At 38.9% G+C, this 243,793-nt stretch overlaps 16 protein-coding genes and 2 pseudogenes across 23 annotated transcripts; 6 read left to right on the plus strand and 12 right to left on the minus strand.

The window, feature by feature from the left end:
* Positions 1-3,652: 3,652 nt before the first annotated feature.
* On the minus strand, positions 3,653-16,908 carry LOC122641995 (deoxyhypusine synthase). 2 transcript variants are annotated; one of them, XM_043835366.1, is made up of 7 exons: positions 16,687-16,908; positions 16,395-16,562; positions 9,770-9,988; positions 8,767-8,853; positions 4,685-4,790; positions 4,374-4,609; positions 3,653-3,984 (listed from the first exon to the last, which is right to left on the minus strand). In XM_043835366.1, exons 1-7 carry the CDS (start codon positions 16,891-16,893, stop codon positions 3,895-3,897), a joined length of 1,113 nt encoding a protein of 370 aa, XP_043691301.1. In that variant the 5' UTR covers positions 16,894-16,908; the 3' UTR covers positions 3,653-3,894. The 2 variants fall into 2 exon arrangements, with proteins under 2 accessions (XP_043691301.1, XP_043691302.1); XM_043835367.1 differs by having other exon boundaries at positions 16,395-16,558; positions 16,687-16,825.
* Positions 16,909-24,951: 8,043 nt separating this feature from the next.
* Positions 24,952-26,404, minus strand: LOC122641997 (tubulin-folding cofactor C-like). Its single transcript, XM_043835371.1, has 2 exons — positions 26,390-26,404; positions 24,952-26,351 (listed from the first exon to the last, which is right to left on the minus strand). The coding sequence occupies exon 2, from the start codon at positions 26,343-26,345 to the stop codon at positions 25,263-25,265; it is 1,083 nt and encodes a 360-aa protein (XP_043691306.1). The 5' UTR covers positions 26,346-26,351; positions 26,390-26,404; the 3' UTR covers positions 24,952-25,262.
* Positions 26,405-28,569: 2,165 nt separating this feature from the next.
* LOC122644120 lies at positions 28,570-29,439 on the minus strand. Its single transcript, XM_043837724.1, has 3 exons — positions 29,143-29,439; positions 28,991-29,037; positions 28,570-28,908 (listed from the first exon to the last, which is right to left on the minus strand). The coding sequence occupies exons 1-3, from the start codon at positions 29,252-29,254 to the stop codon at positions 28,765-28,767; spliced, it is 303 nt and encodes a 100-aa protein (XP_043693659.1). The 5' UTR covers positions 29,255-29,439; the 3' UTR covers positions 28,570-28,764.
* Positions 29,440-39,515: 10,076 nt separating this feature from the next.
* Positions 39,516-42,540, minus strand: LOC122642856 (ETHYLENE INSENSITIVE 3-like 3 protein). Its single transcript, XM_043836454.1, has 3 exons — positions 42,416-42,540; positions 39,952-41,772; positions 39,516-39,756 (listed from the first exon to the last, which is right to left on the minus strand). Exons 1-2 carry the CDS (start codon positions 42,469-42,471, stop codon positions 39,984-39,986), a joined length of 1,845 nt encoding a protein of 614 aa, XP_043692389.1. The 5' UTR covers positions 42,472-42,540; the 3' UTR covers positions 39,516-39,756; positions 39,952-39,983.
* A 6,297-nt stretch (positions 42,541-48,837) lies between these two features.
* LOC122642196 (FT-interacting protein 3-like) lies at positions 48,838-51,566 on the minus strand. Its single transcript, XM_043835624.1, has one exon. It carries the CDS (start codon positions 51,432-51,434, stop codon positions 49,110-49,112), a length of 2,325 nt encoding a protein of 774 aa, XP_043691559.1. The 5' UTR covers positions 51,435-51,566; the 3' UTR covers positions 48,838-49,109.
* A 7,227-nt stretch (positions 51,567-58,793) lies between these two features.
* LOC122642536 (TBCC domain-containing protein 1-like) lies at positions 58,794-92,462 on the minus strand. The gene is made up of 9 exons (XM_043836038.1): positions 91,857-92,462; positions 91,047-91,187; positions 80,423-80,800; positions 78,753-78,857; positions 68,036-68,176; positions 67,377-67,580; positions 67,149-67,241; positions 66,718-66,829; positions 58,794-59,078 (listed from the first exon to the last, which is right to left on the minus strand). Exons 1-9 carry the CDS (start codon positions 92,343-92,345, stop codon positions 59,035-59,037), a joined length of 1,707 nt encoding a protein of 568 aa, XP_043691973.1. The 5' UTR covers positions 92,346-92,462; the 3' UTR covers positions 58,794-59,034.
* Positions 92,463-95,579: 3,117 nt separating this feature from the next.
* On the minus strand, positions 95,580-109,904 carry LOC122644038 (dTDP-3,4-didehydro-2,6-dideoxy-alpha-D-glucose 3-reductase). 5 transcript variants are annotated; one of them, XM_043837636.1, is made up of 13 exons: positions 109,877-109,904; positions 109,491-109,630; positions 109,243-109,383; positions 107,694-107,742; positions 107,399-107,416; positions 104,865-104,980; positions 104,649-104,762; positions 103,635-103,685; positions 98,428-98,516; positions 96,885-96,945; positions 96,712-96,789; positions 96,480-96,590; positions 95,580-96,137 (listed from the first exon to the last, which is right to left on the minus strand). In XM_043837636.1, the coding sequence occupies exons 2-13, from the start codon at positions 109,611-109,613 to the stop codon at positions 96,009-96,011; spliced, it is 1,080 nt and encodes a 359-aa protein (XP_043693571.1). In that variant the 5' UTR covers positions 109,614-109,630; positions 109,877-109,904; the 3' UTR covers positions 95,580-96,008. The 5 variants fall into 5 exon arrangements, with proteins under 5 accessions (XP_043693571.1, XP_043693569.1, XP_043693570.1 ...); XM_043837634.1 differs by having other exon boundaries at positions 109,822-109,904; XM_043837635.1 differs by having other exon boundaries at positions 109,491-109,621; positions 109,821-109,904.
* Positions 109,905-112,630: 2,726 nt separating this feature from the next.
* Positions 112,631-119,546, plus strand: LOC122643834 (sister chromatid cohesion 1 protein 3-like). Its single transcript, XM_043837410.1, has 14 exons — positions 112,631-112,797; positions 113,302-113,563; positions 113,649-113,695; positions 113,812-113,861; positions 113,965-114,026; positions 114,119-114,495; positions 114,605-114,716; positions 114,813-114,949; positions 115,048-115,490; positions 115,583-115,631; positions 115,834-115,879; positions 115,968-116,103; positions 118,099-118,240; positions 119,346-119,546. The coding sequence occupies exons 1-13, from the start codon at positions 112,677-112,679 to the stop codon at positions 118,195-118,197; spliced, it is 1,941 nt and encodes a 646-aa protein (XP_043693345.1). The 5' UTR covers positions 112,631-112,676; the 3' UTR covers positions 118,198-118,240; positions 119,346-119,546.
* Positions 119,547-127,302: 7,756 nt separating this feature from the next.
* LOC122644159 (S-adenosyl-L-methionine-dependent uroporphyrinogen III methyltransferase, chloroplastic-like) lies at positions 127,303-129,417 on the plus strand. Its single transcript, XM_043837775.1, has 5 exons — positions 127,303-127,953; positions 128,148-128,225; positions 128,328-128,397; positions 128,501-128,778; positions 128,951-129,417. Exons 1-5 carry the CDS (start codon positions 127,408-127,410, stop codon positions 129,098-129,100), a joined length of 1,122 nt encoding a protein of 373 aa, XP_043693710.1. The 5' UTR covers positions 127,303-127,407; the 3' UTR covers positions 129,101-129,417.
* A 3,043-nt stretch (positions 129,418-132,460) lies between these two features.
* LOC122641652 (pentatricopeptide repeat-containing protein At3g62890-like) lies at positions 132,461-134,575 on the minus strand. The gene is made up of 2 exons (XM_043834940.1): positions 133,788-134,575; positions 132,461-133,668 (listed from the first exon to the last, which is right to left on the minus strand). Exons 1-2 carry the CDS (start codon positions 134,481-134,483, stop codon positions 132,472-132,474), a joined length of 1,893 nt encoding a protein of 630 aa, XP_043690875.1. The 5' UTR covers positions 134,484-134,575; the 3' UTR covers positions 132,461-132,471.
* A 9,360-nt stretch (positions 134,576-143,935) lies between these two features.
* LOC122641655 (linoleate 13S-lipoxygenase 2-1, chloroplastic-like) lies at positions 143,936-151,307 on the plus strand. The gene is made up of 9 exons (XM_043834942.1): positions 143,936-144,281; positions 145,731-146,016; positions 146,986-147,209; positions 148,057-148,380; positions 148,459-148,544; positions 148,817-148,927; positions 149,031-149,332; positions 149,859-150,125; positions 150,459-151,307. The coding sequence occupies exons 1-9, from the start codon at positions 143,936-143,938 to the stop codon at positions 151,216-151,218; spliced, it is 2,706 nt and encodes a 901-aa protein (XP_043690877.1). The 3' UTR covers positions 151,219-151,307.
* Positions 151,308-154,748: 3,441 nt separating this feature from the next.
* LOC122641651 (glutamine-dependent NAD(+) synthetase-like) lies at positions 154,749-183,180 on the minus strand. The gene is made up of 13 exons (XM_043834939.1): positions 182,967-183,180; positions 177,147-177,452; positions 176,476-176,699; positions 172,176-172,279; positions 171,356-171,490; positions 163,722-163,890; positions 162,795-162,930; positions 162,152-162,290; positions 158,153-158,329; positions 157,691-157,858; positions 156,555-156,650; positions 155,072-155,200; positions 154,749-154,973 (listed from the first exon to the last, which is right to left on the minus strand). The coding sequence occupies exons 1-13, from the start codon at positions 183,158-183,160 to the stop codon at positions 154,749-154,751; spliced, it is 2,202 nt and encodes a 733-aa protein (XP_043690874.1). The 5' UTR covers positions 183,161-183,180.
* Positions 183,181-192,458: 9,278 nt separating this feature from the next.
* On the plus strand, positions 192,459-195,039 carry LOC122643835 (annotated as a pseudogene).
* Positions 195,040-196,058: 1,019 nt separating this feature from the next.
* Positions 196,059-201,160, minus strand: LOC122643837 (linoleate 13S-lipoxygenase 2-1, chloroplastic-like). Its single transcript, XM_043837411.1, has 9 exons — positions 201,016-201,160; positions 199,345-199,613; positions 198,745-198,982; positions 198,329-198,649; positions 198,165-198,250; positions 197,930-198,040; positions 197,528-197,829; positions 197,153-197,419; positions 196,059-196,845 (listed from the first exon to the last, which is right to left on the minus strand). Exons 1-9 carry the CDS (start codon positions 201,158-201,160, stop codon positions 196,086-196,088), a joined length of 2,499 nt encoding a protein of 832 aa, XP_043693346.1. The 3' UTR covers positions 196,059-196,085.
* A 4,875-nt stretch (positions 201,161-206,035) lies between these two features.
* Positions 206,036-223,228, plus strand: LOC122643838. Its single transcript, XM_043837412.1, has 7 exons — positions 206,036-206,184; positions 207,427-207,578; positions 214,387-214,962; positions 220,083-220,567; positions 221,673-221,951; positions 222,056-222,322; positions 222,449-223,228. The coding sequence occupies exons 1-7, from the start codon at positions 206,043-206,045 to the stop codon at positions 223,206-223,208; spliced, it is 2,661 nt and encodes an 886-aa protein (XP_043693347.1). The 5' UTR covers positions 206,036-206,042; the 3' UTR covers positions 223,209-223,228.
* Positions 223,229-227,871: 4,643 nt separating this feature from the next.
* On the plus strand, positions 227,872-234,890 carry LOC122641650 (linoleate 13S-lipoxygenase 2-1, chloroplastic-like). 3 transcript variants are annotated; one of them, XM_043834935.1, is made up of 9 exons: positions 227,872-228,039; positions 231,624-231,892; positions 232,003-232,240; positions 232,316-232,633; positions 232,706-232,791; positions 232,897-233,007; positions 233,074-233,375; positions 233,480-233,740; positions 234,014-234,890. In XM_043834935.1, the coding sequence occupies exons 1-9, from the start codon at positions 227,895-227,897 to the stop codon at positions 234,777-234,779; spliced, it is 2,496 nt and encodes an 831-aa protein (XP_043690870.1). In that variant the 5' UTR covers positions 227,872-227,894; the 3' UTR covers positions 234,780-234,890. The 3 variants fall into 3 exon arrangements, with proteins under 3 accessions (XP_043690870.1, XP_043690871.1, XP_043690872.1); XM_043834936.1 differs by having other exon boundaries at positions 232,316-232,626; positions 232,699-232,791; positions 233,480-233,746; positions 234,020-234,890; XM_043834937.1 differs by having other exon boundaries at positions 231,624-231,855; positions 232,002-232,240; positions 233,480-233,746; positions 234,020-234,890.
* Positions 234,891-236,382: 1,492 nt separating this feature from the next.
* On the minus strand, positions 236,383-238,346 carry LOC122642161 (O-fucosyltransferase 10-like). The gene is made up of 7 exons (XM_043835586.1): positions 238,214-238,346; positions 237,661-238,115; positions 237,521-237,569; positions 237,453-237,460; positions 236,919-237,202; positions 236,576-236,834; positions 236,383-236,397 (listed from the first exon to the last, which is right to left on the minus strand). Exons 1-7 carry the CDS (start codon positions 238,344-238,346, stop codon positions 236,383-236,385), a joined length of 1,203 nt encoding a protein of 400 aa, XP_043691521.1.
* A 124-nt stretch (positions 238,347-238,470) lies between these two features.
* LOC122642162 lies at positions 238,471-239,384 on the minus strand (annotated as a pseudogene).
* Between the last annotated feature and the right edge of the window lie 4,409 nt (positions 239,385-243,793).

The raw sequence follows: 243,793 nt of genomic DNA on the forward strand, positions 1-243,793 counted from the left end.
ATATTTTACATCATTGTCCATGACTTTACCCTCATAAACCTTAGTATATATCCTTTTCTTTTCTTCTTTTTTTTTTTTTTTTTGTAACTCCTAGGGTTTAGTGTGTAGTTTCTCATCTTTTCTTCATTTCTAAACTGGTTTATGTTCTATAGAAGTCTCCTACCTTTATTTGTATTATCAAAGCATTGTTTATCAAAAATTTATATATTCTCCTTGTTGTCTCGATTCTTGTTTATGGTTAAGGCTTTTAATATTTAACCCTAATTTAGAGTAAATCGGTCGTGTGAACACGAGTTAGTCCATGAGGTAGAGCATCACGCTCCGATACCAAGTCATCACACCCCATCCCCGAACCACGGGAATGCAATGGAGCGTACCAATACGCTCTCTAACCACCGAGAATCACCGATGCAGACCCAAGACTAACTCATTCACAATGACAAATAATAGGTAAAGGAAAGGATTAATATTAATAACATCGAGTTAGCGAAGCTAGGTGATAGCATATAAAATATTGTCTATTCAAATTTACCCCTTCATATCAATGGGTTCTAATCGGGATCTATGTATTATCATGTATAATAAATACACTTATCAAGAAAGGAATAAAAGAATACACCTTTGAATCGGAAAATAGTTTATCAAAGTGTAACAAAAGATGGCCACCACCAAGAATCATGTCCCTCGTGGAACACATCTCCCGATGAGCTCCGGTCCATGATCCTCATACTCCGAAGTCCACCACTCTTCATGACCTTCATCAGAGTCCCGAACTCCGTGCCGTCATGCTCGAATGTATCCGCATCAACTAAAAATATGTTTCCTCGAGGAGTGAACTCCAATCGAGCCCAATGAGTGGCTAAGCCACACAAGCATACACAATAATAATAATGAATGGGGTTGATCGCAAACCATACATGATGGACGGATACCAAGGTGTCCCATACCACCAAGGTAGACCGTACATCACATACAATTTACAATCATGCTACATGAATGAATGATGATGTATAGTTTTATTGTTATCCACCTAACACACAACTAAGTCGGGTATAGTACTATAGCAACACCTTAGGTAGCATCCTCGACATCGGTACCATAAACGGATGGTATACGGCGATGACAAACCCGAGTCGCGTTGGAAGCCTCGTCTTCTGTCTCCACCAAGAGATATACGCAAACCCCGAGTCAAATCCCGTCCCGGCGTTCGGCCCAAAATACGGTTGGCGCCCGAACTTCCGGTGGGTATACCCGAATAACGGTCGGAACCCACCAGATTTGTGACACCTAACCCCCTGTCGGTAAGGGTCATAGTACTAGGTAAACATTTATCCTAGCCGATTCACCTATTGTATGAGTGAGGTACGCATGTGCATAAGCCGAGGCCGAGTCCATAGATACCGAAATACGGTCGGCCGGCTATCCTCTCGCCCCTCTAGCCCATAAGCGTATACAAATACGAGATGTGAATACGAAGGTAGTCGATTGGTCACCATCCGTTTTCACCTAATGCAATGGACAATTCTAATGCAATTTCAAGCACGGTAATCTCAAGCCCAAGACCCACCGGCACTTGGATCCCGCTCAAGCCCTAGATCTACATGCCATGAGTGAGTCCATATTATGGAATCCCGGTCCAAGACCAACTGGCACCGAGTCCCATAACTAAATCCAACACCATTCGCACCATAGTGCATAAAATAAATAATATCGCAAGACAAGAATGTAAAGTCCTATCAACATCTAAACATTTATATCGTCCTATATCTTACTAATAATTATATATTATAGCACACATGCATGAATGACATTCGCAAGACACGACACACAAACATTCCATAAATTAAGACGTTTGCTTAACTCACTCACGATTCTCGGTCAATCGTCGACGAGCTCTTGAAATCGGCGTTCGATGCCAAGTACACCGCCCCACGTACTAATACGCCCCGAGCCGGTCGCCAACCTAAAGAGAGTGTACAACGTGGGGAGAGATTAGTGCCTTAGGGCTAGAAGAGTTGGGCCCCATAAGTTATCAAACAAGGCTAAAATAGGGGACCGGCACATACAAGAAGGCTATATCATGTGCTGTCCATGTGCCTGTCCATGTGCCTGTCCCTCTCGGACTTTCCCACCAGCAGATCTAGGTTCTCGTGGACTGGCACTTGCATGTGCCTGTCCATGTGCCTCGTCCTCTCGGACCTCCCACCGCAGAGATCTTTCTCACTTGCATGTGCCTGTCCATGTGCTGTCCCTCTCGGACTTCCCACCGGCAGATCTAGTTTCTCGTGGGACTGCACTTGCATGTGCCTGTCTCACGTGCGAGTCTTTTGTTCATGCCATTCCGAGAATGGTTTTTGCACCCCAAAGTCTTGGGCTAAAATGGGGTATTCTTTGGGGTTTTTTTAGGGGTCTCTTTGGCCATGAGAACAACTCCAACCAAGGTGCCATAGCACACACCCAACATGGGTTTGTAAACCCCATGATCGATTAGGTTTTCCTCCATTAAAATACATATGGAAAGAAAACTCATGGGTTTGAGTATTGGGGTTTTGAAAGGGTCTTTAATCAATGTTATTTAACATCCTCAAACCCACACATCTACGGTCTTCCATGAGGGTTGGTAAAACCCATAAATGGAGGTAAATCCCCAACTTAGGGTTCATAAATGGAGAAGGGTGAATGGGTTTAAGGTAGGGTTAGGTGCTTCATAGTTAAACATCAAGGATTTGCCATTAATGGCTCTTCTAATTGAGTAGATGGAGCACTCAAGGTGTGCTCAACCAATTCAAACCCTAGGTAATAGAATTAGGGAAAGAGAGATGGAGAGAGAGAGAGAGAGAGAGAGAGAGAGAAAGAGACTCACCAATGGTTGATGATGATAGCTTGTGCTCCACCATACTTCTCCCTTCTCCTTCCTTCTTCTCTTCTTCTTTCTTCTTCTTTCTTCTTCTTCTTCTTCTTCTTCTTTCTTTCTTCTTTTTTTTCTCCTCTCCTCTCCACGATTTAGGATTGAAATGTGAGGTGAATAGTAGTTTTGGGTCTTTAATAACCCATCTAGGCATTAGGTCTTGTTTGGTTAGTCTCAAGTCCTTAGGTCCATTTGTTTAGGAGCTTGTTTGGTTAGGTATAAGCCCAAGGTCTAGTTTAAGTCATTGGGCCATTGGATCCACTTGGGCCCATGGCCCATGTCCTAAGTTCTAGTTACAATTAGAAAGAGACTAAGCTCCTAAGCCCAAGCCCATTCTAGTTCTTATGCTTATTAATGGTCATGCATGGCATGAATTATTTGGATAGTGACTTACTCCCAATCATCGCTAAGTGGATAAGGGCGATTCAGGTGCGGGCCCCGCGGATCCCTATCATAAGGGAATTCCAAGAATATGCTTTCGTGGACGATTTTCCCCCTTTCTCTGACGGTGGATCTTTCCTCGAGGACTTCCCCTGTTTCGCAGTCGATAATCTCGTGTGATGGATTGAGTATTATGATCCACAGTTCACGAGCGTACTCCACTCTTGGTTCTACACAAAAGGTTTAAACCAGATCGGTGGTCAGATCGCGTTTCAAATCGGGTTTTGGGCACGGATTTAACAAAAGTAATAAAGTTAAACAAAAAGTTCACTGATAATTCCATGTCGAGGACTCCAAAGTGCTTATGCATCATGACTGTTGAATACAAGTGACCAATCGGTATACAAACTTGCATCAAATAAGACTAAAATGTATATTTGACACCTTTCAAGACTTCAGGGATTTTCTTTCCCCTCCTCTTCACCAACCCCATAATCCAATTCGGGCATGTTGGAAGCTTAAATAGTACCATCTGCCTTCTGTGAACTTCATGGTTAGTTATCTGATATTTTATAATGCATCTGGTGATGACAGGCAAGTGATGCTTAGATATCTGTCTTGAGAAATTCTTTTGCCTTCTTAGCAAATGTCTCAGCAACCAGTAGAGGAAATGCAATTGTTGCATCACAATGTACCTGCTCAATATAACAGATAAAACAGAAAGACAATAAGAATCACAATGACAACACTTGCAAAGAATTCAAATATGAAAAACCTAAGTGCACTTGAGACAGGCTCAATGATTAAAGTGAGGTTGCAATTACTAAAACAGAGCAACACAATCAATGCCAACAACCAATCAAAAATGGTGTTTGGCCACATGGAGATTCCATCACCAGATATAAAAGCAAATGGTGAAATCCATCAACAAAAACTGAAAAACACAATCATAAAGGGAAATATTCAAAAGATGAAATGCAATGAGTCTGAATGAAGATCAGAGTCTGCCTGGATAAAGTATCACAAATTTCACCAATTCCAGCAATATGAAACAGAAATAATGTAGACGTAAATGAGACTATACTTTAACCGTCTTAGCAGAACCACGTATCTTTCCCCATGACACAGCCTCATCAGGACGTGCTCCAGAATCACTACCGTCAAACTCTTGAGCTGTATTGATGAAAGCAGCATAATCTGCACCATTGCGCATCATATTGGCATTACATATGTGATGCTTGGGCAGCCCACCACCAAGAATTATAATGCCCGTCTTCCTAGGGCTTGCATGAACTGCTTCCCCATTCATGGCTCTTATATCTGTCAATCAGATGAGGATTAATTTCCATGATAAAAAGACTTGCATTAAGCAAAAATCAAGATGGATACACCTACCTTGCACAACGTCAATAATTAACCCAGGATTCCGGAAGGAATGGAAGTATAACATGTCCCCTAAGGAACCATCTGTTAAGCCTGGGCAGAAGACAGGAACATTGTTCTGTGTGATGTGTGAAAGCATTGAGAAGGAATGTCAATGATGTGGCATATAGAAACCAAAATGGCATGGATATTTTGGATAAATTTAAAATATAAATTATTTATCTCCCTAGCTGCAGGTATTATTCTAGACGGTTGGCCCAAAGAGCCCTGTACTTGGCACACTTGTTTCTGTCATGATATCTTTACATTAATAACCATTAGATGGGGGTTTTTAACCTCAAATCAATTGCTCAGACATTAACATGGTTTCATCTTTTCAAATTTCAGGTCATGATATCTTTACATTTGTAACCATTAGATGGGGGTGTTTAACCTCAAATCACTTGCTCAGACATATCATAGTTTCATCTTTTAAAATTTTGAAATGCTAAAGGCCTTAACACCACAACTTCCACTGTAATCTATATGGCTTCCTTCATCAACAAACACTTTGTCTTTTAACAGTAAACTAAAATAAAAACAGCATTAACCAACAGTAGAAACCTAGTGTTTTTTAATTACATGTCCTGATAAATACCCCAAATGGAGGATAAATTTCTAATGGCAAAAATGATAAGAACACGTGAGAAAGAGAGAGATCTGCATAGTTGCAGTCGAACCTTTTCCCTCTTTGCTTTCTTTCCACATCCTGGGGCATATAAACCTCTTTTGTCTATATGTCTAATACATGTTCTATTTATCTTGTCAATAAATTTAAGAAAAGAAAATTTACATTAGTACTCCAAGCCTTGCAAGTTGTAAATATTCTCCAATGCCAGCATCACTACACCTAACATTTTTTTCTTTGCCGTTGACCACATCACTTATATTCCTTTTAGATGGGGTCAGGCTTGAGACCATTTGGAAGTCTCTCTCCTTTACGCCGACTCCCATTTCCTGGGCTACTGTAGGTGGCCAGGAAACAAATCCCAATCCCAATCTTCTTCCCCCTAATATCATTGATCTTTACATTTCCTGTCAATAGTCTGCACCTGCAAATGGCCAGACTTTGATTTGCCATTAGGCCCATTACACAGAACATTATAACTGGCAAGTCAATGGCTATAAGTCAACAAAGGCGGATCAAATGGTCGAAATTTCAAGTAAAAAACTCTGCTTGAACTCCGATATTCTTATTATCTTTATCGCTCTCTTTGTATGTCCCTATCTGCAGCAAGCGATTACAACCACAGGTATATATTTATTTTACAACATTTTCTCCATTCTATCACACCCTGCTTTACAATATGCTGGCAGCGGAATCGCTGGAATCCATAGCTCATGGAAAATCTCTACAAGTTCGAATGTTATGGGAAAGAAACAGCAAGATCAAACTGCTGGTGTCGTTGATTAAAAGGTTCTTCCTCTGAAACCATCTCGTTATGGTGGAAACCCATGTTCATTTTCTGTGGTCAGTGCCTTCAGGCAAGCTAGAGTATCGAGAAATATTGGGAGCTCGATGCTTGGGGAGATTTCTTGAATGTCCAAAGGCGGAGAGAGAGGAGAATTAAGGAGAAGAACTCTTGTGAGCTAGACAGTGGTTCAAAGAATAATTCAAGTGAGAAGACTGAAGGGAAGCCAAGTGAGAGCAAAGGAGGTAGTAAGTCATCCCAACTTCATTAATGCAGTGCTAATATCGAACCAGTGAGATCCAGAGGAAGATCAGCTTGCGATAGGACATAGGAAAGTAGGACAAACCAGATTTGAGAAAATTCGAATATCCAAAGTTCTGAGAGTCCGAGTTGGCCAAAAAATTGGTTGAATGTCAGATTAATAGGGCAGAAAAACTCCTCAAAATTGATTGGATTTGGTGGTTAAATCTGAAGCTATGGTCTAATCCTACTAGGAGTAAGATTCTAGAAACCGAATCTTAGAACAGTAAATTGATAGCAGATGTTAGAAGTAGTAGTTCAGCAGCCAAAGATGATCAGAAACTCCAACAAGACTCAGAGGTAACAATAGAATACCAATATAAAACCAAAGTCCAAAAATTTGATTCAAAACAGCGAGAATTAAGAAATCAGACTGGAATTAGTATTCCATGAAATCTGTACAAAGATCTGATTTTGACAACAGCAACAAATTAAGATTTAAAACTGATATCTAGATCTGAAAACAGAATTCCAAGATCGGACTTTAAGACTGAGAAATTCAGAATTCCTACTCGAAGAAGGATTTTAGAAAAAAAAAACTTGTGAAGATTGGGTTTTGATGACTAATTCTGAAACCGAGTTTAATAATGATGTATTGAATTGAAATCTGAAATTATAAAACAAGAACAAAACTAACATACCAAAAATTAGCTAAGATCAGAATGGGAAAGTTTGTGCAGGATAGAGAGAATTTGATCTAACCTGAGATCTGAGAAGAAAAGAAAGAAAGAAAAGGATGTGATCAGGAATCACCATCTAATCTGCAGAGCTGGCATCACCACCAGTACCCCAACCTTGAAATCACCACCAGTGAGCTTACTAAATCACCAGTTCATCACAGCAGGGATCCTACTGAATCACCATATAAGCCTAAAACTCCTCCAACCAATAATGTACCTTGGGAGTAGTCTACTGCTACTAAAACTGTCTAAAATAAAGGAAAACAGCTTAAAACAAGGCTATACCTAATTCAACAAAACTAAAGTAAATCCTGTATTTATTCCTCCTACCCATATTTTAGGCCTATTAAAGTGGCCTACTACAAAGAAACCCATTGAACAAGAGGCCAAACACATATATAACCCAACCCCAAGGTTTATTTTGACTAAAATAAATCCATTTATGTGATTCATCTTCTGCACTATCGCTCTGTTGTGAGAAGCACAGGAAGAGTCGATGGCGATGGCAACCATTAATTCTGGCTCAGGAGATCGGTATATGGCAACCATCTTGTGATGGAGATCAGTATATCGGCCTTCAATACACCAATTGTGATGCAATACACAGGATCACGAGTAACAGCATAGTCAACCGATAGACACAACTGACCAGTAGTGCCCGAACTGATCGGACAATTGAAAACATTGGAGATCTGCTAGGACATATTTGGGAGCCCTACATTCTGAAGGAAAAAAAAAATGATTGATACAGCAACAATATTGTCGCTATTTTTGAAAAAGCTACAGCGGTCATTGAAACTGTAGGAGGAAGAAAGAAGGGGGGAAAAAAACAAAGCGTTAAATGCGGTTTTGACTTTCGAAATCTCCGGTGTGCGGGTGTGAAGCATGAGTAGTTTAGGTACTCATGTAAAAATTCAGGGGCAAAAATGTAAGGTTACAGTTTTCATCTGTAGTGGTTACAAACATCTGGAATTTTTTTTTAATCAAACTTGCACACCAACTAGATGCCAAGTTAGATAATTTTGTTTATACCAGTTATTTTCCACCCACCAAGCCCTTGCAAAGTTGAGTTTTTTTTTTAATTACTTCCCAATATACCTGGAATATTGGAACCCATGTAGGGATATAAATGGATCGGATTCTGCTCGGATAGTGCTATATCCGCATCCGCATCCGATTAGTTTTCGGACGGATTCGGATAGTACTAAACGGATACTGACCGGATATTTTATCCGTTTACATGTAAATATAGCTTTTCGGATAGTTATAGCCTATCCGTATCCGCATCCGTTTAGCTTTCGGACGGATTCGGATAGTACTGAACGGATACGGACACGGATATGGAAACAGATTTCGGCTATTCATTTACACCCCTAATCCCACGTCTCTCCAAACACCATTCCCTCCAGAAGAAAAAGAATTTAAGAAAATAGCCCATTATTCAAACCATTTAAATTATACCATTTTTCATTAAAATCACTTTAACATACTGAATATAATTAAGGAAGAATGAAGAAGATAAACAAAGAAAACTTGGACACACAAGTACAGAGAAAGTGAAGCTGAATAAAAAAAGATGACATAGGATCACTAGAAAAAACATGATGGAACCACAAATATTTCAGCAGGTGCTTACACGCTATACCTGAATTTGATAATTTACCTTGTAAGCCCAGTATAGATATGAACTTTGATCATTTATTTCTTTCCCTAATCGAGCAATCACCTTTGATGGTGTCCAGAGTATATTCTGTTGAAAGGGGGGGGGGGGGGGAGCTGATCATGTTATTGCTAAACACTCGATAAAAAATGGAAAAATACCATAGGTTGCAACATCAAATGAGTTGAATCTAGAAAATCATATCATCCCGAGATATAGAAAATGGTTAAAGCATCCCACTTCTAATTTTTTGTACCATAATCCACTTAAATACAATCACTTGCTAACTCTTTTCAAAATGAGAGTAATAAAAGGAGCTTTATCAGCAAGGGAAGTATGGCCTTTTCATCAAAAAACACAAAAAAGGTAGCTATAAGCCACTTTCAGACTTTGATCTGGCGATGTGCCAAAAATCGCACCTGTGGATATGCATCCTGAATGCAGAATATAGAATAAAAACTGTGAATGTAAAGAAAAAAAAATCATGTTCCTTTATGTGTATATGATTGCCACTGACATTTAATGGACTATTGTATATCGATGATCCCTGACATGATTAGTAAAAGTCATGAAATTGTGAATTGTCCCGACATGGAACTGAACCTAGCTAATATGATTTTTCCTTTTTTGGTCAAAGGAAAATACCTCCAGCCGTCAAAACCAAAACAACTGCCCTAGCAAAGGAGCATTTGATCCTAGGGCATGACAACAACAGGCCATTGCCCTTACCAGCTGTGCTAGTTGACACCTTTCTTGTTCCCTTAGAGCCATAAATGTGTTGTATTTATAAAATAAAATAACTGCTATATGAATTATTAACCATAATGGGATCTTTTTAACAGCATTTCTGTTACTGAACACACTAGGCACCGGCACAAACAATTTTTACAATCAGATAAATTTCAAGCTGATTAAAGGAGCAGGAAAAAGTAGCGACAAACACTCATAAATGACTAATAACCACTGAATGTGCATTAAGTAACAGTAGAAGGATATGGATAAATACCTCTGTAGACTGTTCTTCTAACATCCGATCAAAAATTGGTAAAATCCAATCCTCAAATTTGCAGTAGTTATCATTAGGCACCAACAAATTACCAGTACGGTTCAATCCTTTCGAGCGTAAGTAAGCTCCAGGCAAAGAGAAATCACCTTTATAAGTGGGTGCAAGACATTTTATAAGGTCCTCTTCTATACCACCAGCTGTAGTAACCACCACATCTACCTGCAATCAAATTAGAAGTAGCACTTCTCTTATGTCCTTAATGATACAATTATAACTCCGATAACTAAAGAGATTTTTTTTCTTGAAGAATAGAAAATAGAAAACTCCACTACTAAAGTGGGCCCTGTTGTCAACCTCTTTCTCCTTCAAGGCTCCATCTGATGCACTCCTGGGTCATGAAAGCCTACCTTGAAATCGTTGTGGGCCAACAAGATTATTAAATAACACAAATTAAGATTTTAGTGGCAAAACTGTAATATTGCAAAGTTCAAGATCCTTTAAGATGGGACAAATAGACTCAATGACAGAATAGTAATTAACTCCAAAAGGACCAATCTATGTTTAAATGGCCTGGTATAAGTTAGAACATAATTTAGAAACAGAGGGCTTTTATGCAATACTGGAAGAATTGGGTCTTAATTGTAAATACAAAGACCAGTCTTCATCAACCTTTGACAGAAATGAAACCAGCTGTGAACTGATCTAATTTATGGTGAGAGAACAGACATATGAACACCAATCAGCCTGGGATTTCAGATTAAGAATCCCCAATTCTAGCCCTCTTGAATCCAACCAATAGACACCCAAATCAACTAGTTAATTAATGGTATTCAACTGTTGGTAATAGAGATAAAACCAGGTTTGGTCTCCAGTCAATGTCTCACAGCTCCGACAAGATTTCAGCCTAGGGCTTACCGATTTGAATCCTAGAGTGTTGAACTGATTAGTGAAGAACTGAGAGTTCGACGTTTCTCTTGCTAAACCAATGTTATGCCAGGGCAGAAGAGAACAAAACAGAACAGGAAAATGAGAGTAAGGAAATAAGGAAGAAGGAACGATAAGATCAAAGAAACAGATTACATGAAGAATAGAAAAACCAAGAAAGAGAGAGGGGGGGGGGGAAGAAGAGATAAGGAGCATCTGAAGGTAGAAGGCTCAAAATCGCAGAGGAGGAAGAAGCCACATGGCTATAGTCGAGCAGTCGCACTCGCACCATAACATAACTCAAACAAAACCCAAATCTTCTTATTTATCTATAATCGATGGAGAGAGTGATGTCTAAATAGTGACTAACAGAAAACAGAATTGGAGAGTAACAGAATTAGACAGCAAATTGGACTCAAACTCCAACTACCTTCTAAGTACCTATCTCCCTACAAAATAGAATAAAATGCAATTACAAGAATATTCCTAAAAAACTAAATAAATCCCTACAACCTTTATTAGACCAAAATCCCAGTTTGGGCCAGGTTCGCCTCAGTCTAGGTTACCAACTCGGGTGTCCGGCCATGAGCATGCCAATGCATCAATTCTCCTCTGAAAAGAACTCGATTCCATCGAGTTTATATACAGACCAAGGATGTCATCTGAGACAACTCGCTGGAGGAGAAATGATCCCGTTGTTTGCTTCATCTTGATGGCTGAGAGATCTTTAGCGAGAAGAAGCTTCATCTCGAGTCAACCGTGCTTGAAGGAATAAGTATTCTCATAACCACAATGTTGTACCTTCTTGTCAAATAATCACGATTGCCCAAGGACGATGTGACGAACCTTCACAGGTAGAAGGTCACAATGCACTGTATCGATCAACCCACCATTATAGAAAATGTAAACAAACACCTATCATTAGTTTTGAGGTTAGTGTTGTTCACCCAAATAACCTTGTAGGGGTTGGGATGTGGCTCTCTCTTCAATCCTGACTTGCGAACAGAATCTTCAGAGACGACGTTGGTACAACTATCGCTGTCAATTACCATAGTGCACAGGTTGTTGTTACATCTCGCCCTGATTTGGAAAATACTTTTATGACACCAATCATCATCATCAAAGACCTTGTGTTGCCAAATTTGGACAATGAACGTATCAAGGCTTCTGCTGTTCTCCATCATTATCACTATTGTTGACCTCACTAGGTGCGACTCACACTGATGCAGGTGCACTGCCTTGGCCGACCCAAACCCATTTGGGTATCCATGTGAAGATGAACCGGGTCCAACTGGATCTTTGGGTTCAGTAGGGTTAATTTATTTATTTACTGGGGTTTTATTTAGTGAGTTTATCATGTAATTTTCTGTTTCAGTTTTAATATGTTATTTAGTGGTAGAGTATATCTAGGATTTTTTTTAAGTTATGAATCCATTAGAGTTAAGGTTAATTTCAGTTTTAGAGTTTAATTAGGAGTCTTTAATTGTTTTTCTTTAAATGTCAGTGTAATCATTCAATAATCAGATAGAATAGAATGAATTGAGAACCGAATTGGTTGTGCCCCTGTGACTTGTGGTGCTTGTGCGAGCTCCCTTCCCCTTCTCTCTCTATCTCTTTCTCTCTCTCCTCTTCCCTGCAATTTCTTCTTCTACGCCTCTACTCTAATCTTCTTCTCTTAATCTCAGCAGGTTCTCACTTTCCTACTTAAGATTCCATTGCAAATCAGACCTGCATCTCCATTGTTACCACCAGTCCAGATTTGGGTCAGCATACACATCCTTCACTTGCGGTTTAGGTGATTTCATACCGGGATTTCAAGGGTTTCACAGTTTTGCTTCAGATCCGAAAACCTCAAGCCGATTAGGGAGATTCCCCTGGATTTCCCCATATTTTCGCTGGTTTTGTTGTTGAATCCTATGGGAGAAGACAACCTTCTTTCCACAATTCTTTCTCTCTTAATTTGCTTTTATTTCAACTTTCCAAGTATACCCTACCCTTTTGCTTTTATTCCCCATTATTTTAATTTTCCTTCCAAGAATACCCTTTCACTTATAAGTCATCTTCACTCACATATGATGCCTTTGCTTTTGTTTTAGAATTCTGATAATTTACAACTCCGCCACTCTTTCATAATTTCAGATTATTTACCATTCTGCCATTGTTCTTATAAAACCTCAAGTTATTTACTTTTTTGCAATTTAATTTATCTAATACTACAGTGGGCCTGTAAGCGATCCGATTCGAACCCAGGTCCGCATTACACACTCTGCCTCCAAATATACAACCCGTTCTTTTGCTGATCTTCCTTATCGGCAAAAGCAACCAGATGATTAGGCCACTGAGTAGAAAAATGCCTGTATACCTTGCATGTAATGCACTGTATTTCAGCCCTTGGCTTTGGAGGTCTATCAGAACCATAGTACTATATCTCGTGATATATCGGTATCTCGGGCCTACCGAGATATCCGAAATATCCAAAATTTGGTGAAATTTTGCCGAAATATTGCATTTTTTCTGCAATATTTTGGGAGTCCATCTCGGTGGGTATTTGGCCATATCTAGGCCTGATACTTCATGGACACCCTTATTTAAGCTAAATAAACACATTTAAACCTTCATATTGCAAAAAAAATGAACTCAAAGTGGTGTTTTGGGTTTGCACCCTTGATTGATTGTATACGGTCGGACCCTGTTGTATAAAGTAGTTACATACATATTGTTTAAGTACTAAACGACATAATAAGAAATTTAAACAAAGTAATGAAACAAAAATAAAGTCAAATGTAGCCTTTAGTTTAAACTTTAAAGTTTAAACTCATAAAGTCATAAGTCATAACTCATCTACTTCATAATAGTCAATAGTTCAATACTTACACAAAGTATTTCTACGAAATTTACTGCTCAATACACAGTATTTCTACGAAATATACCAAAATATACCGAGATATACCGAAATATACCAAAATTTCGCCGAAATTTGAACTTTTTTCATTTCGGAAGCCCATCTCGTCTCGGTAGTGTCGAAATTACTGAAATTTCGGCGATATTTCGCGAAATTTTGTACCATGATCAGAACCACAACCACAAGGTAGAGAATAAGGTCGTTGTGGGCCCACAAGAATATTAAACTCAAATTAAGAGTTTAGTGACAAAACTGTAAATATTGTGAAGTTCATGATGCTTTAGAAGGATCTTAAACAAAGGGCTTTTGTGTAATTCTGGAAGAATAGGGTCTTAAGTGTAAACAAAAAGACTGGTCTTCTTCTTCAACCTTCAATAGAAACTAAAACAAGAAGTGAACTGAGCTGATTTTGTGAGAGAAGAACTCTCACATATGAACACCAATTGGCCAGGGATTTCAGATTAAGAATCCCCACTTCTAGCCCTTTTGAATCCAACCAATAGACACCCAAATCAAGTAGTTATGAAACTAAATTTGGAGATAGAGATGAACAAGGTTTGGTCTCCAATCAATATCTCACAGCTCCAGCAAAATTTCAGACTAGGGCTTTGCAGGTGGAGTCACCCAGAGGCACCGATTCAAACCCTAGAGTGTTGAAGTTATAAGTGAAGAACTCTGAGAGTTTGACATTGCTCTTGCTAGACCAAAGCTATCCCAAAGTTACGCCAGGACAGAAGACAACAAAATAGATCAGGGAAATGAGAGTACGAAAATAAGGAAGAAAGAAAGATATGATTGAGGAAACAGATTATAAATAGAATATAAGAGCTAAGAAAGTGGAAAAATAGAACAGATAAGGCGAACCAGAAGGGAGAAGGCTCAAAATCGCAGAGAGACAAGCCACATGGGCTACAATAGCACACTTGCACCACAACATAACTCAAACAATACCAATATCCTTATTCACCTTAAATCGATGGTACAGTGATGTATAAATAGAGAATTATCAGAAAACAGAATTAGAAATCAAATTGGACTCAATCTCCAACTGCCTCCTACGTACGTATCTCCCAATAAAATGCAATTAAATAAAACCGTAGCAATCCTTGTTTGGGCTGGGTTTGCCATGGCCTGGGTTTCCAGATCATGTCATGCCGGCCCATCCACGAGGATGCCACTGCATCACTATCTCTACAAGTATGTGAGTCTCTCCATAGTCCATATACCCCATAACCTTACCTCACAAGATAGCGGTCCATAGTTTTCTCCCCAATGTCCAGGAATTCATTTGGATACAGTTTGCCATAGGATCAACATGTCTGATATCCTAAGGAAAAAGAAGGTACAATCTATATCTAATTGGCTCCAAAACATGAAATACTCTCTATAATCACCAAATTGGAATGAAAAGAGTTGATCCATGTTATTTCATCAACCACGCTAGTCCTTCCTAAGATGATTTAAAATCCTAGTGCTTTCCCTAAGGTCAAAGATATTGTGTGGGTCACAACTCTCAAGGGATCATCTGTGACATCTAGAAGAAAGTTCAAGATCAGGTTTATGTCTCCTTATCTTCAAGTGCTGTGTATGAGATATGGGGCATGACTAAACCAATTACTCCAATAAATTAAGTCTACTAGACCAATTTCACACCTTTTCCTAGCTTCTGTGTGGTCCCCCTTTGCTGAATTTAAACCAATGCACAAAATGTATCAATGGATTATGGAACTTACAAATAATTCCTCACGCCCCCTTTCCCTTTAGTGTTAAGTATTTGGACACATGTGAATGTATATATTGGGTCTCACACAATTATTTTTCAAAGTTTTCATGGCCTGGGATGTTGCGCTGGTTCTTGAGGGATCTTTCTACTGGGTTGGAGTTGCTTGTTGCTATCGTAGAAGGATTAGATTCTCAAGCATTTCTGTATTTGCTTTTGCTGGTTTCCCTAGGGAGTTCGTCCTAATTCCACTTGGATTTTTTTTTCTCTTATTCCCTTTGCTTTCTCTAAGGGGAATTTCTTTAGGGGGAGTGGGGCATGGCCAGGGACATCAGTCAATTGTTGACCAGAAGACATAGAATTGACAAAACAAACTCTAACCTCAGTGGGTAATGGGTCCTACTGGAACCAAAGACAAAATCAATACCTTAACACTCATTGGGTCAATTTGACATTTTGGACAATCAGCATAGATGGAAACGTTGGATAAAGGTCCTTAAAAAAAGATAACACTCTACCTGCACCCTAACCTCAAGCAAAAAAATAAAAAAGGAAAAACAAAAATCCAGATACAAGGTTTTTTTTTTTTTTTGTGTGTGTGGGAGTGGGGTGTCAGCATAAATGCCTTCAAAACATTTTCACAGTTTCACTTGTTAAGGAGAAAGCCCAAGGGAATAACTGGACGTAAAAAAACGAACTCATCCATTTAAGCAGATTGTAAGTGAAAGCAAACGGCACTGTTTGCGGATACCCAGTAGTATCACATCCCATAAATTTACAAATCCTGGAGTCACCAAAACTCTGCAATCTGGTTTCAGAGTGCATTTAACAACACTCACAGACCAAATCATAGTCTCAATTATGAAGCTGATCTTCCCACTTAAAACTTATTCATGCACTGAATACTGCAGCTACCAGTTTCATGATTAATCCTATTTTTCTATTATAAGTTCTTACAGAACATTAAACATACAGTACAGCAGTCAATTGGGATCAACTATCAATTCTCTACAGCCACAAAATCTGACATACAATTGAAGCAGTAAAAGAAAGACAGAATGCACATTTATATCACTCACCATGTGATGCTCCACAAGGTACCGAACCGTGTCTCGAACACCTGACGAAATGAGATTAGAAGTAAAACCAAGGAAGACCTTGCATCTCACGGACTTTCTGTATACTGGATTCCTCTCCTCCTCGCCGCAATCTTCGGCTGGGACCTCATCGGAGAGCCTCCAATCTAGCTTCAAGACAACTTAAAATTTTAGATAAAGGTAGCATAAATTTTAAAAGATAGAAAGCAGAAAAATGGTAGATGAAAAAGATTCAATCTTGGACGGATTTTTGGAGCTACAAGCTGAAACTCACCATCTGGTTGATGACTTCAATGGCTTCACCGAGATTTGAGGCCTGAAACCCGGTAGAGACCATGGAGTTGAGGAGCTCAGCATAGTCTACACCCCTATTGAAGTCGTAACCCTCAATTTTCACACAAGTTCCTTCTAGGTTTTCCGATTCTTTAAATACTGCGGAGCGTAGGGACTCCATGAGTCGTTCTTCCACCGCGTCTCCCATGTTCGTCTTCCTTTCTGCAACAAAGTGTATGCAGTGCGCCTATTTAGTTTATCCTGATGTGGTTCAGGAACTGATATGTACTATCCGATTCAGATGACGCCGAGAAACGATTTGCTTTGAGAGAGAGAGAGAGAGAGGTGCTGGAAGAGGAAAAGGAATAATTTCTTTTTTTTTTTTTGGTAAAGGGGAAAAAGAATAATTTTTTTATTTTAATAAAGGGAAAAACGAATAATTTCGGGGTTACAATCTTTTGAATCCATATCATAATTATATGTTCGGGTGGAAATAATTATCACCCCTTCTCATTTCCATTCGAGTCCGGATCAACTACCCACATGGGCAGATACTTTTACACCCAACCCATCTCTGCATATGACATGTGATCAGCAGCAAACCGAGTTAGACGGGGGAGTTACTTTTCTGTTATGTTTTTTTTTTTTTCAAATTTTCTCCCCACTAAACAGCAGAAACGTGTCCAATATGGCTTTCACTCCACCTCCACAAACTCTCTCTCTCCTTCTTCAGTGTCTCTGCAAATCGAAAAGAATATTTTTGGAATGGGTCCATCGCATTTTTGGAATGGGTCTATCGCTTTTCAGGATAAGTAAAGTCATTATGCATCCAAAACTGTGTCAAATTGAAAAAAAAATATTGAAAAATTGAGAGACAATAAAAAGAAATCAAACGGGGAAATTAAAGAAAGAGGATGAGTGGCATCAGGAATCCTTCAACGTCCATCGGATATTTCTAGAATGGGTCTATCGCTTTTATTCATTGCATATTCATCGAAGGTATCAACATCAACTTCAATGTTTCTACATTCCCTCTTTTGATTCTCCATCTCTCACACCCATGAGAAGCAACCGAGGCTCCTGAACTCCCTTTCCTCATCAGAGTCATCAGAGAAAGAAACCCTAAGCCATCAGGTATACTCTTTGGAGTATAGAGTTTAACTGGGCAAGCAAGGAAATTAAACCTTGCCGATTACTAAAACAGGGAGTTCACTGAGGAGGTGATTTGCAAAGACACGAATGGAGACGGAGGAGTTGATTTACGATTTGCAGAGACACTGAGGAAGGAGAGAGAGAGAGTTTGGGGAAGTGAAGTGAAAGCCGTATTGGACACGTTTCTTCTGGGGAGAAATTAATAAAAAGAAAAAAATTTGAAAAAAAAAAAGCATAACAGAAAAGTAACTCCTCGTTTGTTGCTGGACACATGTCACATGGAGAGATGGGTGGGGTGTAAAATTATTTGCCCATGTGGGTAGATTATCCGGACCTTTGCAATTCTTCTAATTCCTCTAATAGGGGGAGTGGACCCCATCTTGAGCAGTGTTTTGGGTAGGACTAGGGTGATCATTTTTATCTCCACATGAGGAATTGAAGGAATTGGAGGAGACAACGAATTAGAAGGGACAACGATTTGTTCGGGTGGAAGCGTGCAAAAACTAAACGGACTGTATGACAATAATAGTTTTGGGCAGATGTTCTCTATGCCGTAGCACAGCCTGTGCCAAGACACATGGGCATGCCATTAGGGGGTGATGCAGGGTGATCATTTCGCCCACCCTCATGTGTTTGGGCGCAGCCTGTGCTCTCAGCATAAAGAATATTTGGTCAATAGTTGTTTAGGGAAATTATTAGCGCCAACCTTGTTTGCCTAAATTTTAAAGAACACCCACTAACGGATTTGACTCTCCTCTAACCGTGGCGGGAGCTGGAGGGTCCAATGCTCGGAAACCATCCCAAAAACAGGGGGTTGGTCATGAAATGACCAGCCCACCCCTGTTTTTGCTGTCGTTTAACGGGGTTGGACCTTCCAACTCCCGCCACAGCTGGAGGAAATCCATTTCCCCCCACTAACTATCATAATATCAACCGTTACCTATTTTTGAACCGTTTTAACATCTAAAATTCCTTTGACCAAAATACCCTTTACATTAAAACATAAAAAAACAAGGACTATGAACGGTGAAACCCATTGTTTCTTCTTCATGTTGCACCCATAAAGGTTGATTTTTTTTTTCGGTAGAACATAAAGGTTGATTTCAATCTGTGAGTTTTTCAACATTTGAGACAAAAAGTATTGATGAAACCCAATAGAAAAAGGTATATATATAAAGTTTTCAAGCTTAGAGTATTATTTCACCCGAGTTCCAGCGGATGTGGTACTGGTACCCTCCTAGTTGGGTATCTTCATGAACATATCGTGGGATAAGCATCGGAGTTGGACTGTATTTCCTGAGTGTTTCATGGAAAACATCATTAGGAATGGTAATTGTGAAAGATGTTCTTTTGTAATATTAACAGACACAAATTTTTGGTATATCTTGATGGAGGTGATCTAAGACCAAAAGGATTTAATCAAAATGTACAAAAACAGCGAAACAAGCATAACTGAAAATTTTGAACGATGTTGTAACCCATTATTTTTCTCTTTCTTGATTTATTAACCTAAAACTAAGGGTCATTTCTTCAAAATGGTGGTGAAGGGTCTTCTTGTATCATTTTTCATTTTGTTTTTGATCTATTTAAAAAAAAAATACTAAAAACCATTCTTTATCAAAAAATAAAAACTGTTTGATAACTACTAAACATATAATTGATTGTAGACTGAAAAATAGATTTGATATGATCTGTATAGAATAATTTTTGTTTTAACTTTATCTTAACTTCGCCAACAAAGGTAGCGTAGATCTTATCAAAGGCATTAGGGTTTAAGAACAGAGCGACGGGACGAGGGTCTGAAATACAAAAAGTCGTGAGATGAGAGGGAGGTAACAGTAGGATTTTATAAAATAATGTACTTTTACCATTTTAGCCTCAAGAATAGAACCGTTGGAGCACGTGGTAATTAAACATCAATGCAAAAATGACCAAAATCTGTTTTTGCTCATAATCTTATGATTTGGGGGGGGGGGGGGGGTTTATTTTTTTTAAATAAAAACAAGTTTAAAAAATGATACCAAACACATGAAAAAATAAAAAATGATACCATAAAGACCCGAAATGAAATGTAACCAACCCACTTAAAAAATACTTTTTGCTAAGTGACAGAATCAACTTTACTTACCAAATGGCTTAGGAGAGGAAACTGTGGCCAATGGAGAAAGATATTTGCTGCAAAATATGTCCAAGTAAATAAATGGGAAGAGCCCCTATGCGAGGTACTTATAGCATGTCTTTTTGGAAAGGTATTGTGGCAGTAAATGAAACCATTAACGAGAATCTCAGAACAGAAGTGCGAAACGGCTGAAATACTAAATTCTGAAAAATTTGTGTATAGATATCCCTCCTGACTATGCTCTACCTCAAGGCCTGAATACAGTATGGGTCTCCATTATTTATGGAAATGCCAATTATTGACAGACAGATCAACTTCAGTAACTATTGCAGCAGCATCTAACCACAGAACCAAACATTCTCAAGAGGACAAGAGAAACTGGGTCAGGGAAAAACTTGCTCCTTCACTGTCAAATCTCTGCTTGAGTCCTTAGTCCCCATTTGAAAGGAGTTCCATAAGTTGATCGCTGCCAGAGAGAGCATTGACTATCAACCACTTAATTTCAAGATATTTTTCTATTCCAGTGCTGTCTTTTCTTACTTTGATATGCTGAAACAGTGCCACATCTTTTGATCAATTCCCCCACTCATTTTCGAGGTTTAGTTTTACCTATTTCTGGAGGTGGGCAGGAATTTCACCATGCCCTCCTCTCACTCAGCACTCATGTGGTGTAGGATCCAAACTTAAATGGAATGGGTAGGAAATTATGGAACCTTTTATTTCCAGCTACTATTTGGAGTATAAGGCTAGAAAAAAGTGGAAGAACCTTTGAAAATTGTCATGAGCCAGCATGGCCACATTTCCAGTGGCTAGAAGGGCAAAAGATGAATCTAACCTCTTGGAAGTTTCTTTGCAAAAGAACTTACAAAACACAAAGTTCAAGTTACTGGAAATAACTGGATATTCTTTTCTGTAAGCTTCTGGTAACATGCAAACTCCTTGTGTAACATTTTGGACCCGTACATTGTAGAGGGCAAATTCTCAGTATGTTTCTTCTATGAGTGCCCATTACTTCATCCAGTCACTTCTCTTAAGCAAATTCTCATTATGTTTCTTCTTTGAGTGCTCATTACTTCACTCAGTAACTTGCCTTGGGTTGTCTACGTCCTCTGCATATCACTGGGACTTCAAAATAATAGCCTACTCCAGAATAAAAGGTAGAAGTTATACTACCGTTAAGAAGATCTAAAGAGAAATAGCTTCCTTAGAAGGAAGATGCAGAGACGAAGCTTTTTATATATCACTCAAGGTAGTTACAATATGGTTCAAGACAGCTGTCATACAGCTAATACATAGAGAACAGAAACTCAGGAAAACAAACAAACTGATCAACTAACTAATACCCCGGTCAACTATTGAGAACAGAAACTCACGAAAACAAACAAACTGCTGTTGTTGCTGAGTCATTCTCATTCTTCTTTTGTAGCTCAATACCCGTTTGATCAATCACATTTTCACATTTTGAACTCGAATCATCACTTCTTTTCTCTTTCCTGGAACTTGGCTCTCTATCATAATGTGTAAAAGGAGAATCCTCATACCCTTGTACAATACTACCCCATATCCTCACAACCAGTTATCTCCTCAGTCTGAATTACCTATGCTCCCACCACCCCTGCAACCTCCTCATCTTCTGTTACAACTCACTGTACATTCTGTCTCACCTGTGCAACGGTCTAATAGACAATCTAAACCTGTGCTTATGCCCACTATTTCGTTGTGAGCACAAGACTGCTCAGATCAGTCATGAGTTTGTGCTCAGGCCCAGGGTACCCCCCCCCCTGTACAACTTGAAACGTAATCCCTATGCATGAATTAGTACAGGTCTAACTTTATATCATAAAGAAGAAGGATTTCCCTGTATTAGTATAATATTAATGAATGGCGTTCTCTGCTTCTCTTCAATTGGCCTTACACGAAAGAGTTGTGGTTCACCGCTTGAACATGCAGAAGTTAACTTAGACCTGACCCAACCACAAAGCAAGCATTGGTTTGAGAAATGGAGCTGAGGTTTGATAAGCTCAAACCCAATGTCATTGGGGCGAGTTCAGGTTGGCCCTTCTACACCAATATGGTTGAGCTGGGGCTGATCTCCCAACCTCCCTAACCCACACTGATGCAGAGCTAAGGGTGCACACACGAAGTAAGAAAGACCAATCTGGCCCCTAATTAGGCCCAATGACTTGAGTTATAACTTATAACCGACCTACATTACACCATTGACTTAAGTTAGAGTCAGGCCCATACTTTGCCCATATGTTGGTTATACTTAAGCCCATAGTTAGGTCCCAATTCTGCCCCATGTATAGCCACCGACTAGCAGCCTTGGAGGAGATATTGTGGCAGATTGTGAGGGCCCATGTTGCTGCCACACATGAAGGATACTTAGTTACCATTCTGACTTAGTTTCTATTTCTTTGTGCTAGTTTTAGTTTATAAACCATTAGCAATATAGAAGCTTCTGTTTTGATGTTTTGGCAACTAAGATCTTATAGGAAGTTCCTATTTTACGTTGTAAGCCACTTAGTACTGATAACTTTCTATTTTGTAACACATATTTCTTATTTTATAGATACAAGAGGAGGGTTACTACAGCCAAGGATTTAAGCATCGGTATCAGGTATCGTATCAGAAGGGTGATTTTAAGAGATGTAATGTAACATATCAGAGAGATTCAAGATACGCTAAAGATATGCATGGAAATGGTCGAGATATACATGGATGTGCTTATGATACATATAAAATATAGTTTTGAAACATAAAACACCTTCTTATGCAATATGTAAATATATATTAGCTTGATGCATGGATTTGAATCGTTTTTACCAAATCTAGTGATGCATAACCAAAAAAAGAAAAAAGAAGAGAGACTTGCGCACGAAAAAAAGAGATGTGCAGCTTTACCTCTTTTTTGCCCAAAACTGTTTCAATCCGTGATTTGAGCATTGTAAATCTCTACAACTTGTTGGTGAAGAATTGGGTCATTTTTTATGTTAGATGATTTCCCACAACTCAGATCAAAGAGAAAAACAAGTTTCCAAGGCATTTGGTTGCTCTCGATTTCTGTTTTGCAGCTTTAAAAGTGGTGTATCTTGCCTGTATTGATCCGTATTGGACTGTATTGGTCAATACATTTTTTTTTTTGGAAAAATAAGTATCATAGCAATATCCACCAATACCAAATATATATAGGCTGATACGATATGATACACAACGATACTTAAAACCCTGATTTTTTATGATAAAACCATTACTCTCTTGTGAGAATGGGCTGTTGTGGTGACTCAGTTGCAGATCCTAGGTGATGAAACTTAGGCTGGTTGGTGGTGAAGATGCCCATAGGCTTGGTGGTAATACCAAGTCATATCCCTTTCCTTCTCATCTTCTTCTTTTCTCTTTCTTCTTTTCACTTCACTGTTCTAATGACTCCAGCAAACACTACTCATTCTACCGTGGCCATCAATGGGTGATTTCTAAACATTTTTGTGCTTAATCATCTATTGTTTCTGTTGCTAGCTCCCACTTACTTTTCTGCAGGGTTTCTCTTCAGTTTCCTAGCCTGCGGTTTCTGTTTTGTAATTTTTGTTCATTCCTAGTTGCAGAGGAACTTTGTGCCTTCAGTTCTATCAATCCAGCCAGTGGATGGACTTCCTTTTTTGAAATTGTTTTCTCTCCCATCCATACTACCTTCGATCAGAATTGGGGAGACGTATGATCGTCCGAATGTAAATTATTGTTTCTTCTTTGAGTTACTGATTTCTAGTTTCTTAAGTTTCTATTTTCTTTCCACACTTGTTTCTCCCAATCTAACCATCAGTTTGCCTTGATATTCTAGACATATTATCCATCTATTAGGACCTTCTTTCGATCCTAGTTTCAGCCCCATGGCTAAGTGGATTGTGAGATATCATACTAACCATATTCTGCCTTATTTTCTCAGTTATGGTTCACTGCGGTTCTGGTTTTCTAACTGGTTCTCTAGTCCTTGTTTAATTAGCCTAGTTAACCTCACACCCAAGTGCAGACATTCCTCCGCCTTGCCCAACCCAATGGTCACATTTTTTAATCCTACCTGAGCTCATGTTCAGTTGGAGAGGTCAAGTAGTCTGGTTGGGCCATGTAATGCAAGATTAGTGTGAATTTAGCCTGCTTCCTGAAACCCCAAATCTAAGCATAAACTCCTCAAAACTATATCTGTAAATCACAGATTCTCAAAGCATGAACAATTATAGACCAGAATTCTAGAGGAATTGGAACAACAAAATCCTATATGCCAACCTATATATGTCACAAACAAGCTACTAATATATGTTTACGTCTTCCAAAAACCATCAACTAAACAGAGCCTAAATTGTAAACAAGCAACAAAAACTGACAAACCAGCAATGAGAAGTCATCCTAAGTAAAAAAATCAAAGCCAGATACCATTGGTGAAGAATCATGGTCATGGACAACCATTGGTGGTTAATGAAGCTCCTCCTGTTGTTTGGTAGGCAGCTGCTTGAAACTTGACAAAATATGATCACCTCACTACATTCATATATCTTATCAAACATGAGATTATTAGCCATGTTTTTAATCCTAGAATTCTTAGCAGAGAGGAGAAAACATTAAGAGTTGTTGCATTAAATTCTTGTGGTTAAAGAAGCATATCAGAGCACCAACAGTACCACCAAAGCATCACTATTTAAGAATTAATTCCATAAAAGATAAGTAATGGATAAACTCAATTAAACATGTTCATATGACCAGCCTGCTTAGGGGATAAGCTCTGCTACATGCACATTGAGATCATTGAATTTCACAGCAATCACCGAGGTTAGCTCTCTCTCTCTCTCTCTCTCTCAGGTGCATAGAGAGAGAGAGAGAAAGAAAGAAAGAGAACTCCTATGCAACTATAAATACTTAAGAACTTAAGAACTTCAAGCTTCAAAACTGAAGTTCTATGCACATTACAGGTGGACGAAAGCCCGGCTTCACCGTGCACATTACAGGTCCATGAACTATTCATAAAAATCTAATAAATAATTATATATGAAAGAAAGATGCAATAATTAAAAACTCAGGGACCATAATAATAGGCAGTTAAAACAAAATATCCACCTAAAAATGAAAACCCTGAAGACTGTTACATTGTAATCTGTATGGTTCATTAAATGTTCAAATAAAAGGCAGACAATTACCTAAAACCCAGTCTGGGCTTCTCCACTTTGTGATTACAGTGTAGTTCAGTACTTGTTCTTCTCCACCTTGTCATTACAACATGCAGTTCAGCATTTGTTGGATAAAACCAAACGAATAATATCCTAACTATCCTCACTACAGGTATCTGCATTCGATATATTTACAATGCTAACTCTCTCATCATCCGGTAAAATGGACCAATTTGGGGACTGCACAGCTCGCAACCATCTGAAGTCATCCACATTCGCCCAATTACCATATTCTCCATCAAGACCAGAATCTTGAAGGTCCTTATCAAGCCCTTCATAAGACAGATGGTATGGCGCAAATCTCACACTACTACTATCCTCAATTATCGGCCTACTACGAACACGAAGATAAAAGTCCGTATTCCTGGCATGGTGAATCCTTATCTGATGAGAAGCCAGCATAAATAAGCAACCCTCAACTTCCTCAATGAGAATCGAACCCAGAACAGGTCCAACAAAAATGCGACAACTCCTCAATCGATGAATGAAGAGCGCTCTCAAGCTGCCCGTGAGACGAACTTCACAGCAATTAAGATCAGAAAGAGTGAAGTCTCCTTCTTCCGAACTCCTAAAGTGCTTGACTAAAACCGCATTTTCCCTGTTCTTAAAACCAGGAGAATCCCGAATTTGAATATTCAGTTTTTCGGGTAAAATCGTCTCAGAAGCCCTAACTTCAGCTGTGGAAGTCGCGTTGTTCTGATCTCTCTTTGTCGCCTTATTCTTGAAAGCAAATTTCTTTTTGGGCAACAACTTAGAATTTGCATTTTCTAGACTTTCTTTCAGCTCAGAAATGGTTTTAAGAGAAGAACGAATCTCATAAGAAGGCAAGAAATAGGAGTTCTCAGAGACAAGTTTCTCAATCTCGGCAATGGACACGGACACCTTCTCCAGATCCGATTTCAAGCGAGCCTTGGATTCTGGGTCTGAAACGAGACGACAACGATCCAGATCGTCCTGGATGGATCGTTTGGCTTCTGAGAAGCGATCTAAGAAGGATTTAGTGGATTCAAGAGGAGAAGAGTTATCGGTCTTGCGAGAAATGGACTCCTGGAGGCGGGATTGATGGAGATTGGAGAGACGCTGGAGCATTGCTGCGTGTTTCTGAGAGATTGGATTCAGAGATTCATCGGAGATCTCTTTAGGCCTTGATATTGATTGATCTTCTTCCATTTCCATTTCCGTTGCTGAACAGTCACTCGGATAGTTTGATTCGAAACCAAAGTGGAGCCGTAGAAGGACTGGAAAGAGTCTCAAGTATGAACAGTGCAAATCTAAAATGTTAAAAGGCAATAGATCGCTGTTTGGTCGTATAGCCCCTCCACCAGTTTTGGGGGTTGGGGTGTCCGATCATTATCGTCTCTGGACACTCTAGTTTCCTGTCTGGTACAGTTGTTTGGTTATTATCATAGGGAGCTGGAAATGACGACCTAACCCCCTGTCCAAGTAAGGTTAAGTTGTCATTCCTACCTCCCTTTGAGAGGAATTTGACAACTGTACTGGTTAGGAATCGGACAGAAAAAAAATCTATATCAATATGGATGGGTTTTTCTATAGTCTCTTTTTTTTTGCACAAAAAACCTTGCAAACAAAGCAATATATTAGGCCTCGAAGGGCAAAAGGAAAATTACAATATTGAGGAGGTACTCCAGAAAGAAAGATTTCCACAAACCCAAATAAGGATAGTACAATGCCCACTCAGAGATAGTGGGGCCGTGGGGGCACAACCATTGTCATCTTTGCCAACAAAAGAGAAAATGATAGACTCAAAGTATGAAGAGAGAAGCCTTAAATCCATCATAATGATGGAGACTTCAATGGAGGGGGGGGGGGGGAGAGTAAAGGTCCAATAGACATTTTACAAGAACCTGATAATCGAAATGGAGAACAACTCGAAGAAGCCTATCATTAAGTGCCGCTTTCAACCCAAGATGGATTTCTCTAGCATCCCCAATAATAACTGAGTTGGAGAAGTCGTGCTCAGTAGACACCATGTATAGGTGCCCAAGATCAATAGTGATAATTGCCCCCATACCCACAGCCGTAAGCCTATCGGATAGGGAGGCGTCAGTAAAGATGTGAAAAGCCCCCACCACCAAGCTAGGAGAGGACCACCATGTAAAAAACGATTGATTTAATCATTGTTTTATGTTTTTTTTAATCATATGAGCCACACTTAAACGGAATTTTACCCAATCTTCCCCCAAATCTGTGCCCGTGAAGACAAAAATATAATTAAAAAAGACGCATGCTAACACCACAATATATTCTACATGCTTGCATAGACCAAACCGAATCAAATTTATCTACCAAAAAAAAAAAAAAAAAATTTAAAGAAAAAAATGAATTTATGATTTAAGAAAATAAAAAAGGAATTTGACTGGCCTATGGTAAATATACATTTATCAAATAAGTTCACATAATTGGTTTCCTCCAATGTTTTAGTCTTGACGTTTGAAGTTGCATGGTCATAATGATTTTCTCTTATCATAACAATATGCATCTCTCCTAAGATAGGAAAGTGGAAAAATGATGTCAAATGATCACCTTAGCACAATGAGTTCTTATAGACAATATAATGCAACAATGTGTAATAATTTTGTACAGTGCTCACATCAAATGCATGCATTTCTATGCGTTCCATAATCTAAATGATATTAAGACCTTGTTGGCTACTAGGGCCAGAAGTCCATCCATTGGAAAGGTAGACATTGGGTCTAATAAAGAGGGGCCACATTAAGAATGGGCCAAAACTCCAAAGGGATTTTGGCTTCTACGAGTTCAAAAGCACAAGCCCAACAAAAGTCTTTCATTTGAAATCTCTATGGTTGAAGCCCAAGAAGCTCTGAAGCTGCACCCCTCCTTCTGGCTGTAAAGATTCTGAATTAAAAAAAAAAAAATTCCTTGCATCACCTTTTAAATCCTCAAAATCTAACTTCCAGAGCATTAAATGGGTCGGGTTTTTGATGGATTCACATGATCATTCCAAATCCACACCTGATTTTTTATCAATCAACCTGGTTCCTATTCAGATCCATGATTGTGGTCTGTGGATCAAATGTGACCCAAAAACATCCTATATTGGGTCAGCCTAGTTTTATTTGCTACTCTATTGAGGCATTTAGATCCAAATACATAATAAATGGATTCGAATTGAAGTGGGTCTCGAAACTGAGGAGAGGGAGAGGGATCGAAATACTCCCAATTTTTAAATTAAAATTGATAATAATAATTAAAAAAAAAGCAACAAGAATAAATCCGCAAGTTACCCAGAGCGCATGTTAGCGGAAATCACCAAAACATAAACACTGCAGCAAGCAAAGCTCATCAAACCATTTCCCACAAGGAACGCAGAAAGGGGAGAGGAAGGTTGCAGACTGAACATGTATGAAATTCATATTTGAAAAGAATAAGAACTTCTATAAATATCCATAGATAAAACCTATTCTATCTCCCTTAAAATCTCATTTGTACAAGAAGAAGAAGAAAAACCAGAAATGGAGAACTCTTCAGAACCTACATTTGATAAGTTAAAGCAAAACCCACATTAGTTTTCATTATAAATAAACATCATAAGAAGTGTGACGATGGAGAACTGTCATGGTCTTGAAGGGAAGCCGTTGTGGTGAAGAGGGTCAGGCCCAGTTGGGACTTGCCTTTCTGATTCTAAAACAGAGCTTGAAGAAGATCCTCTGTTTTGATGATGCATCTGAAACAGAAGGGTTTCGGGTCCTTTACTAACCTAAAACAAAAAACCCATTTCATTGGTGAAACAAGCAATAAGCAAATGATAGATAAACAGTCCAGTTTTTACAGTTTAATACCAGTGAGGCTTTGTCTGCTTCTATCATCTCCCTTTCACCATGAAAACCTGATTATAAAGAACACCACATACCAAGTCAAACATTAAAGCTAAACAGAGACAAACAGATATAGATACAACGAGCAAGCGAGCAAGCGAGAGAGAAAGACTTACTGGGACGAGAAGCTTGGATTAATGGGCATAGAAACGCCATTAAAATGGCCACCGAGATTGAAGACCGGGCGAGAGTAATCATGGCCGCTCGTCTCCCTCTTGCGGTGGCCATCCAAACAGAGCCAAAGAAGGAGAAAGTAATAGAAAGAGAGAGAGAGAGAGAGAGGCCGAGGTGAATGCGTTTCTGAGTTTTCCTTTTCAGCGTCTGATAAGGGATGGCGAAGTTTTCGCTTTACAGAGACAAATTACACTGAAAGAGAGGTTGCTTTCTCATGATTATTCTGATGTGCCTATCCCGAACGTTAGATCGTAATTGGAATTACATGATTCCTCTAGATACCAATCGGGCGGTTCGAAAATTGGATTTGTGTGTAGTTCACAGAAACTTTTCTCCCGCGCGCTGGTTGGCCTTTGAGGTTGAGACCACTTTTCCTCTCTGATTATGCCACGTGTTAGATTACTATTGGAAAGCAGTCTGGCATTGGCGATTATCTCAGCACCGATGTTACAGCAGCGAAAAGACACGCCTGATGGGAGAAGAGCAGACGTGGAGATCCTCCAATGATTAGTGGGCCCCATCAGAGGATCTCCAAATCTACAGAAATGCGAATGCCTTGCCTGCTGCCAGCCGTGCTGTCGTTTATCTAATTCAAATTTGCGGTAGGTTGTGGTGAAATTACAAAAATACCACCATCGTTTTCCCAATCCATCTCTCTCAGAGTCGCTCGATTCTTGTCCGCTTAGCCGGAGATTGAAATGCGATCTTTTCTCTCTCTTTCTCGCTCTCTCTCTCTTCCTAAGACCTGAAGATGCTCTTGACCAGTTGTCACCAGAGAAAAAGGGCGTCAAAAGTTCAGCCGAAACCGGTCGGACTGATCGAAACCGACCCTTCAGTTCGGATTGAACCAAATCCTTATCAGTTTAATCTTGGGTTGGAGTATTATGGACCTAGTAGAAATCGAATCGGACCAATTGAATGCGATGGTAGCACCGATTACAATCTGATAATGAAAAAAAAGGGTAAGAAACCAAACCGAAATAAAAAAATTACCAAAACCTTCCTTAATTTGGTTTTTAGGCTGATTCAATAACAAACTGAAACCGGTTCAGCACGACTAAACCGATCGACAAGGGTGTCAATATATAGGAAATAAGGATGGTTCAACCATTCAGCCCAACCCAAACTAGTTATTCATTTGTGCCTCATTAAAGAGGCATGTTGTCAAACCGCACACCATGGTTTAAGGTATCAGAATCGATTTGGGATCAGTCTTGGCCGATACTAGTCTAAATCCAAATCCAAATCGTCTTAAATCTATCCAAGGATTGGATGGACTTGCCCTTGCTTTTTCATTTTATTGGGTCATACCAGTGGATCTGAATTGAATCAGTCAATGTTTGGGATCAACCTCAACCAACACCGATCCGATCCCAAGATTACAAACCGTGCTACGGACTGGTCGACCCAAATTGTTGAACCTTCTACATTGGAAACTTGCACTCTCTTATTAGCTTCATGCCTCCATGGCCACAGTGCAATTTCATATTTGCTTAAAGTTAATAGGTAGCACTTAGAAAGGACTGTCTCATACACCAGCAACTCAGCAAGCATATAGGGACCAGTCTTGTATCAGCCGAGTTATCTTGGTGCTGGCCTGATCCAATGTTAATATCCGATCCCTTAACCTCATCCACTGTTACTTCTAAATGATAAGAACCGATAATCAAATCGGGCCATCAAAAAGTGTTGAAATACTAGGGCTGTGTTTGGTATGCAGGTTAATTTTATATTTTCGGACAATAAAAACAACTATTTTTAACAACTGAGAATGCGAAATTGACCTAAAATGCATTCCAATCCTAGGCCTAATCGCTTAATCCACTTTCTCAGTTCGGGCAATTAATCCTTCTCAAGTCCAGTTTTGAAGTAAAAAACAACAGTTTGTTTGATTGTTGATCAAAATTTTGCCATCCTAAAAGAATGAAACTGATTCGACCATTGGGAGTGGGAGGAAGGGAGGAGCCCGCTAGTCCCACAATTTCACCATCATAATTTGGATCCAATGGTCCCTTTAGTTGGTAATATTTCAATAAACTTTCTTTAACTATCAAAGAGTTACCCACACTGCCAGTGTGGAAGGTATCTCCCATGCCACATCTATACCATGTGTGAGAAACATTATCATTTATATGGAACCCACATGGTTAGGTAAGGAGAGGAGACAAATAAAAACATGTGAAATGGAACACTGGCTACGTGAGAAACATTTTTCGCTCTCATGATTTTAATGAAAGGAAAGGCCGAAAGGGTCCTCAGAGCAAGCAGCATTGGGAGTGCACCAATGAAGAGAACCGATTTCAAACACGAGGGGTAAAGAGATTTTTTCATGCAAAGAAGAAAGCCTGAGAGAGAGGGTGTTAGTGTACCTCTGTGGTCGACTCAGAGAAACTTTTACTTTTAACGAAGATCCAAATCTTCCGTTCTTTCACATTTGTGCCAAGCAACAGCATCTATCAAGTGCCAAGGACAATTGCATTCATGTAAAATCCAAAAGATTCAGGGAACCAGTGAACAGACAATGACCCATTTCTCTTACTCTCTTCTCCCCAATCCAACCTGTAAACTGCAACTTGAATACTCACAATCAAGCAATGGACAAGATCGACAGCGGCCACATAGAAGGCAAGTTGCCTCCAGTCTTGCAACTGCTAGTGTTCCTTTTCTATTTCTTTATTTCTTTGAAAGAGCAAGATGGCTCGAGCATCATTTTACAATGTAGGGCACAATAAGCACCTTGATGTTCTTATTCTTCAACATTTCTTCTAGATTTTCCAATGGTGAGCAAACCATATCTGCATCCCTTTGGCCACCACCAGGGAATCCATTTCTAAGGCACAGATATGCCACAAGAGGGACTAGGACAATCTCAGTAGCATTTAACTTTGAAGTCAGAAATCTTGGACATCTTTATAGACCTTATGGAAAGCCATCAAATAGTGAATCTGTTGAATCTCTTCCAAACGACGATAGCATTCTTGATCTGGATTCTCCTAAGATATGCCTGAATCACATCCAGAATTTCCTCTATGATTCCAGACCACCTAGATCTTGAGCTACCCATGGTTTATCAAATTTGAACTCTCTTTCCAATTTCATAGGTTAACATGCCACATTTCTTAGCATGTCAGAGAAGCTACTTATTTGTTAAAAGCTAGATCAATCTCAATAGAGACCAAAGGAATCCAACACACATACAGATGCAAAGAAAAGAAAAGAGGCCATCTACACTGAGTCACTGAGTTGAACCATATAAATGTGGAACGGAGTAGACAGATACTAAGACATTTGGTTGGTTTGAAGAGCTTAAAAAATAAAATATAGAATCGAATTGATATGAATCACAGAAGACCAAAATAAGTTCAGAAATAGAGATGGAGAAAATGAGAGGTCAAAAGCGGTACAGAAGCATGGATTTTCTTAATTTTTGTACCAGGGGACAATGGTAGCAGAAGTAAACAACCTGAAACCAAGCTAAAACCACATTTTTATGATCCAAATCATGATATAGCTCAAAGCTATGAGAGAAAACATATCAATTTATGAGAAATGTTCCAAGAAGTATAAAAAACATCCAGATGGTAAACAAGAAAATCAGAAGATGTTCATAGAAGAATCAAAATTCGACTTCTTTGGTCAGATGCGAGTCTCCAAATAGTTTCCAGTCCATTATCCAGTTAAACCCTTCATGTTTGGAATGCCTTCCACAAAAATACAGGACATGTTGAGCTTTTGTAGCAAATTAAAGAACTTGAAGAACACTAGAACCTTGGATTCATAAACAGGAAGCAATTCTATAGCAAATATGGTGTACAGAAGTTGAATATTGAAGTTTCTACTTCCAGCTGACGTAGATTGAGTTTGAGTGCAAACTTAGAATAACAAGGCAGCCTTTCAGCACATTTTACATATATGATTGTGTTTCTTGATTTTACACTGAACCACTTGAGTGCAGGCCCTTTTTTCTAATTTTCCATGCGCAATCATCACCTCTACATTTTAACACCCCATAAGATGCCTAATAGTTCATAAGAATCCAATCCTAGTATTCATAAAAGAGATACTGAGTTGTCAAATGCCAGATCTTCTTCCTTGAAACCGATACACAAAATCCACAGGGCTCAAGGACCACAAACTATGATGCTGCACATTTAAGTCCCGCTCATACAGCATAACTTAAAAAACTAGAAGAGAAAAAGAAATAAAGAGGAAAGAGTTCCATAAGAACCAACTTCCTTGACCCTGAAATCCAAAAAATCAACTAAAGCCGGTAAAATTTTTTCCAACCAGTTTTTTGTTCTTCTTAAGCAAGTTTCATTCATCTATGACCACCCACACGAGTCAACTTAAGCCAACTCAACAATCCTAACCTGATCAAAGCTACAACACTTTCACTAATCAGGGAAGAGCCTACAATGGCAATGAACCTGCTTTATGTGAGACAACTCCATCTATATGCTGATCTGGAATTCAAGAGAATCAGATATTCATAACATCTACCATCCTTAAGAGATGAAATAAGATAGCTTCTATAATGTCTCGTCTTGTCCATAGTCCAACTAACTGCCAACTCAGAATAAAAAATCCACCATATTATAGACAAGTAAAAGTCTCAATGTTATGAGGCCCTGCTTTATGTGAGACTCCTCCATCTATATGCTGATCTGGAATTCAAGAGAATCAGATATTCATAACATCTACCATGCTTAAGAGATGAATTAAGAGAGCTTCTATAATGCCTTGTCTTGTTCATAGTCCAACTAACTGCCAACTCAGAATAAAAAATCCACCATATTATAGACAAGTAAAAGTCTCAATGTTATGAGACCCTGAAGAAGCCTACAACATATACAACTACAAAAATATCAAGTTTCCCGCACCACACTGACCCAGGAACATACAGATAACTTCCCTTACCATCATCTAAATGTTCATTTGGTCCCTCATAACACTGAATGGATGAGAACCATCAAAATTGAGCTTTACTTCATCCCTAACGAAGGAACTTGAAACCTGATTGCATTTGAGTTAAAAATAAAGAAATCCAAAACTGATTTTCCAGACCTTTACAAAGTCCCATTGCTGGATCCAGACAGTCCATCATAAGTGATCACCAGCAGTACCAAGAATCCCATGATCTTGTCAGTTATAACGTGAGTAAGTTAGGACCATGAAATTCCTCTTCAAACAGCTTTTCAATTCTTCCTCCATAAATACTCTATAGAAGTACAAATAGAATGGTCTTCACATGAATTTTTTCCCTTACACTAAGCTGCCTCACATCGTACTGCTCAAGGGGATTATAGATGTTTCTCACATCTGCTAAATTAGAAGTTGTGATTCAAAACAGTCAATGTACTTCAGATTGAATCCATTAGAAAGAGAAATGGTGACTGAAGATTTATCATTCAAAGCTTTGGCTTTTGAAGGGGCTAGGGTGACACAAATATATGAGGCTGTACAAAAGAAAATAACAGAAATTAAATGAAGATAGATGAACCAACTCAAGTTCAAAGCATACATCATCAAGCCCATCAACGTGGCTGATAAAATAAAATCATAACCCCTTTCTAAAATATGTATGAGAACTGAAATTTTTAGCTATGTCCAGACAGTACAAACAAGTCAATTTTAGATAATAGGCTACAAATTTCCTGAAACTTAATCCACTCTTCAAGTTAAACCTTAGATACTTGAGAGAGAATTATTACAACACTAGCAGGCTGATATCGAGAATGCCTAATATAAAAGCAAGGGAGGATGTGAAAAAGGTGGTCCTAACATCCTCTACCGTTAGGAGTTCAATGTACACACCAGCAAATATAAAAGTCTTGGCAAAGCACAGACAAGAAAAAAATCCAAGGTCCAAGTATTACACTGGGTAAACAAAAAAGTACATTTAGACGGTCCATCATGGTAAGCTTCTCAGGACAGTCCACCATTCTGAGCCACATGGACAATTGGTTTGGCCAACTAACCGTTCGATTAGTTGTAAACTTTACGGATTAACCACATGTCAAACTTCAGGCTCAAATTCAATCAAATGCCCACCCATGTATATCCATGCATCCTTGTATTTTTCAGCAGTTTGTGCATGTCCATGCACCCTCTCCCCAGATTTTCAAAAACTTAATTTTTCCACTTGGCAAATTCCATCTGAGCAAAAATTGGACATTTAGTCATGGGACTTTTGGATCTACCCACCCATAAAATTTGAGCCCCATCTGATCTGCCATGTAGCAGATATTTTGGCTGTCATGAGAATCTTATCAGGGAGGATTATCCCAAATAACTTTGGTGAATATGACCTTCTTCAATTAGCTATCAAGGATATTACTAATGCAATGCTAACCTCGAACCAGTGTATGCCAGTAGGAGATTAGCTTGCGACAAGATCACAGATATAGGGATGGAGCAAAAGAAAGAAAAAAAAAAAGATAACTTGATGAACTGAAACTGATAACTGTGGGAAAGGAAATAAATAAAAGAAACGATAGAAAAGAAGGAGAAATTCTTAAACTTGAGAACCAACGGATCTGAAAATAGAAACATTCTAGAGCTTCTAGAGTTTCTAAAACCAGATTTCATAATTCTTTAACAAAACAGAAACAATCCAAATTAGTTGCTCAATATGGACCCAATCTAACCTAAATCTCCTAGAAAACTAAAGTAGAAATTAGAAACACACACCCAATTCCATATAGGACTCAAATCCCTCATACTTGGGCTTATAGAATTGACCCTTTACAATAGAAGAAAACCCAAAAATACTTGAGTCTAATCAGAACTGAACCAACTCTGAACTGCAGGTTCTTCTTCCTCTTCTTTCTTCTGCTGGAATCTGGATCAACTACATTTGTAAATTCAAAATTTTAAATACTATTCTTTTTTAGGAGCAAAAGAAATGTAGATTCATTTGAGATGTACTAGTGCCATTATTTTAATTATTAGCTAAGTCATAATCATAAATATTTTGCCCTTCTTTATTCTTTCCCTGCTGCTAGAGACCTCATATCCATGTTTGTAAACATTCTACATTAAGTTCAAGATATACTGATCATTCACCAAATCAGAGAAATGTAAGACAATTGGTAATAAAGCCACCATAGGATCGCAGAAGTTAGTTAAAGAAGTGGGTAAGCATGGACTTGGTTTAGAATTTTGTACCTACCTTGACTGTGCCATGGTAGTGTAATGATTCCGGGATGAAACTAACTACATGAAAAGATGTTCATGTTGTCAAATGGCAATATGACATCAAAGTTTGAGCACAAACTGACATGCCATATGACAGATAAAATTGTCCAAGGACACCAGTTTATTTATTCCTCTCCATGGCACCCATGAAGAAAACTCGTCTCATAATATGATGTAATAAAGCCCACAAGGGACTCCACCACAACCATACTTTAGGATCTATGGACATAAATGCTGAGATTGACAAATCCGGTAAGTTCAATTTATGAGCTGCATCCAAGAGATTTTCTGGACCAAGGATTAGCCCAATTAGATGACCCTAAACTCCTAACATACTGATCTATTTGGCAGATGATAATACACTATTGCAATCTCTTGTAAGAAAACCTTAATTGCTACACATACCAAGTATATTCAAAAATCCATCATGGGGAAAAATATCACAAATTTTTTTTTTATGACACTAAAGGAATTTTGCTGAACTTTTCCCCATAACATGTACATATAGATACATATGGAACATTACCTACTGTCACTATCTTGTGGTAAAATATGCTGGTAATTTCCATGGTGGGGTGAAGCCAAGATTTTCTTCTCCACACTTGCTGAGGCACTGACTGAGATTGATCAATGCATACAATTTGGATTGAACCGTAATGAAACTGAAAAGTTATGGAACCAAAAACTGATGCAGAACTAATCCCGATCCAAGAGAATTCCAGCAGGAGATTGGCTTACAAGAGGATCACAGAAAAAGCAGATAGAAAATTTTAATAGCTTAATTAGAACAAATCAGATGGGCTTGAAATTGCAATCACAGGGTTATTCTAACAAGTAAAGCAGATAAGAAAAGTTTGATTCAAATCCAACGTTTAGATTCCAAGATAAGGGATAATCCTACTGGAACTAGGATACTTGAGTAGCAACCGAAAACAAAAGAATCGATTGGATTTCCAGGTATTCAAATAGAATTCAGAACTGAGTTTAATGAGATATTCTAGCAGGGAATATAGCAACAACTGAAACCAGAAATAACAGAGCAAATCAAATCTGAAATTGACAGAATCCTATTCTAGTTAGGAATTCAGAAATCGACTAGAAATATGGGTATTAGAACAGAAACTGAAACCTAAGTTTCAAGAAGATAAATTGATGAAAAAGTTTGACAGATTATAAACCAATATTCAGTTTAGTAGTAGATGTTCTAGTAACTAACAACCTGAATCTAAAATTGATAGCTGGACAGTAAATCACAGGGAAAAAAAGTGAAGATATTCTAACCTGAATTCAATAGAAAAATAGAAGAGGATAGACTATAGAACAGCAAACTAGATGAGGAATCCACCCACTCCAGGCTTGGAACCCACCAAAGCCTACACTTGGAATCTCCATCAAGTACACCTAGAATCCACAACAGTATAAGTTTCAGAAAAACTGAAGTTTATTAAATAATAAATTCGAGTTCGAGGCCATATGACACTATATAGAACTGCATCTAGTACTTTTACTTAAACTATGGCTCTACAACAGAACATAGACGTAGAATGTAACGCTAGACAGAGAATATAATATGGATTCAAAATCCTAATAATTCTGATGCAGATCGATTGAAGGATTTGCTGGTGATGGGCATAAGAGAAAGAAAGAACCCTGCCGGTAAAGATGCTGTAGGGATGAAAAAGAGAGAAAAGAGAGAGCAGATCAGAATACCCACCGGGGGGGGGGGGAGAGGAGAGAGAAAGAGGCAACAGCCTCACTATCAAAAATAAAACAGCAGTAGGGATTCCTTGACAGACTCAACTACCTAAGAATAATAAGATAAAATAAACCCAAACCAACTAGTATACTCTCTCTTGCAGCCGCAGGCCAAAAGAAGAGTCTGTAATTGCCTGAATCTTTGTAATACGAATATAAGATAACACAATGAAATAATAAGGATAAACCCATAAACTAATCCTCATGATTGGAGAAGATAAGATTCCAGAAAATCTGGAAATCTTGGAGCTGCAAGGTGTTGAAGAAGCTTGCCAATGGGACGCCACGATTTGGATAAGCTTATATAAGTAAACTACTAAAAGAGCTACCCAGTGCACGAGGCTCCCGCTACTAAAAATTAACCTACTTCTAATTTAAGAAATTATCCTATAATTTGTGCCCATGGTAGTATAATGCTCCCAATTAACAAATACAAATCCAAGATGTTGACATTGAAATCAAACCACATCAAACCGAGCAAGAAATGGCCCTCATTCTTTGGCAGAAAGACTGAAAATACAAAATCCCAATTTTATTTTCCCCCGTCTCCCGCAACAGTATTGGTGGCTGAACAGCAACTGCTACTGGCGGGAAGGAGTTCTTTCTCTCCGATTAGGAGAGGCTGATAAGAAATCGTATCAGATGCTATTCCCCGCCCATCCATCGGAGAGAGGAACTGTCCTAGCTGAGCTTTCACTCCTCAATTCAAAAAAAAAACCCACAGCAGATCTTGCCCCTGCATTAAACTCTGGGAGTTGATTCAATAAAGAAAACATAATCAAAACAGGATTGGACTTATAGAATCCTAATCCTTCCTGAACTAGGACAAATAAACAGTCAAAACAGGAAAAATTTTGAAAACACCACTCCAAATCATACTAGGAGTAAGATTCAGATTAGGAATACGATTATGAATAAGATGGGAATAAGATGAGATTCACAAAGAGAATAGGAATAGAATTTCTAGTAAGACTAGGATTCTGGCCTTGCCTTCTTCCTTCTATGGTACTGTAGCTTTTACCTTGCTGCTGCATCACCAACTCTTTTCATTATTTTTTGTGAGTAGTTATGGACTGCTCACAATATGCTTACTACTTTTATACTTGGAGTCTTAAACTTGAAGCATGAGATATCTACTGATCAAGAGAAGGGAGGTGGGTGGGGAAAGGAATTAAACCCAGAGATTATTCTACAAATAAGTTTAGCTATTGAAATCTTGATACTATAAAGATATAGCATAAAGAAGCCAAATACATAAACATCCAGAAAAGGTGGCAAAAGAATTGGTAAGCATACACAATTTATCAACATTCACCCAATTCCATCTTCCAAGGAAAATGAGGCCCAAATTTAGACATTGCTCTTTTGAGAATAAGAAATAATTTAAGGAATTTACAATTACTCCTTGATTGTCATCCATATTACAAGAAGTTAGGCCAACCAAAATACAAGAAAAATCATAATTCCTTCCATGTAATGCGTAACATGCACACTTACATGTGCATTACTTATAGCCTTGAGCTCCTCAAATCATAACACCAGATATTGACCACAAGTATGATGGTTTAGAAATTCAATGTCCCATCCACAATACGAGCTTCATTCTGTGATAGAAATTCAATGTTCCCTCCACAATGCAAGCTTCATTCTGTGATCAATAATAACAGAAAAACACATTCAAACCAAATTCAAATAACCAAATGCAAACTACTCCCCTCTCCCCCTTCCCCCCCCCCCCCCCAATATATTACTAAAAGTAAAAGAAATCAAATATCAGGTTGCAATGAACCAATACTCACACTCTTTGCTCCAAAGTGTTGGTTGTTAGACTCTAGGCTCCAAAGTACTGGATGAAGTCCTCGTCAAGTGAAAAATCTAAATCAGCAGGATCTAATGAACTAGTACCATCAATTCCAAAAGGAAATGGACTGTTGAATCCTCCATAATCTAGTGATAGGCCATCAAGTGGAGATCCGAAGTGACTTTCAACTGGTTTGTCTTGCTCACTGTGGAATGTGTCTTTTACAAAATGGTGAATGTCAACTCCAGTAATTCCGTTTTCATTTCCTACAAGTAATGATGCAGGAACTCCAGTTTCCTCTGCCCTGATCTGGGACTCAGCCATTGCCATTTCTGGCAGCAGTTTGTCCTGAGGTAGCCTATATTCTGCTGGTGTATTATAGAGAAAGTAGTTGGCTCCAGGGTGTAACTCAGTATTTTGCATGACTGCATATGATATGGGCCTTACACCAGTATACAAGCTCTGAGGGGTAGCAGCATTCATAGGAGGGAGGGCTGAGAAGTTGTCAATCGAAAATTCAGCTGGTTGGGGTGGGATCTCTGGGTCTTTCTCCAAAGGCCCTGAAGATGCCATTTGGCCATTTTCCTGTTGAACAACATGCATCTGGTATCCATCCAACTGCAAGTCTGCATTGTTCATATCTGGAAGAGTATTTCTAAGTTTCCCATGTAGATGTTCATTTTGCGATGGGGTGGTTTGTTGATCCACAGGAGTTGAGCTCCCACGAGGTCTTTTTCTCCTTGATTGTTCTACTTTCTTTTTATCTTGGACACGATGCTTTGGGTTATGAGATGGGTCTACACGAGGTTCCATATCCATTGGTTGATTTCTCTGCTCTACTTTAGATGAAGCTGAACCAACACCATCCTCAACACCATTGACATCATAGTCACTGTCACTACTACTAGCCACAGCCTCCTTCCTTTCACCACGACCATTATGAGGCGTCTCAGTTATGCCAGATGCCCCATTATCACTGCTAGGCTGCTGGATAACAGACTCCTCTTGGCTCAACACTCCCAACCAAATTAAGCTTTCCTTGGCAGTCATTTTATCCTGCAAACATTTTGACTGACGAACATGCCTCCTGATCTTTGCAATATTTGGGGACATGTGTTTGATCACAGCCGTCAGCACTCCAACCTTCAAAACCTTCTTCAGATCATGGGGTTTTTTGTAAGGAGAAACCTGACCAATGGGTAGTCCCATTTTTATCCACCAATCCTCATTCCCCGAAGGCCACCATGGCGGTGGTACACCCTTCTCTAATGGGTATTTTCGCTGTGGAGGATCACAGTGCTGCATCAATGACGATAGGAGAGAGCCCAACGTGGCATCTTGAAGGTCCTGCAGGCTGCTCTGAGAGTTACCCCGTCTCTTATTCTCTGCCTCCCCAGCAGCCAAACACTCTGCCTCGTATTTGGCTATGGCTGCTGGTCCGTTCTTATCAAATTTCACCTTCTCTTTCCACCAAGCTCTTATGTTATCAGAGGCACCACTCATGGGCTTCCCCTTCTCAGGAATGATACCGTACACGAACCCGCGGGCTTTGCACACTTCCATCAACTTCAACATGTACTTGAGGATTCCATCCTGTGCTCTCGCCATTTTCTTCCTCCGAGCTTGATCAGAAGTATGCTGGGGCTTGGGCTTCTCAGCAGCCTGTTGAGCTGCATGCTTATGCTTTTCCCTGATTCTCCTGAGCTTGATCCTGTCCTTCCACATTCGCCTCTCCAAGTCTTCTGCCTCAATCTCCTCATCGCTAACATCTTTATCTGCTAGATTCTCACACCTAATATCGTCGACTTCAATATCCGAACTGTCCCCCAAACGTTGGCAACCATCAGAAGATGTTCCATTTGATTCAAAAACGAAGAATTAAAGGAATAATATCACAAAAAGAGAGAAAGAAGAACAAGAAAAAATTGTCAAAACTCCAGTAATTTTCACAACCCCGTTTTCCTTTGTAGTTATGAACACAATCCATCTCCCCAAAGATCTTAACCAGCTCCTACGGTATAACCATTCCGGATAAAAAAACAAACACAATTCTGGGGAAACAAGCATGAAACTCCAGGGACCAATACTGCATATATTGGAAGCCATATCTATTTCAGCAGTTGCTACAATTATTTCACGGACCAACACAATCCAGTTCTTACAATTTTACAGAGATATAAACGTGAAAAGATACAATGAAAGCCAATCCATATTGGTAGAATACCTATCTCGAATCCTGGAAATTAAAGCAATTGCTTCACGGGGAAAACAATTCAACAGAACCAAGATAGGTCATTAAATTAAATGACTTTGTCATCCAATAACAAAGAAGATATTAAAAAGAGGGAAGGGGCCAATAGACTATAAAATTACAGAGACAACCAAAGTGAAAGATGCGAGTTTTCTTTTCTTTTCTTTTCTTTTTTTTGCGGGAAGGAGGAAAAGGATTCAAAATTTCATACCCAGTATCAACTCCAATATCGTCAAACTCCTGCTCCACCATCCCTTTCGATTGCATAGAGATTGCAGAACCAGCTAAACCTAATAATAGTGAGAAAAAAAACCCTATAAAAAGAGTCTTCCTCTTCCTTTCCGTTCTTCCTCGAAAAAGTAAGACAGTAGAGAGATGATAGAGAAACAGAAAAGGATTTTAAGATTTACCAGAATAAGAGAAAACCACAGAAGATCAAAGATCTAGTCAAGGATGAAAATGGAGAAAAATATTAGGATGGAAATAATATTGTGACCTGTTTACCCATCAAAAAGAATTATCGTAACCGAGAGAGAGAAATTAAAAATGATTAGTGTGGAGACAGAAACGTAAAAACCACCGAGATTACCTAACAACCTCTTTTCTCTTTTCCTTTTTTTTTTTTTTTTTTAATGAATAATGGAATGCATGCATGCACCTGAAACATGAATTCCACCAAAGGACATAGAGTGATGGCTTTGTTTTTAACAAGAGTCAAGAGACAAGGATTGGTCCCAACGAAAAAAAATATAGTAAAGGATTTGTACATTATGGAAAAAGGATGATTTGTATATTATGGAAAAAAAATATCTTCTACCAAGTGTGCAGATTCCATCTCGACCCCTCTCATACAGGATCATTATCACCTCCAGTTTCCTCCCCAGTTCAATTCCCTAGTTCCTCTAACAAGGGGGGCTGGAATGACCACCCTACCTCCACCCGAACATTCTGCCGTGTGCTCCACCACCCCCTATTAGAGGAACTGGGCCGGGCAGAAAACTAAAGGAAATAATTTTCCTCTCATACATGGATCGGCTGTATCAGGTGATCGGGATCTATATCAACACATACCTATCTCGTATCGAAATATTAGTGAAATGGTGCGAATTAAGGGTAAAACTGTTCAAAAACTCATTTTTAGGAAAACTAGGGGCAAAACTATCCGATCCGGACGATATACTCCTCAATGGCTATTGGTGGAAAATTATACTCTAATGTCATGGAAAACTTCTATTACACAACTCTCAGAAACGAATGGATCAGGTACCTAAACCAATAGAATTGGTTTGGATTACATAGTGCAGGCTTAACTAGGACAGTAGGTGATATATTCAAACTATGTTAAATAATTTATGGGAGAAGGGTTCTTTGAGTAAGTGGCATAGAGAAGTATACGAATGAGATGTGATAGAACAATTTCATATAAATGAGAAAGCGAAATATGTTATTTCATGTGACGAGAAGACAGATAAAGAGAGAGGGTGCTAACATACCTTCATCAGATGCTCAAAGAAGAGGACTATATATTCTATTTTTAGGCTCCATTTGTTTCTAAATAATATACATGTAAAACAAAATATGTTCAAATAATATTATTTTTTTTGTTTTGATTTTACTTCAAGCTTTTTAGTTATTGTGCATTTTACATAGAAATAAACAAAGCACTCTCCTGGTAAATTTAAGCCTAAAATTTTACAAATTAACTTCACATGAACCTTTCTTGTGGCACATCTAGGTATGTTATCCATTGATTTCATATATGGTGTAATCTTCAATCTAAAAAGACTTTCATTAGGTTAATATTGCATGGGAGAGGATTCTCTAAGGAAGCGGCATAGAGAAGGCCACTGATAGAGTGCGATAAAATGATATCATACATTGAAAGACAGTAAGGATATTCCATGTGAAGAGAAAAATAGACACAGAGATGCTATTGTATCCTACACTTTATCTCGGAGAATCTTTTCCCATATTGCATTTATATAACTAATGAAGGTTAAAATAAAATTATAGTTTATCATGTATTACATGTTCAAATAATACCAACCCCTCTCCCACTTAATTGGTTAAGTTTTATCTCTAAACATATGGGAGAAATCTCCCACAAGTTAACCTAAAGTGAAATAAAAAAACCATTGGCGGATTAAACAAAGTATGCAAAAACACTAAGAACACATAAACCTGACGTCCCAGCACATGTAATTGTGCACTTCCCTTCATTATTTTACCGTAAACATCATGATCATGTACTAAAGTAGGGTGTTGTGAAACCACACTAGTAGAAAAAATATAGACTTTTTCCATAATGCAAGGGGTATCAAAAAAGCATTTTTATGCATAAGATATGGCTTTAAAACTATCTCATTCTCAGGTCATGTCATATGTTAATCAAAAAGGTTTCAAAGGCATAAAAGTGATATCTCATTATGTCCCACTAAATACTTAAGTCAAGTTTCATGATTCATTGGATCTTTATCTCCTACGGTTCCTACAAATAAGGCTACAATTCCCCTCTTAGGGGTGGAAATGACCACCTTACTCCCTGTTCAAATACATTGTCCGGATGGGGTCCACCCCCCCTCTTATTAGAGGCACTAGGGAACCGTATTGGGCAGAGAACCATAGGTGATAATTTTTCATGATTTATCTTCCACAAGATCTTTACAGTTTGAGACCCCTCGTCCCAAGGTGTATGTTGGTTTCAAGTTCGAGACCCCTCCTCCTATAACGCTTGCAACAAGTCAGGTCCTTTTTGAAATAAGTGTTGGTCCTTCGTGGGCCCTTCCTTGCCTCTTGTGGGTATGTTGTCCTGGACTCTTCATGGGTCTATCCCTAGTGGGCTAAATTCTAGCACAAAAATAAATAATAAAAACAAAAAAACAAAAGTGCTGAATAAAGTGGTATAGTCTATAAAATATCACTTAGAGGGGGTTCAATCCAAAACCTTAAGACATTAGATAGAGAGAACTCCTAAGCATATTAAGACACTAAATTCCTGAAACTGTAAGGATATATTATAGAACTCCTAATGTCTCAAAACCCCTCCCCCCCCCCCCGGTGTGTAGTTTCGGTATACTTGACTCTACACGAAAACATATAACTTAGAAAGATAAAAGAGGGATATGGGCTCTAAACCTCTAATATTATGTTGGAAGATAAAAATAGATCTAACCCAACTCTAAATACTTCTGGCTGGACTTGTTGCATTTTGTTAAAAGGACAGTTCATTTTGTCAAGTGTAGAATTTTTGGATACAAGTCAACAACTAGATGCATTACAGGGAATTCTTTTGACTCTCAACCATGCTACAGCAAGAGGATGGGAGATAAAATAAGTTTGGTGTGTGAACAATGAGCTTGTGGTATTTGTTCTGACTCCCACTCACAAAGCATGACCTTGACATTTAGTTTCTTATATAAAAGATATTTAGAACACGTTGTAATTAACCCCCACAATGTAGAGAAAGAGTCCAGGCCGTCTAAACCTCCTAGAAAGCTGCCTTGATGTTGTGGGTTTGTTTACCCACCCTCTTGTCTGCCTTGATGAGTTGATGTTGAGGACATTTCAACCTAAAGTTATCAAAAGTCACTACAAAAAAATTTGGTCTTTTACTACGTACGGTAATTTTCCGTAACTAATGGGCCACAAACAATGGGCTTAAATGGAAAGAGTTATTGGGTTGTAGGTATATATGTCTACTTGGGCTATTAGATCAGGCCTTGAGATATTTACATACATAAGAAATTTTCCCTACCTCAATTGGTTACTGGGGAATAGGTTTTAAAAACCCGAAATTGGGATTTAGATCAGTCTCGGCTGTTTTTGATCTGGATCGATTGGACCAATCCAATTCTTAAAACCCTAATGGGGAAGGTACGAACCTGGCCTTTTTTTTTTACTGGTTGACATGAACATGGCACGATTTGATAAACCCAGAAACCCTAACCCGAACATGGAAATTTCTGGCCATTTTCATGTTGGGTTTATGCCGACCCTAGAGGGGAGGGTAAGGCGGGTAAATGGATTCCATTGCAGCACCACCCATAGACGTTTCCTCTAAATTAAATATGCTACCAACCACAAGCCATGGGCCTGTCAAAACCTGAGCTGAGGCCCGTGGATCTTAAGCGGACTAGGCTCCCTAAATGCTTTGGGCCTTTTAGCACTTCACTATTTAGAGCCAGGTTTTGAAAAGCGGAATCAAGAACGAATCGGTCAATGCCAATTCCGATCCAAATAGGCTGGAATAGGTTAGAATTGCCGTAATCGATTGGAAACGGAGCAGAATCTATGGGACTTTGCCGAATGATCATTGATCGATTTCAATTCAAATTGACTGATTCGACCGATCAGATTCTGATTCTTGAAACCATGATTAAGAGCGAGTCAGATTAGTAAGCTGGGAGAGTGATCTATCAGAGCCAGGCCTGCTAACAATTTATTTAAATCATGGCATTGGGTACCATATTGGCCAGTGTTGATACCGGTACGAATTGGGCCAAATCTGTCTGAAAAAACCACTTCTGCACCATATCGCCCGCTCTGTACCACTAGTTCAAGCCTTCAAAATCAACTAAAGCCAAATAATGAGCTGATTTCGATACATCACTTTTTTCTTTTTTTTATTTCGATGTACTACTTACCGATCATTTTTTGTGAGCTCCCATTATCACTCCAGCACCATCTTTTTTTCGGTCAACCTATCGAGAGAAGGAAAGGGTGGGGGGGGGGGGGGGGATTCCGCTCGGCACCATTGAGGCATTGATGAACATGAGAAAAGTGGAATTTGTTTAGCAACCCACACTCCCTGAGATCAGTACAGGCCCAGGAATCAATTACTCATTAGTAATCACAGCTTATCCGGACAACTTTTGCAGTCTCTGATGGTTCTCCACTACTGCAAATGATGGGACCATAGAACAGAGGAGCCTTCCCCCACCAATAATATCCTAACCCCACACCTCTTTTCACTTTCCTGCATCTCTCTCTCTCTCTCTCTCTCCACACCCCACAGGTAAGAACTGACTCATCCAGAACAAAGGTAAAGGAATTAACACCACTTCCGCACCAAGATGATAGGGAAACAAAGAAAAGAGCAAAAAAGAACTCAGAAAAGAGGCCATAGATGAGGCAGCTTTCTGGAGAATCCATTGTATAGGGTCAGAACCTCTCTCTTTGTTGATGGGGACAGTTGCATGTAGACCAACACGCTCAAAGGGCTTATGGGTGTACTTGCAATGTGCCATGTCAAGGACCCCAAATCTATTGTTTAGAGATACCTTGGGTTATGTGTTATTGGTGTTAGTGACAGAGAAGACATATAAAACATTACAAGATGAGTTCAAGACTTCAACTGGCTAGCTTTGTTCTTTGATATAACTGTAAAGAGAGATTAACACATGGAATTTGGGAAGTCTTAGACGACTGAAGGACCAAACATCTCCCAAAAAACGAGACAGCGCCAGAACCCCATGGACCCTCTCTAGAGAATCCAACACCGAGAGAGTGCCCAGGGCATCCAACGGCTGGACTGTATCGCACCGCCTGGCGTAATCAACCATTCAAACCCAAACCTCCCCCCTAAACAAAAAAGAACAAAAAACAGACAGCTTGTCCTGCATCCATCAGAAACTGCCGGATTGTAGGGATAGAATCCAATCAACGATGCCAAATCCTAGGGAAAACACACAGAGAACTTGGAATAAATATAAACCAGTAACCTCTACTCTCTAACCCTTTTTATATTACAACACATTTATGAAGAGCTGACAGACATCTAGAGGGAAGTGCAAAAGCATCCAAATCCTGAAATTTTTAATATCTCCTTTGGTTCCTTCTCCTATTCAAACCCATGATCTCGGACCTCGAACCATCTGTCTCCATTGCTTAAAAAAAATAGACCTTTTCCCAGTCCACTTCTCCCCCCGTAAATATCAGCTCAGAAGAAATATAATCATTTTAAAGTGGACAAAAAGACACAGACCATGTCCACGTCATTGTCTGTAACATAAACTAATGCGCAATCTTGGAACATCAGGTATCAAGTAATGATTTAACAAATCATTGGGCGGCAATGACCATCCCACTGTTCTGCACCAAACCTTCTAGGTCTCTGTAAACAAACAAAGTAAATCGAGATCCTTGGATGACTGAACATGTTGAAAATGGTACTTCTGAGAATTCTTCAGATGATGGGTTTTTTTAATCCATCAGAGAAAATACAGTAGCGATTCATCCGTAGATGGTTTATATTCAATTTAAAAGTGCAAGCTTCATAAGATTATGATGCACTAGAATAACTGAAAACAAAACCACATGTGACTGTCAAAAATGGTATATCTGCTCTCAATATGATGGGTTTTGATCTACCAGAAAAGATTGATCCAAATTCATCCATAGAAGGCCTGTGTTCAATTCAAGTGCCAAAATCACTGAAAATATAACCATGGATTAGTGTAAAATTTAATTTTGACTTCTCAGTAGGAATCTTCTCTGATGAGCTCATATCTAAGTAGTTTGTACTCTGGATTCAGAGCCAGAGTATCATCAAGACTTCTCTGACAAAAATACTCAAAAAGGATAAAAACTTGGCATACAGACGGTAGGCAATCGAAGGTGTAATATAAATCAAAATATAGAAACCAACATGCATTGATTACCAAACAGACGACAAGCTGAAACAGAAATCTTTGAGATGACATAAATAAACTTTCATGATTCCTCCTGCTGCAGGGGGGGAGGAATGTACACCATACCAGAACCCAACATTAGCCACCAATTGAAAATAAATCTAAATGAGCTCCATACAGTGCCACATAACCACAACGGTTTAAGGGGATTGGCACATAAGATGGGAAGAGATTCAAGATTGAGTTCATGGCTGCTACATGCACAATGAGCTGAGCTCATAACATGCTGTCTGTTCTTGCGGGCAACCTCCTGAAAAAGTTCAGAGGCACCGAGGGAAGCTTATGGCGGAACCTAGGATGCCTCAACACATAAATGCCTGTGATGAAGGCCACAACACGGAATGGTGTTACATATAGCACTATCGCAGCAATCAAACAGAAAGTCACGAACAAAGCTGTAGCTCTCGGATCTCTCCAGCTCAGCAGAGACTGCAACCTCTCCCCTTGGGTTGCCAAATCACCAACCACCGTCTGTATCCTCCCGGCCACACTTCTCAAACGATCATATCTCATCCTCACAATATCAGCAGGTCGCGATGTTGGGAATGAGTCAAACTCTTCATCCAATTCATCAGGATGTGCATTATCAGCATGAGACAGACGAGTATCCATGTGAGGTGGGTGTCTTGGCCTCCACCGATAGTACCAAACCCCAATCAAGAAAAGGTAGAGAAAAACTGTGGGTAGAATCAACTCTGGATACAGGACCAATATTAAAAAGAGGATGTGAATCAGAATGGTTGTAAGAGGGTTTTTCCAATTGCATATCTGATCAAACCATCTTCCAACAGCAATTAACCCACCGAGAACCCCCATAATCCTGAAAAAATTAGCTTTGCTCCTCCTCATACTCCACATATGTGAGTCAACGTCCAACATATATTCCACAACCTCTTTCCTCAGAGGTGGTTCTGCACGGCTCAGCCTCATAGAGACAATCTGAGTGGCCTGGTGTCTCAAGTTATCAAGCTGAGTAACAGATAATGGATGAAGGTAATGCATTTTTGGCAACAATGGCTGTGCGTATATATGCAACATATTTAGCAAAGATGAGCATGTAAACCTCACAGCCAACTGAACTTCACCCATCTTCTTGACACCCGAGGGATGTAATACCAGAAGAGGATAGGAGTGTGTGTAAACCCGATCAGTTTCAAGCGTAGAAAGACGAACCCTAACCTTTCCAATTCTTGAATCCTTTGCCCCTCCAGCCTTATCTCCTCCTCCATGCAAGTGACAGTTATCAAACACTCCAATTGTAATAACAGTGCAAGGATCATAAACCTCCCATGTGTATTGCTCATTCCACTTTGGAGTAGAGCTATCTATGATGGTTCTTGTTCGTACCCACTTCTGCCCGTATTTGGCCACGCAATAGGCATCTGTCGTACCCCTTCCATCCTTAGTCTTCATAGGCAACAATCCTTGAGCATTCAAAATCCCCAATTCCAAAACTCCAATGCTAGACTTCCACAATGGCTTAGCGGTTGGCCTAAGATCACTGCTGTAGTGTGTTGATTCATCCAGAACATGATATCCACCATCCAAACAGATCCTGAGATGAATCCTACTGGCGAATTTTATCTCCTTCTTTTCTCCATCTACAATCACATGCTTCTCAAGATTATACCACTTAGTGTTCACAACCTTATTATTCAATCTTCTCTCCACACTCTGCAAAGGAATCACGCACTTCCCCAGAACTTCATCTTTGTTAGATCCAATTCTATCTTCCACACTCAACACTAAGTGCTCCTCAAAAGGTTCAGCTGCTACAAACATCAGATCCTCGTTCCACATTGGATTAGTATTCCTGCTCTGAGAAATTCTTGTTCTCAAAGCCTGATTACCAAGGATAACCTTAACAAAAATCTCTGGGAACCTAGTCTTGTCACCAGGTAGTAAGTCCTGGGCTTCGATCACATTAACCCTAACATACCAAAGCTTGGGAGAGAGGTATACCTTTGATCGGATGTTAGCAAGGCCTTCACTGCTAACTGTGGCCGCATCAGAATGCCATGCTTCAGGAAATGCTTCATCAGCCTGGGTGCCCATCCAAACAGCCAACATGAGCTCCCCTTTAACCTTATCTGCCTTCCGATCTTCCAGTCTGTACCATTGCGGTGCTAAAGGGCTGTCTGGAGGAACACGTTTAGGGACTTCAGATATATCGAACATTACTCGGCCAACAAAATCATCCTTCACCATATCCTTGTCCTTCACAGTAACCTCCAATTGAGAAGCTTGCAATCGATCCTTTGAGAAAGCGAAGACTTGGTTCCACATAGGATTTGTCTTCTTTTCGAAATGGCGAGTGGTACCCTTGTAGTTTCCTAGCTTCACTTCAACATACGGATCAAGGCTTCCAGTTACATCTTTTGCGGGTAGGTCTTTGGCTTTGACAACCCGAACGTAGAGGTATTGCATCTGCTCAACCAGGTCATAGGTGCTCGTAAGCTTGTCCCCAGTGACACCTCCACCACCAAGGTGGGGCGAGGTCTCCTTCAGGGAATAGTCTTCGGGAGGGGGAGGCCTCTGCATTTTCTATGTTAAAAGAGGAATGAATGACGAAACGGAAGAGTCTGCAGAAACCGAAGAACTTAAATGAAGAAATGAAGGTGCAATTTCAAAACTTCCGGACCCCTATAAAGTCTGAAGATCAATCAACACCAGAGATTTTCTTCAGTTACTTTTCTATGCCTTTTTTTTCTTCCTTGGGAGTTCATAGATTTCCTGCAAATTCGGAAACGGAGGAAGTAAACCGTTTCCCGTAATTTCTGGCTTGTCGATAAGAGAGGAACCCGAAAAAATCAAAATTTTACAGAGCAAAACGTTATCGAAAATCGAACAGATAGGCCAGCAAAAACTTGAAGAAACAATATAATTGAAACTTGGAGAATACAGAGCCTATAAGACCCTTGGAACCGACGAAAGATTACAAGCTCGCCACTTGAACCCCTGGATCCCTGATATACATGGAACTGGGAACACGAAGGCTCAGAAAAGAGAGACAGAACCTCAGGAGACGAGAAATGCTACAGTATCAAAAACACAGAAAGTGTCTTCGCAAAATTCCAGATCCGAAAGAGCCAAAACCTGCAAAACCAAAACGAAACTGTGAGCCGCGACCAGAACCACAGGATCCTCACCGCAAAATCTACTCTGACACTCGTAATAGACTGAAAACACAGAGCAAAACTACATACATTCTAAGAGGCTTCTCGCTTAAGAGAGAGCTTCTTCTAAAAAAAACTTCCAGATCTAAACACAGGAATGCCCCTGAAATCGTATCAAAACCAGTAAACTTCGAACTTCAACTTGACCACAACATCTCAAAAAGCCCCCGCGACTAAACCTCCGTCCATTTAGTGTTACAGTACAGAACTCAAAGTTTCAACTGGTACTTCAAAAGTTTCCAAGAAAAGATCATACAAAATCCAACGATAAGAATGCAGAAAAATACGAAATCGCAGGAGAAAAAGTAAGAGGAAAGAACGAAGTAACGACGTTGCAGAAATGGTACCTGTGAGGGAACTGTTGAAAACTCGACCAAAGTAGAAGAGACACCCAAGATCGTAGATGATCGATAACGTTCTTCAAGGTTCAGCAATGAAAATTTACTTTTTTTGCATCAAAATTGAAATGGATAAATAAAAAAACACATAGAACACCGGAAAGCAGGAATGGAAATAATACCAAAGCACGCTTTGTTGAGATACTGAGATCTGAATCCAGTGAAAATACTCCGAACTACTCCCTCTCTCTCTCTCTCTCTCTGTTGTTCTTTTTTAAGTGAAATGGGAATTCCGGATACACGTGCGAAGACCATGGTCGGAATTTAGCTCGTGCGATGACTATTATCTTTCGGCTATTAAAAAAAGATTTAAAAGAAAGATAACGACAAGCGGTAAGGTTACATTACCGTGTATGCTAGCAGCTAGCTAATACCAGATATCGGACCGGACGCCAAACCAGAAAGGGTCCAGATGTATCTCATCCGGTTTAACTACATGGAAAAACCAGTAACCAGTTTGGGACCCAAAAATGTGGCCGGTTCCAGTTAGATCGGATTGGTCTGTTCGACTGTTTTAAGACAAGAGGATGATAAGAAATTATCTAATTGGAATAGCATAGCAAAACTTGGCTATGATAAATTTAACCCAGAACATTATATAGGGTCCATATTTTGGGTACAAGTAAGAACGTGATATCATTTTTTATAAAACAAAGTTTGTCTAGTAACAAAATAGGTTTTGAGAATCTTGATCTATGAGAGAATGCATGGTACTAGTTGAAGTATTCAAAATGTGCATGAATATACATGTAGATGCATGTCAATACATAAAAGTATATATGATTGAATTTGACCATAAAATTTGACAAATGAAATAGTCAATCTTTCCATTATCTATCTGCTATTGAAATTGCCACATCCATCTATCACGTGACAGAAATTTGCTAATCATCAATTAACGTATATTACAAAACAAAAAAAATCATCTGTCAACAAAAACTTATCTTAAGGGGAGTAAAGTGATATTTTTTTCCCCATTTTTTATATCATTGTTTTTTCATACTAGTTTTCTATAACTTTGTTTGTTTTTTTTTTTTTTTTGGTAACTAGTTTTCTATAACTTTGTGAACACATTGGATTAGAAATTTTTGTATATAATAAAGAAAATACTATTCAAAGAAAAATAGATAAAACATCACATCAGATCTTGGGCATTAATGTTACCAAAATGCAAAACAATGTAACAAAAAAAAATATAACTTTTCGAGATGTGGTTGGCCTAATCACCATTTTTTCAAAATTTAAGGGACTTAGTTACATTATTATATATGTAGAAATAATTTAATGTAAATTACTATATTCCCCCTTATTCTTTGTTGGGGTGGGGAAGAATATCCTAGTTGAATATATTTGAAAAATCCATGCTACATCTATTTAATTAGGGAGGGAGAATGTTGCTTAGTCACGTGGCCACTATTCCAACGTGACAATCAATGAGAGCACGTGCCCAAACATTGAACATGGGGGTGAGGTGGTCATTTCACCACCCGTTGTGTTTAGGTGTAGGGGTACATAACCAAGCATCATTCCTTTTCCCATTTAATTATTTAGATAGTAAGTCATAACTAACAATAAAACTTTTTTTTATTATTCAAAGGGGAAAAAGATCTCTACTTGGTAGATACCTAGGCGAGCTCACCCATTGGCCCTGACGCTTATGTAGATTTTTTTTTTTTTTTTTAGATAAAAGATGCTTGTGTAGAGACCATGCGATCAAGCAGAGATCTCTTGCCCTCATTCAAATTAGATTCTAAAGTAGTGCTAGTCTTTTGTTTCAATTAAGGCTTACTATGGATTCACCTAAAAAACCCATATACATTTCTCTATGAAAGGTTCCATAGACATATAAATCATCAATAGAAATTTGTAGGTGAAGTTATCTCATGACTCATGATCGAACCAAAAAGAGTCAGATCTCTCGGACCAGAAGGTTTGGCCGGTTCAGTGACGCTTTTCGAATAGAGTCAGTTACGGAAGAAAGTGCGCCACATCACAGCGGAAACACTTTTGGTCACATGTGTAAGATGTCTAGGATCGCAATCAAAGGGCCCACAGAAACTGTGAGATAGGTAAGACCGTAAGAGAGAGAGAGAGAGAGAGAGAGAGAGAGAGAGAGAGAAAAAGTGTAAGAGTAAGATTGGGCTTATGTGCTTATCAAAAAAAGATTGGGCTTATGTATTACACGTGGCGATACATCAGTGGCGGGATCCAGCTGTAACCCTTGTCCTCCTCTGCCGAAAAGGGTTTGGGAAAGGGCTTATCCTCTCCACCCAATTGCATATTCTTGTAGTCCCGATCCTACAGTACTGGGGCCCACGTAATCCTGGCCCACCACCTGGTTCCATTGTCCATATCTCAGACATTATCAACATTAAGGTGGGGTCTACCAAGACCATGTAAATACAGGTGCACCTTGTTACATCGACTTAAACCACACGCTCTACCGCTTGTATGGACTCTCTCAATTAAGTATTCATATTAGTATCTAATCCCCATTCTTTTTCTAAATTTTAATTTCTCAATTATGTATCCATCGTATACGGTTTGACTCTCCTCTAGCTGTGGCAGGAGCTGGAGAGTGTCTAGATGGAGGTTTTGGTCATTTCATAGGTAAGACTCAAGCAGATCCCTATAAAATGATCAAACCCTTTTTATTTTTTTGGGTGATTTTATTGGACTGGACCCTCTAGTTCCTGCGACGATTGGAGGAGAACCAGATCCATCAATATTTGTCATACATTTCATCAAGAATTTTCTATGCTCCTATTGTAATCTAGCTAGGTAGTTTCTATCGTTCATTCAAAATTCAACCCTAGGGCTTGATGATAAACTTGAAAATCCACTAAAAATCTCTTTACACTCAATTAATTTGAATAACTTTTGCATCTTCTGTATTACGAAATCAATACCATGCTAAAGTATGCTCATCACAAGATCCAAGTGATGGTATACCCTATCGAATAACGCTTGCATCTTCCCATTGCGGAAAATTTCTCACCGGTTATGGTTCATTATCCATTACCAAAAAAACAATGGTTCATTGTCTTGGTAAGCCATTATTACCTCACAAGATAGCTAGTGTAATAAGACGCAAACCCTTTCTTGGGCATACTCTTCTTTTTGCTCGTCAACCTATGAGCTGTTTTCCTCTTCAAAGGCAGGTTCTTACGTGTTACTCACCCGTCAGCCAAGGGAAACTATGACTTTGTCAAAGTTGGCCTTTTTCTTTTGTGGGGTTTGATTTGAGAAGGGTAACAAAGGTAAATAGTGTAAAGCAAGGTGGAAAACGTCACAGATGTTAAGAGTTAAAATACCAAAAATAGGCTTTTGTTCTATGTTTCTTCCCTGATGCATATGAGAACAAAAGTATTAAGAGTGTGATTAATCTAGGGAATGTAATATGCTTATATCAGATGGTCCACGTTAACTCAGGTCTCAAACATCACAAAAAGAGAAATAGCTATATATACAATCCTTTTACCTTTGAAACTTGAAACTGAAAATAATCTATCGGGAGAGGTTCTCTACACTGCCTCAGCGCAGTTTTGGACGAAGAAGGGAATTCCTTTTGAAATATGACAAAAGAGAGAAGGACATTTATGACATATCATCGCTTAGTAGTCCTTCAGATGAATAATGATATGTGAAGGGATATGTAATTTTATTTTTTGAGCTGCCATCCATTTTTTTCCCGCTAATCTGAAACATGGAAGTATTATGAAAGTAACAAAGAGTATAAGACATTCTACGGTCCTAAAAGTCAGTTAACCTTTTGGGATTGGTGTGTGATTTGTGTGATTACACTGTCATCAAAAAACTAAAACCAAAGAGTACAAGACAAGACAACCCAATTAAGCAGACTGCATGAGGGTTCTTTATGTAAATACATAAGTGGGGGAAGACTTGTCTCTTTTGCAAAACTTTGGCAAGATTGTACTGGATGACATCAATCCCTCATAGTCACAATTACTAGCTAAACTTTTATCAAAAAAAGAAAAAAATAAAGTTTTCCTCCACCTATAGAAGACAGTTCATCCATCATCCTAGGGTTCATAAACCCCTCCTAGGGTTTTAATATGTTCCAAAATAGCCTCTCTTTACCTATACTCGCCCTCTCCCACCTCTCGGGTGGAGGGAAACTTGGTAAAAAAAAAAACTAGCAAAACTCGGGTACATAATATGAGATTATCATAATGTTTTTGTGTACATCCTCTCAGATCTCATTTGTGGATCTCCCATTAAACCCTTTTATTGGATGATTCAACCTCCCACCCGGATCGGGCTCCCCCTAACACTTAGGGAATACCCAGGGGTCATCCAACAGTTGGGTTCTATCACACACATCCCAACGGTTGACTGGCATGCATCGAGATATGTGCAACACAGCCCAACAACTGGCTGCCCCCTCCGACGACATAGTGATGCCGTTTTCCTTCACCATTTTACGAAGGGAAGAATTCTTTCTTAATGGGCAAAAAAATGATGTTTGTGATTTGACTCTTGGGTCATCATGGTGCTCTCACTCACATCAATGAGGTTGAAAGTACCATTTCATTTAGCCATCGATCTAGTTAAAGAATTCCTCCTATGTTTTATTTTTTGGAGAGGGTTGGGTATGCTGCCAACTTTTGGTACGTTAGCGACATACACCAATTATAAGAGTGGACACATGAAGTGATGAAGGTAACAATTTCCAAAGGATGAGGAGAGAGGAAGACACATGCTAGGCACACTGTCCAACATTTTCCCTGTTTGTGTGTTTAAAAGAAGGGAAAGAGGACTCCCTTTGGGAGTATGGTTTTGTGCCCAAACACATGATGGGACAAAATGACTATCCCACTCACATGAAAGGTGTAAATCCCATCCTTATTAATACTTTCACGCGTACTCCCAATGTGAGGGCCATGCTCCCTTAGAAAAAACCTCTTCCCCTTGAAAATAAAAGAATTACTCTATTAATTATGGGTTAGAAAAACTCGATCTAATTTTATTCCCCAATTTATATGATTTGATCTGAAGTCAACCAAATAATAATCATGAGAACGATGGATAATATATTTACTTATAAAGGGGAATGAAGGGTGCTTTCATATGCCCCATCATTGAGTGCACGGAACAAACAAATTTTGAGAGTAATGGGCTGATGGCAATGTTCAATGTTTGTTTAGAAATTGGTATGAAGTGGTTGGAAAATTAAGCAGAGATTTGGTATATAGAATTAAATAATAATAATAAAATAAATAAATAAATATCTGTATTGGAAGCAAAATTGGGGGATTCTGTATCAGTGGAACGATTTATATTAATAAAACATATGAATTTTATAATAAATATTAAAGACAACCATCTGATACCGCCTCATATGACCAATACATATTGATATCAGACATGACCGATAAGAATCCAATATTGATATAGAGAGAATTGCGAGCATGAGACATTATCGGTTCTTATTTGGGAAGCAATTCCCTAACCGATATGGCCAATATATATCGGCCAAGCAACTCCAGAAACCACTCAATAAATTCTGATGCAAAAAGGACACCAAATCCTAACAATAATCAAGCACACCATTCCCACATACCTCTATACTCAGTTTTTGAGTGTGAGTTTCTTTTTGTACATCGGCGGACTACCGCTTGCTTTCTGTGATTGTCTCAAAGGGACCTTGATTGGTAGTCTCGCTCCTCTAAAAATTATAGGACAATTGAGCCAAATCAAGCAATTCGTCCCAGCAGGGAGATCAGAAGGGTATATCAAAGATCACGACGGGGCACCAGTGCGCTACTTGCATGTGTGAACCCCCCCCCCCAACCACCCAAAATTCATAACTGAACCTGACCGGTCATCAAACTGAAAAAAGGGCCGGTTCCATCCAAAATTTTGGCTGGGTTTTGACCAATCAAGCTGACTGCAATTCTGGAGAAAGAATCAAATAGAAAATAAAATCTGATAAAATCGAAAAACCATTAAACCAAACTAGTGAGACTTCAGAATACCGAATTTTGTTTCTGGTTATTATCCATGCTGGTTCTCTGTCCCAGATCGAAACAAAACTCGAGGGGTAGGGGGACAGGCTTTCCAGTCTGCTTAAGTTCTAGAATTAGATAATGATTTTGTAAGAAATTTTAATGTTTGTTTGAGAATGATAATATACAGTGACCAGAAAAGGCAAGGATGCCAGAAGATTACAAGAAAAGAGACTCATATAAATAGGCATTCGCATGATTGCCAAAAGTTTGGAAGAATAACTCAAGAGTACCTTTGCCTGATGAATTCTAACTGAAAATCAATTCCATGCATACATGGCCAGCAATTTCTAGGCATTGGACCCCCTGTACCTAAATTTTGCAGTAAAACTGGGTTAATAAGACAAACAAAAGGTTCAACCATATATTTCCCATTGCTTTCTGTGCGATAGTGTGAATATATAAATAGGTGCACCACCACACAGTATAAATGAATCAAAGCAGTTTCCACAAAAGGTCAGTGAAAGATATGGAGAACCAGAAAGCTAAATATACAACCTCTTCCAAGATATTGGTAATGCAACAATATCTTCCAACCTCAGTCCCCTTGTAGACAGTAAAGCTGACGGATATTTCCAGATGCTGCCATATTAAAAATAGAATGCAGTTAGCTCTCTTATTCACTAGGTTGCATACTGGGCTTACATGCATCAATCAAGTCCCAATTTAAATCCATTTGCTAGTGAAGTATTGTTGGTTCACTAGATCCTTGAGATTCATCAGCATAGCAAATATTCAGCACTAACAGCAAATAGTTATCCACAGGCAGAGCAGATGCTCTGAAGTAACAAATGAGGGGGATGTTTAATTGCAGACAAGAAAGCAATTGAAGTACAAACTATTTTTCTTCTATTTATGACACTAACCAACATTATGTAAAAATATAAAAATAAAATTCTGAAGCATGTAAGGATAGAAATCATTCACATATCAGTAGGAAGAAAACCGTACTATGAAACATGCAAGCCACTAAAGATGAGGAGACATGTAAAATGTGACAAGAATTTTCCACCAAATTAGAATAAAAGATTTCGACATAAATAACAATCTTTAGTCCATTGTCAAGTTAACCTACAGCTGGCATAAGAAAATGGATAGTGTGTATGATGGAACTGTTACCATCATTCCCAATAAGCCCAAGTCACAACATACATAGCCCACTAAACAATAAAAGAAATTTTTGATCAGCAGGTCACTTTTTTAATAGATTATGGCACCGAAATTTGAGTGAATGCGAAAATCTTATCTAAAAAGGGTGAAAAGCTCTATTCACTAGAGTAGGAAAAGACAACCTATATGCAACCCTATGTTTGAAACTTGTAAATGTATGAAAGATAATTTTCCATTTGTTACCTTAAATCTTATATCCTATGAACATTTTGTACAGTAATCATGAGGTGATTGATAACCGTCCTAGTTCAAATGCAGAAGATTATTTTGAAGACAACAAGAAGTATCTCATCCCTAATCAATTGTATCTACAAACATCATTGCTCTCTACCTAATGATCCTACTGACATCTGCCCATGTCTTTGACTCCTCCAGAGGAATGAAGTTCCACTGTCTAGTTAAAATGTGATGCAATCACGGGTCCAAAACCCTTAAAATTGGATCACTACGGGCCCACAATTAACAAATAAATCAATTTCAAAGGAACAGTGGCAATTCTGTATATATATCTTGAAATTCAGAATCAATCAAGTGAAGGAAATACTTAAGGGCATAAATTGAAAGCAACTACTTTGGGTGGGTAGTTCTGGGACTTAATATAGGAATGATGAAGGAAATAAAATAAGGACTACAGGGGTGTATTTATGTAAATCGAGATATGGATTTTAATAGAGGTTGTCTTCAACCTCTATACCGAGAGCAACCAGCGGAAGAAGAAAACTCCTTTCGATTGTGAAATCTCTCTCATATGGCCATCGTTTGGCCTGAAATATCAGGAAATGAATTGCAAAACTTAACCCTGATGAATCATGTGAAGGAAATACTTAAGGGCATAAATTGAAAGCAACTACTTTGGGTGGGTAGTTCTGGAACTTATATAGGAATGATGAAGGAAATAAAATAAGGACTAAAGGGGTGTATTTATGTAAATCGAGATATGGATTTTAATAGAGGTTGTCTTCAACCTCTATACCGAGAGCAACCAGCGGAAGAAGAAAACTCCTTTCGATTGTGAAATCTCTCTCATATGGCCATCGTTTAGCCTGAAATATCAGGAAATGAATTGCAAAACTTAACCCTGATGAACCCAACAAATACCAGTACCAACAATCAAATAATTATTTAAAAATAAACTGCTCAAAGCAAGTCTGGCAGCAGAACTCCGAAAGAACCTGGTTGCAAGCTTGGTTCTCACGGTAGGGAGACTTGTATGGGATAAAAAACCAGGACTTTGGAATGTCCTAGGGAGGCAATTCCAACTTCCAAGTCTGAAACTGAAAGCGCTTGGGATGAGGGAGATTGACCCTGAAATAATACCAGTGCCTTGAAAACCAGAGAAGAGATAGAGAGAGGGGATACAATGGGGGAAGAGAGCTGGGCGATAGAATTGAGTGAGTCTATCATCCAGCCACTAAGCTTTATTTATAAATATATAAAACAGAATTACAATCATAGTAGGAAACTAACAACCGATAGCTATAAGCATAATTACAATAGGGCGGAAACTTAATATCTTAGTAGTCTAAAATCCAAAGTACTTAACAAAGAAATATAACCCCATGGTATGGAGATCCATGAACACCCATGGACCCCCAACCATCAAACATAAAGTCAAATAGACTTGGAGTTTGACTGAGTCTCATACTGACAAATGCGACAACTAACATTATCTAATTGAAATAAAAATTACAAAAATAACTCAACAAAATAAATCCCTATGTCCTATGTTAACTACATCAACTCTCCCGTTCTTAAAAGAACTTGACTCTGTCAAGTTATGCTGTGACCCAAGATGCCCTTGTAATTATATCGAAGCTGAGGTGGCACATATCTCGGGGAAGACGGTCAAACCACATCTCCCTGAGTGGGGAAGAGAGACTGATCCATAATTGGAGGAGACTCTCTCCAACGAGGCATGTTTGATAATGCGTGTGGTGACATCAAGTACGTTCAGCCTCCTTGCTTAACTTTGAAAGTGTTCCGTGCACCATCGTAGAAAATTCCAGCATGACATTGCCAAGGTTGCTTTAGAAGAATGTCATTGTGCGCCAATGGGGTGACTAAGCAAGGTACATGTCACTGTAATAGCCCAAACTGCAAATGTACTCGAGCTACTACACTGGCCTCTCTCGAGTCTCGAGTTGTAGGTCCAAAACCTTGCACATGAATCTTCTTGAAGAGCTGCTTTTGTGGAAGATTAAGAACTCGATCAAATTCAGCATAGTTAAAATTTGCTTCTGCCCTGGTATCAACGACTGTATGAACATTTGGTAATGATGTAAGACTAGCAGAGTGAGCCTCAACTTCGTCATCATCAGGACCACCATCTTCTAAAGGATAACCGTATAATTATATGCATCATCATCGCCATCATTCCCTGCTACATTCACGGGACGAGACTTATTGGGAAATTTGTTGCCGAAGTGACCCTTCTCACCACAATTACAGCAATGGAGCTCTTCAACCAATCATTGCCTCTGATAACCTCTAGCTTCCTTTCTTCCACTCTGCGGGACTCGGGCTTCTTGTCTTCAATCCGAGGTAGAGGTCTATAAACTGAAGAAGTTTTGAGCATTTTCTTCAAATAACTGTACTTCTCTTCAACTGTCTTGGCATAAGCAGCTGCCACATCAATGGACTTGAAATCACTGTTGGCCAACTTTAGTCGAATATCGGTATTCAGCTCACTGATATCTCAAAACCCGTTACTGGTCCGTCTCCTAAAGTTGGCACCTCAAAGACAATTTGTGGAATTCTAGCATGTAGGAATATAAATCCTTGCTTCCTTGCTGAAAATTAACCAGTTTGTGAAATAATACCTTATTATTATAATTAAGAGGGACGAACTTCTATTTTAAAATCTGATTCATGACCTCCCAATTAGTAACGGGTCCAAATCGTCTACTAAGCCTCGAGTGTAATACGCCAGCCATGGTTTAAAGTATTGATCTGTATCGTATCGTATCATATCGGTCATTACCGATACGTATCTTTTTTTTAGAAAATAGTATGTCTCGATTGGTATCGTATTGTATCATCCGATACGGACCAATACTATACGATACATACCGATACGTACGTTAAAGGTTCTAACAAAGCATCGATACATTTTGGTATGTATCGGCCAATACGGCTCGATACAGACCGTTACAGCTCGACACATACTGATATAGTCGATATCAACCGATACACAATACATCCATTAAAGGCCCATGTGACTATCAAACTATGATTTTGTTTATGAGATCAGGATTTGAAGGAGATTTCACAGGAAAAGGTAGGTTTCAGAAAAACTTGATCTTTGTGTTTAAATCATCGTTTTTAATCCTATTTTTTGCTATAAATCGACAGAGTTAGGTAAAACTAAGTTAGTTGATGCATCAAACTTGATCATTTGCAAGGATTTGTACTCAAATAGATGAAAGTCTCTTGTCTCGTTATACGTTGTTCTCCATTTTAGTGTTTACGCATGATACATGTTATATATTGCTTATTTATATTGTTTTTTTTTTGCTCCAAAAGTGTATTTCCATGTGTATCTTGACCATTTCTATGCGTATCTATAGCATACAATACATATTTCCGATAAAATACGTCTCTTAAAATCACATTTTCGATACGATACCCGATATCGATATTTTAAACCTTGACGTTAACCCACCATGAATATGTAATAACCAATAAATTTAGTGAGGACGAACTCCCGTTCCTTACATATGGGAAGGACTTGTAAGAAAAAATCCTCTCAACTTTAGTAAGCCAGTAAAGAAGATCTTTGTGTCCTTCCTCGCCATCGAACTCTGGAACCTCAATCTTAATGTCGTAGTCCTTATCTAAAAATTTGTGTAACATTTTGGGGTATAACCGGATCAGGTTGCTGCCTTTGAGGTGTAACTTCGACCAATAGGTACCGAACTGAGGAACTGATGTAGACGGTCCTGCTTCATCTCGCTTTTCGGCCCTCTTAATAAAGGCAAGAATTTCAATGAGATTTCTTGTACAGCTTATAGAGCTCAGGATTGGTGATTAGAGATTGTCCATTAGTAACTACAAGAAAATTCGGCTATGCTGATACCAATTGAAGCGATCACGGGTCCAAAACCCTTAAATTTGGATCGCTATGGGTCCACAATTAACAAATAAACCATTTTCAAAGGAACAGTGGCAATGCAGTTTATTGAAATTCAGAATCAATCAAGTGAAGGAACCACAGTTAACGGCATAAATTTAAAGCAACTACTTGGGGAAGTAGTTCTGGAAATTAATAAAGGAATGATAAAGGAAATAAAATAAAAACGAGATATGGATTTTAATAGAGGTTGTCTTCTGTAAAAAATGAATCCTATAACTATGCAGAAAAGAATGGAAATCGCAAACAACAATCACACAATCGAACACAAGGATTTACATGGTTCTGCAAGATTGCCTACATCCACGGTGAGATGAGATCTGCTTCACTATCAATGGAGAATAGAGTTATAGTCGCTCGTCTTCACACCTCTCAGATTGCATTACAGAGAAAGAACCCTCACTACAAATTTATGGCGAAACATTGTTAGGAATTTAACTGAATACCCATATAACCCTATAAAAATTTGCTTGGGGCTACCGCCACAGAACCCCCACATAGACCTGCTAGTTCGTCGAGGCCCCGCCAGTACAGTAGATTAATACTAAAGGTGGGTCAAGTCTTCTGGGCCTCGAGGCCTTCGGCTCTTCAGAATCAAGCCACAAATTCAAGCGACAGAATACAAGACATCGTATCCCCAACAGTCTTTAACCTCTATACCAAGAGCAACCAACGGAAGAGGAAAACTCCTTCCGATTGTGAAATCGCTCTCATATGTTAATTGTTTAGCCTGAAATTCCAGGTGATAATCAGCAAAACTTAGCCCTGATGAACCAAACTAATACCAGTCCCAACAATTAACTAATGATTTAAAAATAAACTGCTAAAAACAAGTCTGGCGAAAGAACTCGGAATCAGCCTGGTTGCAGGCTTGGTTTTCAAAGTAGGGAGACTTGTATGGGATAAAAAACCAGGGTTTTGGAATATCCTGGGAGATGATTCCAACTTCCAAGTCTGAAGTGAAAGCACTTGGGATTAGGAAGATTGACCAACCATTGAACCATAGTACGACGCTTCTCTTCGCTCGTGTCCGAACCATGGTACAAGATCTCAGCGAGATCTAAAAAAAACTCGGTTTCATGAAGTCTCGAGACAAGACAGTAGGCGATACAAGATTTGTGCAAGATCTCAGCATCTCGCCGAGTTCTCGTGGTATTTCTCGACCTCGATTCGACTCGGTCAAACACCAAGCTATAAAAAGGCACCCTCTCGGCGAGATTTCGACCTCAACTCGAAATCTTGCCTCTGTCACGCCTCTCTCGCTCCGCTATGAAGGAAAAACACTTGGAGGTAAGGGTTTTGGTGCTTTTTTTTTGGCAAATCTCACCTCTAATGAAGATTAAAGCTTGGAGATTCAAGATTGAAGCTTCAACATCAAGAGAGGGTTTTGGTGCTTTTTTTCATAGACTCGTGATCAATACTTGTTTGTTGATTATGTAGTTTTTATATGTGATACAATGTACACTGACACTCATTTCAGTACTAGCTACTCTCAAATGTTAGGACCTGTTACACACTTACACTTGTATTTGTTTAATTTATGCCTCTTTCCAAGTTTCTAACAATTATCAACAAACCGTCAAACCATCTCCATGTATGTTTATGGTTTGATGTTTCTTAATTCCTAATGCTTAATTAAGTTATTTTATACCTCTACTTTAATATGTGTTCTAAATATTGTATGGAATAGCCTAGGGTAGAGCTCACCTACGCCATAGACTACCAACCTAGGGTCCGAGGTCAAAATACCATTTTGGGTTTGAATTTGTAAAGACTAATGTTTCCATTGTGTTTGGAATGCCTAAAATAGGGTGGGTGTCAAGTTTCAGGACCTATCTTGGCCATATGGCCACCGAAACCCACCACCGAGTCAAGACGGGGAAAAATACACCAACTCGCCGAGATCTCGGCAGAACTCGGTTTCGTGGCCTGGTGAAACCAGGGGCGAAATCGAGACCTAAAACCTTGGTCCGAACTCGTTGGATCGATATCCAGTTCCACCAGTGGCAGAGACAGTTGGATAGGTACCCCCAGCAGTTGCTTCAGCTGCTTACCTTGAACCAATTGGAAAAGCAGAAACAAGTATCATAAACTGCTGTTACCGCAAGATCAGAACAGGAAAGAAGGAGAAAAGAAGAATAGGAAGGAAAGGAGGAGGGATGGAGGATTGAGGAGACCACGCCTGAAACGAGAGAAGAATTCAAAGAGGGGAAAGATCTACCCACACAGCTCTTTGGCAGCAACATGGTAAGAACTTTAACTTTTCATTCCACAAATCCATTTCACCACAGGTACATGCACGTATATAAAGAAAATAAAGTCTCCTGATTGGAATTAAAAACAGAAAACTGAAATAGACTTGGGAGTCTGACTCAATCTCCTACTGACTCCTACGACATCTAACAGTATCTAATAAAAATAAGAAATTACAAAAATAACTCAATGAAATAAATCCTACGTCCTACGTTAACTGCATCAAAATGCCAGTGTCTGAGAAAACATTTTTTTGAGGGGGTGGGGAGGGAGGAGGTTATGACTAAGAGAGCACATGGGCGTTGATGTGCCAACTGAATATCCTATCTTAATTCATATGGTTTAAAACGTGCCAACTGATACCACCTAGTAACTGACCGTTGCTTTCCATAAAATGATAGAGCAGAAAGTGTCACCAGGCAAGTAGAATACTAGAACTCATATTCAGGTATCTACTCAAGCTTTTACAAGTTGCAAGGACAATAGTACAGGTAGAACATATTTAATAAGGTATTCAACCCCTTAAAGATGCCAAGCTATTATACCACCATAGTACTCTCAAGCTAAAATATCTAACATGCATTGAAGAATTCCAAGATTGAATAATAGATAAGGTAAGAAGGTAAAAATGGAAGAAAAAGTTGAGGTATACAGAAAATTGATCATTACCATATAGCCAGTCTTTGAAGTATATATGGAGGGCACATGATAATTCCCGTTTGCGGTTCTCTTCAAGCTGCAAATCCCTCAGAGCTTGCTTAATATCTCCTAGATTCTGATGCTGCAAAAGAATCAGTATGTTTAAATCTTCAGCACAAAAGAAATGTAAAAAGGAATAAGTCGAGGCTAACACTGAAGGGATGAATCATTCACCTAAGGCTCATAAAATGTGTTGGGCCATTTTGCCCCAATGCCAGCATGGGACACTTGAGAATGATATGTAAGGCAGAGATGTATATGTATCGTTTATATAAGTATATGAAAAATCACAAAGCAAAGAGCATCCAAGATAAAATGAATAAAGCCAATCATCTATGATTATATAAAACCAAGTTGCAATACAACAGGTCGCCATAATCAGCATGGTTTATTTCACATACATTTTTCTGTTGAGAGGCCATATAAACCTCTGGCAATGGAAATGGGTTGTGCTTTGTGGATGCAGATGATTCACTTCCAAACCAACTAGGAATCTGTGTCACAAGACCAAAAGGAGCATGCATTAAGACAGAGAAACTTGAAAATAATCAGTGCACCATGAAAAGAAACAATATCCTATAGATGCTGTTACCAGCTAATTCAACAAATCCTTAAGTGTATGCACATACAAAAAAATTTGTGAACTGGTCAGGGGCAAGGCATGTAGCAGACTCAGCTTGAACGTCAGAGACCCCTGCAGGATGAGATAACGAATCATGAGGATCAACCATACCCAGCACCAGGGGTTCATTCCATCTGTTGATAGTTGCATCAACACCAACTTGATTCATGTGCTCTTCCAGTTGTGAATAAAAAGTATTATATGGAGCCACCTGATGAACAGAAATAATCCATCAAATTCAGTGATTCTAGAACATGAGGTGATCAATCAATGAAAGTTGCTCAAAACAATAATAAATTAAAAAGAACTTAAGTTTCAGAAGAAAACAAACATGAGCAAAGCATTTATGTAGAGCATATCCACTAATAAACCAAAGCAGGATGTTATGGCAACTCAAATAATCAATAGATAAGACAAATCATAAAAAACTAAACCTAACCACTTGGCCAGATCCAACCAGCCGTGGGTCTCAATATCTAACAAAGTGAGAAATAGCAAGTTAATGGGACATCAGACCCATTTATAATTGCTGCCTGTACTCATAGTCTAGCAACCTATCTTTAAAGAACACTCGCATTGATGATGGATGATGGATGATTTACAGAACAAGTCAGTGATCCTGGCTAGCAAAGCCAAAACACACAGCACTAGCAGCAACACATTCACCTGCAGTTTATGATTATCGCCAAGAACAAGGGGTCTCTGATTTACACCCAAAAAGAACACACACTCACGACAGTTGGCAATGCAGATACGTTTAGCTGCCACAATCACTTGCACACGTTCACAGTGCTCCATTCTTACGGCCTGTTGACAAAAAATAAGTAAAAAAATAATAATGAAGAAGTAGTATTCAACTGACAGAATCCACATTGTATCATACACTGTAATGACAGTGACCAACAGCATTGATAAGCATCTACCATTTAACTGATGAAAGCATGCATAGCAAGTCATAAAACAAAATCCTTCAATGACTCAATCAAGTTGTCTCCCACAGACCAACCTAATCCAAATTCGGAATTTGAACTTTATGATCAAAACCTCAACATGCCAGCACATTGTGATGCTCCTGTTTGTCCCTTTTAACCCTAGATCTTATTCATCCAAGCCCTACAAACCCATTACAGCCTGACACCTCATATTGGGAGAATTTTTTGTACATCAAACTGCATTGAAACCTCAGCTTTTCTAAACTAACCCAACATATTCACGCCTACATTACTACAAAGTTAGATTTCAAAATTCAAACTGTAGATCAAGTTTCCATATTTTTACCTTACTTAAAAAACCCTGATTCTCTTGACCTGCTACAGATTTTCAACTTTTTTTTTTTTTTTGGCGGGGGGGGGGGGGGGGGGACTAACAAGGATACACATATGAGTCGGTGTCCAACATGACGATAATAAAAACTTGACAAGTAGACGTGTGTCTGTATCCACATATAAATATATATATATATATATAGTCCTTCCTATATTTCTTCCTGTAGGTGATCACTAAACTTGACAAGTAGACGTGTGTCTGTGTTAACAAAACAAGAATTTCATGAATGGCTTGAATGATCAATGAGATCAGTCAAGCTCTCTATTTATAATAATAATAATAAAAGAGATTACAAAGGGCAACACTGTTCACATGAATAGTATCACAGCCCAAATTACAATCCTACCCTTGTTCAAAAATACATAAATAAAGCATAAATAAAAAACCAAAAATACCCTTATAATATCGGGTAACATATCTCAACACTCCCCCTCAAGTTGGGGCATAGATATCACACATGCCCAACTTGACTAGACTAGGATAAAACAACTTCCCACTCAACCCTTTGGTGAAGACATCAGCCAGTTGATCTCCAGACTTCACAAAAGGAATACAAATCTACCCACTCTCTAACTTCTCCTTGATGAAGTGTCTGTCAATCTCCACATGTTTGGTACGGTCATGCTGCACTGGATTGTGGGCAATGCTAATTGCTACTTTGTTGTCACAGTACAACATCATTGGAAGATGAACAGAACCACAGATATCAAGAAGTAAACTCTGAAGCCACAGTAACTCACATATGCCCTGGGCCATAGCACGGAATTCAGCTTCAGCACTAGATCTTGCCACAACATTTTGCTTTTTACTCCGCCATGTGACTAGATTTCCTCCAACAAAAGTACAATAGCCGGAGGTAGATTTCCTGTCAGGGTTACCACCCCAGTCAGCATCTGTGTAAGCCTCAATGCGAAGATGGTCATGAGGAGACAAAAGGATCCCCTTTCCTGGAGCTGACTTCAAGTAATGGATAATACGAAGAACAGCAGCCATGTGATTGGAATAAGGATCATGCCTGAACTGGCTCACAAGACTCACAGCAATGGCAATATCTGGTCTGGTGTGGGAGAGATAAATCAGCTTGCCCACCAATCGTTGATATCTACCCTTATCAACAGGTTCACCATCCTTCTCTTGCAGACGGGTAGCAGCTTCCAAGGGAGTGTCACAAGGATGACAACCAAGCAAACCAGTCTCTGATAGTAAATTTAGAACATACTTTCTCTGGGAGAGAAAGATGCCTTTTGGAGAACGGGCAACTTCAATCCCAAGGAAATATCTTAGCTGTCCTAGATCTTTTATGTCAAATTCCCTTCCCAAGAAAGCCTTCAGGTGAGAAACTTCATCTGTATCATTACCAATCACAACTATGTCATCAACATAAACTATGAGAAGAGTGACCTTTTCTCCCTTTCGCTTGATGAACAGAGTGTGATCAGCATGACTCTGTTTGTATCCACAGGAGACCATGGCTTTATGAAACCTACCAAACCATGCCCGTGGAGATTGCTTCAACCCATAGAGTGCCCTTTTGAGCCTACAAACTTTCCCATGGGTCTTGTCAGAGGAAAAACCTGGAGGAACATCCATATAAACCTCCTCTTCCAACTCCCCATGAAGAAATGCATTTTTTACATCCAACTGTTGTAGGTCCCAGCCAAAGTTGACAGCACAAGACAGTAAGACCCGGACAGTGTTCAACTTCGCAACAGGGGCAAATGTCTCCTAGTAGTCGATCCCATAAGTCTGAGTGAAGCCTCTGGCCACAAGCCTGGCTTTATATCTATCCACTGTTCCATCTGGCTTCTGCTTGACAACAAATACCCATTTGCACCCGACTGGTTTCTTACCCGAAGGAAGAACAACTAGCTCCCATGTCTCATTTTTAAGTAAGGCCGTCATTTCTTCCATCATGGCTGCTTTCCACTTTGGATCTGCAATCGCCTCCTGCCATTTCTGAGGAATAGAAACAGAGGAAAGAGAAGAAACAAATGCACGATAGGAAGGAGATAATGCATCATAGAAAACAACATTGGAGATGGGGTGTTGGGTACATGACCTAACACCTTTACAAACAGCGATAGGTAAGTCAAGGGAAGGATCCTTACCAGATGATGTAGTAGGGTCTGGATCTGGATCAAGTGCAGACGATTGTGGAGGTGGTTTGGTGGTGGTGGTAGTCTCAACTTGTCCTGTGCGCTCCCGGGTATATACCTTATCAACAGGGATTTAACTGACTGGTCTACGCTCCCCCTGAATAGGAGCCACTATAGGAGCTGAAGTTACAGAGGGCTCCCCCTGAATAGAAGCTGGAAGAATAGCAGACACATCTTCAAAACCCTGATCCTGCTCCCCCTGAAGAGATGTCTGGGAATAATATAACAAGGACTCATGGAAGACAATATCCATGGAGACAAAAGTACAACGAGAAGGTGGATGGTAGCACTTGTATCCTTTCTGGATCGCAGAATAGCCCAGAAAAATACACTGAATGCTCCGTTGATCAAATTTCCCATGAGGATGATGATTGCGGACATAGCAAACACAACCAAAAACTTTGGGGGGAACCACAAAGGAGGAGGAACCCTGGAGGAGATCAACGGGGGAACGACCATCAAGGACACGGGTAGGCACACGGTTGATGAGATAGGCAGCGGTAAGAATGGCATCACCCCAATAGTGAGAAGGAACCTGCCGTGCAAACATAATGGCCCGGGCTACCTCAAGGAGATGTCTATTTTTCCTTTCAACAACCCCATTCTGGGCAGGTGTGTCAACACAGCTGGTCTGATGGACAATACCATGTGCAGCCAAATAAAGTTGGAACTAACCCTCCATGTACTCTCTGCCATTATCACTGCGTAAAATGCGCAAGGTGGCATTGAATTGGGTCTGAACCATACGATGAAATAACTGAAAACAGTGGAAGACCTCACTTTTATGGCTCATCATGTACACCCAAGTGGCACGAGTATAACAATCAATAAACGAGACAAACCATCGATGATCAGAAAGAGAAGTACAACGGGCAGGGCCCCACACATCAGAATGAACCAAAGCAAAAGGAAACTCACTTCTTTTATTTAATGAAGAATAACTGGAACGAATCTGTTTAGCCAAAACACAAGCCTCACATAAAAACTCATTCCTATTACAATGCTTAATCAAGCTCGGAAACAAAAATGACAAAGTACTAAGGGATGGATGACCAAGTCGGCAGTGCCAGAGATGAAGGTTAGGGGACGAGGTGGACTGTAAATGATGAGCTGTAGAGGAAGCCGAATGCAAAGTAGAAGGCTGACCCGGGTCAAGTAAGTAGAGACCACCCTGCATCTTACCACCCCCAATTGTGCGCCCGTCTCTAGATCCTGTATGACACAATGAGAAGGGAAAAAAGTCGTTAGCTTCAGATCTCTAGTTAGACTACTAATAGAGAGAAGGTTGGTAGAAAAGGACGAAACATGCAAAACAAATTTTAATGAAAGGGTAGGTGAGCAGCGATGGAACCCTTCCCTTAATAGGAGAAAGGGAACCATTAGCTACTCGAACACTGTCTTTGCGGAAGATGGAGAATAAAGATGAAATACATGGGAGGAGCGTCATGTGGTCGGTGGCACCGAATCTATAATCCAAGGATCGGATACGATCGATGCACACAGACTACTTTTGAGTACCGAGGCAAAATTAGAACCAGGAGGAGCAGCAGTGTAGATGCCGTAGTGGAGGCAGAGAAGAGGCTCGTAGCATGCGACGGAAAGCTAGGAGCTCATCCCGAGTAAGCCCAATGTCGATGAAGGGGCAAGCAGCAGTAGTAGGAGAATCAGCCATATGAGCCTTGGGCTTAAACTTCCCACCGGCTTTCTTTTCCTCAAAATCAGCAGGCTTCCCATGGAGCTTCCAAGATTGAGCCTTAGTATGATAGAGCCCTGCTGCGGTGTTCACACTTGACAGGACCTTTAGGGACGATGAGTACCACCATCGAGTGGTAAGAGAAGGAGTACTGGAAGCAACTTGCAAGGCAGAGCGATCAACAAGAGAGGAATGCAAGATAGCAGCCCGACGAGATTTCTCATTATGAACCAAGGCAAAGGCCTGCTCTAGGGATGGAAAAGGTGACTGCCCAAGTACTTGCACCCGAATAGGATCAAACTCCATATTTAGTCCAGCCAAAAAATCATAGACACGTATTTTGTCAACGTGTTTGCGATAGGCAGCCGGATCGTGAGAGAGAGGGCCGATAGTCGGAGTAATGATCCAATTGCTGCCACATGTTCTTGAGGGCAACATAGTATTTGGAGACAAAGAGCTCCTGTTGGGTAGTGGCATTAGCCTTCTTTCTAATCTCATAGACCTGTGCATCATTCCCCGTGCGACCATAAGTCTCTTTGGCACCATTCCAGATAGTATGGGTAATGTCTAGTAGAAGAAAATTGTCTGAGATATCCCCTTGCATAGAATGGATCAAGTAGGACATCACCATCGCATCATTCGATAACCACTTGTTGAGCTGAGAACCCTCTTCTACTGGTTTAGTTGTTGTCCCAAGAAGATGGCCAGTAAGGCCACGGCCAACTACTGTCAAATAGGTAGACCGAGACCACTTCAGGTAGTTAGAGCCATCAAGTTTGATTGGGGCAGCAAGGGGAAGAAAATCAGTCCGGGGCTGGCCATCAATGCCAGAAGAGGCCGAAGAAGAATCTGAACTAGTCATTACAGCAGGTAACCAATCTTCAATGAAGCAGCAAACAGCCAAAAAATATCCAAAAAAATTCTGGAATCGACCCCCAATAGAAAGGGCTGTATTGGAGCAAAAAATCTCAAATATGTAGGCTGGGAATGATGTCGAATGAAGGCAGCAAGGGTGCCAATCAGATGCAACAGGTACCAGTAGCCCAACCCCAAGATCGATTAATGTCAAGGTTTTGAAAAAAACCCTGAGAAGAGAGATTGATAAGGGGCTGGGGTCTTCAACCAATCTGATGAAGTAAATAGGGGCTAAGAACAATATCAAATAAAGATCCCACAATAGAAGATGCAGCCGAAACAGATGTAGAGGCCTGATCTCCAAAAAAAATTGGAATCTTCAAATCGCAAACAGTGCTTCAGCTCCACTCGATCCAAAAAAGAGGTATATTGGGGCAGCAGCTAGATCATTACGATCACCTCAGTAGTGCTGCCCTAATGGGAGAAGAAGAACCAAAAGAAAGGAAGAAAGAAGAAGGGAAGAAGCTCGATGGAGGGAAGGAGAAAAAAATCAAAGGGAGGGTAATGTAGTCCTAGTTAGGAGTAATCCCACTAGGAACCAGGGTAATAGGATCTCTTAACAAGGCTAGCCGATTAGGACAGCTTAGGCTAAGTAGGGCAGAATTAGGGTTATGGTTAGGGTTTCGACTTAGGGTTTTATTTGGTAATGATGTGCAGAATTTTATGAATCTAATGGTATAAGTTGGATCAAATTTGGTTGAGATTGGAATTCTAGGGTTTTGGGTAGGATGCCTTATGAAAATGGACTGTTTGTAAGATCTAGGGTTTAGGGGCAGATTTTAGGAAAGAGGTTTATAGGGTATTAATGGGCAGGTCTAGGGGTTATTTTGGTATAAAGAAGTTAGGGTTTGGATGAGTTACAAAATTCTGCAATTTAGGGCAGAATTGGATTTAGGGTTCTAATGGATCTATGGATTAATGGAAGGGGTGATAATAGGAGTAGATGGAGCTTAGGTTAGAGGATTAGAAGAAGAAGGTTAAATGCTGAATTAATAAACTACTTACTTGAAAGATTAAATCTTCAATGGTAGCAGCTTTGAAGAACTAGAAGAAGGACCTCCCGATCTACAAGATGCAAGGAGTCGATCGGAGTCCATCAATCCCTTCACCTTGATATTACCCACAAGGTAGCCTTGATATTACTCACAAGGTTCACTCAACAGAGCAGAGCTGCAGCTATGGCAACAAACAAAAGCTTTTTCATTAATCAAATTCGTCTTCAATGCTGGCCTCCCTTACAAACTTATATAGAAGACTCAAAAATAGACTTAGACACTAAAAAGGAATGGCCTAACCTTATCCCTAACCTATTAGGCAACTTAAACTGACTAGGAAACTCAAATAGACTCAAAATAGAGTCCTAATGACTTAAAACAACTTAAACTACTTAAAATAAAGAAGATTCCCTAGTAGCCAATAGGATATAAGAACCTCTTAGCCAATAGGATCACTTCACTTAAATTAGACCAATTGAACCAATTGGATGCAACCAATTTAAACCGGTTCAATTAAAAACACAAAATAAAAACTAAGTAATGGGCTAATCCCGTATACAACCTATATACCCCTATGTCAGGCCCACTAAAGTAGCCTAATACATAGAAAACCCTTGGGAACAAAGGCCCAACATATATATATCCCAACCCTACACTTATTCCCAATGAAACAAGCCCTATTTGATGATGAATCTGCATCAACTCTCCCCAACTTGAAAAATTCGTCCTCGAATTTTGTAGTGATGAGGGGAATCAACATGTGATCAGCCGCTTTGACCATCCCCAAACAGAATTTTGGTGAAGCGGGAACATTGGGGATAAAGTCTTCAATGCGTGGAGCGTTCTCTTCAAAGAACCATAGTGGCATAACAAACTCTATGTGCTCGACCTCTTCAAGAACAACATCTTGGATGTCGATGATTTCTTGTGGAGTGTTGTCAATCACCACTTCATCTTCCATGTCCTCGGCCTTGTCTACTTTGCCCACTTGGTAGTTTCTTCTACCATTGTGTGTTGGACCTCCACATCAATTTGATGGCCAAGCTTCTCAACCATGATCTCAACTCTTGGTGCAGCTTGGTCTACTTGAATTTCTTTAGCTATAGGTTCTTGAACCGCTTTAGTAGAATCTTTTGTTAGTGCATCGCCATAGGTGAAACTTCAAACACAATCGATGTCACTTGCGCAGTTGAGTTGACATGTTCGGCAGTCCTTGTGGCTGTACAATCGATGTGGTCACCTTTGGTTGTAATCCTTTTAGAGTAAACAAATGGTATAGGACGCTTCGATCGAGGTAGGACACAAGTTGTTTTCCGGTTCAATCCAACCTTGTCGCTCGTCAACCAATTGCAACCTACTCGCAATAAAGATCCTTGGAGATGGTACCGGCTTACACCAAGCACCATCATGATATGAAGAACACCCAAATTCAACACGGACTTTACGTAGGCTCGATGCAAATCTCTCCGATTGGGACAGCATATCCACCACGGATTGTGAAATAATGTTGTTACGTCTCCTCTCATCAACAACTAAGATGGCTGTGCTCCCATTGGGTAGACGAACTTGGGTCTTGAAAATGAAGGGAGGTGGGTCTTTCAAGGCTTGGTTGGAGCTTCCCTCCGCCATAGCTTTGATACCAATTTAATGTAGTCCTAGGTAGGAGTAATCCCACTAGGAACCAGGGTAATAGGATCTCTTAACAAGGCTGGCCGATTGGGACAGCTTAGGCTAATTAGGCAGAATTAGGGTTATGGTTAGGGTTTCGACTTAGGGTTTTATTTGGTAATGATGTGCAGAATTTTATGAATCTAATGGTATAAGTTGGATCAAATTTGGTTGAGATTGGAATTCTAGGGTTTTGGGTAGGATGCCTTATGAAAATGGACTGTTTGTAAGATCTAGGGTTTAGGGGCAGATTTTAGGAAAGAGGTTTATAGGGTATTAATGGGCAGGTCTAGGGGTTATTTTGGTATAAAGAAGTTAGGGTTTGGATGAGTTACAAAATTCTGCAATTTAGGGCAGAATTGGATTTAGGGTTCTAATGGATCTATGGATTAATGGAAGGGGTGATAATAGGAGTAGATGGAGCTTAGGTTAGAGGATTAGAAGAAGAAGGTTAAATGCTGAATTAATAAACTACTTACTTGAAAGATTAAATCTTCAATGGTAGCAGCTTTGAAGAACTAGAAGAAGGACCTCCGATCTACAAGATGCAAGGAGTCGATCGGAGTCCATCAATCCCTTCACCTTGATATTACCCACAAGGTAGCCTTGATATTACTCACAAGGTTCACTCAACAGAGAGAGCTGCAGCTATGGCAACAAACAAAAGCTTTTTCATTAATCAAATTCGTCTTCAATGCTGGCCTCCCTTACAAACTTATATAGAAGACTCAAAAATAGACTTAGACACTAAAAAGGAATGGCCTAACCTTATCCCTAACCTATTAGGCAACTTAAACTGACTAGGAAACTCAAATAGACTCAAAATAGAGTCCTAATGACTTAAAACAACTTAAACTACTTAAAATAAAGAAGATTCCCTAGTAGCCAATAGGATATAAGAACCTCTTAGCCAATAGGATCACTTCACTTAAATTAGACCAATTGAACCAATTGGATGCAACCAATTTAAACCGGTTCAATTAAAAACAAAAAATAAAAACTAAGTAATGGGCTAATCCCGTATGCATCCTATATACCCCTATTTCAGGCCCACTAAAGTAGCCTAATACATAGAAAACCCTTGGGAACAAAGGCCCAACATATATATATCCCAACCCTACACTTATTCCCAATGAAACAAGCCCTATTTGATGATGAATCTGCATCAAAGGGAGGTGGGTTTTGAAAACTTAGATCAGAGTGTATTGGGCTCTGATGCCATGTTAACAAAACAGGAATTTCGTGAATGGCTTGAATGATCAATGAGATTAGTCAAGCTCTCTATTTATAATAATAATAATAAAAGAGATTACAAAGGGAAATACTGTTCACGACACTGTTCACGTGAACAGTGTCACAGCCCAAATTACAATCCTACCCTTGTTCAAAAGTACATAAATAAAGCATAAATAAAAAACCAAAAATACCCTTATGATATCGGGTAACACATCTCAACAGTCTGTATCCACACACACACACACACACACATATATATATATATAGTCCTTCCTATATGTTCTTCCTGTATGCGATCACTAAGCTGTGATTAAAATGACATCACCTTTTCATGCCACTAGACATAATATAATTTATTCTCTAGCAAGCTCCACCCCCCTTCCTTCTCATCATCTCATTTCTTTTCAAACAATAAAACAAAGGAGAACTACAGTTTCTGGTCGTGTGGATACTTGAGCCAGGCCCAGCACAAATTACACAATTTTTTTAATACCAGGAGATTTGAAATAAACATACCCATGTTACAAAGTTAAGAAAGTCCGTTCATTCTCACACCAAACTCATCCCTTTTAGCCTCTACACCAATGGCGTATGAAGTAAATTCCCAGATCCCTTTCCCTTCAGTGTTTCTAGAGGGAATGACCTAGATGTACTTGATGGAAGTAAAAAATTGCAGGAATCAGGAGTCTGACTCAAGACAATGACCTACACTCTCTTTGGTTATTAAAAATTTTAAAAAAAAAATTTTAAAAAAAGAGACCATATCCCCAATTTAGTGCACCAAAAAAGGTGTCTCTGTAATAATGCCCTCTCTATATATTATATGTTCACCCAAAATGTATTTGACAACATATATCATATGTTTCGTATCTAATGTTGCAGTTATGAGCCTGTATATTCGTAGACATGCTGTAGGCAGTTGCATATAAACATACATTAAACTCCTCCTTTCAATAGATTTCTCACAAACTCGTTCTGCAACCCCACCTCCCAACCCCAAGTTCAGATAATTGATTGAGGCCATATATCAAATCTGTAGACACCCAGACACGGGAAAGGCCAACTGACTACTGCTAGTACTATACAAATTGCATTGAAGATTGAACTTAATGGCATGCATTCAACTTGACAGAATTAGTAACTTCTGTGTATTAGAAGTCAAACATCTACTGCCATGTGACTGAATTCACATGCTTTTGTGACTTCAACAATTAGAATAAAAAAACGATAAAATAAAATAATGTAACTCTCAAGTCCAAACACCATTTGTTTGACAAAAAACATTGCTTTGGAAAATGAACTTTTGATAATAGTCGAGCATTAAGATTAGTAATATAGAGAAGTCATGTTACATTTAAGAAATCCAGAAGTTGATACACAGTCTTCATACATACCTTGCCAATGGCTCCAAGAACTATAGTTGCATCAGAGCACCCATAAACAGTGGCATATCGTAAAGGTGCCAATATGTAGATTACTGAGTCGTGACAATTTAGAATCTACAAGGAAACAAAAGAATGTTAAAATCAGAATATGTTTCAGATGAAAATTGAGATGAAGAAAATCTAGAAATGAAGCATAAAGCTTCCAGTCATACACAAAAACAATATGACACAAACAAATTGAAAGGGGAAACCCCAACGGTATAAGCACACAGGCCTTCTAATTCAAGAGAAGAGACCATTAGAATGACCAACTACAGACACAACAATCCATATAAATATCTCTACTCATGGCCAGCAAGCATCTCTTTATATGGCTTGGCTCTCTTCCTGAGTCCCGGTGATACCGAAAGCCCATAGAGAACGGTTCAAGAGATCGGAATCGGCATCAACCGATCAGCAAGAATTGGTGATAAAAAATGACCTAGAATTGCCGGATTGAATCGGCTACAGCAAATCCATCCTGATTCTTTGAGCCATGCTATAGGGTGATTTGATAATGAGAAATACCTTATCCCTGTGTCCATTATATCTTTTCAAATCTAACTTTTCTTCCACCAAAATAATGAAAAAGGACCACATGTTCCACCTCCCATTCCCTAATTCCTTATAAAATACACTTCCAAACAACCTGGCAACTCTTCTTTTGAAAAGATTAGAAATAGCAAGCTCTTTGCCCAGTGACTGCCCACAAATAGGGCTTTCCAAAGTATATTTATCCTCTTTTTTTGGGTAGTGGGGATGGGGATGGGGTAAGAAGGTTTATCTATCAAATGTTTACCATAGTAAATATGAGGATGGGACATATTTGGGTAAAAATCAGCATGTTTCAGAGGTACTAGCTCCCTGATTGATGTGTAAGGCAGTTTCCGGGTGCCGATGTAGATGGGGCTAAATTTGAGCAGCTTTATTTTTCAAGAGTATACAGAAGAATATAATTGACTATAGAGGGGGGGGGGGGAGAGGCAACAAAAAAAAGATAATAAATTACAGTAAGAAATAACTGGAAAACCAGGTTTTTTTACTCGACTCGCCCTTTTCAAAACCTGGTGACTCGGGCAAGTAATGTTTTTCGCCTTTTTTTAAAACTCTTCTTTCTCCTCCTTGTCTGAGTGAGGGGGACTAAGAGAGTGAGGCTATGGTTGCTTCACAGGTGAGAAGAAAAAAGTGGCTAATATTAAGACAAAAAACAAAAAATTCTAAGGTTTTGTTCAGTTGTAGACCAAACTTATGGTCTATGAAAAGTATATGACCCAATAATAAAAAAACACTCGGTGAGTTTCACATGACTCAGGCAAAAACTGAGTCAAGGAAAACTTGGACCTGGTCTAGTCATTTCTTGAACCTGAGCAAATCTTCATGACTCCAGACCAGGTTTCATGTTTTTTGACTCGAGTCGGGTGACTCAACCGAGTCAAAACCTGGTTTTTCAACTATATACTAACAATATACGAACATCAATTCATCTGGCTAGTTAGGAACAATATTGCCTGGAAATCAGACATCAAAAAATTTAATAAGCTTCTAAAACAGATAAATGCTTCAGCTGCAGCAGATATCAAGAGGGAAAAAATGAATTTGCACACCGAGATACGTAAAAAAGAAAATGCTGGAAGCCTTACCTTCACAGAAGAACCTTTAAGATCAGATGCTTGCTTTACAATTGAAGCTTTGGAAATTCCCTCGACAAAGCAGGGACTCCTAGAACCACTGGAACCTTTGAATGAACTAGCGCATGCATCAGCCATAGCAACATCCTGATCAGAGTTATTGGGTGGCCCATTTTCTTTTGAAGAAATTCTTTCAGATATATGTTCTAAAGCAGCGGCTATATTTTGCAAAACCCAATCATGAATTTGCGATGCAGGAACAGGAATAGCAGGCATGTCGGGATCAGAATTTGCAAAAAATGGTGCAGCTTGGCTCAATGGAACTTCAGATCCCTTTTCACCGAATTGAATGAGAAACCCAAGGTGCTCAAACTTCTCTAAGGTTAAAACCTGCAGACAGGAGATAATTACCTTATAACATGTAAAAGCTTTTACATCTTTCGAAGCAAATAAAATGATGAATAGCCAGCAAAGGCTATTGTGGCCAAACCACCAAACCCACGCACTAGAATGAGATCTTAAGTTCTGTTAATCCTTTGAAAGCTTCTGACTTATGGCTCTCAGAGCAGTAAAAGAAGAAATGTGATAAGATCGATAGAATGATGGACAATAACTATTTGAACAAGAGAATAGGGAGAGATATAATGCACTAACCAAAGGCTACATTCACCTTTTTCAGAAGTACATAAAACATATAAGATGGTTTACGAATTAAGTCAATTTTTTATGGTTAAAGAAAAGTACATTGAGTTCCTCCCACATACCCTTTAAAGCACTATAGTAGTCGCCAATAGATTTTCCATTCTGCCTGAAGGAGAAAAACTTCTCATATAAAACAAATATCCTGGACATGCTTTTGTCTTGAGAGAAACTCTCTTTGAGATCGTCCCAAACACCCTTGGTTGGGGTATGAAAAATGACATTGGCAACCACAAAAGGGTCCATACTATTCCGTAGCAAGCAAAGTACAGTGGCATTGTCCGCCATCCATTCAGGATATTCAGAAGCAGTCGTAACAGGTGGCTTAGTAAAAAAATCCCCCACTTGGTGATGATATAAACCCTAACTGCTTGTGCCCAGAGAAGATAGTTGGATGCACTGCTAAGGTTGATAGATGTAATTTGGACAATAATGGTGTCCGTTGAGGATTTTGAGTCACCCATGACGTGTATGAGACGATAACCAGCAGTAGTATATCACCAGAAAAGAGAACAGATAGATCACCCAAATTCTGGGGTTACAGTAGTATATCTTGAACTCCACAGATAATTACGAGCCACCAAAAAACACTGTATATAGAGATCTCGAATGGACTTAAAGAGGATTAAATATCGCAGAAGGAATCAGAGCATAGATTAGCCTGATATTGGTGTCGAAGAACCCCAAAATATCACTTACTTCCAATGGTAAGATTAAAAGTAATTGAAGAAATCTATTCTGCCTGAATTTTTGCAACCTGAAATGGGAGATTTACTACCACAAAGAAATCACAAGATGGATCAGCCCAATATTGGGGTCGAAGGACCCTTTGATGATGGCCAATAGTATCCCAAAATCTTACTCAAATCTGAGGGCCAGATTAAAAATAATTTAAGATACTAATTCTGTCAGAAAACTCTGAAAAACACCGCTAGGAAGAACTTCCAGCAATAGTTAGTAGCAAACGAGGACCTGGATCAGCCTCAAACTTGAGTGTAAGAACTTTACCAGTAGGTTCAACGATACCCTGGAAAAATTAGATCCAATAGGCAACCATAAGAGGAGTAATAATGTTCATCAATTCAGGCAAAATTGATCCACGAACAGGGTATCGCCGGGAGGACAACCAGCAACCAATCTTCATAACATTAATGAAATCACTCTATGAAATAGGTGTAGCAGATCAATTCCTTCATGTAGGTAGCATAAACAAGAGAAACCCTAGTTTATTTTCATATAATCAATAACTAGGGTTTCATAGAGTAGGTAGGGGCCATAGGGCAGCATAGGTTGTGGCAAACCAAGAGAGAAAACTCTTAGAAGACTATCAAAACAAGGATTGCTCTGATACCATGTAATAATATTAGAGATCAGAGGACCAGCAATGGAAAGAAGAAGAAGATGAAGTGAAGAGAGAAGAAACTGAGAGAGGGAGAAGAGTCAGAACACGATAGAGAGAATACCCTCTATCGTTACTAGCTAAAGCTTTACACTTGACAAACTATCGACTCTTAGTAGGGATCCTACTAAGAGTGGATGACTAATTACAATGTAAGACTAATAACAATAGAACCAAATTACTTCCCAAGTCTAATAACAAAAGGAAACAACTAAAGAGAGATATTAGCAACTAAAGACAACTTTGAAATTAGATACGATCCTCCAGTACACTGTTCCATGGGTGTCCATGGAACACCACCCCATGATACACACTTTAACACACTTCAAAGGTATAACTGTATAAGTGAGCAATGTATTGTGTAGGATCAGGACGGTAATCTTGTTCTTTGTATTGGGTATTTTGGTCGTTCTGAAAAATGACTGGATCTTTTGGTAAATCAAAACTTCATTTTGTTTAATCTACTAATTTTCGCAAAAAAATCAAGGTAGCACCATCTGTGAACAGTGTACATATTCTAGAATCCTTCTATATAACAGAGATTAAATCCACAAGAAAACAAAAATGATAACTTTTTTGATATGATAAGATAACAAAAATTATACAATTTACAATGATATTTTCTATTTAACAGCCACATAAGGTTCTTTTTTTATTTATGATAACTACATAAGGGGTTTTTTGAGGAAATACATACAAACTTTTGCGGCATTAACAAGTCAGGATTTAAAATGCTTGACTAACTTGTGTGCCATTTTCCTTCAGTTGTAATGATGCAGCAGCCATCGAGTGGATGGATTAAGAATATGCCCAGCCCAAAAGGCTCAATTCTAGGGTCATACAAGGTCCAAGATGGTAGTTGATTTACTCTCAATTGTTTTAAGTGATGGGAGTATTCGTGTAATTTCACAAGTCTATTAAATATGAGTTGGCAAAAAATTGTGTTGGTCCTCCTTAGGTAGTATTATATAGGTGGGTTAGTTCGTAGAAGCTTCAAAATATTGTTGAGTTAGATTAGTGGTTCATTTTTAAAGAGTCCTAGCTGTTGCCTTTTACTTTGAAGTGATTATAAGCAACGTCAACCCTGTATCAGTTTCCGTAACTAAGTTCTTTTTCGGTTTCCCCCCCCTGAATGTGACTCGAGTGCCTCTTTCCCGCTTCTCTCCCCCCTGTGCTTCTCCCCCTTCCATCTTATTGAAGTCCCTTCTTATATTTAATTCCTTCCTTCTTTAGTTATCTCTCAGTTACTACAAGTTCTTCAAGCTATGTTCTTCAAGTAACAGGTTAGTTCTCCTTACCTATCTCCATAAAAAGGGTTAGTTCTCCTTATCTTCGTTAACTACTTTTCTTTTTCTCTATTATATCTTTTCTATCACATTCTCTCTTTTCACACTAATTTTCCACTAATATTTCATATCTGAAACTTTTATATTCTACTCCATTCTTTTCAGTTATTCTTTTGCATATTCTTATATGTAAGGTTTTAAAACTCTGTTTCGACCAGCCAGAAACCTAGATATGGTCGAAACCAGGGATTTTTTCCCAGCCAACTCGAGGTGGTGGTTTCAAGGCCCAGAAATGGTTTTTTTATCTGAAAACACAATGCATGAACTATTTACACCCAAAAAAAAAAACACTCAATATGGTACTTGTGGTTTTTTACTGAAGTTTACTAGTGTACGCATAGTGTACTAAGAATCATGGTTATCAAAGGAGGCAGTTATTTATGTCAAATACCATTTAAGTAAATGTTTTATATTTGTTATTTCATTTACTTAAGATATTATTCATAAACAAGCAAATACCCCCATCAAAACAAATGAATATTTTACCCCACTTTTGGTTTTTAGCAATGTTTTACCATATTAAGATTTATGGAATTTATAGATTTGAGAAAACCCTCAGCATATAAAAGTTGAAAATTACACCTACTGTCGAAAATCTAGTTTTTGTTTTTGAACTGGGGGATTGACTTTTATCCTTTTGGAATTTGATTTTTAACTATTTTTATTGGATTCAAATAGGGGGTATTTGCTTAGGAGTAATATATAAAGTGTAGAAACCGCTTCCTCTAAAAGGCCGACCTTTTAGGAAAGGGAGGAAACAATATGTATATCATACAGGAGCTTTTAACACGGCGGACTATCCAAAGGGGGACACAAGTGGATAAATAATTTTTTAACACCTGCCCGCTCCCAGGGGGACTCGATACCGTGACCCCTGCCTGCTCTGATACCATGTAAACAGCCTTGGAATTAATGCTTAGATGATCTGATCAATCATCCCACCCTCTTATTTATAATAAAAACAAATTACAGCAAAGATGGGATTCCCCCCCAATCCTATTCCTACTAGGTATTCCCACTATAACTAGGAATCCCAAATAGGAATCGTATAGGGGAGAAAAACAGGGAAAAAACAATTAAAAACTAATCAAACTAAAATAAGAAAAGAAAGCCAACTAGGACTAGGTTACCCCTAGTGGGTAACGTAGCCTTATCTCAATACTCCCCCTCAAGTTGGAGCAAACATATCGATCATGCCCAACTTGACTAGATTGGGATGAAACAGCTTCCCAGACAATCCCGTAGTGAAGATATCTGCAAGTTGATCAGTAGACGTCACAAAGGGAATGCCAATCAACCCTTCTTCTAACTTCTCTTTGATGAAATGCCTATCCACCTCAACATGTTTGGTACGATCATGCTGTACTGGGTTGTGTGCGATGCCGATTGCAGCCTTGTTGTCACAGTACAACATCATAGGAAGACGAATAGGAACACCAAGATCTTGTAGCAGCCCTTTAAGCCAAAGTAACTCACAAATCCCCTGTGCCATAACTCGAAACTCAGCTTCGGCACTAGAACGAGCAACAACATTTTGCTTCTTACTACGCCACGTGATAAGATTTCCACCTACAAAGGAGCAATACCCAGAAATAGACTTGCGATCTGCAGAACCAACCCAATCAGCATCAGTGTATGCTTCAATCCGTAGATGACCATGCGTAGACAAAAGAATTCATTTTCCGGAGCGACTTCAAATAGTGCAAGATACGAAGAACAGCCTCCATATGTGAAGAGTAGGGATCATGCATAAAGCGGCTCACGATGAATCACGGCGACAAGAATGTCGGGACGAGTGTGTGAAAGATAAATCGCTTCCCTACAAGTCTTTGGTACCGGCCTTTATCAACAGGCTCACCCTCTTTCTCCTTGAGTCGAACAGTAGGATCCATAGGAGTATCCGAAGGATGACAGCCAAGCAACCCGGCCTCAACCAATAAATCTAGGACATACTTCCTCTGGGAGAGAAAAATGCCTTTAGAAGATCTGGCTACTTCAATCCCAAGAAAGTATCGTAGTTTCCCTAGATCCTTAATCTCAAATTCTTGTCCAAGGAAGGTCTTCACCCGTCTGATCTCATCACCATCATTGCCAGTAACCACTATATCATCAACGTAGACTATAAGAACAATGAGTTTTTCACCAACCCTCTTTATAAAGAGTGTGTGATCAACATTACTCTGCTTATAGCCCACAGAAATCATGGCCTTGTGGAACCGCCCAAACAATGCTCGAGGTGACTGCTTCAGCCCATAAAGTGCACGCTTCAATTTACATATTTTTCCTTGGTTTTTGTCACAAGAGAATCCTGGTGGAATGTCCATATACACCTCCTCATCCAATGTTCCATTTAGGAAGACATTTTTTACATCTAGTTGCTGCAAATCCCATCCAAGGTTGACTGCACAAGATAATAACACACGACCAGTATTTAACTTGGCAACAGATGCAAAAGTTTCTTGGTAATCAATGTCGTATGTCTGAGTGAACCCTTTGGCCACGAGTCGTGCCTTATACCTATCCACAGTGCCATCCATCTTCTGTTTCACCACAAACACCCATTTGCATCCAACGGTTTTCTTCCCAGGTGGAAGAACCACAAGCTCCCATGTGTTATTTTTTTTCAAGGCTTCCATTTCTTCCATCATAGCTACCTTCCACTTTCCGTCTAATAAAGCTTCCTGCCAATTGTTAGGAATTCGAATAGAAGAAAGAGAGGAAACAAAGGCATGAAAGGATGGGGAAAGGGAATCATAAGAAACAACATAAGATATCGGATGCTGAGTGTAAGATCTGACACCTTTGCGAAGAGCAATAGGTAAATCAGGAACATTACCAGGTGGAGAGGCAGGTTCTGGATCCGGGTTTGGCAATTGGATGGGTACTGGAGCAACAGTTGATTGGACCTACTTATGTTTCCTTGCATAGGTCTTCATATTACTGGCATCAATCCTCCTCTGAAATTCACTAATAGTCCTCTGGACAGGAGTCTGGACCGGGGTAGCTTGCTCCCCCTGAATAGAAATGGTCTCCCCCTGTTTAGGAACCTCTCCCCCTGACTCAGGGGGAGTACCAGGGGCAGGCCGAACTGGTTCAGACTCATGGTAAACAGACTGAAATGGAGGTGGAGAGTCAATAGTCAGCACATCTTCACTAACACTCTCCCCCTGAAGAGGTGGGGACACATAATATGGAACATTTTCATGAAAGACAACATCCATGCTGACAAAAGTCCTGCGGGATGGAGGGTAATAACATTTGTAACCATTTTGGGTAGCAGAGTATCCCAAGAAAATGCAGCGGAGGCTACGTGAGTCAAGTTTACCAGGGGACCTTGTATCCCTGGCATAACAAACGCAGCAAAAAACTTTAGGTGGGACTATAAAGGAAAAAGAGCCAAGTAATAGCTCAATAGGGGCTTGCGAAAGAAAAACCTGACTGGGCAACCTATTAATTAAATAGGCTACAATAAGGACAGCATCCCCCCCAATAAAGGGAAGGGAAATTGCGAGCAAACATAAGAACCCTAGCCACTTCCAAGAGGTGGCGGTTTTTTCTCTCAGCCACACCATTTTGGGCTAGAGTATCGACACAGCTGGTCTGATGGAGGATTCCATGTGCAACAAGGTATTTTTGGAACTGACCTTCTATATACTCTTTCCCATTGTCACTCCTTAAAATTTGAAGAGTGGCATTAAATTGGGTCTTAATCATTTGATGAAAGTGCTGAAAACATAAAAAAACTTCACTTTTTGTGTGCATAAGGTATACCCAAGTGAACCTAGAATAACAGTCAATAAAAGTGACATACCACCGATGGCCAGCCAGGGAAGCTTTCTTACTAGGCCCCCACACATCAGTATGAACAATATGGAATAAGGAAGAGGATCTTTTATTAGAAATAGGGTAAGTTGAACGTGTCTGTTTAGCCAAGACACAAGGCTCACAAAAAAAGTCTTCCTTATTACAGTCTTTAACTAATGTAGGAAATAAATTTGATAAAGTACCTACGGGGGGAAGGCCTAGTCCAGAGTGCCATTTATGTAAGTCAGAGGAGAAAGATGCCGAAGGTAAAGTCTGAGTATGTTTAGGATCACCATCAAGTAGGTACAATCCACCATGCACTTTACCCGATCCAACCGTCTTCCCCGAGTCCAGTTCCTGAAAGACACAGTGAGTAGGAAAAAAAGTCACTTTACAATTTAGGGATTTAGTGATACTGCTAATGGAAAGAAGGTTAGTTGTAAATTTGGGAATATGCAACACAGATGACAGTATAAGAGAAGGAGAACAACCAATGGTTCCTTTCCCTGAGATGGAGGAGAGGGACCCATCAGCAATTTTAACTTTATCCTTACCAGAAGCAGGAGAATATGTATTAAAACGACTGGAAGAACCTGTCATGTGATCAGTAGCACCATGTAGAAATATTTATTTAAATGATATCAGGCATAAATAAGTGTTTGTCTTGGTTTCAGGCCAAGTTTCCTCAAGTTTCGATGGGCATAAGTGTTGAAACTTGCGACATTACCAACATCTCGGTCAAAACCTGTCGAGTTAAGGGATTTTTAAAAGTCGCACTTATCTCGTCTTAGTTTCTTGCAAAACCGAGATATCTCGGTCAAAACTACCATGTATATATATATATAGGAAAGAGAACACTACCTGGTCGCATACGGCATGCGGCTCCTGAGCCCAGACACAGGGCCGTGCAAATTGACCGCCGCGTCACCATGGAAAGGCAAAAATCTCTGGGGGCATGGCAGTCAGTTCGCACAGCCTTATGACTAGGCGCAAGGGTCGCGCACCGAAAACCAATGATACTATCAAATCTATGTACAGTAATGGAAGATAGGTTACTAGTCCCAAAAAACCCACAAAATTCAGAAATTGGAATAAACACAAAATTAGAAACTTAGAGTTTTCAGCCAAACCAGCCATGTGATTGTGATCACACTTGGATCGAGTGTAGAGGTTGATAAGAGGATCCTTGGCTCCAAATCATCCAAATGTGATGGTTGGATGTTGAGATATAAGAGAAACACAAAATTAGAAGGTTATGGAAAACCTTCAAAACAGAGCCGATCTTGGACTCCAATGGCAACCGATTGTAGACCTTGATGGTAGGAGCTTTGTCTGCAAGTTTGGGTCAATCTTGATGTCTAGAAGTGGAGATGAAGGAGGGAGAATGAAAATAGAAGGTTAGTGGATATGGAAGGTTCAGCCTGTGGAGTGGGGTGAAATAGGAGATCGAGTGGAAGGAATAGAAAGGGGATGATGTGCTTCAAAACCCAGCAGGGATTGTTGATGGAATATAGAGATCCACAGCCTTGAAGTTGCAGCAGGGAGTCAACACACAGGAAACAGCAGCAGGGTCACTCGATAGGATGATGCAGCAGCAGCAGCACAGCCTGTGCTTGAGATTGGAGAGCAGCAGCAACCTTCGAATGATCTTCTCAGTGGTTGTAACAGCTTCAATACACAGCAGCACAAGGGAATCTCAACTGTGATGGAGAGAATGGAGAAGAAGAGAACTAGAAGGTAGGGGTTAGGTGAATTAGGCTCTCTCAGCCTGGCTCCTTCAGCCCTTCATTGTCACTCAATTTGACAAGGAGAAATCACTGCTCAAAAGCCATTTTCATTCATCTTCTTAAAATCGTGAGGGGTTCTAATAGCCATTACAAATATATAGAGGGCTATGCTTGCACCTCAAGTTAACAGAAAATAGAAACTTAGCATAATAGACTTGCAACATGAAAATAGAAATTACTTTAAATAACTAGGACTGAGAAAATAGCAACAAAATAAACTCTTCACTCTCCCAAAGGTGCAGCCGAAATCTTCATGTGGTCCCCACCAAAGATGCCATTTGGCCAGCACGTGCAATTCAAAATTTGTCACTTGAAATTGACATTTATACCCTTCATTTAAAGACTTGAAGTAGCTAATAATTAAAGACTGATCTGCCCCACGATTCTTCTAGGAATATTCTCACCAAGCCAAATCAAGGGGGCTGTGATACTGTTCACATGAACAGTGTTGTGGCCTCTTTTTCTTCATGTTTTGTCCTACATCACACAGCTCCCAAAGGAATAGAATCCTCAAAAATGATTCGAGGTCTCACTTTGAGCCTGTGATATCTAATCACATTTGCTGAATAGCCTGTGAAATCTAATCATGTTTGCTGAATCTTCTTCCACAATTGCATGAATCCGCCCCTTATTCAACAGCAATTCAATTTCAATTTTTGGAGCTATTAGCTCTGCTCTACAGCTCTAGTAGAATCATCTTCCCCTATAGACCCTGAGAACACCCCAGTCACAATTCCATCCCACAACCTGATTATTCCCCTAATATCAAGGGGTTAGGATTACCCAGGGAGCAGCCATCTTTGTTGAGCTTAGCCACGCCTTCAAGAGGGGGTTGCCATCTAGATGTCCTCTTCAATTTCATGACCAGAATAGGATACCAATCTCTAAATAATTGGTCAACAGGAGAGTAGTGCCACAACCATGTGAGCTTCTCCGTCTTCAGGAAAACACAGGAGTGATGAAACCAACTAACGAAACGAAACCAAACCAGTGGGCAAAGGGGGGAAGTAGGAAAAGATGGTTAACATATTCTCCGTCTCTCAAACACATCAAACAAACTTGAGGGGATTAGAACCATCCTGGTATTTTCTTTTAACAAACATCAGCTTTTAGGACCTTCTTATGATTAATTTCCCAACCCAATGCCCTGCATTTTAGTGTTATTTTGCATTTTCATAAAACCTTATAAGGAAAAGAACCACATAGGTTCTCCTTATCATTTGGCATAGACAATGTTACAAGCAGAAACGAAATCACGTCCTTTTACATAAATTCTCTCGTAATTCCAATGTAACAGATGTAATGGTGAACTTTCTTACTAAATCACTTCCTGTTACTTATGTTTCCTCTGGCACTAAACTAGCTATAAGTATTTGTATTTCCTATTAAATTAGCAGAGTAAGAATATTCAGTAACTTTGTTAGGTTAACAACTTACATAGAACATGGTTATATCTACAGAATGCAATTGTATCTCCCCATTCTCTTCATTACTAAATAATTTTTACTTCTTAGAATGTCTATTGCAAAATTCAAAACACCCTAGATCATTATCAATTAGATATAAGATGGTAAAAAGGAAACGGTAAAGAGCAGTTTTACCAACGACTCCTCATTCTCGCCTTCCACAGACTCTGCCAACAGACCAAGGATGTTAGCCATGTGCTTCTGTAGATACGATAGCTGATGGGCCTCTTCATCAGCTTGTGATGGCATAAAACGACGGCTGTTGCTGCGCACCAGCTGCAAAGAATGCAACACCATGGTTATCGTGGGCTTGATCCAAATCTCACACCCAAATATGAATCACACAATCTTTAGGTTCATAAAGACCAAAATATGCTCACGGTACCAAATTAGTTCAAAATTCACCTATGAAACTTGAATGTAATATATCTCAGCATAGATAAATATAACGAATTCTTTAAACAACTAGCAAATGAGCACGTGCAAAGCACAGGCATACCATTATTATCAATCACATTTTATGGGGTGAGTCAGATTGGTTTAGAACCTTCCAAATATCTCTTTGCATAATGTGCAATAAATCCGGGAAGGAAATTATCCAGCAAGTCCAGATTAACAGAACCAGATTGCAACCACAGCTGTTCCCCAGTCATCTGTCGCACAAGCTACTTATACAAATTACCAAAGAAACTAACTCCCACCCTCCCCCACCCCCCTCAAAAAAAAAAAAAAAAAATACAGTAATAATTCCAGAAGCTGGGACTAGAATATAAGATTCTTGAAAAGACAATTCTTGAACCGACAGACAAAGAACTAAGTCAATTCACATCATAAATAATTTCGACAATGCCATCAAATAATCCAAGTAAAGCTGCAACAGAAAGTGTAAACCAACAAACACAAGTATTGGATATCATAAGCAAGTAAAAATTAATCATTCATTACCTGCAATGGCGAGAGCGCCGATAGGAACCCGTCAAAGGCGGAAGTGGAAGGCCAGACATCAGCAACGGCAGCAGAATCCTTGTGGGTCCTGGGGAGAAGCCTCTTGTAAGATTGGATGTAAAGGAACAGAATCAAGTCATTAATATCGGCGCCAACAGAATCCAAGTCGGCAGGCTTAGCAGTGACGAGAGGGTCTGAATCAGAGGGGAGCACAGCGGCGAGGGTGTCAAGGACGAGGCGAGCATTCTCGATCGAGATCTGAAGAACTTGTGAAACGCCATCTGCATTGATTCGAAGAGAAGAAGAAGCAGAAGCTTGTTGGACGAACTTTTCCTTGAGAGGGCCTAGGGTAGTTGTTCCATCAGAGAATATGAGCTTCGGTATTGGGATGAGTCCATGCTCGAATGGCTCTCTTCGTACCCGAACAAAGACTGGTTCTTTGATAGAGCTTGAAGACGAAGATGTCAACGGTTGGATTCCTTCGTTCATATCTCACACCAGAGAGGGAAGAGAGGGAAAAGGACGGAAGGACGTCAGACTCTGAGAGAGAGATCTCTGAGAATTTGAGAATTGCGAAACGAAATGCTTGAGATTAGAGAGTGTGTGGGTAAGCGTGTGTACGGATTCTCTCGTCTCTTACAGGCAGGGAGTGATTGGGAATTACACATTCCTTCGGTGGGTGATTTGGAAATCATCCTCCATTTTCGTGAGAGGAGCAGAAGAAGTATCGACAATTTTATTTTATTTTTTTTTGTCGGAAAAAAGAACGTTATTTCATCACGCACCAGTCGTGTCCTCCTACGTCAAGACGCACAGGGAAAATTATTCTCTTCCATTCCTTAAAGTGTGGTATTGCGGCAGTCATCCACTGGTCCATATCAATGAGATCGGACCATTGGATGCAGCAGCTATCAGGTGTCAACATCTCCACCTAACATTATCGCACTGTCACACTTTAGGAATTGGAGAGGATAATAATTCCACATTACCACCCCATATTGGATGGTTGAGCGTGCATTCACATTGACCTTGGTGCTGACGCAAGGGCACAAATGGTGGACTTTGACTACAGCCAAAAGAGAGAGAGAGAGAGGGATAGAAGGGGGATCGAGATCCTCCCCAACGAGGAAATCACCTAATGAGGCATCAAATGACTGGGATGTGTACCTACCAACCAGCCAGCCCAGTCATTGGATGCCTCATTAGACACTCATTGGGCGATCTCCTCATTGGAGAGGATCCGGATGGGGCAGAGGGAGCTTGCAACTACTAGCAAGGCTTCAACCAACTAGCAGTTGTCTTCAAAAAACAAGACAAATGTTACATCCCAAGTCTTAACCCCCCAAAATATAAAATAAACACCTATAGTGGTCCCATGTTGGGAAAATGATTCCAATCCAACGATTCTACCTACTAAACCTCATACACGAAAGGGACAATTAGGTCTCAATGTCATACTCACGAGTAAGGGGTGGCTAGAGGATTATTCCTCCCCCCCCCCCCCCCCCAACCCCCTTTTTCATTTTTCCCTTCCAATAAAGGTAGGGGTAAGGGTGTCAATCAATTAGTTCAGTCCGGTTTAGGCCATATTGGATCATTTTAGCATGTTACTGTCCCAACCTGAAACCATTAAGGAAGTTTTCGATTTCAGTCAGTTTCATTTCTATCTGGTTTGGTTTGATTTCTTATTGTTTTTGTTGTTGTTTTTAATCGGGCTATCGTCAGGTTTGGTCCGGTCTCTTTTTTATCAGGTTCAATCTGATTTTGATCCGGTTTGATTTTGATTTATACCGTTTCATAAAATCCCAACTCGAAAACCAAACTGATAAAATTTGGTTCAGTTCGCTTTTGACTGAATCGATCGATCCAACCGGTTCGGACTGAACTTTGACACCCTTACTGGATATTTGTCAATAACTTGTCATGTATCAGTTGTTGGAAAAATTGGGAACTTGTACAGTGGAAGGGCTCAATTGTTTTATTTTAAATGGGTTTAAAATAAATAACGCTTCAAACACCCTCCCAAGTCCCACCTATTGGTTGTTTTTTGTGAGGTTTTGTCTACTGCAAAAATTCCAATTCCCAATCTTCACGTGAATGGAATCCATTACATTACCCTATATTGTTACGTGACAAAACGTTATATATAGGGTGTTATCTCGTAAAGAGGTGTGAGTTAGGATTTATTGCTCAGCCATAAAAGTAGTTTATCTTAGATAAATCACGTAAATCTTTTGTGTTCTATGTGTGTAATTATTTTCCGTTTTTCTGTCGCCAATCGTTGTTCTACTACTTTGTTAATTCCTAACAATACATAATTCTAGACCAATTGACCAACTGGTCAACCGACAACATTCTTTTGTTGGAATCTCTCTACGAGACACAATTATTGGCCCCCTTTAGTAGATATGTCCAAGAGGTATCTCTCCTCCATAAATAGAAGACATCCATGATACTTATATGGTATTGTAGTGTTCTTCTCACTCTCACTCTTCCTCTTTGCTACTTGGTCTCGCACTCCATTGTTTTTCTGATCTATGCTTGGATTGGATAGACAAGATGTGTCCAGCACTTTCTCACTGGGTCTCTCTTGCTTGTTGAGCCCTGGGGCAAGGTTTTAAAACAAATTGGTCATGTTTTGGTTTGAAGTTTGTACAACTTGAACATCCCCCCCCCCCCCCACCCCACTCCACCCCATTTTTGTCTTTTTGAGTGTAAAATGCCTTCCCTTCTACATCCTCCGTTGTTCTATTGTCCTCTAACACGTTCTTTTTCAAAAAAAAAAGTTGTTATTTGTTCATGACTCCATACATATGCTACATACAATGCATGCCAATACTACCATTGCTTGTTTTGCAATTTATAGGCTCCATGAGTTTCCTGGAAAAAGCTATGTAAAAGGAAAATTTTCTAGTAAATTCTTACTTTCTTGTACTGAATTTTCCAGTGTTGTTATTGGTAAATCCTGATCTCAACTTAATTTAAGAAGTACTAGGGGCAATTGCATACTTTTGAGGATTGAGGTTTCTCTATATTGTATTGCATGAGATGCTATATATACGGGTTGAGGGTTTGTAATTTTATCATCAAAATAGTTGAAACTCATCTGGTCGCTCTACAATGGACATAACCCACCTTGGATGATCCCGTAAATCTGTGTTTTGTGTGTATGTGTGATCGTATTTTTTTCATTTTTTCTTTTGCAAATCATTGTTCTGCTGCGTAGTTAATTCCTAACAGGTGTTTTAAAGCTGTGCGTGTGTGTGTGTGATATCTCATTTTTTACATTTTTCTTTTGTAAATCAGAGTAAATAAAGCTGTGTGTGTGATCTCATTTTTTTCATTTTTCTTTTGCAAATCACCGTTCTGCTGTGTAGTTAATTCCTAACAGGTGTTTAAAGATTTTCATTTTCTGCAAAATTTACCTGGAAACAAACAGAGCTTTAGTTACTCTGAATATTCTTTTATTTCCTCTTCTTTGGGGGATGTCGGTAGAGACTTGCAATGCTTCATCCCCACGTGAGCTTACAAACATATCTAGGCTGTTAAATATCTATCTTGATTTCTTGACCAGAATGAGAGATCATTTTAGCTGTGTTTGGTATGCATTCTAGGTCAATTTTGCATTTTCGAGCGATAAAAACAACTATTTTTATCATCTGAGAATGCGAAATCGACTTAAAATGCATTCCAAGAATGCACACCAAATGCTGCCTTTATCTCTTATACTACTGGAAACAAAAGACAAGATGAAACAAGTGCTAAACAATTGCCTTGAAACTGATAATGGAATTCAATGTTGTCTCAAGATATTAGACTACCATGGAGATGATAGTTCATCTTAATTTTCAACACATCAACTAGGAATAATCTAAATGCCATCTCATCATATGGTATGGATACCCTCATGACATACCACTCACCTTTTCAAGTGTGATCAATATCAGAGCAGTACATGGTAAAACCAGGTACTCCTAGCCTCTGCTTTACCAGACTGATCCTGCATCCTGTTTCTTGGGGCCGGTAACTGTCTTGGATTAAAACTCAGACTAAAGGAATGATTATTCAATAGATCCTTTGTAACTTGCAATTTGGTCAACCCTGTCTTAAGTGCTGCTTGAAGTGGTCTCTGGCCTGCATTCAGCTAGTAGCCTAGAACTTCTTCACATTCACCTGTGCTCCCTGCTTCATACCGGATTCAAGCATTGCCTCTAAGACGGCAATATCTCGAGCACCTTCAACAAAAGAACTACGAGGTTCAGCTTCATAGTTGCCTCCTTCCTGTGATGTAGGAGTGAAATAGGATATCAGTGAGATCCTTTACAATAAGCAATAGAACAAAAGCTTTATTTCTTTTGGGGGGAGTGTAAACTAGAACTGAGGCTTTAAATAGTAACTAATTGTCTTTTGTTTCTTTTTTAGGTTTTGGGTAGTTTGTCTTCTGACAAGTAGACTTTTTGCTAAATACGAAGTCAAAAGGTGTTTATGTTAATTGAGTAGTTCTATGATTTTAGCAAAACCAGCAATGAACGTTAAAATTAATTATAGCTCTCACTCTCTCACGCATGCTTGACATTAACAACCATTACAAATGTTCAATAAGGGTTAACATATTAATGCTACCTTAAGGGCGGCCTGCGAAATGTCATGTATAAAAGATTTTAATTCTTCATTCACCCCACAAAATGGGTGAAAAGAACTTTGGCAATGTCCATCTGCTGTATAAAGTGAAACCTGTGATAACATCACAAGAGATTAGTACAAGGTTACCGTTTCAGTTAGCTGATTCCTAAAAACAACAATGTAGTGTGAAGAAGTAAGAACATGTAAGTTTCAGAATTTATTTGTGCTTTACCGAGTAACCGTGTTTCCCATCTTTGCTACCACGATCAATTTGCAGCGTACCCTTTGAGCCAACTACTCGCCAGAATATCTAAAAGACCAAATGTATAATGTTGCATAAGTGGGTAAAATATATCAAATTGGAAAGAAACAAAGTTCAAGAGAAACTATCATTTTTGTGCATACCTTGGGTGAGCTTGACGAAACTGCCATTACAAACACTCCAGCACAACCATTCTCTAATTGACTACACAGGCAGACAGGTAACCAACTCAAATTTTCACTTCAAGAAGGATAATATTTTTCCCATTTTTGTTAAGATAAAGAATATAAATATATAATTTAAGTTTGTCTTTAAAATGATCGCATGAATATGTTGTAATTTTATTTTCAATTCCATTGTCTCATCTTTTTCTCCTCTGAAACAAGGATTAAAAACCTGGAATTGGGATCCAGATCGGTCCGAGCCGTTTCTGATATTTGATCGAATCAGAATCAAGATCGGATCGGAATCAGTCAGGATTGGTCAAGAATCGGTCAGAATCGATCCCAATAAGCCCTAACCCTAGTTTCCATACAGGGATCAGCCAATCCGACCAGCCTCTTTGCAACCTCAATGGTTTGTTGAGCATGTATTGAACCTTGAGGCCAAAGGTTCATGGCTTGGTAGAGGCAGAGAGATCAGCCGATCCGGATCGGTCAGAATCGTGATCGACCTCCCATCCGAATTGGCCAAGCCAATCCCGATTTTAATACAATGCTGATAAATCTCCGTTTTCTCATTGTTCCTTCTCCATCTCAACAAATCCACCTCTGACAATGCTGTTGCCTGACTACATTGAGAAGAGCAATGCCTAGGGATGTCAATGTTTGGATTCCAATCAGGTTTTGTCCTGATTGGATAGTCACTTCGATGCTAGAATGTAGATGAAGCCCCTCAACCCCGATTTGAAAAAAGCATTAATAAGGGTACACACCATAACCATGAGAAAATAATAGAGAGACCAGTATGAAGAGACATATGGTAAGAAAAAGAAGGCTTCCGTGAACTAAGACAACTATAATTTAAAGAAGCTAAAAACAATGTGAGGTTTCATGGCCTTCCTCACACATCCTTGTGTAGACTTACGAATTTCTGCCAGTATCAAGAAGTTGGGTATAATGATGTGAAAGAGATGTCACAAAAGACTAGATCACTAGAATATAAGTAGCAGAACAATTTCTCATTTTTCATCCGTTTCATAGAGAGCTACCCTGCTGTCATGAATTGTGCATTTATATTTCCCAGTGTTCAATATAGGCTGAATTCCACTTCGCTCGGTGGGATGCCTCAGAGATCAAATCTATAATTACTGAAAGCCTAAAAAGCAGGTTTTCTTCGCCATCCACCCTCTTTTTGAGTGAGTGCGCGTTGAAGGAGGGTTTGTGAGAGGATGCTGAAAGCATCTTCAACTTCAATGCCAAAATACCATCAGAGGGTGCTAGTGACCATTATCTTGAGCCAACATCACAGATCGGGTTCTGTTGCCATTGTCATCTCTGGCTGCTAGGCAACAGTGCCATTGACGAGGGCTGTTGAAATGAACCAAAGAGAAGCAAGAGAATGAAACAAAAAAAATTTGCTGAGAAGAAAATGGACAGCTATCTCTATTATCTAATTACTAGCAAGGCACACACAGACAGGCACAAGAGTATCCAGGCTAATTCACATCATGCTTCAGAAACTTACAAAAGGGAGCATATATTATCTGGTGGAGGCAAAGTCATATCTACATGAGATGTAATAGCAGACACCGAGGCCACTTCACACCCAACAACCTGTTCAATATAATGGGACTCATGCTTAGAATTTAACTAAATGATAAATAAAGTGGGTACATTGGTACAACATGACTTCATATTTTTTTTTATGAATGATAATTTAAAAATAATGAAAATAATAATTGACAGAGATTGGTGAACTACTACGATCTATAGATTCCCCATCTATATCCAATCCCAACGAGAATAGAAGCAAGTCGCTTACGGCTTGACAAGTTGTGGTACAAGCTCCTAAGGGCCAAGGCTCAAGGTCATTCAAAACTCAAGAATCAAAACAAAACAAAACAAGTACAACACATCTGCTTTCATTCATTTTGTTAATAATCAAGTCTGATGAATTCAGACCATGATGAACCAATTATAGCAAATTCTTATTAAATGGATGGCTGCCCGCATGAACATACAAAGATTATAAGCCCAGACTCCATGCATTAACATATAGAATGATCGACATGGGGAGTGCTTCTAATACAAATCCTATGATACAATGAAACTTTTGACAGTTAAAATCCAGAATGAGTTGCAAAGAAACATAATAACTTTGCAAATACCCTTTTTTTTTGGGTGGAGGCACTGAAAAGTTTAGCGAAAAAATGCTATTAATGGGAAAATTTATCATTACGAGTTTACAACAATGCCAACCATCAAGAAACCTAAAATAGAAGAAAATGGCAAAAAATGTTAAAGACTCGGCTATTAGTCTTGGATGCATAAATCATTAAATCCTAGCACAACATGTCCACATCATTGAGCAAAGATAGGGGGAATTGTTGGAACCGCTTCCTCTAAAAGGCCGACCTTGTAGGAAATGGAGAAAACAATATGTATATCAAACAGGAGCTCTAACACGGCGGACTATCCAAAGGGGGACACGGGTGGATAAATAATTCAACGCCTACCTACTCCAAGGGGGACTCGATACCGTGATCCCTGCCTGCTCTGATACCATGTTGGAACCGCTTCCTCTAGTACCTTGTATGCGCCAACTTGAGGGGGAGTGTTAGCATTGTTATGGAGTTCTTTTTTTATTTAGTTCAAGCTGGATTTTCCTTCTTCTCTTATTTGTATAATCCAACTTGAGGGGGAGTGTTGGAATATGTAATCCAGAATACCGTGGGGGTATTCTGGTCCTTTTGGGGTAGTTTTATTCCTATGTTATTAGGTTTAAGTGGCTGCTCTTATAGAGTCAGCTAGTTAGGGGTAATTATGTCTACAGTTCAGTCCTTTGTAGCTTTCCCCTCTAGGGGCTTACCTATCAATGAAATATAACATTATTATTCCATTCTCTCATTCTGTCTTCTAACCCACGATTCTTCTAACAGGAATTGTTCTGGCAGAGGAATGGCAAATCCATGTGCTTTAAAATTCAACTTATTCTTCAAATGTGCCTCCATCTAGTAATTCCAGTCTACCTTCCATAGGCTAGAGGTGTCGGCAGGCCTGGTCTGGGCCTCGTCCAATATTCTACTTTTGAGGTCCTTAAATTTCAGGCCCTCAGAAGCCACCATTACTTCCAGACCCTATCAAGTAAATAGCTGGAACTTACCAGGTACCCACTGGGTTTTAACAATTACTTGGTAATAGTTTCAACTTTATGGGTGTGACACAAGTATAGCGGCCATAATGCACCACTGATCTCCTATTCAGAAGGAGAGTCTACTATAGAGGATGCACATCAAACACTGCCTAGAATGGAAATGATCTCAATCTATTGATTGCCCGATGGCTAGTAAATGGGGATCTAACCACCAAGTGATTAGGGTCTATAAAACCCCAGGAAACCAGAATTGCAGACAAGGGATTAACTCCCAGATTCCAAAGAAAACTAATTAACTCAATTAGAGTTGGTCTGATCTGGCCAGAGCCCAGAAGTCTGGTCGAAAGGCCTATTAGGGATAGAGGACAGTTCCGTAAAATTTGAAATAGTACTGATGGACAGATTAGAAGATATCTAACAATCCCACTTAAACAAGGAAACTGAAAACCCTGCAGAACAAGAATTTCGATACTCAGAATTTAAAGCAGCAAGTTTTAATTTTGAAATTGCTTTAATATCACAAGCTAACCAGCAAACAAGAACCAGAGACTAGAATAAGAATCAGAACCAGAAAACAGAAGTTCTAGAATAGTTTGACTTCAGGTGGGAGACCTGAAATAGGCCAGAAAAGTAGAGCTCTAGGGCTGAAATCAAATAAGAATTAAAGACCATGAACTAGAACAGAAAAGAAAAGGAAATTACAGCAGAAATACCAGTGAACAGAATAGCTAACTAATTAAGCAAACAGAACTCGGATGAAGAGGAAAATATCATGCGCAGGGTAAGAAGTTTCTAACCTATTCTCACTTCTGAGAACCTATACAAGAATAAGATACGAAGAAAAAGAGGATATGTATTTCAGGAATTCCACCTGAAACACTACCTTGGAATCACCACCAAGCATGGTACTAAATCTCGTTTCGTTTCAGTGTTTCGGTCTGACCGAAATTTCCGAGATACTGAAATTTCGTCGAAATATGGTATTTTTCTGTGGGTGTAAAATGCAAAAAATGACCGAAATTTCCGAAATTTTCGAAACGCGATGACCGAGATTTCCGAAATTTCCGAAACGAGATGATCGAAATTTCCGAAATATTGCATTTATTCATATCGGACTTGCGTTTCGTTTCGAACAGGTCAAGATACTCGAAATATTCGATATCTCGACCGAAATTTCGCGAGTTTTAGTACTATGCCACCAAGGCTTCCTGAATCACTACAGCAGCAAGTATTTTTTTTTTTGGGGGGGGTGAATAGAATAATTCATTACCAAAGAGAAGAACAAAAAACAACAGCCCCGGAAAGAGGGGGAGAAAAAAGAATCAAAAACACAAAAAGACCAAAGCCTCAAACAGGGGAGGCAGAAGATCAAAGAGAGATAGATGGGATACCTCAGGAAGCAACAATAATCCTGTTCCTTGGGGTGTCATTACAAATAGAGGGAGCAGCCAAAGAGAGCTTGGCTTTAATTTCAAAAGAAATGGAATCACAAATCTGGGTGAAAGTCCTGGAGTTGGAAGTCCATTTCCTGATATTACGCTCCATCCAAATATGATTGATGACAGCAAAAAAAGTCAGCTTGCCAACCGAGTCACAAAGAGCAGCAAGAATTTTGAATCTCACAGAATTGAAAGGCTGAAGCCAAATATCATTCATCGAAAATCGCGGAGAATGTAGAGCTTTATAGAAAAACTGACAAAATCCAAACGTGATCAGTTTAGGCAAGTCTAACATAATCATGACCAGATGAGGGAAGCAAAAATAAAACAGAAACATATAAGAAAACCATAGTTGTCAAGGCGACCCAAGGCGTTGAAGGGGCAACTAGGTGACAAAGCGGCCGCCTAGGCACCTTAGGCTGCGTATACTACATGTAATATAGCAATGATAATTGTATATAAATATGCTTATATGCAACATAGAAACAGTTGGATTGTTGAGCCAGAATACCGTGGGGGTATTCTGGATATTTTCTTCTTTTATTATGTTGCTTTTGTATGTGGGTTTTAGTTCCACATTGCCTATTGTAATTCTGTCCTATGTTTTCAATATTATAAATAGATGAGCTTGGGGTGATCATAATCATCCAAGCATTATTCTCTAATTCTTAATCTCTCAACATGGTATCAGAGCAGGTTATGAATTAGGGACCTTCTTCTCCCTCCATTCTCGATTTTTGTAGTTCTGTCCTATGTTTTCAATATTGTAAATAGATGAGCTTGGGGTGATCATAATCATCCAAGCATTATTCTCTAATTCTTAATCTCTCAACAGAAACCATATCAATGCAATTGATATAATTATCCTAGTAATGATCTAATACAAGAAAACCAACATATAATACACAAGCATATGATGAGAAACCTTACCGTTGTGCCGAGGCCCGACCTCTATATGATAAAATATAAGCATAATAATAATAATAAACAGAAGGCAATGTAAACGCATGGAGTGTCAACAACGCATGTTGTCACCTTGGACCCAAGAAAAAGCTTGGATGCCTAGGTGCCGCCTTGACAACTAGGAAGGAAACTCCCATACGCAAGCTGTGAGGGAGTGACCTAAACTGACTAGGACTCAATCAAACATACTCTAAACAGGACTGGAACTTGTAATGGATGTCCAAGCCTGACTACAAGACTGAATGATAAATAAAATAAGCAAATAACTAAAAAGACCCCCGATCTGGTTTAAGAAAACCAGAAAAACCCAAAGCGCAATGTTCGGTCTGAGTCAAAAACTGGTTCAATGGGGAACCACATGCCTATTTTTGGACCTGCCCTGATTCCTCCTGCGAGTGTACTTGATGGAGTCCCTGCATCTGCATCATTTTTAATACCATAAAGGTGGATTTTGAGATCTACAAACTAATGGGTCGGTACTTGTTTCCAAACCTAATCCAAACATGTCTTTTCATACCACTTCTCTGAAAGTCATTTAGGCCTACCTCTAATCTAAACCATATAACTCCTCATTGCCGATGCATTCAAAGTTCTTCATTGCACGTGACCATGCCACCTCAAATGACGTTCTCTCAAAACCTTACATGTCGTAGATATTGATAGCCAATACCCACTGGGATTCCCAAATTTAAACGGACATTACAAACATAGACCCAGGCATGGACCCAACCTTATTGTTGATCAGGTACCTGAATTTGGATCTGGAGCCCTACTAATCCAGGCTCAGTCCATCAGCCAATTAGAAAATTGGGTACCCACTGACACCCTCAGAAAATCAAGGTTGCTCTTCCTCTCTTCAACTCCCCTCTCCCACTTATTATCATTTTGTGGATAAAGACTAGCTGAAACTCATGAAACTGATAAGGTAATAGTGCTCTTCACTATACAAGTATATTATGAACCACTAAAATCATGTGGTCACACGATCCATCCTGCCTTACGGCCATAACCCACCAAAAGAACAAGAAAAGAAGGGCAAAGGATTAAATTCTAGATGGAAACAGTTAAAATATATTCTCTAATTGCACAAGGATGGGGTTTCCAGACTAACCACGACCATGATTAATTTTCCCAATATCAATTGAGTCTGATATATGAAATTAACAAGGAGCTTACCATCCTCAATCCCGCTATGAAGTGTACTCCCATATCTAGAATGAAGCCTCCCTGAAAAACAATATGCTTTTCAGTATGAACCAGATCCACTTCCATAATGTACACAAATAGTTAAAAAATACATCTTCATAAGTCAAAATAACAGCAAAATGGAGAATACAGGGAAAACTCATCAAGTTTCTACAAATGACAACTAAATATAGAACATCTATTACCGAGTGCAGGATGTTCCTACATTCAAAGAGACTAAATAGCATAAAAACTAAAATGGTCACTCTCATGATTCAATTCCAGCATACCTCAATTGAGGTTTCCAAATGAAATGAATAATGGATTTACTTGGATGAAATCAAGCTCAGCAATACAATTTTTATAAGCAGTTGTTTAGGGTTTAGTTAAGATAAAATGTCACCAGTGCCGTCCTCCTTGAACATCATGGTACAAAGATATGTCAAGCTAAATTCGACACGTAGAAAACTCAGACAAGAAAGCACATCTTGGTACAAGAACTGGACGTGAGAATTTATGGATGCCATTGAATGGAGGAGAAGCATTGCAGTTCCGATTTACAAAAACAAAGGTGATATTCAGAGCTTCAATAACTATAGAGACACAAAATTAATGAGTCATACTATGAAATTATGGGACAGGGTTATTGAGAGAGACTGTCATGTGAGCATGTCCACAAAGCACATGAAAATACTGGAAGACTGAGGCCATATTCTAAGATACGTATCAGAGAATAAATAGAAATTAGGGATATAAAGAAATCAGTTGACGTATGCAACACATAAGTCAAATGCAATATTTGTTACGAAAGGAAGAAGCATCATTGTTCATACTGTCTTACCAGATGATAAAATCAATCACCACATAAAAAATGAGGTGAGAATGGCTACATAATACTAGACTGCAATTAGTTTTAAACTTGACTGACATATACAACAATGATGATTATAAGCTAATCCTTTCTTATGCCTGAAATGAGTTTTGTCAGCCATACACCTCACTTACTGTGAAGTTGCGCCTCCAAGAGCTTGAGAAGTAAGGATTTGAACTGTTCATTGATCCCTCAACAATGAGTTGGATGCTCATCATTTCACCAACGTCATTTATAAGTTTCTTTCCCTGTAAAAAGCTCAATAATTTGTATTTGAAAAAGGGGGGGAAAATAAGTTATGTATAATATAAAACAAGGAAAACAATACAAGACAAGCTTAAAATAAATACCTTCACAAAAGCTGGTTCAAACCGATAGTTTTCTGCAACGGCCCAAATTGGTCGATGAGGGGAATTGGTAAAAAAAGCATTGTAGCTTGAGATTGCAGTCTCTGCCTCATTATTAGCTGGGCCACCAAAGAAAATTGTTTACTGAAGGAATGAGCGAATACTATTTCTTTCTTATATGAATAAACATATTTTATTGAATCAGAAAAAGGAAAAATATAGAGAGCCAAAGATACAACAGCTTAGTTTTTTTTAAATAACAATAAACCCAATATTTTAAAAACATAAAAACAGAAGACCATTACCACTTACAGCTAAACATCTTTCATCCTGGATGCAATTTTATAAATTGATTAGATATTCAGCATCTTCCATTTTCTTGTCGACTGTAAACCATTACATTTAAGCTTCAAAATTGTGTCTGCACCTACATAATATGTGCTGTGCCTATCTGTATGGTTTCCTTATATTCATTTAAATCCCTCTGTTTTGTGATATATTAAAAGAACAGAAAAAAAAACACCAGCCTTACAGGTGAAAGTTCACACTCATTGACTTATAGAGCACAAAATTAATAGGATGAACAAAAAGGAAGCCACATTTTCTGGAGTTGGAGGAGTCATCGTGATGCAGGAGCATTTGTAACAGCTCCATTCATGTTTTTACTTATTAGTAAATGCTAGTTATTAGGAATAAGGTTTCGGGGGCTTTTTACAGTTAATAGGCAAATATTGTTAGAGGTTAAGGGGAACATTTATTACTCCAGATGTTATGATCCTAGAGGCTATCCTAGTTCTAAAGGACCACAATAGAGTCTCAGGGGCCTGTGACCAATCTATTTTACTGACCAGTTCAGGTACTGCCACAGATCTGAATTGTGGATCGGTTGTGTGCCCTACATCATGTTAGAGATAGGAGGATATGCATAGCCTTACTTGGGGCCCATTTCTGAAGGCAATTCAATTATGGCTGAGTTGTATATTGCTCTTTTTAATGGTGCTCATGAATTATAGTGTAAGAGTAGTCTGTGATTATTTTAGGTATCTGGGATCAATCATAATAAAGAAGGTGATAAATAGAAGATGATGTTTCACAAAAAATTAAAATAGGATGGATGAAGCGGAGAGATGCGTCCAGAGTATTGTGTGATCGATGTATTCCTTTAAAACTTAAGGAAAATTCTAGGATCTTTATCCCCTGAGGTTCGCTGACCGGTATGGTTGTGCGGTTCCTCTCATAGGGGGGGCTGAAATAACCATTCCACCCCCTGACCGAACACACTGCCCGGGTAGGATCCACCCCCTTTATTAGAAGCACTAGGGAACCGTACCGGGCAGGGGAACCACAGGTGATAAATATTCAAAATTCTATAGGACAGTCAAAAGACCAGCTATGATGTACGGTACAGAATGTTGGGCAGTTAAGAAGCATCATATAGATAAACTGAGTATAACGGAGATGATGATGTTGAGATGGATGAGTGGCAAAACTAGGAAGGATAAAGTAGGGAATGATCATATTAGAGCTGACTTAGGAGTAGCTCCGATACATGATAAGCTACGAGAAAGTCGTTTGAGGTGGCATGGCCATGTTCAACAGAGGCCTTTGGATGCACCAATACGAAGGAGTGATTTAATTCAGATTGAAGGAACTAAAAGAGCCAGGAACAAACCTAAAATGACCTTAGGAGAAGTGGTGAGGAAAGACATGCATAGCTTAGGCCTTGTATCAAGTATGACCTCGAATAGAGCTGATTGGAGGGCAAGGATCCATGTAGCCAACCCCATTTAGTTGGGATAAGGCTGAGTTGTGTTGTTGTTGTTGTTGTGACTCTGTCATTGTTACTGGGTAAATGAGAAGGCAATCAGATAGGCCTTGTAATGGCAAGCGCAAGGTTCAAGATCTCGGTCAAAACTGCAAGCCTTGTAATGGCGAGGCCACAAGGGAAGCATGGGAACGATTCCAGTGCACTAGGATTGTGAATCCTAGTCACACAAGGAGTCTCTTAGAAGAATCCTAATCTAAGTAGGACTTTAAGAGCATGAATCCTTGTCAAATGAGGATCCTAGTCCAAGTAGTATTGCATGCGTGAATCCTAATCCTACTCACAGTTGACAAATTTGGATTTCGGGAAATATTCGGAAGTCGTAAAATCTGGAACAATTTGCTTTGTTAATTTAAGAAATTGGTAAAAAATTTGGTCATCAAAGCAGAACTAAATAATATTCGGATTCAGATTAATTCGGAAATTATTCATTTACCTAAAAAATAAAGGGCAATAAGTTAATATTTGTGCTTCTTGGTCATGTCCAACCAAACAAGGCCAAATTGGTAAGAAAACACAAAATAATTATTTTCCAGGAAAATATTTTACAGCAAAATAAACACAGCCTCAGTGTAAGTAAATAAAAAATACATAAAGATTCAGTTAAAAAAGAAATAGCAGTAACCACATTTACTTGTTGTTAACTTTCATGAATAAGAGACAAAGTACCAAAAAAGCAATAGTTGAACAAAAAGAATTTGATGATACTTACAGACTGCAGCTGGTTTCTCTTCAGTTCCACCATGATAATCAGGCAATGTTGAAGGACAATACAAATAAGAGGGAAAAGGCAACTTTTAGAACTTTGTGCAGAGTAAAAAGTATTAGTGCAATGAATTTTTAATCAGAATATTATGAAGATGACATGATAACTAGTTAGAACTATATTCAGTTACAGTGCATGTTTTTCCTTCTTTATAAAATGAAGTGTCATGAGATGACAAGGAAGATCCATAAGGACCATAACCTCCTCTTCCCCTTGAAAGCTGTTAAAATTTTCAAATCACCTTGAAGGATATGCTTCCCAGCCTTTAGCAGTCTCAATGAGATGTCCACCTGCACAAAATAGGTGTTTTGTCAGTCTTGTCCTTTCTCAAACTGATGCTATGATTCATCACATTGAAACCGAGGCAGATTTCATGATCCATGCTCTACAAGTTTTAACAACAGAAGAACCAGTAGAGGGACATATTTCCTTAGCAGTAATGAGTCCACAGATAAGGATCGAGTTTACGGATTTGACAGACTTTTTTCAAAATCATCACAGCAGAAGTTTGAACTATTTTATGATACCTTCCACCTGCGCTATAGGGGTCAATGCAAATATGAATAATTCTACAGTCATTTCATTACTGCTGCAAATTTTGAAAACAGGACCTCTGCAGGTGAAATGGTTGGTGAAAATAAGCCCCAAGCTTTGAAATCCATGTTTCCTCTCACTTTTCCTCTTCCTCCCCTTCCCCTTTCTTCCTCTTGCTTCACCTCCAACTCTTCTTTCTTCCTTCTGCTTCTTCTTTTACCTTCTCCCTCTTCTGACCATGGCCGTGTCCAACCATGTGTCAAGCTGTGAAGCAGGTGTTGAAATGGGGATTTTTGGCAATGAGATGCATCCTACTAATCATAGATGTCTCCACTCAACATCAAAAGTTTGAAAGGCAATAAAATAGTGAAGGGGAATGGATCAGTGAGGCTTTTAAGCTTTGGAGAATCTTCAACCAACCTCATGTGCTAATAAGATCCCTCATCTCAACTTTATCTTTGCACTGTCTTGCTCTTCCCACAATATACACATTTCCAAATACTATTTTCTTGCTAAACTAACATGACATATGATAAAGAATGAACTGCCAGTGCAAAAATGTGGGTTCAAGTATGATGGCAGTCACTTTTTACAAAAAATATGGTAAGGCTAGACCAACTCCACTCCACCCCCTTCCAGGACCTTGAGAAAGTGGAACTTACACAAGGCTCATCCCCCCTTTTCCCTTTACAGTTAATTGGCAAGAATCATAAAATGAACCAAAAAGGTCATGATATTAATAAATAAGTGCACTTTATTATTTATGTGGAGCACACTTCTTCCTTCATTATGCTCTCCCCCATATTAAATACCAAACAAATATACATTGAAGGTGCCAATGTCCTCTTAACTCATTCATAAGCCTATTTTATATGATTGCTAATTAATGAAGACTATTACCAGTTTGAATTTCATTCCTTTCCTCTCTTGACAATCTCCAGACTCAAATTTGGGTTTTGAACCTTTTTCTATACTCTTTTGTGCAAAATCATGTTGTTTAGCGAATATAAAGAGATGGGTACAACAGAACAATACAATGAAAACTAAATACAATTTTTGTTTTAATTCAGCAGAACATCGAATTAATGGATATACAGCAGCATCAATGCCGACTGCATAAACTCTGACAATCGAGAGGCTAATTTGTGGTTCATCTATACTTGTGCAGCTGAGTAACTTGCTGTTTGACAATACTAGAGCCAACCAACTCAGCCAGCTGCAACTCCGTGTATTGAACAAAATACTGCTGCCCATACCTGAGTTTGTCCAGCAAGAACAACTGCTACTCCAAGTATCGAACTATCTCGAATGATGCCATCAAGTCCTTCATCTCCCCATTTACATTCTATGTTGGGAAAAAATTTACGAGCTAGCTCCACAGCAGCTCTCGCAGATTCCTACATTTACAAGTCCAAAAATATAGAAAGCAGAAAGAAACTCAAGGCAAGCAAGAAAATTACGAATAAACTGGTGGATCCAATAGGGGGAAAAAAAAATTAAGTACCTCACTACGGCTCCAAATTGCTCTCACATCCACAATATCAGCTATCTCACTTAGCCTGGGAATATATTGGGTTCGAACAAAGATTCCGGCACCGAGCACCGCGATGTGGGGCTTCGTCGTCATCTCAGACACTGCAGATCGTTAGAAACAAATGCTAAAGAACTTGAAGGAACTAATGCTATGGAAACCAACCATTAAATACAACCAAAAACGAAAAAGAAAAACGGGCATGAAAAGTAGCATTAACAAAGAAAATATAAATCCTCTCCCAAATGTTGGAAAGACATCGAGTTTAATGATGGAGAACAGAGTTCGAGAATCTGTGAAGACCTGCTTTTTCTCAAATGGATGCGGAGCGGAGAAGCTTCAGGCAGTTGAAGATCCCCTCGAGAATCAGAAAGTCAGTCTGGCTTTTCTCATGAACCAAGTAGATCCAAATGAGCAGGAAGAGTATGAATAACCCCAGTCCAAACGCCAGACAAGTTAACTACCTGCGGGTACGAAATGCTAGCGCTACGCTCATTAGTTGTGTGTATGAGCCACGCTCCAATAAAAGTATGACACGTGTCATATGTTCACTTACAATATCTAAATTTGCCACATGCCATACTCTGTTTGGAAAGTCGTTGTCAAACGAGCGTGGTGCAGACCGACTACTCATTTTCAGTTATCGTACCCACCACACGAGCTGACATGAAAGGATATTTTCGTCATTTCGACTTGCTGTCTTAGTACGTGGGGTCTGGGCCTGGGCTTATCAATCCATGGGCTTGTTTTGGGGCCTCAACTTTAATTATATTGGATGTTATGCTAAGATTGTGGTAAAACAATTCATTACCCAAAAAAGATAAATGGCCAAATGTTATCTGAGCCCGGGGCACAGGCTGTGCTCAAATACATAGGGGTGGGCAAAATTTGTTGGGTGAGTATTAACGTTTACAACTAATGGCAGTTAGTTTGATGGACTAATTATTTACTTTCAATAGTTGAGGGGGTGTCCCTATATTTTCCCTTTTTTTTATTTTCCCCCTTTGAGAGAAGAGAGCTAAGGTGTTTGAAGAGCTAGTATTTTGTTTCCATATTGTAGGCATTTCACTCAGACCACTCAATTATTCTTCAATCTCAATGGTAAGTAACTAATCGATTGAAGAATATATTTGTGGGTACATTCACTAATATATTGTTGCATTGAGAAGTATTTTTTATTGTGTGTTGGAGAACATGGAAATGTTCCCTTTTATTTGTGTAAAAGTGAATATGGTAATGTTGGAAGACAATTGTCAATGCAGTAGATGGTACCCCAACCAATATGTAGTAGAGGTCGAGAAAATTATCTCCTCCAGTTTTCTGTCTGGCCTAGTTCCCTAGTTCCCCAGTCCCTCTAATAAGGAGGGATGGACCTCAGTCAGGTAGAGTGTTTGGGCATGGGTAGGATGGTCATTACGTCCCCCTTGTTAGGGGGACTGGGCTGGGCTGGGAACTAGATGGGATAAAGATCTGTAGAGGTCTTAAGAAGTCATGGGATCCTTTCTTGCTTTATTTGAGAAAGGGTTGGGGGTTACATATAATATAGGTAAAGGTTGGCGTTGTGCGGTTGTGCCCACCCTGAGTCATTCTCTCTCCCACCCCTATGGAAATGACCCATGCCCTTCCCTATACACTTTGCTCGATTTAAGTGGGTCGCTCCATGGATCAAGAAATCGATCGGATCGCCCAATCTAATCCAATTCGTTCGTGCAGTATTACCAGGTTTAATTGGTTGATTTGGAATGATGATATCCACGAGAAAATGGGGATTTTAGGGAAAAATTCGCTCATTTTGGAGATCAAGAGGCTTCTTATAGTCTTATTATTACCAACTGAATTCAAGGTTTTTCCATCTTTGTTGTTGAATATATATATATTTTTTCATTTTGAGAGGATAATATTCGTGAGAAAATGGGGTTACCATTTTTGGGGTAGGGGAACCATCTAAAGCAAGATTTTTGGGAGCGATTGACTCATTTTAGAGATGCATCTTCAACCACCTATTCTCCCAATCGAGTTCAAAGTTTTTTCCATATATATATATATATATATATATATATATATATATATATATATATATATATATATATTTCATTTTATATACATGAATCATGTTACAATGGGTATAGATGTTTCCATCTAAGTTTAGATCTTTCTATTTTTTGAAATGTTCATTTTTTTCATTTTTATAATTTTTAAATAGGGAAGCAATTTTTTGTCCGGGAGTGTGGCCTATGCTAGCACTCCCATGTGTCTATCTCTCTCATCCTCAAAATAAGGGGACAAAGATGTCTTTTCATATGGGGAGGAGAGAGATAGACTAATGGGAGTGATGGCTTAGGCCACACTCCTAGACAGAATTGTTTTTCCCTTTTAAATATTATTTTGAACGATACTAAATCTAGCTTTAATGGAGTTTTTGCCACTTAGATTGATACAGACTGATTCTGGACCAATTCAGATAAGTATTGACCCTAACCAATCCTAGTTGTGCATCATGTGCTACTGTGCTCATAGTTCTAAGTATCGGTGTCGTATCACCTGATATAGGTGATAGGTATTGGTTTTGCTAATCATCGATATCGATACCGTGCCGATACCATATCGGTAGCACAGTACGGACAAAATGTAGAATAGTCAGAAAACTCGTTTTTTAAGGAAATTCAGTGTTATTTTTTTCCAATACAACTGACACTGGCTGATATCGTATTGGTTTTGCGGATGGCCAATACCCCTTCCTATACGGTGGACTCAAACTATGACTGTGCTCGACTTTTAACATGTGGATGATGGAATTTTCATCCTCCCACCAGTCATGTTAACATGAAGTCATGAACTGTCAAGCGATGGCACACCCGTTATTATACTCAAATATTTGGAAGTTTCTGTAACTGCGGAAATTTCTGTAACTGCCCATCCTCACCTTGAATACTTGGCGCCAATGCATATTTCCCGCCCTATTATTCATTTATTTTCTATCCTTTTATAGTTTCACTGTCCATGTTTTCGTAATGGAAAAAGTCGAAAACCAAAGAAAGGACGAGATTGAAGAAACCGAGAAACCAAAGAAAGGAAGAGATTGAAGAAACCAAAGAGAAACCAGAAATCTCCATGTTTTTTTAGGCTCCTGCTCTGAAGTCGAAACCCTAGAGATTAAGGATGTTCTACTCGCACTCCTTTCTTGCTAGGAAAAGTCCTTTAGGAACGATTTGGATGGCAGCGCATATGCAACAGATTCGAAAACCCCAAATTGTAGCCACTGACATCCCTTCCTCGGTCGGTATGTATCCATCGTTATTTATCTCATTCAACTCTTTTTAGATGTTTGTAAACGAGTTTAAAAGTTAAAATTTTGAGCAAAACACAAACTTCTCTTTGATCAGCATCTGTTTGATTTTTATTCCGAAACGAATACTTAATCTTCCGATTCTTCAGTTCATCCCTATTCCCTATTGTTCATCATCGAAAGTCGGAACGGCATCTTAAAATTCTGATTTTTATTTTTAGAAATTTAGAAAAATTTGTTCTTTCGGAGAGCCAAGAAGGTCATTCTGACTTTGTACGAACCATTCGAGTTGGAACCATCAAATGAGAACTCTCCATGAGTGCCACTTCTGTGGTATATCATGAGATGACGCTTTGTTCCTATTTCTTTGTGTTATTTGTTGGTATTCTATTATGAGAGGATGCTATGCATGCTCTTTAATCCAATCTGCGTTCAGTGTTTAAAATGTATTTCTTGAGTTAATTTGCTCCAATTGTTTTCTTCTGATGGTGCCTTTAGATTCTATAATGTTCCCTGAAGTCCCAATTGCGCTGAGATTGTCAGCGCACCTTCTATTGGGTGTCGTTCGGATATATTCAAAGAAGGTGGAGTATCTCTGGCGTGACAGCAATGTAATGTGGCGGACAATAAACACTGTCTTTGGCTCAGCAGATGTTAATCTACCAGAGGATGCAACTCATGCTCCGTTTTACGCTGTCACTTTGCCAGAGACATTTGAGCTTGATGCTTGGGACTTGGATGCCGAGTTCTCTCTTAACGTGTAAGATTTTTTGGGTCTCGCCATCCTGTGTGTATGTTATGTTCTGTACCAACTTGTTGGTTGAAATTTGTATTTTGCTTCTCAGATCACCATATAATCATCTCAAGAGTCGTGAAGAGATTACACTGACAGGTTTTGGTCTTGGATTGATGCTTACATTTGAGAACTTTTTTTCTTTCTTTCTTTGTGAAAACTTATTTGAATTGCACGTATGTTCGAGTAAATGTTTGGTTTTATATTGTCCACAGATCAAATCCCTGCCGAAGGAGATCCTTATATTGCCTTCTTCATTGATGAGGTCCAAAGTCTAATGAAATTTTGTGTCATTGATATGTGTTGTTTCTGATATTTTGAATCCCAAGTACTGTTCAACGCTTGACAGGGACTTTTGCTCTTTATAGGATTTTAGAATGGATATTTCTCCCCCTGCAGAGATTCCTGAAATTAGTCCAATGGAAGAAGAGTATGCTTCTTTTATATCTTGTGATTTGCTTGCTCTTCTGAATTTTGTGGAATTAAAAAAAGACGGAAATAACATGATATCTTTTTATGTAGTGCCCCCTATTCAACTCCAGCAGACAATGGTGTGGGTGTTTCTGATCCTGGTCCAAGTGGTCAAGCAGAAGAGTCCAGTCAGAGGGATGCAGAAATGCCTACCTCCCAAGGCCTTCCGGAAATTGAAGTTATTCGTGATGCTGTTCATAACTTTAGATCAGAAGACTTTCCAGAGTTGCCAGAGCTCAGTAATGGTGCTTTTGAACAAAACAGGCAATTCGACCAGAACATGAGTGGGGAAAAGGCTCTTTCTCCAATTATGGAGGAGATGCTAGTTTCTGGAGGACAATCTGAACCATTTCAGTTACAACCAGAACCACCAACCTCTGTTGCTTCAGAAGAGGCTGTTGAGGGTTTTGATGCACATTTTTCACTGGGTGGGTTCACCATGAATATCATTACAATATATATATGTTTGTTCTATTTTACTGGGTTAAAAGAGAATTCCATTCGGCCTTTCCATGATATTGGTTTCTCATGATGCAGGTCATATGTCACCTGGGCTGGTGATTCAACCAACGCCGCCTATTGAGAAACAAAAAGCTAGACCAAGGAAGAGAAAACAGGTGTTTGATCAGTCTGTAGTGTTGTCGAATAAGTAAGTGTTATTTTTTTTTCTTAGTGTAAAGTTCTCGTTTACTCTTATACTCATCATTGGTTATGGAATTTCATGTTTTTAATTTGGGTTTTATAGGTTCATGAAGGAGAGCCTCAAAGACCCCAGTCGTCTGGTGCACCGTCGTAAGAAGCTTCCTTGCACAGATTTGGATGTTTGGAGGTTCAACAACAGGTTAAGGATGGAGAATGTCTTCCTTGAACCATCAATTTCTGGTGAGTGATTTCCACTTTGCAGGCTGAATCTTGGTACTTCACCAATTCCAGTCTTTGGAACTGATTTTATGAGGATCTGGACATGTATCTTTCTGCAGGTTTGTGTACAAATCTTCAAAACATATATAAGAAGGATTTCATTTCTTCCAGAGTTGGTTCAATTCCCACAGAGGATGCTCCTGCTGAGTCGAGGGGTGCACAGTCTCCTGCTCCCATACCTGACCATGAGATGGAAATTGAACACCTTCGATTTGAGGAAGGCCATGTTGGTCTCAGTTCCATTCCTGAATTGATGCCTTCCTCACCTGGATTGGTGCCTTCTCCATCAGTAAGAGACGAATTCACTCCCATCCATGCCAGTAGTTTAGGGCCCTCAGAAATGTCAGCTGGAACTGAAGTATTGCCAACACCGGATCTAGAGGGATTTACCAAACCACCCAGCACTGAGCCAGGAACACCAATGACTCGTTTCGAGGATCATTTCACTCTCAGAGATGATTTTTCAGTTATTCCAGAGTTGCTGAATTCTGCAGAAACAGATGTGAGTTGTGTGTGTTGTGTGAGGGAGATGGATCCTGCAAGCACTAAATGCAGTATGTTACTGATTCAATGGTATTTTCTCATGCAATGTAGGACCTAAATTTTCTGGAAGCATATGACACACCAGCTAGTAAGCTACCTGGTATGCCAAAAAAATTTCCATCCCATATGCAGTTGCTTTGAATGATTTCCTGATTTGCATAGTGTTTTGTTCCATTTTGTTTTTGGAAGCTTATTTTCAAATGATTAGTGGAATAACATTTAGAAGCTTAAATGTATTTAAGTGATCTCCATCTGTTGTGATAGTTAGATATTCTTAGTGAAATTCCCATTTCTGTTAACAGGGCACAGACAAAATGAAGAAATTGACACATTGTCTGTAAGGACCAGGTAGGCATTTGTATTTTAGACCTTAAGATCTGAGTAGCATTTTATAATCTCTACTGGCCTTTACATGTTTGAATTGAATGACCTGCAGGGCTGTGGCTCAGTATTTGAGAAGGCAGTCGCCTTCAACCCCAAATTCAAGGGGCCCATCAGGAAGCCTTAGCTTGAACAAGATTTTAGAAGGAAAAACCAGAAAATTAAGTGCGCGGATGTTCTTTGAAACACTGGTAGGCTTATTAGAAGTTCTATTTAAAGATGCAATTGCAATATTTCATGATTCCCTTCCATACAAAATTTGTCTGTTAATACTATTTTTTTAGGGGGGGGGAGACCACTTGATTTGTATCTTTTATATTTACATATTGTACCTTCATATAGTTGTGTCTATCCTTAAAATCGTAATCTCAGAAATGCTATTTTGGTCAACAAACTTCTTGTATTACACCATGAAGAATGACATAGGAGTAATTGTCAGCAAGTGATCACTCTGACTGCCTAAGAAATGTGATTTCCTGCCGAAGTTGGTGAACTCTAAATTTCAATATTCTTTCAATTGGTTCTCGGCTGTTGCATTGCTTATTTCCTTGGCAGCCCTCAAAAACGAGAAACCCCTACTAGACAGACTGTGATCGGTGCAAAAACTATGACATAATACCTTTTTCTTGTCAAAAGTTATAACATGTCTTTGATTCTGTAACTCAATAATTAATCTAGCCTACCTTAGTCTGTCCTCCAATTTACATTTTAGCAGACTGGGACTATTCCAAGTGGTTAATTTTGTCATACTTTAATGTACCAATCTAAATATTGGAGCTAGCATTGATACTGAACTGATACACACAAGGTAAATCTCTCACATAAAATCACTAACCCTGATACACTTCACAAGTGATTTCTGAATACATTGTTGTTGCTGAAGCTAAGAGCAAATCGACACATAAAATTTTAGTACAGAAAAAGATAAGCAGCCTCAATACGTTGTCATTCTTCATGTGATGCTCCAAAACAAACACCAGAATTTTGACAGGTTCTAACATTAAGCAGTCTGATAAACCAACTCTTGTTAGCTTATTTCCTCTGTTTTTTGGTGGAAGGAGGGCTAAACTGGTAGCTTTTTTCTCCAAAGCTGAATATCTTGTGTCTTTCAAACAACCTCCCTTTCCACTTTGGTGTACCTTTGAAGATGGAAAATGTAAGTTTAATTATTTTTTCCCAATAGGTGGTATCAGAGCCATGGCGTGGCAATTCCAGTGTACCTCCAAGAATGGATAAAATCCCTTGGGGAAGATCTCAATCCCCACATGTGCTCTAGTGTGCAGGGGAGATTTTTGGGGTTCCATGCAAAGGCAACAATCCCACATCGGATGTGAAGGCTAATAAGGACTTGGGCACCTTCTCCTTAACGGCTAGTTTTTTATGGTGAGTTCTACCCGAGTCCCAACAGCATGTCACCCATATATACAGGAAAGATCAATATATTTTCCAGTACCAACATGAAAGTGAATAGTTGATTCATTCCTACTTATATTACTCAAATAAGAGAGAGGATGGAACTACCTCCCCCTCTCCCTCCTTTGGATAACCATGGAACTGACTTTGTTTATAATGATAAGTGGATGGTAGGGTACTCGATTAAACGAATTCATTGGTGATTTGGTCAACCCATCACTAGTCAAAACCTTAGCCTTGTGTTTTTGAAGTTCATACTTCAGATAGAGGCTTTTAATGCAAGACATGGGTTTTTTTTTTAATTGGGGATTGATACTTTATGCAACTTCTTGTGAATGTACTTGTTCTCTAATTGCATAGAACTCATTATGAGGGTTTAATAGATGTTGGGTCTTTGCTTGGGGTGTCTGTTCTTGTCTCATAATGTGACTAGTTCTTCGTCTCAGTTTTGGCAAGCTTAGTGCACAAGATCAAAGTTGTATTTCTCATCTAATTCCTTATTGCTAGTGCAATTGTTTCTAATATACTTCTGTTCTTTATTGCTATCCATATCAATCTTCAGTGTTGGAATTTTCTTTTGACAATTTAAATCCATTTCGTTCAGAAAACTATGTTCTAATCTCTCTTGAACCATCCTCAGTCTGTGTGTTCAGTTGCAAAACTGTATCTTTGTTCTCATAATGTTGATGGTTGATTTTATTCGAAAAAATGTTGATTAGAGTTGTGATTGTATATTTTAGGGGATATATGATTATATTATCAATGAATTGTAGGTTTTGAAGAGTTATGGGCTAATCGACGTACAACAAGAAGTACCTTATGGTGACGTTATTTTGAAGTTGACTCGAAAATTTTCAAAAGCTCAACTTTGAGGTCATATTCCTTTGACATGATTGCAGGCCTTCATGTACATATGTAAGTAACCAAGCCCTTGGTAGGACTGATGCGTGATATATTATCTTTTTTCAATCTTCTACTGAAATCAGAGTAGAATTACAGTCTGAACCATGACATTGTTCAATAAATTAAACATAATTTAGTAAATGTTGCTTTGTGGGAAAGTGGTCATCTTGTTAAAGGTTTGAGATTTAAATTTGTGTAGAATGCATTGGAAGCCAAAGAAACCATCAGGCCACATGCAGGCTACTTAAACTTACATATTATGTACACCTTACTGAATTGTTAAAACCTTAAAATGTCTTGATGCGACTGTAGAACTTATGTGCTTTATTGTCTCAATAGTTCAATTGTTTCGTTCAGTCTGATTTTTGAAACACTGATTGACATCTAATTGCTCCTCTTCATAAAATAGACAACCTACTGCAGCATTACCTCATTAACTTTGACCAGATTACTGGAATACCTCTTCAAATGCATAAATTATCAATACTGTTCCTTGTTATTTAACCCCATCTAAATGCCATTGAAAACAATGCACTCATTTCCCTGAGTTACTCAAATGACCAGAATGATTTTTCTGACATGTGAGAAGCATGTGCCTATTGTAAAAGCTGTAATTCACCGATATTGAAAATGCAAATTCTTAATATTTCTTTATTCTCATTCAAAGAATCAAAGGGCTTGGTTGGGTGTTAGAATTGTTCTTCCTGGTGCATATTCTATGTAAAAACTGGTTCCATTGATTTCTTCTCAGTGCCATTTTAGGTTTCAAAGTTTGTCTCTCTGTTTGATTAGCTTTTCTAACATTACTTGCGAGGAAAGTGTCCTCTTAAAATCATGTTACTGGAACGGCAAATCCTTTGTATTTCATTCACTAAACATTCAAAGAGTCAGAAGCTTGGCTGGACATTAGATTTATATTCTGTGATGCTTATTTTGTGAGTTCTGATTCCATTGATTTCCTGCCTGAGCCATTCAAGGTTTCAAATTGAATGTAGATAAAGAGATAAATATGTAAAAAGCATCTACGCTTTGATTTGGTGTTTTGTATTGTAGAAACCAGAATTTTTTCCTTTATATTTGGGAGCTTGAGATAATTCTTTGTTTCAATGAATTGCAGTTATGTTTATACAGGAGTATTGATGGAATCTACTCTCTAAGTGCAAAATTGAGCTGCAACCAGGAAAGGAAAGCTGTTAATTTTTAAGGCATTTATGGGTACTCCAACAAATTATGCTAAATTATTGTAGTAATCTATACCTAGGAAGCAAAGTTGACAAAACTTGGAAAGCTTTTCTGGTATGTGGTCGATCATATTGAGAATTGTCTGGGGCATTCAAGGCTGCATACCATCAGATATGAGTTTATTTACCTCAGCATTCATGTAAGTCGCTTCAGCTCTAATGACACTTCTCTTATGAAGTGTTTTGTAAGTCATGTACACATGTCCTGGAATTCACCAAATGCAGCTTGAATATCTAAACCAAGTAAAAAATAATCTCACCCAACCATTGGAATATCAGCTGCCATTTATTTTCTTAGTTGAAAGAACTTCACTTAAATTAGATCATTTGGTTTTTTCTTTTTCCTATTTATTTTAGTTGTTGAAAGATCATTGGATGTTTGGCTGTAACTGGATTTTTTTTTTCGGTGACAGTTGTGTCTGGATTATTATTTCCAAGAAACTAAAAGAAAATAGCTCTTGTAAGTAGTATCAGGGCCAGATCGTTCCAAGATCCAGATCGGAATTGGCCATAATTGGACTGGAAACTGAGGGAAATAATCTGAAACCTTAGTTTTGGTATTGGATTGGTGGATTAGGCCCGATCCACCGGAATATTTTTCAAGTCTGTCTTTTTTTCTTTTTCTTTTTTAAAACCCTCTAGTAATGCATGATTATTGCATGGTATATAACGTTTTGTTTCAGATTGATGAGCCACATAATAAAAGGCTCTGTTTGGTATGTATTCTTGAAATGAAACAGTTATTCTTATGGATCTGAGTTTTTTTCCACTCTTGGTGAATGGATGGGTTGATGGGCGTAAAAGGGATCACTAGGGTGTTTTGGGAAAATTTAAAAACCCTAGACATAGGATCATGTGAATTTACCGATCAACTCACAGTGAATTTAATGTTTTTAGAAAATACTAAAACCCTAGACACAAGATCATGTGAATTTATCATTCAACTCCCAGTGAATTTAAAAATCTCATTCCAATGATTCTCCTTAAAAAAAAATAAAAAAATCCAGTTCGACCTTGGAATCTACTTTTGTATGCGGACGACACGTAGAGAGAGACGGTTGAAATTACCGTTATTTATAAAAACAGGGATGAGAGAACTTCTCATACTCTTATTCCTCAATTATTTGATAGGCGCAGACCAGTACACACATTGAAGCGTTCAAAAGCAAAAGTTGAAACAGCTACCCATGGGGTCCACTCCACGATACCAGCATAGTACACGTGTAAGCACCAGGGGATACATGATACGTTGTCCGCCCATATGGGCCTATGGGCTCGTTGGCCTTTTGGTTGGCTTCCGATCCATACTTTTGTGTCTCTTGTATAAATAAGGAGCATGGTAGTGGTAGATTCTTTCAAGATCTAACTCTGAAGCTCTGAGGTTCTTAGTTCTCAAGTCTCAACACAAAGAGAGATCCAAATTCTAATTGATTCCAAACCTGTAAAGCTCTTCTGCAATTCTCTTGTTGTTGTTCTTGTGTGTTTGTGATAGCTCCTGGGGTAGATCAATAATGGCGTTGATGTCAGTTCTCTTCAGCTGCTTTGGGCCTTCTTCTTCTTCCTCCCGTGTCTCCAACGAATTGATGGAAGCTGCTGATCAACGAAACCAGAAAAAGTCTGATCAGAAAGATAAACCAGTCAAAGCGAAACCAAAATCTGGAGCTCCAATTCCACTTTCTTACTTTCCCGTTAACTCAAACCTCTCTCGCCTGTAGCATTTCTTCTTTGTTGTAATAACTGTCTCTGTCTCTGTTACCATGAAATATGCAGAAATGAAAAACCCCTGGCAGGGGTAGGTTATAGAGTACTTTTGTGTTTGTGTTTCTATAATGGCTGTTTAATTTCAATCTGCATATTTTGTTACTTTTTTTTGGAATCGAAAACTCTTAACATAACAGGATTGCATGCAGGAATTAAGTACAGATTTTTTTTGTTTTTGAATTTGTTGACAGATCAGGCCGATTCTGGAAATCACCTCGGGAATTGATTCTGGGATGCTGGAATAGAAATTGGTTCATTTTCTAGATTTTCAAATTCAAAATTCTTGGTTTATTCACTATATTAAGAGAGAGGGATGGACAGGTTACCTCACATTTTTATTCGTATCATACATTTCTAGAATGGGAGAAGAGTTTTGATGACTGTTTATCCAAATTCGTATTTCAATTTCCTTCATTCCTTAGAAACTAAGAAAAGAACTAGAAAATGTGAGAGCAAAGTAAAACAATTGAGGCAAGAATCTTTCACAATTAAGTAAAAAAAATTCAAAATGATCAAGGATTAAGTTCTCCTTCACCCTTTGGCCCCCTTAAATTACCATTATTTAATAAGGATTTGTTATGCAGAATATGCCCTGCGTCAGATGGGATAGATGAAAAGATTCTTTCTTCACCATGGGTGGGGAGTAATTGGATCCAATGATCGAAGGGTATTTAGAGACTTACATTATCTAATTACAAGTAGTAGGGGTGTCAAAAATAAAACCGAACTGGTCAAATTGACTAAACCTATTCGTACAGGCGTGAACCGAACTGATTTCTTATCAGGCCGGATTTGGTTTGGGGTATGATAAAACCAGTTGAAAATGACCGAATCGAGCCAAAACTACAAACCGGATCAAAATCGATAAGGCTTTGATTTGACCAACCCTAAGAACCAATTGACTGTCTTGTCAATTTGGAAATGATCAAAATAACGACTGGACCGTCCGGAAGTAGTGACGCAACGGCAATGGGGTGGACTGTTGGAGTCTGAAGTCTAAACTCTAATACAAATGTGTGATATTGGGAATCCCTTATTTCATCATTGCTCCAATCAGAATCAGCCACTTGTAAACTTCCCACAACAGTTCGTAACTCGGAGACGAAACTATTGCGTAGCAACGTTCAAGATTTTTGATTTTTATCTTTTGGGGATAGAAATAAAGTGCGCAGGAAAAGCGCACCAAGAAGTGGAAAATAACCAGTCAATCCATCCTGCTAAGGAGACCGCCTTCCTGGCAACACAGATCTTTTATGGCGTGCTGCCCTGTCCTATCTGTGTTGCGTAGATACAGGGTCGCGTGTAATGATCGCTTTATTTCCATTCAGGCAGGGGTAAGGCGATCAATGCACGCCACCTTGTGTCTAGAACAGGCAGCCCGCACCATAGAAGATCTGAATCCCGGGTCAAGGTGTCAGCCATGCTATTAATCTACCAGAAAATATGCAAAAAATTACAACGAAGGATAACCGTTCAAGATATGAAAATGGGAATGGGAAGAAGACAATATCTACAAGGCCCTGACCAGAAAACGTGCTTAAAAAAATGGCCATTAATATACCTAAAATATATACTTAATGGCTAAGCAAGCAATCGCCAGCCATTCTTATATTTATTTATATGTAGTAATCAGAATGGTGGATATAGATCGAAGAAGGAAGAAGGCTCAGTCAAGAAGTAAAGATCAACGATCAGTGGAGATCGATCAGAATAATGGGTTTCTTATCGTTCGTTTATTCTGTTTTCTGTGGTCGTCGATCCTCTCGTATTTCAGGAGACGACATGAAATGCGCACCCAATAAACCCAAAGCAGATCATGAAGCTCGAGCTCCAGTTCCAATTCCAGTTTCTTACTTTCCTGTCAACTCAAACCTTTCTAGCCTTTAGTTTCTCTCTCACTCATCTTTATCCAGATGGGTTCTTCAAACTTGCTTAATTTAGATAGAGGTTAGAGGTTAGAGAGGGTGCATTAGACAATAACCAGAAATCCATGGATTAATAAATACTTAATTATCGTTTTTTTTGTGTGTCATGGAATTAATTAATTAATAAAGCTTATATTCATTTTCTTTTCATATGTGATTCTGCTTTCAAATTCATGTATATATCAAGTTATCAACCTTTATACTTTTTCTTATAGTCTTCTCATGAAGAAGATGAAAATAATAATTCTCCAAATTAATGGTAATGGTGCACATTAGTCGACCCCATTAAGTTGGTGCACATTGTAGATAATAGACCTCGTTGTTGGGATATCCACGCATAAGACTGAAAAATAGTCCCACATCGAATATGAATGAGGATGAGACCCAAGTCCCTATCACTCGTTAGAATGTGTAGGGAAAGAGAGAAACGGGGAGAGGGAGCCGCAATTGTGAGTCACGTCCTCTTTTAAGGTGGAGCTTATGCTATAATAGGGGGGACCGAATGGGGATCCAACCCTAATGGGTGTGCCCCACACATTGCCCCTTGTGGACATAAACAAGAGTATGCGCAGAGAATATTCATGAACGATTCACAACCGCTCAAATGGAATCCTAATTTTCTAAGACACATAAAAGGTCAGGGAGGAAAGAAAGAAAAAAGAAACCGAGCCCAGAAAATCATGATCCAACTTTTGCATCCGACTTAGAAATTGTTTTTAAGATGTGGGAATTTCTAGATTCTGAGTAATTTTGTACTCAATGTAATAGAGAGGCTCTCCCAACTAGCCAAGAGTGTGGATGAATAAAGTGAGAGTACTTTTGAAAGATTTATTATCCAAAAGAAAAGAGGTATTTTCAATCTATTTATATTTTCAATATCAACATCCAAGAAAAAAACAGACGAAAATTTAATGTTCTATTAATCTATGTTTGGATTGTATTTGATTAGGATATACTTAAGTATGGGAGGGGGGGTGAGTGTTCATGTACGTGAGCGTAAGTGAACAACTTACAATCGTTCAGATAGAATATTCTCACAGAATAGATTCCATCTAAACAGTTGTGAGTTAACATTCCCTGCACTATTAAGAGCATGAGAGAGTCAAAGAAAAATTAACCATATGATGGAATGTGGCATCCTTTGAGGATGACGTACGATTGTATGATTGACTGAGAAGCCCCCATCACTTTTATTGTTTTGGGAAGACAGAGTATCAGAAAAATCTAAATTTTGATGGGGAAAGAGAACGCCACTCGGTCGTGCAGTGCACGTTACTCCGTCTTGACACAGGAGTGTACAAAATTACAACCTCACCCCATGGAACCCCGAAAATGATCAGGATGTGGTGGTCATTTTGCGCGTCTCTGTACCATGATACAGAGGCGGCGTGTCTGGTGCAACCAGCTGCCGTTTTTCTCCCTTTTTGATATTACAAATTCTGATTTTTCTTAAACCTTTATAATATTCTTTTCAATTATTGTAAAATATATCCCATCAAATCAATGGGAGCTTATGTGTTACAACAAACATGGAAACACAATTATGTAGAGATAAATGGAATTGAGCTCCATTTAGTTAAGAAATAAAAATAAAAGATGAAGAACAACGGAAACACCTCAGACCTCATAGGTTTTAGGACCCGGATCCTTTATAGCGCGTCAGCCCTTTCAGCATACATCCAACGTTTGGGAGCATTTAAGCACGCACTTGAGTTCCTCTAGTATTTGGATGTACGCTCAAGGGTCTAGCACGCTGGAGAGGATTTTTTTCTTAGGTGTTATCCATATCAATATGACTTTTAAACTAGGAAACAATCTTTCCACAAAAAGTGGGGGTAAGGCTGCATACATATGCCCCTTGGGTACGCCCTTTTTTTTAATATGGGTTTTAAATATAGGACCAAGTCTTTTTAAAGAAACAATGAAGGGGAATCTCCTGACCGTGGTTTTCAGATAGATGGGAGAGGGTATCACATCATAGTTGGGGGGGGGATATGTTTGGCCATTAATAAAAAAAGATGTATTTTAGGACCTGAGGATGGTGGCTGAACCCTTCCACATGGAAAAGGAAAACTTTCTCCTCAAACATATATAGAGCTGTCAAATTAATCAAAATATCACATTACCACAATCAAACAACTGCTGTACTAAGTGGTTTTCTTTAAAGCTATGTTTGGAAGCTAAGAAAAGAAATATCATAATAAGACAAAAACTATTTACGATGATATAATGATTGATTTATGTGTGTATCTTTCTCCTCAAATCTAAATTTTTTTTTTTTAAATTTTTTCTTTTCTTTTCTTGACATCCAAAAGAGCCTACAACTTGAGCAACTTAAGCATTCTCATGTCTTCATATGCTCGAGGAGATAGAGATATAATCCTACATCAATTTATTCATATGCTTGAGGAGATATCAGTTTCTTCACTCCCCCAAACATTAAAGAGGATAACAAAGGGACCTGAATTCTTTACCTTAAGATAAGGTGAAAACAACTTTTCAAGAATATATAAGCAGCAAGGACCTTTATTTTTTGAAGAAATCGATGTAAAACTACAACTTTATAAAACTTAATATCTCAACAGATTACGATTGAAATGAAATCAGAATCTTCTGCGAATCTCCACTTAATTACTTGGAATTAATTTTCTGGTTTATGCCGCCCTTATTTTGGATGTATTGGGGATTACCAAAGTATTATTAATGTTTGACAGAAGTGGTGTTGAGATCTAAAATAGTGTGTTTGGGTTGCAATCAGACAAACCCTAAGAAGTAATTGACAAAGTCATGCATGTTAGTTTTGACATTTTCAAAATTACAAAACTCGATCTAATACAAATTTGTAACTTCTTTTATCTCATCATCATCGCTCCAATCAAAAACAGCCACTCGCCATAGTCGCAATTCAGAGACGAAACTCTCACGAAGCTGCAACGTTCAATAAGAAGAGAGATTCTTAATGGCTAAGCAAGCAATCACCATTCTTCTGTATATATACATGCAGTACTAATCGATCAGAAAGGCTTCAATTCATTCCAAGGTGACTTTAATCAGTAATATTCAAGAAGTAAAGTTATCAGATCAAAAAATGGGTTTCTTATCGTTCGTTTCTTCTGTTTGGTGTGGTGGATCCTCTCGTGTTGCAGGAGACGACATGAAATGCCCCCCGACAAAGAAACCCAAAGCAGATCATAAAGCTCGAGCTCCAGTTCCAATTCCAGTTTCTTACTTTCCTCTCAACTCATACGTTTCTCGCCTTTAAATAGTTTCACTCTCATTCCATCCATGTCGTTTATTTTTTTTGTAAATTCTTGGAATTAATAAAGCTTATATTCATTTTATTTTCTTCTGTAATTCTGCTTACAAATTCATGTATATAAAGTCTTGTACATGGTGAATAATTAGTGTGATTTTGTAAACTGAGTGAGGACAATTATCGTCTACGGTTCCCTAGTTCCTCTCACAAGAGGGGGGTGGGATCCACATGGGGCACCTGACCGAACAGTCTACCCAGGTGGGGTCCACCCTCCTCTTGTGAGAGGAACTAGGGAACCGCACCGGTCAGGGAATCGTACATGAAAAAAATTCGTCCTTATTTCGCCTTGTCTAGTTCCCTGCCCGGCTTAGTTCCCCAATGCCTCTAATAAAGGTGTGTGGGGGGGGGGGGGAGGAATTGGACCCCACCCAGATAGAGTGTTTGGACAAGAGTAGGATGATCATTGTGGCCCCTTGTTAGAGGCATTGGGGAATTGCACAGGACAGGGCATTTGAGGGCATTGAAATGAACGATAGGAGCTTGCAAGTCATGATATTGTTGTTACCAATGGAATAACTCAGGGTCAATCAAGGCCAACCCGGCCCTGAATCTTGGCAGGGCTGGGCCTAGGTCGAGGATTTGGGTAGGGCCGGGCTGGGCTTGGGTCTATTTAAGACTCCCAAGTTTGGGCTGGGGTTTTAACATGCCCGGCACGTTGATATCGATTACGGCCGATTCTGATTGGAATCGACTACAGATTCGATTCAAACTTAGCGATGTGACCTTTCGCAAGTCGAAAAGACGAAAGTGGAAAGCACAGTAGCACAAGGGTCCAAATGAATCTGACCCTATTAACGTCAAAATTCAGAAAGTGTTCTTAATCTTCGCTTTCGTTTTTCCCGTCTCTGCATAGGTATTAATATGTTCTTTCTTACTCTTTTATGATTCTTTGTCTGTTAATTCTCTTCTTAATTTCTCTGTCTTTGATTTTCTAGTATGGTTCTCGTCAATCGACTCCCATCTCTCTCCGCTTCTCATTTCCATTCTTCACTCCTCTCTAGAAAACCCCATTCCATTAATCTTCAGAACCTCTCTTGCTCTTTGTCCAACAAACCTCACTCCTCGTCATCATCTTCTCCCTTCACAGAAAAACACTCCCTCGAGAGATACCAAAGAGATAGCTGGTTATACAAAGACCCATCTCTCAATTTCTCTTGTTCTCTCCCAATCGATTCCAATTCCACTCGAGAGATCGACATAGCCCTGCAACTTCCCGAGCTGAAGAAGCTACTTCAAGTTTTGAAAGAGAAACGAGAGATTGAAGGGTCGAATGAGAGAAATAGAGGGCCTGGAAATGTGTTCTTGGTCGGGACTGGGCCCGGAGATCCGGAGCTATTGACGCTGAAGGCGTTGAGAGTGATTGAAAGTGCTGATCTTTTGTTGTACGATCGGTTAGTGTCCAATGATGTTTTGAACTTGGTCAGACCAGATGCAAGGCTACTTTATGTTGGCAAGACTGCTGGTTACCATAGCCGAACTCAGGTCCTTTTCTCTTCCTGAACTTCCTCACTTAATTTGGATCATTGGCTATTTCCTTGCTGAGAATCAAATTCGTTCACCGATTTCCTGTGTTGCTATGGAATTTGGTTGGAGGTATACTTATTAGAATCTGGGGTTTGACCTTGCAACTGGGTTTCATAGATTTTTTCTTCTGAAAAGATAAATTGGTTTCGCAGGAAGAGATCCATGAGTTGCTTCTGAGTTTTGCAGAAGCCGGTGCTACTGTTGTTCGGCTAAAAGGAGGGGATCCATTGGTAAGTTTTTACTCTGACAGAAGCAGCTCAAAGAAATTAACTTGCTGATGTTATTGATTCCACTAAGCGGGTATTGTTTGAAATTGTTGCTTGGGTTACTAGGTATTTGGGAGGGGTGGAGAGGAGATGGATTTCTTGCAACAACAAGGGATTCAAGTCAAGGTTATTCCAGGTACAACAGAATAACAGAATAGTTTCCCATCATTTAACTGTAACTGAAGCAGAAACTACTTAAGTGGAATACTAGTTTCATCACTGAAGTTATTATCACGCAGGCATTACAGCTGCTTCAGGAATAGCAGCAGAATTGGGAATTCCATTGACCCATCGGGGTGTTGCAAATAGTGTTAGATTTCTCACAGGGCACTCAAGGAAAGGAGGTACTGATCCTCTGTATGTGGCAGAGAATGCAGCAGATCCTGATTCAACCTTGGTTATATACATGGGCTTGTCCACTCTCCCATCTCTTGCTCAGAAGTTGATGCATCATGGTCTACCATCTGATACACCTGCTGCTGCAATAGAACGAGGGACTACCCCTCAACAACATGTGGTGAGTGAACAAGGTTGATAGTTTTTCTTTAGTTTCAACTGTGTGTGTATTGAACTCCATGGATTCTCCCTGTGGATTATTTAATATGTGCTTGTTAGGTATCTTTTACTAAGAACTACTCTATGAGACCTGGGCAACCATTAATTTCACATCTATTTGAACCTTGATGTAGGTATTTGCAGAACTTAAGGATCTCATCGATGAAGTTACATCAGCAAACTTGGTTTCTCCAACCCTAATCATCATTGGGAAGGTTGTCGCACTCTCGCCGTTCTGGCCCCACTATTCAAAAGAAGCAGCTATTTTGGTGGAGACTCAGTAGTCAAGTTCAGGATATCCAAGAAAAGGAACAGTGGTATTTATGTTTGAAACACGGTTTTAACTGAGGCCTTCCAACTGCGGCGCTGTAATCGGTGTCGTTACTTGCACATCGTGGAGGCACATTTGTCTGGGTTGTCTTCTACCTGGTTGAATTGGAGCTAAGTGGAGCTGCTGTTGCAGCTGGAACTGGACATGGTCTGGGATTTTTGTTATGGTGCCAATGAGTGTGTTATTGTCCACATTGCATCCAATAAATGGAAGGAAGAATCCCATGAACTCCATTGATATGTGGAAATTCCCTCCAGGTCTGCAACCAGGGGGCGAAGAAAAGCTTTATCATGCTCTGTGTTCTTGCTTGCAAGTATCTCTAGAAGATAAGTGTGTTTAAGTTTTAAGGATGGATGTCTTTATGACAACCATTGGTTCCTTCTCGTTGTGTTTGAGGTTTCCTCTGTCAGTTTCATTAGGTTAGGTGATGTTATAGAGTATGATCGCTGTATCAAATATTGTGAGAGTTGAATTACTTATTCTCATTCTGTTTTAGCAGAAGTACTGTTCTACTGCTGTTACCATCTATCACCAAATAAATTAAAATGCTTTGCTATTCACTTCATTCATCCCACTGTATTTAGAATACATCCTCTGTTACATAAATGAAACACTACCTGTTTATTCAAAACTGCAAAAACATGATACGCACGTATGCTGCTCGAAAATGTGGTTGTAAAATCTAGAGATAATCCTCTAAGTATACAATGTCCAATCTCATGCATCCACTGTTGGCACAATGAACAGGAGATTCTACCGACTTTACCCTCTCCAATATTCGATTATAGCTGCCAAAAGGTTTGATGACTTGCTTTCTCCTTTTCTTTCTAAGGAGGATGCTCTCATCCATTCCCATTCTAGGAATTTAAGAAATAAATATGTCCATCACACACGCACACACACTTATGTGAAACTGAAAGGAGCTGGAAGGTAGAAAGGTAAGATACGTGAAAGGCCGGACAGCTTGTATTGTGGTGGATTAACTTCCGGAGAAAAAGCAAGGAGCTTACTTACCTAGGAGATAAAAGGGGGAAGGAGGAAGATAGTGGGTGTGATATAGAGAACTTCATCTGCATCCCAAGCCACTGTAAGGTGAACATTTAGTAGATCGTGGACAGGATTGTCATTGGAATGGAAAAAATTGAATGCACTAGCTTGTGTTGATCCAAAATAAGCATTCACAGTCAAATACATTCCAATCCATAAGCAATCAACTTAGCAAATTTAGTAACCTTCAGAAAATGGATAAACTCCCCCTAATTTGAGTGAAAAAACATCACTGAGGTTTCTAGTTAAGGTGTTCTTAAATAACCTAAGTGTCTTTTTCGTATTGCAGATGGAGATAAGACTGAAACACTCTACTGCAAGAGGGAAACCTTTCATCCATGACTTAAGTTGTTTGTAAAATAGAGCTTACCTTTGTAATACTACCATGTCGACTATCCATGAGTTCTCTTAGCCGATGCAGTGAAACAAAAGTATCATCACAGACTTCCTATCCGCATTTGCATTTGCATTCCTAGTCTATGGACGATTGAGAAGAACATCTTTCTCTGTTTCCCATAGCAACGCCCTCACGACTAAAACATTGAAAAATGAAAGTATGACACATAAAAGGAAAGAATAGACTCGAAAGCTAAGAGCTAGACACATGATCAAAGAAACCATGGAATGGAAAGTATGGGTTACAGCTTACAGCATGAACTATTTCGTTTTTGGGCAACCAGGAAAATAAAAATAAGGCATCACCAAAAAATCCAAATAGATACTTAAGTATTAATTCACAATCCGACAGGTCTGGATCAATCATCTTCCTTTTGATAGTCAAAGCAGGTAATGTCTTCTTTAGTGCATGCAGATTGTAGATTCAATATTCTCAATGGTAAATCATTAAGAAAGGAAGAAAGCCAAACAAAAGATAGAACAAAAAAGACCAACTTAATTGGAAAAGATATGGGGAGGAAGAAGCCAGAAGAATAGGAGAAACGGAGAAGTACCAAAATAAGAAGATGCATAAATCGCTGCAACTTGGCCATTCTTTAACTCCTCTTCTGACACTGAACTGGCACTACAACAAAATGAAGGATTAGGGGCTTTTTCTTAAGCAGTGGTTGACATAAACACTACCTTTAGTGGCTTTTTCACTAAAAGTCCCTGTTTAGGGGTGGTGTCCTGTTTTTAGGGTGTTTTCGTTCGTACCCCCTACAATTGATTTCCAAGGGCATTTATTCTTTAAATTTTCATGGAATTTGTTTAACTTAAAACCATGCTTTGGGGGATATATTCTCTCCAAATACTTTTGCCTCTATGTTATCTCCGATCCAAAGCTTCATTGTTCTGAGTAGGAACAAATTTGTCACCAAGGTCTTTGAAATTCTCAAGCTTAAGTTCAGCTAAAACCTAACAAGGCTCAATTTCCCAAACCTTACTATTCTCTTCAAACATTTCCCTAATTCACTGGACAGAAACTACAGGTCTGAGTTCTCAATATGCACCCTGCTTGAGACCTCCTTTTCTAGTTATGTTTCATCTCTCTAAGGAATTCATACATGAAATAATGACACACAATTTTCCAGAAAACTGGATTTTACTATATCTAATTCTATCACTGAGGCCTGCAGCAACTTAACCCTAATTCTTGATCCCTGTGATTCAGGAGAAAACACTTATGCATATATATTTCGCAAAGTCTGCCTAGTGTTATAGCAGAACTTATTTCTTTCTACTTTATCTCCTGTTTTTAGGTGCAGGACCTTGTTCTCAGCAATTTACAAGTAGAACATTAGAACATTCCAGTATGATACAGTGGTTCGGTTTTATTAACGTTCTTTTATTAAAATCCCAATATTTATACTGAAATCCTGACAGATGTTCCTGACTTCAACTTTGAATCATTGAGTTTGTAGATATTACTTTTTATGTTACTGTTTTTGAAATTCTGTTGATCCATATATCTCATGGCTATACTGCTATATGGATGGTGTGTGATCTGAAATTGCAGTTGGCTTCACATTTTACAAAGTGCATCCTAATGAAATATTTTAAATTTAATCAGGCTTTTAATTATTGGGCAAACTTAGAATTCTAGCTTCTAGATGAAGCTATATTAATCCTATTCTGCAGTATAATTTATCATTTGAGAAGTACCAAGTTGAATTATTTTTCTACTTCATAATCAAACTCACCTAAAAGATAACGGTGTTTGATCATGCCTGGAGCTTACTTCGTTGTAGTGTGGCGCCTGGAGGCCCCATACAGAGAGACCGTGTGGAACAAAACATCTCTTTGCAGTACCTAATTTTCCGTCATCATTGATCTTCATGACTACCAATAATCTTTACAAGAACAAAGTCCACCTCTGAAATGGTGAAACCTAATCCTGTCCCTGACAATAATTTCCCGATCATAAACCTTAGAAATGTACTTAGTGGCCTCATGGCAATCCCCACAAACTCTTAAATTCTTTACTATACGTATTGTGGTTCCAGGTTCTGTGTTGATCAATCCAAACGCAATTGCTAACTTCTCACTGTGCCTTGATAGAGCAGTCTCTTTGTCTTCCTCATCATCAATATCGAGCAATACTTCTCTTATTTCTGGCACATATCCAGCAATCTTCAACTTTGTAGTCATCTCATCCAAGAATGAATAGATCTGCTTCGTTTGGGGGTGAGACCTATCCCCCACAAGGAACTGATGGAACAACCCATTCAATTCAATCGAGCTGCAACCAGGGGTCTTCTTCGTGCCACCAATTTCAATTTTCTCCCTCACAAGCTTTGCTTCATTCCATCTCCCAGATGTAGAATACATGTTAGCGAGAAGAACATGACAACCCATGTGGTTAGGATCTAGTTCTCTAATGATCTTCCCAATCCTATCTCCCATTTCTGTATTTCCATGAACTCGACAGGCTCCGAGTAGTGCTCCCCATGTGATAGTATCTGGAGCCATTGGCATTGTTAATATGAAGTCCTCTGCCTCCTTAAGGAGCCCAGCACGGCCCAGAAGATCCACCATGCACCCATAATGTTCTATTTCTGGCTCAACCCCATAAGAACTTTCCATCGATTTGAAATACCGTTTTCCCTCCTCTACCAATCTTCCATGGCTGCAAGCATGTAACAAGGCAATAAATGAGACCTTGTTAGGAGCTACACTTGTCATCTTCATCTGTTCAAATACGTTGATCGCTTCCTCAGACCGGCCATGAATTGCAAACCCAGAAATCATGGCATTCCATGGCCAAACTGTTTGCTTTGGACAAGCTTCATTGTAGAAAACCTTGGATGCAAACTCTATCTCTCCGCATTTTGCGTACATGTCAATGAGGCTAGCAAGCATCTGCTCATTCATCTTGATCCCAACTTTGTCAATGTATGCATGGATCCACCTTCCCTGGTCCAGTGCAACCAAGTTAGCACAAGCTGCAAGAGCACTAGCAAGAGTAAACTCATTGGGGGATGGTCCTGTCTGCAGCATCTTGCAAAAGAGCTCCATAGCCTCCATGAAACAGCCCACCTAAAGACAACTAGAGAAGTTTTCAAAGAGTTCATGTCATCAATAAAGAGCCATCAAAGCAACTGACCTGATAGAGAATGAAGTTTCAGTTGAAACTAGATCAATGCCACCACAATTACCTGTACGTAACCAGAAAGCACCGTGCTCCAAGAGACAACATCTCTTTGAGGCATTACATCGAACAACTCCATAGCACGATCCATGTTGACGGATATCACATACCCATCGATCATCAAATTCCAAGAATACAGGTCCCGATTGACACTCCAATCAAAAACCTTCCTCGCGTCATCTATTGAACCACATTTTGCATACATCTGGATCAAAGCATTAGTAACAAAAACATTACTCTCGAGCCCAAGTTTGATTGCGTGAACTCGAGTTTGTTCACCTGCAGTAACTCCTAATCCATTAGAACAAGACTTGAGAGCAAAAACAAAGGTGTACTCATTGGGAAGAAGGCCAGAATCTCGGAGCAACGATCGGAACAATAAGAGAGAATCACAAGAATAATGGGGTGTGGAGGCATGAGCTTTGATCATGGTGTTATATATAAAGAGGTCCCGTGAAGGAATTTGATCGAATACCAAATGGGCATAGGTAAGGGAAGCTTTGCTTGAGAGTGCTAGGATTTTCACAAGTCTACTTGCAGGTATAGGGTGAAGGACAAGACCAGTGGTGATCAATTGGGCATGGGTTTGCTTGATTTGGTTCATGGACTTACAAGAATCCACCAGACTCAGCAGCTGGAGACTCGAATTTGACGGTCTTCTGGGTTTTGTAGCTGTTATTAAGGTTGAACAATAATGTTTCATTTCTACAATTCAGAGTAACTTGAGTTGGGCATATTCAAACTTATTGAAAATTTAATACGATTTTATCAAATCAAATGGAAGACTAAGCTGTGTTTGAAAGTCTCTGTGTGTTTGTCTGTTAGAGAGATGAACCCTCGAAGGTGCGAATGCCCTCACTGAAGTTACCGTGTCTGCTACTCTGCTCAAGTCTTTCTCTCTTCTGTAACGAGTTGTTCTCACTTCTCAGTCCTTATTTATAACTTTCGGTTTTTGAATGGCCTTCCTATCTGGATCGGAATTGGCAGAAACTAATCCTGATTATGGATCGAACCGAACCTTATTCTGACACTGCCCTAATGGATCTACTGGCTGATTCCAGGGACAACACAAACCGATCCAATCCGAATCTGTTCCGATCCTAAAATTGACCCGGATCCCGATTCCAGGTTTTTAAACCCTAGATGGGCTCTCCATCTCTCTCGATTGAAACTTCAAAAATAAACTGTCCATTTGGTGGTTCTATTCAAAATCATGGTTGTAAAACTTGGTTTTTTTGACTTAACTCGTCTTCCCTATATTTGGTGACTCGACTAGTCAAAACCAGTTTAAGTGAGTAATGTTTTCCTTATCTGTTAAATAAATTATGTATAAATCTTGAAAGGGAGAAAAAATGTCATCCGCGATCGTGCTAGACACGCCGCCTTTGTGCCCTGACACAGGGGCACATGAAATGAACGTTGCACCCCTGGTCATTTCTGGGGTTCCAGGGGGTGCGGTGTGTTTGGTGTGACCGGATGACATTCTCTTTCCCATTTTGAAATTCAACAACTGCCATAAAAAATGAACATTTTTAGAAACTTTGAGGGGAGGGAATAATAAGAAGATGTTATCTTGCACTTGGAAGATCTTCAAATATTCAATAGTTAAAAGTTGAGAATTTAGAGAGGGAATGATGTTGTGATTTCAAAGGAACAATCCGAATAAGTGGTTTACTCTATTTTCTCATTTCAGAATGTGTTCTAGACCCAAAATCTATTCTAAGAATGTGTACCAAACACCGCTTTATTTTAAGGCCCATGGAATGATCTCTATCTGCACCCCCCCCCCCCAACTAACTATTCAAGGAAAGATACCATCTTGGATGATCTCCCATACTCTTAGGGACCCATTGTTTTAGCCTTCTGGTCTAAGTAATGAGCTAGTGGGCCAAATAAACAGCCTATTCACTAATTGGACCATGTTTAGGTCTTATGGGTAATTTACCTGCTTGCTGTCTTTCCCATCTCTAGTTTGAAAGGTGAGGGTAGGGATTTCATGCCCTATAAGAAAATGGGGGAGGGTTAGAGTAAGAGTTTAGCCATCTAACAAATAAAAAGGGGGAATTTACTCAGGATAATTTGGTAAATTTCAGTCTCGGAAAGCCCACATGTGCAGGCTTATAATCAATTTTCTTGCTAAACTATGTAGAATATCAAATTTCTTTCACCCAAGGTGAAGGGAGAATCCCTTCACCAATGGTGATGTGACGCTGTGACTAGACTTTGGGTTCATCATTAATTCTCACCCCTATTATTCAATCATGGTTTGAAATACCTTTCTCCAATCCAATCAGACGGTTAGATGGGGTGGATGAAGATATTTTCTCTTCACCATGAGTGATGAAAAAATGAGTCCAACTATTTAAATAGCTTTACTATGGATTCCTTTTAATGCTTTCCGGTTTGGCTTTATCATGTGTTTTAACACTAAAATTTTCAAGTTAAATATGCCATGGATTTGTTTATAGCTTCCACTACAATAGCAAAAGAGGAGCTAAGTTTATTAGTTTTGATACCAGATCAAAGCAAAGTAAAATAATTCAGTGACAGAGTATCTTCTACCCACAAAATTTTCATCTTGGGAAGGCATTTGGATACCAGATTTTTGGTAATGTAAAGCCAGAGTTTGAAAAATCGGATCGAACCGGATAGATCCGAATTGGACTGATTTGTATGAAAATTAGGGTTTAGAAGTGTTTTCTTTTTTACCAATTTCCATCGACTCTAGATCGATTCTGGCCGATCAGATCGAAATCAGCTGGGACCGATCTGGATCTCAATTCCTGTTTTTTAAACCCTCTGTAGAGCAAAAACCTTACTAGTCTTGGGCTTTAAAACCACATTTCTTCAAACAATGAGATGTGAGGAGCAAGGAAGAATACGTTATCTTTGACTTGTTTAACTCTTAGCCATAATATTTATCTTTCCATCTAGTGGAAATTCTTCTGGAAGCTTAAGTTACATCTAAAAATTAAATCTTTTTTCTGACGTGTGTTAAATGCAGGACTTCCAATCATGAAAACTCCATTCAAATGGTTTTCGATTGACCCGTATTGTGCTCTTTGTGAAAATTGTGTGGAATCATACTGACACATATTCTTTTCATGTGACTGGGTTAAAAATATTTGGGTTACTGTTCCGTTGGGATTGAGAACTGAGTATTTGTCTCATTCCTCTTTGGAAAACTTTTGCCTCTCCTTTCTGTATAAGTTTAAGCTGGATAAACAATCTTTAACTTGGTTCTTTGAGGTATTTATTATTATTTGTTACTTTATATGATCGGCTTGAAACAAAGTTGTTTATGGACCAGAAAAACCGGATCCAGTATGGGTTGTGAAAAAAATTGAAAGTTGGATATCAAATTTGGGGCTATCCCCCCCTCCCCCTCATTCTCTTCCCATGAAGTATATTTTCCAATTGAGGAGGCTGTCAGATTGGCTACTCTCTCTCATTTGCCTATCTTCAATTTCCCTGTTTTAATTTGTGCAGGATACCAGATCTCTAGAGTAGTTACAGCTGGATGATCTTACATTTTTTTGCTAAATGACAAATTTATTTTGTTTGCTGCAGGATCAATCAAAACTTTTCATCCTTTAGAGCCAGAGCTATTTAGTATTCATACTGGTCTCGAGCATGCTCAACGTTTAGGGTTGAAGATGAAAGAAGTGTGACGCTCGAATCGACAGATCTCTGATTTTCTTCCATCTCCAACTATGAAGCCTTGGCCTTGGGCACTCTTACACTATTTTTTGGATATTAACTCTATAGGGCATGATTTGAGTTTTAGCAATATAGGGGATCCAATCTGTTCGTTAGTTGTGTCTAACTTAGCTAAAAAGGCTCAAGAAACAAACAATACCTTTGTTTATCCCTCTCTTTAGTTTAATAAATTTCTTTTTAATCATTAGGAAAAAAAAAAAAAAGAATTACACATTATTTGTATATACTTTCGACTTACAATTATTTATTTATTTATTTTTTCATTAATATATTGTTTTACTCTATACAATTGACTTATCTGACAAGTAAGATGTCAATATTAATAGACACTGTGTAAATCATTTTCGATCTGTTCAAATATTGCCTTTTGAAAGGGATATCTAAAATGGGACCATATACGGTGGATGATATACACACTAAATCTGTCTGTTACGTAAACTGAGCACATGTTGTGGACCATACATGTTATCGTCCTTGGCCCACATCAGTCATATCACAAAATAATGGAGCAGTCTAATCAAATTAATAGAGAGCTGACATGGTAACTTCAGTGGTTGGAAGAAATGGATGGATAGGTCAATTATTGAGTTTGCTATGTTATAAATCTTTCAAATAGTCATGTTTTTAATATAAAAATTTAAAAACGAATCGAAACTAAAATAAATAACATGTCCACAAAATTTAAGTGCCAATCAAATTATCATATAACGTATATTCAAATATAAGTTATTTCTACTTAATGAAAATTATTTTATTGATAAAAATAAAAAAAAAACTCCCCAATTTGAAAAATTTAAGTTGGCGATGATTAAGGGCAAAACTTTAAAAAACAAGTGATGCCAAGATGAAGATTTGAAGAATTAAGATAATGTGAGATTGTACAATACTGGTTGGAGTATGGTACGTGTGGTTTTGATTGAGTTTGACTCTAACCTTCGACACATGCATGGCTAATCCAGACCAATCAAATATGATAAAACGGTATTAAATGTGAGAGTACAATTACAAGGTTATTTCACGTGAAAAAGAGAGAAATAGAGGAGAGATTCTTAACAGCTAAACATCATTATAGGACAAATGAGAAAGAGAAGAGAAATCTTATCAACAAAAAAGAAAGAGATGAGGGGTGGAGCGCCTACAACCACAAGAGGATTGTGGGGTCTCCCGTTCTGTCTCATCAGTTCTCAGTGGTCAATGCTAATTAGAGCAATTCCTCCACCTGCCCTATTTTTATTAGTTTCTCGATGACTTTCTTATCATAAGTGTTTTTCATCTTAAAAACAACAAGAAGAGTCCCATTCCTCTCTCTAGTTGATAAGATGCTCTCACGGGGCCCTTTATTGGGTTAGAGCAATGCCTAACACGGTTTTAGTGCACGGTTTTGGAACGGATATCGATCATCCCAAAAATTAATACGATATTAATCACGACACGACTCAATTGTATATCGAACAAATTTGACTCTGATTCTCTTTTTAAAATGGAATTTTGACCATTTTATCTCTTGTTCGTATAATATCAATGATATAGTAATAATATCGATATAATATTAAAATCAATCACTTAAAAAATTGATACGTATCACCTGATACAGATGATATGATACCAATACCTCTAACCATGATGCCCAACTACGAGTCCTTTCTCAATGACTTTGTTATCATTCGTGTTTTTTTCATGATATTTCATTTCCATCTTTAAAACAAGAAGAAAAGTCCCATTCCTTCCTTTATACGGGCTTAAGGTTTTCACATGGGGGCTTAAGATTTTCTCATGGGGGGCTTTAGTACTGTTAGAATAACTTACCAGTCATTTTTCAACTTTTTTTTGGTAAGAAGTCCTTTCTCAACTTTTTTTTTTTTTGGGTAAGAAGGCCTTTCTCCACAATTTTTCCAACTTCCTATTTTTCTGCCCAAAAATTTACTTTCGTTTTTTACTCTTCTATCTTGTGTGCTGTAATTGGTGTGAAGTGAAAGATTTTTCTTACTGGTCCAGTAACGTGAGAAGCCATTATTTACACGTGCTTATTCTTTTCCATGAATTTCATCTCTATCTAAAACCAAAACATTCTTTTTTCTTTCCTTCATGACGCTATTAGCCGAAAGCTATTCTCCTCCACCCACCCCCAACTGCATCCCTCCAATGTGGTTTCAAAACATTAAGAAAGAATGAAAACCTTAAGTCTTAAGAAGCTATATAATATATAAGGTTAAGATGTGAATTTGTTTTGATGTTAACGGTTTCTAATTGATGGATTTGGAATGAGTGTGCGAGTGTCAATAACTTATTGATAGATCTAAAATCAAACCGATAAGCTATAGGGTAGGTCAGTTTCGATTTCTAGTAGGCCAGTTCTGATTTCCGATTCTTATCCCAAATTTTTTGTTTGGTAAGAATTCTTGTCCCAAATTGGCACCTTTATCTTATATGCCAAAATAATATCATGAGCGAAACAATGTATTTAATGAGGAGAGATCTAATTTTAACCAATTCCGACCAATTTTAGTTAATTCAAATCAAAATAAAAAAACAAGATAAAAAACGAAAAGATTTTAGATGATATTTTAAGGGAGAGGATTCTGAGCAAGTGACATAGAGAAATACATCTATGCAATATGATAAAACAATATCTTACATTAGAAGACAACGATGATATTTCTGGTGTGTTTAGTTTCTAACAATATCCATTGTTTTTATTGTTCGAGAATGCGAAATCGACCTAGAATGCATTCCAAAAATACATATCAAACACAACCATCATGTGAAGAAGAGAAATAATTATCAAGACTAAGAAAACCTTTCCCATATTTAGTTATCAAATGCAATATAATTAGACTAGTATGTATATGTGCTTCCATTAATTTTACTTCTACCAATCATATGCAGCCTTAGTGCTGGGAATGTTGAGTTTTCATTTTTTTTTCCTGGAATTGGAGAGCTTTAAAGGGGAGGGGGGGGGGGGGGATAGGGGATGGGGATAGGCCCCAAGTTGGTTTGAACTCATGACCTCTTATTTGAGGAGTTGGTCTTTTTTTTGGTAAGAGAATGGGATGAGGATATTCTTCCGTACCGAAGAGGAATCCAATGGATTTCGTACAAGTACACATCTCGATGTCCATCGTGCCAGCCCATCTGTTAGATGTGCGCTAGAGTCTCTCTTGCACTGGAGAGGATTTGAATCCAAGAGAATGTTGAGATTGCAAAAACTGATGAACACATAAGCAAATGAACCAATGGCCTGCAGCCTTTGTTATAGTCGTACCCAACCCAAGGTTTTAGTAATCGATATTGGGATTGGTATTCGTCGGCCGATACTGATACAAGTATCGTATCTATTAAGAATTGGTACCGATATCGATTCGAACTGACCAACTCGTACCTGTTCTTTATTTTAGGGTCATTAAAAAAAATGATAGTGAAGGGCCACACTTCTTCCCATTACGAGACCGGATCCTGTCCATCAGTCCATGTACATCTACACCAGCTAGGGACGGTTCCGCTCATGGTCCGGGAGTGTGGCCTACGCCAGACTCTGTAATCTCCTTTTCGAGAGCAAAATCATTATATTTTTCTACATATACATCCAAAAAATATTTGGGACTCATGTTTCAAATGGAGGGAAATTCCAAGATTGTGGTCCTATAACCTGAATTGAAATATTTTGGGCTTTTTTTTTATTAATTCTTTTTATTTTCGAGAGCAAAATAATTATATTTTTCTACATATACATCCAAAAAATATTTGTGACTCATGTTTTAAATGGAGGGAAATTCCAGGATTGTGGTCCTACGGCCTGAATTGAAATATTTTGGACTTTTTTCTATTAATTCTTTTTATTTTTTTATTTATGAAAATTTCATTCAAAATAGTTTCTAAAATTTTCCTTATTTTTTTTAAAATATTAAAATTTTAGATAATTTCAAAAAAAATAAAATAAAATTGAAGTTTGGATTTTTTAGTTTCTAATTATACTTGGTACACTAGATGAAATGAAAAAATGTTTAAAAAAATAATAAGATTAAGGAATAAAAATGATGAATTATTATTGTCACAATGGTTTGTTTTTCAAATGCACAAGCCATCAATTATGCCACCTGGGCAAATGATATGTCCATTTTGATCGTTAGATAGAGAAGACATGGGTTAGATCAATCACATTTTAAATTTTAGAGTCTAATTCAATCAAGTAACCCTATGTATTTGCACACATTCCGTAAATATCTACACATGTCTACTAGTACTTTAAACATTACGTACTATGCATTCTCCCAACTCTAAGTCGGAATAGTTGGTTTAGGTTTAAAAACCATTAGAGTATTTTGCATCAAATAGTCATTTCAAAAGTTAAAAATATATTCAATATATGAAAAACATAGTAAAAAAATGGAAAAAAAAAATAAAATTCAATTGAAAATTTGAAATCTGAAATATTTTAGTGCCCACAATATTTTGAAATGAACTTCTAAGATTTTGACTTCGGTCCCTCTCAGCTAAAACCAAAATTTTGGAAAAATCTAAAACTATGGTACCAAGAGATATTTCTTAAAATGAGGCAAATTACAACCACTTGATGTTTTGTGGTCCCCTCCTTTTTATTTTACTTTATTTTTTATTTTTTTATCTTTGTTAACCCTAATAAACTCTAGATTATTCTTTATTGAGGAATAATTGTTTGCCAAGTTCCTTGCTCATGTTATGTCTTAGTTTAAATGGAATGGAGTTCACAAATGGTAGTATAAAGATAAGTATTCAAAAATCAAACACTACTATGAGTTCTATATGGGATACTCCATGATTATGCTTAAGTTTAAAATTTTATTGGGTGACTGAGTCAAGCTATTTCATGTTTGGATATTTTTAAATTGTCACATCATTTTTTCACGTGGCACAACTAGACATGCAATTGATAGATTTTACTATGAACTACACATTCTAGAAAATTTTTGTTGAATAAATAAGTGGCGGATCTAGTTTTCCTTCACCCATGATGAAGATTTTTCACCTAAATAATATAACAAAAAGTACATATGGTAATGGATGAGTCAAATACTCTATTATTGGACCATGTGTCTTAAATACCTTCTACCCACCCTCAATAATAGATTTGTGAGTTCATTAGACTAGAAAACCCCTCTCATTAATTATTGTGACTGTCTAAATTGTTGGAATTTCACACTTTCTAATTGTATTATTACAAGTTGGTTACAACAAAAGTAAAATAGGATGATTTTTTAAAAATAATTTGAAAGTGATTTATCAGTATCTCATTATACATTTTTTCAGATCACATGTAAAATGACACGATTTTTTCTCAATGAAAAAAAAAGTCTGTTATAGTAAAATTACAAATTATTTGACACCTTAAGAGATGTCAATAAAAAAAATCCCTTGATTGTTATTCTCATATTTCTACACAGAGTTGTGGGAAAAGGAATATAAATTTCCCTCTCAAGTTCTCTTCAGCGTTATTTTTTCTCCTCATTAAATGTGTGGGTCTTTTTTTTTTCCCCTCTTTTTATTGAAGTAACATTTTACTATATATTATTGGTTTAATGACTAAGTTTTCCTCCAATCATAGAGGACGGTTCACCCACCATCCTAAGATTCACAAACCCCTCCTAAGATTTTAGTATATTTCAAAATACCCTCTTGAAACCCTCTTTTGCCCTACGGTGTTTGAGATCCCATTCACCATGTGTGGAAGGAAACCCGGTCCTTGGTTTAACACATAAGATGGCAATAAAAGCAGACTGTGTGGGTCTCCTTAAATTAAAATTCAAAATTATTTTACTTTGGATTGGAAAAAAAGTATCCAATTAATTTCTATCGTACGCCCACACATTATTGTTTGTAATCTTATGCGTTTTACTTAGAATCTGGATCAGCTATCCATATGGGGACGGGTGAGAACAGATCTGACCCCTCCATGGGGTGTGGGATTCCTTTCCTATATTATCTTCTGAAATTTCCTTTTGTGGTGTAAAGTTATTGCGGAGGAATGAGAGTTGATAATGAGAAACACCATTATTATTAAGGGCCCCCAGTGGCTGAGAAAGTTTCTGCAAAATGGGAATAGTCCAACTCTCCATCCATCAGCAACCCATCACCTGTGTTCTGTGTTTCACGTGCTTATGACTATAAATAATAATGACAATCAAGTACGTACTAAAAGACCAAAAAGCTTTACCCGAGTGGAGGTAAGACGGTTATTTCTCATCTTGCTGCGTCTGTATTTGCGTTCGCGTTACCGACCAAAAGATCCAAAAATCTGTTCTTAATTGTCCCATTTTTCTATATAAAGCTGGAAGTATTACTACCTCAGATCACCAATCCAATCCCAAAGAGATCACGGAGAGCTAACTTTCTTGTTAGCTCTTCAGCCAAAGCCTTTTCCTTTGTCTTTCTTTCATTCACTCTTTCTCAGTTTTTTTCGAAATGTTGAATCCTACACTACCTCAGACTGAATCTGCTCGTTCTTCCCTAGTGTTATTACACAAGTCCTTTGTCTCCGGTCATGGTGGTGCACAACTCACACTTGGGCCGGCACCGGTTCTCCGGCAAAAACAAAAGAGCTGTTCTATCAGAGCTGTTTCTAGCGACATTAAAGTGGTAGAAGGTGCTGCTACGGACAAGCCTTTCACAATTAAGGCAACAGTTACAGTGCAACTAACAGTCGGCGGTATCTTCTCTAACATTGGGTTGGATAGAGGCCTTGACGACATTGCTGACTTGCTTGGTAAAACGTTTCTTTTGGAGCTCGTTAGCTCTGAGCTTGATTCTCGTAAGTTAATTAATTTGCTAACACAAACTAATTAATTAAATACTAAACTAAATTTACTTCCACTTACACCCCTCTTTCTCTCTTTCTCTCTCTCTCTCTCTCTCTCTCTCTCTCTTACTTACTTAGTGGGTATGAATCTAACTTTTGAAAATATTTAAGGAGATACGTATCTTAATTTACCAAAAAAATTAGTATTTTTCTCACGTTTGATCATATCACAAGAAAATGTTGTAATTTCCATTAAAATTTGTTATTTTTATTTTTTTAGATATTTTCAGAATGTGGGAGTTCGATCTAGAACAAGCTTTCTGGCTTGTGGCTAAGAAATGGAATAATTCACTTCCCCTATGGGTTTACAAATACCCTGTAAGTTTTAGTATATTTTTCAAAATATTTATCCTTTAAGATTTCATTTCTTTGGATGTGAGCCCGAATAGCAGGAAAGTCCTTGAACTTGAGTAATAGCAAAATCTTGTCTCAGGGTTCTCTGGAGAGTACATCAATGAGGTGAAACAAAAAGGGCAACGAGGTTATCAAAAAATAACCTCTCCAATGACATTTTACCACCAGTGTCGAACTCACATCATCCATGTGGTGTGGGGACCGAGATAAAATATTATTGGAGGAGGATAAGAACTCCGAGGTTATTACATGTGAGGAGCAGAGAGATAGAGACAGAGTCTTTTCCTTTGATGTGAAAGGTTTCATTTTTATGTTTTTTTGGCTGTGAGTATGAAAGATTTTATACAAGATTGTGTATGAATACGGTTAACAGTTTTGCCGTGGATAAAAAATACTTGATTCTAGTGGTGATCGTAGCTATACACATAACCGATCGTATTTTCGTCGTAACTTACTAATTATAATCAGTTAATATCTGGTAACTATTTTATCAAAAACTAATGATTAATTTTATCATTTGATTGGGTATTTTTTTTTATGGTTCAAGCTCTGTCCTTCTCAAGTATATATGGATGATCTATAAAGCAGTATTGCAATCTTGTCCTAAATTTCAATTCTTTATCATTTACTGTAACAGTTGAACCACAGAATCTGTGGTCCAATAATGGCCGGAAAAGACTGTTCCGGCAGATTGGACCACTACACTAGTTCTACTCAGGCATTGGACCACTACAATTTCTTCGGATATAAAGATCTGGCAAAAGTTTTCGTGCAGGGCCGTATATGGTGCACGATCGTATCTTCAACTGTTAGATGGGGATGAGGAACCGTGTACTATACATGATCATATTCATCCAATAGTTGAAAACACGACAGTGCACATACGCAGCCATGTAAGAAAACTCTCCCCGATCAGATCAACATCCACAATGGTTTCCTCAATCATGCATTAGTTGTCAACTAAAATGAAAAATGAAACCAAATTCGTTTTTATTTTGATTTTTTTTTAATTTATGATTTTTGTGATTTCAAACTGGTGTGGTGTAGGAACTGGATTGGAGAAGGAGTCAATCAAAGGGTATGCTCATAGGGTTGGTAAAAGAGTGGATAATGAGGTGAAGTACGAAAGCAAGTTCGTGGTTCCAGTAGGTTTTGGGGAAGTGGGTGGAGTTTTTGTGGAGAATGAGCATCACAAGGAGATTTACCTCAAGAACATTGTTCTTGAAGGCTTCCCTTTTGGCCCTGTTAATGTTGCCTGTGATTCATTTGTTCATAGCAAGTTCGACGACAAAGAAAAGAGAATCTTCTTCACTAATAAGGTTTTCCATCCATCTATCCATCCATCTTTTTATCATCTTTCTATCTTCTAGATTTCTGATTCATGTTTCCAGCATGTTCCGTGATCCGTCATTTAACTTTGTAAATGATATGAGATATAACAGACAAATGTTATTAGGTGTGAACGTACGGTCAGTACTCAACACTTGTTAAGTGGTTTTAATGGCAATAAATGGAAAAGATGTCAAGCATTGGACGTATGTGGAGCTTAGCCCCCTACTCTCAATTCTATATGTAGGAGGGAAAAGCCTAGGTAAAGATTAGGTTAGGTGACCTTTGGTTTGGACTTTAGACGCCCATATGAGTGGACGAAAATGTACTATGACCTACCATGGGAAAGAAAAAGAAAAGAAAAGAAAAGAAGGTTTTCCGAGCAAATGGTTTAGGGAGGGCACCAATAAGTTGCGATGGACCCTATTGGACAATAAATTCATCTCATGAGAGAGAGAGAGAGAGAGAGAGAGAGGTGCTAGCGTACTCTGCTTCATGACTTGGGGAATCTTTTTCCAAAAATTATAATCAAAATAACTCTTGGATTTGTATGAAGCCAAGTATTAAGGCCTTCTTCGTGGTGGATGATTCCATACCACAAAATATGATTTTCTGATAGGTATAACCCATATGTATTTTTTCTAATATTTGTAGAATATATAGTAACATTTCACATGTGTATTAATTAAAAAGTTACATCTTCGTCTTATAATGGTTTGAGGAGGTCCAGAGAGGTTTGAGATTTTTTTTATTCAAACCCGCGAACCACTAAGTTGCAATGGAATAACTTTACTGTGCCAAAATCCACATCCCTTTGTCTTATGTTTTGTGTGTGTGTTTTGTAATGGAACAGTCATACTTACCATCGGAAACACCGGATGGGTAAATCTCAAACCCGCGACCACTAAGTTGCAATGGAATAACTTTACTGTGCCAAAATCCACAACCCGGATGGGCTGAACAGTCACTCCATCGAAACACCGGATGGGCTGAAGAGGCTGAGGGAGAAGGAGGTAGAGAGCCTGCGTGGGACCGGAGAGGGAGAGAGAAAGACATACGAGAGGATATACGACTATGATACTTACAATGATTTGGGAAACCCAGATAAGAGTGCTGACCTGGCTCGTCCTGTTCTTGGTGGTCCCAAACACCCTTATCCCAGACGTTGCAGAACTGGCCGCCCACGTTGCGCCAAAGGTAATCCAATAATACATCATACGGAGGACCTCTTTGTTGCTTTTATTTATCTCTTTGTACCTTCTCTTACCATTATTTTGTCTCATGCAGAACATGTTTGTTAAGAAAGCATCCAAGAGTATTTTTGTAATTAAAAATCCCCTACTTTATCATTGCATAAATATCACCCTAGATTTCCCTCTCGTACTATTAGGCTATGTTTGAATACCAAGAAAAGAAAAGAAAAGAAACTAAAAAAAATCTCTTTATTAGTTTCTATTTTTGACTGTTATTTTTTTCCCCGCATATTCCCTGATCTACTAATGAAAAAGAAGCTCATTTGGTTGCAACTGGTGCTTTATGATTGGGGATTTTGCGAATCTGGTGGGGGTACTCCCCCTCTTTTGTTTGATCAGTCTATATCCGATAGGAAGTTTTCCTCTTATCTTTTCTCTTAATAAAATTGTTTTTGTGTTTAGCAAAAATATTAAAGAAAAATCTAAGAATGTTTTTATAAGGGAAAAAGAAATATGTAGGAGAGCATTTGAGTGAGGGAGGGGGGAACGTTGAAATGACTGCCCTACCTCCATGAAAAGTGAAAATCTCGTTCATGTTGATGCTTCGGCACGATGAGGCTGCACTCCCTCCATAAGAAACAATTCTCATTTACATTAGTAAATTTTCAATCTGGAAAGGAATCAACATGTTGTATTCATATCTTACATGCCAAGTCAATAATGAAGTGAAATCGATCCATATTGAATTTCTAGGGTTATGGCATAATTTGACTGATTGATTTCAAACCGATTCGAATCCAATCAAGATAGATCCTCATCTTGATTATTCTAACTAAATGGTGCTGCTATAGATCCCTTGTCTGAGAAAAGGAGCGCGAGCGTATATGTGCCAAGAGATGAGGCATTTTCAGAAGTGAAGAATTTGAATTTCTCAGCCAAGACAGTGAAATCAGTGGTTCATGCTTTACTTCCTTCACTTGAGACTGCACTCCTTGATTCCGAACTCGGATTCCCATACTTTACTGCCATTGATTCACTATTCAATGAAGGGCTTACTGTACCCAAGCCTAAAGATCAAGGGTTCCTCTTCAGCTTGGCATTGCCAAGGCTTGTCAAAGCCCTCAGTGAAGGAGGAGACGAGCTCTTGCTCTTTGAAGTCCCTGAAATGATAAACAGTTAGTCTCTCTCTCTCTCTTTCTCTCATATACTTATTTTCATGTGGTTATGGTCTCTAACTATGATTTCTACTGCAGGAGACAAATTCTCTTGGTTCAGGGATGAGGAATTCTCACGCCAGACTCTTGCTGGTCTCAACCCCTTCAGCATTCAGTTGGTCACGGTATGTAATGATATTTTGAATTATTAGGGACTTGGGTAGAACTCATCCTTAAAAGCTATTCGTTAAAGAGAGCTATCCAACTTTCCAAGTGAAATCCCAACAATCTCCCCTTCCATATCTTGGCTTTGTCACAACCTCAGCTCTGATACTACTTGTTAAAAACTTGGGTATAATTCTTCCTTAAAAACTAGCCGTTAAGAAGAGGATTCCCAAGTACTTGTAAGTCTCTACATCGGATTACTCACATTCAATGTTGAATTATATTTTTGCAGGAGTGGCCACTAAAGAGCAAGCTTGACCCTAAAATCTATGGCACAGCTGAGTCTGCAATTACTAAAGAACTTATTGAGCGAGAGATCAAGGGAGTCATGACTCTGGATGAGGTAGCAAAAAAGACCCATTATTCATACTTGAACCTTGAATCAGCTTTAATGGATTATAATCTGTGACAGAAATTCTATGATTTGTGTTTAATTGCCTTTGCAGGCCATAAAGAAGAAGAAACTGTTCGTCTTAGATTATCATGATCTCTTCTTACCTTATGTACACAAAGTGAGAGAACTCAAAGGGACAACCTTGTATGGATCAAGAACCTTATTCATGCTCACCCATGACGATACATTGAGACCTCTAGCGATTGAACTCACTCGACCAGCAAAAGAAGGAAAGCCTATGTGGAGACAAGTGTTCTCCCCTGGTTGGGATTCCACAAGTTGCTGGCTTTGGAGACTTGCTAAAGCTCATGTCTCTGCCCATGATGCTGGCTTTCACCAGCTTATCGTCCACTGGTAATTAATTAAAGCTCTTAATTGTTCTTAGTGTACCATTAATTTAATCACATGTTCTCAAATCCGGTTGACCCTCACCCCTACCGGTTTGATTTTCTTGGACCAAAATAACAATTAACCTAGTTGAGGGTCCTTTTTTTTGTCACTTATACTGGAACCTAGGGGTGTCAATCAGTCGGTTCGGGCAGATTTCGATCCGAGATGAATCGCTTTCTGTGTGGTGAAGGTGAACCCGAAACCAAACCAATAAGAAAAACTTTGGTTTCGGTTCGGTTTGACATATATATGTATACAAAACTGTTTTCAATGAGTTTCGGGCTGGTATTGGGTTCTTACCGGGTTATATCGGTTTGGTTTCGATCAGTTTTTTCACCCAGTTTCGATTTCTGTTTCAGATTAAGTCGGTTTCAATTTCGGTTTCAGATTAAGTCGGTTTTTTTCACTTTGGTTCGATTAGGGCTAGGTTTTGACACCACCATTAGAATCCATTGAGGAATAACTCCATTGTTGCTATGAAATTTTGCAGGTTAAGGACACATTGTTGTACTGAGCCTTATATAATTGCGGCAAATCGGCAACTCAGTGCGATGCACCCGATATACCGGTTGTTGTTACCACATTTCCGATACACCATGGAGATCAATGCACTTGCTCGAGTGTACCTTATAAATGGAGATGGGATCATTGAGAGCGCCTTCTCTCCAGGAAAATACTCACTGGAGCTCAGCTCTGTGTATTATGATAAGTATTGGAGGTTCGATCAGGAGAGTTTGCCCGCAGATTTGATTAGAAGGTAAGACTCAAATCACTATAGCCATGGCAACTTAATTGGGTAAGGTACGTACTATTACCTCAACACTCCCCTTTACGGACATGCCTTCTTGGGTTCTGTCTTCGTGGGTGGAGCAGAGCCCATTATTGACGGAGGCCTAATGTACCTGCTCTGATACCATATTAAATTTTCATCTTAAAATCAATTGGTTCAAAGTGGGTGGCCTCTTGTGGGTCTTATATTTGATAGTCTGAGCACCCACAACCGATGTTGGATTATTACCTCAATATAGACCAGTTATTTTCCTTTCTCTGTTCACTCATCTGATCAGTATTGCTTGGTTTTCATGGACAGAGGAATGGCAGTTGAGGATCCAACGGCAGAGCATGGTCTAAGGCTGGCAATTAAGGATTACCCATTTGCTAATGATGGTCTTATCCTTTGGGATACCCTAAAACAATGGGTGAGTGATTATGTCAATCACTACTATCCAAAATCCAACCTTGTTGAATCTGATGAAGAACTCCAAGCATGGTGGAATGATGTGAGAACAAAGGGCCATGGAGATAAGAAGGATGAGCCATGGTGGCCTACCCTGAAAACCCAAGATGATTTAATCCAAGTGGTGACAACCATTATTTGGGTCACCTCCGGCCACCACGCCGCCGTCAATTTCGGCCAATACCATTACGGCGGTTACTTCCCGAACCGACCGACACGGGCCAGGACGAACATGCCGACGGAGGAACCATCAGAGGAAGAGTTCAAGAATTTCTTGTCAAAACCTGAGTTTGCACTATTGAAGTGTTTCCCTTCACAAATTCAGGCTACTAAGGTGATGTCCATATTGGATGTGTTGTCTAACCACTCAGTGGATGAAGAGTACCTAGGAGATGTGATTGAGCCAGCTTGGTCTGAGAATCCAGTTATAAAGGCTGCATTTGAGAGGTTTAATGGGAAATTGAAGGAGTTTGAAGGGATTATTGATGCAAGGAATGCAGACTTGAGTTTGATGAACAGAGCTGGTGCAGGAGTAGTACCCTATGAGCTCTTGAAGCCAGTCTCAAAACCTGGTGTCACAGGAATGGGAGTTCCTTACAGCATTTCCATTTAAAAGTTGGATTTGTATGGAAATGAGTGTATCTTTAACAAGAAAGATAAATAAAAGAGCAGCAATTAATAATGTTTTTGTTCATGAACCTAGCTTTATATTCTTCCACACAAATTGCTTTTTCTGGGTATTAATTTGGATGTCCGTATCGGGCGATACATAACGGTCTTACCAGTCACCGATCCTGTTTTTGTGTTGATATTATTTCGGTAGCACAATACAGATAAAGGATAAAACAGTCAAAAATCTTGTTTTTGTAAGGCAAATTAGGTGCAAATTTGTTTGATACGACCGATTCATGCCGATATTGTATCAGTTTTGTGGGTGATCGATACCCAATCCGATACCATGCACTAAAACCGTGGCAAAAACAGATATACAACTTGGAAAAGATGTTTAGGATGAATGCACAACCACAAGGAAGAACCAACAAAGAATCACAATGTAATAAACCCAAAAACTCTTTACATTAAACTCCTCCACACAATATAAATGTTTAGGATGAATGTTAGGAAGAACCAACAAAGAATCACAATGTAATAAACCCAAAATCTTTACATTAAACTCCTCCACACAATGTAATCTCCTTTGTTTGTGTTTAGGTTTTCTTACAACAGAAAATATATATGAAATCCAAAAACTAACAACACCCCACAATTACAAATGTTTATGTAATAGTGCACAATGCCGACTCAATTATAAATCAGTTCAACAATAACTATGTAGCCCAAAAATACAACACACACGCCAAGTACCCAACTCCTCCAAAATGGAAAATTATCAAAATCGGGGTGATTTTTGCATACGGCGGTGCAAGCGATCCATGTATGCACAATGGATCCCACCGTGCACACATGGATCGCTTGACCGCATGACGCGCATAGGGCGCCCCTAGTACTGGGGCAATAAAGATCCCTCCAAAATCCCAAATCAAGCTAGTTGCACAATGCCTAATTTGCATGGTTTCAGGTATTAATATCATATCGCCCGATACGATTTTGCTAATCGTCGATCCATGCCTTAGTAGTGACACGGTATAGATAAGGGGTGAAACAATCACAAATCCTATATATATTTTTTGCAGAAATCAGGGATAAACAATAAAATTCAAGATATATTAGGAGAAGCTTGATGATATTCTTGACAACGATGAAGATATCATTGGAGTTTGGAAGACATCATCAGCCAATTAAATATCGAACCAAAAGAATTGGCAATTCATGATGAGGAAAGACAGAACATGAATCCATCCAACAGGAAGTGTCGTTTAGGTATAAAATTCAAAAGCAAGAAACTTTAGTTTCACGAGTTTTGATTACTCTTTATGTAATATCTTTATCTTTTTTTTTTTTTTTGATAAAATGTAATATCTTTATCAGTGTAGGTCGGGGCGTACGGTTTGTCTGCTTTAGACTACGTGATTCCCTTGTTATCCAAAAAAACAAAAAAAAAACCTATGCGATTACCTTTATATATACGACAAAGTTATGGGTCCCACTACCAGTGGAATCAAGATCAGATCAGTTATATCTGAGATTGCAAGTATCACAAGACGTTTCATCTTGGAGCACCATCGTGACAGCGACGACTGTGGTTAGAAGATCGCTGCCAGGTTGTGTGGTCTTAAGCGTGGGGTCATTGAGAATGTCCATCTGCGCATCAATGCGGTTCGGATTTTTTTCATTACATGGGATAAGGCAGTCATGTTTTACGGTTCTATGTTTGGGCATAGCGGGGCACAGCTTAACCGTGAGCCTTGGTGCAAGGGGTAAGTTATAGCATTGCAACCTGATAGTTGTGGGTTAAAAGATAAAGTTTTACTTCATCCTTGGGACGCCTATACCTCTACGAATCCTATAAATATTGTAGTGCTGGCAGAAGTTAAAATCACTTTCTCTTATGCCTGTTTGCTGTAACTCGAGGAGAATGTTCTACTTTATCACGTATTATGTTACCATTGAAACAGTATATGTTCTTTTCATTGTTTTTCTCAATTAATGATTGTTTTTTCTCTGGTTCTGTTTCTCTTTCGTGTGTTAGTCAAGAAGTGTTGAGTATAGCTTTTGGACCTCCTTTCTATAATCACAATAGGAGTTTTACCTTAAGTGATTAGTGGATTATTTTATTTTAGAGATATAATCGCATGTCAATCCGATCTACACTATTAAAAGGCGATTAAAAACCTTAAGGAGAATGTCACACTGATACGATTCAATCCAACTTCTGCCTTCATTTGCAACATACAACCGATTACAAGTAAGTCTACGTTGTTTTGATTATATATAGAATATAATCTTATATTGCTGCCTTTATTTTATTCTTACAACTACATAATATGGTTTTATATCTTACTACCCGTAGTCCTTTCATAACACTATCTGAGGGGGCTGTTCTAAACCCTAAACCATGGATGGACAAAAGATAGTTTTTGCCAAAGTTCTGTCAAACAACGCAAAGTGGTAGTAGGTAGCTTAGGCAGTTAGGCTTCACCACCAAGGTGATGGATGCTTCAACAGTATTTGCCATGTGGATTTCTGCAACCAATGTTCACTTCTGTCCCTTATTGTTTATAGAATTGCTGTAATCTCTATCAAATATTTCTTGTTTACCCAAAAAAAAATCCACTCGTTGTCCGTGTGGGAATTCTTTTTGAGGTCCTCTCACAAAAAACAAGGTCTCACGCCCACTCTCTTTCTCTCCCCTTCAAACCGTAATTGTGAACTCCCATGGACCCGAATTAGCACTCTGGCGTTGTGGAAAAGAAATCTTTTTCCATTTATTAAAGAGAACTTGTCTTAAACAATCAGGGTTTCAAGAATCGATTGGATTGGTTGATTTGGAGCAGCCGATCCACACCCCAGAACTAAGGTTAGGACAGAATGGTTTTGCATCCTCGTATACAAGTATAACAATAATTTAATTTGAAAGTTCGCGAGAGAAAACCGGATATTGAAAGCAATGGGATCCCACAGCCCTTGAAATTATCTTTATTTTCAGCATTTGTACCATAGCTTGTGAGAATGTCCTTAAAGCACTTCCACCTTCTCTTTATTGAACAAGTGGGAACCAAATTGCAGGTGCTTCCATTTCAAGATGGTGGCCAGATTTGTAGAAATTGGTACCTGGGCTGAGACAATATGACTAATACATTCTCAAAACCCAGGCAACTGCAATGCTCCATCAGTAGTTGGAACAAAAAGATTTTCACTACGGAGCAAGACACCAGTTTGAAAATTTGGGGTTTAAGGGAACACAAAAAGTTCAAATAAATGAATTTTATTGATGCTTTATTCCCAGCTTTAAAAACTTGGTTTTTCACACTAAAATATATCTTGCATAGTTGTATAAAGAGTTTTATTGATGCTTTATTCCCAGCTTGAAACACCTTTGAGTTTCAGAACCTGTTGCACAAATAAATGAATTTTGATCATATTGGATGAAGATACAATCTATAGGAGGTGCCAAGGATTTTTGGCTGTAGCCAAGGGGTTTGTTAATCCTAAAACAGATCAGCATTCCCCAAGTCCATAGACCTAGAGACCGGATTTCGGATCACTTGAGCCTGCTGCAATGACACCCATCCCACCTCCGTGTTCTAGTGTAGGGCCCACTTTGCCGTTACCCTGTGATTCCATAGCAGCCACTTTCTCTTCATCACAGTTCTGTACAAGTTCATCGATTTTGCGGAACTGATATGGCCATCGAGCATTATAGAGGAACTGACGAAGATCAAATCGGTTGTCCTCAGGGGAATAACTCTGCACAAACCATATGGTTATTAAGTCTTGAGAAATATTTAACTGAAATGAACTTTGAGTTGGTAAATTTTGCTCCAAGGACTGATTAGAGAAGATACCTCAGCATGATAAGAAGGTGTCAAGACAGTCATCTTGTGTCGATTGATCGAATAGTACTTGAAGAAGTGCTTCACCTTATCAGCTACCTCTGACGGAGTTAATATTCCACCCCATTTGTAGCAGAGATTCTAAAACAAGAGAAAGGATAAGGAAAAAGAAACCAGTGGTTCTGGCTACATCAAATTCACTACACTTTACAGTCTCACGCCAAATCATGGCCCTTTGACTCACTAGTTTACATAATTTTATTGACAAGTGATGAACATCCGAAAAAACCATAAAACCAAATATCCAGGAGTTCAGAATGTTTCTCACTATTGTTTGGGTTTAGCAGATATATATCATAGGTAAGAGTGAAACTGAAAGAAAAAGCTCAACTTGGCTGAAAGACGAGTCAGTCATTGAGTATGGCAAATTGAACGCAGGACCAAGTAGTGTATCATGGAAATGGAAAAAAGTACAAGGGCTTCGCTAACCTCACAGAAAATGTGATGCAGGTCACTCACAATTCACAACCCAATATGAACATGTCAAATGGGATCCTTTGGCATCAGGAACCCCGAAAAATAGGGGGATGGAAAATGAAAATTATTTTTCCAACAGGTGAGATTGTCTGGGAATTTCTCCGTGAGTTCTCTACCCATGGTGCCTTCCAGTTACGTCTTTCTGAGAAACCTATCATGGATAATTGACTGAAATCAGGACAATGCTCACCAGACACAGCCAGGTTTATTCTACATGGGTGACACTATGAGTTGCTTGTTTATACCACCAGTGGAAGTATGGTAGATGGCCTCGGGGGAGGCGGTGAAGCTTGTCTCAAGCCTATTTAGAACCACATAACTGGAGATGTCTAGCTACAACTGGAGGTGTATAGCTACGGAGCCATAAAAAGCTCCTTCAGAGATTAGGGAGATCAGTTTCGAGTAAATGGTTAAGAGAAAAAATTCACTTACGTAATCATTTCTGACTGAGATCATTGCAAAATTCACTAATATACTTCGTACTGTGGGTCAACTAAATTTCAATCTCCAAATAAAAAGTTCAGATTACTGGGCTAAGTTGGACATTCCATAGTTGTCATGACGTCTCGGCAACCCTAGGCGTTGGAGGAGGGAAAAAATGCGACCCCTAGGAGTCCAGATGCCCTCTGCTGGACGGATGCCTTGACAACTATGGGGCACTCACAGCTAAAAGAGTTCAGTGACGATGGTGGGGGGGGGGGGGAGAAAGAATCTAATCACATGAACATTGATAGTACTGAGGAATACACCTGAATCAACCATTACAAGTTGAGAAATTGAGATCAGCAAATCGATGAGCAAACCCTTGGATATTTCAACAGAAAACAATTCCAGATTGTGCTTCATCGATTGACCGGTCCAGACCAATGGGCTTGCCCACTAAAGGTAGAAGGCAAGGCTCCAGTTATGGTAGAGCTCTTTTTTAGTCTTCACAAACATAGTAGAATTATAAGACTACCTGAAACATTGACACAGGACCACAGCGGAAAATTTTACGCAATCTTCCATAGACTGAGAGCTCCTCGTATGTCATTCCCATATCCACTTCATCCAACTGTAACAAAGAAAAGAGATGAACAGAGATATATCACCTGAAAGTTTGCAATCACACCCACTTGAATTCACTAGAATTAGGCATACCGGATAATTGAAATCTAGGAAATGTTGTTCAAGTCAAAAGGGCACATAGGATGTAAGCTACCAAGGACATAATACAGGAGGAAATCAAGGGTACCTGTAAACTGTAAAACACACTCAATTAACAGTATACGAAAGGTTTACAGCTTAAGACATGAAGGGGATTGCAAACACATTGATTGGGCACTTCCAGTGATTCATTGGAAATGTTGTATGCAAACTAACAAAGTAAAATTCGAGGAAGATAAGAAATCAAGGCTACCTGGAAGGGAAACTCAATAGACAGCATAACAAGGGTTTAGTGCTACAAGTCTAAGACATGCTGGGGGTGCGATCCATTCATTAGGTACCTTCCACAAGATCATCAGGCCAAACATGATCTGATTTGATAAATCGATCAAGGACCACACAATACAATGGCATGGCTATGACACTCACACACTGAGTCCCACTGCTTTACACTGTCAGGCCCACTGTATTTGGTGGCTGAATCAACAGTTAAGTTACGACTGTCATAGTGCTAGTAATTTTCATTCTCATCATCCAATCTATTTCTTATGCATGATCAGCACATATAACAAAATGTGCCAACAGACGAAGATGTATTATGTAGGTTCAACACATTAAGATTTTGCCCAGTTCGAGTTGGACCCTCTGTAGTGGATCCCACCTCCTGTATGTATACCAAAGTACTTGCATGCAGTAAGTAGACCTTCCACAAAGAATATCAATGGACACTAAGGGATTTCTGATCATAAGAGAATATTCTAGGAGACTACTCACAAAGGAACAGAAGAAGAGGAGAAAAGTAAATATTACTAAAGAACAACAAAATTTGGACAGGATATGCATGTGCACAGCCTAAACAGAAGGTTTGTGGATTTTGGAATTATTCAACCCTGGCTATAAAGGTGAAGGTAGTTTGTCAAATTGATACATTCATAGGGTATACGATACCTGGCTGTAATTGGAACGTATAGGCTCCAGTTCAGCAGTAGGAGGAGCAGCTTCTACTTCTGCCAAAGATGAGTAGCCAAGATGGGAGGCAGCCCATCGTAGAAAGGCTCGAAGATCCTGCTTACTAATACTTCCAATAGGATTTATATCTGCAGAGCTGCAATCATACTGCAACAGAAAAGGCACACCTGAATTATCAGATACAAAAATCCTAGGTTCACTAACTCGAAAAGAAAATAGCTATTCCACCCAACTTAGAAATGAGTTAGAAGCAAAGCAGATTGTAAAACTAAATCAAGTAACAGAAGTCGAGCCCTTGTTGACCCAAGTTGATCCAGAGTTCAAGTTAATGGGGGTAAATGAGCTCACCAAAATCCAAATATAATTTGTCCAGTGCTCAAAAAGATACTAAATCTAGTGCTCATAAGTCAACTTCAATAGATTGGAAAATTCGGATAGAACCTTTGTTAAGTATCCACGCAATCCTTCATCAACATTGGAGCTACCCAACACTAGATAAAATCCAGCCTTATTGTGAACCCAAGGCAGAAGTGATGCTAACATGAAGGCTAGCACCATTCGAATCCGAGCTTGAATGTTTTGTAACCCTAAGTTTTCAGTACTAGAACCCCCATCCACCTGTGCACCAAGAGAGAGAGAGATTTGATGTGAATCAATACATATTGATGAACGTATTATGGTTACAGACAAGTTTATAATTCAATGAATATAAACATCAGGTAGTTCACCAAAAAAAAAAAAAAAAACACTAGGTAAAAGAATAGAACACACCTACATTACTTTATTTGGACAAGGGTTCAACCAAAAGGATTATTACTGCCATTGAGCTGGATGGACTACAACATATGAAGCTACACTAGTTGTTGCATATAAAAATTTGGGGAGGAGGGGAGGGGAGTACGAAACATAACAAAATCAATATAGGGACTTTATACCATAGAGGAAGGCCTAAAGGGTAAGTGAAACTACAAGTTAAGACATCATGGGCAGTTAAAATTTGCATGCGTACAAGTGTATGGCAAAGAAAGTTTTAAAATACTGGAACTTTCTGACCAAATTGTGGAATGCAGTGCAAATCAAATTTAAACAAACCAAAGTTGTGGAGAGCTTCAGTGACCGAATTATGGAGTAGAGCAGAATTTTTTTTTTTTTAAATGTCAAATTTGAAAAGCTCCTAAATTATGGAGCATTTTTGAAGAACCAAATTTACACAGATGGTATGGTTGTAATTTTAAATAATTCTTGGGAATATTTCGGGCAAGAAAAGCATATAATGGGATCTAATGCAATCAACTGAATTGGCCACTGGATTTAAATATTCTAATATACTATGCGTTTTTGTTTGTTTTTCTCCTTTAGAAATTAAAAATGGAGAGATAATTTGACTGACTGATTGGAATTCCCAATATAGTGGAACAATTAATTATTTTTCTTTGGTGGGGGGGGAGGGGGAAGGAGGTTGGATTTCCTCGGTGCAGTGCTTATAGATGAGTTTGTTTCTATGGAGGCCTCATATTTACAAAAGCACAATAAGTAGAATTACAACCCTATGATGCGAGAAATTTGGGAGTCTAGCTTTACTGAGATTCAGCACTAAAATCTGCAAACTGGGGATATTACGTTGAAATACGAGCCCTTCATGCAGTTTTGATATCAAACATTGAACCCAGCAAAACTTGAAAGGATGACAAATTCACCGAGGAAGATCTTCCTTGGTGGGCTATGCATCGGACCTTTTACCTTCAAGATATCTATTCCAGCACAACATTTTTTTAACAATCAAGACGACAAAAGGATGAATCCATCATGGTAAGCTGATATACATGAAATTAAAGATAGACAGCACATGAGTAGCTGTTTAAAGCAGGGTAAACTCAATTGTTTAACTAATAAGAACACATATAATTCTATCAATAAAGTCACTTTCAACCTTCCACTTACCCCTTTTAACACCTTCAACATAAATTATATCACTCCTTCTGTGTCTGCTCCATTGATCTTTGTTACATGTGGCTAAATCATTTCAGTTGGCTTCCCTCCGTCTTGCCCCCCTATTGGTGCTAGCCCCAAGTTCCATTGAATGTGTTCACTTTTTATTCCATATTTTTTAAAGTTTAACACCTAATGTTACTCATTCTCAAAGGTGCACTGACTGGTCTTTGTTGCATGTGACCAAATCATCTAAACCAACCCAACTCCATCTTGTCATATAGTGGTGCCCGGCCTAAATCCTTAGAAACATTAATTTTTTAATTATATATTTCAATTTATCTATCTCAGAGAACTCACTTCAGTTTTCAACTGTGATAAAATCACACAAAAAGTCCTTGAATAAGAGTTCCGAAGTGTAAGATGTAAGAAGCTTTCGATCATAGTTATCAAGGCGGCAAAGTGGCCATGGCGTTTTAAAGGGTCCAAAATCAAGGTGGCAAGGCTCCCAAGGCGTCGCCTTGATAACTATTTTTGACAACATTATGTTTCAAAAATAGTTTCCTTGAGACATACAATGGCATCCTTAATGTATGTTAGTCAATCAGGGAATCAATTGGTGGATAACCTCTTCAATGAGTCACAGTGAAAAAATAAAAATAAGGCTAATCTGATGATCTTAGCTACTACTCAAGAACTATAGTGTGTCTAGTGAAGCATACAAACTTTTGGGAGTTCAGGGTTCTCCTTTAATCATAAAATAGTGAGATTTATAAAATAATCTAGAAGCACGTAAGATTAGTCAACTCCTTTGAGATTGATATAGACCCCAATAATACAATGGATGGAGCACTTGGATGTGTTCAACAACCACATACAAGACAGAGATGAGGTTGTTCATCTCCATTTTCATAGTTTCATTCCCAAGATGTTGAGTTAGATTCTGGAATGTTGTTGATGTGCTACCCGAGGCTCATGTATACACTGCTTATGACCTCCATGAATCTGCATCTTTAGAGTCAACCAATAGACCCGAACTGTGGAACTGGTAATATGTACCTGTGGGAGAAACTCTTCAAAGAGCTTCAATCCTTAAACTAATTGATCAAGAACTTTTTGCCACCTTCAGAACTTATTCCTTTCTTTCAAAGTTGTGTCCCTTTATCAGAAGTTGAGAGAATGTCTCTTTATGAATGCTTCACCAGAACATTATTTTCTCCCACTTATCACTCATCTTTTTCTTTATATATAATAAATCAGTTGTTGTCTCATTCATTCATACAATTCAACAATTTACCTCAATATTTATAATTCTTTGCAGCTTATACAAAAATTGTACAACCAGCTCCAAACACCTTATCAACCCACATGCAGGGAATATGTTGCTTGGATGGGAGACTTGAATCACTGGTATTTGTAAAAATATCAGTTATTACAAAGTATATGGTTGTGTCTTTGTAGGGCCATACCCAAAAGCCAATATATTTTCAAACTTCAGGTATTGTGATGTTACAAATAAAAAATTTATATCCCAACTAAACGCAATTAAATTTTATTTTGGGGGTAGGGGTGGGGGAGGGGAAGCAGAAACCTGTGAAAAGGAACATTTGAAAAATTTAACCACCAAAATTACTATGCTTAATATATTATTAACTTTATTATATGCTTTAGGCGAAAGGTTAACTGCTTCGCAGACCAGCTAAGAGGGACGTGGTCTGAAGCAATACACCATGTAAATGAAACTCCCTATTAAGAAGTGCCTGAAATGTCCTCAGACTTATGATTGTGTCCCATCCAACTCCCCAAATAGTTGTTGCACCGCCGACCAGCGATCCCTCGCCCTATACTTTATGCTGCAATTATTTAGCCTAACTAAAATAAAAAACTGCAACACAAATATGATGTACATATGTTGGAAGGTTAAGATTATTTAATTATAGTATATGATGTCGAACCCTAAGGTTGTCTTCAAGGAGTGGGTTTAAGTCTCAACTAGAATTAGGCTTGATGGTAGAAGAGAAAGAAAGAATACTGCTTTGGATATTGGCAGCATAAGCAGCAAAGATAAAACACAGTTTAGGGTGAAACTAGGAGTAATATTGTAACCACAAATATTACTTTGCAAACCCTTCTTAAATGACATAAAAATAAACGCAAAAAGAGTAGCTCAAGTGGACCCTAACAGCAAAAAATCTAAATCTGGTCTGCAGCAAGTATGCCCAGCTAGTTAGTTAAGCTTTTATTCTTGTTCTTTCTTTTTCTAGACTTTGTAACCTCCTCAGTTTAGCCTACTAATGGTTTATGATAATGCTACAAGCCTACGGTTATTTCTAGGCTTGGCCCACCAATTGAAAATTTCAATGAGTTGGCAGGCCATGTGTGCCAAATTGATGCTAGACAAAAAATTCCCCATCATTTAAAAATGGAAGAAACCTTCTTTCAATTTAACAATAGATCACAAAGAAAACTAGATCTCAAGCCAATGCAGGAATTGAGATTATTGCCTTCTACCTTATAGCGTGGACGCTTTCCAGTAAGTTTTTCGAACAAGGAGAGTAAAGAAGAAATGACAGTATCTATAGAAACATCAAGGTGCCATGACCCAATCTCATCTGCTAGAGTCTTTGCCCGTAACCTTGTGGCATCTGAACTGCAGGCCATCCAAAGCAAACATGTTAATAATCACTTCAGTTATGTTGATAATGAGCATGGTTTGTAGACAATAACCCACAAAACAGTAAGAAAGTTTCTGAATTTGAGAAACTTAAAAACCATAAAGTTATCAAAGGATTCATGGGCCCAAATATAAATTCTTCCACAACAAAAAGGTATTTTCAATTATCATTAAGAAGAAGAAATACAAATCGATGCCCCTCAAAGGCCCCTAGCATATCCCTGAAGAATCTATTCTAATAGCAGAAATGTACATCAGTTTCTTTTCTTTCTTTTTTTTCTTTTATTAACGCCATGCATCAACCAAGGGAATGCAGAATTTGGAAGTCGTTGATGTGATGTAACCTGAAAACACTCATTGGCTAGACAACCATATCTTTCTATCCTACCATGCCAGTCCAACCAGCCAAGTAATATTGCATCACAACCTGTGTCAAAATAAATTACTGCAAGGATCCCTAATTCTGGTACATGTTACCACCTGTTTTCGGACCCCATGAATACTGTATAGAATATACGCTTAGCAAATTCTTTACTGTCTGTTGGGAACTGTCCACCAGTGTATTGACCAATTCGTATCGCATCAGCTTTTACTTGTTCATCCCCATTTGCAATTTCTGCATGTACACACGGCATCAAGAAGTAAACAAAATGGAAAGAGGAAAAAGAAGATATCCAAGAGGACTAATGTTTTCTGAGTCAGAAGTAGTAGATACCACAAAGCTACTTTACCCTACTAAATTGTATAATTGTTTGGAACTTAGTGCCATAAACTTTTTCATGTTGGTAATCTTTATCAAAACTGAGTTGTGTTTTTAGGGCAGTTTTGGCCGCAAAATCTGTTTCAAAGAATTGCCAGCACAGTTTGAGTTCCCTAAGACCTGATCCAAGGAGCACCAAATTGTACATGGCTCATATAGCAGGGTCTACTTATGGGTCACTTGGAACTGACCCATTGACACCATAACATTACGAAACACATAGTTCCCATTTACCAGCAAATTGTGTTAGCAGTCTAACGGTTTCCAGTTTCCACGAGGACATATCCAAGAGAAAAAGACTGAGTTGACAGTTCTAGCTTCCCTAACTATTAGATACCATTCTGTAGAATGTTTAGACAAGGGCAGACAGGCCCATAAGGCCATAAGGTTATTTCTAGGATCTGTTTAATGTAAACATTTTCTGTGCTCAATTCTTGATCAGAACCAGATGACCATGACAACCCACAATTAAAGGGTCACTAGGGAGGCTCCTTACAATCTTCCATTCAAGGAAAACATTCCTCATTAAAAGAAAAAACGGAAAATACAGACTATAAATCAATTAATGATTTGATTCAAATCAAAACAGGAGAGAGATCCAAAAGTTAAAGAGTGGAATAATAAGCCTTACAGTTCGTATAACTGACCTCTTACAACAAGCTGACACATGCAGCCAACTATAGCCGCTACAGAAGAACTATCTGCTCCACCAGAAAGAGGAAGCAAAAATCCTGAAGCTCCACTTCTTCGTAAATAGTCCCACAACCAGCAACCAGGTCCAAAAGCAATTTCCTCCTCTGGAGAATGATACCTAATCTGCAATATAATAAAAGATTAATTGGCAAAGAAGACTGGAAAAGTCCACAAACTAATAGATGAATCACACAAACAACAAACTCAGCCTTATCCCAACTTAATAGGGTCGGCTACATGGATCCAAAAAAAAAAAAAAAGGTATAGTAAGAGGAAAGAGGCACAACCCAGCACATCGGAAGAAACTCAGCTAAATGGGGTCAGCGACATGGATCCTTGCCCTCCAATCTGCTCTGTCCGAAGTCACCTGGAACAAGACATAGACTATGCATGTCCTTCCTCACTTCTCCTATGGTCATTTTAGGTCTGCCCCTAGCTCCTTTAGCTCCTTCAATCGGAATCATATCACTCCTCCTTACAGGGGCATCCGTAAGCCTCCGTAGGATATGACCATACCACCTTAAACGACTCTCTCGGAGCTTGTCATTGATCGGCGCAACCCCCAGGTCTGCTCTTATATGTTCATTCCGTACTTTATCTTTCCTTGTTTTTTCATACATCCATCTTAACATCCTCATCTCTGCCACACAAAGCTTATCAATATGACACTTCTTAACTGCCCAACATTCTGCCCCAAACATCATGGCCGGTCGAACAACAGTCCTATATAGAACTTTCCTTTAAGCTTTAAAGAAATACATCGGTCACTCAATACTCCGGACGCACCTCTCCACTTCATCCATCCCACTTTAATTCTCTGTGAAACATCATTCTCTATGTAACCTTCTTTATTTATTATTGACCACATGTATCTAAAATAGTCACTATTCGGTATCTCTCTTTCCTCAATTCGCACCATATCAGTATCCATCCCAGTGTGACTAAAATTACACCTCATATATTCCGTCTTCGTTCTACTAATCTTAAAGCCTCTTGTTTCTAAGGTTGACCTCCAAAGCTCTAACTTAGAGTTAATCACTTCTTTTGTCTCATCCACCAAAACAATATCATTGGTGAAGAGCATACACCATGGGACCTCGTCTTGAATGTTCTTGGTTATATCATCCATGATAAGTGCAAAAAGGTAAGGACTTAAGGCTGAACCCTGATGTAATCCAATCGTACTTGGGAATTCCTTACCCTGACCTCCCACAGATTTCACACTAGTTACCACACCCTCATACATATCTTTAGTGACATCCACATATTTAGTTGACACCCCTCTCTTCACTAAAACATGTTGGATTATATCTCTAGGGACACGATCATAGGCTTTTTCCAGGTCGATAAAGATTATATGGAGATCCTTCTTGCTATCTCTATATCTTTCCATGAGCCTCCTCAATATGTAGATAGCTTCAGTCGTGGATCTACCTGGCATAAAGCCAAATTGGTTCACCGAGATATGAGTCTCTTTTCTCAAACGGACTTCAATAACCTTCTCCCAAAGTTTCATAGTGTGACTCATTAGCATCATGTTTCTATAGTTATTGCAGCTTTAGATATCACCTTTATTTTTGTAGACCGGGACTACAATGCTTCTCCTCCATTCATCTGGCATCTTCCTTGTGCTCATAATCTTGTTAAAGAGGCTGGTTAACCAATAAACCCCACAACTTCCTAGGGATTTCCAAGCTTATATTGGGATCTCATCTGGGCCTGGTGTCTTGCCTTTTTTTCATCTTTCTTAAGGCTTCTTTAACTTCCACCGCACTAACCTTTCGTACATATCTATGTCGTGTGGTGTCTTGTTGAAAAGTGTAAGCGTTTGGGTCATATCTATTCGACCTATCTCCATTTAGTACATCACAAATATACTCATCCCACCTCTTCACAATGTCTTCATCTCTTACTAACACTCTTCCATCACCACCCTTGATACACCTCACCTGGTCGAAATCCCTACACTTCCTTTCTCTCATCTTCTATCTTATAGATAGCTTATTCCCCTTCTTTTGTGTTTAGGTTGACATATAGAGATCCTCATATTTCTTTGCCCTAGCAATCCCCACGATCTTCCTAGCCTCGTTTTTGGCATCATTATACTTATTTTTATCCTCTGTTTCCTTAGTCTTTTGCAAAGTCTTAAAACACACTCTCTTGGTCTTAATAGCTGCTTGGACCTCCTCGTTCCACCACCAAATCTCTCTAGGGGCCTGATGACTACCCTTCGCTTCCCCCAACAGATCTTTGGCAACCCTCTTAATACACATCATCATCTCATGCCACATCACATTAGTGTCTCCTTCAAAGTCCCACTTTCCTTGTTTGACCACATTATCGGTAAATGTATTTAGGTACTCCCCTTTTAATCTCCACCATCTTATCTTAGGGTGCATGGTTCTCTCCTCCTATGTGTCTGGGTACTGAGACATATATCCAGGGTTACCAGCCTATGTTGGGTTGTTAGGTTCTCCACAGGGAAAACCTTACAGTCCTTACACACTGTTCTATCTGCCCTTCTTGTTAGGAAGAAGTCAATTTGACTAGTATGAAACCCACTTTTGTAGGTAACTAAGTGTTCCTTTCTTTTTTCATAGAAAGTGTTCACAATGTATAGATCATAAGCTACCGCAAAGTCTAGGATAGAGGTCCCCTCCTTATTCCTCTCCCCGACCCCAAAGCCTCCAATGAACACCTTCATAGCCTCTACAATCGCTCCCAACATGGCCGTTCAGGTCACCTCCAATAATAATCGACTCATCCTGGCCAAAACCCTGTACTAAATCATCCATGTTGTCCCAAAATTGGCGCTTACTACTTTCATCCAATCCAATAGATGAATGATACAATAAATAAAAATCATCTTTATCAGCTAGAAATGACAACAACTCATATCTACTGCCAACAAAGTCTCTTGCTGTACATAGGTTGGTGAGTGGGCTAATGCTTATAACGGCCAAGAGCTATGTAAGATCTCACGGTTGCAGATGCAGACTTTTAATGTTCAGTAATCCTACACAATTATGTTCAGTCCTCTACTCCACCACCACCACCAACAACAATAAGCTCAGCCTTATCCCAACTTAATGGGGTTGGCTACACGGATCCAAACAAATAAAGTAGGTAAAACTGAGGATTAGAAAAAATGAGGGAATACGACAGTCCTATAGAACTGCTCGACATTCTGCCCCGCACATCATAGTTGGTCGTACGACAGTCCTATAGAACTTTCCTTTAAGCTTTAAAGGAATACGTCGGTCACACAGCACTCCGGATGCACCTCTCCACTTCATCCATCCCACTTTAATTCTGTGTGAAACATCATCTTCTATGTCCCCTTCTTTATTGATGATTAACCCCAAATATCTAATCTAGTCACTTTGTGGTATCTCTCTTTCCTCAATTCCATAGTTATCGAGGCATCGCCATGACGTCCAAGCAGTTATATAGAGGCTAGGCGAGTGGACGCTTTATGGTATAGCACAAAGGCGAGCGCCTTAGAGACCAAGGCGTCACCTCAAGCACCTTAGGACGCCATTTCTTCTGGGCGGTCACCTTAGGCCTTTTTTTTTTGTTTTTTAACTTTTTTGTTTATGTTCTTTAAGTTATTCTAATTGAAAATATTTCTTTGGTTGTACATTTTTGGTTCCATGCTCTGAGAAGAGCATGGATATGTTAAACTTTAAAAAAAAAAAAAAACACCTAAATACCAATTACCAAATCGATTCACCTTCGCGGGACATACCAAAATAAAAAAGAAAACAACAAAAGAGAAAAGAAGCAGCGGCGACTTGCAGCAACTCTGACAGAGCTCAGACCTCAGTACTTCGAGGCTTCGACAGTCCTCCCTCTCAGTCCCCATCCTCCACTGGCGTCCGGCGAGGCGGAGACCTGCAGCGACTCCGTCAGAGCTCAGACTTCAGTCCTTCGACTCCTTCTCAAGTTCTCAGTCCTCCCTCTCAGTCCCCATCCTCCACCGGCGTCCGGCGAGGCTAACCGTAAGTATCATGTTTTTTTTCCCTTTTTCCTTCTAAAATCTAAACCCCTTTCCTCTTTCTAACCTCTCCTCTCCACCGACACCCCCATCTCCAGCATCCACCCCCACTGGCGAGAGAAGCAACCTCCGGTCCTCCACAGGCGTCCGGCGACATCTCCAGGCCCTTGACAGTAAGTATAATGCTTTTTTTGTCCCTTCTAAACAAGTTTTAATTTTCTAAATACTGTCTTATCTCTACAGTCTCCACTCTCCACTCTCCACCGACATCTCCATCTCCAGAGTCCTGCCTCCACCGGTAAGTATTGTACAGTTGTGCACTTATGCATTCTTTTTTTTTTTTTCTTCTTCTTCTAAAATCCAAAGTCCAAACCCTTTTCTTCTAACCACATCTCTCTGTTTCTTCCTTTTGCAGCGGAAACCGGCTGTCTTCCTTTACGCCGGTTACATATTCCGGCCAGCAGTAAGTGTTTTTATTTATTTTTTGGTTTCAGTTTTTCAATTCTTCAGTTCTTCTCGTACTCCCTTGCTTACGGTTATCTCTGTGTTTTCTTCATTTTCTTCTGCAACTTCAGTTGCCCCTGCCACAACCCCAAGTATGAACCTGTACCTGTTGAAGCCCATTTCAACAGCTCCATCTCAATATTTTCCAACAGTACTTTCTTTCTTTTCTCCTAGATTTCAAGCCTCAAAAATGAAAGAATTTCTTAAGAACCTGCTCTAGGGTGTCATATTTCTTAATTAACCTTTTGCATAAAAAAATGCATATTGTTTGTGCTGTTGTAGTAGTGAGTTTGGACTTTTTCAACAGGCCCTTTCCCTTGGCTGCCATGATGACTTCAAAATCATCAGTTCGTGACTTTGTGTCATCGTTGACTCTATTTTGATAGTTTGATTATTTTCTTTTGTTAAGGTTTTTTTTCTTTACTTTAATACCTTTTAAGTTTTATACACATTGGATCATTGGATGATTGGAAATTTGGAATACTATTCTAATATCTTGCATTGGTTTGACTCTTTAATATTTACTTGGCAAAGAAGTAGAATTATATAATTTTTAATATGCTATTTGTGCCAAATAAAATGGTTATATAAAAAAATAGAACACTAGAACGCCTTGTTCGCCAAGGCGACTTGCGGCCCCCTATTGCCAAGGCGCTTAGGAAGGCCCTCAAACGCCGTGGTCGGCTTGCCGCCTTGATAACTATGCTCAATTCGCACCATGTCATTATCCATCATAGTGTGACTAAAATTACACATCATATACTCCGTCTTCGTTCTACTAATCTTAAAACCTCTGGTTTCCAAGGTTGATCTCCAAAGCTTTAACTTAGACTTGCGGCCCCCTATCGCCAAGGCGCTTAGGAAGGCCCTCAAACGCCGTGGTCGGCTTGCCGCCTTGATAACTATGCTCAATTCGCATCATGTCATTATCCATCATAGTGTGACTAAAATTACACATCATATACTCCGTCTTCGTTCTACTAATCTTAAAACGTCTAGTTTCCAAGGTTGATCTCCAAAGCGTTAACTTAGAGTTAATCACTGCTTTGTCTCATCCACCAAAACAATATCATCAACAAAGAGCATGCACCAAGGGACCTCATCTTGAATGCTCTTGGTTAGGTCGCCCATGATAAGCGCAAAAAGATTAGGGCTTAAGGCTGACCCTTGTTTCAGAACCATGCCATGTCTTACAAATAAGAATATATGTATAGAGTTCTATAAAACTATTATGAACATCATCAGTTCCTGTTTTCTATTATCATTATCCACATGTAGCATGATATTCAAACCTTGTTGATGTCTATCAGATTTATGCAAGGGGAAAGCAAACAGAAGGAATATTTAATGGAAATAAAGGAGTCTTCAGTTCCAAAATACCAGACAGCGAGGTCTATTAAGAAACACAGAAGCATCAAAACAAATGCCTTGAAGAATCAAAAGAGGAAGAGGTGAATGAATGTATTAGGGCACTACAAGCTTGCCTACTGAGAAGATAGAAGATAAGATCTGGGGAGTGGGAACTCAATGATGAGATTCAGTGGACCCATAGAAGAGATCAATTCCACCTGGTGTTGACATGAGAAGGTGGAATTATAGACTGCTCCTTTTTGGTTTTATGTTGCAGAACAGCAGAAGTCAAGTTGCAACTTCATCCAGAAATCCAACGTGCTCAGAGACATTTTGATCTCTGCAGGATGTGCAAACAAATTGTCCAAAGAATTTCAAGAGTGGAAAAGATTATTTAAGTTGCCAGTACAACCAAGAACATGGAAAATCAAAGATTATTTATGCTTTCACCATACATGCTAGCATCAACAAGGATAAATTTGAAGGAAATTTTCTTTCACCACAATGCATTCAGGTAGGGCATGAGTATAGAGAATAGAAAAATTTTGTGGCTTGTGTATATAGCATGTTTGGAATTGGTTTTAGCATACTGAGTGGCCGGAATATAGGAAGAAAACAATATTCATAGAGTCAAAAGATGAAAGAAGGTACAAAGAGAGCATACAACAGTATACTCTGATACGACAATGAGGGAGATATGGAAGAAAAAAGGAACACAGAAAGCATTTTACAGTGAGGAGACTTTGAGAATCTACTGCCTCACGAAGAGTACAAGACAAATGACAACTGCCCTCAAGTAAGTTTTGATGTCTTTTTTCTTTCTTTCATTTTTGGTTTTTTACCAGGATCCAATAAAGGTGTTAACAGCTTCTATGTCTTGCAATAAAATGGATAAACAGGATTTGTGTAGCCAACCCCAATTAGTTGGGATAAGGCTTTAGTTTGACTTGTGTTGGGGAATCATCAAGGTAGGGCATAAGCCAACATCAAACTGTGGTAAATTCCCAAGCATAAAGTTGTCAACATGGTTCAAGAGGGCAAAGTGTTGGAGGTTGAACCATGGTGATGCATAATGACATACAGGTTGCGTGGACGAGGTCGTTCTTGAATATGAAGTTATTTAGTTGCCAAAGTGGAATATGAAGCTATTTAGTTGCCAAAGTGGTGGAGCCTTTTCTTGACTCTGGAGAATGGTGGGGCAGAACAGAATCATGGATAGAGGAATGAAAGGAGCAAGTGCATCTAGTGGATGTCTGGATAAGTATGTATCTGCCTCCTTTGGTTCGGAGCGCGTTTAAAGCTACAGGTCTTTGCTTTGCCCTGCTTTACATGCGAAAAGGTTGAACTCCCAAATCGGTTCACAAAAGTCCTATCTAAGTACATACACTTAAGGAAAGAAGAAGTAGAGCAACAATCTGATCGACTGTCAGAGGCACCAGAAGACGATCTACCCAAAGGTGAAGAAGGAATAACAAGATGAACCAAAAGAGGCTGCAAACTACTAAGGCATTACAACATTGATCATTAGCACTAGAAATAGGATTATAAAACATCCCATCACTGTAAACCAAGGTTCCCTTGAAACATGATAAAGCAACTGTCATTGTCACATTCATCTTCATCTTGAAGAAAATCTATATCAACCACCTCTGAAATGAAGAAATAAAAGGGAATACAAATAGAATACAACTGAAGTTAAACTTTCCTCGCACAGTCAAAAGGTTGAGGAGAACTGACCTTAAGTGGACTGGAAAGGGACATTTGGAGGTTGAAAGACTGACAAAGCTGGTAAGGTGCCTTCACTGATGAGACCTTCGATGTGCAACTTGCTTGCTGTTGAAAACTACTGATTGATCCCCTAAGACTAGCCACCTGCCATTCAGCAATCAAAGGAACCAGAATTTAAAATCTTAACATATGAGATATATCTAAAAATAAAAATAAAAAATAAGAAAAAATATAAAAATAGAGTTGAGTTTAGAAGCCACAAATTAAGATTAGAATGTCCCAACGTTTGGTGGATGATAAAGTATGAATCTGCTTTGACAGATTTTCCTACAGGTTACAATTCAAATGTGACTCGCTACATATATAGCTCATGGGAAAGAGCTTATCCAACATTTGGGGGTGAAGGGTTAAAATGTTTACAACGCTTTATGTTGGTAGTGTGAACACAGAACATAGGAGAGGGGACAACATCAGGCAGCTGAACTGAAGATTACAGCTGAATAACCAGGCCAGCTACCCCAACGATATAACATTTCTTATCTTATTATCATCTAAAATAATCTTCTTGTGCTGGAAGGATTATTTTGTACAGTAACACTTCATGTAGAAATTTCACATTCCCAGAACACGCCATGCAAGTAGAATGAAGCCATCTGTATGGAATAAAATCATATACAGCCTTCAAATGATTTAAACATCATTCATGCTTCAACTTAATGAACTTCGAAATTAATATGGTACCATTTATTAGGATTTACAGGAAGACATGGTTCCTCAGTCTCCATTACAACTACAAAACAAGATAAAGAATGTGAAAATTACATCTTACAGCATCTAGGTCAATTTGAGCTACCAAAACCTCAACATCCTTTAGAGAAAACTGAGATCCTTGAGCAACCACATCTCCATTAATCGCAATGCAACAGCACCCATCTGTCATAAATAAAATTTTGAACTAGTGTAACCACTGAAAAAGTAAATAATGATAATGGTATCATATGATAATCATATTGTTCATAATTCAAGAATAAAAAATTACATAATAAAACAATAGCAATCCTATGTCAGTGTGACGGATATTGGAAAGGGGAGAAAAATGAAATGAAAGCCAATACAGGAAAATATCTGGATTCAAACAAACAAGTCTTAAGGAGCAAATATTAAAACAAGCATTCTTTCTTCTTTTTGGAGGGAAGAATTTCTATTGACAAAAAGAAGAAAACAGACTAAATCTACAGGCCCAGCTTTCCTCGGAGAAAACTGAGGTGATGCTGAGACAAAATCATGCATACAGAAACCCTTTTCATGCACACAAGTGAAAATAGTGAGCCCCGGTAAATTTGTCTCTCCATAAACACGAACAAACATGGACAAAGAAAGCATGAAAGAAACTGCCTTAAGCCTGCAGCTACCTAAGAATCAGAGTAGATCTTCCCTAGTTTAATTCCCCTTCCAGCAAAATCTCTAGCCCCTTCTTTTATCTGCATTCACAGACCTGACTAGAGCAAATACCCGCCCCCCAAAGGTTTGGTCCTTGACAATACTTCCATAAGTTCACCTCTTAACAGAATCCGCAAGGGACCAATCTGAGGTGTAAAAGCTATTCAGCCTGTGTCTGGAGGTTCTTAATAGCATTATTTGATGAGGGGTAAAAGAGGCAAGGTGCATCATCGGGCAATTTTCGAGTTCTTAAAAAAGCAAAGATCCTATCTAACAACCAAACAAAGAATCCTCTGCTCTAACCCCCCCCCCCCCCACCTTCCGTTTGGGATGATGGGTTTGGGGGGGTGGGGGGGAGAGAGAGCTCATATGTAATGATGAACTTGCTGACAATCCTGCTTACAGATATCCAGAACCAGTTGCATACATAAAAATGGTATAAAATTTTCAACTGCACAAGGTAGATGGTAATCTAATGCATTCATTAAAAGAACGTCCCAGTGCATGAGGCTCCCGCTACTGCAGGGTCTGGGAGGGGCAAGTGTACGCAGCCTTACCCCCGCTTTGCGGAGAGGCTGTTTCCATGTTTCAAATCTGAAACCTAATGGTTGCAATAGCGCAACTTAACCGTTGCACCAAGGCTCGCCCACTAATCTAATGCATTCATTATTTGCACGAATGATCTTTTTAATTATCTAACCCAAAAGCTTAAGCTATTAGGTCGAGGAAGCCCATCTGATATATGACGTCATCCAAGGTCCCATAGTTAGTTGATGTGGGATTATCCCTGACAGATGCATTCATTATTTGAATCCAGAAATGAAAACTTTTAGCAGGAAATGAATGCAAATTATTAACTTACAAGATGACATTAAGAACTCCGAATGTAATCATGGAAGAAAAACCTACAACCTATAAAGTTAGAAGGGCACAAACTTGTAATAATACATGTCACAGATTATGTTTTATGCATGTTCAGGCAATAAATAAACACCGAATTCCAGAAAAAAGAGAGAAAGAAAAAACTGCATCCAGATTCGAAGGATCTGACATGCATTCCAATATCCACATTGGGTATTAGGTAGAATGAAGGGTTCCCGTATCAGAGCATGGATGTCAATGTGCTACTCTCTTCAATATTTCCAATCCTTTTGGAAAAAAAAATGAAGGGCAGATCCTGAAAGAACAGAAGATGCAAGAAAGACTTCCAAAACAAAGAAGCATAACTAATGTAGAAATAGGGCGTTGTTAACCTATCCTACAGTCAGGATCAATAGGCTGTCCAACAATAACTTTCAGCGGTAGCAACAGGCCTTCGAATGCTTCTCAGGAATAGGTTGAATCAAAAAAATAAAACAGAACAAAAGGATAAACATAAAATAGAGAAAAAAAGAAAGATGGGATAGGGATGGGTCTCTCACTGCCGTTGCACAAAGCAACATTCAGTTTTCATTCTTCTAAAATCGCTGGAGTCTGAATAAGTCCCATCTTTATTTATAATATTGCAAGTATAAAATGAAAAAGGAATTACATGCGTGGCCTAAAGAGGGCGCCCAAATCGTGACTATATTCTTTCCACGCAAGACTAATGGTCCCACAAGGTCTATTAAAAAAACTTCATATCTTGGATTTAATCTCCCACGCCAAACTGTCCATGGGCCCCACATAATACCTCTCAAAGCCTTCTACGCAAGCAACAAACACTCCAACAAAAGCCACCACGCATATAACAAGCTGGCCCCATGAAATATGATAAAATGTCTTCCCAGCCTACACCAGTACAGGCTCTCCCACAGCAATTCTGGACTGGTTTTGGGGTCTTGTGCTTGCGGCCACACCTGGGCTGTAACCTGTGATCAACATCAATAACCAAGGCCAAAAAATACCCCCAGCATAAAAGTGAACTCCAAAAACACAAAACAGCATCTTATTGGATGGAAGATCTCAACGAACCTCAGCTTGAAGCAAACCTCATACCTTCAAGGCCCAAGGTAACCCCAACACACCGATATGAAAACACTCTCTCTCTCTCTCTCTCTCTCTCTCATAGTTGTCAAGGCGACCCAAGGTGGTGGAGGGGTGTCTAAGCGCTTAGGAGATAAGGCGCCCGCCTAGGAAGGCAACAAAGGCGCCCAAGTGTTATTTTTTATTTCCCCTCTTTTCTATCATAAAAAATCAACATTAAGCCACATCAAGTCATCACTCATAAAAAATCAACATCAAGTCACATCAAGTCATAAAAAATCAACATAAAATCACATCAAGTCATCAAAAATCAATATTAAGCCACATCAAGTCATCAAAAATCAACATAGAATAGAAGAAAGCAAAACTGAAGAAGCAAGCTAGTAGAAGTTTGAAACAATCAAAACATACATTTGGTTTATATGTTCTTGGAATTGACCATTTTCAGGCATACCTAGGCTCACATTTGGTTTATACAGTTCTTAGAAAATATGATCTTATCAATAAGTAATTAACCTGATCTTGATTTAGAGAAATGTTTTTGTTCTCTAAGAAATTTGATTCATTAAATGATTTTATTCTTACATAAGACTTTTTGTATTAGGTGGAGCACAAAACCAGCTTTCCAACAAATCCAAGATTGGTTAAATCTGATTTATACTGAAGGAGTTATGTTCTGGTCAAACCTTATTTGGTGTGTGCGAATGCTGTCAAAATCGCTCTGAATGAAAATATTTTTTAAATATCAAAACAAATAAATATTTTACCGCACTTTTGGTTTTTAGCAATGTTTTAACATATTAAGATTTATGGAATTTTTAGATTTGAGAGAAACCTCAGCATTAGAAAGTTGAAAATTTCACCCATCGTAAAAAATCGAGCTTTTGTTCTTGAACGGGGGGTTGACTTTTTATCCTTTTGGAATTTGATTTTTTAACTATTTTTATTGGATTCAAATAGGGGGGTATTTGCTTATTTATGAATAATGTCTCAAGTAAACCTGGTCCGATACCAATTAAAAGGCGGTGCCTTGACAACTATGCTCTCTTTCTCTCTCTCTGCAAGGCTCCCTACAATAAGGCGGCAGCCGCCTAGGTGGCGCCTTGACAACTATGCTCTCTCTCTCTCTCTCTGTCTCTCTGCAAGGCTCCGTATTTGATTTATGAATAATGTCTTAAGTAAACCTGGTCCGATACCAATTAAAAGGCAGCGCCTTGACAACTATGCTCTCTCTCTCTCTCTCTCTTTGCAAGGCTCCCTACAATAAGGCGGCAGCCGCCTAGGTGGCACCTTGACAACTATGCTCTCTCTCTCTTTGCAAGGCTCCCTACAATAAGGCAGTAGCCGCTTAGGCGGCGCCTTGACAACTATGCTCTCTCTCTTTCTGCAAGGCGTCCTACAATAAGGCTACAAATCCGCCTAGGCGACGCGTTGACAACTAAGCACACACACACACAAACACACAAGCTTGTGACCTGGTTCTTACACTGCACCAATGCTACTGGATTCAACTCAAAAGCAAAAGCAGGGAATGCTAATAATATGATTATCTTACAATGGAATTAAGGTGTAAAATGACAGATTTGTCTGATAAAGGCAGGGGAATAAAAAGAAGAGAAAAAGAAAGGACCTTGCATAAAAGTAAAATAAATTTTTTATAATAGAAATAATATGATTTAGAATTCAATGTTCAAGTTCTTCTTAAATAAAGGCACACATTTTACCATAATAAAGACGGCCACCATCACATCCTTGGTGATTACTGTACATGTAAACCCCTCCACGGGTATCGGTGGCACCTATAAAAGCACGAAGACGGAGATCAAGCTTTCTTAATTGGTGGTGGCTTCCACTTGCATTCATGAACACTTCCACACCATTCAGTGCAAGCTGAGCATGTGGAGGTAGAGGTGTAAAAAGCTCTTCACAGACTTCAGCGGCAACAGCTCTAATGAGAATATAGACAGTTAAGAATAAGCTTACCATGACATATAGTTTATTAGATAGAACAACAACCCCCTCCCAAAAAAATTAAAATGTAAATAAATAAATCTTCATGAAAATAGTTCTACTACTCCCAACAACATATATAAGAACCTCAACCAGGAAGAATAATCACGGCAAAGCCTCCATAAACAAGAAACTCTAAACATACTTGTAGTAGTTCTATAGAATAATTCTCATATATATACTTCCTCCAGGAATTATCTATAAGAAACAAGAAGTGATATCTTGAAAAGTAAACTTTTGTAGAAACTTTTAATTCAATGATCATTTTAGACACTTTTTTTCTTTTTAATAATATAGAAGAACAAATGCAACAGCTAGAGTAAATACAAAGAATTAGGCAATTTCCCAAATCAACAAGAAAGATACAACTGATGTTGGCTCTTACGTGTCTAGAAATTGAATGTATCCATAACCAAAAGGTACAGACTTCTGCAACAAAGCCTCAGAAATGTCTTTTGGGAGCTCAAAGTCAACAAGCTGGTCTTCTTGTTTCCATGCAGTAAACCATCGGAGTTCCCTGTAATTGCCATCATTTGCAAGCCACATCTTTGGGCGGATCATGAGTATTTTTCTGTCTAAACAAAGAACTTGACAGTTGTAGCGCTCAGATCCTTTAATTATGGGCATACCGATGCTGCATAATATACCTTCGGTATAATCACCAACTAAAATATCTTTCAAGCACTCCCACCTGCACATATATAGGAAGTACAAAATTAACACTACCAATCTTGTGAGATCTCAGCCATTGAGCAAATCCAAAATCAGTACTCTCAATCAAGGTGATAAGAAATAGGTGATACACAGAGTGAGAAACAACAGAACCATTAAAAAATGAATATCAATTGGATGGAAATATCAGCAACATGATAGAAAAATGAAATAAAACCATTTCAAAGATCATCCAAATCAAAACATCTTCAACATGAGGTACAGTTTGTCTATTAACCCCTTAATTCATCACCTTTTTCCTTTTTCTCTCAATGGGTTGTATAAAGAAATTTCTGAGGACAGAGTTCAGTATGAGTTTTATTAGCGTGTAACCGTATACCTATACCTTTCATGCTAATGCAAAATTACAAGTTGAATTACACTTTTATGTCCTAAGAATTTCATTTTGCATCAACCCATAAAGCATTGCAAGGGACATGGAACCAAAACTCACAAGATCTCGACGAGATTTCGCAAAAATCTCGCTTTTTCAAGACCTCGAGACGAGATGAAGGGAAAAACATTTTTTTACCCCATCTCAACCCAAACACATGTACATGAGTGCCAGATCTCGACCGAGACTTGCCTATTCTTGCTTTCAAGCTGCTTCGTCATTTTTCACCTGGATTTCGATGTAGAACTTGCCGGAAACATCATTCAGCCACAAAAGTGCAAGATTTGTTCATGATTTGTGGTTCCTCAGCTCAATTTTGAAAAACTTTTGAAAGGTAAACCAATTTGTTTCACAAATCTTTTTTATTTTCAAAAAAAAATTGTTTAAACCATGGTAGATTCATGTCAATTTAATATATGTTACATAACTTTGGCCAATCTATCACTTGATGGAGTCCGAATTTTTTTTCTGTTATTATTTTTTTTATTATATTTTCTGCAAAAAAATGAAAAAAATAGGATCAATAGTGATTGTTTGGAAATGATTTTCATGTATGTTGGACACCTTTGGATGCTCTACGGCCTCATGGAATCATTTTTATTTTTCACCCATTAAAAAAATTATTTTATTTTCCAGAATTAATAAAAATATTATAAAAATTTGCAAAAAATATCAAATATTAAAGAAAAATACCTGTTTTGTTGGAAAATTATGTACAACATATGTACTATATGTCCAAATTAAAATGGTGTCAAATACATCATTCCATTATAATGTTTTATACTTTAAGGTATAAATATTTTTAATAGAAATTCTAAATTTTACTTTTAATTAAGAAATAAATACTAGGGTTAGGGGATAAATATGAGATAGCTATTTGATTGTTCTAGTAGCTTGACATTATGTTTAATAGTTACTAATACAAGCTTTTTATGTAACACTGTAACAATTAAGACACTTGGTACACAATGGGGGACCGTAGTGATATAACATGACAACATGGAACCCCGATGTTCGAGGATAAAAAGAAATCCAAGTGTAGTTATTGTGGGAAGTTGCTAAATTTTGGAGGAGCCAGTAGATTAAAGCAGCATTTTGCTGGTGGCTATAAGGATGTTCTCAAATGCACCAATGTTCCTTATGAAGTGCAGCAGGCAATAGCAAAGCACATGAGAGGAGAAAGAGAAAAGGAAGCTATTAGGGAAAGGCAACAAAGAGAGTTTGATGAGGCGGTGCTAGAGAGGCCTGGTGTAGAGATCATTGGAGATGATATTGGATATAGGCCTCCTCCTGGTGAGTTCTAATCAGAGGCTGAGTGGAGAATCTACTAGTAGACTTTGGCAGAGAGTAGACAAACTTTTCATTTTGAGAATATGAGAGCATATGAGCAGGAAAGAGGAGCTGTGGACCTGGTTTAGCTGCACCAGAAGCAGTACAACAAGACGAGAGGAGGAGAACAGAAGCACAAGACAGAATCCCCATATCTCACGGTCCCCGACCACAAGTACATTCCTCAGATCCCATTCTTGAGCAGGATCTGTCTATGTTCAGGCAACAAGATGCCTACCAGCCAACCATCCTACAAATGTATGGTAGTAAACAAGATGAAGCCCGGGATGCCTTCAGCAAGTTTATGTACTATAATAACATTCCACTTAATGTAGCATAGGGAACATACTATCATGCATTCCTTGACGCTGTAGGGAAGGCTGGCGCAGGATGGAAGGGGCCCACACCACATGAGTTAATGGATGTATATTTGCCTAAGGAGAAGGAGTTGGAAGAGTACATTGAGAGTATGAAGCCAAGGTGATGTATGGGGTTACCATTATGGCTGATAGCTGAACTGGACTTATTAAACGATCCATTATCAATTTCATGGTGAGTTGTAATGGAAAGACAGTATTCTTGAAATCTTTGGATGCATCAAAGGAAATAAATGATGCATCATATTTGTATAAGGAACTGAAGAAAGTGGTGGACGATATAAGACCAAAGAACGTTATCCAAATTATATCGAATAACAATTCTAACTTTAAAAACGCTGGGGAGAAGTTGATGAACAAGAAGAGTAACATGATCCACCTCTTTTGGACTCCATGTGCAGTACATTCCATTGATTTAATGCTGAAGGACATGGGGAAGAAAACTTTGGTGGCAAGTGTGGCCAAGAAGGCAAGACAAGTGACCACATTTGTATATAACCATGGTTATGCATTAGCCAAGTTGAGGAAAAGATGCAACGGTGATTTAGTGAGGCCTAGTGTCACTCAATTTGCCACCAATTACATTGCATTGAAGAGCTTTCAGACGAAGGTGGTAGGTCTGAGGTCTATGTTTGCAAGTGAACAGTGGTTTGGTTGGCAGAGGTTGAGCTCAGAAGAAGGGAGGCCAGCACAAGAGACCATTGCAATTGACTTATTTTGGTGTGATTTGAATAAAGTTGTTGCCATATTAGAGCCAATGGCGGCAGTACTAAGGACGATCAATATAGAGAAGAAGCCTACCTTGCCCCATATTTATGCTGCCCTTCAGAAGATGAAGGAAATGGTCAGAACTGCGATACCTCGAAGTGCAAGGGCATAGACTAACATCATTGATGATCGTTGGGAGAAGCACATGATTCATCCATTGCATAAAGTTGGTGAGTTCAACACTTCTACATACTTTACACTTTACATGAGTTTTCACATTTACATATTCAAAACTCAAAAGCATTAAGTCACTAACAAGTTATATTTGTGGTTTCCAATTTATCAACATACTATCTGAATCCGAAGTATCAGTACTCGCATAATCTTGGGCTAAACATAGAATTGCTGGAGGCAGTTCAAAATGTTATTGAGAAGTTAGAGCCCAATGCATCGACACAGGCTGAAGTAAATGATGAGGTGAGAGTATGGGACTTGGTAGTAAGTAAAGGAATGTAATTAGTTAATTTATTGTATCGTGTACTAATTACTAAATAGTAAATACTAATGAAGGCATGTTAGAATTTTGAAATGAAAACAGATTCAATACTTCATAGAGGCTAGCGCAAGTTTCAGTCGAAAAGTTGCAGTGGAGGGTAGACAAAAATCAGACCCTGGTAGGTGGCATTACATTTATGAATTATATTATCCCTTTAAGATATACGTATTCCTAATATTCTATATTTGTAAAGCAATCGACCGGTGGGTGCTTTATGGTACAAGTTCATCCACCTGAGGAGGATAGTAGTGAGAGTGCTCGCACAGACTTGTTCATCCTCCGGATGCGAGCGCAACTGGAGTACATTCTCATTGATCCACACGAAGAGACAGAACATATTAGATTACCAACGATTGGAGCAGCTGGTGTATGTGCATTACAATATGAGACTAAGGATGAAGCACATACGTGTTGGAATTGACACCAATGATAGAGAACCAATCGAGCTAGCAAACATTTCTCAGGGCTCTGATGATGATGAGGATCCCCTATTCCAGTGGGTGAAGGATTGTGGTGCACCAGAAATGGATCAGACTGGGGGTAAGCCCAACCCCACCATTGAGTCCGCAGCCGGTATAGATGTTGACGAATATATGTCGGAAGAGGGGCATGAATATTCAAAGTCGTCAAGACCTTTTAAGGCTACAGCAGGAAGTGTTGGTGGTGGTGATGATGATGATGGTGATGGTGATGACCCTGCTGCTGGTGGTAGTGGTGGTGGCATGAGGAGTGGTGGTTATTATGATGATCGTCATGAGGGGATACGCGAGCAGTACCAGTTTGAGCTAGGGACGGAGGCGGGTCTTTGTGCGTTACACAGATGAGTCTCAGTTTACACATGCCACACAGGATCAGGACCATGGTGTCCCCGCTACGTACAAGAGACGCACAGGTCGCAAACAGTCACAGGCTCAGGATGATGACATGAGTATGAAGACCATGCTTGAAAGTTTCGGAAGCATGAGTATAGATTCTACAAGTGAGCGTCAGTCGTAGCATACATCTCCGCCTCATCATGACTATGATTATGGCCAGGAGAGCCCCGGTTCCGAATATAGTGGCTATGGTCAGTTTGGGCGGTCAACACATGAGTTCGACAATCAAAGAACTGGGTCAGGTTTTGTGGACATATTCCCAGTCCCAACCTAGCCACACCCATACATGCCAATGGTATTTCAGCAGCCTCAGTATGACAATAGCAGTGGATCTCATGCCTCATGGCCCTCATCACAACCGGCTCTTCTATACCCTAAGAAAGGGGGCTTGGAATATGTTGATGACAACACTTATATGAGTTTTGTGGCAATCTATGTGCAACACTACAGCAACACTATGACATGGGAAGACTTTGTGGAACAATATGGGACTGAATACGTGCTTCGGTCACATGGCATGGGATGATAGATGTAATATGTTAAATAGATTGATGTATTGTACACTTTAATATTTGTAATGTTTATTTAAGTTGTTTTATATTAACTATATGATTTGATTGCTTTTAATTACTAAATTATGTGTAAATAGGACCTATTAGTGCATTGTCGCCTACCAACCTAGGGTCCGAAGTGAAACTCCTATTTGGACTTTGTTTTTGCAAAATCTGATAGTGCCATTGTGTTTAAATGGCATAAAATAGATTGAATACCAAGTTTCAGCCCAAAATAGGTCTAAAATCCAGCGAAACCAGCCATCGAGTTGAAAAACAAAAATTCCCAACTCGCTATTTGGTCAGCTCGAAACCTGTAATCAAGACGAGTTCTTGATCTATGGCAAGGGATAATTACAGGTTAAAATAGATATCTAGTTCCTATAATTCAGTTATGCATCAGCTCAAGATAGGATTGCAAGGCATCTCCGCATTGGTGAGCTTACATATTTTCCCACTAGCAATTTAATAAACCATATTAATCCAAACTTAACATTAGTAATAGGTAGTGAGAAGAAAATCAAAGGAAAGGGGCAGCTGAACAGGAAAGGATCAACTGATGAACAATCATTATTGAAGTCTGAGTCTCTGTCATACTTAATTAGAAAACCTAAACTTCCCATTTTTTATTCTCTTGCCACATTTTTAAGAGTTCAAATCCAACACAGATAGAAAAGGGGAGACAACAATACAGTAAAACATACGCATGGGTTACAGTATCAAGCTCCAAGAAATGGTCTTCACAGCCATAGCCAGTAATCTCAAGTTCTGGCCCAAGCCTTATTACTGCCCCTGCTTCTTTAGCTCTCTCAATTGACTCCTTGATGTTCCGCAAATTGCAATCGAAATCCATCGCCCATTGGTTCAAGTTACAGGTCGCCACCTTCAGCAACCTCATCGTTTATTGTTCTGCACAAAAACATTTCATACTTTCAGCAACATCATGGAAGATAACAAGACATATGTTTCCTCTGTTATAATAATCTAGATTCTATAAAATAAACAACCATTAAGCACATCTCAAATAGAACTACAAAATGGTTATGTCATAAATCAAAATATGACAATGATGATGGCAGTAGCAGTGCTGATCTTTTTCCTCTTTTTTTTGGGTGGGGGGAGGGGGAGACGGGCAAGATTCTTTTATTGATAAGAGAGTAGTTGCATGTCCTGGACAACATTAATCACAAAGGCAACCAGTTACAATATATATGCTATTAAAAAACTACCAAAGGCCATCAACCCCCTTGTCTGGCCAGCTCATCCACTAAGGTATTTTGCTTATCTAAGAATTAAAAGCGTGTTTTGGGAGTCGGGACTCAGATGCAAAAGGCTTGGAGGAAACCCAACAACAATGACTCAGTCCCCATCTGTTATTAATCAACGCACAGTAAATCTGATGCAGATTCGTGGTTGAACCGGCTTGACCATTCTGGTTATTATTGGCATTCAAAGGGGCTAGCTTAGCATGAAATCTCAGGCCAAATCGTAGCTTTATGAGTGAGTTCTATACATCGAACTCAGCTTCATTTCATTGCCTGTTTCTGCTATCGCAAGGTAGAAGACAACTCCTTTTCCCCCTTCTTCTTGTTACTTTATTCCTTTGGGTTTACCTATCTACCCCTCTTTTAACCCTTAATTCCCTCCTATCATTTAGCTACTTTTTTATTCTCTAATTATATCTGGTGGGGGGATAGGTAGTAAGAACTCTAAACCCTCCCAGATAGGATCCCAAGACAAACCCCACTTAGATAGCAAACCCCAAAATTAACTGAACTCTCAAACCTCTCAGATTAACACCAAACTCTAGGAAACAATAGTTAATAGGAAGGATAAGAACCCCTCAAAATATGGGAATGATTTGATGAGGGGTTTGGGAGTAATTTTGGAAACAGTGATCTCACGAGCGGAGATCCCAGAAACAGTAAACTGAAATTAAATCCAATCCAACCAACGGATTGGCCAGAAATTTGGATCAGACCTCTGATTCAATAGTCTAAATCTGACATCGGAAAAAAAAGGGTGTACCCAGTGCACGAGGCTCCCGCCACTACGGGGTCTGGGGAGGGTCATAATGTATGCAGCCTTACCCCTGTTTTTGCAGAGAGGCTGTTTCCAAACTCGAAACCCGTGATCACTTGGTCGCAATGGAGCAACCTTACCATTGCACCAAGGCCCGCCCTCCTAAATCTGACATATCGAAAAACTGCAAAACAGGAGATTTTTAAGTTGCTCCAGAACCAAGGCTTAGGAAGCCCTCAAACCCTGATTGAGTTTACCTCCTAAGGTTCTATTTTAATTCCCAAAAAGCTAGGTCAAATCTGATGCACAGAATGCCCTGTGGTAGTCAAAGTCTTAGACTGAAAATAGGCTCCAGAACAGGGGATCCGCAGGTACAGTTAGATCACAGATTGAAGGGATTTATTTGATCAGATTAAATCACTATTACCTGGAATTATATTAGTGATGAAACACAAATAAAGCAACTAATAAACAAATTAACCAGGTCCATGTGGGCTGGATGAAGCCCACGATTTGGTCTCGCATTGGCTGGTCCAGTAAAGGCTGGTTGGCTCGATTTGAGGAAAGTGGTCCACCCCATGCAGGTTCGAGTGGTCCAGATTACATCAATCTCCCTCACCTTTAAATCTTCATATCCCTCCTCATGTAACTACCTAGTCTACCCGTTCCTTAATATCATAAATTCCCTTTGAGTCCCATTGCTACTTTCTTTACCAACAGCTCCTTGGTAATTCTGTTTTATGACAAGATTGCCACCTCATTTACATATTGGTCTATTTAGGGCCTGGCTGGGCCCATAGCAAACCCAAATAGGGTATCTTGGTCTTGGAATCACATCAAAATTTGCAGAGTCCAAAAGAAAAGCCTTGAGCTCAAAGTGAACAGGATTCCTGTCCCCAATACAGCCTCAAAATGCCCAAACCTCCTCATGCTACTATGGCAAGCACGGTTCAAGGAATCGAGAGCAGATTGGCTTATTCGAATCAGAATCAGCCATGACCGATTCGGATTCTGACCAATCCAATCAGGAGTTTCTAGGTCATTTTAGCCGATTTGTTTCCAATAATTGGCTCATTCAGGTCGATTAAGAATGGAATCGATGGTGACCAATTCAGATAGAAATCGGCGGGGAGTGATTCCAGAGCCAATTCTGATCTCTTGAACCATGCTGGCAACAACTACTATCTCTAATAAGTACGACAAGAATATTTTCTCAAGTGCTATTTTATAGAGGAATGATTTCTCAAAGCTGTTTTAGTTCTTTCTTTTTAGATTGGAAACAACAAAAAAAAGAAGTAATTGAAATACATAATGAGAATTATGTACACTAGTATCTTAAAACCAGGATTTACTTTCTATTTTCATGTTAGTTACCTTCTATCTTCATAATTAGTAGGTGATAGAATTAGTAGTCACATCAGTTCAGAAACTGATTGTGTTTTGTACTCCAAGCAAAGAGGAACCAAAATTGGAAACTTCCTAATTCAGGAACCTTGCTGCTCCTTTTACTAATATATAAGAAAGCCCAAGGGGGCTAAGGGATCCACAATTTTTTTACTCTCAAATTACTGATGCTTGCATGTTGGCTTCCTTGAAGCTTTCCTTGGTGTTCGATCCATGGAGGATGGAGCTGGTGTTTCATCCATGCTGACTCCTTGAGGTGGGAAGCCCAGGAGGTTACTCTCAGTCATTATTCATCATCCCTTACAAGCCATCTAGCCATTAGAAGACTCTTCTACACCAACCGAGACACACGGCTGCTTCCCCCTTTGCTGCTGTGCCTGGTTTGTGCTTAGTTGCCCTACTTTATAACTCCATTCCCCCCTTCTCCTGCCCTATCCAACCATCACTTTCCTTCAATCTTTTGAGCACATATTCCTCTACCTAAGAACCCCACTCGATCACACTTTCAGGTCCATCTGACCTTCAGATTGTCTTCCACAAGAAATCTCCCCCAAAACCCTAATTCTCTCAACCTATTACTCAAATCGACAGAGGAGAAACCTTTACTACAGATTTGTTTTACTTAATCCCTTAACCTTCCTATTGTTCCAGACCTATTCCCTCACCTTAAACCTAATCCTTGACCTAAACCCTAACCTATCAAGCTGAGCCAATTCCCTTGATTCCAGATCCTTTTTAGGACTGGTTGAACCTTCAATCCTGTCCTACATTATATGGACAGATGGTGGAGATTGAATGCAAAGCGAAGACGCAATTACCAATATTTGTTTGGATACTATCTATTAGTTTCTATTTTATAGGATTGCTTTTATGTAATGGGTAGTTTCTAATTTTAGGATTCCTTATTTTTTATTTAATTAGATTGCTATTAGGAATTTATTTTATTCCTAGAAGTTGTCTTGAGCTTTATTATAAATACATGTATGTGGTTGAGCAGAATAGGACAGCGATTGAAGAGACAAGAGTTATGGTTGAAGTTGTGACGACGCAGTGATGGCCTGGTGAGAGATCGTGGGTGAGAGGATGATGGGCTGGTGAGAGCCTGACTGAGAGAGCTGATCCTATCCCCCCTTCTATATCCCTATATTCTTCTTTCTTTATTCTTTATGTTCTCCATTCATATGTAGTAGAAAACAGCAATAAAAAAAACAGTTTCAGTTATTTAGTTTTGTTCCTTTTATTATATTGATCCTGCTATAATCAATCTCCCACTGGTTTTCCCTAGTTTGAGGTAGAGCTTGCATTATTCGGTATCAAAGCCATCGAAGGACAGCAAAGGAGTTGACAAGCCTGGTTCAATTTCTTACCAAACTCGTGGACGAGCTTTGATCAAAATAGGGAGAGTTGATGTAGATCAAAGCATGAAGAAAAGGGCAAAAATACTGTTCACACAATTATTGTTCACATGAATAGTACCATAGTACTGTTCATACAACACTGTTTACGTGAACAGCGATCTAGGCTGATATGGACAGCTGGTGGAGATTGAATGCAAATCAAAAACTCAATTGCCAATATTTGTTAGGATTATATCTATTAGTTTCTATTTTATAGGGTTGCTTTTATGTAATGGATAGTTTTTAATTTTAGGATTCCTTATTTGTTATTTGATCACTTACTACCATAAATAAAAGATTTAAGAGAGATTGTTTTATTAGCAGAACACAGAACTTAGTAGTAGAATCAGATTTATGTCACCAATCAAGTTCCGAATTGTTCTCGTGGTTTGAAATTGATAAATTATCCTTGCCCCCCTAGTGAACCTGAGTCCTGAAAATCATTAGCATTTAGTCCTCTTTATCCAAGCCTTATTGTTCTTCATGTTCTTTCTCAATCTTTTCTGTGCTTCTATTCGGGCTTTACTGACTTTTGTTTTCCCAATTTGATGTTTCTCATGGTTTAAGTCCCTAGTGGATGCACTTAACCAGGCCATTATAATCCTGATTTATTCTAATCTACATAAGCCTCAAAAGGAGTTGAATATAGTTACAGTAAGTATTCTGATTGAATTCCATTGATTCCTAAATAGAGAACCACTCCCTAAAATTTTTTTACTACACATATTACAATGAAACAAATTGAGTCTAAACTACTGTTAGTTATAATGGAAACGGCAAAAAAAGGTGTTTGGTATGGACGTGTTTTAAACGGATCAAAACGTGAGCGCGACAGTAAAAAATCCGGTCAAATACGGCAGATATGGAAAAAAGACGAAAATGGACGGCATGTGTTTTAAACGTTTAAATTTGAGCAATACGACACCAAAAAAAAACCGGCAATATAAACATAAATTAACAAAATATAATTCTGAGATGAAATTTCCATATATGTTATCCTAGTAAGTACTTTTTTTTTTTTTGGTTAAGTAGTAAGTACTTTTGAAGTATTTTCTATACTTTTGAAGTAAGTACTTCAAAAGTATAGAAAACATCATTGCCAAGAATCTCATAATTTCCACAGATTGGGAAGAACAAATTAACAACTTACCGAAACTATCTTAAAGTGGCTAGGATTCAAGAGCTAAACAACTACGAAGTGTTTCCCTCCTGTCATATTTAAAGTAGCTTCGAATTCCAAGTTCCAACCATGAGTATCACAGACTTTGACCCAATATCTTGTAAAATTCAGCAATAATTGCAATTGTAACAGAAGAGCTTAATTTGAATATATATATATATGGATTCTAAAGAATCAATTAGTACAGCAGGGTATGGATTCAAATTAATCGAACCTACGGATTGGAGTTGGCCGAGGAAGAAAGATAACAGAAGCAAAGAAAAAAAAATGTATAAACGAATATAGCTCAACAGAACACAACAGCAGAGTCGTACGGTTTGAGAGAAAAATTACCAGAGTAAGGGGAACTTACCTATGTTTGTTGATCGGTAGTTCTCCTCGATTCCTGCTACGAGAGCGGCTCTCCTCCTCTTCCTTCTGCGATATATACTTTTCCTCTTGCTCGCAGGTATTGCCGACGAAATCCGAGAGTGGTAGCACCAGAAGGAGTCCTTCGAGCGTTGCAGGTTGCCGAATCGCCGCTGGTCTGGAAGGGGTAAGCCGTAAGCGTCGCCCCGAGTGAGAGAGAGCGGAGAGAAATTGTGCAGGAGAAGCAGCAGGAGTCCTTCGAGCGCTGCAGATTGCTTGCTCGCGGCTTGCCGTTGACAGTGACGGAGGCACTGACAGAGGCTAGGAAAGGAAAGGTGTGAGAGGTGCTGAATTCTGAAAGTGTTTTGACCAGAAAAAGAAAAAAAAAAAAAAAAACAGAAATCTGAAAGTGGGGAACTAAAATCGCCCCCATCCCTCGGTGCAAGTCCGGTGCACCCTGGGAGATCGACACGTGTCATTCGAATCCGACGGTTAATTTTGAAATCTATTTTTTAATCCCTCAAACCCAAAAAATCCTAAATCAAGAAACCCCTTCCTCTCTCACGAAGAATCCCCAAATCTGTAGTGCGAGTCTCTCACTCCGGCGGTAGTTCTCTCATCCTGCCCGTCTCTGCTTCCATTGGCAACTTCTACCTTAAAAGTCCTAGATCGAAAAAATCAATTCCTCTCTCACGAAGACCAAACCAGAGGCACACACACTCACCTCCAGCCCGCCTCTGCATCACACGCCATGAATCGAGTTCAGATGCTTATGGTAGGGTTACTTGTGTTTCTCTTATGTTCGGACTTCTTAAACCTCTTCACTCGTCGATCTTCTGCCGACACTTCACTCGTTGAGGTAATGTAGACATATTTTATTGATTTTCCTGCAAAATATTTCGTTCTACTTCCTGAGGTTTGTCACTTTGCTTGAGTATCTGCTTCTAGGGTTTCGTTTTGTGTTGTTTGGATGAAAGAACTACCGTCGGGTGAGGGTGCACCGCCGTGAGAGAGCCGGCGCTACTGTTGGAGAGACCCCTGGAGGGGTGAGCGTGTGCCTCTGGTTTGGTCTTCGTGAGAGAGGAATGGATTTTTTCGATCTAGGGCTTTTAGGGTAGAAGTCACAGAAATCAATCGGGGCCCAAGCCCAAAGACAGAGTAAGCCCGTTGGACCAGACTCAGCCTAGTTAAGGGATCACATGCATTGAGCAGATGGGGCAGGACTCACATATATGTTCTACAGAGTGGATACAATACAAGTTCTAAGAAAGGGATTTTTACATTTTCCAGACTTTCTATCCAACTATATATAATGTAGCACCACCCTCTTCCACCCCCCACCCCCCCACCCCCAAAATTGTTTTTTTTTTTTTTTTTTTTTTCTAAGCATAGTTATGGGGATAATAAAAAACAAATGCTCTCGATTTTTGGATATGATACTAGAAATAATAATCTTTCTTAAGGGTTTCGTTTTTTTTTTGTGCTATTCCATTACCAAGAAGAATGATTATATCTGTTGATTCTTACAATACTCTAACCATTACTATACATACTCCTATAATTTTAGATTTTTTTGAGATCTATTTTGCCATTTGACAAACTCTGTTTAGACTGAAATTTGATCCGTGGGTGTTTTGGGCTTCATCCAACGTGCCACCTGACATAATGTTGGCCAACTAGTTATAATTTGTCCAAAAATCAAAATTTAAACTTAAATTGAAAAGGAAAAAACCATAGTATAATCAAGCTCAATCTCTCATACTTTTCTTCTATCCCTCATTAAGTGATTTAGGCCTTGACATGTGATTATCTGCAACAAACATGTAAAGTTTCAACAATACACAACAAAGAAAAAAAGAGAGCATATATCCCAATCAATGCACAAGGATCACACTACTATAGGGTTAGGGAGGGGCAAATGGATGCAACTTTACCCCTAGCTTTGTAGAAGAGGCTGTTTCTAAGATCAAGATTTACTTATAAAGCAAAACATAGAGAAAAGATAAGTATTTGAATCTTAATCTACCTCACTAATCTTATGTTATAGTCACTTAGTAAGTTAAAAATTAATGGCAAATAAACAACACCAATAAGGATTTTTACTTAGAGAGAGAAAGCAAGAGAGGTTGAACAACTGGCTTCTCCCACTTCTCCCAAGCAACCCACACAACCTGAAAATATTTATGAGCAGTCCACATATCAAAAAATTTGAAGGGCTTTTTCTTAGCCTTAGCTCATATCGATTGAAGATCTTAAGAAATCCAAAGTAGACGCATTTCAATTCAATGGGTAGGTATGTACCTCATGCATGCATGTACTAACTTTATTTAATGTATTTTTTTTGTGTACGTGGAATGACAAGATTTACCTTCATTGAAAACAAAAATCATTAATAAAAACATTTTTTTTTATAAAAAAGAATGAAAACTGTATGGTGACTATTAGACATTATAGAGTATAGAATGAGAAATTGTTTGGAAAATAGTTATGTATAAATAATTTTTTGTGGGGAAAGAGAAAGAAATTGAAGAGGTGAAATTTTCCAAACCTCACGGGTGAAAGAAGGGTATTTTGGTCAATTAAAATATAATTTTAACGTTTAACGTCTATAGTTAACGGACTGGGTGTTTTTGTTACTTAGTTTGGAAAGCAGGGGAGGCACATGAAAGTTTTCAAACCTCATAGGTAAAAGTGTAATTAAGGCCGGCAAACCTCAGGGGAGGTACATGAAATTTTCCTGAGAAAATTTGGAGTTGTGTAGACTCGGTTACGGTAAACAATAATGAGATTCGATCATAAATCGTTCGAGTTAAATAAAACTCATTATTTTTACTCGAGTCATGACAAACTCGACTAGTTTAGTTGTTTGTTTTTAAACCATAAAGCTGGTTCACTTAGAAAACGAGTTCGAGAAAAATAGTAAATTCGTATTGTAAAACAGTAAGAAATCCCCAACTCCTTGACTCCCTTTTATTTTTCAATGGTATTAACTCAAAATGCATTGATATGTGATTCCTTGATTATTATTTTTTTCTGGTTTTTGTATTTATTTGATTTTTAATAATCTATCCATATTTATTGCATTAAACATAAGAAAAAGTGACTTACCTTGACCGGAGTATGATAAGGCCAAATCACCGATCCAATTTTTCTAGAAGACAAGTCGAATAAGAAAACCTGATTTTCCAACTCTGATTACAAGAGACAAGAATCATACATTGTACTAAGTAAAAGAAGGGAAAATGGCAAAAAATGAAGATACACGTCATAGTTAATTCAAAAGAGGGGTTTTAGTGAAATCAGGCATGATCAGAATTGGTGAATTCTATTCTAGAAAATGCTAACTTTTTTTATATGAGTGTAGGGCTGCCTCATTATTCAAATTTCGATCCAAATGTTACTTGGTCGTGTGCGGTGTGGTTCCTATGCTTGAACATAGGGCCGTACAAAATGACCACCACACCCTTACAAAAAGGCAAAAATTCCTGAAGACGTGGCAATCATTTCGCATGATCTTGTACGCCTACTCCACACGCGACCAAGTAGCATTCTGTTTCCCATAAATTTTTTTTCCAAAGTTAATCCCACGTATCACAAGCATGCTGATAGTAAGAAAAATATGGCATTATGAAATTAATGGCAATTCACTAATAATTTGTGAAATTTGTATTTTTTTTCTCTCTGGTTTTTGTGAAGGGACGGGAAAGGAGAAGGATACTATAAAAGGGTACGCACGTTTGGTGGGCAAAAATGATGGGAATGCAAAGTATGAGAGCAAGTTGCTGGTTCCTGCATTTTTTGGCGATGCGGGTGCAGTGCTTGTGGAAAATGAGGACCGTTCAGAGCTCTTCATCAAGACCATTGTCTTCATTGGATTTCAAACTGGTCCAAATCTTGGATTCCCTTCCTTCCAAGCCATTGATTCCCTCTTCAGAAAAGGGATGAAGTTACCCCAAGTTGAAGATCATAGTCTCTTGGAGAAAGTATCTTCAGGACTTGCCAAGGCTATAAAATATGAGGGACATCAAATCCTGCGTTTTAAATCCCCTGAGATGATTGATAGTAAGAACTAAGAAGAACCTCTCTCCCTTTTCTTTCTCTAGCTCTCTTTGACAAACATCATTTACTTTGCAGGAGACCCCTTTTCCTGGTTAAGAGATGAGGAATTTGCTCGTGAAACACTTGCTGGTGTCAACCCTTATAGCATTCAGCTAGTCACAGTATGATACATGAATGCTACCCATTATTAACATCACCTACATATAGCATATGAGAACATACAAATGCATAAACATCAAAGATCGAAGCTTGTCATCTTAACCACTAACAACACAAAATTTTGCAGGAATGACCATTGAAGAGTGAGCTTGATCCTATGATCTTCGGCCCACCAGAGTCTACTATTACAACTGAAATTGTTGAACAAGCAATTGAAAATTCAATGACCATCGATGAGGTAGCACAAATTCCATAAATAACTATTCATACAAAAAGAGAGACTTCAGAATAGATGATTTGGTTTAGAATCAACCTAATTTCTAATTTGTGTTTGCAAGCCATAAAGGGAAAGAAACTATTCATGTTAGATTATCATGATTTGCTATTAACTTATGTGAAGGAAGTGAGAGAGATAGAAGGCACGAAGTTGTATGGGTCTCGCACACTATTCTTTCTCAACCCTGATGGCACACTAAAACCCCTTGCTATTGAGCTCACTCGACCACCCATAGATGACAAGCCACAGTGGAAACAAGTGTTCTTGCCCAGCACCGATACCAGTGATAGTTGGTTATGGAGACTAGCCAAAACTCATGTTTTTGCTCACGATACAGGTTAGCATGAGCTTATCACCCACTGGTAAAACCTTCAATGCCCAACAAAGGTTTATCCCTTTGGAATTTAATTTGGCATTTGTGGAATTAATCTAGTAAACATTGATATTGCCCTGTTTCTTTTACATAGGTTAAGGACTCATTGTTGTACGGAGCCATACGTAATTGCAGCGAATCGTCAACTAAGTGCAGTGCATCCGATATACAGATTGTTGCTTCCTCATTTTCGGTACACAATGAAGATCAATTCCCTTGGCCGACTGGCCCTCATCAATGGAAATGGGATTATAGAGAATCTCTTCTCAACAAGAAAGTATTCAATGGAGCTTAGTTCTGTTGCCTATGACAAATTCTGGCGATTTGACATGGAGGGTCTACCAGCAGACCTCATTAGGAGGTAATGCATGTATGGTTTAGAATTTTGATAATAAAGTAAATATAGAAATAGGATGCTATATTGAAATTTTAAGTATAACATCAGTGTCACAACTAATTAAGTCATGAATTGTATGGATCATTGATACACATTCCAAATGCCTAATTTAGAGCTCTAACTGAAAAAATAATCTTCAATAAGGTATTGCATGGCATTGAAATATTCACAGACACTTTGGTTAGTCATGGGCGATGTAAAAAAAATACAGAAACTGTTTCAAGTAGCTACAATGGAATCCTTAAGTCACTCAGCAACTTCCCAATACAAAGGGTCTAATCAATGTTATATTGCAATTGCTAACAGGGGAATGGCAGTTGAGGATCCAACAGCTGAGCATGGTGTGAATTTGATCATCAACGATTACCCCTTTGCAGATGATGGTCTCCTCATATGGACAGCCATAAAGCAATGGGTTAGCGACTATGTCAACTATTATTACCCGGACCCTAGCCTCATTGAATCTGATCAAGAGTTGCAGGCGTGGTGGACTGAAGTCAGGACCCAAGGTCATGGAGACAAGAAGGATGAACAATGGTGGCCTATCCTCAAAACACAAGAAAATCTCATTGAAATCTTGACAACCATTATCTGGGTTGCCTCTGGCCACCATTCTGCTACAAACTTTGGTCAGTATGCATATGGTGGTTACTTTCCAAACCGACCCACAATTGCTAGGACCAACATGCCTACCGAGGATCCTTCAGGACAAGAACTCAATAAATTCATGGAGAACCCTGCATTAGCACTTCTGCAATCCCTCCCTTCACAGATTCAGGCTACAATTGGGATGGTTGTCTTGGATGTGTTGTCAACACACTCGATTGATGAAGAGTATCTTGGAGGACAAATGGAGGCATCATGGACTGAGAATCCAGTTACCAAGGCTGCATTTGAGAACTTCAATATAAGAATGAAGGAGATTGAAGCAATTATATGACAGAAACATGGATTTGAAGCTGAAGAATAGAACTGGAGCTGGAATTGTAACATATCAGCTCCTGAAACCGTTCTCTAAGCCTGGATTGACAGGGATGGGGATTGCTAACAGTGTCTCTATTTAGAATTGAAACATGAGTGCTTTTAACTAATATTACTGTGTTGTGGACACATCTCTATTGCTAGATCTGAATAATGAATTTCAATTCCTGCAAACATAAGTGACGATCATTTAATCTTCGTTACATCTTAGCCAATGGGAAGGAATCTAAATATCTCTACTGCCCTTCAATCTTCCTTAAAATTATTATTCACTATGACCATCAATAAGGCTGCAGCAATGGGAAATGATCAATCTCTTTTGTTGATTTTACATAACCTGACATTTCATCTTAAAAGTATCCACACAACAAGCAATAAGCACAATCCACTTCAAAATTACCAAAACTATGTATCCACCCATTAAACTATGATTTGAGAAAAAGGGATCCCATTCCCTTCCTTTATGGTTTTAACCAATTAGCAAATCTTAAAACAGAAGAAGAATAATGATGAGGAAAAGAAGAAGGAGAAAGTGGTAGGTGGTGACAACCAGAGGCAAAGAAGACCGGTTCATTTTGGACACGTTGTCTAACCACTAGGTGGAATAAGAGTACCTTGGATGTATGATTGAGCTAGCTTAGTCTTAAGTTTTCGGGTCATAAAGGGGGCATTTGAGAGGTTTAATGGGAAATTGGTTGATGAAAACAAGTTCTAAAACTGGTTTGTCAAACTAACTCACACCAAAAGAAATAGAAAGGGCATGGTAACTGCATTTCATGGGTGATATTTAGAATTTGCCCAAAAAAATTACTATGGACATTCTGGTATACTTGGTAGGTAAAGAAAAGGCACTTTGTTCTATTTTATTTTGCAACAGATGCTCATTCAAGTTGTACAAATAGCTCCATATATTGAAGACCATTCTGGTATTTTGAGCTTTTGTCTCTTTTGATAATTTTGTGGTGGATTATGCTTATTGCTTGGTGTATGTTTCTGATTATTGTTCATTTCCCATTGCTGCAGCTTTATTGATAATAGTTACTGGCAATTTAAGGAAGGTTTATGAGCAGTAGAAAAAATTTAGATTGTTCCCATTGGCTATGCCGTAAGCAAGATTTATGATCATCACTCATGTTTTCAGCCATTGAATTTTATTATTTAGATCAAGCAATAAAGATGTGTCTATAACACATCAATAATTAGTTGAGAACATTCATGTTTCACTTCTAAATAGAGATACTACTAGCAATTCCCATCCCTGTCAATCCAGAGTTAGAGAATGGTTTCAGGAGTTGATATGGCACAATGCCAGCTCCAGTTCTATTCTTTAGCCTCGAATCTGTGTTTCGAGCATCGATAATTGATTCAATCTCCTTTAATCTTTCATTGAACTTCTCAAATGCAGCCCTGGTAACTGTATTCTCAGCCCATGACGCCTCCATTTGTCCTCCAAGATACTCTTCATCAATCGAGTGTGTTGACAACACATCCAAGACAGTCATCACAGTTGTAGCCTGAATCTGTGAAGGGAAGGATTGCAGGAGTGCTAATCCAGGGTTCTCCATGAATTTCTTGAGATCTTGTTCTGAAGGATCCTCGGTGGGCATGTTGGTCCTAGCAATTGTGGGTCGGTTTGGAAAGTAACCACCATATGCATACTGACCAAAGTTTGTAGCAGAATGGTGGCAGGAGGCAACCCAGATAATGGTTGTCAAGATTTCAATGAGATTTTCTTGTGTTTTGAGGACAGGCCACCATTGTTCATCCTTCTTGTCTCCATGGCCTTGGGTTCTGACTTCAGTCCACCATGCCTGCAACTCTTGATCGGATTCAATGAGGTTAGGGTCCGGGTAATAGTGGTAGACAAAGTCGCTAACCCATTGCTTTATGGCTGTCCATATGAGGAGACCATCATCTGCATAGGGGTAATCCTTGATGGTCAGCTTCACACCGTGCTCAGCTGTTTGATCCTCCACTGCCATTCCCCTGTTAGCAATTGAAATTTAAAACTGATCAGATCCATTTGTCTTAGGAAATTGCTGAGTGACTTAAGGATTCCAAAGTAGCTACTTGAAACAGTTTCTGTATTTTTTATATTTCCCATGAGTAACCAAAGTGTTTGAGAATGCTTTGATGCTATGTAGTATCTAATTGAAGATTATTTTTTGAGTTAGAGCTTTTAATCTGGCGTTTGGAATCTGTATCAATGATCCATGCTTAAAATTTCAATGTAGTTGTCCTAATATTGCTATATTTACCTTGGTATTAAAATTTTAATCCATAAATGCATTACCTCCTAATGAGGTCTGCTGGTAGACCCTCCATGTCAAAACGCCAGAATTTGTCATAGGCAACAGAACTAAGCTCCATTGAATACTTGCGTAGTGAGAAAGAACTCTCAATTATTCCATTCGCATTGATGAGGGCCAGTCGAGCAAGGGAATTGATCTTCATTGTGTACCGAAAATGAGGAAGTAACAATCTGTAGATTGGATGCATTGCACTTAGTTGCCGATTAGCTGCAATTATGTATGGCTCTGTACAACAATGAGTCCTCAGCCTACATTAAAAAAAAAACAGAGCAACATCAAAGTTTGCTAGATTAGTTCCACACATGCCAAATTAAAGTCCAAAAGGATAAACCTTTGTTGGGCATTAAAGGTTTTACCAGTGGCTGATAAGCTCATGACAACCTGATTCATGAGCACACACATGAGTTTTGGCTAGTCTCCATAACCAACCATCAGTGATATCAGTGCTAGACAAGAATACTTGTTTCCACTGTGGCTTGTCATCTATGGGTGGTCGAGTTAGCTCAATAGCAAGGGGATTTAGTGTGTCATCAGGGTTGAGAAAGAATAGTGTGCGAGACCCATATAGCGTCGTGCCTTCTATATCTCTTACTTTCTTCACAAAAGGCAATAGCAAATCATGATAATCTAACATGAACAATTTCTTTCCCTTTATGGCCTGCAAACACAATGTAGAAATTAAGTAGATGCTAAACCTTATCTCCTATTCTGGACCCTCTGTTTTTAGTTAGAACAGCTATTTATGGAATTTGTGCTACCTCGTCGACAATCACTGAACGTCCAATTCCTTGCTCAACAATTTCAGTTGTAATAGCAGACTCTGGTGGACCATAGATATTAGGATCAAGCTCACTCTTCAATGGCCATTCCTGCAAAATTTTGTGTCATCACTCATTAAGATGACAAGCTTCATTCATTGATGTTTTTGTATTTTAGGCTCTCATATGCTATATGTAAGTGATGTTCATAATGGGAAGTAATCATGTATCATACTGTGACTAGCTGAATGCTATAGGGGTTGACACCAGCAAGTGTTTCACGAGCGAATTCCTCATCTCTTAACCAGGAAAAGTTGTCTCCTGCAGAGTAAATGATGTTTTGTCTGTGAGAGAGCTAGAGAGAGAAAAGGGAGAGAGAGGTTCTTAGCTAGTTCTTACTATCAATTAGTTCAGGGGTCTTGAAGCGCAGTATTTGATCTCCTTCATGTTTTATAACCTTGGCAAGTCCTGAAGATAGTTTCTTCAAGAACCCTTGATCTTCAACTTGGGGTAAGTCCATCCCTTCAGTGAAGAGGGAATCAATGGCTTGGAAGGAAGGGAATCCAAGATTGTGGTCTGTGAGAGCAGCTCTGATTTGAGGGACCAAAGCATCCAACCCAGCACTTATTGTCTCACCAAAGAATGTTAGTGTCTTGACATCAGAGAATTCCTCATCCCTTGGCACATATATGTTGAGGCTTCTTTTCTCTGACAATGGATCTACAAAATTCAAATTACACCCCCAAAACAGAGACAGAGTTAACACACAATTTATTTTTGACAGGGGAAGCAGAAATGGTGTAGGGAAGTCTTACCTTTGTTGCAAGGATCACGGCCTGTTCTACAACGCCTTGGATAAGGGTGGTGCTCACCACCAAGGACTGGTCTTGCTAGTTCGTTGCTGCTGTCTGTGTCTCCGAGGTCATTATACTTGTCGTAATCATAGATCCTCTGAAATGCCTTTCGTTCTCCCTTTCCATCTCCACGAAGGTTCTGAAGCTCTTCCTCTCTCAGCCTCCTCAAGCCACTTGGTGTTTGTGATGGCAAGTAGGACTGTTGCCAAACATAAACCATGAAACTTGGTATTCTTAAAACTTTAAATTGGATTCACTTTGATGTCAGCATTTATAAGAGTTGTTTGTGTGTATAAGACTCAGAGTAATGTGTCAATCTAGACAGTATGGGTAATTGAGGGGTCCAGTTTCCTTCCCCCCGTGTGGATGATCCACCATTTATGTGGTGCGAGACCCACATCCCATGGACAGTGGATCCCCATGTGGTGACCATTCCCACTTGGGGAGCTGAGCTCAACTCGTAATTGAAATGCTTCTTAAGGGGCTAATCCCAAAACTGTCTCATTTAGAGAGACAGAGAGAGAGAGATAGAGAGAGAGAGAGAGAGAGAGAGAGAGAGACCTTGTTGGTGAAGAAAATCCTCTTTTGTGGGTTATCAGACTTAGTATGGACCCAAGAGTTGCAGGTGATGTTGAGAGAACCAGTGGGAGATCCATTGAGGACAATGGTCCTGATGAAGAGCTCGGTGGGGTGCTCATTCTCCACAAGCACTGCACCCACATCGCCAAAAGTTGCAGAAACCACCAACTTGCCTTCATACTTTGCATTCCCCTCATTTTGGCTCGCCCAATGTGCGTATCCTTTCACAGTATCCTTCTCCAATCTCGTCTCTGAAGAGAGGAGGGAAAAAAAATTATTCAAATTTCACAAATTATATCAGTGAATTGCCATCAATTTCACAAGGCCATATTTTTCTTAGCACCTGACATGCCAAGTGATCATGATTTTAAGAATGAGGCGATTTGGATCGGAATCGGCAGACACCGATTCTGATTTCCACCGTTTCTAATCGTTGCTTCCTGACTTGGAATTGGATTGATCGATTTTCAGTAATTTTCTGTATAAACCATCTTGAATCGGATCGATTCATGGGCCGATTCCCAACTTCTAAATCAATTCGATTTTCATCATAAAAACTATTTATTATCAACTGCCTCTTCACCAATGGTGATGATGTGATTCTATGATTGGTTTCATTGGAGTATGGGTTCATCCTTAACTCCCAACCATCATTGGTTTTTTGTTCGAAATACCCTTTCAATAGAGTAAAGCATTTACAATTGTTCCAAAATACTCATAACACTTTGGAGTGCAAATTTGGCCCGGCAAACCTAAGCGCGCCCAAGCCCACCTTGAGCCTGACGGGGCCTGGGCTGGGTTTTCAGACTGTGGGTTGGGCCTGGGTTTAGGTAAGGAACCTAACATTAAATTGGGGTTTTAAAAAAACCTGGCCACGGGTTGAACCGGTTGGTTTTGATCGATCTGACCAATTGTTGTTAGAATTGGACTCTTAAGTGCCAATATAGAGCCAATTGATCTGCCATGTGACAAATAAAAGATCTCTGCCCTCCTAAATTATACATTGCCTATGTGGAACCACTGTTCCCTTGACTTTATTTGTCTGGATCAGCTACCTACATGGGGGACGGGTGAGGACAGATCTGACCCCTTCATGGGGCATGGGTCCCATACCCCCATGGATGGTTCAGATCTGTTCCCACCCATTCCCATGTGGGTAGCAAATCTGAACTCCGTTTTTAGCAAAACGCTTAGGTGATTAACTTGCTTCTCCTTTCCCTAGAATATGTATCCAAGAAACTTAACTCTTGTAACAAGATCTACAAGTCTTGCTTCATTTTCCCCATTCCATTTTCTAGGGTTTTGACCGATTTCATGTCTGGTTTGGATAATAAAACCAAAAAAACAGAAAAAAGAACCAGCCCTTGTCATGGTGGCTTAAATCAAGCAACCATTTCAGCTGGGAAAAGTGGTTTTGAAACAATATTGCCATAAAACTAAAGACGTACATACATAAATGAGAATTGCTCCAGCGGCCATATAGAGCCCATTGCAAAAAGACCACCTTACCCCTAGACCTTTCCATCTTTTCAGGGGGTGTGGCAGTCTTTTCGCACCAGATTGTGTCTGGTCACATGTATGTACACGTTAACACACAGCACCAGTTAGCATTCTTTCTTTCACCCTTTTACTACTGCTACTATTATTACTTACTTGGATCATGTTGGGTGCTTGCAAGCTCCAAATGAAAAGTTTTTCCAGAAATATCCTCAATATTACCGAGGCTTAATGAAAGCTTAACGGTGATAACGGCAGTGATGGTGATAGAGATCTCTGCTGCTGCTGCAGTATTAGCCATGGTTCTAATGCCACCACCGGAGAGTGATGAATAGAGACGATGACAATGACAACGATGACGACGACGATAATGGCAACTACTCTTCAGTTTTGGAAACACAGTTGCCGGCACTGGTCTGATGGGAAACACTTTGTAAGTCCTGTGGGTGGAGACGATCAATTTTGGTGAGCTCCATCTACTCATGCACCCCTTGTAGATATAATGATTGAAAAGTCACAGAATTGAAGAAATCACAGCAGAGAGCTTCATTGGTGGTGGTTGGTTGATTATACAGTTATCACAGTACAGTACGTTCGTGTTTTAAATGGGCAAGACTAGTACATATATAATTGTGATGGAAGTCACAATTTCTATGGCCTCCTTCTCGTTAGCGGGGAATCTTTACGTACGACCGGTCAAATCACGGAAACGACTAACCCCACTTAATTGGATCTTCATCCCGTTCAGTTCCCTGCCCGCCTAGTTCTCCGGTGCTCCTAGTAGGGGGTATAATGATTATCTTATCCCTGTTTGAACACTCTACCCAATGAGATCCATACCTTCTTATTAGAGGCATTGGGGAACCGGAGGAGATAATTTTCCTACTTGTGAACGAAATTTATAAAAGTATTTCCGAAATACAGGAACCTAGGAAGGAATTTTTGAACCCAAAGGAGAGGAGAAGTAATTATCCTGTTTTCCCCACTTATAATGGGTAGAGTTTAGTATTCAGGTCACGATACTAAGACAGGTAAGTGCTTTGGAGATTGGAGATTGGAATAAGAGATTTGGGGAAAAGAGTTCTCTGTCCGTCCCTACTCCTATATATATGAGGACCAATGGGAATGTGTGTGAAAGTATCAACGGGGGCATGAATCTCGTCTTTCATGGGGACGGGGTAGTCATTTTGCCTCATCATGTATCGGCTCAGTTCCTTGCTCTTGAATCCCCATTTTGGTAGTTAAACGACATAGGTTCGTGCTGGTGGTGGGGGTTTCTCGAGCATGGACAAGTAGCGTTGCTTGTAGGGGTTTCTGGTAAAGATGGTGATCATAGGTTTGGGTCGAGGTTCTCTTTATAGGTGGTTGAGTTCGAGTTCTCCACCATTGTTAGAAATCTAAGATTGAGTTTCATGCTGAGGTAAATGGCAACAATGCATCAAGCGGGTAAAATTGTCGGATCACAATCGATACGGACCTAATCGAATTGGATTGGATTGGTATCGACAGAGACTGATAGCGTGCCCAATACTGTGAACCTAAGCCATGGTTGTAGTGAAACAACTATTCCCATCAGAAATGGGTGCTCTGGAATCATATATTAGGTCCGTCTCTATTGATTCTGATTCACAACGGATCGAAATTAATCGAAATTGATCTGGTGTATCGTTTAGAACCCTAGAAAATGGGAAAAAGAAGAAACAAAGATCTTTGCAAGTATGTGATTTTTGTTTTATAATTTTGTAGTCAAAATATATGTAGATTTTACTACAAACATATGTTTATAAATCGAATTTCACTCCACCTACAGTGAATGGGATCTCATTCATTGAAGAAGTGGGTATGGATATTATTAGGAAGATATTTTAGAATATATTAAAATCTTAGGAGGAGTTTATGAAACCGGTGAACCGTCCTCTATCAATAAAATACAAAACAGAAAACCTAATGATTTGACAATGCTATAAATGGAGCTAGCCTTAAAGCCATTCAATGACTTTCGAGTTTCGAACTAACTCATTAAATTGAAGTATCGTTTTCGTTTACCTTCCTTCCAAGTTCCAACGACCCACCTCCCTCTATTCATCCAATTTACATGTTCCCATGTGCAAACATCACATAGCAATGTTTTCTTTGCTCGTACCTGTCCTACAAGTCTAGGACGAAACCTCCAATTTGCCAGCACCTTGGATCTAAGGTTGTCAATCAACCCTCACCAGATACCCTAGATCGTGGGGCTACGATTAGATCAACCTAAACTTAGGATCGTCCAGCTCCCCCCCCCCCCATCTTCGTATGAAATGACCAAAAATCCTCTGTTTTTGTTGGGTTGGATTCTTCAGCTCCAGCCATGGCTGGAGTAGAGCCAGACCCCATAATTGGCCCGTCCACCTCCCCCCTCCCCCCCCCCCCCCCAATCTTCGTATGAAATGACCAAAAATCCTCTGTTTTTGTTGGGTTGGATTCTCCAGCTCCAGCCATGGCTGGAGTAGAGCCAGACCCCATAATTGGCCCTTTGAGCATACAATTCGTAGAAAGGGATCCTAGGGCGTAATTCTATATCAATCTAACTCCAATGGCCCCATCTCAAATCCAATTCAAACATAATCAATCCAATACAATCAAGTTAATTCAATTAGGTCTGGTTGTCCTCAATCAAATCCATAATAACGCCAATCGATAGGCTCAATAGGTTTTTCTTACTCCCATAGTTAGGTTTTATTTTTAGTTAATTCATCGTGCAATCTTAATTAGACTCATCTAATGTAATATGTTGTTTATAATAGGTTAAATAAGTTTGCTTCATTAACCAACAGCTGCCTAGGGCAGTTGGTTAGCTGTGGTGTGTTTCATGCCCATGCTCACCAGGAGGTTTTCAATTCGAGTCTCCTAACTGGTACCTTCCCCCCTCTCTATTCCCCCCTCCTAAAAAATAAGATATATATAAAAGCTCCCAATTCCCCCGCCCCCCCCAAAAAAAAGTTTATTTCATTGGTGTAATTAGATTACAAAAGCTTGCATGTCCATTATGTTACTCAAATTTCCCATTTTTAGTATAATTAGCTTTATTTCATGACTTTAGCTTGCATTAGCATGTAATTTGGTTCAGTTCATGAATTCAACACGTTTAGTATTATTAGATTAGCATAGCTCACATGCTTAATTTCGTTTAGTTAAATTCCATGACCCATCTAGTTTGGTTAGTTGTTTTCATTTCATATAATTAGATTAAATTAATATGGCTTGCGTGATACTGTCACCTTTAATTTTAGTCTAAAATTCAAAACAAAGAAAACCATTTCACTTGTGCTGATTTATGTAATGTCATTATCAAAGTGGGTCGCTAAGTATAGTTTGGCCATTTTAGAGTTCAAAGTTAGAAATTAAGATAAAAGATGAAGAAGATAGGTTGCAGAGAGGTTCTCGCGAGCTCAGATCACATTCTCATGTGTTCTCGTACGCTGGATGCCAGCCATATGGCTTCCACTCCCCCTTAGGCAGGGAGTGTGGATTTCATTTGGCTGGCATCTAGCGTTGAAGAACCATTCTGTTAGATAATTGATCAATATGCCAAAACCTTCAGAGTTGATGGAACAGATTAAATCAAGTCTTTTAACATATATGGTCCATTTTAGGCTGGTCTAATCTAGCACCCATACACCAGAATGGACCCCATTAGGCACATAACATATTTTCATAAGAAAATGTGATCCAACCTCCCTCCCTTGAGGTTCTTGAGTCTCGATTGTTGAGTAAATGACAAATGCCGAACGCCAATAACCTAACAATTAGGCTCATCCTTCTATACGACCAATGAAGGCCAGGTCCCACTACTATGGAATCGAGATCAGATCATGGATTAAAGTATTTGATATCGCCAACACAATACGATACGAATACCTTGATCCCACGATCTAATCTTAATTCTATTAGCGCAGATACCAAAAAACACAAAGAAATAAAACAGATTTAGGCAAAGATATCATAGAGATTTAACGTGATTCAGACACCAAATTTGATATGCTATATCTACAGGAGAAGTTGAAGATGATTCACTATGTGATGGGGAGAAAAAAATTACAATGAAAATCTCTCAAGAACACTCAAAAGGTCGCAACAAGAACTTTTCCCAAAAAAAGATTTAACATGAAAATAGCCAAATCCCACACACTTTCCCTTCGCTTACACAACAAAAGACAATATAATTACATGGAAATACTCCTCCAACTCGGGTCAAACCAACGAATCGTGTTGGACCAAACACTGACGTACTTATCGACTCAAACCCTCCACTACCATCACAGAACGCACAAAATTTCTCCTTCAAGTTGCCATAGAAAAATATCGAAGCGGAACAAACATCGAAACGAATACAATAATTCAAGATACACACAGGGCAGATTCATACAATCAAACCCCACAAATAAAAGATGTCTTCTTCTGCTTCTTCTTCTTCATCTCTTATCTTCCTACCCATAATGTCTAAAATCGACAAACCGACCCACACACACTGATTATGACATTGCATAAATCACCAGACTCTGAAAATGGTTTCTTTCTTTCATTCTTTCTTTCTTTAGAATTCTATTCCCTTCATGTTGGGAGCTTGTGTATTTTTGTTGCTTTCCCACTCAAAACTGATTACATCGATCTTCTTCCTGGAGTACAGTGACCACTCTATTTCTTCCACGTCATTACATCTTTCCGTGACATTTAGAACTGGGATACTCTCCAATGACATTTAACCACCAGAGTCGATCTCACACCATCCATGGGGTGTGGGGTGTGGGGTGTTGGGTGTGGGAACCACACCCTATGGATCGATGGTGTGAGATCGACTCTGAGGGTTAAATGTCATTGGAGAGGACCTAACCTTGCTATACTTTATACGTACTTATCTTCTACGAACTTTGTTTTCTTCTGTGATCTCTCCGTAAATAACTAACTATGAGGGGAAAAGGCAAAAAAGGCAAGAAAAGATGGAGAGATCGATGTTTGAGACTCGACTAATGCGCCCATCTGATACTTATGGAGGCCGGCTCTTATTGGGTTTACCCAAGTTGATCATCTCCATCCACGGGACTAATAAAGTGCCGGCGACGGCAACTGTGTTTCCGACACTGAAGAGTGGTTGCCGTTATAATCGTGTTCGATCATCAGTCTTCAGTGATGGCATTAGAGCTATGGCTAATACTGCAGTAGAGAGTTCCTCTTTCACCGTTACTGCTGTTGTCACCGCTAAGGTTCCATTAAGCCTCGGTAACGTTGAGGATATTCTTGGGAGAACCTTTCAGTTGGAGCTCGCAAGCACCCAACTTGATCCAAGTAAATAGTAGTTTATATTTTATATATGTATATATATTATAGCAATTTACGTTTATGCACGTTTATAGTACTTGATACTTCATCTTCGGCATTGCCATCAACAAAGCATAAGAATAAGCATAATGACAATGACTTGATTGGATCATTATCGTCTCCTGTTTCCTACCCAGTACAGTGGTCCAGCCGTTCAGTTCCACTCATAGGGAGTCAGAAATGACGATTTAACCCCCTGCCCTAACACATTGCCCGAGGGAGATTAAAACGTCATTTCCTCCTCCCTATGAGTGGAATTGGACCATTGTACGGGCAAGAACAGGACAGAAAAAAAATTCTGAATTGAGGGATCACCTTGGGCCCTCAAGCCATACAATGACTTGAGATTCCTAACTCATTAGGCCCATAATTAATGAGGTATCCGTTTCGTTTTCCTACCTTGCTCCCATCCACCTCTCTTCAGCCAATTTACATGTGCCAATGTCCAATATCACATGTAATATTGTTTTTAGATAGGAGTGTGAAAGGCATATGAGGTTATTTTTGTCAACTTAGCTAAAGTTTTTATTTTTGGAATTTTCTAAGTGTCACTATGCTTAGTGAAATATAACGCTTCACTATATGCTATTGGGTGTTAGTCCATGTGATAGAGAACTCCCCATATATCACAATGACCAAATTTAAGTCCAAAGTAAATAAGGAAATTTGTTTAAATTCTGATTCAAAGTTTTAATAAAATTACCAGAATGCTATCAAATGGAGATGAATATAAAATACAAAAGTGCATCTTTGGTAATTTTATCTATTTCCTCTACTCATTTTAAGCTGAAATTGAACCAATGAAATGCTTGCTTGATCCGTTATCACATATACCAACTCAAGGATCTTTATCACCTCCAGTTGGCTGCCCGGCCCAGTTCCCCAGTTCATCTAACAAAGAGGGGCTGAAATAACCTCTCTACCCATGCCCAAACACTCTGTCCGGGTGGGGTCCGCCATCCCCCTATTAGAGGAACTGGGGAACTGGGCCGGTCAGCAAACTGGAGGTGATAATTTTCCCCAACTCATATGCTACAATGTGACAAATAGTGAAACGTTACACTTCACTAGCAAGAGAGCATACTTCACTAGCAAGAGAGCATATATAGGATCTTGTATCAAAAACATGTGGGGTGGTAAGAAAAATATGACCTTTTGAAATTGATGGCAATGCACTGATAATGTTTTTTAAAAAAAAAATTCTTGAAGAGACAGGATTGGGGAAGGATACAATAAAAGGGTACGCAGGTTGGGTGAGCCAAAAAAAAGGGAATGCAAAGTTTGAAGGCAAGGTGGTGGTTCCTGCAACTTTTGGCGAAGTGGGTGCAGTGCTTGTGGACAATGAACACCCTACCTATTGGGTAATTGTATTACAATTCCTTACAAATAATTGAAACAACACGAATTGCAATACAATAGATTAAGCAGTAGAAACTAGGCTTGACCTTTGGCTGAAATGAGAAGACCAAAGCTTGAATTTGATGTAGAACCACACCCGCAACAACTTGAACAAGCTTGAGGTTGAGTCACACTTGTGGTGCTGCCTCTAAGGTAATTGATGCCTCCTATTGCCAAGGAGTGTTCTGCACCACTACCCCAAGATAAAACAACCTCCAACTAGAAGATGAAGCAGTCCTTCTAGTCCCTTGAAGGAGCCAAGAGCTTCAACACAGCAACCCTCTAACACACTTAGAAGAAAAGAGAGAGAGAGAGAGAGAATAATACTCCTAGTGATTGCTAAGTATGGGCATGAACATGTATCCAAAGATGTCTCTTACAAAGCAATTGGTTGGGTTTATATAGGCCCAAGACTAGTCCTTGCATTCCCTTGGAATTCTCAAGAATAACCATCCACTTATGATCAAATTGAAGAATAAGATTTATGGGCATGAATATGGACATGAATTGGAGGTTAATTCCAAATTCATGGTCATTCCCCACTAAGGGTCATGAATGACCTTAAAATTCATTCATTCTCCACTAAGACCATAAAGGCCTTAAAACCCCATAAAATGGTCATTCTCCACTAAGGACCATAAAGGCCTTAATACCCATAAAGGGAGAGACATCACCTATGGCCATGAATTGAGAAATCAATCTCATTCAATATCCTTGACCCACCTTCCCACTCATGATAGTGACCATGAATAGACTTTAGGGTACCCATAGAATGTTACAACCTTTGGAATTACTTCTTTGATCACATGGGTCCCACACCATAACAAAGCAATCAAAAAATTTTGAAACTTAAAATAAAATAAAATATATTTTAAATCTAACAATCCCCCACAAGTTTCAAAACGACACGAGACACACATGCTGTGACTGAATTAGACACTATAGGACACATCGTTGTAGGTGTCTTCCGGACTTGAACCTACACTAGGTCTAATGAACCGCTACGAGTAGAGGTGGAGTCGAGACTCCTTGAACCTTTTCTCATTGGTGTAGCTGACCGTCCCATCAACCATATCCCATAGGTCGACTCTTGTGCTACCCATCATAAAATCACTTTGGACTTTTGAACCGGCCATATCCCTTATCTTGAACTCGTGAATGTTTTAGAGAACTCGCCTATAAGTTCTCATCGACGGCGGCCACACCCCCTACATTCACTTAGGTTAGTCCCTGGTGTGCACCACAACTGACACACCCCCACATTTCCTGGGATTAGACTAATTAAGAGCTTTACCGCTCAACCTCTTTCTTTGTGGTAGTACTACTTTCACCATCTACAGCTTGGAATGAATATTTATACAAGTAGTAGTACAAAACCGATCAACCAGTGATTTCGTTTGTACCCCTTGAACCTAATTCAGGCATTTAGCATCTTCACATAGGTAGGGTGTCCATCACATGACCTATGGATTAGGCATTAACCCCATTCCTGTAGATGCATTACACAAGTTCTTGACAGACATAGGCTTTGTGAACATGTCAGCTTGGTTACTTTCTGACTTCACATAATCGATAGCTATCATTCCTTCATCTATGTACTGTCTCACAAGGTTGTGTCTGAGGCGTATGTGCCTCCTCTTACCATTGTATATCCGGTTCTTGGCTAGATGTATAGCCGCTTGGTTATCACAATGTAGTGATACCGATGGCGCCGGTTTTTGCCACAATGGAATACCCGCCATTAAATTTCTAAGCCATTCGGCTTCCGTTCCTGGCTTTTCCAAGGCTATGAACTCAGCTTCCATGGTAGAGCCTGTCCCACAAGATTGCTTTGTGGACTTCCATGAGATTGCACCGCCTGCTAGTGTAAACACATATCCACTAGTAGCTAAGGACTCGTTTGTATCCGAAATCCAATTTGCATCACAATACCCTTCCAAAACTGTTGGTTTACCACTATAGTGTAAACTATAGTTTATAGTGCCTTTTAGGTACCTTAATAACCTATCAATGCGCTCCAATGTTCCTTACTTGGATTGTGAGTATGTTGACTCAACTTTTCTACCGCAAGGGCAATATCGGACGCGTACAATTCATTAGATATGTGACCGAACCAATAATTTGAGCATATCTTTTTTGATTCGGTTCACCTAGGTTCCTTTTCAAGTGACACCCCATATCAAAAGGTGTTTTAACCGCTGAAACTTCATGGTACCCATACCTTTTAAGTATATTTTCTGCATATCGGGTTTGGGATAATGAAATATGATTTCCTTGCTTGGTGATTTTGATCCCAAGGATCATATCAGCCTCTCCTAAGTCTTTTGTGTCGAAACTAGACATCAAAAGTTTCTTAGCTTGATTAACCATTTCCAAGTTTGTTCCCATTATGAGCATATCATCTACATATAGTAGTATGAATACACCCCTACCACCATGAAACCTGCTATATAAGCATCTTTCAGCGTCATTTACAACGAATCCATTTGAAATTAGAACCTTGTCCAATTTTTCATGCCATTGCTTGTGCTTGCTTCAATCCATATAAGGATTTCCAAGTTTGCAAACCTTTCGCTCTTGGCCAATTACAACACAACCTTCTCGTTGCTTTATATAAATTTTCTCCTCTAAGTCCCCATTAAGAAATGCCGTTTTCACATCCATTTGATGGATGACCAGGTTATATATTGACGTCATTGCCAACATAACCCTTATCGTGACAATTCTAGACACCGGGCAAATGTGTCAAAGTAATCAATATTAGGCTTTTGCCTAAAACCTTTGACAACAAGTCTGGCCTTGAAACGATCAAGTGACCCATCACTTTTTAATTTCTTTCGAAATATCCACTTGGTTTCCAAAGTTTTGGAGCCGAATGGTAAATCCACCAATTCCCAAGTGTTATTCGCCAAGATTGAATCTAGTTCACTCTTGATTGCCTCTTTCCAAAAGACGGCATCCAGTGATGTAATAGCCTCTTTGTATGTAAGAGGATCCTTGTCTACTAAATAGACAAGCCACTCATCATCTGTATATTTGGGTCTTTTGAGTCGCTTGCTCATCCTAGGTCGACTTTCGTCATCATTACTCAATTCTTGATTGGTAACCCTTTCATTTGACTCCATTTCCCCATTAGTCAATTGACTATCCTTACTTATAGGTAATATGGACTTAAAGGGAAATAAATTTTCAAAAAACTCAACGTCTCTTGATTCTGTGATGCTATTTGGTTCAATAACATCATCCATAGCTTTGATCACCATGAACCGGTATGCCGTACTATTTGTAGCATAACCCAAAAACACACAATCACATGTTTTTTGTCCCAATTTTTTTTTCTTGGAATCCGGTAACAACACCTTAGCCAAACAACCCCAAACCCGTAGATGTTTTAGACTTGGTTTCCTACCAAACCATTTCTCAAATGGAACCATACCAGTCTTGCTATGTGGGATTCTATTTGATAGATAACATGCCGATAGCATGGCTTCCCCCCACATATCAAGTGGTACACCTGAACTCAATAACATAGAGTTCATCATCTCTTTAAGAGACCTATTTTTCCTTTCGGCAACCCCATTTGATTCCGATTGGTATGGAGCGGTTGTTTCATGGATAATTCCATTTTCCTCACAAAACTTATCAAGGTTAAAGTACTCAGCCCCTCTATCAGTTCTAAGTCTCTTAACCTTCTTACCAAGTTGATTTTTAACTTTCATTTTGTAAGATATGAACGCCTTTCCGGCCTCATCCTTTGATTTGAGTAAATACACCATGGTATATCTAGAGTGGTCATCTATGAAAGTTATGACATAGTTGTTTCCTCCCCTAGACTCATATGACTTGTAGTCACATAAGTCACTATGGATTAATTCCAAGAGATTACTCTTCCTATCCATAGTCTTGTGAGGTTTTTTGGTTAACTTTGCCTCTACACAAGTTATGCACTTGGTTACAGGGGATTCCACCTTATCAGTGATCATGCCTAACTTGCATAGTTTGGTGATATATTTCACACTACTATGACCCAACCTACCATGCCACAAATCAAAAAAGTTAGAAGAGACAATCATGTAAGCAGAAGAAGTACTAGTTTTCTCAATTACAATATTTCCAACACTTAGTACAAACAACCCCTCACTAAGGTATCCCTTCCCTACAAAAACATTGTTTTTAGTGATAACCGCCTTATCACTTTCAAAAGCCAATTTCATTCCTACTTTATTAAGCAAAGGAACTGAAATTAAATTGCGCCTAATATCCGGCACATGAAGAACATTGGTGAGAACCATAGTCTTCCCTGAAGTGAGTTTCAAAGTCACTTTTCCTTTTCCCATAACAGGAGCACTTTGGGAATTCCCCATAAATACCTTTCCATCCTCTGTATTCATGGAATAAGAGGAAAACATCTTCAGATCACCACAAATATGTCTTGTGGCACCAGTATCCAATACCCAATCTTTTGATTTTTCAATCAAATTTGCTTCCGTGACCATAGCAATAAAGACGTTGTCTTCAACTAGGTTCACCTTTTCAGAATTTTTCTTCCTGAACCGACAATCTTTTTTGAAGTGTCCTAGCTTACCACACACAAAACAAGTAAGTTTCTTCTTCTTGAAAGAAGGCTCATCATTGTCTTGACGATTCTTCCTTTTCTTGTTTTGTTTGTTGGTCTCTACCAAGTTCGCTTTTAGGCGTCTTTCCCAAGGTCTTTTTCACCCTTGTCCTTGTGCCGGTTCTTCTCCTCAATTTTGATCCTTACAATCAATTGGTCTAGAGTCAACTCCGTCTTCTTATGTTTCATAGACGCCTTAAATGCATCCCAAGAAGATGGAAGCTTTTCAATCAAGGCACCGGTCACAAATTCTTCCGGTAGAACCATCTTTTCCTTTGCTAGCTTTCCAACCAAAATTTGAAATTGATCAATTTGGCTTGAGACGGTGTCATTATCTTTCATAGCAAAGTTTAGAAAGTTAGCCACCAAGTACTTCCTTGAACCAGCATCCTCAAGAGAGTACTTTTTTACCAACGCATTCCAAATCGAACATGCATACTCCAAAGAACTATACACATAGTATAGGTCATTTGATAATGCATTCAAAATTCGATTCTTGCACTGGTAATCCGCTTGAATCCAAGCCACCCTTTTGCCCTCATTTTCGGGATCATTACTTTTTCCGGCATGGGTTCGATCCAAGGCAAATACCACCCCAATTTGGGCTAATGCAAACAACATCATTTGCCTCCATCGTTTGAAGTTTTGACCTCCAAACTGCTCGATCTTGTCAAATTGAGATAATCCTCATCTTACCCAAACCGGGATAAGCTCCGTCACCACCGGGATAACATTGGTGGGAATTGAGTCAATGGTAGGAAAAAGAGGAATCTACTTACCATTGCGGCTAACAGAACTCTGCCTTCTTGGTTGTTGATTGCTCCTTCAATACTTGTGTTTGAAGGATTTCCTTCATTGCGACTCCATCACGGTGTTGTTGTTCAAGCATCACCCTTGTTGCTTACGTCTCCAAGATCAGCCATGAGATCTTATAATATCAATTACCTTAAACTTGTTGGGTAATTGTATTACAATTCCTTACAAATAATTGAAACAACACGAATTGCAATACAATAGATTAAGCGGTAGAAACTAGGCTTGACCTTTGGTGAAATGAGAAGACCAAAGCTTGAATTTGATGTAGAACCACACCCGCAACAACTTGAACAAGCTTGAGGTTGAGTCACACTTGTGGTGCTGCCTTTAAGGTAATTGATGCCTCCTACTCGCCAAGGAGTGTTCTCGCACCACTACCCCAAGATAAAACAACCTCCAACTAGAAGATGAAGCAATCCTTCTAGTCCCTTGAAGGAGCCAAGAGCTTCAACACAAGAACCCTCTAACACACTTAGAAGAAAGAGAGAGAGAGAGAGAATAATACTCCTAGTGATTGCTAAGTATGGGCATGAACATGTATCCAAAGATGTCTCTTACAAAGCAATTGGTTCAGTTTCCACTGGTATCAGAGCCATAGCCTGAAATAATAGGCTCGTTTATTGTGCTCTTCACCTTCTTTTAGTGCTTTTTCCATTTTTACGACGAAAAGGTTGGGTAAACTAGAACTGGACCGCTTCGAAGGGGCAAACGGACTGTAAGACCCGGTGATCGGCGGTGTACCACTAGTTAGTGCCTTTTCCCAGTTCAAAACGGTAAAATGCACTTTTAAAAAGGGGGATAGTGCCATTTATGGACCAATTAAATCGGACCATGTCTTCAAGTACCATGGATGACTGGAGTTCAAACTCCAGTATTATCAGTAGTGATGAACTCAGAAGAGATAACAACCTTCAAAAATGGACCATCCCTAAGATCCCGACCAAACATGTTTATAAACAAGACTGTGACAGGCTTCACCGAGGCTATCAAAGACAGTCGAACAAACAGTTGATTTTAGTCCCGAGACGCATGAAATATGCCTCTTCAACCCAACAACCCTTCAACAATTAAAACAAAAATATAATTATCTGCATATTGGTTTAATCCAAGTTGCAGTAAAACCCCTCCATAGAGAAGGACTTAACACATCCATCCTCCTGGCATTAAGAGATGCCAGGTTTCTGAACTTTGATGACTCTCTCATAGGAGCCATTGAAACCAGCATGTGCTACGGACCAGTCCACTTTAATTGTTATCCAGATATTAATTTACCCTTAAAAGATGCTAACATACTAGACTCCCTAAAGATTAACTTCAAATCCCATGGCTACAATATGAAGCCTGGATCAATCCCCATAGCAGTAGTCCATAGGATCCAGTATAAGGCCATGAAAAAGATCTCAGGACCTAGAGCCCTCCAAAAATCTGAAAAAGGATACACCAAGTTCGTAGAAACAGACTTTGCTCATGCCAGGGCAATTTTACCCAGGATGACTAAATGGGATGATATTGCCTTCCCAGATGAATGGAAACTTCAGGTTCAAGTACCCAGGCCACAGATAGAAAACAAAGAAGTAGAATACATAACTCAAACCTGTGATGGCCAGGTATCCATCAGGTTTATTAGAAACCAGCCTAAGGATAAAGAACTTGCTGAGTCTTCATTCAGAAAACCCCCAGTAAGAAAAATCATTGAACAACCTGCCAGGGCCTCGTACTCGGGCACACCCTCAAATTACTGCCACTCATCCAGGACTAGTAACTTAACAGGACTTAGACAACAGGGAGGCATCCTGAGAGGGATGTATGATGAATTTAAAAGTTTAGAAAATCTAAGTGATGAATCAAACCAGGATGAAACAGTCACAAGGCCAAACTCCCCATCTTTCTCCCAGATGGAGCCTCCAGTAGGAAAGGTAGGAGTAATAATAGCAGAACAAGAGTTCAAAATAGACAAACCAATGTTAAGAAAAGACTTTGATCTTCCAGTAAATAAAGACAAGAAAGAATGGTTTTTTAAAAACACTACTTCCACCAACAAGCTAAAATCAGAGAACATTGGTATGAACAAATGAATAAACATAGAACCAACATAGTATTCTTCACCTACCTAGACATTTACGCCCAGTACCATGGGTTAGAATACCCATTTGAAAACATAGCCCCAACCCAGAAGATTACAACTCTTTGGATAACAGATAGAGATGAGGAAATTGAATCCATTCATCCTCCCTATAGCGTAATCAAGATAAAAACAGGGGCAACGGAGACCATAGGAGCACCTTGCGAGATCAACATCCGGAAACACCGAGAGCGACAAAAATTAATCGTCTAGCAAATTATTCAAACCAACACCTCCTAACCATAGGAAGACAACTAAATAGGATAGAGAACATAGTACAAACAAAACCCAGTACTTCCCAAGGAATTTCACCAACTAAGGAACACCCAAGTACTCAGAGGCATAGGCCTCTATTCATACCTCATAACATAAGCCTGAAGTCGCAAAAGCCTTGAATAGAGCTGATGCATTGAAGGAAATTGAACAGAGACTCAAAGGCTTAGTAATACCGTAAACACCAAACAAGGAATCCCAAGACTGGCAGTTGCCCAAGTCGATGTAATAAGATCTCAAGAAAATAAACCCAGTTCCATACATAGAATTGAAGAAGAGTATTACCAAAGGTCCAAGCCAAAGCCCAGCTTCTTAGATCTACAAATAGAAAACAGGGGAATGTATCCCCAGGCCTCTTATCAAAGTGGTGTAATCTATGAATGGAATATAGACGGCATGTCCGAATATAACATCAAAAATAAGTTACATGAGATGACAATGGTAGCAAATGCCTACCGGATAAAAGAAACTCCGATCAGCAAGAGTCGATCTTCTAGTCTCAGTTTTTACAGGCCAATTAAAAGGATGGTGGGACTTCGTCCTAACCCAAGAACAAAGAATAGCAATCCGTATGCAGTACAGATTGATGACCAAGGGGAAGTAATCCAAGACAGGAATGGACCTATTGAGGATGCAGTAAATACACTCATCTTCAACCTGACCAAACATTTCCTAGGAGATCCATCTAAACTCAAAGATAGATCCGCTGAACAATTATCAAACCTAAAATGCAGAAAATTACATGACCTTAAGTGGTACAAAGATGTCTTCATGACCAGAGTTATGTCCAGGGAGGATGCAAATCTCCCATTCTGGAAAGAAAAATTCCTAACAGGCCTCCCCAGAATATTTTCAGAAAAAATAAAACAAAAATTAAGAAAAGAGAACAACGGAGAGATTCCCTACGACAATTACACTTATGGGGAATTAAATAGTATCATCCACGAAGAGGCAATGTCCCTTTGTACAGACCTAAGACTAGCCCAACAAATGAAAAAAGAAAACAAATCCTATAAAAAAGAACTAGGAGGGTTTTGTGAACAGTATGGGTTCCCTGCCCCAAAACCCCCTTCGGAGAAGAAACATAAAAGGAAATCCCATAAATTCTCCAAGCATTACAAAGAAAACAAGTATAAAAAATATGAACCAAATAAGTACTATTCAAGACCAAGGTTCAACAAGAAAAAACGGTTCAACCAAACCAAAGCCACAGAAGAACCAAAAAAGGAAGATACCAAAACTACCCCAGAAAAACCCAAAGGATGTTTTAACTGTGGGAAACCAGGCCATATAGCCAAATACTGTAGGATAGCCAAAAGGGTTAGCTTACTTAGCCTGGACCAGAGTACCCAGAAAAAAATATTCGAAATATTCGCTGAGTCTGACTCAGAGGATTTGGACTCGGAAGAAGAGGTCTTCTATGAGGCCATCAACCAAATAAACCAGGATCAAGACTCAAGGTCCAGTAGTAGCAGTGACACAGAACCAGATGCAGTTGTATGCAACTGTATAACCTCGGCCATAAAAGGTGAGTGTTCCTGCACCACCAGTGACGGCTCCGAAACCAAATCCATTGGCATGATAAGACAATCCTTCTTTGATGCCATTGAACAAATAGCAGACGTTCAAATTAGAAAACAGTGCCTCGAAGAAGCCAGACAAGCTTTAGAAGAAAACAAAGAAAGACCTAAGGCTTATGATATAAACCAAGTCTTCAAGAGATTTGAACAAAGGAAGACTGCCAATAATCTAGATAACACTAGGATAACAAATCTGGAAGTTACTACCCAAGATTTAAAGAGAGAAATAAAAGAAGTAAAAGCCGAATTAGTCAAACTAAAAGGAAAGTCAAAACAAGTCCAGGAAGAACCAGAACTAGGACAAGAATCAGGATCCCAAAATTTCATAGCAAGCATATATACTTCTCCCCAAAAATGGCATGTAAAGGTCAAATTAACCATAGGTTCTTCCTATAAGTTTTCTTCAGTAGCCCTCATAGACTCAGGAGCCCAGCTGAACTGCATCCAAGAAGGAATAATTCCAACCCAGTATTACCAAAAAACTGCACAAAGGCTTACCACAGCCAGTGGTGACTACATGAATGTTCAGTACAAATTACCTGAAGTACATATATGCAATCAGGGCATATGCTTCAAACAAGCCTTTATCCTAGTAAAGAATCTAGATGGACAGGTAATTCTAGGACAACCATTCATAGAATTAATTAAACCCTTTAAAGTAACCAACAAAGGCTTAACAACCAAGATAGGCAAACAAAAAATTACGTTTGAATTTTTAGAACCTTCAGACCTAGAACAAATAGGACGGGCAAAAGCTGCATCTATAATAAAGGATCCTACCATTAGGAGTATAAAAGCCAAAGAAAAACACCTAAGTCATTTAAAAAATGAAATCATGCACATCAAGACTGCAGAACAATTACAAGAACAGCCAATAAAAACCCAGGTTGATAGATTAAGAACCCAGTTCGAAGAAAATCTATGTTCTGAATTCCCTGATGCTTTTTGGCACAGGAAGAGGCACATAGTAAAATTACCATACGAAAAGGAATTCTCAGAAAAAAACATTCCAACCAAGGCCAGGCCCATTCAAATGAGCCAGGAACTCCAAGAAACCTGCAAAAAAGAAATCCAAGATCTATTAAATAAAAACCTCATTAGAAACAGCAAGTCCCCCTGGAGTTGTGCTGCCTTCTATGTAAACAAAAATGCAGAAATAGAAAGAGGAGCACCAAGATTGGTCATAAATTATAAACCCCTCAATGATGTCCTTCAATGGATTAGATACCCAATCCCTAACAAGAAGGACCTACTCCAAAAAATTCACAAAGCCAAGGTCTTTTCAAAGTTTGACTTAAAATCTGGATATTGGCAAATCCAGGTTCATGAACAAGACAAATACAAAACAGCCTTCACCACACCCTTTGGACATTACGAATGGAATGTAATGCCATTTGGCCTAAAAAATGCCCCAAGCGAATTCCAAAACATAATGAATGATATATTCAACCCATACAGTAGTCACACGATTGTTTACATAGATGATGTCTTAATATTTTCAGACACCATAGACCAGCACTTTAAGCACCTTAGAAGCTTCTACCAAGTAGTCAAGACCAATGGGCTAGTACTATCAAAAAAGAAGATGGACCTATTCCAAACCAAGATTAGATTCTTAGGCCATTACATACATCAGGGAACCATCATTCCCATAGAAAGAACAATGGTCTTTGCAGAAAAGTTTCCTGATGAAATCCTTGAAAAGAAGCAGTTGCAGAGATTTCTAGGAAGCCTAAATTATGTTAGAGACTTCCTCCCAGGAATTAGCAAAACCTGCGAACCTCTGTACCAAAGACTCAGAAAGAAACAACCAGCCTGGTCTGAGACCCATACCAAGGCCGTTCAAGATATCAAGAAACTGGTCAAAGAAATCCCCTGTTTAGTTCTGGCAAACCCGGACCTCCCAAAAATTGTTGAGACTGATGCCTCCGACCTAGGATATGGAGGAATTCTCAAACAAGTTGACCAAGGAAAGGAAACCCTGAGCTTCACTCGGACTATGGAACCAAGCCGAAGAATTACAGTACCATTAAAAAGGAAATTTTATCAATTGTCTTATGCATTCAAAAATTTCAGAGTGATTTACTAAACAAAAGATTTTTAGTAAGAGTTGATTGCAGTGCAGCCAAACAAGTTCTAAAAAATGATGTTCAAAATATTGCATCAAAACAGATTTTTGCAAGATGGCAAGCACTCCTATCGAGCTTTGATTTTGAAATAGAACACATAAAAGGAGAAATGAATTCCATCCCTGATTTTCTCACAAGGGAATTTTTGGGGACCCGAGTCATTTCAGTGAATCATGGCTCCTAAGGAGCCTCCCGATCAAAAACAAAATCCAAGAGCTCTTATGCAAAACCAGCCCCATCAAAACAATTGACCTTGACCTCTTCCAAGATCCCATACAACCAAGTAGTAGCCACAAGCTCCACTCAAATAGTCCCGGCCACAAGAACCACCTCAATAGTATCTAGGCCCAGACAACATCGTTCCAAACCAAGTTTTACCCCCAAAAGCCAAGACATCCAAAAACAAGACTCACGAGGTCCTGGTATCCCTTGATGAACAACTTACCAAAGGTCTGCTGGACCCTAATGACATTGCCAGGAGAGTATTTTTTAAGGATTGGCAATACTATACATCAAGCAATGCAAAGTCCCAAGAATTCTATGAGTTCATCCTCATAGATACTGATTCCGTCAGGATCAAACAGAACTTTGATAAAACAGATCCTAATCTTGTGACCCACACATCAGTTACTATCCTCCAGATCCTCAGCACTGCTGATTGGGGTGTGCACCCTTTACAACATAAAAAGTTCTCACAAAACTACCAGCCACAAGAGTACCACTTCTTTGATTACATCGATGCATGGCACCATGCATTCTTGTACCAGAATCAGCAGAATAAGCACTCGTGGTTTTTTTGCTTCGATTATAAGTTCTCCAGTTCTATCCCAGTCTGGTTCCCCAAATGGTGGACCACCTACGGTCCAATCCTTGACATCCTGCCAGATCCCATTTTTGAAGCCTATCATGTATTTTGCCAACACACTGAACAGATCCCTGAGCAACCAGATTTGTTAAGGTTTTTTATCCACTGCAAGCTGGCATGGATAATGTATTGGGAATATGAGACCACCAGACAAGAAACCGATGAATGGTCCATTGAATCCCTCATCCGAGGATTCAGAGTAAAATGGTGGGATAAATGTGATCTCACAAAATGCTCCAAGGAAACGCTCATCAAGGCCCTTAGCAAGTCCAAGGACAAAGCCAAAATTACAGGCCCAACTAAGGCCCAGATAACAGGCCCAGCAAAATCCAAGTCCAGCAACAGCAAGAAGCTCCAGCTTGAAGCCCAGCAAGCAGAAATCGCAGCCCAGCTGGCTGCAATAGAATCTGAAGAAGAAGAAGAAGCCCATTCAGAAGGGGCCCATTCTAGTGTAGGATCCATTGGGCCACATCTCCACCAAGGAGAATACGCCCAAGATCCCAACAGTGAGCCCGAAGAAGTAACACAACAGTTCTCCACTTCATCAGCCAAGTCCACAAGAAGAAACTTGGGCCGTCCGCAGAGGCCCAAGAAATAATCCAGCCTTTCACACCCTGGATTCCGGGTATATGGATCCTAGCCAATGGGCATTCCGGGCAACCCGAAAGGGAAAAGGATGCCTACGTTAGTGTGACGTAAGGAAAACTCCTCTCACACTATTGCCACAACTCGGCAATTAAAAATTTGAGTTTTAGCAGTGCGAACACAATGTGGAAAACAGTCTGTCCCCCAGACATGGAATGCCACGTGTCCCCACTACCAGTCCGGAAGAATCTTTCTAGAAGACCCTTTTTCAAGATGCCTTTCACAAGGCAAACAGTAAAGCCTGTCGGCACTCCCGTCCAAGATGGGACCCTCCACCCGACATCTCTCAATCAACTTTCGGCCACAGTCTCTCAATCAACTTTCGGCCACAGTAAAAGTTTGATTCCTTCTTCTTTCGGCGAAGAAGACCCAAGAAGCGTGATTCACGGAAGCTGACAAGCCCTGCTCAAGATCCAAAGAAGTCTACATAAGGCCAGACTTCGCAGAAGAAAGCAGGAGTTTTTGGAAGAAGAGAACTCAGCTCTATCCTCCAGACCTTCATCAAATATTTTAGTTTTTCATTTTATTTTTGAAGTTGTAAAAGACTTCGAACATCGAAGCACAAGCACTGCCTCCAAGCCCCAATCCTGTAACCAGACCTGTATCAAGCTTTCGTCCCTGATCAAGGCTTGCCTCCTGCGAGTAGTTACTATTAGCCATCTTCCCAAACCAGTAAGTTACTTCCAAGACTTGAATGATATCAAGAGTGTAATTCAGATCTCCTGTAAAAGAACAAGTATATGAAATAAATTCTTCAAAGTTTTCCACCTCATTTTCTTAAAGTTTCAAATTTTTGGCCGGCCCAGCCGCCTTCAAATACAGCAGAAGGCTACCTGCAAAACGGTAGACCGCCGAGGTTACCCCTCCGAGTGCCACGACCGGTTCAAATTATGAACTGCAGCATCTGCTAAGCACACACACTATATTATTTCCGCTGACCTCTTTCAAGTTTTCTGTATTATATCTCTGAACACAGTTACACACACTGAGCACTAGTAGTAAGATCCTTCAGTTTCCACTGGTATCATGATTTGCTATTACCTTATGTGAAGAAAGTAAGAGAGATAGAAGGCACAACACTATATGGGTCTCGTACACTATTCTTTCTCAACCCTGATGGCACACTAAAACCCATTGCTATTGAGCTCACTCGACCACCCATAGATGACAAGCCACAGTGGAAACAAGTGTTCTTGCCTAGCACTGATACCACTGATAGTTGGTTATGGAGACTAGCCAAAACTCATGTGGGTGCTCATGAATCAGGTTATCATGAGCTTGTCAGCCACTGGTAAAACTTTCAATGCCTAACAAAGGTTTATCCCTTTGGACTTTAATTTGACAATTGTGGAATTAATCTAGCAAACTTTGATGTTACTCTGTTTCTTTATGTAGGCTGAGGACTCATTGTTGTACAGAGCCATACATAATTGCAGCTAATCGACAACTAAGTGTAATGCATCCAATTTACAGATTGTTGCTTCCTCATTTTCGGTACACAATGAAGATCAATTCCCTCGCTCGACTAGTCCTCATCAATGCAAATGGGATAATTGAGGGTTCCTTCTCGCTGCACAAGTATTCAATGGAGTTTAGTTCTGTTGCCTATGACAAATTATGGAGATTTGACATGGAGGGTCTACCTGCAGACCTCATTAGCAGGTAATTTTGCATATATGGTTTAAATTTTTCAAATTAACATAAATGTAGCATGTAATCCTCTAGACACACAGCAACTTCCCAAGACAAAAGGATCTCCAATCAGTGTTAAATTTCAAATGCTAACAGGGGAATGGCAGTGGAGGATAAAACAGTTGAGCATGGTGTGAAGCTGACCATCAAGGATTTCCCCTTTGCAAATGATGGTCTCCTCATATGGACAGCCATAAAGCAATGGGTTAGTGACTATGTCAATCACTATTACCCGGACCCTAACCTAGTTGAATCGGATCAAGAGTTGCAAGCATGGTGGACTGAGGTCAGAACCCAAGGCCATGGAGACAAGAAGGATGAACCATGGTGGCCTGTCCTCAAAACACAAGAAGATCTCATTGAAACCTTAACAACCCTTATATGGGTTACTTCCTGCCACCATTCTGCTGTAAACTTTGGTCAGTATGCATATGGTGGTTACTTTCCAAATCGACCCTCAATTGCTAGGAACAACATGCCCACTGAGGAACATTCAGAACAGGGCCTCAAGAAATTCATAGAGAACCCAGCATTAGCACTCCTGCAGACCTTCCCTTCAGAGATTCAGGCTACAACTATAATGACACTCTTTGATGTGTTGTCAACACACACAGTTGATGAAGAGGATCTTGGTGGAAAGATGGAGGCATCATGGGCTGGGAATCCAGTTACCAAAGATGCATTTGAGAAGTTCAGTAAAAGAATGAAAGAGATTGAAGCAATTATAGATGCCAGAAACACAGATTTGAAGTTGAAGAATAGAACTGGAGCTGGAATTGTACCATATCAGCTCTTGAAACCATTCTCTAACTCTGGATTGACAGGGATGGGAATTCCTAACAGTATCTCTATTTAGAAATGAAAGATGAGCTTTTTTCAACTAATTATATATTGCTTTGTTATGGGCGCAATTTTTTATTTTTATTTTCTAGAGATAATATCAATTTAATAAGAAGAGAAAGAGAAGATAAGAAACCCCAAACCAAAAGCTATCTGGAAGACATCCAGTGACCCAAGACCCAAAGAGCTGGCTCTATGAAATGAGACATAAATTAAATCACATAAAACAGAGTCCAAGTCCAAGTTCAGCCCAATATAAAAAATAGGCCAAAATCCATATAAAAAAATTGGGGAGAAGGTTACCTACACTTTTGGAATATGACAAAAGGAGGAGGGACATATCACTGTTCATGTGAGGAGGGGTGCAATTTTATTTTTTGAGCTGACGTTGTATAAAACTTTTTTTTCAAAAAAATATAGATATTTTATATAATCACTCCAACTCCCATGCCCCGCCCGACTCTTCTCAACATGCACAGGTGTGTGTGAAAAACGAACCCCTAACCCTTGAGTCCCTACATGGTTGATAGGAAAGTCTCTCTTGTAAAACTTCCAAAACAAAACAAACAAAAACAATACACAAAAGAGAAAATAGAATGCACTTTTAAAACATGATTATTGAAACATTCCAACAATGGGTGAATGTACAAGAATATTTTGGCCAAACCTGATTTTAGAGTTTAGACCGTTGAAGTATTTCCCTTCACAAATTAATGGTAGCTAAGGTGATAGCCGTATTGGATGTGTTGTCTAACCAAACAGTGGATGAGGAGTACATTGGAGGCGTGACTGAACTAGCTTTGTCTGAGAATCCAGTCATAAAGGCAGCATTTGAGAGATTTAATATGAAATTGAAGGAGCTTGAAAAACAGAAGTGACGCAGTATCATGGAAGAAGGGCTCAACCGAAATCTGTCAAAACCATCGAGTTAACTCGGTTTCTCAGGTTTACGAAACGAATTGAAGGGTGATTTTAAAAATTCAGGGTTTCGATTGAAATTCGATGGTTTCGACCGAGATGTTGGTAATTTCGCAAGTTTCGACACTTATGCCCATCGAAACTTGGGGAAACCTGACTCGAAACCAGTATAAATACTTAAGAATGCCAGTAATCAGGTCACAAACTAGGACATACACTTATTTCTGCCTAAGTAAATGTTTTTGTATTTGTATTCATTTACTTAAGATATTATTCATAAATAAGGAAATACCCCTATATTTGAATCCAATAAAAATAGTTAAAAAATCAAATTCAAAAATAAAAAAATAAAAAAATCAACCCCCAAGTTCAAGAATAAAAATTGAATTTTCAGCGGTAGGTGCAAATTTCAACTTTCTAATGCTGGGGTTTTTCTTAAATCTAAAAATTCCATAAATCTTAATATAGTAAAACATTGCTAAAACCCAGAAGTGTGGTAAAATATTTATTTGTTTTGATATCCAAAAAAATATTTTCATTCAGAGCTATTTTGACAGCATTTGCGCACACAAAACTAAGTTTGACCGGTACATAACTCCTTCAATATAAATCAGATTTAAGCAATCTTGGATTTATTGGAAAGTTGTCAAAACAAAGTTTTCTAACAAATCCAAGATTGCTTAAATCTAATTTATATTGAAGGTGTTATGTTTCGATTAAACCTTATTCGATACCATGTCTAAGAACAGTATACAATATCAAAATTGGATCAAAATCATAAGTATTATTTTTAGTGTTCTCTATGTGAAACTAATGCATGGATTGGATTTAAAATATTAAAAATAAACAGCACAACAAGAATCAGAACAAGAAAACGACTTCTGGGTCTTGAAACCAAGGTTTAAGTTAGCTTGAAAAAAAATTTTAAGTTTCAACTGAAATATGATTGAAACCGAAACAAATTTGATTTCTAACTAATCGAAACCTAATTGAAACCCGAGTTTTATAACCTTGTCCAGTATAACCCCACGAGCTCTTGAAACCATTCACAAAACCTGGGGTCAGTGGAAGGAAAGTTCCTTACGGCATCTCCATTTATAACTTGGAAGTTCCTTGTGGTCAAGTTGTGGCTAATCACTGTCAAGTCACATCAATGACTGAGTGTATCTTTATCAAAGAAAGATGAAATAAATGTGCGGAAATTAAAGCCTTTGCTACCTTCTTGATTTTTTTTTTTTTTTCTCAATTGTAAGTTGGATGGTGAGAGCATGATATTAAATATTTTCTAAAAGTACATATTTAGATGGACCTTGTCTTCCTTTGTCCATGGTGAAGGAAGAACCTTCTCACAATAGATATCTAAAACTCCTAGTTAATTATATAGATCTTTATCCCTTGCAATTTCCTGCCAATTCTCCTAGTGCCCCTAACAAGGGGGGCACAATGTTCATTCCACTTCTGCCCGAATACTCTGCTCGGGTGGGGTCCACCCCTTCTTATTATAGGCACTAGGGAATTGGGCCGGACAGGAAATTGCAGGAGATAATTTTCCCTAATTGAACTGAGAAGGAGTATTTATGATCATGAAGAATAAGGTTGACCATTTGTTAAGTTTTAAACTTAAATTCAATCATGGGAAGAGGTTAGGTATGCTAACGGTATACCGTAAGCTAGCACCCTATGTTTCTATCTCTCTCTTCCTCCTTTTGAGGGTTAAGGGAGTCATTTCAAAGGAGGGGGAGGAAGAGAGAGATAGACACATAGGGTATTAGCTTATGGTACACCGCTAGCATACCCATCCTCCCCCTTCCCTTCGATCATATATCCTCCTATATATTGACATACACTACCTTTTCGTGGTCTAGGAATTAATTGCACCTGCCTCTTACTATTCCTAAAATTTTCAAAGCTTCATTTAGCCACTTTATTTGTACTATCATGGTTGGAACTTGAGTGTGAACATGCCGGATACCTGGCCTATATTTGTCTATAAAATTTCAGCTTATCCCATATGTCGTTTAGCATAATTAAATGCCCCATCCATAGATTCCATGATGGATGTACCATTCAAGTAAAACACTAACATATTGAGCTCTTAACTTTTTTGAGGGATGTAGAAATGCTTTTAACATGCTGGGAAAGGGTTCGCTGCTAGGCTGTGTGACCCCTACCCAGTATCAAGCACACAGGCATCCAAGAGGAAGGATGCGACAGTCATTTCATGTTCCATGTGAGATGGCAAAGGATGCTACCAGGCTCCCTTTTTTCTCTCTGTCTCTCTCTAACATTTTGATTCAAGTTTTGAAAGACATCTTTCAAATGAAAAAAACAAAATTTTCAACAGAATTTTTTTACCAGTTTTATTATCGTGAAATGAATTCCAAATTCTACCCATTACTAGTCGATTGGCCCTTTCGGGGATTTTACCTGCAAGGATTAAAAACTTAGAATCAAGATCCAGTTTGTTTGGGCTGATCCCAATCCGGAATGGATCGTAATCGAACTGGATCGGCTTTGGAATCAGCATATTCCAAACATCTAGCCAACAAGGTTTTTCCGTAGAAAATTTGTCTGAATCGGATAGGGACTGGGAGAAAATGATCGACCTCAGCCGACTCTGGTCCAGTTTGTACGATGAGAAATTGTGAAGCGATAGCCATAGAAAATTGCTTCAAAAAATTTCACGTGCAAATTTAGTGAGACATGTGTGTGTGACACAACATACACTAGAAAAAAAAAAATCCTCTCAAATTCCCTAAAATGCAGTGTCGTGAAGTTTCGGGTTGAGAGTTGGACACTTGGCAGGCACGACACCCAATGTTACCAAACTCAAAAATTAAGTGAAAAAAAAAGTACTCAATTGACCTCGAACCATTGATGTCACGCTTGCCAGGTGTCAACCTCTCAAACCCGAACTGCACCCCACTCCGCGATCAAGGAATTAGAGAGGATTTTAATTAACTTACACCAATCAATCGAGATCAGATCATGCCCTTGTACAAGTACCGTCCAAGGCCACTCACATGGATTAATCCACTCCTCCAATGGGACCCACAGTAGATTCCATATGACTGGCCCTAGAGGGCCTTGGACGATGAATTTTTATCTTCTCAAGAACGGTGCACTGCCTAGTACACCTCACTTGAGAATCCAACCGTACACTCAAACATTTGAGAAGATAAAAAGACGCCACTGCCTCGACGGTGCACTGCACTTGAGAGGATAAAAATCCCTTGGACGGTCTCAACTAACCTTCTCCCCCGCCGACGCTAGCTTCTTCTCTAGTCTCTAGTTTTTGTGATTACTTCCATCACTTTCAGAATGCTCTCTACAGAATTAAATCTTCTTGTGAAATTTTATACTTGTCTTGCTTATTTAAACGTTGTGATATAACTTTGTAATCCAATTCCAACCACCATTAATAAAGTTCTCTCCCTATAAATTCTTTCTTCTTCTTCTTCTTCTTCTTCTTCTTATAGCTGTGTGTGTCACAGTTACAGAGAGAGAGAGAGAGAGAGAGAGACCCTCTTTGGCTCACTCAGTTAAAGTAAGTCAAGAAACGCTGGAGAGATCGATGTTTGAGACTCATCTGCGCCCATTATCTGATACTAATGGACCAGTACTCTTGAGCTTACCAAAGGTTATAGTCTCCAGCCATGGGACTTATAAAGTAGTGTTTCCCATCAGAACAGTGCCGGCGACTCAGTTTCCAAAACTGAAGAGTAGTTGTTGCCATTATCGTCGTCGTCGCCGATCATCAGTCTCCGGTGGTGGCATTAGAGCAATGGCTAATAATGCAGCAGAAGCAGAGAATTCTATCACCATTACTGCCGTTGTCACAACTAAGGTTCCATTAAGCCTCAGTAATGTTGAGGATATTCTTGGGAGAACCTTTCATTTGGAGCTCGCAAGCGCTCAACTTGATCCAAGTAAGTAGTAGTAGTAGTAGTAGTATTATATATAGTAGCAATTCTCATTTATGGGTACCTCTATAGTTTTATTATGGAAATAATGTAGCAAAACCATTTTTCCCAGCAAAAATGGTTGTTTGATTTAAGCCACCATGAGGGCTGGTACTGTTTTTCTTTTAATCCAAACCAAGGTTTAAAAACTCAGGAATCCGTCATGGAATCCACCGGAACCTTAGAAAATGGAATAGGGAGGAAGAAGTAAAGAATTTCAACCGTGATTTCTTTTTATTATTTTTTTTAAGGGAGAGGGTTGGGCATACCGCTAGCTTTCCTCGAGATAGCGGCTGTGCCCTATAACATGGGAGAGAGGGCACAACACCGGAACCCTAGAAAATGGAATAGGGAGGAAGAAGTTAAGATTTCAAGAGTGAATTTTTTTAGGGAGAGGGTTGGGCATGCCGCTAGAGCCAGCGGTTGTGACCTATACGGTGGGAGAGAGATAGACTCAAACTGGGTACAATGTCGGTGTGTCCATCTTTACCTTTTTTTAATAAGTTTTTATTTAAAATACTTGTAGATATTGCTATAAAAGGTAAGTTTCATTGATCATCTGATATTTTAATGATTAAAAGAAGAGAAAAATGGCCAAAAAATGAAGATTTGCATCCATAGTCGATTCAAAATAGGGTTTTAGAAATTTGGCATAATCGAAATCAAGGTTGTCCGATTCTTTGAACTATGATCCAAATAATTAGATAGATTGGATGCCCTCTTAAAAGACATATGTGGTCATTTTTGTGAAATTAGCAAAAGATTCTATTTTTATGAGGACAAAAAAAGAAATCAATAATGAAGGAGGAATCCCTTCATCAGTGTCATTGGTCCAATAGTCTAATCTAATTGGATTACCGAAGGGTGTATTGGATCATGAACAACAAGGGTAGGAGTTAACGGATCCGGCTTCTCTCTAACACACATTGTGCGGCTGAGAAGCCCCGATCCACACGTCAGCACACATCTTGACATGTTGACGTGTGGATCGGGGACTCGCCAACCAATCAACGTGTGTTGCACACCGGATCGCACGGGAGAGGAGCCCAATCCCACAGGGTCACATCATCAATCTTGAAAGGTTACTTTCACTGAAAATTCTCTTTTTTTATCTTTTTTTTTTTTTTTTTTTCTTTCATCCAACCAAAAGCAAATCTATTTTTCTTTCCTCATTAAAAATGAAAATGCTAACTTTACAAGTATGTTAAGATCACAATCCAATCACATCTTAGGAAAGTATACTATTTTTAACTCATCATATCTAAATGGATTTCCATACCTACAAATCTTGTTGTCATCATGGTCTATTTTTATATTGAGAAAAGTATTCGAACTCAGAAGATTTTTCCATTAACTCCATCAAATAAGGGGCAAGGGGTGTTTATATCATTTTAGATGGACATTATGCCAATCTGATCACAATTCAATCACATCTTAGGAAAGTACTTATTTTTCACTCATCCTATCTAAAAGGGGTTTCCATACCTACAAATCTTATTGTTATCATGGTCCATTTTTATATATAGGAAAAGTATTCGAACACGGGAGATTCTCCCATCAACTCCATCAAATAAGAGGCAAAGGATATTTACATCATTTTAGATGGCATTTATGCTAATCTGACTGCATTTGATGTTGGTCGTGTATATGTACATTTATGCTTGAAAATTTTTGCTTTTTTTAATTTACAGTTAATATTGATCCAATGCAGTCAGATCTGTAATACCATCATATCAGTATCGGTCATGACCAATACTAATACTTATAACCTTGGTTGTCATAGGATAATTAAGACTATGAGTAACCTGTGAAATTGTTCATGTGAGGTTAGCAAAACACATTTTAAGAGGCATTTACAATAGAGGAACTATGAGTCCTGTAAGTTTGTTTCTATATCTAGGGAAACCAATATTGTGACAGATTCCCTAGTCAGGAAGGTCTTGTTGCCGTGAGCTCTGCTCCTGTTTTTCAATGAATTTTTTCTTACCAAAAAAAAAAAAACACAATAGAGGAACTACAAAAAGGAGATGCAAGTATATGAGGGTGGCAAACCTTTATAAGTGCTCATCAAGTGTCAATTTAAATTTGGGTCTTCCTTCTCCCAAAACCACAGAAAATCGTCTGGCAGTACTAAAGGGAAGGAGGGGATGGGATCATTTTGAATATGAATCACATATTTTTTTTTTAAATTAATGGGTGGTACGATGAATTTAGGTGCAGACATAAACTATGATACGAGGCATGTTGCTATTTTGGCTCACACGAACTGAACATGGGACTTGGGACACCTAATAAATAATGTCCACAAGAACTAGTTCACTATTCGGATAGTATTTTGGAGCTATGGTAGATCTTTTGCCCCATTGGGATGTACCTTTTTTTTTTTTTTTGGTAAGGGGGATGTACGCTAAACACAAGGATCGGGTTTCCCTCTACCCATGGTGGATGGTATCCCATTCACCGTAGGAGCAGGAGAGGATGGGAATTGAAAGGGTATTATTAGGAGAGGTTTGTAAACCCTACGATGGTAGGTGAAACGTCCTCTATGGGTGAAGAGAAACTTAGTCCTAAAACAAAAGAAAAGAATTTATATGGTGGAAAAGGAAGAGAATCGATGAAGACCTGATTGATATTTATATATATATATATATATATTTTTGAACGTAGAGGTAGAGGACATTTTATATAAGGAGAAGAGAGATAGAGAGACAGATGATGCTAGTGTACCCTTCTACCGTCCACTCTTATCCTATTTCACTTAAAAAAATATCCGAAGGAATTCTATGACCTCACAAAAGTTCCTATCATCCAATAAAAAGGAAATTGTCTTTCCTTCTTCTTTCATACTTAATTCCTTTACTTTGTTATATTGCTGATAATAGATACTTTTGCAAATTTATTGGAATTATTTGAATGACACTTTTATAAATTAATCTTGAACATGTAACCTTCTTTTGATTGCTCAGTTCTTTAAGTTAAATGTAAAAAGGGATTTTTAAAATAATTTAAGTGTCATTTTAAAAAACTATTTTCAAATATATGTGTGAAACAATAGGGTTTTTACCCTCATTGAAGAAGAAGTGTTTTATACTAGGAGGGTAAAAAAATAAAATTACAAACACCGACTGATCTAGCTAGGGTTATTATTAATCTCTTTCCTAATTGTTGGAGGTCCGAAATACGGACCTTTATCTATTCCACTTCCCCAAGTTTCTGTAATAGAGGAGGGTAAAAATGACTACCCTACCCCTGCCCGAACACACTACCCTGGTGGGGTCCTTCCCCCCTCTCTTCTATTAGAGGAACTTGGAGAAATGGAGCAGATAAAAACACCCGAAATACCTCCACTATTCCTTGGCACCCATCTAAACCAATGATGGCCATCGGTATGTGAAAGAATTCCTCCTTCACCGTGGCTTGAGAAAATATATTATTATATAAGAGGTCATGACATATTCATGTTTTGTTCCTTGTTACATACTTGTATGGAGGCTGAAAATTCACTATTAATTTGTGGTTTTTTTTTTTTTTTTTTTTTTTTCGAAAAAAAGAGACGGGAATGGAGAAAGATACCATAAAAGGATACGCACGTTGTGTTAGCCAAAAAGAGGGAAATGCAAACTATGAGGGCAAGTTGGTGGTTCCTGCAAATTTTGGCGAAGTGGGTGCAGTGCTTGTGGAGAATGAACACCCCACGGAGCTCTTCATCAAGACCATTGTCCTCAATGGATCTCTCACTGGTACTCTCAACATCACCTGCAACTCTTGGGTCCATTCTAAGTCAGAGAACCCACAAAAGAGGGTCTTCTTCACCAACAAGGTCTCTCTCTGTCTCTCTCTCTCACTCAAAAATGGGTACAATTTGAAGTAATAATAAGAACACATTATCATAGACATAGTCCATTAAACTCATGTCATGTTTGGTACTAGTCCTACTTGCCATCACAAACACCAAGTGGCCTGAGGGGGCTGAGAGAGAAGGAGCTTGAGAACCTTCGTGGCGATGGAAAGGGAGAACGAAAGGCGTTCGAGAGGATCTATGATTACGACAAGTATAATGACCTTGGAGACCCAGACAGCAGTGATGAACTAGCAAGACCAGTCCTAGGTGGTGAGGAACACCCTTATCCAAGGCGTTGTAGAACAGGCCGTGATCCTTGCGACAAAGGTAAGATATTGATCACCATCACCACCATTTCTGCTTCCCTATCATGTACACATTCTTTAAATTTGAATGTTGTAGATCCATTGTCGGAGAAAAGAAGCCTCAGCATATACGTACCAAGGGACGAGGAATTCTCTGATGTCAAGACACTAACATTCTATTGTGAGACAATAAGTGCTGCATTGGATGCTTTGCTCCCTCAGATCAGAGCTACTCTCACAGACAGCAATCTTGGATTTCCTTCCTTCCTCGCCATTGATTCCCTCTTCATTCAAGGGATGGAGTTACCCCAAGTTGAAAATCAAGGGTTATTGAAGAAACTATCTTCTGGGCTTGCCAAGGCTATAAAACATGGAGATACGATCCTGCGCTTTAAGATCCCTAAACTGTATGAAAGTAAGAACTAAGAATCTCTCTTTCTCTCTCTCTCTCTCTCTCTCTCTCTCTAAGCGATCATTTACCTTGCAGGAGACCACTTTTCTTGGTTAAGAGAGGAGGAATTTGCTCGTCAAACACTTGCTGGTGTCAACCCCTATAGCATTCAGCTAGTCACAGTATGATAAATGAATATCACCTACATATGACATGAGAGTTTAAGAGATACATAAACATCAAAGATCAAAGCTTGTCATCTTACGATTAATAACACAATTTTGCAGGAATGGCCATTGAAGAGTGAGCTCGATCCTAAGATCTATGGCCCACTGGAGTCGGCAATTACGACTGCAATTGTTGAGCAAGGAATTGGACATCAAATGACCATCAATGAGGTAGCACAAATGCAATAGAATAGGAGATTGGTTTAGCATCTACTAATTTCTAATTTATGTTTGCAGGCCATAAATGGAAAGAAACTGTTCATGTTAGATTATCATGATTTGCTATTACCTTGTGTGAAGAAAGTAAGAGATATAGAAGGCACGACACTATATGGGTCTCGCACACTATTCTTTCTCAACCCTGATGGCACACTAAAACCCCTTGCTATCGAGCTCACTCGACCACCCATAGATGACAAGCCACAGTGGAAACAAGTGTTTTTACCTAGTACTGATACCATTGATAGTTGGTTATGGAGACTAGCCAAATCTCATGTGTGTGCTCATGAATCAGGTTATCATGAGCTTGTCAGCCACTGGTAAAACCTTCAATGCCCAACAAAGGTTTATCCTTTGGGACTTTAATTTGGCATTGTGGAATTAATCTAGCAAACTTTGATGTTGCTCTATTTCTTTTATGTAGGCTGAGGACTCATTGTTGTACAGAGCCATACATAATTGCAGCTAATCGGCAACTAAGTGCAATGCATCCAATCTACAGATTTTTGCATCCTCATTTTCGATACACAATGAAGATCAATTCTCTTGCTCGGTTGGCCCTCATCAATGGAAATGGGATAATTGAGAGTTCCTTCTCACTACGCAAGTATTCAATGGAGCTTAGTTCTGTTGCTTATGACAAATTCTGGCGTTTTGACATGGAGGGTCTACCAGCAGACCTCATTAGGAGGTAATGCATTTATGGTATAAAATGTTGATATCAAGGTAAATATAGTAATAGGACACTACAGTGAAATTTTTAAGTATAACATCGTAGTGTCGTAACTAAGTCATGAATTCTATGGATTATTGATATAGATTCCAAACGCACAATTAAGAGCTCTAATGGGCAATATCAGAAACAGAGAAACTGTTTCAAGTAGAGCTACAATGGAATCCTTAAAGTCACTCAGCAACTTCTCAAGTAAGGTTCTAATCAATGTCATATTTCAATTGCTAACAGGGGAATGGCAGTCAAGGACCAAACAGCTGAGCATGGTGTGAAGCTGACCATCAAGGACTACCCCTTTGCAGATGATGGCCTCCTCATTTGGACAGCCACAAAGCAATGGGTGAGTGACTATGTCAACCACTATTACCCGGATGCTAGCCTAGTTGAATCTGATCAAGAGCTGCAAGCATGGTGGACTGAGGTCAGAACCCAAGGCCATGGAGACAAGAAGGATGAACCATGGTGGCCAGTCCTCGAAACACAAGAAAATCTTATTGAAATCTTGACAACCATTATCTGGGTTGCCTCATGCCACCATTCTGCTGTAAACTTTGGTCAGTATGCATATGGTGGTTACTTTCCAAACCGACCCACAATTGCTAGAACCAACATGCCCACTGAAGACCCTTCAGAACAAGACCTCAAGAAATTCATGGAGAAACCCACATTAGCACTCTTGCAGTCCTTCCCTTCACAGATTCAAGCAACAACTGTGATGACTGTTTTGGATGTGTTGTCAACACACTCGATTGATGAAGAGTATCTTGGAGGAAAGATAGAGGCAACATGGGCCGATAATCCAGTTACCAAGGATGCATTTGAGAAGTTCAATGAAAGATTGAAGGAGATTGAAGCAATTATTGATGCCAGAAACACAGATTTGAAGCTGAAGAATAGAACTGGAGCTGGCATTGTACCATATCAGCTCCTGAAACCATTCTCTGACTCTGGATTGACGGGGATGGGAATTCCTAACAGTATCTCTATTTAGAAGTGAAACATGATCGTTTTCAAATAATTATTGTTGTGTTATGGACACATCTTATTACCTTATCTAAATAATGAAATTCAATGGCTGCAATAGTTAGTGATGATTGTTAAATCATGCTACACCATAGCCAATAGAATACAATCCAAATATTTTCTACTGCCCATCTATCTTTCTTAAATTATCATTTGCAATGATAAATAAAGCTGCAGCAATGGGAAATGAACAATCTCTTTTATTGCTTTTGCTTAACTCTACATTTCAGCTTAAAATTATCCATACACCAAGCTATAATAAGCACAATCCACTACAAAACTACCAAAAGAGACAAAAGGTCAAAATACCAGAATGGTCATCAACATATGTAGTTACTTGTACAACCAAAATGAGCATCAGTTACAAAGTGTAGTAGAACAAGGTGCCTTTTCTTTACCCACCCAGTATACCAGAAGGTCCAGAGTAATTTTCTGGGGAAATTCTAAATATCAGCATGAAATGCCACCATGCCTTTTCTATTTCTTTTGGAGTGAGTTGGTTTGACAAAGCCAATTTCAGAACCAGTTTGCATCAACTTAATGCATGATGAATAGTCTGACACCAATATCATATCAGATGAAATGCAAGGTGGTTCTGAAGCTGGCACCGTATACAAATAACTACAATGTATGATCACATGAAATCAATCAAAGTCTCTTTTTCCCCCTTTTCTTAACTCCCATGTGGGTTGGTTGCATAATTTCAAAACCTGATTTGATCAAAACTTCAGAAGAAAGAAACATAACCATGACGAGGCCAACTTATAATATAACACCAATTTATGATCATTTATACATATATGTACAAGTAGCAATTCATGATACATGTATGCTCAAAAAGAATGAAACAGGAACAAATACATCCCTGGCAAAACTATCCTGAAAAGAATAAAGAAATGATTTTTGCTCTTTCATGGTATTACTATCATATACAGGGCACCTATACCATGACTCGCGCATGCATACGTAGACAGAGGTGGCAATGTGTATGCACGTATGGATACATACTTGCAGATGATATACCTCCAAAATTGCCTCTCTAAAATGACTGCTCAGGAGCCATGGTGCCCTCAAGAATGAAAGTTTTCAGGTCTCAAAAGGTACGACTCATTCAAGGGTGACGTACCAAGTTTTCCAAGGAGAAAACTGTTGCAATCCAATCCTATGGGAATCCTTTCTTAGTTGAATGATGTTGTGGATCTTGGGTTAGAATCATTGCACATGCACTCTGTTACAGGATACTTTGTCACATCCCTCCTGGCCTTGCTTGTTCTGATTTCTGGCTGCCCCAGAGAATCATGGTGAAGATCCTTATAATCCTATTGAACTCAGATTCCAGTAGAGAAGCATTTAAGAAGTAAGGAAGCATCTGTCTTTTGTTCGGGGTTGTATACCTCTTGTGCCCTGCATAGGCCCTATGCCCCTGTTTCAACAACAGTTGTATAGTCGTTAGCAATGCAAAGTTGCAGAAAAAGATGCCAATCTACGTAGCCTTTCAGTAGCATCTACCAGTCATTACAAAAAGTAAGCATTCAATATTATTTAGTAATACTTGCTCATATTCGGGTGAATTAAAACTTGGAAAGCTATGATGTAAATGAGAATGCATTATAACTCAGACTCAATGCCTTGGTCAATTCGGCATTAATTTTGGTCAAGAGTTCCTTCATTTCTTTATGTATTAAGCTACTCAATGAAGCAAGACTACAACTAGAAAAACTGGATCCAATGCCCAAATTAGTAACGGTGCTAGCAACATAATACCTGGATAGCATGCCCCATATTCCCACCATGAGATGGCATGAAGAGATCACTGTTCTCAGAAACTACATAATCAATTGCAGCAAGAAGGGAGGCTCTGTTTGCAAAAGGCTCCAATTCTCCAGGCAAAGCAAGGTCATTCTTGTTATAGAAATGAGGAAATTCTCTGATTAAAGGTAGTAAAGCTTCTCTTCCCCCCAGTGGAAGGCCTCCTGCCCAATATATCGTAGCATTTGTTGGAGCTTCAAGTGCTTTAAGCAGCCTAAACATGAAACAAGAGGATCTTCAGGTTGAAAGAAACAATGCAAATATTATAACTTCAAAAGTAAAGGTTTTCAAACCCTACCTGGTAACCTCCAAGGCATTCAGAGGGCAAAGCCCTGCAAGCTTGCAATCATGGTAAGTCATGTTCGATCTTGCTGTAAGGAGCTCTGGCCTTAATTTTCTCTCATTGCGAATTATCTCATCATACTCATGGCTCAACCCAGGAAGACACCCAGTTCCCACCCAAACATCTTTCTCCATGTGTAGATGAAGAGCAAGGTATGGTCCCTTACTCTGCATTCTGTCTGCTAGCTTGTTACCAAGATCTGGAATAGGAGGGGCAAACCTCAATGCATGAAATGCCACCTAAAACAATACAATAAACAAATAAGAGAATGCAACATAAACCAAAGAAAGAAACAACAACTCACCATAAAATGGTAAATACATCTAGTTGGGTACTCAATTGATTCATATCAGAATTTAGTTATTTGACATCAAAAATTTGGGCAAAACCTCTTCCTTTCCATCATAAAAAATGGGAAGGAAAATGCTAAGCTTCTAAATGTTATTCCACTAATCATTTGAAAATAAGCTTCCAAAAGCAAAATGGTACAAAACACTCTACAAATCAGGAAATCATTCAAAGCAACTGCATATCGGGTGGAAAAAAAATTGGCATACCATGTAGCTTACTAGCTGGTGTGTCATATGCTTCCAGAAAATTTAGGTCGTACATTGCATGAAAAATACCATTGAATCAGTAACATACTGCATCTAGTGCTTGCAGGATCCATCTCCCTCACACAACACACACAACTCACATCTGTTTCTGCAGAATTCAGCAACTCTGGAATAACTGAAAAACCAGTATCTCTGAGACTGAAATGAACCTCGAAACGAGTCATTGGTGTTCCCGGCTCAGTGCTGGGTGGTTCGGTAAATCCCTCTAGATCCGGTGTTGGCAGTATTTCAGTTCCAGCTGACATTTCTGATATGGGCCCTGGCCCTAAACTACTGGCATGGATGGGAGTGAATCCGTCTCTTTTTGATGGAGAAGGCATCAATCCAGGTGAAGAAGGCATCAACTCAGGAATAAAACTGAGACCAACATGGCCTTCCTCAAATCGAAGGTGTTCAATTTCCATCTCATGGTCAGGTATGGGAGCAGGAGACTGTGCACCCCTCAACTCAGCAAGAGCATCCTCTGTGGGAATTGAACCAACTCTGGAAGAAATGAAATCCTTCTTATCTATGTTTTGAAGATTTGTACACAAACCTGCAGAAAGATACATGTCCAGATTCTCATAAAATCAGTTCCACAGACTGGAATTGGTGAAGTACCAAGATTCAGCCGGCAAAGTGGAAATCACTCGCCAGAAATTGATGGTTCAAGGAAGACATGCTCCATCCTTAACCTGTTGTAGAACCTCCAAACATCCAAATTTGTGCAAGGAAGTTTCTTACAATGGTGCACTAGACGACTGGGGTCTCTGAGACTCTCCCTCATGAACCTATAAAACCCAAATTAATAACATGAAATTCCATAACCAAAGATGAGTATAAGAGTAAGCAAGAACTTTACACCAAGGAAAAAAATAACAATAACAATAGCACTTACTTATTCGACAACACTACAGACTGATCAAACACCTGTTTTCTCTTCCGTGCTCTAGCTTTTGTTTCTCAATAGGCAGTGTTGATTGAATCACCAGCCCAGGTGACATATGACCAGCATCATGAGAAACCATTATCATGGAAAGGCCGAATAGAATTTTCTCTTTTAAGCCAGTAAAATAGAACAAACATAGATATATTGTAATGATGCCCAAGGTGAACCCACCTAGTGAAAAATGTGCATCAAAACCTTCAAGAGCCTCTTCTGAAGCAACAGAGGTTGGTAGTTCTGGTTGTAACTGAAATGGTTCAGATTATCCTCCAGAAACTACCATATCCTCCACAATTGGAGAAAGAGCCTTTTCCCCACTCATATTCTGGTTGAATTTGCTTGTTTTGTTCAAAAGCACCATTACTGAGGTTTGGCAACTCTGGAAAGTCTTCTGATCTAGAGTTATGAACAGCATCATGGATAATTTCAATTTCAGGAAGGCCTTGGGAGTTAGGCATTTCAGCATCTTTCTGACTGGATGCTTCTGCTTGACCTCTTGGACCAGGATCAGAAACACCCACACCATTGTCTGCTGGAGCTGAATAGGGGGCACTACATAAAAAGATATCACGTTATTTCTGCCTTGCTTTTTTTTAATTCCTCAAAATTCAAAAGTGCAAGCATATCACAAGATATAAAAGAAGCATACTCTTCTTCCATTGGAATAATTCCGGAATCTCTGCAAGAGGAGAAATATTCATTCTAATATCCTATAAAGAGCAAAAGTCCCTGTCAAGTGTTGAACAGTGCTTGGGATTTAAAATATTAGAAACAACACATATCAATGACACAAAATTTCAATAGACTTTGGACCTCATCAATGAAGAAGGCAATATAAGGATCTCCTTCAGCAGGGATTTGATCTGTGGACAATATAAAACCAAACATTTACTCGTACATATGTGCAATTAAAATAAATTTTCAGAAAGAAAACAAAAAACATTAAAAAACAAAAAAAAATAATCTCAAATGCAAGCATCAATCCAAGACCAAAACCTGTCAATGTAATCTCTTCACGGCTCTTGAGATGATTATCTGGTGATCTGAGAAGCGAAATACAATTCAACCAATAAGTTGGAACAGAACATAAGATACACATAGGACGGCAAGACCCGAAATACCTTACCTGTCAAGAGAAAACTCAGCATCCATGTGAACTGATTATAGTGGAGAAATTCAATGTTGAATCTCACCCATCTGAGGACTAAAACTTAGCTTTCCTATACTTGATTATGTATGGACATCATAGTCTCTATATATATGACTCTTCACCCTCTCCTCTCCTATATTAAGGATTCACAAACTAAAAAATTACATCCAACCTGACCCAAAAGTTTCAGCACTCTTCTGAAAACCAATCTATCAACATCCTTGAACTCCATTAAGAGAGTTGAAACATTAGATTTCTTCATTCTTCTGACCTTAAAACACCAATTAGAATCTCTGAATCATAGAAATTAGAGCATAAATGCAAAATGAATACAGAATTGGTTGCATTGGACCAACATCTATGTGAACTGATTATAGTGGACAAATTCAATACTGAATCTCACCCATCTGAGGACTAAAATTTAGTTTTCCTATACTTGATTATGTATGGACATCAGAGTCTCTATATATATGATCCTTCACCCTCTCCTCTCCTATATTAAGGAGTCACACAAACTAAAAAAATACATCAATCTGACCCAAAGGTTAGAGTTCAGCACTCTCCCGAAAGCCAATCTATCAATATGCTTGAACTCCTTAAGAGAGTAAAGGTCCAATCCATAAAGAGAGTTGAAACAGTAGATTCCTTCATTTTCTTACCTCAAAACACCAATCAGAATCTCTGAATCACAGAAATTTGAGCATAAATGCAAAATGAATGAAAATGTACATCAAAAAAAAGAAAAAAAAAAACTGGGAAACTTCTCCACAAGAAACCTAAACATAATGCCGAGAAACTAAGATCCAAGAAACAAACAACTAGACAACCTATTACAGAACAAGAAGTCAACTCCTCCACAAGCTTCTTTTAAACCTTCTCTAACAATTTAATACAGCACATGACAATTATTGCGACTTCATTAAAAATTGATAGATTGCCACTAATTCGAAAACTCGTTTCAAGTCTACCATTTCAGTTAGACAAAAATTTAAATGAAGTCGCAATGAAGCTTTGGCAAGATTTGGTCATTTCGATCATGTCTACATTGTAGGTAAAAATGCACTGTTTCAACGAAATTTCATTCAAATTTTAATTCATTGTGAGCTAAACCAGACCACGTCCTCTCAATCCAATAGTCGGAATTACCACATCATCTGTCCAATGGCTCAAAATGGTAGACCATTTAAGCACAATAGTAGAGATTAAACTCAAAGTACTACTTGATATTTTATTCACTAAACACAAAAAACATCAACCCCTTTTAACAACTCTAAATTCAACAACATATAAAATCATGAGGAATAATAGAAATCTAAGTGCCACTGTCTTTGTATAAATTTCAAAAACAAAGAGTTTAATCACCGAGCTACAGTCATTCTTTTCTAACTATACTTGTGAATGTCCAATATGACAAATTCTCATCAGTAAGGATAGATCAAGTAAATAACAAGCTCCTAATTCCATCAAATAGTAAGTAAATAACATGCACTTACTTTCATCTTAAACATAAATATTAAACAACAACTAAAATAATAAACCTATGAAGTGCGCAAGTCTACCGCGCCTTTCCACAACAGTTCCGTGGCGTTGGAGTCTGTAGAAATCAAGAAGTGCATTGACTTGAGCTCCAGTCAAGTGGTACAGCACATCATTCTTTATCGCAGGCGCCCACAACGGAAATTGTCCATACATGTTCTGCAGCCAGTGAACAATTGAGTTCCAGTTAGCTTGAGAGTTCAGAACTCTCGCATAACTGTTATAGTCCAAGGCAGTCATCCCCACAAGAACCATGTCAAGAAGCACTTGAATATTGTTATAGTTATTCTGCATAGCAACATTTTGGGCATTAACTGCCTCATGAAGTGCGTTCAATTGCTGTAATAGTTGCGCATTGTTCGGAAGACAAACAAACACACCAATCTGTTGTTGCATAAACGGCCAATGTTGTATGATAGCTTGTACAATAGCGTTCATACTGTCCATGAACCCGTTTGGGTCTGCGTTTGGTGGTGGGTTTGCTGGTCCGCCTCCCTATAGTGGCATTTGGTTCCCTTGGTGTGCCATAGCCTGTAGAATAGGTTATATTAGTATATGAAAGGAAAAAAAAATTAAGCAGCAAGAGGGAGAAAACAACCTCAAACTTGCATAGCTGGAGATGCGAGAGAAGGGAAATGAAGTTTCACGAAACAAAATCCTACAACCCGCAGAGTAGTCGAGAGAGGGGAAATGCAGTTTCACGAGACAAGTAGTAGAGAGGAGGTAAATGAAGTCTCAACGGTCAAAATCAACAACCCTCCATTCTAACCAAATGAACCGCAGAATAGTTACAGAAGCCGAGAGCAGAATAGTTAGAAATGCCGGGAAGAGAGAGATTAAGTATCACGGTTAAAATTTACAACCTGCTATTTTAACCAAATATGAAAATTCTTGGGATGGTTCAAATTTCAAAATCCCACCCAAAAACACATGATCCTTGTGCTTTGTTCTAATTGGTCAATTTTATCACATAAGAAATCATGATATTTTATCACACATTCGCCATTTATATTTATGAAAGACCAAACAAAATCAGTTGGTATTTGTTGAGTCGGTGATGCATATCACTGTATTTTTTATTTTGTTTTTATTTTTTTGTTTGTTTTGTGCGGGCCCCATCTCTTTGTCTCACATAGCTTTTATGTGAGGAGTTGAAAAGAGAAAAGAGAAGGCATGTGAAAGGTCTTGGATGGTTAAAAAGAAAAAGGGTGAGGAGAAATAGGTGGAAGTGGAAAGGTCTTTTGAGAAGTTTTTTGGTGGAAGACAGAAACAAGAACGTGCTTTGTGTGGCTCTCTTCTTCTTCTACTGTGTTTTTTTTCTGTCCAAGTTTGGTGTTGGAAGGATTTTTCCAACGGTTCTCTTGTGAGAAGGTTTGCAATCAAGGTTGTGATTGTGGGAAGATTGGTGATTGGGTTTTGAAGGTGGGTTCTTCACAGTGTGTTGAGGTAACCCTGTAACAACCCAAATCTTGTACTATTTTGATTCTAAATAGTAGATTCTTTCTGCCCTTCCTGTGGATGTAGCCCATAGTGGTGAACCACGTAATTCCTTGTGTTTTTGGTTTTGCTTTTGCATTTGTGCTTGTGGTTCTCTATTTATTTTTCTATCTTATTTGCATAAGATTTTGGTTTCTTTTTCGTGTATTTGAGGGTGGTTGATTTTATTAGTCGATCCATGGAGGGTCTCTTGATCGCTAGAACTGGTATCAGAGCTTGTGATTATTTATGCAAATAATTTTTAGAAAAATGACCAACCATATTTTTAAGGTGGAGCCTTTTGATGGAAAGGCAAACTTTGAGTTGTGGAAAATGAAGATGAAGGACTTATTGATCCAAAATGGTTGTCACAAGGCATTATTGGAAAAAGAAAATAAATCGGATCCCATGACAGATGATGCTTGGGAAGACATGGATCTCAAAGCCATGTCCACTATCAGGTTGAGCTTGTCTAATGAAGTTTTATTCAATATTGCACTTGAGACAACGGCTGCGGGTTTGTGGTCAAAGTTGAAAAGTATTTATCAAACCAAGTCTCTCACGAATCGGATTTTTTTGAAAAGAAAATTATTCTCTTTGAGAATGAAAGATGGTGCAAATGTTTCCAATCATTTAAATGAGTTCAACAATATTCTTTGTCAATTGGAAAGTGTTGAAGAGAAGATGAAAGATGAAGACAAGGCAGTTATTTTACTTTGCACTCTACCGGAATCCTATGATCATTTGGTGACAACCCTAAATTGTAGTAAAGGGGATTCTTTGAACTATGATTCAGTTTGCAGTACATTACTTGCTGAAGAACTCCGAAAAAAGGCTTCTTTGGGGAGTTCTATGGATAAAGGATCGGAAGTTCACATGACTAGGGGTAGAGGTAAAGACCGTTATGACTCTTCAAAAAGATTTTCGAGAAGCAAATCAAGACCCCGGTCTAAATCCAAGGGGCATGATGGTAAGAATGGTTGTTGGTATTGTGGTGAGAGTGGACATTTTAAAAAGAATTGTCCAAAGAAAAAGAAATCATTTTTTGAAAAAGGTTCCAATTCTGGAAATGAAAAAGCTAAGGATAAGATTGGTGAAAATCTTAAGGAGGCAAATCAAGTGGAGG

This window comes from Telopea speciosissima, chromosome 10, assembly GCF_018873765.1.
Source record: "Telopea speciosissima isolate NSW1024214 ecotype Mountain lineage chromosome 10, Tspe_v1, whole genome shotgun sequence".
NCBI classification, from domain to species: Eukaryota; Viridiplantae; Streptophyta; class Magnoliopsida; order Proteales; family Proteaceae; genus Telopea; species Telopea speciosissima.

What these genes read in the sequence shown, in the direction of transcription:
- LOC122643834 (XM_043837410.1), top strand. Translation starts at nt 112,677, where the DNA reads ATGTTCTACTCGCACTCCTTTCTTGCTAGGAAAAGTCCTTTAGGAACG. An exon ending in TGACATCCCTTCCTCGGTCG is followed by an intron (nt 112,798 to 113,301) that starts GTATGTATCCAT and finishes TGGTGCCTTTAG; the next exon opens with ATTCTATAATGTTCCCTGAA. An exon ending in CCTTGAACCATCAATTTCTG is followed by an intron (nt 114,950 to 115,047) that starts GTGAGTGATTTC and finishes ATCTTTCTGCAG; the next exon opens with GTTTGTGTACAAATCTTCAA.
- LOC122642161 (XM_043835586.1), bottom strand. Translation starts at nt 238,346, where the DNA reads ATGAGGGAGAGTCTCAGAGACCCCAGTCGTCTAGTGCACCATTGTAAG. An exon ending in TGAATTCTGCAGAAACAGAT is followed by an intron (nt 237,570 to 237,660) that starts GTGAGTTGTGTG and finishes CATGCAATGTAC; the next exon opens with GACCTAAATTTTCTGGAAGC. An exon ending in AATGCCTTGGAGGTTACCAG is followed by an intron (nt 236,835 to 236,918) that starts GTAGGGTTTGAA and finishes TTTCATGTTTAG; the next exon opens with GCTGCTTAAAGCACTTGAAG.
- LOC122642196 (XM_043835624.1), bottom strand. Translation starts at nt 51,434, where the DNA reads ATGCAGAGGCCTCCCCCTCCCGAAGACTATTCCCTGAAGGAGACCTCG.
- LOC122644120 (XM_043837724.1), bottom strand. Translation starts at nt 29,254, where the DNA reads ATGGCCACCGCAAGAGGGAGACGAGCGGCCATGATTACTCTCGCCCGG. An exon ending in AATCCAAGCTTCTCGTCCCA is followed by an intron (nt 29,038 to 29,142) that starts GTAAGTCTTTCT and finishes CTTTATAATCAG; the next exon opens with GTTTTCATGGTGAAAGGGAG. An exon ending in AAGCAGACAAAGCCTCACTG is followed by an intron (nt 28,909 to 28,990) that starts GTATTAAACTGT and finishes TTTTTGTTTTAG; the next exon opens with GTTAGTAAAGGACCCGAAAC.
- LOC122641655 (XM_043834942.1), top strand. Translation starts at nt 143,936, where the DNA reads ATGTTGAATCCTACACTACCTCAGACTGAATCTGCTCGTTCTTCCCTA. An exon ending in AATAAGGTTTTCCATCCATC is followed by an intron (nt 146,017 to 146,985) that starts TATCCATCCATC and finishes CAGTCACTCCAT; the next exon opens with CGAAACACCGGATGGGCTGA. An exon ending in CCCGCAGATTTGATTAGAAG is followed by an intron (nt 150,126 to 150,458) that starts GTAAGACTCAAA and finishes TTTCATGGACAG; the next exon opens with AGGAATGGCAGTTGAGGATC.
- LOC122641650 (XM_043834935.1), top strand. Translation starts at nt 227,895, where the DNA reads ATGGCTAATAATGCAGCAGAAGCAGAGAATTCTATCACCATTACTGCC. An exon ending in ATAGCATTCAGCTAGTCACA is followed by an intron (nt 232,792 to 232,896) that starts GTATGATAAATG and finishes ACAATTTTGCAG; the next exon opens with GAATGGCCATTGAAGAGTGA. An exon ending in GGTCTACCAGCAGACCTCAT is followed by an intron (nt 233,741 to 234,013) that starts TAGGAGGTAATG and finishes TATTTCAATTGC; the next exon opens with TAACAGGGGAATGGCAGTCA.
- LOC122644038 (XM_043837636.1), bottom strand. Translation starts at nt 109,613, where the DNA reads ATGACGACGAAGCCCCACATCGCGGTGCTCGGTGCCGGAATCTTTGTT. An exon ending in TTCTTGCTGGACAAACTCAG is followed by an intron (nt 107,743 to 109,242) that starts GTATGGGCAGCA and finishes TATTTTGTGCAG; the next exon opens with GTGGACATCTCATTGAGACT. An exon ending in TTTCGTCAAGCTCACCCAAG is followed by an intron (nt 96,790 to 96,884) that starts GTATGCACAAAA and finishes TTGGTCTTTTAG; the next exon opens with ATATTCTGGCGAGTAGTTGG.
- LOC122644159 (XM_043837775.1), top strand. Translation starts at nt 127,408, where the DNA reads ATGGTTCTCGTCAATCGACTCCCATCTCTCTCCGCTTCTCATTTCCAT. An exon ending in GTTACCATAGCCGAACTCAG is followed by an intron (nt 127,954 to 128,147) that starts GTCCTTTTCTCT and finishes TTGGTTTCGCAG; the next exon opens with GAAGAGATCCATGAGTTGCT. An exon ending in TAAAAGGAGGGGATCCATTG is followed by an intron (nt 128,226 to 128,327) that starts GTAAGTTTTTAC and finishes TTGGGTTACTAG; the next exon opens with GTATTTGGGAGGGGTGGAGA.
- LOC122642536 (XM_043836038.1), bottom strand. Translation starts at nt 92,345, where the DNA reads ATGAACGAAGGAATCCAACCGTTGACATCTTCGTCTTCAAGCTCTATC. An exon ending in GCGAGAATGAGGAGTCGTTG is followed by an intron (nt 80,801 to 91,046) that starts GTAAAACTGCTC and finishes TCCTGTCTGCAG; the next exon opens with GTTTTAACCTTAGAGAAGTT. An exon ending in GCGATAATCATAAACTGCAG is followed by an intron (nt 67,581 to 68,035) that starts GTGAATGTGTTG and finishes TCTGTTCATCAG; the next exon opens with GTGGCTCCATATAATACTTT.
- LOC122641651 (XM_043834939.1), bottom strand. Translation starts at nt 183,160, where the DNA reads ATGAGGTTGCTGAAGGTGGCGACCTGTAACTTGAACCAATGGGCGATG. An exon ending in TACGTTCCAATTACAGCCAG is followed by an intron (nt 156,651 to 157,690) that starts GTATCGTATACC and finishes TCTTTGTTACAG; the next exon opens with TTGGATGAAGTGGATATGGG. An exon ending in CACCTTCTTATCATGCTGAG is followed by an intron (nt 154,974 to 155,071) that starts GTATCTTCTCTA and finishes TGGTTTGTGCAG; the next exon opens with AGTTATTCCCCTGAGGACAA.
- LOC122641997 (XM_043835371.1), bottom strand. Translation starts at nt 26,345, where the DNA reads ATGGAAATGGAAGAAGATCAATCAATATCAAGGCCTAAAGAGATCTCC.
- LOC122641652 (XM_043834940.1), bottom strand. Translation starts at nt 134,483, where the DNA reads ATGAAACATTATTGTTCAACCTTAATAACAGCTACAAAACCCAGAAGA. An exon ending in TGCTTTCTGGTTACGTACAG is followed by an intron (nt 133,669 to 133,787) that starts GTAATTGTGGTG and finishes AGTTGTCTTTAG; the next exon opens with GTGGGCTGTTTCATGGAGGC.
- LOC122643837 (XM_043837411.1), bottom strand. Translation starts at nt 201,160, where the DNA reads ATGGCTAATACTGCAGCAGCAGCAGAGATCTCTATCACCATCACTGCC. An exon ending in GGATTTTCTTCACCAACAAG is followed by an intron (nt 198,983 to 199,344) that starts GTCTCTCTCTCT and finishes GTTTGGCAACAG; the next exon opens with TCCTACTTGCCATCACAAAC. An exon ending in CCGTGATCCTTGCAACAAAG is followed by an intron (nt 198,650 to 198,744) that starts GTAAGACTTCCC and finishes TGAATTTTGTAG; the next exon opens with ATCCATTGTCAGAGAAAAGA.
- LOC122642856 (XM_043836454.1), bottom strand. Translation starts at nt 42,471, where the DNA reads ATGCAATCGAAAGGGATGGTGGAGCAGGAGTTTGACGATATTGGAGTT. An exon ending in GATATTGGAGTTGATACTGG is followed by an intron (nt 41,773 to 42,415) that starts GTATGAAATTTT and finishes TTTGGGGGACAG; the next exon opens with TTCGGATATTGAAGTCGACG.
- LOC122641995 (XM_043835366.1), bottom strand. Translation starts at nt 16,893, where the DNA reads ATGGGAGACGCGGTGGAAGAACGACTCATGGAGTCCCTACGCTCCGCA. An exon ending in TTGAAGTCATCAACCAGATG is followed by an intron (nt 16,563 to 16,686) that starts GTGAGTTTCAGC and finishes GTTGTCTTGAAG; the next exon opens with CTAGATTGGAGGCTCTCCGA. An exon ending in TAGAAGAACAGTCTACAGAG is followed by an intron (nt 8,854 to 9,769) that starts GTATTTATCCAT and finishes CCCTTTCAACAG; the next exon opens with AATATACTCTGGACACCATC.
- LOC122643838 (XM_043837412.1), top strand. Translation starts at nt 206,043, where the DNA reads ATGGCTAATACTGCAGTAGAGAGTTCCTCTTTCACCGTTACTGCTGTT. An exon ending in TGGAGCCTCCAGTAGGAAAG is followed by an intron (nt 214,963 to 220,082) that starts GTAGGAGTAATA and finishes CACACTGAACAG; the next exon opens with ATCCCTGAGCAACCAGATTT. An exon ending in CATGAGCTTGTCAGCCACTG is followed by an intron (nt 221,952 to 222,055) that starts GTAAAACTTTCA and finishes TTCTTTATGTAG; the next exon opens with GCTGAGGACTCATTGTTGTA.